The sequence below is a fragment of the Polypterus senegalus genome, chromosome 3, assembly GCF_016835505.1.
Source record: "Polypterus senegalus isolate Bchr_013 chromosome 3, ASM1683550v1, whole genome shotgun sequence".
Taxonomy (NCBI): domain Eukaryota; kingdom Metazoa; phylum Chordata; class Cladistia; order Polypteriformes; family Polypteridae; genus Polypterus; species Polypterus senegalus.
The window spans coordinates 130,710,912-130,999,269 of NC_053156.1; the positions used below are offsets into that span (position 1 = coordinate 130,710,912).

A 288,358-nucleotide genomic window follows, 5' to 3' on the forward strand; every position below is an offset into this window, starting at 1 on the left:
TTTGAGCTACATCATTTGTATGAAAATGTGCTATATAAATAAATGTCGTCGTCGTCATTTAACGTTGCAAATTAGTAAATGCATTGTTTACCCTCATGACTATTACTTAATTTGTCCAAAACATTCTTCCATTTTGGGTTCAACATTGTGGATTAGCAGTATAGATTTTTGAATAGACATACAGTTTAAGCAACTTAACTGAGCATATTTATTTGTAGGGTTGGAAAAATTGCACTCTTTGTGCATCCAAAAATGCATTTAACTAGCATTCACATATTTTACATGAACGCAGTATCATCACATCAGTACCTAAAATGATTCTAAATGGTATGAGCGGAGTATTATTTAAATGTAAAATCAATAAATACTCTCATCTCATGGTGCAAATACAGGCCCAGGTTCCCATAACACATAAACTGGGTCAAGAAAACCTGAAAAGTGGAAAATTTGAAAATTACTGTTGGATGTTTTCATATAATTTATCAAAATGAACACTAAACTGACTCTTAAATGTAAATTGTACAAGCAGATTCTGTGGTTGTAGGTCAGAATATCAAAAATACCATAAACCTGTATAAAAGGAATGAAATTCTGCAGTGAAAACTAATGCACATCTATAAATGCCCTCTTACATATCAACACTTACTGAAGTGGCCTTCACTCAGAACATGTCTTGCAGTACAGCCAGAGTCGTTACTCTTTTTGTTTGCTTTTCCCTTAATCACTGTAACAACTATGACCCAAAGAAACAAAATGCTGTGTTTAACATAAAATTATGCATTTTGAAAGGATACTCGGTGAAACAAGATTATGCTCTTCTTTTCCATAGTTACACATTTGCATTCTAAAACAGACAAGAACAGGCCCATAATAGAATATTTAATGGATCAGATAAAACATGAACGCTGTAAAACTGTGCAAAATGTTTATTTCCTTTCCTTTCATTTATGTCAGTAACTTAATTAATAAAAGTGGTTTTTACAAAAGCAAAAAAAATTAACCGCCCATTTCCCTCATCCCTTAACAGACAAATGAAAAGTATGTTACAAGCATTGTTCTATAGTACTGTATAGTTACAACAAAACAGAACACCTCCATGCCAGTGATTTGTAACCTTCAGTTAAATGTTTACAAAAGCAACAGAATTGAAGGCTGACACACACGGTCAGCGGCATATCAAAGGGAAAGACAGCTGGGTTTTCAGAGGACACGGTGCTTACAGAAGCAGCTCACAGGATCCCGGGGGCCTCATGACTGCTGAGCACATGGAAAAGAGGAACGGCTATCACAAGATGACTGCCGGGGAACATTGCTGTTTAGACAATGTAGGTATGGGCCTGGCAACACATGGCTATGAGAAATGAAATAACTCAATTGTTAGTCTGCATACAAGTTGTATGTTATGAAAGTTTTTTAGTTAACCAAATTGTGTTTTGTTTTTCCCCCAATGAGTAATAATCTTCAGACATTCCAATTAAGATGATCGGTGAAGTGTCATCCAGAGTGCCTGTTAATTTGAGATGTCTAAAATCTGCATTCATACAGGTTTGGCTGTAAATGCAAAAAAAGGAATACGTGTGTGTGTGTGTATGTGTGTACACATTATGTTTAAAATAACATAACATTAGGTGTACAACTAAGAATGAAAAATGACACATAAAAAAATGACAGTGCAACAGAAATAATGACAATTTCATGCTTGGAACGAGCTGCTATAATAATTTTGCAGTTGCATAATTGCCACAGTTCAGGACATTCCCTCTACAGTGCACTTTTTATAAGCTCTTTGACTTTCACGAACACCGTTCACCTGATGGCGGTTCATAACTCTGTCTGTGTTGGTTTCATATCTCATCTTGGCTAGCCGCAATAAAAACAGGGCCTCTCATCAGCCTCTGAACCTTGGCAAAAGAAAAAAACATAAAACATAAAAAGTTAAATTTACTAGTGAACTTGTAGATAGTTTATTAACGGGCAATTGATGAACTATGTGCTGACATATGTACACTGATGTTGTTTCCTTTGTAGATATTCTTTATACATATATTTGCACCATAGATAACTTTAAAGCCCTCACATTCTAATTTGTTGTTTTAGTGATATGCTTCTCTGGTCAGCAGATCTTTTTTCTTTATTTATAAGACTTTAAATTGGAACAAAAATGCAGGGAATTGCAAAAACTACTGCACCTTTTTAACAATGAATAAAATAAGAAAACTGCTAACAATAAACAATTACTTTGAGTTTTTTTTTTTTAATTTCAAGAGCTGAGACCTGAAAAGTAACATTACCAGCTTTTTATAAATTTAATAAAAAAAAAAATTAAGAGATGTAAAACATGGTATAATTAAACAAGCAATTAATATTTACACTGAATACAGGCATTTATTTACTCATTACAGTACATCCCCACCCTGCTAAAGTGAAATCCTAAAACACCGCTTGCTTGATCATACAGTTCTCCAATTCTCATTCAAGTAGAATTTTTCAGGCCTTTTAGGGTAATGGTGATGGTTTGGAAACACCTGGAAGCTGTACACATTTTCGGATGATTCTGAAGTCAAGTGCTTGCCCTTTTAAGGCAATCAGTCATGGCACTGGAAGCTAAGAGAGATTCATCTCAAACCTGCAGTCTTCGAGCACAACAGTCGGCTATCATAGGTTGTCTCCTGGCTGGTACTGGGGCTCTGTAGCAGTAAAGTAGTCTTCCAGGAAGGCCTGCAGATATTCAAAGGTTGGTCGCTCCTCTGGGTCCTTTTTCCAGCACTGAACCATGAGCTCATGAAGAGAACTAGGACAGTCCTGAGGGCAAGGCATCCGGTAGCCCCGCTCAACCTGTTCCAGCACCTCACGGTTATTCATTCCTGCAAGGTGAAAGTAAACGTTAACGATTACAGATATCAAACAGAGGAGCTAAAAGAGAGCCATCATTTTTTTGACCAGTCAGCTTTCAGTTTTATTTCTTTATTTTTAACACCGATAATTAAAGCATTGTTGCCACCAACAAACCTGCAATAAGTGGTTTGACACCGCCATTGCTGCTTGATATAGATCAGGGGCCAAGTTCTCACAGAGCAAATATTCTTTAGGCCAGACACACTCTCATTTACTTCTAGTCTTCGCCAATCACCTGCTCATTTACAGTGCACAAATGGTAAGCCAGTTCAAGCCGGATACATTTACAGTATATCCGTGGAGATTAAGGAATAATCAAGCATATTTCATACTGAATTCATTCTGGTGTTTTTATCACTCCAGACAAACAAGTTCAGTCATTTAAATTTGTATTTTTTTTCCTCAGGAAAATCTTCCATTGTGGCTGTAACATTAAACATTCAGGTTGCAAGTTAGCTAGCAAAAATATTTAAATCAAAACGTCTTGAGAGACAGATTGACAGCTGAGACACGTCACTTTAATAATGAATTTATTGAAAACAATGTTTTCATAATTCTGTCGTTTTAAAATGATGCTCAGCCAACCTTTGTGATGTGCAATGTAACCATCACTATCATAAAAAGAGTACAATGCGAGACACCATGATGTTCAGAAACATGGCACATTCAGTTAACACTTTTCCACAACAGTCTGAAGTCCGGCATAGGAATATCGAGGACTTGAAAAGCAAGCTATGAATGCAGCATTACAATACTCATCTGTTCACTAACTCAAGTTCTGTCATTTACGCTACATGGATTGTGGCTGAACACAGTAAAGCCTGCACTGCTCTGGAGCTACAAACAGAACGATGAGCATTTTAACAGAGCTTGCTAGTGACACATTGATGGAAAATGTTCATGTTACTGAAGCAATAAAACCAGTCAGGCTGACAACTGCAGCAAGTCTTGGCAGAAAGTACGCAAAGTTGGGCAATAAATGCTGAGGGCCCTTTTTTGTTCTAAACCACACTTTCATGCCATTTGCACCCCTTGTGGAGCCCTTCCCTATAATCAAAGTGGCAAAAAGGGAGTGACCATTTATCTCAAACTCTGAAATAGAAGCAAACAACATGGAGTGAATTATTTCATCATAAATTGTCTCTGGTGCTTTGAGTGCCTTGTTAACATTGATTCAACAACTTTTACTTTTAAACTCTGTGCATGTGTCTTGATTTTATGAATGCCCATCTTTTATAGATTCTGAATAACGTTTAAAAGAACTGAAAAAAAAAATGTTGGGGGTAGAGAAAACTTGCACATTGGCAACATTGTGATATTCTCTTGAACTGTTCTTGAACTTGAACTTATTTTGGAGCATTTAATTAATTTATGATGAAACAGCAAAAAAGGGTCACCATAAATAGCCTTCTTAGTTTAGATCTCCGAGTGTATAGAAAGTATACAGTAATGAAAAAAACACTAGCATTTCTCGGGGCAAAAAAAAAAAATAAAAATAATATTATTAGCTCAATGCAGCTTCAGCTGGGTGTAACATAACACTCAGAATATTACTGGAGACCAGTATCAACATCAGAATTCAAAGGATTTACAAAACGTATCAAAACTGTTAAAGTCCAAAAGTTCAAGCAAAGTGAAAGTCAAAACAATTGAAGTTGAAGCAAGACTCTCTCCCAAGGTTTTTTTTTATTAACTCAAGACAAGTCTTCCAGTTTTAAAAGTTCAAATGTTATAAGGTTTTGTCATGCAAGTGTCACAGAATTGCACAGAAAACACAGGAGATTGCAGAGGCAGGAACTTTATTCAAACACGTCAAACAAAAATGTCTCTTTCAGAAATAAAACAAGCTCAGTATGCAGTTAGTTCTCGATTAAAGCGTGGAAAGCATATCACACGACAGAGTAGCCGCAAATAAGCCCAGCAAGGAAAGGAGCAACGTGAAAATAGTCTTGTCACCGTTTTTAGTAGGGGTTTTCCCCGAGGAGCGTCCATATCCTCTAGATGTGCAATCAGCCCCCCAGCTCACAGTGTACACTGCAATCTTTTAAATTATGGCTGCTGTGATGTCAGGGGTCACACGGTGTGTGTTACATGCCTAGCAAAAATGTAGCAACCAAAATCCGCTAAACGCAATCGGATGACATTTCTAGTATAATAACAATATGATGAATCAATTAAAAATAAAAATGAATAGCACACACAAAAAGGCACTAATAAATAATACTAATGTGGTCCTGCTAGTAGCACAACTGTTAGTGCTTCACAGAACCTCAAGACCAGTTTTGACCTGTCGGACACGTCATCCTTAGTGAGCAGATTTGTTTTCCACCCATATTCCAGAGACGTGTAATTAGGCCGACGGATGACTCTAAACTGGGGGAGTTACGAGTGTAGATTGAAATTATTTTCAATCCCTCTTTTTAATTTTTTATACTATTTTCACCGGACATTTCATTTTAAGTTTAGTACACAAATGCTCCTGTTATTATCAATACCATACTCTGAGTACTACTAGGACACACCTTCCCATTTGTGTTCAACAACTTGTTCTGTGAAGGCAGCTAACACGCATCATGCTTATCGGAATACATACAGTCAGCTCTGTAAGTATTTGACCATGGACACAATTTTCATAATTTTGACTCTGTGCACCATCACAACGGTTTTGAAACAAAGCTATCAAGATGTGATTGAAGTACAGACTTTCAACTTTAATTCAAGGGGTTTAACAAAAATATTCTAAGAGCTGTTTACAAAAGACAGATATTTTTATACATGGTCCCCTGTAGGAGGAGAATGGGCATCCCAACTGGATTACCCAGACGGGATGTCAGTGCGATGACACAAGCAAACTGGCCAGAGGGACAAGGAAGTTGGTCACAAATGGGAATGTCTTTTCTAGGAGTACTCTGAGCATGGTATTGATAGTAAGAGGAACATTTGTATACTAAATTTTTCATATGTAATTCATTAAACTGACATACTATTTTAAACAATTCATTGACAAACAGAATAAATTAATCAATTAATCCATTCATTCTTTCATTTATCCAGCTTAACAGATATACTAAATGTTGTCTGAATGGAGTTTGCAAAGAGTAGAAGCACCACTGCCACTAAAACAAATGCCTTAATATTAAATTAAATAGTTCATCATAAAAAATGACCAGACAAGTATTGTATAATATTGTAGTTAACCTTTATTACCTCCTCCAAGTGTCACACTTCATTGCTTGTGACTTTAACCCACTTTAACTTAAACAGAGGGCAAGCGTGGCTTCAAAAATTTTAGCTATGGCTGGAACAGAAGTCCTCAACTTAAAAAAGCCAGATATACACTGTTAATATCATCTTCCTTTTTACCGTGCCTCTCTTTTAATGCAGCCTTAGCATTTACATTTACTTATTTGTCCGACACATTTATCCAAAGTGACTTACAACATTTTAGATACAATTGGTTATATTTCTTTTCCAATTGGGGGCACGGGTGGAGTGACTTGCTCAGGATCACACAGTGTCAGTGGCAGGATTTGAACCCACAACCTCAGCGTTTGAAGTCCACAATCTCAACCACTACACCGTAATGCCTGCCTAAAAACTAAACTTTGCACCTTATCTGACAAAATGATCAATCACAGGCCAAGTGACAATCCAGAGACTGCACTCCAAGGTACCATCTAAACACCAGTTAAAGATTTGGCTCACACAAAGCTGTAACTCAACAACTAGCAGCCTTAATAGACTATATTATATATATCTCAATAAATATATATATATATATATATATATAATATAATAATATATATATACTTCCGATGGGGGCTCACCACCTATGGGAGGGGCAAAGGAGGTTGGGTGCAGTGTGAGTTGGGTGTTGGCCGAAGGCGGGAACCTTGGCGGTCTGATCCTCGGCTACAGAAACTGGCTCTTGGGACGTGGAATGTCACCTCTCTGAAGGTAAGGAGCCTGAGCTAGTGCGCGAGGATCGAGAGGTTCGGCTAGATATAGTCGGACTCACCTCGGCGCACAGCTTGGACTCTGGAACCAATCTCCTTGAGAGGGGCTGGACTCTCTACCACTCTGGAGTTGCCCCGGTGAGGCGCCGAGCAGGTGTGGGCATACTTATTGCCCCCCGACTTGGAGCCTGTGCATTGGGGTTTACCCCGGTGGACGAGAGGGTGGCCTCCCTCCGCCTTCGGGTGGGGGGAAGGGTCCTGACTGTTTGTGCGTATGCGCCGAACAGCAGTTTGGAGTATCCACCCTTTTTGGAGTCTCTGGAGGGTTGCTAGAGGGCATACCTTCTGGGGATTCCCTCGTTTTGCTGGGAGACTTCAATGCTCACGTGGGCAATGACAGTGAGACCTGGAAGGGCGTGATTGGGAGGAATGGCCCCCCCGATCTGAACCCAAGCGGTGTTTTGTTATTGGACTTCTGTGCTCGTCATGGATTGTCCATAACGAACACCATGTTCAAGCATAAGGGTGTTCATATGTGCACTTGGCACCAGGACACCCTAGGCCTCAGGTCGATGATCGACTTTGTGGTCGTGTCGTCGGACTTGCGGCCATATGTCTTGGACACGGGTGAAGAGAGGGGCGGAGCTGTCAACTGATCACCACCTGGTGGTGAGTTGGCTTCGATGGTGGGGGAAGATGCCGGTCAGACCTGGTAGGCCCAAGCGTGTTGTGAGGGTCTGCTGGGAGCGGCTGGCAGAGTCCCCTGTCAGAAGTAGCTTCAACTCCCACCTCCGGCAGAACTTCAACCACGTCCCGAGGGAGGTGGGGGACATTGAGTCAGAATGGGCCATGTTCCGTGCCTCTATTGTTGAGGCGGCTGACCGGAGCTGTGGCCGCAAGGTGGTCGGTGCCTGTCGTGGCGGCAATCCCCGAACCCGTTGGTGGACACCGGCGGTGAGGGATGCCGTCAAGCTGAAGAAGGAGTCCTATAGGACTTTTTGTCCTGTGGGTCTCTGGAGGCAGCTGATAGGTACCGGCAGGCCAAGCGGAACGGCTTGGTTGTTGCTGAGGCAAAACTTCGGGCATGGGAGGAGTTTGGAGAGGCCATGGAGAAACTTTGGACGGCTTGAGGAGATTCTGGTCCACCGTCCGGCGTCTCAGGAGGGAAGCAGTGCAGTGTCAACACCGTATATGGTGGGGATGGTGCCTGACCTCGACTCGGGACGTTAGGGTCGGTGGGGGAGTACTTGAAGACCTCCTCAATCCCACTAACATGCCTTCCAATGAGGAAGCAGAGCCTGGGGACTCTGAGGTGGGCTCTCCCATCTCTGGGACTGAAGTCACCGAGGTGGTCAAAAAACTCCTTGGTGGCAGGGCCCCGGGGTGGATGAGATCGCCGAGTTCCTTAAGGCTCTGGATGTTGTAGGACTGTCTTGGTTGACACGTCTCTGCAACATCGCATGGACATCGGGACAGTGCCTCTGGATTGGCAGACCGGGTGGTGGTCCCCTCTTTAAAAAGGGGGACCGGAGGGTGTGTTCCAACTATAGAGGGATCACACTCCTCAGCCTCCCTGGAAAAGTCTATTCGGGGTTCTGGAGAGGAGGGTCCGTCGGATAGTCAACCTCGGATTCAGGAGGAACAGTGTGGTTTTGTCCTGGTCGGAACAGTGGACCAGCTCTTCACCCTTAGCAGAGTCCTGGAGGGTGCATGGGAGTTTGCCCACCGGTCTACATGTGTTTTGTGGACTTGGAAAAGGCATTCGACCGTGTCCCTCGGGAATCCTGTGGGGGTGCTCGGGAGTATGGGGTACGGACCCCTGATAAGAGCTGTTGGTCCTGTACAACCGGTGTCAGAGCTTGGTCCGCATTGCCGGCAGTAAGTCGAGCCCGTTTCCAGTGAGAGTTGGACTCCGCCAGGGCTGCCCTTTGTCACCGATTCTGTTCATAACTTTTATGGACAGAATTTCTAGGCGCAGCCAGGGTGTTGAAGGGGTCCGTTTGGTGGACTCAGGATTGGGTCACTGCTTTTGCAGATGATGTTGTCCTGTTTGCTTCATCAGGCCGTGATCTTCAGCTCTCTCTGGATGGTTCGCAGCTGAGTGTGAAGCGGCTGGGATGAGAATCAGCACCTCCAAATCCGAGACATGGTCCTCAGCCGGAAAAGGGTGGAGTGCCCTCTCAGGGTTGGGGGAGAGATCCTACCCCAAGTGGAGGAGTTCAAGTATCTCGGGGTCTTGTTCACGAGTGAGGGAAGAATGGAGCGTGAGATCGACAGGCGGATCGGTGCGGTGTCCGCAGTGATGCGGGCTCTGCATCGGTCTGTCATGGTGAAAAAGGAGCCGAGCCGTAAGGCAAAGCTCTCAATTTACCAGTCGATCTACGTCCTACCCTCACCTATGGTCATGAGCTATGGGTAGTGACCGAAAGCAGGAGATCGCGAATACAAGCAGCTGAAATTAGTTTCCTCCACAGGGTGTCTGGGCTTTCCCTTAAAGATAGGGTGAGAAGCTCAGTCATCCGGGAGGGGCTCAGAGTAGAGCCGCTGCTCCTCCGCATCGAGAGGAGTCAGATGAGGTGGCTCGGGCATCTGATCAGGATGCCTCCTGGACGCCTCCCTGGTGAGGTGTTCCAGGCATGTCCAACCGGGAGGAGGGTCCGGGGAAGGCCCAGGACACTCTGGAGGGACTATGTGTCCCGGGTGGCCTGGGACTGCTTTGGGATTCTCCCAGAAGAGCTAGAAGAAGTGGCCGGGGAGAGGGAAGTCTGGGCCTCTCTGCTCAAGCTGCTGTCCCCGCGACCCGACCTCGGATAAGCAGAAGAGGATGGATAGACAATATGAAGCAAATAGCTTCAAAGTGCTTTACGAGAAGGCTGGAAGCTGCTATCTCAACTCCAGGAGCTCAGGTTCGATTTCCGGATTAGTCAAGCTCTGGCTGTTTTTGACTTTATGCTAAATAAGTGAAACTCAGTAGATAAAGAGATGGACAGGTAGAGGTGTCTGGCCTGATCCAGATTATGATTAATGGAAAGCAACTGAAGAAGGCAGACATCTTTAGAATGTGGTGGAAGGCGGCATTAGTGATGGAAGGAAACCCATTTGCACAGTGGATTTTGTTAAAATAAAAAAATAATAATTTTGAGATGCTATTCATAATGTGCACAGAGTAATAGGAAGGTGAATTCAAGCACAAGAGGTTGTTATAATGAGTGCACACACATTAACATTCTCAAACCCTGCTTGATCCCAGTCAGGGTTGCAGGGGGACCACAGCATCGGCACCAAAGTAGGAAACAAAAACCGATCCAAGATCAAGTATGACTGGTCCCTTAGATAAACTAAGTTAACATCCAAAAAAAAAATGTAAAGCTCTAATGCCACATGTCTTTTTTCAGGAAAAAAGGCAAGGTGTAGACAATTTGTAGACACTGCTGTCACTGTAATCACAATGATTCAGTCCCAAGAAAAAATACGGCAGTTAATTATACAGTCGACATTCACAAAAAGGAAAACAAATATTTAAGAAATCACACCCTGCCACAATAAGAGAAAAGTTACCATCTAATGTTATATCATATTTAAAAAATAAATAAAAAAGTATGTTTAATTCCTAACTTTAACCACTGTGATATATGGCCGACCTTTCATCCCAGCCAGTACCCCCACGCCGCCAGGTGGAGCCCTCCCTGCAGCATGGAGGTGCCCCGAATGCCAGCAGGGAATTATGGACATTGGAGTTTTCCTCTATAGCCCTGCTGGATACCACTCGGGCTGCTAAAAGGCGCTGCAGGGAGGAACAGCGACTATTTGCCCTACACCCCGGAAGTACGTCCGAGTCACATGGACAAGAGGAATGACGTGCTTCCGGGTTGAAGAAAAAGGAGTTTTTATCTGACCCGGAAGTGTTCCTAGTCACATGGACAGAGAGCGAAACACTTCCGGGTCAAGGACTATAAAGAATTGTGGGTAATCCGCAGACGACGAGTTGAGCTGGGTGGAAGGGTGGCAACGCGTCTGGGAGTGGTGGATTGTTTGAGTATTATAGTGATTTATGAGTATTGTGGAGAGGAGGGTGCTTTGTGCACTGTGTATTAATAAAAAGTCATTATTTTGGACTTTTATCTGGTGTCTGGCATATTGTCCAAGGGTTCAAGAGGACGATAGCGCCCTCTATCTGTCACACCACATAATGTAACAATACCACCTGGGACACCGGAGGTAATGAGGTAGTGCACTACACCCCAATTCTTTGGAAGCTTACCTTGAAGATTAAAGGCTAATATACTGTAAGCTTTATATTCTCTATAGCATATGCCTGGCTAACAGATTTGAAAGCCATCTGAAATTTTGTTATATGATAACTGCCATCAACTATCTTCTGCTCACATCTTAATAATTAAATATTGAAATCAGGGTGGCAAGTACCTTTACCACCTGTTTGACAGTACATAAAACACAACATTCTTTCCTAAACACTGGATAATGACTGAATTCTGCAAGTTCTATCTTGCAGAACATGTGGCATTAGGCAGTTTTGACTTGATACTCCACCACAATGTTTACTGCATGTTTCACCAAACTAAGTATTGTCTACTGTATGTAAGCACTCTGAGGTGAAGATGTCTACTCTGCTGCAATGACTTATTCATAAAGAACGTCTGGAGATGAGCGCTGAGCGCTACACATACTCTTAAATCTGTAGACAGCTGTTTGGTTGCAGCCTGGATTAATGAAAAACCCACAGGGCTACAGTGGGTCTCAATTAAAATGGTTACTACAGAGCACCATTGTTGTTAAGGGCTAATGTTTAATAACCCAAGGATTTAACCAATGTCCAATATGATTTTCTTTTCTGAAATATTCTTATTTATTGTCTAAACAACTTGTACATGGTGTTCATCTTTTATTTTGGTCAAAAGGGATATGATAAAAGAACTGATACAGTTAATTCTCCCTTAATAGATTCTGGATTTGTACAGGCCTATTCTTTCATTTTCTGAAAGCCAACAAAAAAACTAAAAATTAAGGGAGATAAGATGATGAATGGCAGTATAGCTAAAGCTGTTACAGGTGGTTGCCCCAAACCCGTACTCCCCCTAAAAAGAAATGTAAAAAGAACGCAAACAATAACAGAATGAGATCCTCCTTTTTATGAAGAAACATGCCTTGTCTTGGGAGACGCAAATTACATATGAGGGATGGCAGGCTGATCCAGGCTCTCTCAGTTTTGAATTGAATGACCTTTAAACAAAACCTCTTAACTCAATTCCACTTTAAGCATGTATTAATAAAGTATCTATCTATCTATCTAGTTCTTATGGTGGGATTGATGAATGCTCTTAATGTAGAGAGGAACAATTTTAATTTTGTCCCTATGATAGAAACATTAAAGAGACGGTTTCTGTGGGCCACTATTCATACACCATTTATTCCTGAGACTCTATTGAACATTATTTATGAAATATTTTAGTATGTGTTTATTGGTTAGACAGAACTATAGTACATATATTTCAAAATATTGTTAGTAAGAATAAGTTTAACAATGATTAATAATGCATTTTAGGGTGTTCTATTACACGATTATAACTTTGGTGATGGAATGGAGGGGAGAATGGGTGCCTTAAATAAGATTTTATTCATAGACTCAGTGTGCCAATGCCATGCCCTTGTAGCTTTAATCTCATCCAAGTTTAACTTTAATAAATATACAGGTTTTAACTTAGGTATTGAGATAAAATGCAGTACACCTACAACTAATTATAATTAAGAAGGGACTTCTATTATAAAAGAAGAGCTAGATGTATGAAATGTAGCGATCCTAAACCAGCACCTCTTTGTGAGTGGAATCATCTTCTATGAAGAAGAAACTATAATGCATTTTCTCATTTTGTATGGTCTTTGACTGAATCACACATGCTAAGTTTGATCACTGTAGATGACTTGGTTAGGCCACAGACAATACAGAATGTGTTCCATATGGGGCGAGTTGTTACTTTGACTCGTTTCTGTCCTTTGCCTGTACATGCGTTCCGTCTCAGTGTTTCCAGTGCTTGATTATATACTTGTTTTATCAACTGGACAGCCTTGGGGCAAATGTGTAAATTCTTTGCATATATATTTCATATATATCATGCTATTTTTCCATAATCATTAAGTGAAGTAAACAAATTCAGTCATGTATTATAATTCCCACATATTGAAGGTTGTACTTCGGTTGCCAGATTACCATCCTTTCCTTTTCTTCCCATTTGCCCTCATCACAAATTGTGACAAAGAAAACATTTTTGTTAAAAAACCTAGCTGTAACCTTAGAATGAGTCTTCAAAATTAAAAAAAAAAAAACCAAACAAACAAATATTAACTTACACAGTGGTAATTAGGAATTTAAAAATGTACTTATAAAATGTCACAATATCAGGGGCGGATTAATAAATAGGCCAACCTAGGCTTCAGCCTTGGGTCCCTGACTAACTGAAGGGTCCAAGTTGGGTAGAAAAAAAGTAATTGGACTCATTTCTTACTATTGTTGCTTTAAGAGTATACCTTACATTAACTGCTGGGATGGACTGATCTTTTGGACAAACAGACAAACCCCACCAGTCACTCTGTGTTGTATGCTGTCATGTCACAAGCTGTAAAGGGCATTAAAATGAAGCAACAAAGAAAGAGAAACACAACGCTGCATCCTCCATGTGCCTGTCTAATCACATGATCACACTAACTCTCTGCCTGATGCAGACAACTCAGCCAGAGATGCTATTTGAGACAGCACCAGCCAAGAAGCCAAAGCATTAGTCTAAATGCTGATTTGTGGGTGGAATGAACTCCTTGGACCATATTAGTAATTAACAATTATGGATGCTCAAACCAGGTTTTTTTTTTACCTATTACTAATTTCATGTTACTTGTCCATGCTGACACTGATTTTTTTTTCCTTTATCCCTTTAGAAAAGTTTTTACACTACGTTCCTGCATAACCAAACGCATAGAATCTTTATGTCCTATATTATGAGAGTATATTTTTACAATTAAACTATAGACCATGGGTGTTTCTGTAAGCTTAAATGACATATTATGGCATAAAAGAAAATGAAATGCTTCTCATAAATTACAAGTTGTCATATTGTTTATTTTTTTTCTGTAATGTGCTTATCTGAAACAAAGCTTAATTTAAATAAGGTAGGTTTCACCATTTCTCTAACAAAAAAACAAAATATGTACACACACACGCACACTCTCCTGCAATCAATTAATTGATATTGGAAATTAAACACAGCTTAAATGTAAAAACACATGTACAGCTTTTACTAATATTTAATCAGGAATCGTACTACAGCTTTTTGCTGTTAAAATATAAATTTACAGTATTTATATAAAGTATATACAATTTAATTATGTTATACTTGTTTCTTACCAAAAACTTATGCTGTATGACACATAGCAACAAATAATAAACACGGTACAAATCTTTAAAAAAGCTGCAAATGCATTAAGTGTTCATACATTTTTTTATGAAAAAATTCTATGTATCTAAAATAAAATGGTATGATATCATTCAAGTACCTTTTCTTGTCATCTAATTGTCTAATAGCACAGGACGATTCTTCCGATTTCTTTTTTTTTAGCTTATTACTCTACTTTTTTAATGTAAAGACTAAGTCATTTCTCGTGAAACAATCCTCCACTTCTACTCTTTGTGCACATAGTAGGACGTTCGTGGCAAAAAAAAAAAAAATAATAAATAAATAAAAAATTATGATTTAGATCGGCAGCCAATCGAACAAAGCATACCTATCAAAAATGATTAAATAATCATTATCTGCCTAGGGGTAAAATAATGACCCTCCTTGGTCTGGTGTTGGAATTCACTGCTGTGTCCAAACCTGTACCTAAGGTGACCAGGTTACTATTGCACCATGAACACAACTACATACAGTTTCCAGCCATCTGAGAATGCAGCAATTATGTAAGTTTGAGATAATTATTCAATGTGCATATACAACACAAACAAAAGTTTCATATGTACCACTTCACACCAGTGATCATTTCATTTCAAACTGTAAGAGTTATTATTATGCATTTCCAAAAAAGGGTTAAAAGGAAATCTATCATTCTGTTTTGTTTCACATCTCATAGTGACATCCTCAATGCTCAACCACTTTAACACAATCTAAGCTTTGTCAATATACCAGTTACAGGTCCCAGTTTTAAGCTCACAGTCTAAGTACTTTCATTTTTTAATTGCACACATAAGATGGTCCTTGGTCGATGGCTCTGCAGTCTATCTAATGTTCTGATTCATTGAATGCCTCACCAATTCAATGGGATTTAGATCTGGAGACCTACAGAAACAAAGTGTTTTTTCACACCTCTTTACCTTAGCGCCTCCCACACCTAGTTTGCTTAGGGATTAAGGATTAGCTAGGAAACGGGGACCACTCACTGCGTTATTCAAGAAGTAAAAGACCTTGTTCACACTGGCACAGACAATGGACGTTGAAATGCAAATCCAGCAGTGTTAGATTTGAATATTAGCACTTCTGACATAAATGACTTTTGTAAAATAAATTTGTGAAATCAAAAGTGAAATTAACAGGTGCCTGTTAGATTCAAGTGGCCCGCTGTGATCTGACTTTAGAATATAAAAAACTCATTTAATGCAGAAGGCCGGTAAAGTGATGGTAAGAAGCTTAAACTGCCCAGTTATTTGCTCCCAGTTCGTATCAATTTGGAGAAGCTGCTTGTCACTGTGAAAATGAGAAAGTGACAATACGGCCGAGTAGAGACTTCAATTCTCAGCTACCAGCAGGAGTGTTCCTTCTGCTTTGGTTTCCCCAAGTTTTTTCTGTAGACATGCATACTAAGTAAAGGTGCCTTGAATATACCATTTTGGCGCTTCTGTCCTTTCAAACGTCATTGCTACACATTACACATTAACCAAATACTTGCCCCTGCTCTACAATATCACATACTGATCTGAACACACTATGATCTCCAGACACTAAGTACTCTTGAAATATCACTGGCTGCTAGATAGGAACAAGACCCTTTAAGTGGCTTGGTGGTGAGACATATCCTCACTTGGATCAATTGTTTACGAGGATGGGAAAACAAGTGGAGAATGTGTCACATTCGCAATCAATGTAAGCACTGTGCGACTTCAATCAGCACAGGAGAGAATGGATCATGGTTAAATAGGGACAGCATGAAGCAAGGTCAGTGAATGGGACGTGCAGCCGAAGAGACAGCCAGAGGGTTCCAAGGCTAAGGTGGTAAATTAGTTGGAACAATGACACACCAATCACCGAGATCAACTTTCTAGCAAGCATAACTGTCTTTATGAACGTTGAAATGATGTTTGATTATATTGTGTTTTGAACCTCATAAATAGAACAGACATCTATCCGATGTTTCATATTTTTATGTACTAAAACAGAATGGAAAAAAGGGCAGAGACTGCAGTTGAAGGCACTGAAGCAATTAAACCTTCGCAAAGTGCCAGTATAGCACCAGTGGCTCTGACAGGGAGCATGAGGACTGTGGACTTCGCAAACAGAAGAGAAGCTCATTTGTCTGATGTCTTGAATTTTACATATCATAACAGAATATTAAAAATAAATAATGGGGACAGATTGTTGCTGAACTCCCTGCAGCTGTTAACCCTTTGAACAGCTCATCTGACAGATGCCATTGGTTGTCAGAAAAAGAGGTGTACATGAGTGCACTGGAAGTGAGGAGCTCAGTTGGTAAAGCAGACAGGGCAGTGATTTTCTTTCGAGTAATTGGAGAGGGTTCAGTGACTAGACAGGAAACTGTGGTCGGCAAATCGGACATACCGTACAACAAAGGGTTGCATAATGTGACATCTACTTAAGTGCACTTCGTAGAATACATCAGGGGCCTCATGCATAACGTCGTGTGTAGAATTCGCACTATAACATGGTGTGAGCACAAAAGCAGAAGTGTGCTTACACACAAAAAAATCCAGATGCATAAATCTAAGCGAACGCCAACTTCCACGTTCTTCCACTACATAAATCCCAGTCAGCGTGAAAAGTAATGCACATGCACGCACCTGTTGTCCTGCCCCATCTCCTCCTAGAATTACGGCTCTTTGAATATGCAAATCAATATAAATAGCCCTTAAGCTCAGCCTTCTGTGAGAAGACAATGAGAAAAGCACGGGGGAAATAGAAGAAGTTCAGCGAATACCAAGTGGAGGCAAGGAAAAACGTACTATTTGTTAGTTCAAACAGTGGTATAAACCACAAAAGGAAGTAGATCGAGTGACATAGCGTGTTGGAAAAACTCGAAAGCTCAAGTTCGCCAAGTGCCCGAAATAAAAAAGAAGTTGTCAGATATTAAAGTCGCCGTGAAAAAGCGAGTCATAGCCCACCATTGGAGTTTCATATGAAAGCTTTTTAGGGTACAGAGAAAAAAAATAGGCACACAGTGGGGAAAAAAGCATGAAATGTTAACTTTAATCTCGAAATTTCCACTTTACATCATAAACTTCATCTTAAAATCGTTTAATTTACTAGTTTCTCAAATCCCATCATAACTAAAGTAGCACATTAAATGCTTTGTTTTGTATTTGATCTTCTATGTGCTCTATGTGTGTGAGTCACTACATGCTTTCGGGCTCTCTCTTCCTCCAGGACACAGAATCCATTACATTCGTGATATTACAGCTCTCTGAATAATTAAAATACTGAGATGTATACGTGATATCATTTGCATGATGATAGGAGTTAAAGCATGCTATTAAACATGGGAACACGGTGGCGCAGTGATTGTACGCGACCTTTGATGAAATAATTTATTGCAGCAATACTGTCGCTTTCAAAACATACTAACCCCCAATTCCTGTCCTTCCTTACTTATATCATCGGCACTTGCATCAGATTTGCGTTTCAGAGACATTCTTGAAGGGTGAAGACAAAAGGTTAAGATGAGTTCTTCTGCACAGCACTGTCCATGCTATCACAGCAGGAAGGCACCCGTCAACACGTCTGATGTACTGACAAGAGACAACTTCCTGCTATGTGCGTAACAGTACAAGCAGGCTTGCTATTGAGAATGACTTGAGGTGGCGAGGGAGGCCGGGGGGTGGGGTTTTCATCACTCGCCCACCACACAGTCACCTCCACTACAGTATGCTGCCTGCAGCGTCCGCCCAACGAGAATGAATACGGTGTGGCCAAAAGGTGGGTAGTGTATCGCCCAACCCCAATTCAACAGGCAGTCATCAGAGGCACACTACAATGCTGCACCCGCCGCCCTGTCCACCCTCAATGGCCTCCGTTCAGCCACAACCGGGTCGGCGCTTGCAGCATTACCAGCCATGTGTGCTGGGTGGGCAGTGAAATGCACCCGCTCCGCTCCATCCAGCCTGCGTCCAGTCAGGACCAGCAGCTGCGGCGCCGTAGTGGGCGGGCAGCGAACCATCGTCCTGCACATTAGCAAAAGCTATGGCCCCAGTGACTATGGAACTGCGCGAGCAGCGAAATCGCCCCCCTCCAACTACCGCTTGCAGCATCCCCAGGCCAAAGATGATGGTGTGGCAATTACTGAGGCACATGTGTCGCAGCTGTGGCCTCGTTCGTAAGTCGTAGGACTACATTTAGATAGATTACCAGGTCTGTTTGTTATTGTCAATGTTTATACCCCTATTAATTATGTTCCCAATTATGAATATATTCAAAAAAGAATGCAGAACAATATAAATCAAATATTTACGTGTATATTTCAGGAACATAATAAGAAATAAAGCAAAAAGAAAGTTTCAGAATCTTTTGGGAACAGTCAGGAATTAACATTGGCATCAACAGCAAGAAAATGTGGCAAGATGAAATGTGGGAAGAAGACTTTAATCATTTTCCTCATCAGTTTGAACAGCACACATCACTGATACAAGTATCATCATTGATACTTATGATGTGTTATTGGACAGTCCAATTATATCCAATTATAACTAACTGTATGTTTGTAGGTAATGCTGGTATGTTACTATCTGTCCTTTGGCAATGCTGGTCATTGGACTTCCCCCTTTGTTTTATATATTCAATAATTATTATTGTCAATAAAAAATCTTTATGAAGTACAATATAGTAAGCTGACTTGCCCAATGTTCTGTAGTTCACATGACCTAAGGTAATTTGCAACCAGCCATCTTTTAGCATCATATGGTAGAAATAAACGAGAACCCCACACAATATATATAGCTGCTACTTTACAACATAGCTCCATTGATGAGAATTTTTCTTCCTTATTCTATGATGTAAATAAATAAAAAGTAGATTACAATTTTTCATCTCTGAAAATGAATATGTGCAGAATTTTTGATTTTCTGATTTTGATTGGATAGTATCCCATTGTACCCTACCTGGATAAGGTACTCTTCCTTTAGTCACAAGTTCTGTAAGAAGAATTCCAAAAGACCATACATCTGACTTGATTGTGAACCTTCCATATAATGCTGCTTCAGGGGCTGTCCACTTAATAGGAAACTTTGCACCTTCAAAAGAGAAAATATAGGTAGACATAGGCTAAGACAAACTTATAACCACATAGGTTATTTATTTATAATATCCAGCTTTGCTTAGGCACATCAATAAAAAAATCAAATCTATTACAATTAAGTCAGCTAAAATAGAGATTCAGGTCTTCTAAACAGAGGCACTAACACATTTAAAATTCAAATGCTAGGTGCTGTTCTTTTAGTTAGCCTTCTTAGTGTTAAAATTACACCTGGAAAAACGAGCCAAAAAACAAGAAAGAAATGTTATCATGTATAAAAAAACACGTAAATACCAAAATGTCAACATAAATACAGTAGAAAAGATATGTCTAGTGTCCACTGCTGTACTGATGCAGATTTAGTGCATGTTCCTTGTATGATATGTCACCAACGCAGAGCCCAATGTTGCAATTGGGACAGCGGAAGCACATTTTATTGTGCACTTTTCTTATATTTGTTTTCTGTTGCTTGCACGAGAGGGTAGAATAACAGTGTCTGACTGCATGATCAAAGGCACACTGTATTATTGCAGGCAACACAGTAGACAGTGCTTAGGGAGCCATGTCTTGCTTGTCATTGCACTTGATTTCAATTATTTTGCCTTTTGTGATGCAGCTAATGTTAGACAACCCTAAAGCTTCATGTGACAGAATTCACTGCTTATATCATGATGGTTCGGTTGTGCAGTGCTATATCACACATCTGTTTCACATTCTGTGTCAATGATTGATGACCAATTCACATCGTCTTCACTACTGCTCCATTCGAACAATGGCTCAGTTTCAGCTTGATCTAAAACTGACTTTATGAATTTTTGTTTGTCATTGTGTTAGAAGTTATCATACAGTGGCAGCAAATACATATTTTTTTCTTAGCATCACAATGTGATGTCATCCATTGGATGGCAGCAGAATACTGTTTCAAGAGTTATTTGGGCTTAACACTATAAAGCGCGTTATTACATGCCACCCCAAGCCTGACTTGTGTTTAACGGTTACTTGAGTAAATGCCAAGGAGGTTATAAATGTTAATGAGAATTATAAAGAAACTTTTCTGGGGTACAAAAGGTTACATAAAGGTGACTTTATGCAATAAAATTTTTGATCATGCTGGACACAGTGTATCTTAAACATCAGCCCTCTGGGGTTTCAAGTAGTGACAGTGGCGCAAGCGTATTCAACACTGACACTGCCCAAAAACATCCCAGTCAATAAAAATCCTGTCTTCTGAAGATGACTTAGGAAAAAAGGGTCAGCTGAGATTGATGTGATTGGTACTGCAAAGGTAAAGTAATTCTTTTAAAGGTTGATAACAGTAAAGGTGCTGAAAAGGGAACATTAGTTAATACATCTTGCTGACCTTGTCATAGATGAGGTATGACAGACTATGACCAAATTGAGTTCTATTCCAGTCTCCAAAAAAATAAGATGACATGGCTGCAGTGGGCTAGGCACACAAGAAAGAAAGGGAGGTGCATATGGAGCTCCAAAGGCAGGGCATTCCATAACTGTGGCCATGATACACTAAAAGCCCTATCACCTGTAGCGCGTAGTCTGCACAATGGAATGGTTAACTGCTAGGAGACACAAGAATTAAGTGAATGTGATGGAATATATGGGCATGATAAAGAAGGCAATAAGGTGGGGTTAGACCATTAAGACAATTACAAACTAAAAGTCTATATTGAATGTGGCAAGAGGCAGGTAGCCAATGTAATCTTAGAAGTGCAGAAGTAATATGCTTGCAGGTTTTTAAATGTATAACCTTCCTTGCCGCTAAGTTTTGTACATATTGTAACTTATTTAGGTTTTGAGCAGGGACACCAAACACAGCGTTGCAATATTCAATTCGTGAGGTGACAAAAGTATGAATAAGTGTCTCAGTTACAGTAGAGCAATGGACACAGCCTTGAAATATGCTTAAAGTGGAAAAAGGCAACCTTGGTGGCAATATTAATATATAGATCAAATGAGAGTGTGGGATCTAGAATAACGCCAAGATTTTAAAACTGTGCAGACAAAGATGTAATAAAGTCTGGGATTTTTTACTGAGACATCTATTTTCCTTAAAGTGCCTGGAGATGCAATAATTAAAGTCTCCATTTTATCAGTGTTCAGTCACAACTAGTGTTTGATGTCAGCTGAACAGGCAACCAATGCAGGACGAGGTAATGTTTGCATATGCCATGTGTAAATAAATCCGTGTATCATCAGCATAACTATGAAACCATAGACTGTGCCCTCTAATAATGGCACTGAGAGGAAGTATATAAATGATGAAGAGTAGAGGGCCAAGAACTGATCCCTGAGGGACATCCTGGAGCAAACAAGATGATCATGTTTCTATGAAAAAAATATCCCTCAATAAGTAAGTGTTGCCACTTGATATGCAAGTGTTGGTTGTAGGTGTTACCTGGGTAATATAGGGGGAGTCTTTATGAGACTTTGAACTATTTTTATGATCATTAACTTTTACATAATTAATCTGTATTATAATGTCTGCATTAAGGATTAAGATCAGATCTAAAAATGGTAGCATCAGAAATGTTCCAAGTCTTACCTTGCCTGGCGGTATACTCATTGTCCTCAATCAGTCTTGCCAGTCCAAAATCAGCAATCTTGCAAACCAAATTGTCACCCACAAGAATGTTAGCAGACCGCAGATCTCGATGAATGTAATTCATCCTTTCTATATATGCCATACCAGCAGCCACCTGGAGAAAATATATTTTGTGTTACAAAAATGATTTTCTGAAGTATAAAATGCAAAGAAACATGGAATTCTCTCCCATGATGTTACTCACTTGTGCTGCCATGTCTACAAGATTTGGCAATTTCAGCGCCCTTCCTTCCCCATCTTTTAGAAAATCAAGTAAGCTCCCTGAAACAGAAATATGAATATGAGTAACTTGTGGAATATTTCTAAGCACCTACTCATATTGTACTTCACATTGATACAAAGAATGGCTGGCCTGGGTGGGGAACAGAAAACAAAGACATGATTGAAGATAAAACAAATGATTCCACATATCATTCTGGGTTCATTTTATGTGGCATGTTGTGCACATCTTAGCTGGTTGAACTTGATTTAGTATTGCCATTTGTGAGTTGTTAAAATCATGAATGAAAAGAGTAGTGCATTCATGTAGAAAAACTTATCTTGACAAGGCAGGAATGAAAGCTGGACAATGCATAATCTATGTTAATTTGACGAATGTCTGAATTCTTACCCTAATTAATCCATCTTAGGGTCAAATGCGGCTAAAGCCAAACTGGCAGCACTGGTTAATAAGTGGGAAGACACCTTACAAGTGGCCAGACCTGCGCGCACACACATACCCCCTCAGTCACACACCAAACCAACTGACCTAACACATGTTTGGTGGGAGGACTACTAGAATACATAAGGAAAAATCGATAGGCAGTGTCTAGATTCTAATTCTGTCTCTTGAAATTTTGAGGAAACCAAAAGTATCAGCACATCATGCCACATCCCTGTGAATTCATGAATTTTAAAAGTTTAAATCAATGATGCATAACAACACAGTTATCATGTAATCTGCATGCTCTCACTGATGCTCGAATAAGGAAAATGGTGCGATTAATTTTATGCGGCTTTGTGTATCAAGTCATATATATACAGTGGTACGGAAAGTATTCAGACCCCCTTCAATTTTTCACTCTTTGTTATATTGGAGCCATTTGCTAAAATCATTTAAATTAATTTTTTTCCTCATTAATGTACATACACACAGCACCCCATATTGACAGACAAAAAAAAGAATTTTTGAAATTGTTGCAGATTTATTAAAAAAGGAAAACTGAAATATCACATGGTCCCAAGTATTCAGACCCATTGCTCAGTATTTAGTAGGGTAGAAGCACCAATTTGAGCTAATACAGCCATGAGTCGTCTTGAGAAAGATGCAACAAGTTTTTCACACCTGGATTTGGGGATCCTCTGCCATTCCTCCTTGCAGATCCTCTCCAGTTTTGTCAGGTTGGATGGTAAACGTTGGTGGACAGCCATTTTTAGGTCTCTCCAGAGATGCTCAATTGGGTTTAAGTCAGGGCTCTGGCTGGGCCATTCAAGAACAGTCACAGAGTTGTTGTGAAGCCACTCCTTCGTTATTTTAGTTGTGCGCTTAGGGTCATTGTCTTGCTGGAAGGTAAACCTTCAGCCCAGTCTGAGGTCCTTAGCACTCTGGAGAAGGTTTTTGTCCAGGATATCCCTGTACTTCGCCGCATTCATCTTTCCCTCGATTGCAACCAGTCGTCCTGTCCCTGCAGCTGAAAAACACCCCCACAGCATGATGCTGCCACCACCATGCTTCACTTTGGGGACTGTATTAGAGATGAGCAGTGCCTGGTTGTCTCCACACACTGAGGAGAGGCAAGATACATAACAGCCCACATGGAGTTTGCTAAAAGACACCTGAAGGACTCAGATGGTGAGAAATAAGATTCTCTGGTCTGATGAGACCAAGATAGAATTTTTTGGCCTTAATTCTAAGCGGTATGTGTGGAGACAACCAGGCACTGCTCAGCACTTGTCCAATACACAGTGAAGCATGTCGGTGGCAGCATCATGCTGTGGGGGTGTTTTTCAGCTGCAGGGACAGGACGACTGGTTGCAATCGAGGGAAAGATGAATGCGGCCAAGTACAGGGATATCCTGGACAAAAACCTTCTCCAGAGTGCTAAGGACCTCCGACTGGGCCGAAGGTTTACCTTCCAGCAAGACAATGACCCTAAACACACAGCTAAAATAACGAAGGAGTGGCTTCACAACAACTCTGTGACTGTTCTTGAATGGCCCAGCCAGAGCCCTGACTTAAACCCAATTGAGCATCTCTGGAGAGACCTAAAAATGGCTGTCCACCAACGTTTACCATCCAACCTGGCAGAACTGGAGAGGATCTGCAAGGAGGAATGGCAGAGGATTCCCAAATCCAGGTGTGAAAAACTTGTTGCATCTTTCCTAAGAAGACTCATGGCTGTATTAGCTCAAAAGGGTGCTTCTACTAAATACTGAGCAAAGGGTCTGAATACTTAGGACCATGTGATATTTCAGTTTTTCTTTTTTAATAAATCTGCAACAATTTCAAAAATTATTTTTTGTTGTCTGTCAATATGGGGTGCTGTGTGTACATTAATGAGGAAAAAAAATAATTTAAATGATTTTAGCAAATGGCTGCAATACAACAAAGAGTGAAAAATTGAAGGGGGTCTGAATACTTTCTGTACCCACTGTATATATATTTTTATGAAATTGCACAATCACTTACATTGGTCAAACCAACATTTTCTAGCCAGGTAAACACTTTCAAATAATGTTGCCATCTGCTTACGTGGCAATATTTCCAGACAAATGGAAAAGTTGCACTTAGTAAAGTATCTCATTTGCTACTGTTTTCATATATTTTTATTTTCATTCAGGGGAAGGATTCAAGTTCAAATATTTACAGAAATAAGGTATCAAGATATAATGAGAATACTAATTAGATATTTTGGTTTTTAAGTAACACTAGGGGTCTCTGCCCCCTGCTTGCTTCACTCACCAACCCCCAGGTTTGGTCCTGTGGAAATACAATTTAAAGTTTCTTTTTTTCATGGGAATTGTTACATATACATTATGTTCACTTTTTATTTTAGAACTTCAGTAAAAACAATATTTGGAATGAACCGTTCTTCAAGATCGCACTGAATTTTGATTCCTTGTATGGTCTTACAGTTTGATAATGCAACGTATAACTGGCCATGAGTGAATATCGTTTCTTTGTCTCTTATAAATAAACTGAGTTTTTAAATGTTTGTCCTTGTGATTTGTTAATTGCCATTGCAAAAGCTATTCTCTCGGGAAACTGTAAACAGTTTAATATCAATGGCATATTCCCATTCGAGTTAATTCAATAAAAATGAGACTTTCTGATAAAACAATCTACAAACCGGATTCCAAAAAAGTTGGGACACTAAACAAATTGTGAATAAAAACTGAATGCAATGATGTGGAGATGGCAAATGTCAATATTTTATTTGTAATAGAACGTAGATGACAGATCAAACGTTTAATCCGAGTAAATGTATCATTTTAAAGGAAAAATATGTTGATTTGAAATTTTTACGGTGTCAACAAATCCCAAAAAAGTTGGGACAAGTAGCAATAAGAGGCTGGAAAAAGTAAATTTGAGCATAACGAAGAGCTGGAAGACCAATAAGCACTAATTAGGTCAATTGGCAACATGACAGGGTATAAAAAGAGCTTCTCAGAGTGGCAGTGTCACTCAGAAGCCAAGATGGGTAGAGGATCACCAATTCCCACAATGTTGCGCAGAAAGATAGTGGAGCAATATGAGAAAGGTGTTACCCAGCAAAAAATTGCAAAGACTTTGCATCTATCATCATCAACTGTGCATAACATCATCTGAAGATTCAGAGAATCTGGAACAATCTCTGTGCGTAAGGGTCAAGGCCGTAAAACCATACTTGATGCCCGTGATCTCCGGGCCCTTAAACGACACTGCACCACAAACAGGAATGGTACTGTAAAGGAAATCACAGAATGGGCTCAGGAATACTTCCAGAAACCATTGTCAGTGAACACAATCCACCGTGCCATCCGCCGTTGCCAGCTGAAACTCTACAGTGCAAAGAAGAAGCCATTTCTAAGCAAGATCCACAAGCTCAGGTGTTGTCACTGGGCCAGAGATCATTTAAAATGGAGTGTGGTAAAATGGAAGACTGTTCTGTGGTCAGACGAGTCACGATTCGAAGTTCTTTTTGGAAATCTGGGACGCCATGTCATCCGGACCAAAGAGGACAAGGACAACCCAAGTTGTTATCAACGCTCAGTTCAGAAGCCTGCATCTCTGATGGTATGGGGTTGCGTGAGTGCGTGTGGCATGGGCAGCTTGCATGCCTGGAAAGACACCATCAATGCAGAAAAATATATTCCGGTTCTAGAACAACATATGCTCCCATCCAGACGTCATCTCTTTCAGGGAAGACCCTGCATTTTTCAACAAGATAATGCCAGACCACATTCTGCATCAATCACAACATCATGGCTGCGTAGGAGAAGGATCCGGGTACTGAAATGGCCAGTCTGCAGTCCAGATCTTTCACCTATAGAGAACATTTGGCGCATCATAAAGAGGAAGGTGCGACAAAGAAGGCCCAAGATGATTGAACAGTTAGAGGCCTGTATTAGACAAGAATGGGAGAGCATTCCTATTTCTAAACTTGAGAAACTGTTCTCCTCGGTCCCCAGACGTCTGTTGAGTGTTGTAAGAAGAAAGGGAGATGCCACACGGTGAAAATGGCCTTGTCCCAACTTTTTTGGGATTTGTTGACACCATGAAATTCTGAATCAACATATTTTTCCCTTAAAATGATACATTTTCTCAGTTTAAACTTTTGTTCCGTGATTTATGTTCTATTCTGAATAAAATATTAGAAGTTGGCACCTCCACATCATTGCATTCAGTTTTTATTCACGATTTGTATAGTGTCCCAACTTTTTTGGAATCCGATTTGTACTTACGAAAGTGGAAACATGCAAAGCCGATATAGCCAGTGGCATTGTTCTCAAGAAGCTGCGGACTTTTGGCCATTGTGGATTGCACGTCATTGTAATAAAGAAATCTGGCCGACCAATAGTTCTGGTTGCATCATGATATAACTGTTGCAATGCTCTTGGACTACCTTGATATGATGAGAGTAATATTACTGCTTAACTTATTTTGAATATGTCTGACCGATTGATATTTGAACTGTGAACATGATCGATGAGACTGTGCATATGCCCCGTTCTAAGTTTAGTGCGATTCAATTTAATAAAGAGGAGACGATTAGGTGCAACTTTTACCCAAAATATTGTGTGGGTGTTATTCGTTTTTCTGAATGCGTTTGTTTCATATTGTATGAGAGTCCTGTTTCGCCATCTGGGAAAAGCAAAGGAAAGAGTACAGGGTCGGCATGTGGCGATGTATTTGACAAACATGATGAATCATGCTTTGCCTTTGGATATACACGAATATCTACTCTGTCATGACAATTATCGATGATAATTCCTTACATGTGGGTTTATTATAAATGTGACTGCGATCTTTCAGATTCATATAGACATCCAAGATAATTTCTTTGTCCATGTTTTACTGATAACTTTTGTGTAAAGTCTGATACTTTTGGACGTATGGATTTGTATCCATTATTGGCTGTATAATTTCTATTACATCTGATCGTTTAACTCTTTTGCTTCTATGTTGCATTGCTTCTCCGTGATCGTAAATATACACCTGACCAAATTATGTTTTTTTCGAAATTAAACTTGTCGTAGCTGTAATTGTTGCGGGAACACAGATTCTCATAGCGTATGGTACTTTTCCCTGATGCCAACACAAATTAGACAATGTACAAGTCTCTGACAAACTGTATAGCCTTACAATATCTACATACTTCTGAAATATCACCTATGTCCATATATTCAGTCTCTTTTTGCGGTTCCATTATTTCACCTAGTAATAATTTCCGTTTGTTTGCGTGAATGCAATCTGTACTCTATATCATTTGACACCTTCGAATTGTAGTACTGTCATATTTTTTAATTTTCTCTGTGTGTGTATTGCTCCAAGGTTTGTTTTGAGCCTTTCGAATTCCACTGCTGTCATAATCTATAACCTGCTTTGCATGTGTATGTTTGGACCAGCCTTTGTCTTTTATTTCTGAGCCCGTTTGGACCTGCAGGGTTTTCAATTCCACCTATTCCGGGCTAATTATTACTTTCCTTGTCTAGGTCACCATCTCACGGGAACATGCTTCCAATGGATGTCAGTATGACGTGACTTGACTGTGTCGCGGGAAGTGAAAGTGTCTCTGCCTCTCTGTAGTGTCTCACTGTCTGTCTTCCAGATCACGACTCGTCGCAAGATTTTTTTCATAATAGGGAGAAATACAAGAAACTTAAATTAGGAATTCAAAGTAATAAATATATACAGTATTTAAACCGAGTTAACAAGTGAACCCGTTACAACTGCACAGAGATGTTTCTTGGCTATCTGAATGTTTGTTTAACCAAAGAGCTCAAAATGCTAATTTAAACCTTTTTTTTTTATGAAAATAGTTGACAAAGGTTGAAAGTTTGATACAGCTTTTAAAAGCATTTCTAAATTTCAGTGTCTATACATTATAGCACAACTCCTAAAGTGTAAGTGGACAACATGAAAAACTACCAATCTTGTATTTTCTACTCGGAGATGACTCCTTTTTCAACTGTCACTAGGCTTAATTAAATCAGTGTTCCATTTATAAGTTTCTAAATAGGGTTACAGGGGAGCATTGTGTTTCATTGTACTATATGCCATGAGAAAGAGGGGAGAGTTGAAAATAATTTAACGCGAATAATCGATAACAGCAAAAAAGTAGTAGTAGTAATGCATCCCAGTATGCAAACACATATAGCTTTCTTATACTTCTTTAAACTATAAAGAATTTACATATTATGTATTTCTGATTTGACTGATTGGATGCAATAGCAAGCTCACTTATATGGAGGGTCCTTCATCATTTACATTGGTAGAAATGAAGCACTGTACCCATATTGGTCCTCCAAGGTCAACATATGGGAAGCAGAGTCTTGAAAATTGCAATTTGTTTTCATAGTGTGCATATGCTCACCCTTAACATCACAAATACTCAATTTCACCTAGACATTAAACGCACTTAAATGTTTTATAATAAAAATATTCCTTTAGGCAGAACCTCAAGCCAATAGCCATTACTGGGTGGCAGAATTTCCTGTGGTAGTTGCATATGAAATAAGCATACACAATTCATAATATGTAAAAGCCTGCAGATTATCTGTCAGCATATAAAGCAACATAGGAAGAGATGCATGATATAACCTAAGAAAGTAATCAGACTCTTACAATATTTTTTTAGAAGTGAATTTTGTGCAAAACACATGCAGTGTACCAACCTTTGCTCATGTATTCTGTAACGATGTATATAGGTTCTTCGGACACAACGGCATAGAGTTGCACCAGTTTGTCATGCCGCAGCTTCTTCATAATCTGAGCTTCTTCGAGGAATGATTCTGGGGACATCGTGCCTGGCTTCAGAGTTTTTACTGCCACCTTTGTAGTACCATTCCATGTACCTATTATCATCATCACCATCAAACAGACAACAACAGAGCATTAGTAACTGTAGTGTACAATAGTTTCTGAAGTTAATACAAATCTGAAAACAATAGCAGATATTGATTTATGAAACATTAATACTTCGGCAATGTTATTTATTCCAAAAATATTATTTTTTAATATTTAAATTTACAGTTTTATTTATTAATGAATTCACTTCTGTTTAACTTTTGTTATACATTTATCAATTCTATTTTTATATTTTACTTTTTTAATCAAAATCTACTTTTTTTTTTCAGGAATCAACAGGTTTCATAATTTTCTAACAAGCTGATGAATCCAGGACAGAATCTCTATTTAAAGTGCAGCTAATATTAAAATGTTTAAATAAATCAATCAAAAAAAGACATGGTAATATTTTGGCTATAATGTCCTCATTTAGTATGAATGGAAAATCTGTTCATTGATCCATTTCCTAAACCTGTTTCTTACATGACAGGCCCAATTCTGGCAGCATTAAGTACCAGGCAGGAACCAAACTGGATGGGCCACAAGTTCATGACAGGACAGGATTATTTTCATACCGCAGCCACTCAAAATGAGGCAGTTCAGAGTTATCAATTAGCACAACATACACATCTAGGGGATATGGGAGTAAACCAGAGTCTCTGAAAAACACAGATGCTGGGAAAAACAGTGAAGTTTCACTCAGATAGTGTCTAACAACTGTGCTTCATTGAATGCTAAGAACAACACCTATTACTAACACATGTTAGGGCCTTGTGCAGATTATATTAATCTGATAATGTTTTTTAAAATTCACTGATGGTATTTTGTTACCCATTTTACTGGAGTTGGAGCTGGTATACTCTTATTGGTGGGAAAAACTGGTTAGAACATGGTGGAAAAAAGGCCAAAAACTAACAAAGAATACGATTACTTTAGGATCAGATGATAAATGCACAGAAATGACATAAGATACTCCAATAGTAAATATTTATTTAGGTTTGATCCAGATCAATTAGCGTTGTAGTGCAATTATGACCACTACATCACTATACCTATTGCTGAATTGTAAGAATAACTTCAAATTATGTACAGTACCTTTTGATTATTAATTGATTAGTAATTACTTACTTTGTTTATTGAGCCATACCTTTGTTACACTGAGCTAATTGTTTACTGCTTTCTTAATACAACAGAACAATAAAAGCATGTGTAAAGTTTCTGGTGCTTTAGAATGTATATTTATGATTTATTACTAACTCCACCTTTAATGTTCTCATTACAGGTGAAATTTAGTAAGTTAAACATCAATTTTTGTTATAAGATAAACTATCAGCCTTGAAGTGTTAGCTCCCTATTTTGAGTGATATATTCTGCTATCATTTTTTTATTTTTTATTTCTTCTTGTACATGTGTGAGAAAGCCTGGGAGTGTTCTTCATACAGGTCCACAGACTAAATAGCAACAGCAGCATACAGTAAAGCAAAGATTTACTGCAAATGCGCTTTCACTCATTTACTATGAAAATTTTAAGTAGAAATATCTTATTTAATATAAGTTTTTAAAATCCTACAATGCCTTACCATACCAAACTTCAGCAAAGCATCCCATCCCAAGCTTCTTTTCCAAATTGAGAGAATCTCTGGTGATCTCCCACTGATCTTTAGACAGTCCGAGAGTATGTGGTGTATAATTTTTACACACGTTGGTTAAATTAAAGCACAAACCATCTGCTTTTTCTATAAAGAATGAATGTAAGGCAAACTTATTATCAATAAAAAAAAAACAGGAGAAGAAGGAAGGTGAGGTAGATTCAAGGCTATGAAAAAAAACAAAAAACAAATCCAGAATCTCTTTTACTACTTTTGGACACTTTGATACATACATATGGTACCAAAACATCTTTTTTTAATTTTTGGAAAGAGAATTGCTGCTCAAATTCAAAGAACACAACCAAGGCTGCACCTTCCATCTTGAACCTGATTTGTTAGAAGGTAATGATTGTTCATACCCATCCAAACTTCCCCAAACTGCCCGTTGCCAAGCCTCTTGATCAACTGCAGGGACTCCCGTGGAATCTCCCATACGTCTTTGGTTTTGACAGACAGGTCAGCCAACCTTGGCATCCCTTTATGGCAGGGGACCACTAAGCGACAACACAGACCAGCAGCTCGCTCTGATAGGTAGATAGAAGCACATTCAAGCAAACAGAGACTTAGAAAGACAAAGCAAGAAAGTGCAGAATAGCACAGTAAAATCATGAAAAAAGCAATTATTTTATAATGAGCTTGAATTAAAAAAAAAAAAAAAGGCAAAAATGGTTATCTTCACAGTACAGGGTGGTCCAGATCTAATTATGCAGATCCAGATCATCTGGATGACTTTGATTTATGCGGGGACGATTCCAGTTTGGTGCAAAGACGATTCTTCATGTCGTCAGTTCACACACTTCTCGATGGTCCGGGATTTTTCGGTTGTTCTTCTATGTAATAAACTTAAGTTATAGCGTAATGAAAATTGCAGAATTAGATCTGGACCACCCTATAATGTGCTTACTGTGATGCTTCACATGGCAATAAACTGTGTAAATTTTGAAACGTAAAAAAACCTAGCATAGTCCTATACTACTTTATATTTTTTTTTACAAACAACCTAATATTTACATTACCCATAGTAGTTTTAAGGGTATAATGTCAAAATGTGTACTATAGTATTGCTCTGTCTCTCTGTCAACAAATGTGGATTCTTACTAATGTCTTTAATTACAATGCAATTAAAAACTATTCAGTGATGGTGGTGAAACCTGTTAACACTAAAGGAGAATACAATTCGTTGTTGTGGTCCATGCTGACTTTTGTGCATGCCTGACCTCATTTTCATCATTCAAATTTGGAAAAAGAAAGATTGAATATAGGAACTGATATTTGACAATAAACAAATATGATGCCTACTATCCTACATCTGTGGAAGTTAAAGAAAAACATAAGCTGTCAAGACTTTAGATTATTTAGATTAATAATATAAAAAAATGTATCCTTATATTACAGACTTCAATATTTAACTTTCACTACACAGTAAACTTGTGTCTGAATGCTTTTAATTATAAGTCACTTTTAGCCACATTCATTACATTAAGCAAGAAATAACACAAAAAAGCAGCACCTAGCATCCTTATAATATACATTATGGTACTGATTTCATAGTTTTGTGCAAGCTTTAGCTATGAAACATGTTAAAATGTAGCACTTTAAAATGAATGTTTAACTGTAGTGAATTTGTGAACCACATATGCATATTGTACATTTTAAAATCAGTAGAATTTCTGGGTGCTACATTTTAAGGAGCATTTATACATTTTTAAGATCTGGAAGAGCACACTGAAAGCAGCATAACATCCTTATAACTAATTATTCAATCCAGAACGAGTGTAGCCCGATACAGTGAAACTATATTAATACCAACCATACTATTAATACAAATTATATTATTAATGCAAAAACAATGCATGATACAGTATTTTCAAAACATTACAATCAACCAGAGAAAAGATTAGCTACTGTCATTAGGGTTTCTTTCAAAAGATAATCAAAATTTTAAATTTATAAAACAGAAGTGTATTTTAAATATTTTAAATTAATGTGACATTTATTTATATTACAAAATACAAGGCATTCTTCTCATACATTGTCAAGAAAATATAATTTATAAGGCCTGTACATTTCGGATGATATACAGAGAGTTCTGAACATTTTACAGCATATTAAAAATACTACATGACTGAACAAGATAATGTATTTTATATTGCATTTTCATATTTAGTTATTTCAGAACATGGAGTTATCTGTATATAAAACTTTTGTACAAAAATGAAAGCTATTATAGACTTACAGTACTTTCAGTGACACAGCTAGCCTAACATTGCAAGGTTGTGTGTGTTTTTTAATTTCAGACGTATTTTTGTTGTTGAAGTGATTAATACTAAAATATTAGAATCTGATAAAAAAAATCTACACTGATGCAAGCCTGCTTGCATGTGATACCAATTAAACAAAATCATTTTAAAGCAAGACACAACTTTTCTAAAAAGGGCAACTACTGGAAGAAGCTCCTTCTTACCTGAATAATGCTGAACCAGTTGTTGGAGTGTATCAAACTGGGCACGGGTTGTTATGTAATACCCACCACTATCTAACTTTCGGATTTTATAATGTTTAACATGATCACCTTTGATGTCATCCCAGTCACGTATTGATAGGGAAAATGCACCTGTTGAGAAAGATTACACACAATCTAGTAACCAATAACATAACCAATAGTTTTAATTGATAGCGTACACTTGCCAAATTCCATTCATCTCTCTATCCATTTTCTGAACATGACCAGACAGTTAGATGCTTTATTAATCCCAAGGGGAAATTCAAATTATCTAAAGCGGGGTCACAGGGGAGCTGAATTCACGTAACAATATCTACTTTCATTTTATCAGCAATGTGAATGTGTGCAAAATATTCTTTTTTCCTGCCACAGTTCAGCATAGAGATAGTACATAGCTCTTCTTCACTGCCATCAGGGGCTTGCAGAGCTCAAGGATACTGACAAGGATCATCAAATTAAAGTAAAGAATTATGTAATTGTACAAGGACTGCATACAAGGCTGAAAGATAACTTAAAGCACTCTAACAGGGTTTAGGTATGGGAATAATGTAGTTCAGGGTCAAGATCAATGCTGTTTTTTTTAAAGAAACTAATTAATGAAATTAGGTATTTTACCATGTTTTATATATATTCACAATTCTTATTTTTCAAGACATGAAACTGTGTTTACTGACAACTACAAAAACGTCTGCAATAAACAAAAATGATTCTAAAAATGCTGATGTTCCTGGCCCACAAATATATGTTTCTGTGAAATAACTGCTTTAATTAGAATACATTCTAGAGAGACGCAGTATCTGCAACTACTGTAGGATGATGTTTAATTTATTACCTTTGGTGGTTTCACTTTCTCGGATGAGAAAGGTACCTCTAAGGTTCCCATTAGACAGTAACTGTCTTTCTGCATCCTTTCTTCCCAGTTTTCCGAAATACCACCTGAATTCAAGTTATACACAACAGTGAATATTTTGTAATATATCTATTCATCATACTGAAACCAACATTCCTCATTTGTTGTAAATACATGAAGCACAAAACAATGATTTATAATACAATTTTTAAACTATTTTTTTTTTATAATTCTTTCAGTTCAATTTTAATAAAAATCTTAATCTGTCCTTGCACCAGAGTGCCTGAAGAAATGTACAAAGAATGACCATTTTGCAAATGTTGGATTGCTTTCAACATTGGTTGAGGTGTTACAATCAGTGCCATTTGTAGATTTTCATTTTTATTAAATAGATATTAATACATTTATTAATCGTTGCAACCCAAGGAATATTCAGCACAGAAAAAATTATCAGTGATAATCATTTAGAAATAAATTTATATTTTTAGCCCTTTCCATAGAATTATTACGGAAGTTGAAGTATGAATGCTGAATTTATACCTACAAAAACATCCAATTTAAAACACATTCATTGAAAATACCTAACGATTAAATCTTGAAGAGAAAAAACATGACCCATTTAGCAGAAAAACTTTTTGTCATTTGAAAAGTAAATTTTTTAAGGCAAAAAGAATACTACTATATGTGGTAGATTTATTCTATCTTACTTATGATCCATTTACATTTTGCAGATATTTCTTTTAGACTCATCACTCTGTAAAATGTTTAATCCACTACTAAGGTGAAGCACCACCTAACCTTGTTCATGGTTGCGGCTTCATGCCACTTTCGCATAAATATGCTGTATTAGTGTATGCTCCCATCCTTGTGACAGCATGTGAACTTAATGGTAATAAACGCATCTTGGGGCAGCAGACAAAAACATACTTTAATAAACGTGATCTGTAAATCTACTGCTTTATATTACAAATTACTTTTACCTCCAATTCACAGAGGCAACAAATTCCAACAGTGTATTATAGAAAATACATGAAGGATTTCAACCATTTGATAACTCGAGGAAACTGTTAACTAGCAAAAAAATGAAAACAGAGAAGAAATAAAAGAAAAGGTTATCTCCTTATTCTGAGTTCACGATAATTAAAAAAAAAAAAACAAAACTTTGTGTTGAATAACACGCACAAATTGCTATGTATGTGGATATTTTATGACTTGTAAGGAGCAAGAGGCATAGTAAATCAAATCTTACTCTTCAGCCTGGATAGAGTCCACTGGAGCAACATAATTGCTGGGAATATATCCGGTTCCACCTGTGTTCAGAGATCGAGCCTCCCACCAGTCACCTTCACTAGGAAGAGAAGTGGGAATTTTAAAAACCAAATAATATGCATGCATACATTTCCAAACTACTAGCTGTTTAAAAATATAAACAAATTCCTTTAAATTTTTCAGAGGAAGTGTATTCACTTTTTCCGACATAAATGAATCTAAATATGAGCATTAAGGTTTGCAATATTCATTTTGAAAGTTTCTGTATAGTTAGCACTAAAAAAAGAACAAGAAAAACTGTAGGCATTAATTAATTGCTAAACTCCAAAAAATTCTTTCCATTCTAAATATATCTGTGATACGGCTCTGAGTGAAAAACCCAGAATGATTATTGCTCCTTTAAAGTGAAATAGAAACCTTGCATATCATTAGACTGGAATATTTTTATTGAGATTGGAAAGTCACACACACAAACTCTCAGCTGGAAACTGGCCTACTTCCTTTAAATGGCTATGTATACTCGTACTGCATGATGCTGTCAATTACTGTAAATTTGTTTATACAAAAAGGGTTCAAAAAGTATAGTATAGATAAAATGAGTGGCTCACTTAAAAGTTGTCTAGAACTTGGGGAGCCTGTCATAGTATTTAAAATGTTTGCATATAACCAGTAAAAAGAAAAAAACAACAATGAACTAAACCATTGCTTGTTGAAAAATAAAATTAAAACATGAGAACGTGCTCTGAAAAAAGAAAAGACTAGGCCTATTTAATTTTCATGATTCCTGAACCACCCACTGACAGGTGATGTTAGAATCGTCCTGTCACCACATTCAAACATTAGGAGAATACACCCTTGGAGCAGTCAGTGAAGTATAGGCATACATAATAAAGTGGCAATTCTTTTGAAACTTTAAAATTCACAAACACAATGCCCAAATAGCTATTTTATTTGCTCCTGGATGTTATTGGCACACCATAGTCTTTGCTAATCCATTACATTTATTCTATGAGTTAAAATTGCTTCTAAATTTAATGAGAACAAAAACACCTGAATTATTTTCTTTCATTAAAGTACAATGCAAAAAAAGGCATCCCTGAAGTGTGTAGGGTCTCCCATTATAAGAGAATGGTCAATCAGTAGAGCTCTAGTGAAGACTGTGTGTAAAACCAGAAATTTCATAAATGTGGGGTAAGGAATAAATTAGTGGTCTTGAAACAGCTGGGTGACACCACCCTATCATGAAGGAGAGGTTCTAGTTCCTGTGACAGTGGGAGCTATGTTATCTGGAGCAGAATCGGACTTATTGGCTCATAAATGTTCTTGGTACTAAAGAACCTTAGGCCAAAGATCTATGATCGATTTCATAATCGCTTCATCAGATTTGTGGCCATATTTTCTGGACACTTGGGTGAGGTGAGTGACAGAGCTGTCAACTGATCACCACCTGGTGGTGAGTTGGGTCAGATGGTGGGGAAGGAGCCTTGACAGACCTGGAAAACCTAAGTGACTAGTGCGGGTGGACTAGGAACGTCTGGGGAAGGCCCATGTCCAAAAGATGTTCAACACCAATCTCTAAAAGAGCTTTCCTGCATTCTGGGAGTGGCTGGGGACAGAGAGTCCGAATGGGCCTTGTTCAAAGCCTCCATTCTGGAAATGGCTGCAAAGTGCTGTGGCCTGAAAGCCATCGGTGCCTCTTGAGGTAGCAACACTAGGACCCTAGGACTAGAGGTTAGGGATGCAATCAGGCTGAAAAAGGAGGTCTTCCATGTATGGTTAGTATGGGAGACTACCGAAGCAGCAGAGAGGTACAGACAGGCCAAAAGGGTTGTGGATGTGTCTTTCAGGAAAGCAAAACACCTGGGTGTGGGAGGAGTTCTGAGAGACCATGGAAATTGAGTATTGATTGGGCTCAAAGAGGTTCTGGAAAACCATCAGGCAAGTCAGAAAGGGAAGACAGGGATTCACCCTTGCTATTCTCAGCAAGGGTGGGGAAGTGCTGACGCAGACTGAAGATGTTGTCTGGTGGGGCAAGGGCATACTTTGAGGAGTTCCTGAACCTAATGGACACACCCTCTGTGGAGGAGATGGAGCCAGAAGCTGATGGGGGATCAATGCCTATTTTACTGAGACATGCCACAGAGGTAGTTAAGCAACTCTGCAGTGCAAGGCCCTGGGGGTGGATGAGATCCATGCAAAAACGCTAAAGGCTCTGGACATTTTTGGGCTGTCATGGATGACGCACCTTTTCAATGTTGGGAGCTGTGCCTCTGGTGTGGCAGACCAGGATGGTGGTGGTCTACATTTTTAAAAAGGGAGAAGGACGGTGGGGAAAAAAGACATATGGGCCTCAGTGCTAAGACTGTTGCCCCATGACCCAGCTTCTGGTAAGTGGTAGTAAATAAATGAATGAATAAATGATGAATGAAACAGGAACAAATGTCCTGAGCTTGAAAGAACATTGATGTACAAACAATGTAAAAAATGCAATATGTCTTCAATTTTCTGCTTTAATGATGAACAATCCTCATGTAGTGTTTTATATTATCAATTTCATCAATAAACCCTAAACTCTAATCTGATAAAAAAAGACAAAAAAATCACATCATCTAAAAAAAAAAATGGCGTCCATTTCCAAAAAAGAAAATACAGAATTTATATAAATTAAATAATCTAATCATCATCATGTGGGGTTTATGTTACTGTCAGAGAGCAAATACAATCTGGAACTAGTGCTTTGTGAAAGGCTGGCTTTCAGCCTCTACATCAATGAGGTCACAAACTAAATCCTACCTGTTTAACAAAGAAACTATGAAACAGATGGTCAGCTCATCAATTATCCCAACAGTGATATGTGAAAACTCAGTGCATACAACATTTGATATTTAAGAACCATGAAATGTGTTATGCTATGGACATTCAGGTTTCATTTTTCAACAAGAGATAATACTTGTATGTAAAAAAAAAAATCATCAGTATAACTCAAAAAAGAAAGGTCATCTCTGGAAAATGGCACAGGATAGTTGCTGTTAGTTAATACATATAGGCAGAAAAAGAGGATAACAGAATTATTTTGATGGATGACAGATGAAGAAAACATGAACATGTCATAAATAAATAGACAAACACATAAATAATGCTACTTGTGATGTGCACTGCATCCAAAGGACTTTGTATAACTCAGCATTAGTTACATGTTACTAATGCTTACATTTATTAAACATTAAGCATTCTGCTCTGAGTCAGTAAATATTAGGATATACAGTACATTTATGACCTTACAGATCCTTGCCCAAATTCTTGAACCACAAGGCTAGTTAAGCTGCAAACAGTCGGCTTTAAAAAGGGTACTGACTTGTATACATACTTTGCTGAAAACAAAACCAATAAAATAGAAAACATAAAAAGGATCAGAAAATTAGTCGTTGATATAATTTGCAGTGAAAAAGTTGCTAACATACTTACGTGCTATTTAGTATTTGAAATTTCTCCCCTTTCCTAAAGCTAAGGTCATCTTCTGTTCTGGCATCATAGTCATAAAGTGCTACAAACAGAGTTACCCCTGGAAGTAAACAATGAGATGATTTATGTTGTAACTATTGTACCATAATGATGTAATGAGACTGCATGTTCTATAAAAGCATAATAATTTCATAAATATTTGAACTGTAAATTACAAAAAAGTATAACTTACTCGGGACTTTTACTTTATTAAAACAAAATAACTAAGGATAATGACTGAGGCCTTTCTTACAGCATAAAAATGATGGAGCAGCTGGCTGCACATATCAATCACCAGTTGCTACTGGTGAAACTGAAAACAAATCAGCAGTTGTCTTAAAAAGAAGATCACTATTTCCTATGTAGGACTTGATTTCCTTGGATTGTACTAGCAGTTGTTCAATCTTCAGAGACACCTTGTCCAAACCACCACTAGTGTTGTTGCAGCTTTTTATTTATCACGTCAGACACAGAATATATAGTTAAGTGTGGCAGCTTTTTCAGTAGTAATTTTTGTAAAGTTAGCTGCAACATTAAAGCAATATTTTATTTATATAGTCCCTTACCCATGCTAATGCAGTATATACTGTATGCCTAATCTAAATTCTACTGCAAAAATTATATTTCTAGTACAGTATACGGCAAGAACTCCAGCGAGTATTTTACATGGTTAGCCAAACTATATTAGATATGCAATATGGTATACACAAATTCAAAAAAGTTATTTTTGCTTGCACAGAAATTAAATGTGTGTTTTAATTGGTTACTTGTGCAGTATTCAGTTTTCCAACAAAGACAAAATCATAATGTGAACATACAGTATATACAAGTTAAGTATAAACTGGATTGACAGTTTTTTTAGATACACCTATCTAGTAGTACAGTACGTTGTACTTCTTTTGGTCTTTAGGGCAGCATCAGTTTGTCAGAAAATGAATTCTACATAATACTGGATGTGCTGTTCAGGAATTGAATACAATGAATAAATGACTGTGTTATGTGAGGGCTATGCAGGCCACTGAAGTGATGCAAACTTGCTGTCATGTTTCAAGAATCATTCTGTGACAATACCTTGTGTCTTGTGGCATGGTGTATTATCATGGTGTTCAATAAGTGTGGATAAGCTAGCCATGAGAGGACAGATTTGGTCAGTAACAATATTCATATGCTTTCCATTCAGACATTTTTTTCAGTGGGTATAAGGTACCTCAACATGTGCCAGGCAAATTATTCCCTATATCATTGCACTGCCACCACAATCTACGTCAGGGGTGGGCAATGTTGGTCCTGGAGAGCCGCTGTGGCTGCAGGTTTTTTTTCTAACCCAGTTTCTTAATGAGAAGACAATTATTGCTGATGAAGCACTTATTGCTCAAGTGACATTTTGATGCTTCATTTTAGTGGTCTCGCATGTTAAGGTTCCCCACCCTTAATTGCTTATTTCTTACACAGCTGCATTCACTGTTTTATTGACTCCTTATTAACAATAAGATGTAGATGACAAAGCAGCCAATAGTTCTCCATCTAGCTTGTTTCCATTTATATCTGTGTGTGTTCATCATACACTGTTTGATTTAATAAAACACTTAATAGAAAATGTGAAAAATTATCCTTTTTAGGCTTCAAATCATTTGGGTGATAACCTACAATATAAGACCATACATTGCAGAGCAACAAGCCATAAAATTAATTAAGGTCTGAGATTGACAAAGATTGGTTTCTGAGAGTGTGTAAGATGGCACCGACTGGTGTGGCTGGCCGTCTGTTCGTCTCTATAGTCTATGTTTTAACTTTGTTTTTATGTTTTAATTTATCCCAACGGTCACTGTCCTATGATCGTGAGTCTTTACTAAACATATTTTCTGGCTTGCTTTCCTCTCAATTTTCATCACCTGATTAGATTTTTTGTGAACCTCCACCATTGTTTTATTCATTTCCTGACTTCTTCACCTGGACGTCGGTGTTCACCTGTATCAGTGAGTTGAATGCCCATTGGAGACGCAAACGCAACTGCCGCCGTCGTGGGAAAAGAGCCGAAATTGCTGTTAAACAACGCCGACTCAAGTCCCAGGGCTTTGATTCCCAATGCCTGCGAGTCATCTATGATCCATCTTCTCCTGCTCAGGACTCCATCACTGGTTCATGGGCGCTGGACACCGGATTTAATTTCTCCATTTCAAGGTGGCATCACTTTTCCTCGGTCAGCAATCGAGTAGTAAACACTGCTAATCTCTGCAAGCTCACCCGTGCTCATCCTGCAACAAGCTCTTCTACTTCTATCAAGGCTGCTCTTCTGAACGTGAGATCAGTGCCTAATAAAACTTTTATTCTGCAAGACTTTATTAACTCAAATAATCTGGATTTCTTCTTCATCACTGAGACTTGGATTTTAAATGGTGACTCTTCATGTTTTACTGACTTCATTTATTCATTGTTAAAGTCTCCTCGTCTGACTCGTTATGTGGGTGGGGGGGCCGTGGTTTATAGACTTCCTGTAATTAATGATATTTTCATTTCTGAATTCTCTGATCTCCTGGCTGATATCACCCTCTCCCATGACAAAGTATTTATTGTTGGTGATTTCAACATTCATGTTTGTTGTCAATCGAAATCTTTGGTCAGAGTATATATATATATATATATATATATATATATATATATATATATATATAAATAAAACGAATGATAGCGATTTTAAAATTCTTGTTATAATTAATGTAAATCAGAGAAAAGGTGACAAGATGGTAGAAAGTCAATTCCAGTGATGAGTTTGTTATCCAGGTTGCTTGTGTGAACAAGAATTTTTTTTCTCTTCTTTCAACATACCTTGAAAAAGCATGTTAAGTTAATCAACAACTCTGTTGGACTAGGTACGAGAGAAATGTTGCTAAATTTAAAAGTGTAGCGTGAAGGCCCGATAACCCATCTAGGGCCAGATTTTGGACTGCACTTAATACTGCTGAAATATACACCTGCTTTCAGTGGCTCTGAATTTCAGGGGGGAAAAATTGGGTTAAAAAATTTATTTTTAGATAAATCGGTGATCAAAATTTTTGAATTTAAAAATTCAGACATGCAGTAAATGGCACTGATTTTTACACATTTCATCTGCGTAACACCATACAGTAGTTATGTGTTCAGTACAACAAAATGCAGGTCAGTACATTGGCAGACCTGGTGAAATGTGCACATTTTTCTGAATCCCTACACAATGTCCACATGCAGCACTGTTATTTGTGAATTCACTTGTTTAATGTTGTTTATATGTTATGAAGGACAGGCTATTCAAATGTCTCCATGGATTACATTTGAACATAATGAAAACCTATTATAAACAAGCTTCCAATCAATTCTCACTGTGCTTCATGTGTTGCGCTGGCAGGTATACTATATATCAGAACTGCATTTACAGTCATATGAAAAAGTTAGGGAACCCCTCTAATTCTTTGGATTTTTGTTTATCATTGGCTGAGCTTTCAAAGTAGCAACTTCTTTTTAATATATGACATGTCTTATGGAAACAGTAGTATTTCAGCAGTGACATTGTTTATTGGATTAACAGAAAATATGCAATATGCATCATAACAAAATTGAACAGGTGCATACATTTGGGCACCCCAACAGAGATATTACCCTTGACTTTAACAAGGGCCCCAAGTCCCTGAACTAGCCACACAGCCCCACAGAATGAGTTGTTTTTCCAGGTGTTTTTCTTGGAATGCTGTGTTCTTCTGCCATGCAAAGCGCTTTTTGATATAACCAAATAACTCAATTGTTGTCTCATCAGACCAAGCACTTTGTTCCAAAATTAATCTGGCTTGTCTAAATGAGTATTTGCATACAACAAGCAACTCTGTTTGTGGCGTGAGTGCAGAAAGGGCTTCTTTCTCATCAACCTGCCATACAGATGTTCTTTGCACTGAATTGTAGAACGATGTACAGATACACCATCTGCAGCAAGATGTTCTTGCAGGTCTTTGGAGATGATCTGTGGGTTGTCTGTAACCACTTTCACAATCTTGCGCATATGCCGCTCCTGTATTTTTCTTGGCCTGCCAGACCTAGGTTTAACAGCAACTGTGCCTGTGGCCTTCCATTTCCTGATTACATTCCTTCGAGTTGAAACTGACAGTTTAAACCTCAGAGATAGCTTTTTGTAGCCTTCCCCTAAACCATGAAACTGAACAGTCTTTGTTTTCAGATCTTTTGAGAGTTGCTTTGAGGATTTCATGCTGTCACTCTTTAGAGGAGAGTCAAAGGGAAGCACAACTTGCAACTGACCACCTTAAATACCTTTTCTCGTGATTGGACACACCTGTCTATGAAGTTCAAGGCTTCATGAGCTAATCCAACCAATTTGGTGTTGCAAGTAATCACTACTGAGCAGTTACATGCATTCAAATCAGCAAAATTACAAGGGTACCCAAATTTTTGCACAGCCAGTTTTTTACATTTGATTTAATTTCATACAACTAAATACTGCTTCAGTAAAAATCTTTTTTCAGAAAACACCCCAGTACTCATATATGTTCCTAAGAAATGAAAGATACAGTGAGGAACATAAGTATTTGAACACCCTGCGATTTTGCAAGTTCTCCCACTTAGAAATCATGGAGGGGTCTGAAATTCACATTGCTGGTGCATTCCCAGCAGAATGTAAAGAAAAAAAATTCAGGAAATCACATTGTATGATTTGTACAGAATTTATTTGTATTGCACTGCTGTACGTAAGTATTTGAACACCTTAGAAAATCAGTGTTAATATTTGGTACAGAAGCCTTTGTTTGAGGTCAAATAATTCCCGTAGTTCTTGACCAGGTTTGCACACACTGCATCAGGGATTTTGGCCCACTCCTCCACACAGATCTCCTCTAGATCTGTGAGGTTCTGGGGTTGGCGCTGAGCAACACGGAGTTTCAGCTCCCTCCAAAGATTTTCGATTGGATTTAGGTCTGGAGACTGGCTAGGCCACTCCAGAACCTTGATATGCATCTTACGGAGCCACTCCTTGGTTATCCTGGCTGTGTGCTTCGGGTCATTGTCATGTTGGAAGACCCAGCCACGACCCATCTTCAGTGCTCTGACTGAGGGAAGGAGGTTGTTGCTCAAAATCTCACAATCCATGGCCCCATTCATCCTCTAATTAATACAGTGCAGTCATCCTGTGCCCTTCGCAGAAAAGCACCCCCAAAGCATGATGTTTCCATACCCATGCTTCACAGTAGGGATGGTGTTCTTGGGATGCAACTCCTCCTTTTTCCTCCGAACACGGCGAGTGAAGTTTAGACCAAAAAGTTCTATTTTGGTCTCATCTGACCACATGACATTCTCTGGATTCTCCCATGCCTCCTCTGGATCATCCAGATGGTCATTGGCAAACTTCAGATGGGCCTGGACATGTGAAGACTTGAGCAGGGGAACCTTCCGTGCAATGCGTGATTTGAAACCATAACGGCATAGTGTTCTACCGACAGTGACCTTTGAAACTGTGGTCCCAGCGCTCTTCATGTCATTGACCAGCTCCTCCCATGTAGTTCTGGGCTGATTCCTCACCTTTTTTATCATCTGTGATACCCCATGAGGTGAGATCTTGCATGGAGCCCCAGTCCGAGGGAGACTGACAGTCGTCTTTAGCCTCTTCCATTTTCTGACAGTTGATCTGTTTTCACCAAGCTGCTTGGCAATTGCCCCATAGCCCTTTCCAGCCTTGTGGAGGTCCACAATTTTGTCTCTGGTCTCTTTTGACAGCTCTATGATCTTGCCCATGGTAGTAGTTGGAGTCTGACTGACTGTGGGGTGGACAGGTGTCTTTAAAGAGCTCAGACAGGTACTACTAATTAAGATTACTAAGTGGAGTAGAGGTGGACTTCTTAAAGGCAGAGTAACAGGTCTTTGAGAGCCAGAATTCTTGCTGATTGCCAGGTGATCAAAAACTTATGTGCAGCAATGCAATACAAATATATTCTGTACAAATCATACAATGTGATTTCCTGAATTTTTTTTTTTTTACATTCTGTCTCTCACATTGGGAATGCACCTACAATGTGAATTTCAGACCCCTCCATGATTTCTAAGTGGGAGAACGCAAAATCGTAGGGTGTTCAAATACTTATGTTCCTCACTGTATATCACTGTTATTTTTTTGTTAAAAGTAGAGTCAATTATTATGCAGGCTGAGAGGGGTTCCCAAACCTTTTCATATAACCATTTCTCATTTTCAATCTCTTATACAGGTACTTTATAGAAATAACCAAATCGGGATTGTGAATGTGATCTATCCATATATGTTCTAACAAAGAAAAAACTGTATAAATTGCTTACACAACAGGCAGCTTTAAAAGATGTCAGACACCAAAAATGGTAATCTCAAAGTGTACACGGTTTAAAGGGGATCACATCTTACAAAGACATTATCCTTGCTTTCATATTCTGCCTACTCTTCCCATTTAATTAAGAAGGGTCAGCAACACACATACTGATGCATCTTGAGTATTCTGGGGGAGGGAGGGGGTCAGTGAGGAGTTCTTTTTACAGCTGTATGCTTTTAGCTGGGAAAGGATAATGTAGAAACCAAGACAAGGTCCAAAAAATAACTTACTTAGACTAAACTGGGTAGGCGGTTAATGTTCTAGTATAATTTTCTTAGACTGTGTTTGATGTCCAATAAATACAAATACACATCAGTTCATAGTTACATAACAGCTTCTGTAGATTGGTCCTGAATGATGCCAGAAGTCTGGGAAGGAGGGACCTAATGTCCTGTTAGCCACAAAAGCCAGTGGATTTCAGATCCCTCCCTGTTCAGAATTCAGTAATCTTAAAATTGATATGATAAACTGGTTGCCAGAGCCAGCTACAGTATGTACTCAGCTTTAAATGAATGTATGAACTGGAAAATTAATACCAAATTTATTATAGGTGTTGTTTTGACCATTATAATTTTCTAAGATGAATGGAAATGATTAAGGAAAAGATAATGTTATCTGCTTAGTTGATGGAGAACATGCAGACCTTTTAATTGCAAGGTTCTTCCACTGAACTGAACACATTCTTAGCTGAATGGTCAAACTGGCTGCTGCTGGGATACCCCAGATTTTATTCTTCTCCCCTTTTGCTTTTTTAGTATCCCACATACCTTAACTGGGGTATGGTATGGGAAATGAGTAAAGCATGGGGAATAAAATTACTTTTGTGTGATAACAAAAGTCATTTCAATGAAAACTAAAGACACAATGATGCTCCAGGCCCAGATTGTGCTACTTTTATATCATTTCATATTGTGTTAAAAAAATTCCTATCATATTTAAGGTTAGGCAATTGTTGAGCTATAGATATGTTAACACACCACAATCCTGGGAGAACTGGTTTTAGCAAGTTAAGAAAGGTCAAAGGGAGTCTTTGTTGTCGGAAACTACACCTAAAACTTGAACCACTCTTATGCCCACCCCTAATTGGTAACATATTAAAACATTTTACAAACTGAAGACATACACTTTAACCCAGAATCCTTTAATAAGTAATTAAAACCGATCTGTCTTACCTGTACCACCACGTGACCGCAAAGTTCCAGTGTGAGATGATGAATTCACCCCACCAAATACAGTCATGCCCTGACCTCCAGGTGTGTGGAAATTATTAAAATTTGGAATTGCAGTAACACCAAAATTTGGGTAATGCTGTGGAGTTAGGTCAGCCCCATAGCGGTAACCAGTACTCTGAGTTATACTGGTGTCTCTGTCATCATTAAGTTTTGCTGTTTCTTTATCCTTGCATTGCACACAGCCCATTATCCAAATCCTGTAAACCAAAAAACAAATATAATTTGTAGCCTTACCATAATTTCTAAAATCTCATTAAGAACAGTTGTGGTAAAGTCTATGACACACACAAATATATTGAATCAGCTGACCCTTGCAATTAAATTGTGAATTACTCCCACCCAGTGTTTGTGTACACTTTTATGTGGGAGTCCAAATTTCTAAAAGTATTATATCAAGTTTAATGGAGACACAAAACTTCATTAGTTAGTTAAATACAATAACATCTCACCTAGAATTTTTTACTGCTTTGAAATGATTTCAGTTTTCATTGACTAGTTTGATTGTGTATTTTGTACTTCTGGTTATAGGTTATTATAGGTTATAAATAAACCATATTATTCTGTTTACTGCAGCAAGTATTTGTTTAGAAACAGTCTTATTGCTACATTTGAAACAGATTCAGAGAAAATGAAGGTTGGTTTGTGTATTCTTTCACCAGTTTACAAACTGAACATATCTCTTCATAGTTCTGACATTCTGGCTGTAATGCAAAACAGAGATATTCCACATAGGTGACCATGAAATAGACCAATCACTGCAGCCACAGCCAGACTGTGATGGGAAAGCAATATAATGCCCCTGGCCAACAGCCCAAGGCATTGCCGTGTATTCGGTCAGTAGTTCTAGTAGTTCATTGACTTGAGGATGGACCAGTAGGAAGGAAGGAAGGAAACAGATTAGATTAAAAGTCAAAATTTATTGTATTCAACTAAAAACAGTGCATGTCCCAAAATACATAATTCATTAAAAATGTTTTATTTTAATCAGAGCTGTAAAAATCACAGTGTCCTTCAGGTGAAAATAAATAAACATTTTAAAATCCATCAAGATGTATTCCCCTTGTCTAGAGATTACATTAGATCCCCTTTAGCGCAGCCTGCCAAATTCCTAGTCTGTCAACTCCACCAGTCATAGCATACACAAATTGTACCGCTCACAGCTGCTGCAGCTTGGGAGCTGTCACCTCCCTTGGTCACTGCTGGTTCCTCTGTACACCTTTCCCTTAATTGGAAATCAACATGCATTGGATGCCTTTACCTCCGTGCAAACTTTCTGAGGTCTCCCTCCATTCTAGTCTGCTCTCATTTAAATGGGTCAACAGACTAACTTGCTGCACTCTGGGACATTCACACTAGTCCTCAGTGCTGCTCCCTTAAAAATCACTCAACATTGTTATTGCTGCATGCCCTGATCTCATCAAAGAGTACTAGTTCAAATGTCCTCCTCCTAACAAGTCATCTTTCCTGTTCTAAACCCTTCCTATACTTAACTCCCTTCCATTTAAACTGCTTAATCACTGCACTGAACATAATTAGTATCAGTGATAGCATACCTAGACATGCAACGCACAAAAAATCATGGCCAAGTGCAAATAATTAAAAGCAATCAATTAATTAACAACCTTAAAGTCACCTTGTGACTCACCATGTCACAAGTGGTAGCCAATTCCAAAGCTTTTCAATATGAAATCTATTTTGTCCAAATCCTCACCGTTACTCACAAGTTCTGGATAGTGACCTAGCAAATGGTGCTGCAAGTACAAGTGGCCATAATTAAGTTCCCTCACAGGGTTGCTGGGTCTATGCTCCATGACAATGTGAGGACTTCAGGTGCAGAAATGTTGCTTTTCTAGATTATGAAAGGTCAGTTCAGGTAGTTTGAGCATGTAGTTATGATGAGCCTGATTTCCTCCTATAGATGATGTACCACACAGTGCCTACTGAATCACCACCCAGGGGTAAACAAAAGATATATTCCTTAGCTGACCTGTGAATTCTCCATGACAAACTGAAGGCTGAGGATTGGGTGTCCTGATCATGACAGGCTGCCCTCCTCATAATCATTAAAAGCACAACCAAAATAAAGGAGACAATAATTAAACAACAAAAAGGTTCTTTGCAACAGAATAAAAGTTTTCTACAAAAGGGCACTGTTAACTTACAGCTTGTCTATAGTGTGGTGACTTGGGTCAAAGAAAGTAGTAAAGAAAAATGACATCCCAGACAAAGGCATGTAATGACATAATATCCTTTGAATTTGGATTTATGTTCTGTGAGTGAACATCACACATGTATAGGGTGGTCCAGATCTAATTATGCAATTTCGTTACGCTATAACCTATTACATTTATTACATAGAAAATCACCTGAAAAATCCCACACCATTGAGAAGTATGCAAACTGATGACATGAAGAATCATCTTTGTGCCGAACTGTAATTGTCCCCACATAAATGAAAGTCATCCAGACGATCTGAATCTGCATAATTAGATCTGGATCACCCTGTATTGTATACTGGCATATTGTGTTGCCTTTCAATGACCGTAAAACCTGAAATAGTAATATGCAGTATAAATCAAAGGCATTTTGTTAAAGAATACAGTAGAGGAGAAGAGGGGATAAAGTATATATTGTGATATAACTGCTTCTTGACAGACTTGCTTTTCCAAGTACTAAGTATTTAGATGAGGTATCTTTCTCCTCTTTTACACATTAACTCACCTTCCACTTTTGCTCCCTTATATTTCCAAATGGGCCAGCTGTTTAAATCTTATCTAATGTTTATGTTCTCACTTCTAAAGTCGAGAATGTAAGTTAAGTAGATTTGCCTCCTAGCTGTTCCAGGGCTCAGATAATTTCTTATTGGCTAACACACTCAGGTTATCTCCTGTGCTACTATTTTTTTCCCCCAACTAAACAGTAGACCTCCGATATTTCCTGCTGCCATTCAGTGTTTTGGGGGGATGTAGCCTAGTATCCTCTAAAGGTTCTCAGTACACCTCTCTTAAGAACGAAGAACAATGTATTCCTGATGCACCTGGGATGTGGATTCCCCTCGTGTGAAAGTTACTGCTTGGCAACATTGCTGTCCACACATATAATGTAATACACAGTGGCTGATAGCAAAATTAGATAAATGTGTATTTTATGTGAAATTCCATTGACCATAACACACTAAAATTATAAATATCAATCCTAAAATATAATTTATAATCATTTCTTCAAATGGCTGCATTGTCAGACTGCTACTGAAAAACAGTGTCCTCAAAAATGTAAAGTGCATTTGGCTTGCAGCACAACTGTTTTTTTCATCTGCCACAATAGCCCTTATAGCATTCTGCACAACCACATGAAAACAGTTTTTAAAGCTGCACATGTGCTGCCATTTGGTGGTAAGTTTTTTCTCCTCTCATCAAGAAACCATTTATTCCTCCCTTCAAAAGAATACCAGTATAATATGCCACATAAAGCAATAAGCGTTGGTGGTGCAGCTTCATAAAATCCAAATATTTTGAAAGTTGCTTAAAATTACTAACTTAACAATTTCATGAAAATGTTTCTAAGACCTATAATAGGCACTTTACAACTATGTATAGCTTTTAAAAATTATGAAAAAAGCTCACTTGAAAACTGCCTAGCTGTACCTCACCCACATGCTGATATGAGAGGTATTAAATTCATTTTTTTTTTTTTTTTACAAGAGAGATGCAAAGAAATACATTTTAAATTCAAAGAGACCTCATATGTGTTATTTGTCCTAGAAAGATTTTATTGTCAACAGAAAACATTTTTCTAACAATTGTGATCTAACATATGCTCCATCACCTTTTCAATAGCATTAAACTTGTTGTACAGGATACAGATAAACAAATACATGCATTTCAGTTTTTCTTGCTTGCTTACATTATTAACAAACTTAACTAAAAATCCCAAACCATACTGCCATCTATCAAAACACAAACTCATTTCTCAAAACTATAAACACTATTCCCTTATTTAAGGCACATGATTTAGATTCATTTAATTTTTTTGTGCAAATCTCTACACACAAATACCTTCATGTATCACTGGCCTCACTATGTGCTCATTTAGAAAACACTGCCTTCATTATCATTAACTCAAGTTAGCACAGCTGAAACACATTTAGCACACAATTCCCCTGGTACAAACACCATGCGTCAAAATTGTTCACACACCAGTCACAGTCTTAGGACAGATAGATAAAAGGGAAATGGGTCAGTTCACTCATTTTGGAACAGTGGATCAACCACCACAGGAAGAAAGAGGAAGAGGACACAGGAGGGGAAGTGGAAGTGGATGACAAAGAATAAGAGCAAGAGAAAGGGGACAAAAGGTTTCAAGTGATACTTGTGCATGGGATACTAATGGCAGAAGCTGGTAAAAGAGTGTAACCAAACCTAAGCCTCTTCACAGTACCTTCTATAATACGACTCTGTACTGTAACTTTGGAGTACCAAACACTGTTATGTAGCCGTTTGCTGTGTTGGACTGTATGCTGTCTGAAATTCACTGAATTACTGCACCATTTAACATAGTTACTGTATGTTCTTATTGAAAAATGTATGGTTTTACAGTTAGTACTTACAGTGTTTTGTTTTCCAGAACTGGGAGAGGACCACCTGATAGAGGCAGAAGTACCCTATTTTCTGAATAGCAAGAGGAAGCGATGATCAATATGGTTATAGCAAACAACAAGATTCACTTGATTGAGATACAACAGAGTGTTATGGTGGACCAAGAATTTTTCAGAGGGATTGATATCATCAGCATTTCCACAATTGAACCCATTATTTAAAAGAACAGGTTGACAAAGAAACAGGCCAATTAAGTTTCTTTCAAAAGGAAATGCCTGGATATGTGTAGGCGTGATGTCTTCATACTGTGTGAATGATGTATTTGCATGTAGTTACTGTATGTATTATAGCAAACTAGCCGACGCCCCCGCTGTAGCATACTCTGGTGTAAGAATAGGAACAGAAAACTGTGAGAAAGGAATTCAGAAATCAAGAAGAAATAAATACTTCTTGAAAGACGCAGTTGTGAGTAAGTGTTTTGGTGGAGACAACAGATAGATTCGAAAGATCTAACCCTATAAACAGCCACGTACAATTGACCATGGCTGAAGACTGGTTGTTAGAATTATTGTAAAGAGTAAACAGCATGTGGGCATGAGGAAGGCTGCGCTTCTGAAATTCATGGAAATCTGTTTACAGGAGTTGCCTATGGTGTGACACTGGTGCAACATCGGTGTGACAAGTCGGGGCATTGTATCGTCGTAAATCCTGTCCAGGGTTTTTCTTGAAAACCATTTGTTCAGATGCTGTTGGATTGGACCGAGCGATTTCATGCATGTGTTTGTATGATTTAGGAAAGGGGCTGATGGTTCTGAGCATGGAATCCAGCTGGAGAAGTAAATTTTCGCTGCATGCAGAGTTTGCTTTATTTTGTAAACGTACTTAAGTAGCTTGTCGAGAAACGCTGTGTAGGCTGCATGTTGGCAGGACTGGTTTTGAAGAGGAGCCGCTGGCATTGTGGGGAAGGCTTTGGAAGAGGACGAATAGCAATTGAGAAATGCCATGTCGGCTGCGTGTGGGTGAGACCGGTTTTGAGGTGGAAGCAGGATGAACCAGAAGAGAAATATATATAAAAGATGCAGCACTATATAGTGTAGAACAAACTATTTCCGGCCTCCTTTTTGTATACTCTCTCTTTTGTAGAGAATCTTTAAAATAGAAGCAAGACACACTCCTCATGAACTCATCTCTGTTGATAAAGCAGGCCTAAACCTCACTGAAGGGATTGGCATAATTAGCTAACGGGCCATCATGAATGTCCTCCACCATCATGCCGTTCTTTGGTCCATATTGCACCATGCTTCTACTGGCTTTCCTCAATGGTTTTTTAGACCATGCATACCAACTCAATCGGAGGGTGCCAGCATAACCAGAGCAGCTATGCTATGCTGTAATTTGGAACAATGTCAGTTGCTCTGGTTCATGACTGGTTCACCAACTACTCCAGATTTACCAACATTTTTCTGCCTGTACATTCTCCTTTCCTAAACGCTACAGGAGTTTTGTTCAGCATGGCGGTAGAAGGTCTATTGACCTTCAGATCCCTACATTTGTGTTCACCTCCTCCAGGCTATGGAGGAAGCTTTTCTGGACATCACAGTTGAGACTTGCCAGGGATGGATAAGACATGCAAAGTTTCCCCCCCTACTGCCCGGCCAGGGCTCATGTTGCATGCAATGTTGATGAGATTCTCTGGCCTGACCCTGACCAGAGAAGGGATGCTGCTGCTGAACAGAATTTTCATCTTTCAATTCTTAATATAGTGTTTTATATTGAAAGATATTTTGTTCTTTAGAAAATCTCTACATTTGTTGCTCATATAGTGTCCAATATATAAAGAGATGGGTGTGGGGGGCCATAAGTAACATTGCTCACTGCATTTACAACATGGTGTAAGGCTATGCTGTAGTGCATTTGTTTTTAAGGCTTTTGTGTGATATCTGAAGACAACCTTTGGTTTTGATGCAAGATTACATGGCTTTGAGTAGAGAGTTTAGTTTTGACCTGGAAGTTTGAAGTTTGGGGAGTTGGGTGTGCAGTTGTGAAACTGTGTTTAGACTTTGGGGAAATGGAGCTTAATTTCAAGAAATGTGTCTAAGCAATCGAGAAAAATTGTAAAACTGGGAACTGACTAAAGACTACTGTTCAAACCAACTTCTGTCCATTTTAAAATGAAAGTGCAGCACCAAAAACTGTGAGAAGAACTGGGGAATAGTATATACTCACAAGTCTCTTTATTGGCTTCCTGTGAATTTGAGTTTATTTTTAAAAGCTTCCTTCTAATTTACAAAGTTATAAATGGTCAAATACATCTTTTACATATATTAGGATCACTTCACATTCACAACATGTAGATGCCTATGTTTCAGAGGATCAAAAAATCTCTTGCACATAGGTTAATTACAAGGGTTTTATTTTTTAAGATTCATATTATGGTTTATGCATTGCATAATGAATTTCTGTTACTGTTTAACTGACAGATGCCTCTACTGAAAGCGCTTTAAAAGTCACAAAGTTCTGTCTGTTGGCAAGCAACCATTAACAAAACTTCATTTTAGATAGCTCCTTTCTTTAGTGAACACCATACCAAGGTGCTTTTCAAGAACAGAGACTTGGTAGCATGGTTTACGTAAATTTTTTTTTGGAGCACAGATGTCTGAGGTAGTAGGAGCTGAACCGACAAATTTGTGGTTTAGGTTTAAAGTCCAGAGCATTGGCCACTATACCACATAATGCTGATGCATTTTTTCCTTTACTCAGTCTTCTTGGCATTATTTCAGCCTTTGGTCAAGCAGCGTTTCTTATTATATCTATGTAACCAGATTTAATAAAGGAGCAATGGCACTGACCCCAGAATATTGTGCAGTTTTATCCCTTCATCGTCTCTGTCAGTGTTGACGATTTGTGCAACTGGAGAGGAAGAGGCTTGTTGATCAACTGGGCTAAACTGGCCAATCTATTACATTAGAATGGAGGGTCAATAGGAGTTTATTTTCTGTATAATCTGTTAAGATTTGTTCCTTGTATTATATCACTAGGTGAAACTTCGGAATATGTCAAAAAGTATTTTTTGTTAACAGAATTTTAACTGAATTTCCTGAAGTTGAACCAAAACAAGAAAGGAAATGTACACAAAGTGTAATATTTAGGTTCATTTTGAAAGTACTAGTATAATTGAATTTTCAAAGAGTTATTACAATTTTGTTTATTAAACATTTTTGAAAATACAGAGTCTTTAAAAGACAGCAGTAATAATAGAATGTAATTATATGTATTAGTAGAGTACCTAATAATGGAGCCTGAATAAGCTTATGGTGGATGAAAAAATTGTATCCTTTACAGGCTTGGTTGTTTGTTTTGAAGGTTCAATGGTTAACTATAGTTCAAACTTATTATGTTTTTCGAAGTACCCCATAATGGAGATTTAAAATCTATGTTGAAGTTTCAAGTAATAGTGGTTGCATGCATATGACCATGATGGACAACAGATCATTGTGGTGTCTTGCTTATAACAACTTACAGTGCTGAATAAATGTTGAATCATAAAATAATGGTCTGTAGGCACTGCAGCTGTGAGGCTGTAACAGAAATCTTGGGAACATGTTTATTTATTGTATGCATAAAGTGTCCCCAAAGCCACAGTTATGGACCTTGTTTCTTCTTTCATTTTTTTCTATGCAATATGTCTGCACTTTTATACTAGCTCAAACTATAATTCACAAAGAAAGGTAGAAAAAGTTTATCAAGAGTCTTACTGACAGTGTTAGTAATTACCTGATTTGTCAAGAGTGAAGATGACAGCTAACTGAATAATAAACATTCTCATCTCTCTATTATAAAAAAAAATCCTGGGAGAGAAAGACAAGAGACTAGATGTGATCTTCACGTGAAGAACACGGAAGACACTTAAAAGACCCATGAAAAGAAAGAGATTGGCCACGGAGCGTCACGCCGGGACCTTAAACATGAGACTTTGTGCCAAGAGATTGACCCAGGACTGTCTCGCAATGACGTAGAACATGAGATTCTTGCAAGACACGGCCTACTTACAACCAATATCAAATAAGACCACGGGCAGCAAAACATTCAGTCGTGTTTTAGCTTTGAGCACACACAGATCCAGGGTGTCAGCGCATATAAAGCATATAAGGACAATACGCTATAAATGAAACATCAACGACTAAGCGAAGAAGAAAGCAGCGCGGAGAAAAGAGACTGAAAACCGTTGGAGAGAAAAATGAGCAAAAAAGAAAAAGAACAATCTAGGTACAAATTCAGAAAATAAGGAAAGGAATTATCAGCCCGGAACAAGTGGAATTGAAATAAAGCACGTCCAATCGGGCTCAGAAATTAAAGACAAAGTATGACTTTATAAAGACGGTGACAAATGTGGCGTTATACACATACAGAGCAGGTTACAGATTATGAAAGCAGCGAAAGGCTCAAAAAAAAACAAAAACAAAAGAAAACATTGCTGCGATACACATGTGGAGAAAGTTAAAGAATATGAAAGTAGGAAAATCAGAAAGTATAAAAAAAAAGAAAGTAAAGATCACAGTAGCGCAAACAAACGTAACAGGACAAAGCAAGGTCAGAAATAAAAGAGAGTAGAAAACAAAGTAAAATGTCATAAGGAGGTTAAAAAACAAGGGGGCCAAACACATACAGAGCAGGTTAGAGATAATGAAAACTGGATTTCAAAAGACAGTCATAAGCAGTCAAAGCCATCTAAGAAGTTGTGAAACTATCACCAGTCACAATTATAATACATATTTTGTCAAGCATGTATGCTTATGAGACAGGGCTCTTGCAGGGTAGTTAAGGTACTTAATACCATTCCGAGACAATATGGGGGGCACGGTTACTAGTATATTTCCTGCCCTCAAGTTCTCATTTGTTCTAGAAGCTTCACACCTTCCGGGATAGCCACCTCCAACACTGGTTTGAACCAGTGACAAGGCAGAGATGGGGCTCCCAAACATCATGGTGCCCCTGAAATGGGGGAATCGCGTATAAAAAGTGTTATTTCTGCATGGTATGGCTGAAATGTGTTCAAATTCCATAAAGCTGAAGTCTGCAATGTGCACTTTTAATGATGTCTGAATTGTTTGACTGTAATTTTAAACTGTGGAGCACATGGGGTAAATCAAGGAAAAATGTATCTTTGTCTCCAACATTATGGAGGGCAATGTATACATACAGCATAAACCTCAATGTTCTAAAAAGTAATATATGGAAGAAAGAGGGTCATTATCCTTTATGAATTTTTCAGTTTTTGGCTGGCAACGAAGATATAACCACATGGCAGTCCTTCTTAGCAATTCAGGCACAATACTTTCTCAGAAAAGACATGGACCTTTAAAAAGTGGGATTAAACACCCTTACTGCAGTGCAATAATCTGTAATATGAATATCTTTTCATCCACTGTTATTGGCTTTAAGCACAAGGTGATGACACTAATCAGTTATGTGACTAAGGCCACAATCTGAGAGAGGGAATATAAAAATAAAAAAAAAATAATTTAAAAGTGGATTCAATGTTAGCGATAGAATTTTAGCCTGAAAGGATTAACCTACAGTCATGTGAAAACATTAGGACACCCTTTGAAAGCATGTGGTTTTTTGTAACATTTTTAATAAATGGTTATTTCATCTCCGTTTCAACAATACAGAGAGATTAAAGTAATCCAACTAAACAAAGAAAACTGAAGAAAAGTCTTTTCAAGATCTTCTGTAAATGTCATTCTACAAAAATGCCTATTCTAACTGAGGAAAAAGATAGGACACCCTCACATGTATTCCCTCTTAAATTGGCTCAGATCTCACACAGGTATATCACACCAGGTGCACATAATTAGTAGATCGTTACTCTGCATGTTGAATGAGGCTTGCCCTATTTAAACCTCAGACATTTAGTTTGGTGTGCTCCTGACTGTTGAAGTGAGAGTGAGCACCATGGTGAGAACAAAAGAGCTGTCAGAGGACTTCAGAAAAAAGACTGTAGCAGCCTATGAGTCTGGGAAGTCTGAAATCAGCCATTCCACTGTCCGGAAGATAGTCTACAAGTGGAGGGCTTTCAAAACAACTGCCAACATGCCCAGGACTGGTCGCCCCAGCAAGTTCACCCCAAGAGCAGACCGCAAGATGCTAAAAGAGGTCTCCAAAACCCTAAAGTGTCATCTCGAGAACTACAGCAGGCTCTGGCTACTGTTGATGTAGAAGTACATGCCTCTACAATCAGAAAGAGACTGTACAAGTTTAACTTGCATGGGAGGTGTGCAAGGAGGAAACCTTTGCTTTCCAAGAGAAACATCGAGGCCAGACTGACATTTGCCAGAGATAAAGTTGACAAAGACCAGGACTTCTGGAATAATGTTCTTTGGACAGATGAGTCCAAAATTGAATTATTTGGACACAACAGCAGAGGACATGTTTGGCGTAAACCAAACACAGCATTCCAAGAAAAGAACCTCATACCAACTGTGAAGCATGGAGGTGGAAGTGTCATGGTTTGGGGCTGCTTTGCTGCAGCAGGACCTGGTCAGCTCACCATCATAGAATCCACGATGAATTCTACTGTGTATCAGAAGGTGCTTGAAGAACATGTGAGACCATCAGTTAGAAAATTAAAGCTGAAGCGGAACTGGACCATGCAACATGACAATGACCCAAAACATACTAGTAAATCAACCAAAGATTGGCTGAAAAAGAAGAAATGGAGAGTCCTGGAATGGCCAAGTCAAAGTCCAGATTTGAATCCCATTGAGATGCTGTGGGGTGACTTGAAAAGGGCTGTACGTGCAAGAAACCCTCAAACATCTCACAGCTGAAAAAGTTCTGCATTGAGGAGTGGGGTAAAATTTCCTCAGACCGATGTCGAAGACTGGTAGATGGCTACAAGAACCGTCTCACTGCAGTTATTTCAGCCAAAGGAGGTAACACTCGCTATTAGGGGCAAGGGTGTCCTATCTTTTTCCTCAGTTAGAATAGGCATTTTTGTAGAATGACATTTACAGAAGACCTTGAAAAGACTTTTCTTCAGTTTTCTTTGTTTAGTTGGATTACTTTAATCTCTGTATTGTTGAAACGGAGATGAAATAACCATTTATTAAAAATGTTACAAAAAACCACATGCTTTCAAAGGGTGTCCTAATGTTTTCACATGACTGTATAGATCTATTAATTTACCACCACATCCAAGGACTGAAATTCTGCATTATTTTACCATTATAAGGTTTTCAGAAGCAGATATTCTGTACTTTGCAGATTTTTTTTTTTTAATCAAAATTAATTAATGCCTTACTCTGTAGAAAATCAGGCATAGGAGGTCTGACGCTCTGATTAAGCAGCACATTCAGTTCTGTGATTACTGGAAGAGTGCAGACAATATATATTGATATATTAATGAGATGCAAACTTTATTAATGGTTTAACATTATTGTGGAGAGGGAAAGAACCATAGAAAAGTTCTGCTTAATCTAAACCATATATTTAGATCAGCCATTAGAGGAGGTCGGCTATTTAAAATTTAGGTTACAATGCTCAGAATGCACTGCCAATGCATATTCTGAACTGTCACATTTCCAAAACCATCTTAAAAGGAGTGCCTCACAGATTGTTTTACTTGATAAATATAATTTTAACTGCAGATTTAACATCAAAGAATGCTATACAACAGATCTGGCAAAATATATGTTACTTTTAGAAACAGGGATGAAAGGGATACAAAACAATTTATAGAAAAGCGGGAAGTAAAAACTCTGCTGTAAAAGTGGTCACATTTTTTATGCACAAATAAGCAAGTTGTTGTCTTTTCCATCGTATATACAAGATAATGTAAGCATTCAACAAAAAAATCAATTTCAGAAAGGTATTTAAACAAAAAAATGATCTGCATGACATCTAATAAATGTAGCCTCTTAAAAAAACTAAGCAAAAGGTAACCTCTGAAATTTCCCAACAGTGACCACATGATACATTATATACCTTGGTTATTTGAACTGATATTCAGAGGAATTATCTGCTATATTGCATATTTTTGTAATCATTTTAGAGGTTCCCCAGTAAAATGATTCAAACCATAAAGTTTCCTGAAAGAATGAGTAGCATACGATTTATAAAGTAAGCGATTAATTACATTTTAATATGTTAATTTCTAAACTAGGTAAAAAGCTGTAGGGAACCCAAACGTAATTTATCATCATGTTAGGAAGTTTCTGACTAGTTTTCTTCTGTTGGCTATTTGTGCCTTCTGTCTTTTGTTTACTGAGGTGTCAGTATCTACTCAAGAGGTTTATGATGTTATTTCCTGACACAGGTTACCTGCTCTTCCTGTAGTGTAGCTAGTGCCGTATAGCACTTAACCCGATTGTGATTTTTCTTAGGATTGTGACTTTTGCCCTTTTTTAAGGCTAAAAATGGATTATTAAAAATGCAAAAAAATATGAAAAACCTTGCCAATTTATAAAATATGTTTTCATTCAAAAGACCAAAATCCAGAAACATTAAATCAAATTGTTTTAAGCTTTGTTTAAATATTCCAGCTTCCAAGTGAAAAATGCACACAATTTTACAAATCAGATAAAAATAACTGATTCTATTCTACAACGTGTCTTATTCAAAGACACCCATATTATGTCACTCTTTCATGTGCTATACTGGGTAATATTTTGCATTAAGGCCTAAAAGTTTAACATTGGTTTATTAGACCAAAGTATTTTTTTTTTGTTTGTTTTTTTAACATAACATTCTATTGGAGGATATCAAAAAAGTGTACACTCTAAAGCTAGGATTTGTGAAGAACTTGACATAGTCTTGGAACAGTCTTCAACATAAAGGTCCTTCAGAGATGGCTTTGGATTGTCGATGGTCCCGCTGACCAGTCTTCCTGCTCAGTCATCCACTTTCTAGGGAAGAGGTGATACATGCAATAATCTGTCTGTTCCCTTATAACTTCAACCTTTTAATGAAGGTACTGATTACATTTTAAGTAAAAGTTAACGCTTTTGAAATCTATTTAAATCCAGAGACCATTTAAAATTACAGCAAATAAAAGGTCTACTGCAACAATACACCTAATCAACCCTTCCTTTCCACTTTCCATTTTTAGAAACTTTTGAACATTTATATTTCACTTCGAGACTGTGTTAATATCAGTGAAAAGTGGTTAACACATATTATTAACTGTAAAGAATGTTCAATAATTTGGATCTCATTAAGAGAATCAAGAAACTAATATATAGTAGGCACTATTTTTCACATACTGTAGTGTGTTTTTTTGGATCATTTTTAATTGTTTACAGTTAAAATAACATAAGCCATTTTCTTTAAAATTGTGTAAATGTCTTTAGTTCTGTTTTCTAATACATTTTCCTTATAAACAAATGACACTTTGATAAATTTCAGCAATATTACCAAATGGTTTCATCAATTACTGCATAAGGCACAGTGCCATGTGGGGAGCAAAAGAAATCTATGTTGGCCGGTGACTCTTTTTCTAGGACTTTAACTAGCAAATGTAAATCTTATGAGTGTTTTATCTGTGAAGCTTGTAGCAGCTGGAGATGGAACTCACACCATCTACTCCCCTGACAACGTGAACCACACTGCAGTAATATGCATTACACAAGCTTCTAGAATTTAAACAAGCTTATTGGAATAGTGATGAAACATTAGAAAAAAATGTAATTTTTGCAGTTAAAAACCTGACCTTTTGAACAATGAAGTGGGGAAAAAAAAAAAAATAAAAATATATATATATATATATATATATATATATATAAAAAACAGAAATAGTGCAAACTAACTCATTAAAATCAGTATTAACAAAGAATCAACTTACAGAAACCTTATACTATACAACCTTTTCTATTTCACTTCACTGGAAAGAGTAATAAAATGTTATGTCACATGTATAAAATAAATAAAAAGCAGATCTGACACTTTTGAACTTCTCATCATGGCAGAAAGACATACACAAAAATCTCATTACCCCCTTTTAAATTCTTTCTGTCAAATTACGTGTTGGATTTTGAAATGTAGTACAGTAACAGTAGTAATAATTAACTCAATAGTTTAGTAATATTAAAATGTTTTATATTGTATAGAAATCATGATGGTCATAACATACAGCTTGATTGCTGAGAGACTCGAGTCCAACAAACTGTCCACCTCTCGCTCATGTCATATCAAAAGACTTTTGTTACTTCAGCTTCACAGATCTCTTCACAAATGGGTCATGTGATCACTTGTTATTTGCCCTAGGTAAGAACTGAATACAGCATTTTCTGTTCAAATAAGAGGTCATATATTATGGAATACATTTTTGATACAATCGACCATTAAAGAATTACTGGATGGCAAACATAATAATGATCTTGTTCTTTTTCAACACTCTTAAATATTCTGAAATTCTCAACTATTTGTGGTGAACATAAACACCTAAGATTTGGTGTTGTTTTGTTGCATAATCATTTCTAATTTGGAGTAAAAATCACATCAACATCAAGGTCCAACACTAAAATGTTAACTTTTAATGAGGTTGTCTCAGTTTGTTTATTTTCCACCTCTAGGTATTTATATATAAAAACTCAATTATTATTAGCTTATATTCAAAGATGGACTACACCTGTTTCTTTTATGATTTTTACTATTTATTATAACCTTTTTACTATTAGCTTTTACTCTTTGCACTCCTAGAAAGTACATTAATGAAAGCCTTTTGATCTGTGTCCCTGTCCTGCCTAGCTCTAAGCTGTGCTGGTGTGTACAAGATTAAGTATTGATAGGATGCCTTTAATGCCTGATATTACAAGCTCTTATCTGCGGGGTCATTTTTATCAGTAATTTACAAAGACAAAAACTCCTAACTAATCTCGTACTCCTGTAACTAACCGTGTATTTAAAAAGTGTAATCAACAGCTGTAATTCATTCACTGCTTTTGCTGTGCTGCAGAGGATTACATCTTTTAATAAAGGCATTTTCCTGCGTCCTGGATGGTTTTGTGACTTTGACACTGGAAATAACTGCAATGTTTTAAGAATGCAGGGGTTTTCTTGTGATGCTCCAATAGACAGCCAAATTATATTTTTTATATGCTTATATCTCTCTATTATAATAAAATAATCCTGGGACGAGACCCGATTTTTTCAGAGAGACACTTTCAAGTCCTGCGAAACGAGACTTTGTGCCAGAGATTTAACCACGCCCAGGGCACGAAATAAAAGACAGATGACAAAGTAGAATGTCGTAAAGAATTACAAAACGTTAGCGCGATACACATGCAGAGCAGGTTAGAGATAATGAAAGTACTAAAATTTGAAAGTCTCAAAAAAATGATAGTAAAGATCGTATTAGCACAAACAAACGGAAATTATTACTCAGTGAAATAATGGAACAGCGAAAAAAGATTGAATTTATTGTTCGGATGTAAACTTTACATCGGAGACTTGTAGATCGTCTCCTTGTATTGCCATCAGGGAAAAGTAGTGTTTCGTCCCAATGAAGGGGCATATCCATGAGAATTAAAAGATTTGTTGTTTGGTGAAAGTGAAATCCACATACGCTGTCACGACTGGGTCACAGAGTTGCACAGATACACAGGAGATTTTAGAGATAGAAACGTTATTTAGACACTTCAAACAAACACAAGTCTCTTTCAGGAGTGAATCGAGCTCCATGTGTATAGGGGACAGTTCTGGTTTTCAATTAAAAGAATAGAAAATCTTCCTCTTCATAGGGATGCGCCTGGGGAGCAGGACCCCCAACAGGACCACACAATGTCTTGGGGAGAAGAGAGAAAAGGCAGTAAGACAAAAGGACAGCTGCTGTACAGGCTTTTAAATGTTCAAAGCACCGTGCAAGATGCAGATGGCATGGCAGCAGCAACAAGCCAGCAGCTGATTGAGCAAAGAGGAGGTTAAAAAAAAGAAAAACTATTTGTTTCCCATTGTATCACCGTTTTAGGTTATGGGGGTTGGCGAGCGAAGCCCCCTAGTATAACAATAAGATATAAAATTGATAGATTCGAAATAAAGTGCCATCTCTTCCAAGCAATGTCAATAAGGCAACTATTGATCTGTTGCTGCCACCTAGCAGATTTATAGTTTGTATGACTGAGGGTGGAGAATTTCAGCATGCATTTGTGGGACACACAACCATCTCTAGGGTATACAGACAACAGACCGAAAAAGGGAAAATATCCAGTGAGCAGCAGTTCTCTTGCTGAAAATGCACACTTTTCAATCAACACACATCACTAGCAAGCCAAATTAATTAAACCTTGCTTTAGATTTGGGTTTTTACTTCATTAACTGTAGAATTTGTTTTGTTAGTTGTATCACCAGTTGTATGTTCACCTGGGGTGCAGAGGGATGCAGTAATAAAGTATTATTATTAGATGTTTACGATTTTCATTTGTGTACTTTGTTTTGGTGTTTTTCCATCAGTTGTATGTGTAAGCTTTTTTATTTTTTGGCAATTTGTTTATTTTATTAATATGGCTTTACCCCAAAAGCCTTAGCTAGACAGTGAAGTCTTAAATTACTTCAACTTTTCACAAACAACAATGACATTACATTGCCCATGCAATAAATTTAACATTTTTAATTTTAGAGTTGTTTTGTCCCTGTAAATGTACTGTAGCAACCACTTTGCAACACCTACAGTCATAGCCATAGTGGCAGGCACCAGGAATTGAGCTTTACATGTCTTACATGAGTTTCTCAAAAATATCCTCCTGCTCTCTATCCACCCCACATATCATGCCGTGTTATATTTCTTCTTTACACATGTGTCCACCCTGTTGGTCAGTGACACTCTTCGTGTGTACCTTTGATCTCTTCTGCTGGTGACTTTCATTTGCATAAACTGGAGAGCCCTAAGCAGTCAAGTGGCACTATGCCTGTCCTGACTTCATCTCCGAGCTGAGCCAAAATAAGGATGAGGCATTTTAGTATTATTTACAAATACAAATATGTATCAGCTAATTTTCTTTTTTCTTTAACATTACCAAATTTCAGTCCAATCCATTAAAGCTTTTTTTTGAGATTTTGAAATATTTCATTTTTCTGGTTTGTGTGGGGTGTGTGTGTGTGTGTGTTGGGGATGGGTGGGGTTTACCACTATATTTTGATACATTTCAAAATGTCCTTTTTTTAGCAGATATGTACGGTCCTAGATGTACAATCCTGCCAAATTTCACATTTTTAACTAAATGGAAAATAGTGCTTTTGTTAATGCAATTTAAATATAAATTTTAAGTAGTATTCTTCAGTTACTGGAGAGAAACTATCAAAGAATACATTATAAATGCACAAAATAATCCCCAAAATTATAAGCCCCCTCAGTCCCCTGTTACATGGGGAAGTCCTGTATCTATCACACATTAAAATTCAATCCCTGCATTGCATTTTGATATTGGTAAATGACAATACTAGTTTACTTAAATGACAGTTGGGTACCTACTTGATGGGTATGCCATTATTTTAAAGGTGGTTTAAAGGTGGTTTTACGGCTTGTACTTGTATATATTATATTACAGAAAAAGGCACAGTAACATTCACATAAATAATGAAGGAATTTTTAATGAAAAGCAGTAGAATGAGATTTCTGTATTTGCCGTGGTATTGAATGTCATAAAATGTAACTAGTGGTATAAAATATAAAAATTGTATTGTGACATCCCTAAACTGGCTGAGCTAAGGAGGATCTTCTTTAGCATGTGCAACTAGCCTAGTTTTTCTCTGTGGACACAATGTCATCACTGTGCTGCAAGAAGCTTGCTTGTTAAATTCCATTACATTCCTTCTATAACTAAAATCTAATCTACTCACATAAAAGGGACCCTACAGCTGAAACAATTTTAACAGGGATTATTTTCACTCTTAACATCTGTTGTGACATGCCCATCACCTAGGAACTCTTGACTCTGCTTAAGAGCAGACACAGAAAAGAACTAAATGCTTGAGCCAAACAAAACAATTTTTAGCCTGGAGAGTTAGCCATTGCTGTTTGCTTTTACAGGTCATGGCCATCATTGCACTGTGTAACAGGCCCCAAATGTCAAATGCTATTATATAAGGCAGTATGATTGCTTACTTTTTTTTATTTTTTTTTTTTTTACAGATGAAGAGTGTTCACTTAGCAAGGTAATGGCATATTCTGTGACTGTTGCATGCCATTTGAACACTTCTTACAATTTATACCAAATAACTTTTCTTATGTTAATGTTTAAATGTTAAAACTTATTAGCAGTCATAATACTGCAGTAATAATGTTACACAAATATCAAGAATTTCACCAAGAAAATGAAGAAAGCTTTCACAGTTACTCTAATTTGAACTTATGAGTAAACTTTACATACACCAAGTGATGTACAATAAAATTCCTATGGCAGTGTTTCTGTACATAAGCTGCAGAGACTCTTTAATTATATTCATTAGCAGTACAGAGGAAGTGGAAGTCAGCACTCCATGTGGGCTACAGTGTTTTCAAACTGACTGCACTTGCTGTGCTTATCTATACAGCAGTGTTCTGGTGGAACTGGCACGCAGCCGGAGGGTCACCAGGTTACCTGGCAGAATTGTGAAGAAACACTTTAGCACAAAGCTGCTGTTTTAGCAAGAGCAATAAAAAATAGCATTGCTGTGGCTCTAAAAAATGGTAGGTCTCATCAAATACAGCTTCCACAAAAGATCAATTTGGCTCCATGAAACAGAACACAGCTCGTCCTTACTAAGAGCAAGCGTGGGATTCTAGAAACATTTTCGTTCTTTTGGGTCTCTAAATTTAAGCCAGTAAGGAAAGGACTGGGAAGTAAATTCAATATTTTGATTTATAAAAATCTAGCAAATTACAGGATATAATGTAGTAAAGTCCCCACATTTATTTAGGCCAATAAAGCTTTTGCTGCTCTTATTTTAAGCTTAGATGGACACTAATAAAACCCTACAGTTTCAAAAAGATTCAACTAGCAACAGGTTAGCACTACAACCTAAGAGCTCCAGTTATTTCCCTAATGGATAAGAAAGTTTAAAAAATGGAAATAAGAAATTCACCTATCATTATTCTCCCCCTCCAGCAAGAATTACTTGTGTTTTATATATCCATATTCAGATATCTTATTTGAATTCCCCTTGCTCATATATATTTATTTTTTCCTCATTCCATAATGTGCAACTATATTATTGCAAAGATATTTAGCAGTACTATTTTCTAAGTTTCCCTTACCTTTTCTATTGGTTTATTTGTCTCTATGCATGACACACCACTTCATGGTTAATTAAAAATGTATGGCTACATTCAATACAAACCACTTTTTTCTCACAGGTACTCTAATTCATGTTTGGTTCCTGTTTATATCTAATGTGCTTTGGATGGGCTTCAGATTCAAGCAACTCAGCAATTAACAAATGGATGAATAAGTGTACATGAGTTTTCCTAGGAGGAAGTATTAGCAATTTGTGGTCATGATGTTTGAACAGACATTAGATTATGAATAATACTTACTAATTAGACTCTTGAAAGTCACCTTAACAATGTCACATTTTCTCCCACTTTCTATTTAAATTATCCATATTGTATATCACTTTTAGATATAGCCATTTCAGCTGCATAACCTCTGTTGTCATCAATAAAATAGACACATTTCTATACAGTTAATGCAAAATGTGCTTCCCTTCCAAACATGGACTTTGCAGTGAAGCTAAATTTCACTGGACCATTGTGAAGGCATCTGGAATTTCATTAGTTTTTTTAATATAGACTGGTTACACTTTATGGAGTGGTGTTCTGGCTGGCAATGCTTGTTCTCTCAAGCTTGATGCCATGCGGCACAGCAAGTACCCATTTTTTTTTTTTCACTATTACAAAGATGGACTGCTGTGTGGAGCTCCGATCTGGCTTGGTGCCAGTCTCTCGGAATCTTTCTGAGTTAAGGAAAAAAATAAAAGATTGTGACAGAAATTTTAAGGGCGTGCGGAGGAGAATTAAATATTTTTTTGAGAACTAACAGGGGAGTTTGGACAATACTGAGAAATAAAATATGTACAAATTTGTTTTGCTTGTTTTACCACAGTACTAACTTAATTAATATTTTACTGTGGACATGGTACATTGTCTCCTTGCTAGTGCCTTCTACAGAAATGTACATGTAGCCACAAAACCTTTTCAACTTACATTGGCATACGGAAATAAACATTTGTACAATGGAATATTCAGGCTTCAACTGATGATTGACAAATAGCTGCTAATAGTAATCTCAACGACCACATCTATGCAAGTTATGGATGATGCTCAAGACTTCAGAAGCTGCAATATTCTACCAATTTCTTTTCCGAGTTGTCTCTTTTAGAGAAACTGTACAAAAATCTTGATTTAAAAGCATATCCATAATAGTGGTATACAGAGGTAGAATATAAATGCTACGGCTAGTGCACTGTTAGGGTGAAAAGAAAAAGAACAGACAGGAGGAGGGCTGACAGTCAGTTTAAGAATAAAATATCAAACAAAGCATGTGTTGTGGTTAAATCAGTGACAGGAAGGTCAGACTAAAGACTCAAGTTCCAATAGCAAAACTAAATTCCAAAACATTAAAAGCAGATGAAGGCTCACCAGGCTAGTGTTAAAAAAAACAAATTTCTCAAGAAAGAAGAATCTCAGAGAAAAAAAGAAACAAAAAAAAAAAACAGTATTCAATTACAGCTTATATCACACCATTCATAACTGGAATGAAGCATGTAAAAAGTTCATCATTTCAAAAGTACAAATTTCATTATAGTCCTCAGAGTATTAAAATATCATGCTTATCAAAACATTGAGTTTCAATGACTGAGAAAAGAGACATCATCATCATGAAAGAAGCAACTTTCTGTAAAAGAAATGCTGCAATGAAGGTAACAACTAAATTACACGAAGTACAAGAGTATCAAAATATAGTAGGTAAATCCATCATTTTCAAAGTGTGTAGCAAGTCATTTGTACACATGGAACTGGGGTTCAGTCATTTTCTTAGGTAAGCAAAGAATGAAGACTGGCTTTATTCTCACTAGGCCTATTCCTCTGCAATGCAAAGACTTTCCAATCCATCAATCCATAACCAAACCCCTTAGTCCAATTCAAAGCACAGGGCATGAACAAACCCTGGAAAACATAGCTAGCTCATTACAATTCACTCACATACATAGATGCTCTCTCTCATGCAAGGTTAATCAGAGTTGCCAGGTTAATCAGAGTTGCCAATTAACCTAACGAAGGTGTGTGGAATAGCAGGTTCATGGTTGGGAAATTAGTCCCTTGTTTTTAAATAAATAAATAATTGAATGGCTGGCTCGATCTCCATGGGCTTGTTTGCTGACACAGCTGCGGGAGGTCGGTGAGGTAACGAAGACAGGACACATCTATATGTGAAGGTGAAATCCATCTTGATTGCTTCATTGGCTTTCTGCAGTGTGAGATTGAGACATTTCACCAACAGTGGGATTTAAGGGGGAGCCAGCATGAAGCAAGGGACAGGAAAAGAAAGTAAGGAGGTTAAATTAAAGGAAGAGAAGCAGGCAGGAAGATGAAAGAGAAAGCTGGTGCAAGAATGAGCTTAAGTGTGAGTGGAGGCAGGCAGCCATGAGGAGGAGTCCTGGAGAGAGTGTACGGCCGATGCTCAGGGCGACTGATGTTGATCACTCTGGCTAAGCAGCTCAGGGAGCTGTAGTGATCAGGAGGTGTGCTACTTGCCACTTAAGTCTGGGAAGGCAGAAGGAGTCGGCTAAAGTAGGTTCAGATTGTGAGCTTTTACTGAGGTCCATGGACAGTAAGGACCCGATCCTTGGTCTGGATCAGGAGCCCTGACTGGAGCCATATTAACAGCAGGGATCCGGACCTGCAGTCGGAAGAAGGCTGTGTCCGTCAGAGGGGCATCTCCTCTGCATCAAGACTTTGAAAGAGGTGAGCAGGGGAAAAACCAGTCTTTACAGGTTTGTTTGTTTTTTTTTTTAACCTCACTATTTATTGGATTGATTATTTGTAACCTCCATGAGCATGTTATTTTAAAAGGATTATTTCATTATTGAATGTCTGAACACTGCACTATTGGACACTTTTGTTTTTAACTTTGTTTTAATAAAAGCATTTTGCACTTACACCTACCTCTTGCTATGTTTGTGTGTTGTGTCCTGATTTGCTAGGCTCATCCCTCATTTACATCATCGGTGATAGCGGGTTCAAGAGGCTCCTGGAGGGACCCGGTAGCATGGAGCCGACCCGCACCATCACAAGGTGTCTTTGGAGAATGGGAAGAAAAAAGGAGTAGCCACAGAAAAATCCATACAAACACAGGAAGAGTATGCAAACTTGATAAGTACTGTCACCATAACAAAATGTAACCCAGTACTCATAGCTGCAGTGCTAAACACTTTCTTTGAAAACAAATTAACTATGACAAAATTGCATTTAACATATAGACATTTTTCTGATATATACATACACTGGAATCAAGAGAGAACAGAAGGTACACAAAAATGTGAAAACATAAAAAGGGGTCATATTGCAAATTATGAAAACACTGTACTATGTTTTCACAATAATAGGGTTCCATTAAACCTATACTAGTGTGTCAAAGGTACTTCAAGTGTTATGTCTCAACTGCTAAATTACTGAGAGGTGGCTGATAATGAAGGAAAGGTAGTTTAATTTATACTAACAATTTATGTAAAATATATTTCAATTATTTAGCATTTCTGAATTGTTGGGAAAATCAGTCTAATCAATCTTGTTCAAAGTAGTATGAACATACAGTATTTAATGCAAGTCATTTTATTTTTGATGGAGAGCAATGACTGAGGCCAGTAAAAATAAAATCTGCAAAACTTACATCACTGTTCTAGTGACACCATTATGCCATAACATCTTAGCATCAGACAGTCAGAATACTTTGAAAAATTGCACCAGCACGGCTACAAGTGACAGAGAGAAGGTCAATCATCCATGCAGTTGAAAAGATCTGTCCTAAGGCCATTTCTAATCTTTAGTTGGCAACACGATTTTGCACTCTGGTCTAAATGGGACAATACTGTTGTATCATGGGATCAGCCTTACAATGTTTTAATATTTTTAAATATGTGCTTTCTGCCTCAATTTCACTAAAATTATCTGTTTTTATCATTAATTGTTTACCACCTTTTAGAAGTAAAAGATACAAAGAAGAATAAAAAGTGAGAACAAAAAAAGAAAAACAGGAAATAACTTACAACCAAAACCTATAGGCATGCATGTGATTTTTGGTAAAAGGTTTTTAAATTCATCTATGCAAACATCCATTCAATATCTACACCATGTTTTTTATGGCACTGTAAACACACCACAAATTTACAGGAGACAAATGTAATTCTTTAGTGAATCTAAGTTATTCTTTATACTGTTTTACATCATAGCAATGACTAGCACTTTCTCCTGCCTATACACTTTTATAGGGCTAATACCCCTTTTGGATGTGCGTGCATGACTCTGTTCAGGGCTGGTTCCCACTTTGTACCTAGTTGTCCCAGAAAAAGGCATCAATTACCTAGGTGCCTAAAATTGGCCACACTAGTTAGGAATGTATGTTTTTGTATTGTACTGTACTGATCTATATGTGTCTGTGCAAAAAACAGATATCCTGCTGGTACATCAGTTTTACTATGTAAGAATAAAACAATTAATTAGCAAACAAATGACACATGGCAGGGGACAGGTCTGGCAGTGTCCAAATCTAAAAATGCAAAACCAAATGGGTAATCAGAGGGAACATTAAGTTTTTATTCTGGTAAATGGCAACTTGGGAGTTATATGCCAGATTTAGTTAACAAAAGGCCAAGAAATAAAAACTGGGCATTGAGCGGAGGATCAGGTCATGGGGCATTAACAGAAAACCAAAGGAAGTCCAACAAAACAGTGGAAGACAATATAGCTGAGGTGTCCAACTTTGATCCTGAAGTTCTACCGTGGATGCAGGTTTTAATTCTAACCATTTACGCAATTAATGACCAGTTTTAGCTGCTAATTGACTTTTGCCTTAACTTCAAATGACTTGCTATTGAAGACTCAGACTCTGTTTTTCTTAATTAGCATTCAAACAATAATGAGATACAAAATGAGCCAACAAATAACCAGCTAATCTGTGTCCACCATATAAATATCTGAAAATAAAGAAGGGAGTAATTCTTGGTAATATAGATTCTGTTCGGGTCCAGAAAATATTTCGAAGGTGCTCAAAAAAAAAAACCAAAAAAAAAACTATCAAACAGTTTTGGAAATGTCTGGTGTGTTGTGTGGAACTACACTAAATAACAATTTTAATTAAAAAAAACAGTTTTAATTATAAAGAGGGATTGACTTTTAAAACTGGTTCAAGTCAAATTGGTTGAAGCCCCCGCTTAGCTAATCTATTGGCTCATTTTAGATTGGCTGCCATTTCAGGAAAAAAGAATCAATTCAGAGGACAGAGTCTTAAAACACATCAATTAAAATGAAGGGAAAAAGTAATTAACAGCAAGGATTGGTTACTGATGAACAAAGTGGCAGGAAGGAAAACCTTCAGGATCGGACTTGGACACCCCTGCAATAGAGGGTTTCCAAGAAGAAGGTGGGATGGGGCTTGCAGCATATTATGACAGGCAGCATGGTGGCTACAAATGGTGTATTAAAAAGACCTCCAGAGTGAGCTATGGCAGGACAGTCCCTGGATCTTCAGCACACACCCCTGACCACAGAGCTAATTTTTGTATTCCTCCAAAAGTAATGTCTGGCTTGGGTTTAAAAGCTGTTCACTGCTAGTAAAACAATGAGTTCAGAGTCCAGGGACAAGTTGGGACATGGGGTCAGCTGGCAGCAAGGCAGTGTGGTCAGAGATTATAAGACAGACGAATGTTAGAGGGAAAGTTAATATGCCTCCCCACCCAACTGTTAGTGAATAGACACTGTGTCATCAGACCTAGTGTGGAAGATAGGCTTTGTTATCAACAGCAATGTGTATCTTAGGCCAGGGTAAAGGTTTGTGACATTTTTGGACTCAAGGAATTCAATGAGACAATTTCTTTCTTGATCAGGGGCTTTTCTGAAAAGTTACTGCTGTTTTTTGTGCCTTTTTTGGGAGAGTTTGCATGGTTGTTATCATGGCAATGTTACCTAGTATGCACCAGAAGCGGGCAAAAGATGATGTCATCATTCTGACCGTATAATGGTCACTGTGTACATTTCAGGCTTATTGTTATTTTCGTGACTCTTGGGAACAGAATCTACCTTTGAACTTTTGACTTTGATTCTTGGTTATGGATTTGACTATGCAGAATATCTTTCTGACTTCTTGTATCAACTCTTGTGTGTTTTTTGACCAGTTCTTTTCTCCTGGTCAATGCTCATAAAATGTACAGGTTTTCATCCCCCTTCTGTTTATTGATATGTTGCATTGCCTTATATCCCTCCTTATTTTACTTAAACCACCTATATTTTTTTATAAAATTGAATATTGCACTAGTTTTCCTCCATCATCATTTAAATAGAAATAACTTTTTAATTTGTGTACAGTAATCAAGTTCTTTGTAGGTGTTGTTTTATTGTATACAATACAACATACAATATACACACACACACACTATATATATATATATACACACACACATACACATATATATATATATATATATATATATATATATATATACACACACACACTCTATATATATATATACACACACACACATATACACACATACATACATATATACACACACACACACATATATATACACACACACACACACAATACACACACACACACACACACACATATATACACACACACACACACATACACACACACACACATATACATATATATATATATACACTGCTCAAAAGAATTAAAGGAACATTTTTAATCAGAGTATAGCATAAAGTCAGTGAAACTTATGGGATATTAATCTGGTCAGTTAAGTAGCAGAGGGGGTTGTTAATCAGTTTCAGCTGCTGTGGTGTTAATGAAATTAACAACAGATGCACTAGAGGGGCAACAATGAGATGACCCCCAAAACAGGAATGGTTTAACAGGTGGAGGCCACTGACATTTTTCCCTCCTCATCTTTTCTGACTGTTTCTTCACTAGTTTCACATTTGGCTACAGTCAGTGTCACTACTGGTAGCATGAGGCGATACCTGGACCCTACAGAGATTGCACAGGTAGTCCAACTTCTCCAGGATGGCACATCAATACGTGTCATTGCCAGAAGGTTTGCTGTGTCTCCCTGCACAGTCTCAAGGGCATGGAGGAGATTCTAGGAGACAAGCAGGTACTCTAGGAGAGCTGGAGAGGGCCATAGAAGGTCCATAACCCATCAGCAGGACCAGTATCTGCTCCTTTGGGCAAGGAGGAACAGGATGAGCACTGCCAGAGCCCTATAAAATGACCTCCAGCAGGCCACTGGTGTGAATGTCTCTGACCAAACAACCAGAAAGACTTCATGAGGGTGACCCAAGGGACCCATGTCCTCTAATGGGCCCTGAGCTCACTGCCCAGCAGCATGCAGGTCGATTGGCATTCGACATAGAATACCAGAATTGGCAGATGCACCACTGGTGCCCTGTGCTTTTACAGATGAGAGCAGGTTCACCCTGAGCACGTGACAGAAGTGAAAGGGTCTGGAGAAGCCATGGAGAACATTATGCTGCCTGTAACATCATTCAGCATGAGCAGTTTGGTGGTGGGTTAATGATTGTCTGGGGAGGCATATCCATGGAGGGTCACACAGACCGCTACAGGCTTGACAAAGGCACCTTGGCTGCCATTAGGTATCAGGATGAAATCCTTGGACCCATCGTCAGACCCTATGCTGGTACAGTGGCTCCTGGTGCACGACAATTCCTGGCCTCATGTGGTGAGAGTATGCAGGCAGTCCCTGGAGGATGAAGGAATTGATACCATTGACTGGCCACCACATTTTCCTGACCTAAATCCAATAGAACACCTCTGGGACATTATGTTTTGGTCCATCCAATGCCACCAGGTTGCACCTCAGACTGTCCAGGAGCTCAGTGATGCCCTGGTCCAGATCTGGGAGGAGATCCCCCAAAACACCATCTGTCATCTCATTAGAAGCATGCACCGATGTTGTCAGGCATGTATACAAGAACACAGGGGCCATACAAAGTGCTGCATACAATTTTGATTTGCAAAATGGACTAGCCTGCCACATAATTTTTTCACTCTGATTTTTGGGGCGTCTTTGAATTCAGGGCTCTGTAGGTTGATCATTTTCATTTCCATCAAACGATGTGGCATCCTTTCATTCCTAACACATTACCCAGTCTATATCATTATAGATATCCAGGAGGATTTCTTTATCCCCATTGAGATCTGATGTGTTTTCAAAGTGTTCCTTTAATTTTTTTGAGCAGTATATATATATCTATACTAATAAAAGGCAAAGCCCTCACTCACTCACTGACTCATCACTAATTCTCCAACTTCCCGTGTGGGTGGAAGGCTGAAATTTGGCAGGTTCATTCCTTACAGCTTCCTTACAAAAGTTGGGCAGGTTTTATATTGAAATTCTACGCGTAATGGTCATAACTGGAAGCAGTTTTTCTCCATTTACTGTAATGGAGATGAGCTTCAACGCCGTGGGGGCGGAGTTTCGTGTGACATCATCACGCCTCCCACGTAATCACGCAGTACATAGAAAACCAGGAAGACCTCAAAAAAGCGCTCAAGAAAACATGCATTATATAATTGAGAAGGCAGCTAAACAATAAGAAGCGAGTTCTGCTACTTCGGAAACAAAGCACGATGTAAACCTACACTTTAAATTAAGTTCATAGACAGGCTGCCGCTGGCGTTTGTAATTTAGTGCCTGCCCATATAAGGCGTCCGTAATGCCACGGGTAAATATTCACGTGCCTGCCCATATAAGGTTTTAAGTGCCAGGACTAAGGTAACATTAAATAAAGCTATGGACATAGCAGCGCACAGCAATCCGTCCGTCAATAATAGCAAACTGCCACGGGTAAATATTCACGGGTGGAGGACTGTGCTTATGGAGAGGAAGATGAGATGGTCAGGGTGGTGTTTGACACAAACTCAGCGAGACTGCGAGAGAAAGTTTTAAGTGCCAGGACTAAGGTAACATTAAATAAAGCTATGGACATAGCACGAGATGGCACCAGCACAGCTGGGAACCTTCGATGCAAGTACAGCGAGTGGCTCACGTGAACTGACGCAGTGCACAGATAAAAGCAACAGTTCCAAAGAGCTGAACAAAACCGAATTACACAATTGAAAAGGCAGCAAAAATATGAAGCGCCTGATAAGCATATTCATAAATGCAGCTACTGTGGAAACAAAGCACACGGTGGAAAAGTCAATGTCCCGCTAAAGGAAGACAGTGTAAAAAAAACCCGTGCATGCAGTGTGTCAGGTCTCAGATAAAGAAGACGACGAGCTGTTTATTAATGCAGTAAGAAACGAATCGATGAATGAAACCTGTCATCTTTACAACGATTGACAAACACGGAATGTAACTTGAACACAACACATCCTACAAATACGAACCTGATTGAAAGAAATAATGATAATCAAATCCTTGATGACAGCAACACTCAGTAACACTCACAAAACAAATACTGTATATTGACAGTCATGTTACGTTATTTTTAAAATGTTCCCTTTTCTTTTTCTACCTTTTTAACACACTACTTCTCGCTATGATACGGGTATATATATATGTATATATATATATATCCCTCTTTACATACTCGAATAATGGATACTTTATTCGCCATCAATGATTGTTTTGGTAAAGCCATACTCAGTGTATTCATTAGATGAACGGTAAAAAGTAAGAGCGAGGGAGGATGACTCATTGAGGCATGCAGGCTGTAGTGCGCAACTCTATCTGAATTGCGCGATCACATTTGAAAGAATATATCTTTTCAAGTTCTATTTAGTCCATATGTGTCAAACTCAAGGGCAGGGCCACATCCGCCCGGCGTAATTATATCCGCCCGCGAGATCATTTTATATACTGTATTATTGTTATTAAAGCCCGGGTATATGAAGCGCTGGTAACACAATAAACTACAGATCCCATAATGCAGCGCTTCAGCTGCCTTGCCGAACACTAACCGCGTTAATCAAGTCTACCATATGATGCTGCAAGTTATTGCGAAGCTAGAGTTATTGCGCACTGAGTTTGCACGGCGCTTTGGTGACTTTGAAGAACAAAAAGTACGTCTACATGCGGCTCGAACCTTGTGCATGTTTGGTAGCACATATCTGTGTGAGAAGCTCTTCTCAGTGATAAAGACTAACAAAACAGCACACAGGAGTCGCCTCACTGATGAGCACCTGCAATCCATCCTGAGAATCTCCACAACACAGAACCTCACACCAAACAGAAACGAACTTGTGGCCAAAAAAAGATGCCAGGCGTCCAGCTCTAAAATGACATATGAGCAAAGACAACTGAATGATTTGATTTGTTATTGCACGTAAGAGCGGAGTCAACTGTTTTAACAAACAGCGTATTGCACTGATACGAAATAGCTGTGTGTGTATATATGTAGATATGTATGTATATGTATATATATTTATATATGTATATATATGTGTATATGTATATATATGTGTATATGTGTATATGTATATGTATATGTATATATGTGTATAATACTAGCAAAATACCCGCGCCTCGCAGCGGAGAAGTAGTGTGTTAAAGAAGCAATGAAAAGAAAAGGAAACATTTTGAAAATAACGTAACCTGAATTGTTTTGTCACTGTTGTGAGTGATGAGTGTTGTTGTCATATATATATATATATATATATATATATATATATATATATATATATATTAGGCTTGGGCGTAAACGGTAATATGGTATCCCGGATCTAAAATAGCAACGGTGTCAGTTTCAATACCGTTATACCGTCATAAAAACAATGCACTTATATAGGAGACAAGGATTAAATATTAAATATAATTTATTTAATGCCTAAAATGCGTATCACGATGCGTGGTTGTCATCACGTGACAGCGTGGAGGAGAAAGAGAGAGGTGGGGAAAGATGGCGAGTCGCGCACCGAACGAGAAGGGAGAGGCGGTAAATACGGACGAGGCAATTTGCAAATTGTGCAACAAAAAGGTGACTGCGAGAGATGGAAATACATCGAACCTAAGGTCGCATATACGAAACCACCATCCACTCACTGCTGCGAGGATGGACCCGGGTTCACTCAGTGCAACAGTTTCAACGCCTCCCGATGCAGGACCAACAACATTTAGGTCCACCGCCAGTACGCAGCCGACGATAATGGGGGCCTTCGGGAAAGCAACAAAGTACAAAAGGGACAGTGTCCGTTGGAAAACCTGTACTGATGCAGTGACAAAATACTTGGCGAAGGAAATGGTCTCTTTTCACACAGTGGAAAAAAAGTCCTTTACGGACATGGTAAAGGTCCTAGATGCCCAGTACGAGCTGCCTGGACGGAAATATTTCTCACAAACAGCCGTCCCACATTTATATAGTAAAGTTAGAGACAATGTTCAAGTGCTGCTGTCAGCGTCACACAGTTATTCCTTAACAACTGACATGTGATCGTCAGTTAACATGACACCATATATGACTCTGACTGTCCATACTATTACACCTGACTGGAAACTTGAATCCAAATGCCTCCAAACTACGATTTTCCTGAGAGTCATACAGCAGACAATCTTGCTGCTGCGCTCAGAGCTGCACTTCAGGAATGGCAACTTGACGAGAAAAAACTTTTAGCCATAACCACTGACAACGCTGCTAACATTCATGCCGCAATCAGGTCCCTGCATTGGCCGTGGCTATGCTGCTCGGTCACAATCTAAACTTGGCTGTCACAAATGGATTGCATGACCAGAGGCAAAAACCGAGCCCCTCGGACTATGTCGTAATATTGTCGGGCCTTTTCACACAGCTGGCAACGTAAGCATGAACTCCACAAGAAGCAAGTGGACTTGGGACTCCCAAAACATAGTCTCATAACGGTAAGCATAAAACGTGCAGAGAGTTCCTCAGGGCAGGGGCTCAAATATAAAAAGGGATATATATATATATATATATATACATATATATATATATATATATATATATATATACTTTATATCACATAAATTATATATATATAGTATATATATATTATATATATATATATATATATATATTATATATATATATATGTATTTATATATATATAGTATAATGCAGGCTTATGCATATATATATATATTAGCCTGAAATAAATGTATATTGAAAATAGGCTATATTACCAATGGAAAACCATTTTTAAATGGTAATTTTTATTTTTTATCAAGTAAATGCAGGCTTGATGATATAGGGACTTATTTAGCCTGAAATAAATGTGCATGCAAATTTCACCAAGTGGAATAATATACGCTAATGGACATATTTATTTAAAATTCATTCGTTTGTTTATGCCTATTTATTCATTCATTCGCTTATTTATGCCTATTTATTCATTCATTTGTTTATGCCTATTTATTCATTTAGATAGATAGATAGATAGATAGATAGATAGATAGATAGATAGATAGATAGATAGATAGATAGATACTTTATTTAATCATTTATTCATCATTCATTAATTAATTCATCCATCCATCCGTCGGCAGGACTGCGCAACTCGCTGGGGCTCCAAACTGGCAATGGTGCAGCGAATCCTCGAGCAGGCCCAAGCGATCAGACACGCCCTGTCTGATGACAGAAGGAGCAGCCTGTCCCTGACCTGGCAGGACATGGACGTCTTGAAAGCTGTTCACGAAGCACTGAAACCAGTCGGTGACTTCACTGATATTTTGTCAGGAGAAAATTATGTGACCAGTTCCTGTATCCTCCCCATACTACAGCTCTGCAGGGACAATGTGTTGGCTGCGTCAGAAAATGACCACCAGCTAACAAAGTCAATCAAAACTGGAATTCTAACAAAGCTGGAGGCCAAGTATGAATCCAATTCAGTGCGCAAAATATTGCGAAAATGCACTTTCCTCGATCCTCGTTACCGTGGAGGATATGAGACGGATGACAACGCATTGGCTGAGACCAAGGCTGAATTACAGGCTGAGATCGTGAGCTTAGAGGCAGCAGGTCCAGTGGCCATCAGAGTGGAAGAGGGGGAGGAGGCAACCTGCACCCTCACGAAAAAAGATGACTTTGGGGAGTATGCTGAAAAAAAATCTGATGCAATGGCAGGTCCCGTCGGCACCGTAGAGGACCGAGTCGGAGCTGAAATAACAGCCTACTGTTTGGAGCCAGTTACTCAAGGAGACGAGGACCCACTTATCTGGTGGAAAAATACTGCCGGGCGTTTTCCCCAAATGTCGCGAGTGGCACGAAAGTACCTGTGCGTCTGTGCCACAAGCACACCATCGGAGCGGGTTTTCAGCACCGCAGGTAAAGTTGTCGGTCCACAACGTGCCCTGTTAAAGCCGGACAAAGTAAACATGCTGGTTTTTCTAGCGAGAAATCTTGAATAGATTGATGCCACTTGCCATTCGTTCCTTTTCGCACTGTGTTTATTTTTATTTAATTGATTCAGGTATTTTTATTTGGTTTACGTTAAAACGATATTGGAAAGAAGACGTTTTTGTTTAGGACTATTGCTTGGCAATACTTTTTATAATATGGATGATGTTTATGTTAATTCAACTCTGGTTGACTGTTGTGGGTCTAGTTGCACTTTTTTATAAGCTGCTCATATTTGTTATTAAAAGTTGTTCAGGCGGTGTGATTTAATTTAATTGATTTGTGTGCGCTGCTCTCAGGAAAACTGTTCTGGATGTTTATATTAATTTAATTCTGTTTGACTGTTGTATTTGCACTTTTTTATAAACTGCTATTTGTTGCTAATAAAAGTTGTTAATATTGTTCTGCATGTTATTTTGTTATTGTTTCAGTATTAGTGTTTGATATTCAGTTTCTGAACGGTTTAGGCACAAGCCAACAGTTTGGTGATGCTGTCTGAGCCTTACGTCACAATTTTTTTATTATTCACGGTAATACCGTATACCGAGGTAAAATAGGGAGGAGGTTTGACGGTATCAAAATTTGGATACCATCCTAATATATATATATATATATATATATATATATATATATATATATATATATATACACACACACACACACACACACACACACATATATATATATATATATATATATATATATAATATACACACACACACACATATATCTATACTAATAAAAGGCAAAGCCCTCACTGCCTCACTCACTCACTCACCACTAATTCTCCAACTTCCCGTGTGGGTGGAAGACTGAAATTTGGCAGGCTCATTCCTTACAGCTTACTTACAAAAGTTGGGCAGGTTTCATTTCGAAATTCTATGTGTAATGGTCATAACTGGAACCTATTTTTCTCCATATAATATAATGGAGTTGAGTTTGATGGCCGTGGGGGGCCCCTGTGTATTTAGACTTTCTATTTTCATTTTAACTGTAATTTGCTCTGTCAAATGCTCCCTTTACCACTAAAAACATTTCATGTGGTACTTGTCACGAAAAACTTCTCTCATTAAAAAAAAAAAAAAAAAAAAAACAAACATATTTGTTAAACTCTCTACTTTCTAACTGTGTCTGCACCAATTTCTTTCTCCCATCAAGCCAATATCATGCTATTTGTCAATTGTATACAAGCCCAGAGTGAGTGTGTGCATGTTTTTGAGTATGCTCTGTGATGGACTGGGTTATTGCACTTCCTCCTCCAAGTTCCACATGATCTTTTAATGGAAAAGTAGATTCTCACTAGAAAGTAGCAAGTAACCTTGGGAAGTAGCCATGCAGTTTGACAGATGATCAATAACTTATCATTAATTCAACAACAAATTACAAAGTATACAGAAGTAGAAATAAAGAAATTATTATCATTCACAGTAGCACTCCAACATGGGTTTCAAATTTGATTGAGATAGATTCTATTTTTCTTAATGTACATTTGCAAAATCATAAAAAAATGTTCAATTCAAATACCACTTTTGTCAGCAATTTTGTCCATACTAATCAAATGTACAACAGAAAATACCAGAGTTACCAATTTGTTTACTATTACCCAAACACCGATTTCCTCTATATTTTGTTTGTACAAAATTTCTTTCAAAGGATATACATTATTTCATAAAAGCAGCAGAGAGAGATGAGGGTCCCAAACAAGATACAGAGAATCTTCATTTTACAGAAAAACATTACTCTTGACAAGTTTAGTTAAATCACTTAATTCTTTGATTCATCACTTCACTACCACACTTGACATCCAGACTAATACAGCATCATATTTTGCACTTCCAAGACAAAGTGATGCCTGCCTTTCCTGTATTATCAGATGGTTTTCCAGAACCTTTCAGACCATATGAAAGTTTCTCTTAATGGCTTCACCACATTCCTCCTTTATACATTATTGTACTTGTTACTTATTGGCCCTCCTTATATTTCATTGACATTTTCTTTATTTAAATTTACAACAATCGTCTACTGTCTTAAGACTATCATTCGATAGTCCTAGGTTTGCCCTGAAAACAACTCTTTAGAGTTGTCTCAATTTTGATGAACTCTAACACAGAACATTTAGAACCTGTGTTTGTTACCTTTATACATGAGAAGGTGAGGGTGAGAAATTAGCTTATACTGAACAGAGGCAATCCCAGTACATTCTCAAAGCTCATTTGGGTCTTGGGACAGGTATTTGCAACCTTAACTTGGAACAGACAACTGACTTTAGGTACAGAGGCCAAAAAATGGTGATTCAGAGAGGAGGAAAACAAAATATCTTTTGATAAATATATAATCCGATTAGGCAAACTCAAATAAAAAGCATCCTCTTTAAGTCAGTTCCTTAACAGTATTTAATCAATAAAATCGTGATAAAGATTTTCAAAAACTCTGGTGTTATAAAACATGAAACTTTAGAACAATATTCAAGCTATCCAATGAATCACTGAACATTCCCAGTTTTCCAAGCATAAAATAAAATTTGATTCATCTGCTACCAATGGGAACCCAATATAAAGGACATTTACTTTGTGTCTTTCCATATCTAAACTATCTGGAAAAAACAAAACTGCTACCCTCTATAGCCATGTTACTTCTGGCCTGATATCTCCTATTCAACATTTCTCAACTGGTCTTATAGGCTTCAAATCTGAATCTTAATGACACAACTACTTTAGACAAGCCTCCTTTTATACCAACCTGGTTCATTTTGTGGTGGATGAGATGAGGTCTCCAAGGTGATTACTATAAAATTGCCACTTCTGCAATCCCACTCAGTCACATGCAGCCTTGGCCAGCCCATCCAAATTCCAACACCACAAAGGCACACATGTTCTGCCTATGCCACAGATATGCCTCTAACTGGAAATACCCCCAAGAACCAAGGTGCATGTCCCAACAATAGCTCCACAAACTCCAATCCAGGCACACACTTAAGGAGACTGGATAAACCAATTCCACATTATAATTATTAGCCTTTACCTATCTTTGAAAACATATTAACTTAATACAAATAAATGACAACTAAGGATGACAACCTTGTGTCTGCAATGATAACTCCTACATTCTGTCCTTATGAATGACTTTATCACTGCGTGGTGGTTAAACGACAGTTCAGTATCTTTCTCTTTTCCTAAGTTCAGAACATGTGAACTAAGGTCAGAAGACATTACTAAAGCCAATGTCACATTACATGACTTCTAGTTATAGAAAATGTTAGACTTGTAAACTGCAGTTGCTGATCGATTTGCCAGGCCATGTCAATTTACATGACTGAAAATTGCTGGGCATGTCACATTTAGTCACTATGTGCCAATCCAGCGCAGTCATGCTCACCTCTTTTTGTGATAACCAATAATGTGATACATGATGAAGCAGGTACTGTATGAGGGGTTAATTAACAGGTATGGCAAGGTGAGCCCCAATTTCTGCCCTATTTTCTTTCTTCTCACTCTGACATGGTATGTAAAACATGAGACATCAGACAAAATTCTCTTTTGTTTGCGAGGTCCAAAACGTTCACGTTCCTTATTACTCATTGCTGCGTTCTAAGCATTGTTCTTCAGGGTGAGCATTCATTGGTTGTCAGCTATCATGCATACAATCTTTCCTGTGCCTTAAGGCAGAATGAAAGCTGTTTGATTTTCTTGGAGGGAGTCATGGACTCGTTGGATCAAGTCATTGGGCATGCCATATTATGCGGCTGACTTCATAGGAGCGTGCCACCAACTGCCTCTTTCATTATTATTATGTAAATGAAAGCTATTATTGACAATCACTGGAAAAGTAATCCAGTTTGACATGGCCTTCCGTCATTCACTGACCCAAGGTACTCAGGTACCAAGCATAGTGACATGCATTGTCAAGTATTTCTTGCTTGAAGGTAATGTGTAATAATGTGTTGTATCAAAAAATGATTGCATCGGGAACTTTTACATTCAATATTTATTTCTTTTTTCCATATTAAATAAACATTCAAATTTTCACATTTTTTATGGCCCTGCTTTATTTAACTAAAAATTACTCCATGAGTTTGATACGCATATAGCCATTTATTTTTCTTTGTAATAAAAAAGCTGAAAGATGTATTGATTTTACAAGAAATAAAATTACTCTCCTTATGTTGCTTTAATATGACCGCCAAAACCAGGTTTCAACTAGCAGTTAAACTACCAAAGGTAACCGAGACTGTGTCCTTAATTTTGTTCTTTTAATTTATAAAATTTTTTGGAGACCACATGCCTTAGAAACTCCACTTCTCATCTGAAAACAATAACAGTACTTTTCATTTATTTATTTTTTTTACACATTTTGTGTTAAATTATATAATTCTGATGGTTAGAAAGCTTGTATCTTATGATTCTGCTTTTTTGGGTAACATCTGTAAATATTTCAGGCTGTGTGTATTCATAAATTATCAAAAGCCAAAAAATATCTTTAGATAATTGAAGTCCCTGCTCTGTATCTGCATTTTAGCTTTTATATTAAACTAGCAAAAGTACCCTGTGTAGCCCGTGTATATGTGTAAAATGAGTTAATGTAAGACAGAAAATGTTTCTGTATGTTGTAAATTTTTATGCAGTAAATAACTGGGGACTGGAGGAGGATATAGCAGCTGGAGAGCATTGGGGCAGGATGGAATCATCTTTGGAGTTTTGAGTGTCACAGTAGCAGGAATGAATGGTTCATCTAGAAGTTTCAAGTGGCACATGAGGAGGAGAAGGGTTTACTGTTTTGAGCAGTCAGCGAGCCTATGGTCTTCCCCTGACCAAATGTGGGAGGGAACTGTGCAAATTTTGACAGAGATTGGTCAAATAGTGTGGATTTGTATATCGGACATACTGTATACGCACATTTGAGCTTTATACATTAGATCACTAGGTAAATGAAACTACTTTAGATAGTGAATATCATTAAGTTTACTAAGGTAAAATGTGCAAAAATATTTCAATTTATTTTGGATTTTCAATTAATACCAACAAAGGATTCCTATGCTGATAATTAGGGGATAAAGGAAGGTAAAGTGACAACTAACACGTATGCACGGTAATGAAAAATTACCAGTTCAGCACCACTTGTAAAAAAGATAGCAGTGATGTTAAACCAGTGTGGTAAATGCAGTGTGGTAGCAAAAAGCAGTAAAAGCCATGGAAAGACTACTTGGCCTGTAAATGTTTACACAAATTAGTTCTCATTATCTTGGGAAAGAAACTGCTGTCCCGTTAAAGAAGGAAGGGAAACATGGAAATGTGTGTGGGTGGTAAACCAAAGTAAAACAAAACACAGCTGTTCTTGAATGTTCTTCTACAGGAGAACATCTGGGAGACAAAGGATGAATTCTGTGTACACAGTAGTTGAAATATTCGTTTCTTCAGGGGCATCACTGAAGCACTGAGTGTCACATATATTTCTGAGATAAAAAGTGCAATGTAGACATCTGTTGGGGAAGAAGGTTTAACAAATCAAATGTGTTATATTACCACTGTTCTAGAAGGTAGGAACAAATGGGTTGATTTAATGCTTCTGATTTTGTTTCAGAATTAAAAACATAAATAATGAGATCGCTCACCATAGGGACGCTGAAGATTGCATAAAGAAATACTAAATTTGCTTTCCAACAATAATACAAATTGTCATGGGTGAGGTAGCAAGATAATCATAGCAATAAAAATAATTCAGCAAAGTGACAGGTATTGCTTTGGCGAGGCAATCTTTGCCTACTTTAACTTATTCAATGGACATTGAATTAGTAACAGAACGGATGTGTTATTATTTACAAAGGTAAATATGCAGTAGTTGATAGGCTTAATTTGAGTTGAATATGTGAAATATCCATATTGGCAATGCAGAAAAGTTGTGACTTGGGATAAATATTCATTTAAGCTGTGCTATTTCTATAGTTATTTAATGCTGAATTAACTTTAATAAGTATGAATGGACAGAATGGTGGCATAGTGGTACTGCTGCGTCACAGATGCAGTGTCATGGGTTTATATTCTATGCCAGGTGCCTTTGAAGAATTTGCTCATTCTTATTACTTGTTCTATTCTCATTCTTCCTACAGCACAATTTCTATTGTTTACCATGCCATTTTTAGGACCTTTTGGGACAACTCTGACCATGCCATGGTATTTCTTATCCTTTCATATAACCAAATTGCAATCAATTGAACCCAAAATAAAGACAGTGCATAGGTGGACTAGCAAGGCTGTGGAAAGAATACAGGATGGATAGGATTCTACTTTCTGGGAGGTATTAGAAGATGCCTCTGATGGATTAAACAAGTATACAGACACAGTTATTTCTTAAGTTTTTTTTTCCAGCTAAAACAATTGTCAAATACAATGACAATAATACATAATGACAAATCTTGATTTTCTAAAACTGCATGAGAAAGCTCATAAAAGGTGGAGATAAAAATGTTTATATAAGGGCTAAATATCAACTAGACAAAGCCACTGAGAATGCCAAAAGCAAATAAGGCCATGCTGGAACAAGGGTTTTCCAGAAATTATTGTTTTGTCAGCTTTGAATGTTTTAAAAGTGATCACTGGTTGCAAATGGAAGCTCACTGACACTGACTAGCCCTTCTTCACCCGATCAGTTGAGTTTTTATTGCATGCTTGCAAAGACCCCCCTCATCTAATCAAGACAAACTATGTGTCTTAAGCCCCTATCATTCTAGCTGCACCTCCCCTCTACCATTTCTGAGCATGAAGTCTGTTTGCTTTTCTGGAGACAGAAGTAATATAAAAAACCCAGGTCCAGAAGAGCATCTCTTCATCCACTCTAAAGCACTGTTCGGATAAGATAGCTCTTGGATTTACAGATATTTTCATTCAGTCTTTAGGTCAATGATGTTTCAAAGAATCCACGAGCATCCTTGTGCCTGAGAAGCAAAATACTTTCAGTCTAAATGATTATAGGTCTGTGGGACTGACCACTGTAAAGGGTTATTTCAACATGTGATTCTTCAGCATCTCAAATCTGCCAAATTCTCTCGCTGACCCATGAAAGTTTGCTTACCATACCAACATATTAGTTGAGGATGCAGTGAACACGGCTCTCCATTTGATATTGCAGCACGCCACAGGTCTCGGGATCCCCGACTTTTAAATAACTGACATCAGACAGTGAAGCTGGGTGAATGTGAGGACAGCATCCCCTCAGAGCCATGTTCGGTCTCCTTTCCTTTTCTCTCTCTACATCAATGATGCCATCTCCAGTGAACCATCTGTTAAACTGGTCAGGTTTCCTGATGACACCACCCTGACTGGCCTGATAATAAACTGGGATGAAATGCCATATTAAAGGGAGGTGGATCAGCTGGTCAGTTGGTGCAGCCTCAATAAATTTACATTGCATACTTTAGGAGACACACCTCTCTCCTCCTACATCCCTAGTTATAAATGATGTCACTGTCAACAGGGTGGAACCATAGTAATTTTCCATGGCATAACCATCACTCACAATATGAACTGGGATGAAAACAGAACTGCTCTTATCAACCAGCTCTACAGCAGATGTTTTTTTCCCCTTGTCAGCTTAAAAAGTTTAACCTGACCCAATCAGTGCTTGTACAGTTTTATAGAGCTGTCATTGACCGCATTCTCACTTTCTCCTTAACAGTCTGGTATGTCAATGCACCTGCTCACTCGAAACAAACTGCAGTATGTTATTTGAACAGAACAGAAGACTGGAGGCCTGAAACTGGACTCCTCTGAGATCCTGTATGCATCAAGGGTCAGGAACCGTGGTGAAAATGTAAGCAAAGACTATTCACCCGAACAACCAGCTCGTTCAGTTATAACCATAGAGGAAGTAGTCACCAGAGCTAAACACAGTCTCCGATTCCTCTCTGTCTTTCCTTGATTTATTACTCCTCCATTCAATACAAACAAATTATGTTCATTAATGGGACTTTGTATATTATTTGATTGCAGTGCAATTCTGCTTTACTATATTGTTTTATAAATAAATGGGCAAAAAGTGGTGCTGTTGCTGTGAGACTACAATCCTGTTTTTTCCACTCCTGTTCTCTTCTTTGTCCACTGTCTGCTCCAAATTGAAGTCTTAGGATACTCACATTGGCTCTGTAGGAACAGCTTCCTTTTACTTCCATACTTATTTGAGCCAATCTAAGCCAGGGTGGTTACTGCACAAGAACCACACACCAAGAATAGTGGGGCTTCAAAGACAGTGTGTCTCAGGTGAGTGCTCCCTTTCTTATTCCCTCCACCAGCATGTCAATCTCTCTCTCTTGAGGTCTGGTCTTCTAAACTTGTAACATTTTTAATTTTGCTAAACTTGCTTTTTGTATCATCATTTCTAGGACAGTTTAGAAATTGTCAGACTAAGCCAGAAGAATATACAATGAAAAACAAAGATGATTTTTAACAATAAAAAAATACACATAACATTGCACTTTAGTGTTATTAATATTGCTAATCAGCGGAAAGATATTGTTTCAGACAGAGAAGCCAATCTTTGGTAACCTTCATCCTTCCTTTAAAATTAAAGACAGGAATTTGCTGAAGTTAGAAGCAAAAATGTAATTGAAGTTATCAAAATCGAAACCCATATTGAAAATAATGACCCTATAAAACACAAGGACAACTATACGGTATAACTACTTATTTTTCTTCATTTTTTGTAAATTAAAAATATGGAAATTTTAGGGTTTGTAATTTTCATTCCCTATCAGACCATGCTACTGTAATTAAATTAAAAAAGATTACATTAAAAACATGACATATATAATAGAAACTAAAAAAACATACACAACCATGCAAAAAATATTTGTAACTATTTGTTAAAACCCTCAAGTGCAATATTAGGTGGAGGGGTGGGAGTTATCACTTTTAGTTGTGCCTTTGTGAGAAGGTTGGCATCCTTCAACATCTGCAGTAAGATGCTACAGATGTTCTACCAGACGGTTGTGGCGAATGCCCTCTTCTACACGGTGGTGTGCTGGGGTGGCAGCATAAAGATGAAAGACGCCTCACGCCTGGACAAACTTGTTAAGAAGGCAGGCTGTATTGTAGGAGTAAAGTTGGACAGTTTAACATCTGTGGCAGAGCGACGGGCATTAAGCAAACTCCTGTCAATCATGAATAATCCACTGCATCCACTGAACAGTGTCATCTCCAGGCAGAGGAGTAGCTTCAGTGACAGACTTTGTCACTGTCTTGCTCCACTGACAGACTGAGGAGATCGTTCCTCCCCCACACTATGCGACTCTTCAATTCCACCCGGGGGAGTAAATGCTAACATTAATTTTATTTTTATTTTTTTCATTTTTATTACTATTTAATTTAATATTGTTTCTTTGTATCAGTATACTGCTGCTGGATTATGTGAATTTATCCTTGGGATTAATAAAGTATCTATCTATCTATCTAGTAAGATTTCAGTATATAATTTAAAACTGAAAAGGAAATACACACACTTTAGGATGTTTCAATTCCTGAGGCAGTGCACCAAGAAAAAGACCATGGCCTAAAGATATCACGTGACATATGTCATTAGTTTGCTGTACTTAAGTATTTATTTTGAATAGGTCTACTATTGGGCAAAATCATGCAATGTAAATACTGAACTGAGAAGCCCTGGGGGTGGGCCCTGGGGGTGGGCCTAACTTAAAGTTTGGAAAGCTCTAAGCTAAACTATTCCATTAATGATGACTAAGAAAGACGAGTCCATGAATAAAACAAAATCTAAAGGATTAACTATTGCTGTTAATTGCAAAATTGATCACTTCATACTGCACATCATTACAAAAAATTCAAGATACAGAGCCGAGAGACATCATTCAGCGAGGCCCGACAATTCTTACACATTACCTTCATATCTCAAAGATTTAAATGAAAGGTACAAATCTTCACAGTTTGAGCACCTAAGCAGCTGTAGAGCAGCCACATTCACAGGGGACTACTGGATACTGCTGAACTACTTTGGTTAAACATGCAGTTAATCAAGATTAAATTGTGTCACGTTTTACGATCGGTCATGATTAAAAGCTTTGACAGCCCTAATATATGTATATATACACACACCAGTAACGGCACACTGCATGATAACATGCAGTGAATACACTTCACTCGAGAATTCATAGTTTTCATACTCTGTCTCTGTACGTTTAGCATTTGTTTGCTCGAAGGTTGATGCGTTTGCTGCTTCCTGAGCAGCTCTTCTTTTCTCCGTCCTATTTCCCCATTCTTCTCTTCTTTTGTCAGCATCTTTTTGCATTAAAACTGATTTAAGTCAGTGTTTGTGTTGCAATTACTTAGTAAGTTTTTTTTCATTTTTCACTTAAGCTGGCACTTAAGTCTTCAATCTGCCTCAAGAATGAAGAGGACCATTCCGCTTCCACCCTCGATGACTTCACTTCCTTTTCTGTCCTTTAAAGCCGCCATATTTGACTAACCTAGTCAGTTCTGTTTTGGACTCTGTTCTGAGCACATCAGTGCTAGCAATTTAACCATTTGCAGCCAGGGAAATATTATACAGGTGGCTGCCCCAAACCTTTATGACTCGTGTTTGGTTTTATGACAGTGGCGTAGTCGGCAGGATGAAGGCTTCACTGAGGAACCAGGACTCAGACCTAAAGAATATCTAGGTGGGAGATTACCGTGGCAGACTTTGAATGGGGGGTGTGTCCCGTGGTTTGGAAAGACACTGTGCAGGCTCCGCTCCCGAAACACTTGACCGGGCAAAATAATCCATACAGGGAGTACAAGGGAGGGGCTCAAGGGGCTTATTATGCTCTCTCGGAGAGCACTTAGCTAAAAGTGGGGGTGCCCTAGACTGGCAGGTAACAAATGTGAAAACATGGAGATTTGACCCTGAGCGGCCAACCCATCAGCAGGCTTACACCCCCTGGAGCAAAGTATGGGCATGGCTAAAGCCATGGGACAACAGTCCCCTACAAATAGTGCAGCAGGTGACATGCTACCTGCTCTTAAATCAGCACCCTAAGGGTTTTACTCAGCCAGTCTGGAGACAACAATTTAAAAATATAGATGAGCTCATAGAAAAAGACCAGACGGCCTCACAATCTGAGAGGGCAGGACCGTCCGTTAGTTGAGCTCGGATGGATTAGGTCCCAAAGTTTCAGCCCCTCTGTTGTAAGCCAGAGCCTGTGCTGATGTCTCCAGATTTGCAGGCACGCAACCTACTTGGGGATGAGGAGGAATGCAGGAGGAGCGGAGGGAGGGGTTGGTGTGCTCGTATAATTTAATGGACTCTGCAAAGGTTAAGACTGTGTTTAGTACCCCTAGGGGACACTGGCAGTATCTTGTCCTTCCATTTGGGTTACACAGGGCCTGGCTACTTTCCAACGTCTGGTGGATAAAGTACTACAACCTCATAACTCATATAGTGCTGCCTACCAGGATGACGTTGTCATCTATTCCAGCACATGGAAGGAACACTTACAGTAGCTCCGAGCAGTATTGCAGACAGTAGGTGAAGCTGGACTTAATTAATCAGATTAAGAAGAAATGCTTCTTTGGATTAAACAAAGCCAAATGTTTGGGCTACCTGGTGGTTTGGGATACCGTGAAGCCACAGTGTTCCAAAATTGATGCCATTTTGAGATGGCCCTATCTGCGAACCAAGAAGCAGGTCCAAGCCTTTCTTGGATTAGCGGGTACTACCGCCGGTTTGTGCCTCGATTCGAGAGCAGCGCCCTTAACAAAGAAGACGGCACCAAACCATGTGGTATGGTCTGATAAGACAGATGCTGCATTTAGTGACCTAAAAAAGGCTCTTACTTCAGCACCCGTCTTATGGGCACCTAAATTTTCTCGGCCTTTTATTCTCCAAATGGACACTTCAGATATAGGCTGGGAACCGTGCTGAGCCAGAATGTTTGGTGTTGAACACTCAATTAGGTTCCCGAGTCAGAAACTGTTGGTGAGCCTGCACCAGCCATTCAATGGGTCATGTAACATCCCAGCCGGGACACCAGCCCATGCCTGCCGTCCATCACAATACATAGGGACAATTATACTAATTTTCAGAAAACTGCATTTCTCACCTTCTTTTCCATGAAAAGCATTCAGAAAAATGTAAAATAGTCAAGGTGATAAGGACATGTAGAGATACACGAAACTATTACAAGTTGGAAACAAACTTGGGGATGATTAGTAAGACAAGTGTAGTGATCTGGGAAATCCAAAAGGTCAAAACCAGGAAAGCAAGAGATAATGTCAGACTAAACCAAAATGAGAATTCCTAACATTAGGTCTACTTGAAAATAAAACTAATTGCAGCTAAGTCACAGAGAGAATGCACTGAGGGGTGTTGCTCCTGCTGAGTGGTGCCATACTGAAAAATACAGGAGACATCACTGATCATAGCTCCCAAGACAAAGTGAGAGAGAGTGGAAAAATTTGTATTATGTAATTAAAAAAAATAATAACAATAAAAGAGGTAGTAACAAATTACAATGATCCCAAAACAAAAACATGTCAAAAAAGAAGCTCTAATGCACAAAAATTCCAAATGCAACAGAAAAGTGCCAGGAGAAATGACCAAGGTATAATACAACGTACAATTTAATCATATATGCAGCAATCTATTTTTTACAATGCAATGCACTCAACCATTACAGCATTAAAAACTAAAATGTTGCACAATAAAAAATGAAAACTACTTCAATGCTAAGATTAAATGAACTGTTACCACCTTATGAATTCTCCAACTTAACTCACAGGCTGGACATTTTCTAAATGTGTTTTAAACTTCTGTAAAGGCTGCCTTCAATACACTGTTCCATGATCATATTTTTAAGTGTGATTCATATTAAACTGAAAATCAGCCTTAAGCATAAATTATAGCCTTGCTCTAATGAATATCAGCATGAACTTGAAGACCTCAGCAGAAATACCAGCATAATAAGAACATGACACAATCGCTTTAGAGTCAGGCTTGTTTGAAGATAATTGCTTTTTACAGTGCCCTGTCAGAAGCATGTGGGATAGCATAGACATTCAGTACAGTGGACTGATTTGTGGATTTAGATTTCTGCATATTGTCATTAGGAGAAAATTTGCAAACTTAAAAAGTTTGTTATAAATTATGAATAAGCAGAGAAATTGAATTTCAAATATCACACACCCGCAGAGTGATAATTATTTACCTGCTATTTGTGTCATGCAGATACTTAAAAGATATAGTGTTAAAATAAAAGATAATTACAATGACTAAGCATTTAATAACTACTGGTAAGTGGATTTCAGTATTAATCAAGGAATTGCTCTTGCATACTGTATACTTATTATATTTGTACAAAGAATATTCAAACATGGTAAAAAACGGCTTTCAACTTCTTTGTGGAGGTCTGAAAGGTGCCAACATGGGAAAAGGCTTAGGATTGAAAACAAGGTCATTGAAGATGTGACAGGAAGTGGAGGACTCAGACTTGTACAAGAAAACATTTCTGTTTAGCACTGATACAAGGCTGTTGAAACTGACAATCATTATGAAAAAAATGAGGTGTTTATGAATATATATCTAGTTATTTTATAAATATGTTCAAACAATTCAAGAACACACTAATACCATTAAAAGAACCCGAACCATAAAAAACTGAGAACCTTTTCATGTATATATGACTGAACATTAATAAAAATTAGGATACATTACAATTTTTCATATATATTTTTTGCAACCTGTGTACAGGCAGCTAAGCCATCTTTGAGACACACAGTGAACAGAAAGGAAAAACAATTAAGTAACCTTGTGGTTTACAGTATGTTTTTGAAGTTCTTGGTCACTACCCCACACCACTATATCTATAACCTGATACTCTTGAAAGTGTGTTCTTTAAAGCTGGTTTATAGACAGTTTAAAGCATTTTGTAGCTTCTGATTTCCTGTTAATGCTACAAGGCTAACCACTGCTTGCTTTCTCATGTAAATGGAAACTCAACATTTTCTAATATACAGTGCATCCGGAAAGTATTCACAGTGCATCACTTTTTCCACATTTTGTTATGTTACAGCCTTATTCCAAAATGGATTGAATTCATTTTTTTCCTCAGAATTCTACACACAACACCCCGTAATGACAACGTGAAAAAAGTTTACTTGAGGTTTTATGCAAATTTATTAAAAATAAAAAAACTGAAATTACATGTACATAAGTATTCACAGCCTTTGCTCAATACTTTGTCAATGCACCTTTGGCAGCAATTACAGCCTCAAGTCTTTTTGAATATGATGCCACAAGCTTGGCACACCTATCCTTGTCTAGTTTCGCCCATTCCTCTTTGCAGCACCTCTCAAGCTCCATCAGGTTGGATGGGAAACATCGGTGCACAGCCATTTTATGATCTCTCCAGAGATGTTCAATCGGATTCAAGTCTGGGCTCTGGCTGGGCCACTCAAGGACATTCACAAAGTTGTCCTGAAGCCACTCCTTTGATATCTTGGCTGTGTGCTTAGGGTCGTTGTCCTGCTGAAAAATGAACCGTCGCCCCAGTCTGAGGTCAAGAGCGCTCTGGAGCAGGTTTTTATCCAGGATGTCTCTGTACATTGCTGCAGTCATCTTTCCCTTTATCCTGACTAGTCTCCTAGTTCCTGCCGCTGAAAAACATCCCCACAGCATGATGCTGCCACCACCATGCCTCACTGTAGGGATGGTATTGGCCTAGGGATGAGCAGTGCCTGGTTTCCTGCAAACGTAACGCCTGGCATTCACACCAAAGAGTTCAATCTTTGTCTCATCAGACCAGAGAATTTTGTTTCTCATGGTCCGACAGTCCTTCAGGTGCCTTTTGGCAAACTCCAGGCGGGCTGCCATGTGCCTTTTACTAAGGAGTGGTTTATGTCTGGCCACTCTACCATAAAGGCCTGATTGGTGGATTGCTGCAGAGATGGTTATCCTTCTGGAAGGTTCTCCTCTCTCCATACCTCCCTGACTAAGGCCCTTCTCCCCCGATCGCTCAGTTTAGATGGCTGGTCAGCTCTAGGAAGAGTCCTGGTGGTTTCAAACTTCTTCCACTTACGGATGATGGAGGCCACTGTGCTCATTGGGACCTTCAAAGCAGCGGAAATTTTTCTGTAACCTTCCCCAGATTTGTGCCTTGAGACAATCCTGTCTCGGAGGTCTACAGACAATTCCTTTGACTTCATGCTTGGTTTGTGCTCGGACATGAACGGTCAACTGTGGGACCTTATATAGAGAGGTGTGTGTCATTCCAAAATCATGTCCAATCAACTGAATTTACCACAGGTGGACTCCTATTAAGCTGCAGAAACATCTCAAGGATGATCAGGGAAAATAGGATGCACCTGAGCTCAATTTTGCGCTTCATGGCAAAGGTTTTGAATACTTATGTACATGTGATTTCTCAGTTTTTTTGTTTTTAATAAATTTGCAAAAACTTCAACTAAACTTCACGTTGTCATTATGGGGTGTTGTGTGTAGAATTCTGAGGAAAAAATTGAATTTAATCCATTATGGAATAAGGCTGTAACATAACAAAATGTGGAAAAAGTGATGCGCCGTGAATACTTTCTGGATGCACTGTATATATGGGCAATAATGCTGCTAACACTATTAGAACTCCATCAGTGACTGTGACAATTTAGATGGCTAAATCTATAACAAAAATTAATTATTCAGCAACTTTAGTGATTTCTCCAGGCACATAATAAAAACAAAGAAATTGAAGAGACACTTTCTATAGCACATGAAAAAGGATAAAGTTATATGAACCACTGATTTCACTGCTACCCTCAAATTTGAATACTGAAATGGAAAACTTCCTTGGTAAGATGTGACCCAAATTGTGCTTCAAGTTAAAACAATGTTACAATTTCCACCTGAGCTTAATATCTACAAACAGTAGATTTCAAGCTATACCAAATTTTCAATGAATTTCAATTGAAGGAATAATTAAGACTAATTATAATGTCTAATTTAGTTATAGTCCATACCTTTCTGTGGTAAAACTGATTAATGATAGATTGATTTGACACAAAGAAAAAACAAAACACATCAAAAAATATTCTGCACAATGAAAATACTGTTGGTATCATACACATATTGTTAACTGAAATTACGGTAGGCTATTAAACAAATCACAGTATAATGAAAAGTCCTGTGACTAGTTTATGGAATTAGTGGATTGGCTTAGGTTAGTTAACATTACCACGGTATTCTTATTTCTTGAAACTACTCAGGTTATACACTCATTAGATCATAAGATACATCACCTTTCATGTCACAAGAAGTGTACACTTGATACCAACTTGGAACTTTCTGAAGCACACGCCTTTTAAAAAATCATTTTTAGGACCAAGATCAAACTTTTTAAAAAATTTTTTGATTAACATCATCATTACCATTTTCACTCTGCTTGTTCTGTTGGGGGTTGTAATAGCACCATGCGGAGAGGGGTTGACCAAACCACTCTACCAGCTGCAACTTTTTCAAAAATCTCATGGGAAACTCTTGGATACTACTAGGACAGCTGGGAGAAAAATCCCACCAGAACATCCTGGGATAGCCAATAGGTCTTTTCCAGATGGGTCATGCCCTATACGTAGGATGCCCCTCTTTTGACCCCCGATAAAATGCCTTAAACCTTAGCTGACTCCTCTTGATCTGGAGAAGCAGTGGTTCTACTCTTTAAGTCCTTAAAGATTGCTGAGCTCCACACCCTATCAAAAACATGGGCCTGGCAATTTCATTTTGGCAGCTTGTACTCCCAATCATTATTTTAGTGACAGCACAGAGCTCTTACCGGTATATTACATTGGGTATATTGTGTAGTAAATATAAAGCTTCATCCTAACATTTAACTCCAACTTTGCCATCATGGCCCAGAACAAGATTTTTTTTTCTGAGGAAAAAATGAATTTAATCCAGTTTGGAATAAGGCTGTAACATAACAAAATGTGGAAAAAGTGATGCACTGTGAATACTTTCTGGATGCACTGTACTTTGCACAACTGAATCTACTGAAAGAATGTGGTATGCTGCAACGCAAAATCCAGTGCTGACACAGGCACTAAAATTATCAGGCATGCAGATAAGCGCTGGCGATGATCAGATGAGAATTTATCAGCGCACACATCAGATTTGTACAGATCAAACCAGGATCTTGCCTAAGACCACTTTTACAGCAGTTTCTTCTCAACTAATCTGAATAACAATTTTATTGTCTTGCTGGACAGCTTTTGTCCAAGTGTACGTCAATTTGTCTCAACATGGATTGTGCTCAGTCACGCTGAATTTACAAAAGACTTTTTTCCTGATATATATATTTTTTTTTACTTAAACCTTTTCTGGAGAAATGTCTCTAAAAGGAAGAAAAAAAGTCGGCAAACTATTAAAGAGAAATTTTCCTTGCTTTCAAATCCCTACAAACCTTTCAAGACTCCAAGGACAGTGGTAGCCTGCTCCATGCTGGTCAGTTGAGTAGGTACAAATTCCACTGCACTGTCTACCTGATAGTAACTCTGAAATTAACTGATGAAATTGTTGAACAACACACCATAGCGAGGTTCCTTTGGGAAGAGGGTGTGAAACCTGCAGAATTTCACAGAAATTAACAGGCCTGCAGTAATACAATCTGCCCTAGGAACATGGATTTTAAAATATTTTATGGCATTGCTCATAAAAATATACTATTATTCACATTGCAAAACAAAACTATACACTTACAAAGCTAAGATCAGTTGTTATTCAATTTGGACTGCAGTAGGCCACAGATTATCCCAACTCCATGTGGCACAAGACAGGAGTCAGGCTTATATGGAATGTCTGTTCACCGCACGTCATGGCAGTTCAAGCATTCAAAATCATTTGGCCAATCTGGAGTTATAAATCTACCTTAACTGTATTTCTTTATATTAAAGGAAGTTTATAAAGGTGGCCGAGAAAAAAAATGTAATCTCGGGTTTTCATGAAGAATGGAGAAAAACAGGTTCAATATGTAACAGAAGTCAACAGTGACCAATACTGTACAATGGCTTATGATGTGAAAAACATCCATGAAAAAATCAAAAGGAAAAAAAAATCCACATGTCAAGTATCTAGTCGTATGCACAACATGTGCAAAACACATTCTTATTTTTTGCTAAAACTATTTAAATCCATATTTCTGGAATAATCAGCACACAGGAAAATAAAGGTTCATGGGATTGACATTTTGAACTGAAGACAGGACTCTTGACCAACAAATGAGGAATAAAGTGTATAGAATGGTGAAGTCATTTGTGTGTGTGTGTGTGTGTGGGGGGTGTACACACGTGCATGCACATAGGATATTTTTCAAGTTCTGAAAATAGACTGGGGGCTTTCATATTCTTAATTCTTTCAGGGCTGATGTCGACCTCTGTCAAAAAGGAGGAGTTGACGATGGTAATCAACTGTAAACTGCGACAAAACCAACCGTTATCTTTTAGTTGGACTCTCGTTGCTAGAAGGAAAGTTAGCTTCATTGGTTTGACTGAGATTTCCTGGGCTTGTATGAGTAGTAAGGTACAAACAAGAGCAAAAATGGCACTGACATAATGGCAAGAGATCAATGCGAATGCGTAAAGCAAAATACTCCAGGGACGAAGCTTTGCCTATTATCTCTGAACTGGAATATGACTTTCCGGACTCCGATTTTGATACAAGTGATCAAAAACGAATGTGAGGTTCCATATTCAGCTGACTGGTCCCCAGCTAATCATGGTGCTGAACAGGTTCAGGTAGGCTGACACGTCTATGGCAATGTTTGCCAGGAGGACTGCCACTTAAGAATACCACTGCGACCGTGACCCCTGCTGCTGCTGCCCCAACCACGCAAAGACAGCCTGGCAGCAAGCCTGCCACACATTCTTGGCAAACTGGCAGCCGCAGCATGCAGCAACAGATGTTATGTTGATTTCTGTGTGAAACCATTGCTTTTCAGAAACTGTTTGTTGGAAAAAAATATTTAGCCCTCAAAGAGTTAAATTGCAGGGTGAAATTCACACAGTGTATAAATGTGTAACACACACTGTTAATTTATCACTAACAATTTTGCTTTGTACAAATTCATAGCCAAAACTTGCAGTTCTTCAATAAATGGGAACATATTTCGGCAACTTGCAATAACTGAACGATAATGGTAAAATAACTTAAATCGTCTTTCTAAAAGTCACTTTTTTTATAATACACCAATCAACAAATTAATGATCCGTTATCTGAAAACATTTACTCTAGAGCATATATGCTGCAAAACATTTTTTAAAGGTTATTTGTATTTTCAGGTACAGAGAAGCCTGAAAGCATTATGGATTTTATGTGAGCTGAAAAAAAAGTTGATCCATCTACAAATTCTTTTAAGCATACATTAAACTAGGCCACTGTTCATGTAATGCTATGTGTGTTCCCTGTGTCAATATGTGTTTTCAAGCATTCTTTTCTGACCTAGATTTCAAACAAGTACAGGTCACATTATTTTTTTAAATCTGAATTGTGTGTATCTGTGAGTATGGATTATGGTATACAATGGTGTGAAAAACTATTTGCCCCCTTCCTGATTTCTTATTCTTTTGCATGTTTGTCACACAAAATGTTTCTGATCATCAAACAAATTTAACCATTAGTCAAATATAACACAAGTAAACACAAAATGCAGTTTATAAATGATGGTTTTTATTATTTAGGGAGAAAAAAAATCCAAACCTACATGGCCCTGTGTGAAAAGTAATTGCCCCTTGTTAAAAAATAACCTAACTGTGGTGTATCACACCTGAGTTCAATTTACGTAGCCACCCCCAGGCCTGATTACTGCCACACCTGTTTCAATCAAGAATTTACTTAAATAGGAGCTGCCTGACACAGAGAAGCAGACCAAAAGCACCTCAAAAGCTAGACATCATGGCAAGATCCAAAGAAATTCAGGAACAAATGAGAACAGAAGTAATTGTAATTGTCTGGTAAAGGTTATAAAGCCATTTCTAAAGCTTTGGGACTCCAGCGAACCACAGTGAGAGCCATTATCCACAAATGGCAAAAACATGGGACAGTGGTGAACCTTCCCAGAAGTGGCCGGCCGACCAAAATTACCCCAAGAGCGCAGAGACAACTCATCCGAGAGGTCACAAAAGACCCCAGGACAACGTCTAAAGAACTGCAGGCCTCACTTGCCTCAATTAAGGTCAGTGTTCACGACTCCACCATAAGAAAGAGACTGGGCAAAAACGGCCTGCATGGCAGATTTCCAAAGCAAACCACTGTTAAGCAAAAAGAACATTAGGGCTCGTCTCAATTTTGCTAAGAAACATCTCAATGATTGCCAAGACTTTTGGGAAAATACCTTGTGGACTGATGAGACAAAAGTTGAACTTTTTGGAAGGCAAATTTCCTGTTACATCTGGCATAAAAGGAACACAGCATTTCAGAAAAAGAACATCATACCAACAGTAAAATATCCCCTTATCAAGTGGGGTCATTTTTGCTAAATCGCTTGTAATTCGACCTCTCCAAATTAGAATCATTGCTGTTATTGAACTATCTGGAGTATAAACACGTTTGGTCTCTTTGTAAAGGTAACATTCTCTAGTTTCACCCTTAGTAGTCAGAATCACTGTAGGTGTGACTGATCAAAAGTTATGCACATTAGAACTCACAAAAAAAACGAATTTTGAATGCTTCAACCCACATATATCAATGAGGGCTCTACTGAAAGCTTACACCTAAAGGAATCTATATCTACATACAGTGTCACTCTATTAGTTATAAAAATAATAAAAACAATAAAAAATACACATTTCTATGTAAAAATAGTCAATACAAGTCTTATGGGCCAAAAATATATTTATATTTTTTATTTTTTACTTTTTTTTATAAAATGTACACAAACTATATATATTTCTTTTACAAACTGTTACAACACAGCTCAGCGTTTTTCCATGTGCCACTTGATGGCAGCAATCACTAGCAAGCAGAAAGCACAAGGCGTGGCACGTCGCTCTCTGCCATTAGACGTCTCCTGGGCGGTTGAATACTTTATAGCCGCGTACATGCATCTATTATTTAATCGAGCGTTTATTTACGTTTAAACTTCTACTTTTATTCATATTTAAAATGTGAAAAAACTTGGCAAAATCACAATAAACAACCACGCACCAACTCTGCAGACTGGCACAAATGCCACCTTCACGCAGCTCCGATCGTTTTGTTTACAAGTTAGTATGGCAAGTTACATATCAAAATGCTTGGCTGCTCATTGGCTGTAAGTTTTGAGTGTCAGTCACAGTGTCCAATCAAACTGGTAGATTCTACCAGGGTTTGAAGCTATACGTCATCCTTCAAGCTGTCTGTGACACTCGTTGGCTATACGAGGTGCCAGTCAACCCCAGACCCGTCGTAATTGGCCAACTTAGGTGTCGATCAGAAGCTAACACTTCCGTGTTTCATGCGGTAGCATGGTTATCGCCGACAGAAACAAATTACGTCTGATATGAGCAATATAAATGAAAAAAAATTACGTAGGTGGTCTCAAGTTATGAAACGTTTTCTGTAGTTTTTGTCCCTTTGAGAATATATCGTGTGTTTTGGACCTAAATCGTTTTACTGAAATATATTCACTGGAGCCTTACGGACAAAATGGGATCAATACTGCTCGGAAATATTGATGTTTGACTTGCAGGGGGTCTTCAAAGGTAGGGACAGTCAACTCTTAAAAGTATGTACTTCTATGTAAAAAAGGCTTTAGTGTCAGTGCTGTGGTTGTTGTGTGTCAAAATGGTTTATATCATCGGTAAGACGAGACTTTGAAGTTTCATTTGATGGGTAGTATGTCGAGATGCATGGCAGATGGGCATGCACACATTACTGTAACGTTTTTAAAACGCTGTTATGTCCCGGGACCGGTACGTGTGCGCGTTAAGAGGATATGGTGGTGGTAGTGTGATGGTCTGGGGTTGTTTTGCTGCTTCAGGACCTGGAAGGCTTGCTGTGATAGATGGAACCATGAATTCTACTGTCTACCAAAAAATCCTGAAGGTGAATGTCCGGCCATCTGTTCGTCAACTCAAGCTGAAGCGATCTTGGGTGCTGCAACAGGACAATGACCCACAACACACCAGCAAATCCACCTCTGAATGGCTGAAGAAAAACAAAATGAAGACTTTGGAGTGGCCTAGTCAAAGTCCTGACCTGAATCCAATTAAGATGCTATGGCATGACCTTAAAAAGGCGGTGCATGCTAGAAAACCCTCAAATAAAGCTGAATTACAACAATTCTGCAAAGATGAGTGGGCCAAAATTCCTCCAGAGCGCTGTAAAAGACTCATTGCAAGTTATCGCAACGCTTGATTGCAGTTATTGCTGCTAAGGGTGGCCCAACCAGTTATTAGGTTCAGGGGGCAATTACTTTTTCACACAGGGCCATGTAGGTTTGGATTTTTTTTGTCTCCCTAAATAATAAAAACCATCATTTAAAAACTGCATTTTGTGTTTACTTGTGTTATATTTGACTAATGGTTAAATGTGTTTGATGATCAGAAACATTTTGTGTGACAAACATGCAAAAGAATAAGAAATTAGGAAGGGGGCAAATAGTTTTTCACACCACTGTATGTCTGTAACCTGGACTGGCATTCCATCTAATATGGATTTCACCCACAATTCTGTAACTGAAAAAATGGTTCAATTAAAATAAATGGGTAACATCTCTGTTTAACTCTTAACACATAAGGATTTCATGCTCAGACCTTATATACGGTAGGTGTATATCTTGAAGGGCGTTCCTATACTCTACATTTACTATATTGGGGAAACTCCACTTTAATAGTATGCTTTGGCCATATAAAGAACCTTTGTGGCATATTTGTATGATATATTGAAACTTATTTTTCACTTTAGTGTACTCAGAAATGTATCTTCACATTCAATGTTCCACCCACATCTAAATGATTTATGTGTGGATATCTGGCTATTCTAAATTTGCCTCCTGTGTATGTGTACTCTGTAATGGACTAGTGCCCCATCCATGCTTGGTTCCTCCTTTGTGCCCAGGGCAGCTGGGATAGAGACAAACAGCACCCATGAATTGGATTAAGTGTGTTTGAAAATCTGTTTTTCCAAAATAAGGCCCATGCAATAACAACATAAATCAAAAGAACAAAAAAGACAATATTCCAGTAAGGACCGAGGAGCAATTTGTGAAAAATAATAAAATATATGCAGTAACTGCACATGATATTAAAACAACTCATTTAGCTTTAGTATACACCAAAGAGCTCATTTTTCCTTCTAGCTTTAGAATACTTTTACAATTAGTTCTTATCTAATTTAATACTGTAGCTTATACTACAGTACTTTAAGGTAGAATATTATTGTTTAGTTTTAGACTAAAGAAAGCAGAAAGAAAATGAAACAGGATGTGGTCGACACCTTGTCAATGACTTATTTTAACACATAAGCTTTAAATTCAATTGAAGGCATCTAAATTTGTATAATGGTTATTATATCATCATTTAAGAAGTAGTCATTAAAAATACAACAGAATATTTCATTTTAATCACAAACAAACAGAGAAGAATGATCAATAAGAAACTATTTTTTTTTTTCTAGCTCCCAATGAATACTGCAACATCTATATTTGGGTTACAGAGTTCTCAACTTTATAAATAAATACGTTTTCCATGTTTAGATAAAACATACACTAGTATGTGACACTAGTCAGATGGCACACTTCCCCCTCTCAACTATACGTTACAACTATTAGGACTGCTTTTTACATATATTGTCATCCAATCTGTATTAAAGGAAGTACTGCTTTGCGGACTTTTGAATTTTTGGCTTTACAATAAAAAACCCACAGGGAATGCACAAACCAGTGTGTTTCTTTTGCTGGTCCCAAGCCCAGATAAATGGGGAGGTTTATGTCAGGAAGGGCATCCGGTGCAATTTTGCCAGAACAAAATGCGGACAACAATACAGATTTCCATACTGGATCGATTGAGGCCCAGGTTAACAACGACCACCACCAGTACTGTTGGCCAACAGGGTGCTGGTGGAAATTGGGCTACTGTTGGCCGAAAAAGGAGAAGAAGATGGGGGAAAACTGTGTCCGGAGGAAAGAGTAAAGGAGGAATGTAAAGAAAGTGGAGCCGAGGATTCGACATTTGAAAGTTGTAAGTATAACTGGTAAGCAAAGAGAGTTAACCGATATGATGAAGAGAAGGAAGGTTGATATATTGTGCATGCAAGAGACTAAATGGAAAGGGAGTAAGGTCAGATGGATAGGAGGTGGATTCATATTGTTCTATCATGGTGTGGATGGGAAAAAAATGTGGTAGGGATTATTCTGAAAGAACAGTGTGTAAAGAGTGTTTTTTAAGTGAAAAGAGTGTCAGACATAGTAATAATGATTGTGAAGCTGGAAATTGTAGCTGTGATGAATTTGAGTGCATATGTCCCACAAGCTGGGTATGCGATGGATGAGAAAGAAGATTTCTGAATTGAGTTGGATGAAGTGATGGACAGTGTACCGAAGGGACTGAAAGTGGCGATTTGAGCGGATTTCAATGGATATGTTGGTGAAGGGAACAAAGGAGACGAGGAGGTGATGGGTAGGTATGAGGCTGAGGAGAGGAATGATCAGATTGTCAGATGATAGTGGACTTTGCAAAAAGAATGGGCATGGCTGTGGTGAATACATACTTTAAGAGGGAAGAACATAGAGTGACATACAAGAGTGGAAGAAAATGCACACAGGTGGATTATATCCTATGCAGAAGAGTCGATCTCAAGGAGATTAAAGACTGCAAAGTGGTGGCAGGGGAAAGTGTAGTTAGGATAAAGATGGAAACATACAAGCGAGGAGGGTGTGTGGAGGAGATGGAAAGAGTACTTTGAGAGTCTGATGAATGAAGACAATAAGAGAGAGAAAAGGTTTGATGATGTGGAGATGGTGAATCAGGAAGAGCAACAGGTTAGCAATAAGGAAGTAAGGATAGCTATGAAGATGATGAAGGATGAAAAGGCTGTTGGTCCAGATGACATACCTGTGGAAGCATGGAGGTGTTTAAGGAAAGATGGCAGTGGAGTTTTTAAACCAGATTGTTTAATGGAATCTTGGAAAGTGAGAGGATGCCTGAGGCGTGGAGAAGAAGTGTACTGGTGCCGATATTTAAGAATAAGGGGAGTGTGCAGGACTGCAGTAACTACAGGGGAATAAAATTGATGAGCCACAGCATAAAGTTATGAGAAAGAGTAGTGGAAGCTAGGTTAAGAAGGGAGGTGATGATTAGTGAGCAGCAGTATGGTTTCATACCAAGAAAAAGAACAACAGATGCAATGTTTGCTCTGACGGTGTTGATGGAGAAGTATAGAGAAGGCCAGAAGGCGCTGCATTGTGATTTAGTGGACCTGGAGAAAGTATATGACAGGGTGCCTCAAGAGGAGTTGTGGCATTGTATGAGGAAGTTGGGAGTGGTAGAGAAGTATGTAAGAGTTGTACAGGATATGTACGAGGGAAGTGTGACAGTGGTGAGGTCTGCGGTAAAAGTGACTGATGCATTCAGTGTGGAGGTGGGATTACATCAGAGGTGAAAAAAAGAAAAGTGCAGGCAGGGTGAAATGGGTGGAGAAGAGTGCCAGGAGTAATTTGTGACAGACAGTATCGGCAAGAGTTAAAGAGAAGATCTACAGGACGGTAGTGAGACCAGCTTTGTTATATGGGTTGGAGGCAGTGGCACTGACCAGTAAGCAGAAGACAGAGCTGGAGGTGGCAGAGTTAAAGATTCTAAGATTTGAACTGGGTTTGATGAGGACAGACAGGATTAGAAAGGAGTACATTAGAGGATCAGCTCAGGTTGGACGGTTGGGAGACGAAGTCAGAAATGTGAGGTAGTGTTAGTTTGGACATGTGCAGAGGAGACATGAAGGGTATGTTGGGAAAAGGATGTTAAAGATAAAGCTGCCAGAGAAGAGGAAAAGAGGAAGGCCTAAGAGAAGGTTTATGGATGTGGTGAGAGAAGACATGCAGGTGATGGGTGTAACAGAACAAGATGCAGAAGAGAGGTAGATATGGAAAAAGATGATCCACTGTGGCAACCCCTAACGAGAGTAGCCAAAAAGAAGAAGACAATAATAAAATAAATGTTAACAATAAAACAAACACAAACATGTGAGGTGCTGGGGCTTCTTTTTTGAACAAACTGCGTGCTGGTTAGTAGCACTGAATTCTGTGTTTAAATTATTACCTAGATACTATAAATTGTATATGGAGATTAGAAAATGGATGCATGACTGAAAAAACAGCACCCTTACACTTCACTTTTGAAAGATTTCCAGAAAAAAAAAAGACCCACAAAGAGCTAATTAACAAATGCTAATGAGACATCAACCCTCTAAATGAATAAGCGAGTTTGAAAGAAAGAATGATGGATTATAACATGTCTAAATATGTGTTATCCCTCTTCGCTAAAGGTAAAAGATAAACTGGAGTATGCATAATAAGTTGAAAAATTTAAAAGCACTTGCTCCATGAAATGAATACTTATAAATCATACAAATACAATAAAGCAACAGTCCTTCATTTCAGTCAGGCATCTTCCTGTTTGATACATTTTAGACATCCTCTCATTAACTGGCACTACAGGTAATTCTGCTTGGTCACATATCCAGGGACACAAATTCAATTACCCTTCAATATCATCAGTTTGACATTTTTGTATAACATGAAAGGGCACCATAGTGGTGTCTCTTTGCATGTCGAATAATGTGATGAATAAGTGAGATGAAAAATAACAAAAATAGGTATTTTATAATACAAAACACATAAAGGAGCGATAAAGAGTGAGATGCGGTGGCTTGACTACTTGCCCATTTCTTCAGTTGCACACAACTGTCATTCTTTTGCATTTAAAATCCAGACGTTTTTCCACAAACGAGAAAATTCATAAAAAACCATCCTCCCTACTCTGGCCTCAATCTACCTTGTAGCCTGATGCCAATGTAAACTCAGCTCTCTGGGTGATGTCTGAGAAAGCTCTACAATTATAGGCTTGTTTTAGGGCATCTTTTTATTATTTCATGTGGCATTGTTCTCAGCCAGTTTCTGGTCTGCCAGTCTTAAAAGGGAACCATGATTCAAATTAATTCTCCTGACCTTGGAACACATGCAGCACCCTACTGGCTGGGAGGGCCCCTCAACGTACTTTAAATCATATGTGCTCACTCTCTTTGTGCTTTGTAATTGATGGCAATTCCTTGTCACCTGCTGGGTTACATGTACTCTAGCAAGCTGGAAGAACACTATTTGCTTCCACTTATGCTATAATTCATTCTGTTGCACTGGTGTTCCAGCCTATTTGACAGAGCTCATTAACTGTTAGTGGCCCATGCCTCCTTATACCAGGGTACAAAGTTTTTTCTTATTATGACTGGAAAGTACTTTCCATTCACACAACTTGTCATGGGGAATTTTCAGTTGGTATTTTGGTCTCCGCCCATGTTGCAGTGATGTTCATGTCAATTTAATTTTTGACTTTAATTAGCTCTATTTATGTCTGTGTGTGTGTGGGCGCACATGTGTGCGTGTATACATGTAGGTAAGTGTGCTCATCAACTGTCACCTGTCGGCTGGTTTCTACCACTTCATGCTGCTGGTATTAAATATCAGCAAAATGTGTTGACACAGGGTTCTAATACTGACAACAATCCCATTCATGAGCATGCTAGGGTTCTGTTGGCAACACCTTATCTTCTGCCACCACGACTGACTTCTGATGTCACTTTCTCTGCCAGTGGACTGGAAGTCTTGCCCCTTCTGTCTTTAACAACAGTAAATTTAAAGCTGGAAGTCAGTGTTCATTGTGGAACCTATGTCCGAGTGTGGACACATCACCATAACAGCAGGGACTCTCTGTACAAGAAATATTGATTTTGGAAGAACCGAGTGGTCACTTTTTAATTTTGTATATTACTATGCTTACTACTTGTTTTTCATTTTTCATTTAATGGGGCTTACCCAAAAGGTACACCAGCCCGTCATTCTGTTTTTGTTGCTTTGTTTCAATGTGCAAACCTTTACTTGTGGCACTTCACCTTCTCACATTCCACATTTAATTTTTTAAGTTTAACTGGTGACTTTAAACAGGCATGGCATAAGTGAGCCAGGGTACGTGTTCAGGTGACCGTGGAGCCCATTCAACATCTGTACCTATTCTGGATAGACTTCACTTACTCCAATGTATCACTATATTTCTTCCATATATGGTGTAATGTTAATGCATCTAAAGAAGAATGACATACTTAAAATTTATATCAAATTATCAAGCACAAAAATAAAATGTGGGTGGCTGTGCTGCTGCCTCACAGTTAGGAGACCCAGGTTCGCTTCCTGGGTCCTCCCTGCGTGGAGTTTGCATGTTCTCTCCGTGTCTGCGTGGGTTTCCTCCCACAGTCCAAAGATATGCAGGTTAGGTGCACTGGCAATTCTAAATTGTCCCTATTGCGTGCTTGGTGTGTGTATGTGTATGTGTGTGTGTGTGCGTGCGCGTGCATCCTGACTAGGGTATGTTTCCTGCCTTGCGCCCTGTGTTGGCTGGATTGGCTGCAGCAGACCCCTGTGACCCTGTAGTTAGGATAAAGCAGGTTAGATAATGGATAGATGGAAAAATAAAATGCATGGATATAACAACATTATCCATTGGTTTAAATCATAGACTTTTTCTTCAAGTAAAAAACATTTATTAGTAATTTAATATTTATTAGCAATTATTAATATTTAGTAATTAATAATTAGTAATTGGTAATATTTATTAGTATTTTTTATTGAAAAACATTTTATTAGTAGTTTACTGATTTGTATCTTTCAAAGATGACATGCCATTGTTTCAATACTAGCTGCACAATAGGTACTATAACACCAAAACTAAAGAAATTAAAAGTATGCTTTAGCCTAATAATCCAGTTTCTCTTTTATTTTACAAATTAATGCACTTGAATTATGCCTAAGGCTACATTCCATTATAAAGAGAAATAAGCTGCAGATCTTTTCATATATCACTGATATTGAAAAGTGAATTCAAAAAGCTTACTATTTAAGCAAAAGCAGTGGCCATGGTGAGAATTATATTCGAATGTTCAATTTGGAAAGTCTACTACCTCAGCATTATCTCTCTGCCAGAGAACATTAATGCACTTGGGGAATAGATACGTAATGCATCAGATTCCATTCTAAGGAGTTTTATTAGCAAATAATAAAGTTAATATATTCTTGGTTGATGCATTTGGTACTTAAATGGACAGGATATTGCTGGAGTTAAATATTTCATGCAGTTTAAGACTGACTGAACTACTACTTTTTACATATTTATTGCATACATGATTTTAACACCAAGTTTAATCTTCTAATTTGCAATTGTGTCTCAAAGTGCTACTTATAGCACTAGATTTGTTTGGAAAATTAAGAGAAGACAGTATTAAAATTCCTTCCAATTTCACTTTATAATACAATGTTAGTAATCGAAGCATTATATATAAATGGCATATTTTCTTAAACCACTTGAGTTATAAATAATAAAAGTTGAAAGCAACTTTAAATCAGGGCCTTGTAAGTAAGTGAAGAAAATAGGTTAATTTAATAATACTGCATTTTAGCAGAATTCAAATTCATTCATTCATACGTTGTCATAACTAGCTTATACCATTATATGATTACGGACTGTCTAAGTTTATCTATGTACCAATCAGGCAAAAGGCATAAACCAACCCTAGATATAGTACCAGCTCATCACTGGGAACCGTGATGCACACACCAAAAATCTTGCTCAACAAATTAGTTTATCCTGCACATTTCAGGGATGCAGGAGGAAAATGGAGTGCAACAGACAACTGATATACATATGGGGCAATGTGAAAGCTTAAGAAAAACAGGTTCAATTTCTGTCATGGGCACCACATCCCTGGACACAGCAGCACTAATCACTGTACCACAAATCTGTCCCAACAATATGAACACAAAGAATCTATCAGTTAAGTACATTAGAAAAACAATAAATTGGGGCATTTAGGGCCTAGAATGTCAGACAGAAATATATTTGAACAATGAATGAATTGGTTGATTTTTTGGGGTATTCATCACTGACCTTTTTAAATGCTATTGTCTTGTGCAGCTGTTGAGTTGTTTCAGAGAAATATCACTTACAAAGGAAAAATGCACCAATGAATAGCTGTACTCTAGAACATCTGCCTGTGAAGAATTGTGCTTTTTTTTTTTTATTTCAGTCTTGTTTTTTTATCTGTCTTTTTGTACTATCAAGTGTCAGTAATCATGGCCCTTTAAAACTAGGCTTTGATCTCTTCTGTAGATCAACTACTCGCACCAAACAATGTGTGCCAGGATGCACATTTTAATGTCAAGTTGACAGCTTTACTGTAAATAGCTCAAGCTCCTCCTTCCCCACTACCAAAAGAAAAAAAAAAAAACAAAGTAATCTTTTAACTTGCAACTGAATGGAAATTGTCTCACTGTGGGTTTGCTAGTCTCTTTTTTTAATTATACTAGGGGGCTCTGCCCCCTGCTTGCTTCGCTTTCCAACCCCTGTGTTTGGTTAATCGGATATACAATTTTAAAAGCTTTGTTGTTTTCTTTGGAATTGTTTCAATTTCATTATTTGCACTTTTACTTTAAAGTTTCATTAAAAACAATATTTGGAATTACCTTTTCTTCAAGATCGCATTGAATTTTGATTCCATTTTTGGAGACAACGCAACATATAACTGCCCATGAGTGAACATTGTTTCTGTTTCCCTAATAAATAATCCGACCTAATAAATAATCCGACTTTTTCGAATGTTTGTCCCTGTGATTTGTTAATTGTCATAGCAAAAGCTATTCTCATGGGAAGCTGTAAACATTTCAATACGAATGGCTTATCAAGATCTCCTTTGGTGTCTGTTATTTGAGGAATATATAAATTACCTTTCTTGTCGCTTGTTAAAATTTGCATCGCTTCTCCGTGATCATAAATATACAATTGACCGAATTGTGTTTTCTTTGAAATTACACTTGTCGTTGCTTTAACTTTTGCAGGACCACAGATTCTGACAGCGTATGGTCCATTATTGTGTAAATCTTCGTTTTGTGCATTGAATGATGCGAAGGCGAAAATACTTTGTTTTCTGCTCTTTGCCTTTTATTTCTGACCTCACTTTGTCCTGCTATTTTTTCAGTTTACACCTGGTCCTAAATGATTAATTTTCTTTTGTAGCAACTGATGTAATAAAGTGTCACAAAAGTTTTACTTCACACTTTACAATCTCCGACTTCGTAACCACAAATACAACTTTCTAGCACCCTCTTCAACCCCTCATCCCCCGGGTCTCACCAACACAAACAACGTTACAGCATCAATTAATACCCCGCTGCCAGTCTTCCGTGCTGTACTCCGCCCTACCTCAATCGGACCTAACAGTCACTTAAAACAAAAAAGGCTTCAACCTGGCTGGGACACTACAATACTTTCGAATTTTACTGCTTTCATATTCTTTACCTTTCTCTGCATGTGTATCGCACCATCATTTGTTTGAGCCTTTCGAATTCCACTGCTTTCATAATCTCTTATGTGCCTTTTTTTCTCTCCAATGCTTTTGGGTCTCTTTTCTCCGCTCTGCTCTTTCTTCTTTGCTTAGTCGTTAACGTTTCATCTAGAACGTATTGTCCTTATATGCTTTATATGTGCGGAGAGCACAGGATCTGTGTGTGCTACGTGCCTTTACACGACTGAGTGTTTTGCTGGCTGCGCTCTTATTTGATATTGTTTGCGTCTCGCAGGTCTTTTAAGTGTCTTCCGAGAAGATCACGTCTCGTTGCCCTGCTTTTCCTTTCCAGGGTTTTTTTTTAATAATGCAGAGATTTATAATTTGAGAATGTTTTTGCAAGTGTAGCAAAACTCTTTGGTGTTTCTACTACTTATTAATGCCTACTGAACATAAGCTTTGGCAGGGCCTTTTGTAGAGCCCTACATATTTATGGCCCCGCCTTTACTTACCTCTCTTCTCTACATGGGATCAAGCAGTAACTGGGCTAGTTTAACTAGAAAAAAGCCTTGCTTGATAGCTACACTTCAATTTACATTTGCAAAAGTCTTCACCTTGAAAACCAAAGTGAACAGGAGTACCATTTCAATTATTGCTAGATAAGACTATTAACAAACAACTCTAGTCTCAAACAATATTTGTGAGAATGTGGTACATGCTTATAATTTACAGCTTATACTACACAATTCTAGAAATTCCATATACATAGATTCATACAATTTTCTTACCTGCTTATAGAACTCCGGTTCACAGGGAGATGGTGTCTTATCATAGCAGGACTAGCAAAACGGCAAGAATGAAACCAGTAAAGGGTGCCAAGCCCACTGCAGAGCCAATTCCCCCACACCACTCTTGCCCATGGTGGAATATAGCTGACAATTAACCTTAATTGTGTGTCTCTGGGGAGTAGAAGGAAAACCAAAACTGGCATTGAAAGAATGTGCTCCTGTTTTGATTTGATGGACTGAAGTATCCCTTTACTCTAATTATTCTACTATGTGGACATCAACAAATAGTGAATGACAAGTATACATTAAGTATATCCATTTCCTCAAGATCTTTATTTTATTTGACATGTTCTTCTTGAGTCAAATGCTAGAAAACATTTTTAATGTTCAACTTTAACAGTTAATAGCACGAAGTTTCATTTACAAAATAAAAAAATTGAAAGATTGATGATTTGACAGAGGCTGCATTTTGTTCTAATTCTATGTCATCCTCTTACAGCTGAACTGCAATAAGATTCAGCATTGGTTTCCTATTGAGGCCATCTATTTTTCTGCAGTGGCATGCCAACAGGGAGCTTATAATACACAGCTATAAACAAAATAAAAGCATTTTCTTGTAATTGCACTGATGTGTTACAAGACAGGAAACAACACTCACATCCTCCGGCACCAATGGTTGTATGAATGCAAACCAAATTGAAAGGTATGCTTTATGGTAAACAGAATTCGAAACTGATTTTTAACAGGATTTAGTTGAATGAAAATAAAGAATGAATAACTGGTATACTGTACCTTCACAGTATCACATGGCACTTCATGTAAGATGTTGCTAAAATCTACCTCCATGACTAGAATGCACTACCTCAACTTCGATATCTTACCAGGGGCCTAGCAGCCATTCCACAAACAAGGCGTCCCTGCCAGGATTTACTTGCATGATGATCTATCTTCAGATTACTTGCCCTGAAACAGCTATACTTCAGAATACCCTAGCAAAAGCCAGGAATGACTACTCCTGCTGGGCTTCTGTATCCTGATAGCTGCCTTTGAAAGGGTTACAGAAGCTGAGAGATAATCACTACCCCTTACAGTACGTAACCTAAAGTGACACATTTTGATTCATTAACAATCATTGGTCATTGATAAATATCAGTAAACAACATGACACTATAGCAATGCAATAATCAAACCTATTTCAATCATTAATTATGTTTATTTAAAGGAGAAACCAGGTGTAAATGTTAGATATGAAAACATGCAAAATGAACAATTCATATCAGGGTCTGACAGCTAGCTTTGTTTCAAGAGGCTATAGTTTTGTTTGTTGAAGTATTGAAGTGGTAAAGTCTGATAGAGTCTTCTCTGTCCATTTCTCTCTCTCTCTCTCTCCTCCTATCTTTGGAAGTTACGTCTCCCTGGCTGTGCCTTTTAAATACTTTGAATTTATAGTGTCTTGCTGACTGCCTCATTTCACAGTAAAACCTTATCTTATGTAAGATATTGCATTAGTCAGATATTTGGGACAACAGAAAGATAAGTTCCCATAGTCTGGCTGATTGTTGATCAAGTTACTTTTGGGTAGACATGAAACATGTTAATCTTAAAGTCCCAAGCCTCCATTTCACATACAGTATTCATAAAAGCATGCTCACGCTGGTCAATTTATCCAAGCTTAAATATATAGATTCTAATATACAATGACACTCTTCGTCAATTTATACTTATTTTTCCAGAATTCTATTTTCCATACACCCAAGAATTCTATTCACTTCCAAAATCTGACACTCTTGGAAAACTACCTTGTGAATATTAATGATCTACTGAAGTAATTTGTATCTGTCTGCCATTGTAGTTACGGAGCACTCCCACAAGAGCTCTAAGCCCACAAGTTAAGAGTCATTATCTAAAAAATTCTAAAACAAAAACACATTAAAAAAAAACAGCATTAAAACAACTTTTCTAGTCTTTTGTTGCCTGTTCCAAATTTTGTGAAATGTGTTGCTGGCATTAAATTTAAAGTGAGCAAAATTTTTCATAAAACAATAACATTTCTACAATAACATTTCTCAGTTTCAACATCTGAAAGGTTGGTTTGAGTCTATTTTGAATTATAACATGGGATTTAATAATTTGCAAATGTACATTATATACAGTGTCCCAACTTTTTGGAACTGGGGTTGTAGGTAGAAAAGAAAATGTAAATAAGTAAAGTACTTCACAATTCAGAAAGGATGGATAAGTGATAAGTGATAGAAATGTGTGCAAGAGTAACACACCTCCACCCAAACTCTAAAAGTTTTGTTTCCCTGTTTATGTAATAAGAGAATGTGGGCTTACACTTGTAAACAATATGCCATATTTTCTGGCAGAAGTACTGTCAATTTCATGATAGTTAAAAGCTCTGCCTAAAACAGAGAGAAACAGGGGGCTCAAACTGGTGATCAGCAATTCTAATATTTATTTTGAAAATGTGGTTCTTTTCAATTGTGAAAATGGAAATTGAAAACAAAGAAGAATACTTTTTACACTTGATCAAGTCCAGGAAGGTTTTAATGTATGGAAGAGAAAGAAAGCTTTCTCTAACTATCTATCAAATATATTGACACTTTTGTTCAGTATTGTATTGTTAGAAAATAAAAATTAGGCCACCAACTCATGCATAATGTGTTACAGAAAGCAAGCAGCACCTCCTAAGTCCAGTTGTGAAATGATATACTGCTGTAGTTCTCTAAATTAAAAACTTGAAGCAATGTATTTTTTTTTGCTGTGCAGTATAGCCACAACAAATAACACAGAAGAGCAGCTTTTCATTTACGTTTCTTTCCAAAATCCCCTAAGAGATGTGCCTTCAGTTTGGGCTTTCAGTATCTTGCTGTCCTCCAATTGTATCTAGAAAGCAACTGGAGTTGGTTTCTGCAGGAAGGGCCGGAAGTAAGAGTCCTCACACCACTACAATGTACGGTATAGAATAATTAGATGGTAATGAGAATGAGAGTCTTGTTGATTAAGCAGAAGCAGCAGAGTTAGGGTCTGATTAGCTTTGACATAAGGAAATCAGTTCATCCTTCACTGAGGAAATGAAACATTCAAGCCAGTAGGTTTTTGTTAGTGTGATGACCTAAATTGAAGATGTTTAACAATGACCCATTTGTCAATCTAAGATTTCTCCACTGCTTTGCTTTTCACCATCTTGTACCACTATAGTTATAATCCCACATTTTAAGGTGTAATGTGTGATTTATAGTTTTTTGTAGCAAGTTTTAGGTGGCCTGTTTTGATTAAAACAGTCAAGCTATGTCTCAAAATCTAACCCAGTACCTTAAACTACTCTATACATAATATGAAAATGCATTTCCCCTAGTAATAAATAAAATTTTATTTATCTACCTACCCTCATAAATAGAGAGTCTTTTGTACTTCTTACATCAGCTGTCATTTCTGCTTCCTTTAGATATTTCCCAATATTATGTATATACTCTCTGTCTGCCTAGTTTTATTACTGGAGAAGGGAAGTTTATTAATGCTGCATATTACACTCTATTCTGTCTTGTGACTCTCTAAGCCACAGATTATTTAGCTCAATAGGTTATGAATACTTTATTACCCTAATGATCTTTACTTTTTTAGGGGAACTCAGTCTTTACCTGAAATATTGTTACGTATAGAAAAAAATATATCTATTACAGCAGAACTACAAAAAGGTAGAGTAGAGAGAAGACAACTTCCCAAAGTGAAATTAAAAGAGATGAAACAATGACCTATAGTAATTTTTGATCACGCTACTCCTATTTACAGTGCATCCGGATAGTATTCACTGTGCATCACTTTTTCCACAATTTGTTATGTTACAGCCTTATTCCAAAATGGATTAAATTCATTTGTTCCTCAGAATTCTACACACAACACCCATAATGACCATGTGAAAAAAGTTTGAGATTTTTGCAAATTTATTAAAATTAAAAAAAATTGAGAAAGCACATCACATAAGTATTCACAGCCTTTGCCATGAAGCTCAAAATTGAGCTCAGGTACATCCTGTTTTCCCTGATCATCCTTGAGATGTTTCTGCAGCTGTCCACCTGTGGTAAAATTCAGTTGATTGGGCATGCTTTGGAAAGGCACACACCTGTCTATATAAGGTCCCACAGTTGACAGTATGTGTCAGAGCACAAACCAAGCATGAAGTCAAAGGAATTGTCTGTAGACCTCCGAGACAGGATTGTCTCGAGGCACAAATCTGGGGAAGGTTACAGAAAAATTTCTGCTGCTTTGAAGGTCCCAATGAGCACAGTGGCCTCCATCATCCGTAAGTGGAAGAAGTTCGAAACCACCAGGACCTGGAGCTGGCCGGCCATCTAAACTGAACGATCGGGGGAGAAGGGCCTTAGTCAGGGAGGTGACCAAGAACCCGATGGTCACTCAGTCAAGAGTTCCAGAGGTCCTCTGTGGAGAGAGGAGAACCTTCCAGAAGGACAACCATCTCTGCAGCAATCCACCAATAATGGCCAGTATGGTAGAGTGGCCAGACGGATGCCACTCCTTAGTAAAAGGCACATGGCAGCCTGCCTGGAGTTTGCCAAAAGACACCTGAAGGACTCTCAGACCATGAGAAACAAAATTCTCTGGTCTGATGAGACAAAGATTGAACTCTTTGGTGTGAATGCCAGGTTCCACGTTTGGAGGAAACCAGGCACTGCTCATCACCAGGCCAATACCATCCCTACTGTAAAGCATCGTGGTGGCAGCATCATGCTGTGGGGATGTTTTTCAGCAGCAGGAACTGGGAGACTAGTCAGGATAAAGGGAAAGATGACTGCAGCAATGTACAGAGACATCCTGGATGAAAACCTGCTCCAGAGCGCTCTTGACCTCAGAATGGAGTGACTGTTCATCTTTCAGCAGGACAACGACCCTAAGCACACAGCCAAGATATCAAAGGAGTGGCTTCAGGACAACTCTGTGAATATCCTTGAGTGGCCCAGACTTGAATTCGACTGAACATGTCTGGGGAGATCTTAAAATGCCTGTGCACCGACTCTTCCCATCCAACCTGATGGAGCTTGAGAGGTGCTGCAAAGAGGAATGGGCGAAACTGGACAAAGATAGGTGTGCCAAATTTGTGGCACCATATTCAAAAAGACTTGAGGCTGTAATTACTGCCAAAGGTGCATCGACAAAGTATTGAGCAAAGGCTGTGAATACTTATGTACATGTAATTTCTCAGTCGTTTTATTTTTAATAAATTTGCAAAAACCTCAAGTAAATTTTTTTCACGTTGTCATTATGGGGTGTTGTGTGTAGAATTCTAAGGAAAAAAATGAATTTAATCAATTTTGGAATAAGGCTGTAACATAACAAAATGTGGAAAAAGTGATGCGCTGTGAATACTTTCTGGATGCACTGTATATATGGGCAATAATGCTGCTAACACTATTAGAACTCCATCAGTGACTGTGATAATTTAGATGGCTAAATCTATAAAAAAAATTAACAATTATTCGGCAACTTGTGTGATTTCTACAGGCACATATTAAAAACAAAGAAATTGAAGTTACACTTTCTATAGCATATGAAAAAGGATAAAGTTATATGAGCCACTGATTTTCACTGCTACCCTCAAATTTGAATACTGAAATGGAAAACTTGCTTGGTAAGATGTGACCTAAATTGTGCCTCAAGTTAAAACAATGTTACAATTTCCCCCTGAACTTATTAACTACAAACAGTAGATTTCAAGCTATACCAAATTTTCAATGAATTTCAATTGAAGGAATAATTAAGACTAATTATAATGTCTAATTTAGTTATAGTCCATGCCTTTCTGTGGTATAACTGATTAATGATAGATTGATTTGACACAAAGAAAAAACAAAACACATCAAAAAATATTCTGCACAATGAAAATACTGTTGATATCATACAAATATTTTTAATTGAAATTACTGTGGGCTATTAAACAAACCACAGTATAATGAAAAGTCCTGTGACTAGTTTATGGAATTAGTGGATTGGCTTAGGTTAGTTAACATTACCACGGTATTCTTATTTCTTGAAATTACTCAGGTTATACATTTATTAGATCATAAGGTACATCACCTTTCATGTTATAAGAAGTGTACACTTGATAACAACTTGGAACTTTCTGAAGCACACGCCTTTTGAAATGTCATACATTTAGGACTTAGACCAAACCTTTTAAGAAATTTTTTGATTAACATCATTATTACCATTTTCACTCTGCTTGTTCTGTTGGGGGTTGTAATAGCACCATGCTGAGAGGGGTAGACCAAACCACTCTACCAGCTGCAACCTTTTCAAAAATCTCATGGGGACCTCTCAGATACTACTAGGACAGCTGGGAGAATAATTCCACCAGAACATCCTGGGATTGCCACTAGGTCTTTTCCAGGTGGGTCATGCCCTATACGTAGGATGCCCCTCGTTTGACTCCCAATAAAATGTCCAAAACCTTAGCTGACTCTTGATCTGGAGAAGCAGTGGTTCTACTCTTTAAGTCCTTGAAGATTGCTGAGCTCCACACCCTATCAAGAACATGGGCCTGGCAATTTCATTTTGGCAGCTTGTACTCCCAATCATTATTTTAGTGATAGCACAGAGCTCTTACTGGTATATTAGATTGGGTATATTGTGTAGTAAATATAAAGCTTCATCGTAACATTTAACTCCAACTTTGCCATCATGGCCCAGAACAAGATGTGCAAAGTTGCAAGGACTGCACCAATTTGTTGGGCAGTTTCATGAACACCTGTTCACTCAGTCACTAATAAGATACAGAGATACAGTGGAACCTCGGTTCACAAACGTCTTGGAACACGTACGAATCGGTTTATGACCAAAAAGTTCAAACTTTTGCATCTGTTCACGACCACACACTCGGTATACGAACAAGCCAGTTTCCCTTTCGGGTTGCGCGCACCAATGATTTCTGCACGTGTTCAGTCTCTCCCTGTGCATTCCCTGTGCAGCAAGTGAGACAGACACACATGCGCCAGAGACAGAGAGACACACACAGACGCGCGCGAGAGAGAGAGAGAGAGAGAGAGAGACACACACACACACACACAGAAGCGCGCGAGAGATGTTAAGACCCGAGCATTGTTTTCACCTCATTGTATTTAATGCAGACTTTTTTCTATTGGATTTTAACCTCCACTTCACTTCTGTTTACAGCGATCAGTTCGTAGCGTGCATTGTTGCAATGTTACTTTTCTTGGTGGTTTATTAAATTACGGATTTTTCAAATGTTCATTTTTTTCCCTGTGCTTAAAACTCATTAAAAAAAAAAAAAATGTTTTTAACGAGTGGTTCGTAGCGCTATAGCGCCAACTCTTGCAGTGTTAGTCTTCTCTGTTGTTCAAGGTTTTCTCAGTGTTATTCAATGTTTTTACATTTAGTTTACTATTACGCTGTGCATTCTATGGTATAATTAACTATATTTCTGCTTAAAAATCTTTAAAAAATATATATTTACATACAGTTTGTACGGTCTGGAACAGATTAATTGTATTTGCATACAACCCTTTGGGGGAAATTACTTCTGTTCACGACCAAATTGGTTTACGACCAGAGTTTTGGAACGAATTATGGTCGTGAACCAAGGCTCCACTGTACATGAAATCCTTGAAAATATAAAAAAAGTCATGAGATAATGTTACTACATACAGGTGCATCTCTAATTAGAATATCATTGAAAAGTTAATTTCAGTAATTCAATTCAAAAGTGAAACTATTATATAGATTCATTACACGCAGAGCGATATATTTGAAGTATGTATTTCTTTTCATTTTGCTGATTATGGCCTATAGGTAATAAAAACTCAAAATTCAGTATCTCAGAAAATTAGAATATTAAATAAGAACAAAAAAAAGATTTTTAATCCAGAAATGTTGGCCTACTGAAAAGTATGTCCATGTACGCACTCAAATGTCAGGGCTCCTTTGTTGTATCAATGCGGCGTGGCATGGAGGCAATCAGCCTGTGGCATTGCTGAGGTGTTATGGAAACCCAGGATGCTTTGATATCAGCCTTCAGCTCGCCAACATTGTTGGGTCTGGTGTCTCCCATCTTCCTGTTGACAATACCTTGTTTAGGTCAGGCGAGTTTGTAGGCCAATTAAACACACTGATACCATGGTCATTGAACCAGGTATTGGTACTTTTGGCAGTGAGCAGGTGCCAAGTCCTGCTGGAAGATGAAATCAGCATCTCCACAAAGCTTGTCAGCAGGGGGAAGCATGAAGTGTTCCAAAATTCCCAGGTAGACAGCTGCACTGACTTTGGACTTGATAAAATACAGTGAACCAACAGCAGCAGATGACATGGCTCCCAAAATCATCACGGACTATGAAAACTTCACACTGGACTTCAAGCAACTTGGATTTTGTGCATCTCCACTCTTCCTCCAGACACTGGGACCTGATGTCCAAATGAAATGCAAAATTTACTTTCATCTAGAAAGAGGACTTTGGACCACTGAGCAACAGTCCAGTCCGTTTTCACCTTAGCCCAGGTTAAGACAATTCTGATATTGTCTCTGGTCCAGGAGTGGCTTGACATAAGGAATGCAAGAGTTGTAGCCCATGTCCCGGATATGTCTCTGTGTGGTGGCTCTTGAAGCACCGACTCCAGCTGCAGTCCACTCCTTGTGAATCTCCCTCAAATTCTTGAATGGGCTATGTTTCACAATTCTCTCAAGGTTGCGGTTATCCCCGTTTCTTGTGCACCTTTCTCTGCCACATTTTTTCCTTCCACTTGACTTTCTATTAATATGCTTGGATACAGCACTCTGTGGACAGCCATCTTCTTTACCAATGAGTCACCATTCTTCCCCATGATTCTGTAGCCTACTGAACCAGACTGAGAGACCATTTAAAGGCTCACAACACCTTTGCAGGTGTTTTGGGTTAATTAGCTGAGTCTACAATATTGAACTTTTTCACAATATTTTAATTTTCAGAGATACTGAATTTTGAGTTTTCATTACCTGTAGCCCATAATCAGCAAAATGAATAGAAATAAATTCTTGAAATGTACCATTCTGTGTCTAACGAGTCTATATAAGAGTTTCACTTTTTGAATTGAATTACTGAAATAAATTAACTTTATCATGATATTCTAATTTATTGAGTTGCACCTGTATATGCATTTATAGAAATAAAAGAATAACACAGAGTGATGATCATTATTAACAAAATGTTAATAAAGATTGTTCTTAACCATTTAATCATTACTGTGCCACTTGTAAAAATTAATCTTTTTGCTGTAAGGAACGAATATCCATCAACCTCTGTCACAGGTGAAACATCATTTTTTTCTCCAAACATTACTGAAATTTCTTTTTAAGGTATTAGATATGCAAACTGTTTTTCCAAAGAAAATGCAAAATAAGATTAACTTTTTAAAAACATTAACTACATCGATCCATTTCCACAATTAACTTCCCACCCATTTATACAGATACTATTTATTTCACTAATATAGTAGTATGAAATAGTGTAACAATCTGTAATGTCAGATTGAAACAGTTTGCTCACCTACTGTAATTGTACAAAAATATAAATGTAGCTTTCTTCTGAAGACAGACTGTTTCTACAACATTCTAAAACATTTTAGGCTAATTAGACACTGTAAACAGTCCTGCTGTGAAAGAATGCGGGATATTTGTGGTATTTAACTGGTACTCTGATGGGGACTGGTTCCTGTTTTGTGACCACTGCTATACAACTTTACCAGTTTGAGGAAGGCCAGGTGATTATACACTAGAGTAGCGTTTCTCAACATTTTTGCCCTTGCGGAACCCTTGAAATAATATTCATGTTAGTGCTATACTTAATTGTCTATTTGCAATTTTCAAAAGAAGAAGATAAATCAAAGTAAAGTCATATAAACAAATATAAGTGCCAAAAAATGTTATTCTTGAAACATATATGGTTAATAAAATGTACTTTTCTAGTATGAAACCTGTGCCACATTTTCAAGGTTATAAATTTCTATAAAATAAAAAAATAAATAAAACAGACTAGTAAAACTAAAGCAGGCTGTGTTTTTAAAGTGCACTAGCTGTTTGAACAAAATGTATTCAAACAGAAATTCAATATACTCAAAACACTTGTTCGAACAATGAAATTTAAAAATATCGTGTGCATGACGTGATGTATGTCTAACTGCGTCTGACTTGGTCAACATATCCTCAAAGTAACAAGTTAATAACTTTGAGATAATTATTGTTAATAGTTCAATCATTTTCATACATTAATGTAAAAATTATTACTATAGAATAGCTAGAAAAATACCGAAAAACCACGGTCGGATAATACACTTTTGGGCTTATGTTCAGAGAGTAAAGAATTTATCATTTTAAGTTTCGTATATTCTCTAAGCGCAACACCTTGAAGATTTGGATTTGGTGTATGAAAATTGTGTTTGAATGCCTGCTCAAGCACCTTTAAAACACATGCTTATTAGCTCAAACTATATTTAAAAACTCCATTTTTCAAGAATATTCAAACTGCTGTTTGCTTTTATTTAGGCTGTGTTTTGAAATTACTCAAACAATAGAATTACATTGGAAAACAGGGAGAGAGGGAAAACATACAAACTTTTCATATTAATGAGTGAATACATACCTGCACACTAGTAACACATAGGATTGATAAGAGACTGACTTAACTTCTCACATTTCTTGCATGCACCAGTTTGCACTAGCCAGCACCAGTTACTCATAAGCGACACTAGCACTAGTTGCTGTACATCCTAGTGGCTGTTAATACAACTAACACAAACTCGAATTTATTCCTTTTAGAGAAATATTTTTTTCTTCCACTGTTCAACTTTATTTATTTGCCATTGCTATTCATTACCATTACTCATGGAACCACTACCAATGTCTCGTAGAACCCTGAGTGAGAAAAGCTGCACTAGAGGTTAGCAGTGGTTGTCTTTTCAAAGAAATGGAATGGGTAAAGGCTACCTTGGACAGCAAAAACCCAAAAGAAATTTGACACCAAGCCGCCTAGAAACCACTTGATGAGGGATCAATAAGGAAGGTAACACTGGAGGTAACTACCTTTCATTATTTCCCTTTTAATATGGAGGAGAAAAATCCCCGCTGGAGAATGACAATTTCCGCCACGTCGCTACAGGTCCTGCCCCTTTTTCATTCCTTTTCCATAGACTCCAAGATGCAATGTGATGAGAAGTCAGCATTCATTATAGGTGCAGACCTGAACCTCACGAGAACTATCTTCATCTCAAAGGCCCTTTATGCCTACTAGGACTGAGTGTCCTACACTATTCAAGCTTTATTTTGTGAAATGGCTTGAAAAAATCACCATCAAATGGGTACCATGCTGGAAACCCAACATTTATGATTAATACCTCATGCATACTTCTTAATTTTGCCGATTTTTTTCAGTAACCATGTCACAAAAGTAATTCTGCAGCATACCAGTAAAATTAATTATATCTGATAACAACATTTATGTAACTACGAAGAAGCACAGTGCATTTATAGAAAATGTGACATTCTATATATTTTCTGCACATAGACTTGTGAACATTAGTTTATTTTCCCACAGTAAAACACACAACAAAGGAAATTCATCTAACTGTTTCCTAACAACTGCACCTTCCTGTTCGTAATAGATGAGACTAAGCACACCCATGCTTCGACTGCTTTTGAAGAATGTACCCAGTTTTACCTTTGTCTCTGAGAAATCTGAGTTTTGCAATCGTCATGACTTCCATCACAATTGGCAAAGTGCTACCAGACTAGTCAAAACACATCACACAAAGTATGAGAAAGGAAGTAATTCCAACAATTTCTTTTTCCATTAGAAACTTTCCATTAAGCACAAAATAAGTGGCAGACTCACTTGAAATTAGTACATGAAAACACATTAACCTACAGCACTAATATTTGTTAATGCTCAAAAAAACAGGGAAAACACAGTATACCAGGGTTAACACATGTCTGAGAAAAATGCATAGTTGTCAATCAGGAAAGAATAAAAGTTATAAACAGAGAAGAATGGTGCTGGAGTGGTGCACAGCATGACAAGCCACCGTATTAGAGACAAGTGCAGAATCTGGTTGGGATTGCCTGGAGAAACTAGGGTTATTGTTTAGCATGTTTTTGATTTGTGCCTTGTATTCTATCTGATGTCATTCTTCACTCCATGTGCCTTTTTTAAGAAAGGAACAACAATTTTTATTTGTTTTTGGCCTCTTTGTTAATACTGGTAATAAGGGCTACCCACAAGGACTTCCCTCTATCACACTACAGGGAGTGCAGAATTATTAGGCAAGTTGTATTTTTGAGGATTAATTTTAATATGGAACAAACACAGTGCTATCAGTCAATCCAAAATGTTAATAAACCTGAAACCTGAATGTTTCACAACGGAAATGTGAGTGTGAACATCATCAGGGGAATACATATGTGCGCACAATTATTAGGCAACTATTAGTGTGCAGATTTATTATGCAACTAATTTCTTTCCCATCTCACTTGTTTATTTTCATCTGTTATAGTGAGAATAATAAACAAACACCTCAAAATTTACAAATAAACATCTCTGACATTTCAAAAAAATAAATCAATCAATCAATGACCAATATAGCCACCCTTCTTTCCAATAACAGTCATAAGCCTTTCCATTCATGGAGTCTGTCAGTTTCTTGATCTGTTGACGATCAGCTTTTTGTGGAGCAGTGACTACAGCCTCCCAGACACTCTTCAGAGAGGTGTATTGTTTTTCTCCCCCGTAAATCTAGCGTTTAAGAAGTGCCCACAAGTTCTCGATAGGGTTTAGGTCAGATGAGGAAGGGGGGTCATGTCATTATTCCTTCATCTTTAAGGCCTTTACTGGCTGGCCACGCAGTGGAGAACTTCGATGCAAGTGATGGAGCATTGGCCTGCATAAAAATCATGGTCTTTTTCCTGTATCACTGTTTGAAGAAAGTGTCTTCGAAAAACTGGCAGTAGGTTTGGGAGTTGATTTTGAGTTCATCTTCAATGCAAAAAGGTCCACTAGCTCATCTTTAAAAATACCAGCTCATACCAGTACCCCACCTCCACGTTGGAGTGGAGCTCTGTGCCCATTACTGATCCACAGGTCCATCCATCTGGTCCATCAAGAGTCATTCTCATCTCATCGGTCCATAAAACCTTTGAAAAAAATCTGTCTTCAGATATTTCTTGGCCCAGTTTTGACGTTTCAACTTGTGTTTCTTGTTCAGTGGTGGTTGGGTTTCAGCCCTCCTTACCTTGGCCATGTCTTTGAGCACTGAACACCTTGTACTTCTGGGCACTCCAGGTAGGTTGCAGCTCTGGAATATGAAAGTACTGGAGGATAATGGGTTCCTGGTAGCTTCACGTTTGATTCTTCTCAAATCTTTGGCAGCTAATTTGCGTCTTTTGTTCTCAACACGTTTCTTGAGACCCTGTTGACTATTTGCAAAAAAATGTTTGATGGTTCTGTCATCACACACCAATATCTTAGCAATTCCAAAAGTGCTGCATCCCTCTGAAAGACTTTTTACAATTTTTGACTTTTCAGAGTCAGTTAAATCTCTTTTTTGGCCCATTTTGCCTGAGGAAAACTAGCTGCCTAATAATTCTGCACACCTTGATATAGGGTGTTGATCTCCTTAGGCCACACCCTCCCTCATTACACAAATACACATCACCTGACGTGCTTAAATCCAATAAGCATTCAAGTTAATACAGCTTGGACTTGGAATATACGCATTAAAAATGATGATATGGTCAAAATACTCACTTGCCTAATAATTGTGCACACAATGTAGATAAAAATGTTAAAAGATGAAAACTTTGGACAATTTACGGCTACAATTTATAAGGACACGGCTGCAGATGATTATTTAAAATAATGTCCTGCAGAGAACCCAACAATAAAATTATAGAAATGTTAAAAAGTCAGTAAATGATTACAACAGGATATTTGTATTTGATTCTACTAGAAACTGATCACACTTTGAAATCCGTTATTTTGGACACTGGACGCTAACACAATGAAAATTAGAGAGAGATCACTCTGGGCAGGAAGACCAGACAGCTGTAACATAACAAACATTGTAAAATTATTAAGTCGGTCAAATGACAAATCCAGTAGCCAGATTAGCTGAAAATAAACATACAAGTATAACAGGGAAACATTGCTGGGCATAGTATATAAATACTGCAGAGTGAGCATCTGATTTGAGACATTTTTCTTCTGTCAGCTCTGTAGTAAACACATTAAAATGTGTTCAGTGTTCTAGATTTTTTTATTCAAAAGTATTTTTTTTTTTTTTTTTACATAGTGCTGATGTACATTCAATTTACAGTAGGGGGTTTACAAAGATAAGAGTACAAGTATAAGAGTATTCAGTTTGTACTATTTCGTTGTGTGGTACATGAAAAATAATTAAACCACTTCCACTTACTTCAAGTTTCAATGTATCAGGATCTTATTTGCTCCACATTGCTTTGTACACGACTCAAGCAGAAGCCCTGTACAGAGAAACAAATTTAATTATTTATTAGACATTGAATAAAATATGAACATCAACCACGCACTTGCATCTGCAATTAAAGTAGGGATCACTCAATTATACTCGGGCACAAACTGTCATTTTGGCTCTGATGTTGTCAAGAACACTAAGGGATATATATTCCATCTTTGGTTTACTGAAGTTGCAAAGCTGTTCAGTCAGTCCTGATAAGATAATATTACTGAGACTGGCAGAAGGTCTGTTCTACTCTCTTGCAGATTTGCCATGCTCAGATTAAACAGAACATGGGTAGCTTGATTCTTTTTCAAAATACAGGCCTGCTTCTTAGTTATTACAGACTGCCAGTCTTTTTTTTTTTTTTTACTATAAGAGATACACACTCTTAGAAAACTGGGCAAACTTCTTTGTAAGAAGATCTAAATTATATGTTTGCCTATATACAGTAATGTTTGGATGCTCAAAGGGAAGTAATTGCTGCAAAAATATATTTAGTTTTTTTTTGTCGGATTCAAACCCAAATTACAGTGATACATTCAAGTCAAACTGTTAATTTGATTTGTATTTGGATTTTTGTTTGCTTAAAGAAAGGAATTTTTTGCTTTATATCATTTTAACTGAAAACTTCCTAGTTTTATTTGTGTTAACAATAGGTGGCATGGTGCAACAGTTGTTAGAGGTGTTGCACCACAAAGTGCCAGGGTCACTTGGAGTTAATATCCCCATAATTTTCTGTGTGGTATTTGCATGTTCTCTCCATGACTGCATGAGATTTTCTTTGAGCATTTTGGTTTTCTTCTCACATCCAAAATATTATAGAAGTAAAATTAACAATTTAATATTGTCCAAATTTAGGTGAGTGAATGTTGGATGGAATGACATTCCATCCAGGGTTGTTTCCAACTTTGCACCTGGTGCTACTAACATAGGCTAGAGCTCCAATAACCAAAAAATATATATAGCACATTTGATTATGGGTCAAAGAGGTTATTATAAGTTGATACAGTTTATAATTTGAGAAATATATATAGTGTAGCTTTTTCAGTTGATAACGTTACTGTCTAAGCATAGAAAATCATGTGACGGCTGCGTCAACACATGAATACTAAAACTGCTGCAGGCAACACTACGCTATGAAAAAAACAAAAATAATAAAGCAAAAGAAAGAAATTCTATCCTATAGTTTGAATATATGTACTTATTTTTAATATGAGTATTCAAACCTTAATTTTGGTATAATTTGACAGCCCTCCTTCTTATATTAAGTGAACAGCTTAGCTTGTCTTAGCAATAAACAAAATTTCTAAATTCACAATATACACCAAATATTTTTGCAAAAGGAGTTGCTAAGGAAAGATTGACTTAAGCTTCAAAGCTCCATAATGGCAAAAATAACTATTGTTAAGGGGATTTGAAGTTTTCCAAAGATTCTGATCAAGGATTAAGGCACATCTGAATTCAAATTGTTTTACTATTGAAACCATATGCAGATGGCAAAATGTGAAACTTTATATTGTTAATACTATTTGTGGTATAAAAACTCTTCCAGGGAATCTGGGAGATATTTAAAAACTATCATCAACATTAAAATATAAACATGCATTTTCATCAATTAAATATTTTTTTAGAAAATTAAACAATGATCAAGAAAACACCTTTTAAAAACCAGTTAAATACTTATAAAAGAAAAACTGGTTTCCAAGTTAATGAAAGTTCGTGATTGTTGTTCTAAAGGACATCATTAAACAGAACAAAACAGTAAATGCCCATAAACAGTCTACTATAAGATTTAACTCTACAACAAATGAGAATGGGTATTGGATACAAACAACTACAGGATCATAAGCTGTATGAAAGAAGTACACATTTACCAAAGAATGATACAATAATGTGATAAAAGATTTATAATCTTCCAGATTAAATCAAAATGCACCCACTGAGGAAGCTCTACTTCTGCTATAAAATAAAGGGGGGGATAACCTTTTCACAGTTTAGTCTAGCTGAACAGCAATGTACAGGGTGTGCACAAAGTCCGTATACCCCTATCTTTTGGAGGATTTTGAAAGCTAAAGGTTACCTCCAAGGAATCCAAAATATCTGTATGGGTTCCTCCATGATCTCTGCATAGCCGAATGCACCGCAAGGTTCTCCAGCTCATGTTCTGCAACATTTTACAAGGTGACTTTCTGGAACGCTGCGCGAACCGCATGTTTCAGATGATCACGTGTGGTGGGGTATGCTCAATTTCTTCAAAGAAATGCGGATTTTCTTTTCCCCAGAAAAAAACCACGTTTCGATTGCGGGAGCTACGATAAATCGCGCACTCGTCAGAGAACATAACCTTTTCCTTCTCAGCATTTGTTGGAAATTGGTGCAGAATCAGATCACAAGCTTCCTGATGTTTGGCCAAGTCGGCATCTGATAACTCGTTGAAGTGCAATGGACGCCAACATTTCATTTACAAGTCCTGTTTGATGTGTTTTCGCATTGTCGATTCCGCTATTCCCAACGCAGCAGCACGTTTACAAAAGATTTCATTGGGGATCGTTGGACAGACTCTGCCACATCTGCACACATTTCGTGCCTTGTGGATGGTCTTCCACTTCGCGGCGCATCTCGGATGCTGCCCGTTGCAAAAGCCTTCTTCTCCCACTGCAACAACGTCCTCTTTGTCGGCGATGCCTTCCCAAAACGCACAACAAAGTAATCCATGACATTTTTGATCGATTTCCCAGTAACAGGCCGCTCATGAACCCACACAGTGGCCACCAAACGCTCCTCAATCGTGAAAACACTTGTGTCACCCTTCACTTCGTCTTGGAAAGTCCGCCACGTTGTTGCAATTTCTTGAGCGGCAGCAGGTGGTAGCACCACACAGGATGTCGGAAACACACCTCGAAATACCGGGAAGACTTGGGCTGATGTCCACAGGAACCAAATTGTCATGGTTATTCCTGTAAATGCTCCTAAAGATAGGGGTATACGGACTTTGTGCGCACCCTGTATACACACAATGGAATCGGTTGTGTAACAAACACATATGAAAAAACTATCCTTGCCAAAATTAAATGCAATCCAACATGTAAAATAATGTACAGTACACTGGTATGTCGATTGAAACTGTCCACATTACTGCCTAGAGAGAGAAGATATATCATCCTTGTGTTTATTAACTTAGCAACAGAAATTATCCTCCCTGTTACCAAAACTTTAATGATGAATCATTACGATCTTAGAATGCTGAGGACTTTCAGAACTTTGGAAGGAAAAAACTTATTATCGGAATGTTCCATTTGTGGACACAACAAGCTAGGCCTGCTCTATCAAAATGTTAATACCTTTACATGTAAACCTGTGGTATACTGAGCAGATCTGACTACATTTTACTCCAACCTACAAGCATTTTATCAAATGGCAGAAGCTCTCTTATCATTCTAGCCACAAGTTTGAGTGTCTTTGGCAGGTTGGGTTTGATTCAATTTTGATGCTTTTCTTGAGCTTCTATAAAGTTTTACTATCCCCTTGGGGACAAATAAAGTATCTATCTATCTATATTAAGCATGTACTTGGCATTATTTTTTGTGCCATAATAAAAAATAAATCAATCAAATGATAAACCGATTTTCCATATTGCCACCAATGGAGAAGACTGATCACATGTTAATTGTGCCAAAACCAAATATGATCAAAAAACCAAGCAGCATCTAAAGGTTGTGCAAGGGGTGTAAACAGAAGAGGTAAAAGGCCTTCCAAACAAAACTTTTATGTTCTCAATCAACATGGAGATACATGATCTAAAATATTATAATGAGCAGTAAGATGAGAGAGAGAGAGAGAGAGACATCATACAGCACAACGTTGCTTGAACCCTCAGACAAACAAGTATACTTATTGTTTAATCTGAAAAAACTACATTTTTCCACCTTCCCGAGGGATCTTCCCATGGAGGATCTCTTCAACTGCTGCCACTGGAAATGTCAAATTTGTGTGCTATTTAAATCACCTGCACCACAGGGTGCCCAGACTCTGGGTAGTGCTTGTAGAGCTTTTGCAGTCAATCAGGTAGCTAGCCATGCCTATTTAATAAGTGCTCTTGTCAGCAGGCTGCTACAATAGCATATCTAACCCTGTTCTACATTATTTGCTCTTGATAAAGTGTGACAACTGATTCCACTGGTAGATAGGCCAGTGGTAGAGCTTTCATTTACTTTTGCTCTAAAGCATATGCAACTTGTCTAAGTAACTCAGCAACATCAGATGTGGCCATTTTATTCTTTCATCATCAACATCTGTCAAATGCTCAACAGAGTGCAGATTAAAATGGAAAAAATGAGATACCAATATAATATTTGTCTGTCACAAGTGGAGACGATAAAAAAAAAAACAAACAAAAAAAAGCACTAAATGTTTTCCGATATTCGGTATTTGGACAGTTAAAACAGGCAACTATCCACATTTTGATATTAATATGCTCCAGGCAGACATTCAGTGAAACATAATGGGTTAGTTTTACTTTTAGTATAAGGTACATTTCAGTATGGATATGAATTAAAATAGTTTTAATTCTGACACAAAAGCTTTTCAATACATATTGTGTGTGGCATTTGAAAGAAATGACTCATTTTGTTTAGTCACAGAGGAATTCCATATACAAATGTATAATGTAATGTACTGTATTATGTTTGTGGTAATACAATAACAATGCCAAGGTGTTTTTTTTTTTTTGTTTTTTTTTGCAACAATGATCATATTTTAGTAAATAAAATGCAACATCCAACATAGTCATTTAATGAAATGTTCACAAAATAAAATGAGATGAGAGTGAATATATCCTATTTTTATGGTGAAGTTATATTCTGAAGGAAGACAAAATAACCATCCATCCATCTTCCCAATCTACTAAAAGAGTAAGATAAAAAATAACTGTCAACTAGAAGGAATATTAAATTATGAATCAGATGAGTGATGACTGGAACAGTTTGATTTAATTATTTACACAAACATCACAGAATTACCACTTTAAAAACCAAGTATTACTAAATAAACTGTTAGGCAACTTGACACTATAATTTGTTACAAAAAGAAACAAATAACTGAATTAGAAAACCAAGTTTAAAATACAGTGTAGCTAGTCATTTAAGAGGATTAAAAAATGAAATTTCATTTTGTTGGTTTTATATATATAGCTTTAATGTCACAATGATAATATAATAATAATTCAATATGTAAACCACAAACTGTGTATCATTTTTTTTTCTTGAGGTGGGATGTGGTGAAACTATCCCATTTTGTATAAATACCAACTATACACTCACTGTGCAGGCTCTAAAATTAAAGCAACAGAAAAATCGAAAACGAGGTGGTATTGTTCACACATAATATGAGACGAGATAGGATTAATTCATACAAAATAGTTTATTTTAAAAATACAATTATGAAGAAATTATGATTCCTTCAGTTAAACAACAGAGTCAGATTTTAGTGGAGTTGGAATTGTTGGAGTTGGTGGCAGGACTCCAACTTATTACTCAATAAACAAATGAACAAATCAGTGAGGTAACAGTCTAATTTTTCAATTAACTGAACACCACCACATGACTCAAATCACTTTGGTGAACACTGGAATGCCGCTCTCAAGACTGAATAAACTGGTGACAAAAATATGAGTTTTTTGCATTACAAGAGATGAGAGTTTACTGAACAATAATGACATGTAAACTGCTCAAAAATTAAAGGAAAACTTTGAAAACACATCAGATCTCAATGGTAAAAAAAAAAACCTGCTGAATATCTATCTATATCGACTGGGTAATGTGTTAGGAATGATAGGATACTACATTGTCTGATGGAAGTGAAAATTGTCAACCTACAGAGGGCTGAATTCAAAGACACCCCAAAAATCAAAGTGAAAAAATGATGTGGCGGGCTAGTCCATTTTGCCGAAATTTTATTGCAGCAACTCAAAATAGTAAATAAAGTAGTCTTTATGGCCCCCACGTGCTTGTATGCATGCCTGACAACGTGCTCAAAGAGATGAGAGATGGTGTCCTGGGGGATCTTCTCCCAAATCTGGACCAGGGAATCACTGAACAACTGGAAATTCGGAGGTGCAACCTGCAGGCATCAGATGGACCGAAACATAATGTCCCAGAGGTGTTCCATTAGATTTAGGTCAGACGAGCATGGGGGCCAGTCAATGGTATCAATTCCTTCATCCTCCAGGAACTGCCTGCACACACTCACCACATGAGGCCGGGCATTGTCGTGCACCAGGAAGAACTCGCGACCCACTGCACCAGCATAGGGTCTGAAATTGGTTCAAGGATTTCATCCCGATACCTAATGGCAATCAAGGTGTCGTTGTCTAGCCTGCAGAGGTCGGCGCATCCCTCCATGGATATGCCTCCCCAGACCATAACTAACCCACCACCAAACCAGTCATGCTAAACCATGGGTTCCCAACCTTTTTTGGGTCAGAGCCCGCTTTTTCAAAGAGTGATTTGATAGCGCCCCCCTTGGGTGAACTATACTATATATTGAAAAACCAAGGCCAGATTTTTACAATTATTTTTTAGAAGATATTTACAATATTGGTGTATTGCTCAAAGTATGATTAAAAATATATAAAGTGCATCCAGAAAGTATTCACAGCGCATCACTTTTTCCACATTTTGTTATGTTACAGCCTTATTCCAAAATGGATTAAATTCATTTGTTCCTCAGAATTCTACACACAACACCCATAATGACAACGTGAAAAAAGTTTGAGATTTTTGCAAATTTATTAAAAATAAAAAAACCGAGAAAGCACATGTACATAAGTATTCACAGCCTTTGCCATGAAGCTCAAAATTGAGCTCAGGTGCATCCTGTTTCCCCTTATCATCCTTGAGATGTTTCTGCAGCTTAATTGGGGTCCACCTGTGGTAAATTCAGTTGATTAATCCATTTTGGGATAAGGTTGTAACATAACAAAATGTGGAAAAAGTGATGCGCTGCGAATACTTTCCGGATGCACTGTATATTATTACAAAAATAAATATAATATTTAGTGAGAGGGCTGAGCTTGGTGTGAGAACACTGATTTTTCAATGTTTGGTGCCATTTTTGTCTTCAGTAATCTTAAATTGCTGCAATCCACTATTGTACTATTGACAAATTTTTTTTCTTTGTTAATAAATTGTTGACCATGCTAAATCCTCTTTCAGCTAAATAAGATGATGGAAGACTTGTAGATTGCCTAATTCATGCTGCCATCAGGGAAAAGTAGTGTTTCTTCCCAATGAGGAGGCGTATCCGCGAGAAGTAAAAGATTTGTTGTTTGGTGAAAGTGAAATCCACATACGGGAGCAGCAGAGACAAGAAGTATCTTGCGTGTTGCGCAGGCAGGGGATTGGTGAGTGAAGCGAGCAGGATTTAGTTTTTAATAATTAGGTCTACGTAAGTTTTCCTTTGAATGTGATCTGTAGGCACTGCACTGTAATTTTAGGCTTGCACTTGCTCTGAAGGAATTCCGAAACGATTAATTTGGTATTGATAAAAAATACGGATGGATCTTTCTTAATGAACATTTAGAATAACTGGTTGAAACATGCGTTCGATGATTTTTAGTATTAATAGAACTTTTCAGTGAGTTCTTGCAAGTATTACCCAAGGGGTAGGCGGCTAATCCTCAATGCCCCTTTAATATGTCTTGGACCAGAAATGCCCCCTTAGATGTCTTCAGCGCCCACCGGTGGGCGGTTACACCCTCGTTGGGAACCTTAGCGCTAAACAATATTACAGGCAGCATAATTCTCCACGGCTTCCCCAGACCCTTTCACGTCTGTCACATGTGCTCAGGGTGAACCTGCTCTCATCTGTGAAAAGCACAGGGTGCCAGTGGTGGACCTGCCAATTCTGGCATTCTATTGCAAATGCCAATTGAGCTCCATGGTGCCAGGCAGTGAGCACAGGGCCCACTAGATGATGTTGGGTCCTCAGGCCACCCTCATGAAGTCTGTTTATGATTGTTTGGTCAGAGACATTCATACCAGTGGCCTGCTGGAGTTCATTTTGTAGGGCTCTGGAACTGCTCATCCTGTTCCTCCTTGCCCAAAGGAGTGATGGTTTAAGGACCTTATACGTCCTTGTCCAGCTCTCCTAGAGTAACTGCTTGTCTCCTGGAATCTCCTCCATGCCCTTGAGACTGTGCTGGGAGACACAGCAAACCTTCCGGCAATGGCACGTATTGATGTGCCATCCTGGAGAAGTTGGACTACCTGTGCAACCTCTGTAGGGTCCAGGTATCACCTCATGCTACCAGTAGTGACACTGACCATAGCCAAATGCACAAACTAGTGAAAAAACAGTGAGAAGAGATGAGGAGGGAAAAATGTCAGTGGCCCCTACCTGTTAAACCATTCCTGTTTTGGGGGTTGTCTCATTGTATTAACACCAAAGCAGCTGAAACTGATTAATAACCCCCTCTGCTTCTTAACTGGCCAGATCAATAACCCAGAAGTTTCACTGACTTGATGCTATACTCTGATTAAAAAGTGTTCCTTAATTTTTTGAGCGGTATAGTTACAACCACCAGTTTTTAGAATGAAATTACTTCTCTGACTCATCCGGCTAAGGTGGCTGCAGCTCACTTTTCCAGTGAAGAAGAGGACATGGTACCCTGTCATGAATTAGGTGTGACTTACATCTAAGATGAATGCCATATTTGACAATGCTCAAATCCCACTCCAGAGATCTGGTTTAGTTTCATGTTGTTAGTATCACTATGTTAACTCGGTGTACTGCATTTTTAACTGTATAAAAGAAGCTGACTTTGAACAGAACTCTTCCTTGGTTTGCAGTCTCCTCATTCCCAGAAAAAAGATAAATGGACACATGGTTACTATATCTTTTCTTGTTAATGGCAATTTTTCACAATTGGCCAATTTCAGAATATAGTAACGTATGTAGAAAAATTATTTGGAATGCATTGCTACACTTAAAGAACTAAATTAACAATGTCTGTGTGCTACTACACTAGCAAATTGATTGACAATTCTTTTGACCAGCCACTAATCTTGTCATAATTATTTTAAGTTTTAACGGGGAATATGGAGTTAACATGAAATGCGACTACATTCAATAAAAATTTATTCTGAGATTTCATAGTGAAATATCAATTTTCTTTAATTATATAACTTGAAAAATAGACTCTCTCTCGATATAAAACTTATCCATCCATCCATTACTTTTCCAAACTTTCTTTTCCAGTAAGGAATCCTGGGGATGCTGGAGCATATCTCAAAAAGCATCAGGTGTCAGCCAATCACAAGGTGAACCTGCATGCATGCATACTTACTTACACACACACATCAAGGGCCAGCTTAGAAAGACCAGTTCACCTAACCTGTGTGAGGAAACCAGAGTACCCGGAGGAAACCCATGTGGATCTATATAATTTATTTTACTCTAAGTTAGAAAATATCACATTTTCTCTGTGAGGAAGAGAACAAACCTTTCTTTAGAAGATGGAAAGATTTCTTTCATGCAGTGATAGAATAAGTAAAACTGGCTCCTGTTAAGCTTTTTGTTGTCTCAACATAAACAAGGAACTACTGTTGGGATCTTTACTTACAAAACTCTCTAAACTTAGTAGGCCAGGAGTACCAGTAGTGATTCAATATGGAACACAAATGCATGGAAGTAGTACTGACTGAAGTCTTTATTCTTTGCATAATTTACGTTATATGATTTATAAAATTATTACATAAAAAGTTACACAAAAATTAGTTGTATAACTGAACATCCTTTTAATAAACAGAATGGAACAAATCCTGAATATAATGTCATGCATCACATTACTTTTATTACTACTATTCTTCCAGTTCACATAAAATATTTGTCCGGTTTAAAAGTCTATAATGTGCAGCATTTATGTGAGAAAATGTCAAGCACAATTTTAAGCAGAAAAGCAAGGCTTTCATAGCACCTGTGGAAAAAGAGTGAGATAAAGTTTAGAAACTTCAGCTATTAATATTGTTAATCCTGTACTGCATACTGTAAATGGATCTACAGTGCATTTAGATTTCTGAATGTGCTTAAAATCTAAACTGAAGCAAATGACAATATTCCAGCCAGAAATTCAAACAGAATCCTATTAAAATTCGATTCGTCCAATCAACTATTCCACTTTCTGAATATTTCTCAAACAATACCTTCTTTAGAATATGTATACTAAACACTGAGCAAAAGACAGTTACTAATGTGGAGAGGTTATTCCTAGTGATGGGACGCTCGATACTCAGGTTTCGACACTGTGTCGAGCTTTCGAAGCGCTGGAGATCGAAGCACCGCTTCGAGGCTTGCTTCAAATGCGCCCGTCACGTGATTTTGAGCACGCTAGCGTAATGACGTCATTATATCCGCGCAGTCAGCAGTCGATTTGGTCAGTAACTAGTCTGCTGAAGTGCTTTGGCTCAAAGCGTAAAAGCGGTTGTCTGTGCTATATTGATAAAATACGCTAACCTGAGTTCAAATCCTAGTTGGGGCTCGCATATGTTGAAATAAGGATTTTGTATAAAACAGTTAAGTAGTACTTGTTTGAAAGTTAACAAATATATTTTGGAGACATTATGAACGATTTACATGGGGCACCTTTTTCCTCGGTGTGGAATTGTGTCCACCAAGAATCTGTAACAAATCGATGAGCATATTTTGCGTAAGGTAGCACGTATTGTAACAATCCAGAATCTATTCTACCCCATGTCGATCATATCACAGAGGCTAAGAAATGCTTCACTAAAGCCGACGTGGTCATTACACCAGTATATGCGCAAGACATTCCTCATTAAACGTTTTTACTATTCAGTGATTCCCAGATCTGTTGCTGATTTGTATTATTGATTTCCAAAAAGCAATGTGAGTAAAAGCGTGTTCTGCATAACTAATCACAACTGTCTTTAAAACAGAATCAGCGCCATCAACAGTGTCTTCTGCAATTTTAGGAAAGCCTCGGATTTCTGCGTTAATGAGACAAAAAAGTTGTAAAGAAACTTTGCAAATTCATCCAAAGGTGAACGTAAAGATCACTCAAGTACTGAGAAGAAGGAGCAGCTGGATAAGCACATCTGGAGCCAAACTTTCAAAAAAGCACCTGACTTTGTCATGAACATTCCTTTAGTTGTGAATTCATCTTATCAAAGGCTGCGCTGGGGGGTAAATAAGTAATCTTCCGAAGTGCAGCACAACAGAGTAAATAATTGATGTAAATAGAATTACTGAAAGACTAAGTTTTTGCCGTTTCTGTATTCTTAAACCATCTTCCAGTTACACAATCCCCCGCAGTCTCTGTCACATTCAATGTTCTCTGCTCCTTAACCTGTCTTGTTACCCAAAGCATCAACACTCAGTTTCATTCAAGGCTTTACCGTCCTTCCTTTCATAGACATAAAATAAAACACATTTCCTCTACATGTCCAATAATAATAGTAAACTTGCAGGAACGAGAAAAGCACAAGATGGGAATATTTATGACAAGAGCCTGGACATCAGGATGAGAATGTGCCTTGTCACCCATTACGTGAGCTCGTCTGCCATCCCTCGGTTACACTGGCACACGTTACACTCTGGAGCAAATGCAATGGAGAATATCAATCAATCAATCAACATTTATTTATATAGCACATATTCATACAAAAAAATGTAGCTCAAAGTGCTTTACAAAATGAATAGAAAAATAGAAGACACAATAAAAATAAACATAAGTCAACATTAATTAACATAGAATAAGTAAGGTCCGATGGCCAGGGTGGACAGAAAAAACAAAAAAAAAACTCCAGAGGCTGGAGAAAAAAATAAAATCTGTAGGGGTTCCAGACCACGAGACCGCCCAGTCCCCTCTGGGCAATCTACCTAACATAAGTCAAACAGTCCTCTTTGTATTTAGGGTTTTCATGGAAGGACCTGATGATGATGGTCACGTAGACTTCTGGCTTTCAGTCCATCAATGTTGGTGCATCATGATGCTTTGAGTAGGTGGTGGTGGCGCAGGCCACCGGAAAAAAACAGAAGAGAGAGTAGGGGTCAGTATGGATTTTGGAGCCACTGTGAATAGTTATTATGAAGAATTGAACATACAGAGTATCAGGATTAAGTTAAAGTGAAGTTATGAAAGGCCATGTTAAAGTAATAACATGTAATAAAGTAATACCGACAATGTACACCTTCAGAAGTGGAATAAATCGACTGTATACGTAGAACATTTCAGATAAACGATGAATTTTGTTAATCATAAACAATGCAACATAACTATTATATGTGTTGTTACTTTTTATTTATACTCACCAAACGTTACAGATCTACATGGGAAATGAACACAGGTAATATGTTTATAATCATTCTCACTAAAAGACACTGTCAAAATATACTAATGAGAAAATTGAGACACATTGGCCTTTAGGAAATATAAAAAAGTGTGTGCGCTGTCACTTAGGACAGAATGCATTGTTAACGTGACACACTCTCTACTGACACGATGTCACGAAAAAAAGAAACAGCACAGTCCATGCAAACTCAAATCCTCCTTGATGTTTGATCTTATGATTAATTGTCAATATCAAATCAATAAAGTCATTTTAAGAAGATAACAAGTCTGCTATAGTCAGTTTAATCAACGCTACTTTTAAAAAGTTTCCTTATACAGAATATAAAACAGAATCTCAATGATACGGGACTCGCGGTAGTAACGAATAATATGTGACACTGAGAAATTATAATTCCTAATAACGGGAACAAGTAAAACTACGACTTCCTAAAACGGACACTGTAAATGTAGGCATTTCAATAAATAATTTAGGAGACTTGTGTGTGCATTTCAATATCGATTTAAGAACTACGTAGGCCACCTGTTGTACTATAAACGGTAGCTCAAGCAGCACTTAACAGTAAATAGTCTAACAGGACAATGACTGACTGAAACGAAGCTGCTGCGCGCAACAATTAAGGTTCACACTGTCGTTCTGCATGTTTAGAAGGCGCTGGTTGGCTGAAACTGTTTATAGCGAATTGTCCCAAGTTGGAAGTGCCATATAGCGATCAGACACGAAAAGACACATTTAGGCATAATGGACAGTAGTTTATTTTTCTACAATACAAATTCAGTACGACACCTGGGTCTCCAAACACACAAATATGAAGCTTATTACATTTTACAGTGAAACTCTTTACATACACAATATAATTAGGCGTGTGCCACCTGCCCGACTACGGTGGCCCAACCTTCCCTCGATAGCTCGATTCGCTCGCTATCCGTCCAAGCTTGTTAAATGGAGGAATAGAAAAAAAACTTTCACAAGAGGAGGATCAGCGACACGAACCTGAGCAACAACACCACTGAGCCACCTAATCCGGATAATTAACGAGCTCTGCACAACTGAACTACTACTACTGTTCTTACTGCGGCGGATGAAATATGTTGTTTGACATATGCACGTTAAAATGGTTTAATTGATACGAGAGTATCATTGTTGTATTCTCCTAATGAAGACGAAAAAATTATATGTATAGATGTATACTATATGACGTCGGTTTGAACAAAATTAAGTGTTCCATAAAAGGTTGAACGATTTACCTAATCTTTTCATATATATATAAAGTTAATATATGACAATATATCTTTGACACTATGTATCAGACAAAGGAAATCACAGCAATCCACAAGAACAATAATTAATTCTCAGCAACTACCTGAATTGTAGCTTAACCATATCAACTGAAATGTGTAATGTCAATACAATTACAAAATATAACTAGAGAGTTAAGTGTCAGATAGACTCTCAAAATTAAGAGGTCAATGCCTTTCAGTGTGCTGAGGCTTTACAAAGATTCAGTAACCAGTGACCATGTCTGCTCGAAGCCCTATCATGATCCAATCTCGACTACATGTCTGAGGCTTCTGTAGCGCGTCATCATCTCAGTAGTACGCATGTCTGAGGCTTCGGTGCCCTGTTCAAAGCCTGTCATGACGCAATCTCATTTGTATGCATGTCTGAGGCTTCAGTAGCGCGTCATCATCTCAGTAGTACGCATGTCTGAGGCTTGTGCCCCGTTCAAAGCCTGTCATGACGCAATCTCATTTGTATGCATGTCTGAGGCTTCAGTAGCCTCGTCATCATCTCAGTAGTACGCATGTCTGAGGCTTTCGTAGCTCCGTCATCATCTCACTAGTACGCATGTCTGAGGCTTCAGAGACTCGTTCAAAGCCCGTCATGACGCAATCTCAGTACTTTGCGCAAAGCTTCCACTCATTATTTATTCAACGAGCTCCCGTTTGAAGTACATATGGCATCAACAGAGTTAAAAAACTCAACAGAATTCCCATTGAAATGAAAGTTTGTAGATGATCAATACATGTTAAATGATCGTGCCGATAATACGTTGTGGCAAAAAATACAATTATAAATTATACATCATACAAACGCCGACTTGTTGAATGCATAATGCTGCAAAGAAGAGCTTTAGCAATACGGGTGACGACACATCTCTCACTATAATACTCTCCTAAATATCCATTCTTCGCCTCATGCAACGTTTTCATGCAACACTGAAGGTATGTCATATAGTATACATCTATATATAATTGTTTTCGTCTTCAGTACATACATACATGTATACATTAAAAAACATACATTATATACCACCCTCCTGAAAATAGTAGTAGTGCGGCGGTAGCGTTACGCTTCATACTAAAGCATACGTGGGTTCGGGTCCCACGTCCACCCTCTGTAAATTATGACCCAAAAGAGTCTGATTTTCTTTTTTTTTTTTATTAAACAGCAAATTTCAGCGTGGACCGGGAGCGAGCAAGGCGAGAACACTAGTAAAGATATATCAAATGGAAATGTGAATCTTGTTTTATGTCTATAACAAAAAAAATATTTGAGTAACGATTTCAACTGTTTTTGTAGTTGTTGATGGCGGGTTTAAATTTTTAAATATTAAATTAATAAGGTGGAATGTGTTCTTGCTTTGAGTGTTAATGTGTTAGTAACTGGGATTGCGCCTCTATTACTGGAAGATTGCTTAGGAATGATACAGACTGGACAACTATGTGTTTTAGGAAATGTTTTATTATTGCACTGTGCTGTGACAAAAACTTTTACTGATCACCTGTCCGGACCTTGAAGATGTGTTCACGAGGGAGGGATGCTGTTGTTAAAAGCAAATGTTTTTCAACAGCAGGTCCAGATGTGTTTATCCGCTGCTTTTGTTGCCTCAGCACTCAATCTTTAATGCCGACCTTGATATGTGCACTGCTCACATTGGAGTGTCCCGTGTGTGTCGGTGTGCCGGTGACTGATCTGCGCCGTGTCTCTCAGCCTCTCTGATGTGCTCGGATTGACGCCTTTGAATGTTTGGTGCAGCAGAGCAAATTCAACCTGATCTACCACAGTGGCTTTGTTATCACCTTATTCCAGCGTTTCTCAACCTTTAAGTATTTGCGACCCGAGTTTTCATAGCAGTTTTAATCGCGCCCCCAACATTTTTTGAAATGTAGATGCATATTTGATTATACCTACTTAAGTTTTATCGACATTTATCTAACTCTATACAGTATTTATTGTTCTATTATCAGAATGTAGTTTAAGTTAATTTGTTTTGGTTCCAACAGATGTTTTCTTTTTTCACATCTTCGCCCCCTTTTGTTACTTCGCGCCCCACAGGTTGAGAACCACTGCCTTATTCAATGGAGGGGTTCATGGACGTCAAATGGCAATGAATAGAAATGGATTAATATAAATACGTGAGCTGCCATCCGCAATTAGACATCACATTTTGATGATTCCCGAACAGATCTCTTATGTGATCCTTCCACAGTATCTCTCAAAATTATTTAGTTCAAATTGGTTATAAAGATTTCAATTCTGATCCTTTTTTTATTATTGTTAATTTTGATGAGTCTTTAAGTGGGATCGAACTCGGGCTAGCACTACGTTCAGAATTTGAAAAGCAACCATCTTAGTTAATTGTGCCATTGACGGCGTCATTTCGTTGTAGCTAATTCGTTATTTTCGTGCTCCACAAAATATTGTAAAGTACTAATAAATGAAATATTTCAATACTTGATCGAATAATAACAACTGATTTAAGGATTTCACCTTTTCTTTCTCAAATGTGCTTACCTATATCATGGCAAAGTACAGGGATAAACCATTATTTTCCGTCTACTCCATTTTAATTAAGTCAAACCAAGGAAAACATTTAAGGCTATTAAATGTGATCTCAAGAAAAGATGAGGGTTAATTCTAATACTAATAACAGGAGCGATTATAATGATACAGTGCAAAGGTAAATACTAATTGAAAGAGCCGGGAATCCATGCGTGAGGCGTCTTATTTTAACTCTTGCTAGCGTATAGTGCATTCTGCTTGTCGGCGTTAGTTATTTATATATTGATATTTTTAGACATCAGACACTAGAAGTTGCTGACGAACCCTTCTCTTCGTTGTCAGTCTGTAGCAGCGAAAAATAAAAGCAATAAGAGTTATAACAGACGTCATTGAAGTGGATCATGAGTTTGTGTAATGTTAATGAAAATGGCCAGGAGGGGTCACTAAAGAGGTGAGTGTCAAATGCTTCGAAGCTTCGATACGATTTCCGACACAATTGCTTCAAACGTTTTGATGCTTCATGAGGCTTCACTCCGCCCATCACTAGTTATTCCAATACAAAACATACTCATGTATAAATACACCTACACTGGGGCAATTTAGAGTTGCAAGTCATTTGCACGTCTGGCATGTGGGAGCAAACCAAGAGTGCTCATGAATGTAGAGAGAATATGCAAACTCCACATTATCACAGTACCCAACGACTTAAGAATTTGAACCTAAGACTCAAGTTTACTTTATGCCAACAAGGTTTGAACTAGAATAAAAACTAATTGGTAAAAATTGTGTTTATGGTTGTCTAATTTTTTTGTTTATGGAATACTGAATGAAAAAAATTAAAGGAAAAGTTTAGTTCCCCTACCCCCCCAGGTCAAAGTTATTTATTCACAATCATAGAATATATTAGTTTGCCACATGAAATTGCTTTCCAAAGTGAAGTTAATTTTAAAAAACTAACCAACTAGTTTTATAATGGTGCTTATGATCAACAGGGTCTCTTTGTAAACTTGCCACTTATTTTTAAAGTCAAAAATGTTATCAAGTATTGATCCACATCTTGAGCTTACATGCATAATGCGAAACAGCACATCCATGTTTTTTCAGGAAGGTTGTGAGATTCAGTCATTTTAAAAGGAGACCGATTGTGCACTTCACTAACAACCCAGTTTGTCTTCCTCCATGTCACCTTTGCAACCCCAGGAGCAGTAATTCACATTGGAAAGTCATCACTAAATATGGTTATTGACATTACTCAATATTTATATGCATGTGTCTTTGTTCTGTAGACAATAATAGCTAACAAATATTCACATTTATGATTGCTTCACTATACAGAAGCTTCTTTCATTCTTTCACACAGATATTGCCTGCTGATAGACTAAGCATTTGTGTGCTTTAGTGAGAGAGAATATTGAGCAGGCATGTACAGTAGCATGAAATAAAGTGTCAAGAACTGAACAGACATTACTGGCATCCATTCACCCATCTTCCAAAGCCACTTATCTTCCTAACCGACTTCAATCCATTAATCTGCATTTTTCTTCACTATAGGCACAATAATAGTAAGACTACTACTACTACTACTACTACCACTACTACTACTTCTTCTTAACCCACTTATCCGGAGCAAGGCTGTGAGGCAGCTGGAGCCTATACCAGCAAGCATCGAAGGAAAGGCAAGAACAATCCCTAGATGGGGCTCCAGTTCATTGCAGGTTGAACACACACACATTAGGGACACCTTAGCAATGCTAATTCAATTAAGTTAAAAAAACAGGTTAAGTTAAGTAAGTGTACTACAGATGTTTAAACATAGGCTGAGTGGTAGTGCAGAGCTGTAATTCCTGCCTTACAGCGCCATGTTGTATGTGGATTTTGCTTGTTCTCCTTGAGTATTCACGGACTGATTGGTATCAGTGTGGGCAAATTTACTCACTCAAAAAGACTGGTCAGTTCTTTTATTTCCGTATCCTCAGAAACTGAAGACGCATTTAAAAAAATAATAATAATAATAACTGGCTTGTGGTGCTTCAATGTGCTCTGTTGTACATGCTGCCCTTTAAACTTGCTTAAGTTTTTGTTGTGTGTGCAAGCCTCGCCATGGAAAAGGTGGTTTGGGTCTTTTAGGACTCTAAGGTTTTTATTAAAAAAATAACACAAAATATAAAGGGCTGGAGGGGAGGGGGTTCAGAGTTGGGTTGTTACAACTCTGCCTACAATGCCCACTGCAAGCAGACAAATGCACAAGAAATGTATCTTTAGCTCAAGAAAATAGCACTGAGAAACTGATAAAATATATCATTTTCAGTATACTTTTGTTGTCACAAGCATGCCAAAGAAACACGGAAAGCACATTTTTGTAAATCAAAACCTTCGCTTCTTCAAAGTGGATATATTTGATATGTTTTAAAACATTTAAAACATCAACTTTTTAGACAACTAGGATCAAGGTTCTACAGACGTAACAGCCTACACCTCAACAGGTGCGCCACCAGTGTCCTCTCTGAAAATCTCTCTATTGTGCATGACTTCCTAATTTTAGCTCTTAGGTTAGTTATAAACTATCGTTAAGATATGACAATGTTGCAGGGGTTTAACTGTAGATGTGCACTATATTAACACTTTAGTCGCTGATTTGAGAAAAAATGTCCGGTCAACGCAGTATAAACATAGATAACTTAATTGCTGTCTCAAGTTGTCCCAAACCTTTGATGCAGCTGTGATCTTCCGAGACCCTCAGTATGACATTGCTTAATGTAAGACCGTTAACCAACCACTGTACATTAACAATATTATTACAATTAGGAATATAGACTTTCTAACACTGAGCAAAATGTGGCTTAGTAGTGACAGTGCTGCAGTATTAATTGTAGCAGCACCTCCAAATTTTTAAATTTTGCTCACATTGTTTGCCAAGGTAAAAGAGGCAGTGGTCTATCGAGTAAGATGCCAGGTATCAGTACTTTCGTGTTTTTCAAGTATCTTGGTGTAGCTGTTCAAGGAGTATCGCAATCTCTATTACTGACCACTTATCGACCTCCTAAATATAATAAGTCTTTTACTGATGAATTTTCAGATTTAGTACCTATAATAACAACAAATTATGACAGTTTCCTAATAGCAGGCGACTTTCACATTGATAACCAGTCTGACCCCAAAACAAAAGAATTGATTAATTTACTGCATTCTTTTGACCTTAGCCAGGATGTTAGTCAGGGTACACATAAGAAAGGACACATGCTGGATTTAGTAATCTCAAAAGGGTTATACCTTAACGTGAGGCAGGTTATAGATATCAGTACATCCAACCATTTTTGCATTGTATTTGATGTAGAAATATTGGTGACTAGAACTAAAAAGCAGCATATAATTAAAAAAAAATGTTATTTTGATGCCACAGCAGCCTCTAGGTTTTCTATATTTTTCGTGACCAGTCAGAGTATCGTTTATCACGGCGTACTTCTGTCATATCACCTATATACATATATTTGATCTCTTTTCGCTTTTACCTTTTCTTCAATATTGCATTGAATTTTGATTCCATGTTTAGAATAACATAGTGACAACGCAACGTATAACTGCCCGTAAGTGAATATTGTTTCTTTCTCTCTACAAGAAATGTGTCTGACAATAGCATTCACACAAACGAGAAATGATTGAACCATGTGCTTTGTTAGGTGGACAGGACTTTTCCAAATCTCTTTGCATAAGCTGTTGTCTCACGGGACTTTGTAATTTTCTCTCCCGGGATTTCATTTTAAACTTTTAATTCTCGTGGATACGCCTCTTCACCGGGAAGAAACACTTTTTTGAGACTTGCGAATTTTCGTACTTCCATTATCTCTAACCTGCCCTGCATGTGTACCACCCTAGCGTTTTTGAATTCTTTACATTGTACTACTTTGTCATTTACAGTTTGTCTTTTATTTCAGGCCCCGGCCGTGGTTAAATCTCTTGGCATGTCTCACAGGACGTGAAAGTATCTCTCTGAGAAAATCATGTCTTGTCTCCTTCCAAGATTTTTTTTCAATAATAGAGAGAATACTTCCAGCAATGTAACTAGAAAGGTGGGTAATTTTAATGCAAAGTTGAAATCTGGAATTGACATTGTAGCCCCAGAACAAATTAAAAAATAAATATCTACCAGCAACAAACTACCTGGAAGGCTCATGCTCTGTCTACACTTAAGAGAACATGCTGCAAGGTTAAGCATAAATGGAGGAAAACTAAATTAATTGTTCACTATGAAATGTTGAAGGCGCTTATGACTGAATACAAGAAAGCAGCCTGACTACAGAGGCAGTCTTATTTTTCAAAATTTTAAATGAAAATGCAGGAAATCCAAGAGTTTTGTTTTCTACTGTCAATCATTTTCTAAACACAACTTAGTCAGCAGATTGCCTCCTGAACACTTCAAGTCAAACATGCAAAGCTTTTGCAGCATTCTTTAATCACAAAATAAACAGTATTTGATGTAACATAATAATCCCTCTAAGGCCTTGACCACTGACCCTTATCAAGCTCTCTATAGTGAACTAAATTCCTTTGCTAAAATAGGTTTACCTGAACTTCATAAAATAATTTACTCAGTTAAAACCTTCCACTTGTACCCCTGACCCAGTCGCAACACGCTTTTTGAAAGAAGTTACTAATGTGCTCTTTGATAGTGTACTTGGTATAGTTAACTTCTCATTAGATACTGGGGTTTTACCAGTTTCTTTAAGTACAGCATTAGTTAAACCCCTTCTCAAGAAAAATAACCTTTATGCCTCTGTCTTTAAAAACTTTAAACCTATTGCTAACCTGCCCTTTTTCAAGTAAAATTCTAGAAAAAGTAGTTTTTAACCAGTTAAATAATCATTTGAATAAACACACCATTCTTGATAAGTTTCAGTCAGGTTTAGACCAAATCACAGCACATAAACTGCATTGGCTAAAGTAGTTAATGACCTGCGGGTTAATGCTGAAGCAGACAATAAATCTGTTCATATTCTCTTAGACTTGAGTGCAGCATTAGACACCACAGACCACTGAATTATTATAAATCGCCTTAGCCAATGGGTGAGTCTTTCTGATAATATCATAAATAGGATTTAATCTTATTTAATCTTAAATTATCTCAAAACACAAGGTGAGCTACCACAGTTATATGCAGCCAACACACAAATTTACTTATCTATAGCATCCAATGACCCTGTCTCTCTGTGCCCTTTTGATTCAATTGTATCACTGAATAGGTGAATAGTAAATTTTCTCAAGCTAAATAAGGAAAAAACAGAAATTTTAGTTGCTGGAAAAATGGAAATAGTGAAGATCTTAGAAATAATCTTGACCCATTGGCACTCAAAGTCAAGGAGGAAGTTTAGATTTAGAGTCTATGATTACACCTCAATTCTTAACTTTAAATCACATTAACTATATTACTAGGACTGTATTTTTTTACTTAAATATTGCAAATGTTAGACCTCTTATAACATTGCAAGATGCTGAAAAATCAATTCATGCTTTTGGTTTTTAGTTGACTAGATTACAGTGAATCTCTCCTAACAGGACTACCTAAGACAGACCTCAACCGGTTGTAGTTAGTTCAAAATGAAGCAACTACAATCTTAACCAGCAAAAGAAAATCTGAGCACACTTCACTGGTTTTAGCATCATTACATTGTTTATCTGTGTCCCTAAGAATAGACTTTAAAATACTGCTTATTGTATATAAAGTTCAGAATAATTCCTTGTATATTTTGGAGTGCCTGTCTTCTTACATCCCCCAGTTGTAACCTCTGATTGTCTAACACTAGTTTGCTTATTATTCTTTGAGCTAAGCATAAAAGAAGTGGTGAGGATGATGCATTTTGCTGTTGCGCACCAAAAATTTGGAACACTTTACCAACAGAGGTACGTCAGACTAATACCACTGATTAAAAAAAAAAAAAAAACTATCAAGAACCCACTTTTTCAATTTAATTAACTTCTATTCAACTTCAAATAGATTACATATTGCATTGCAATATCATATACTTCATGGATGTGCTGTCATTATTAACCCCTACTTTATTTTCTGTGGTGGTGTGCTATGCAGCCACTTGTGATGATGTAATGAAAGCAGATTAATTGTGTACGAGACAAACTGTGTAAAATGGACTAAAATGAAGATTAAAAATTATAAGAGACCGATTTTGACACAATTATGTTAGTTACGTAGAATGCCCAGTTGGGGCTGGGCGGTCTTTTGGCCTGGAACAACTTCACATTTTGTTTTTTTTTTTTCCTCCAGGTTCGCTAGGATTTTTTTTTGTTTTGTTTTTTCTGCTCCCACTGGCCACTTGACCATATGATCAGACTTATCTTAAAGGACTTTGAAGAAAGAAAAAAAAACAACATCTTCAAATGAAGATTCTACTACTTGCGGATCTGTGTTATCTATCCTTATGAAACTGTCATTCAATACTTATTTTTAACATCTTTCTGATATGAAGTAAATTCTTCCGATCACTTTGAGAATAGGTAAGACAAATACAGTGGTGTGAAAAACTATTTGCCCCCTTCCTGATTTCATATTCTTTTGCATGTTTGTCACACAAAATGTTTCTGATCATCAAACACATTTAACCATTAGTCAAATATAACACAAGTAAACACAAAATGCAGTTTTTAAATGATGGTTTTTATTATTTAGGGAGAAAAAATCCAAACCTACATGGCCCTGTGTGAAAAAGTAATTGCCCCTTGTTAAAAATAACCTAACTGTGGTGTATCACACCTGAGTTCAATTTCCGTAGCCACCCCCAGGCCTGATTACTGCCACACCTGTTTCAATTAAGAAATCACTTAAATAGGAGCTGCCTGACACAGAGAAGTAGACCAAAAGCACCTCAAAAGCTAGACATCATGCCAAGATCCAAAGAAATTCAGGAACAAATGAGAACAGAAGTAATTGAGATCTATCAGTCTGGTAAAGGTTATAAAGCCATTTCTAAAGCTTTGGGACTCCAGCGAACCACAGTGAGAGCCATTATACACAAATGGAAAAAACATGGAACAGTGGTGAACCTTCCCAGGAGTGGCCGGCCGACCAAAATTACCCCAAGAGCGCAGAGATGACTCATCCGAGAGGTCACAAAAGACCCCAGGACAACGTCTAAAGAACTGCAGGCCTCACTTGCCTCAATTAAGGTCAGTGTTCACTACTCCACCATAAGAAAGAGACTGGGCAAAACGGCCTGCATGGCAGATTTCCAAGACGCAAACCACTGTTAAGCAAAAAGAACATTAGGGCTCGTCTCAATTTTGCTAAGAAACATCTCAATGATTGCCAAGACTTTTGGGAAAATACCTTGTGGACTGATGAGACAAAAGTTGAACTTTTTGGAAGGCAAATGTCCCGTTACATCTGGCGTAAAAGGAACACAGCATTTCAGAAAAAGAACATCATACCAACAGTAAAAGATAGTGGTGGTAGTGTGATGGTCTGGGGTTGTTTTGCTGATTCAGGACCTGGAAGGCTTGCTGTGATAGATGGAACCATGATTTCTACTGTCTACCAAAAAATCCTGAAGGAGAATGTCCGGCCATCTGTTTGTCAACTCAAGCTGAAGCAATCTTGGGTGCTGCAACAGGACAATGACCCAAAACACACCAGCAAATCCACCTCTGAATGGCTGAAGAAAAACAAAATGAAGACTTTGGAGTGGCCTAGTCAAAGTCCTGACCTGAATCCAATTGAGATGCTATGGCATGACATTAAAAAGGCGGTTCATGCTAGAAAACCCTCAAATAAAGCTGAATTACAACAATTCTGCAAAGATGAGGGGCCAAAATTCCTCCAGAGCTGTAAAAGACTCATTGCAAGTTATCGCAAACGCTTGATTGCAGTTATTGCTGCTAAGGGTGGCCCAACCAGTTATTAGGTTCAGGGGGCAATTAGTTTTTCACACAGGGCCATGTAGGTTTGGATTTTTTTTTCTCCCTAAATAATAAAAACCATCATTTAAAAACTGCATTTTGTGTTTACTTGTGTTATATTTGACTAATGGTTAAATGTGTGTGATGATCAGAAAAATTTTGTGTGACAAACATACAAAAGAATAAGAAATCAGGAAGGGGGCAAATAGTTTTTCACACCACTGTATGCAATGGTACACTTAGCGACCATTTTTTCACTTTACAATTGAGGAAATCAACATTGCACGAACACCTTGCTTAAAGCGCAAGGTCAATTAGCCATTTTCAGTTAGACAATGGTATTGCTATGAAGTCTGATTGCATTATCTTGAGTTTATTTTATGCTGTAAATTTATTGGATAAACTCAAAGTCAGTTTCATTTTGGGGTTATTTATAAATTTTGTAAATATGAAAATATAGCTGTGTCATGTTTGAAGAGAAACCCAGCCACAGGGGATGCACAAACTAGTGTGTTTTTCGTGTCCATCCCAAGCCCGGATAAATGGCGAGGGTTACGTCAGGAAGGGCATCCGGTGTAAAATTTTGCCAAATAAATATGCAGACGACAATTTTGAATGATCCGCTAACGGGAGCAGCTGAAGGAAGAAGTTTAATGTTTGAAGAGAAGCCCACAAATTATAGAACACAACTTTATTTCAACCAGAGATCTAAAAGTACTGGGTGGTATTGTTAACTTTCAATTTACTCAAAAAAATAAATAACAAAATAAGAGCAGCATTGTAGTAACCACTTGCATTCCTTTTTTATTTAAGTTAAAGCACTGAAGCCACAAAGTAGCGCTATGTACTAATTTAATATGGGAAACTGAAAATTACAAAAGCTCACTTGGAGAACACATAAATTTGAATGGTGGGGAGTTTACCTAATTTTATTTACTGCCCAAATTCTACTGAAAAGTTCTTTGAAAAAGTGAAAGAAGAATAGAGATATGAAGCCAGCATAATTCTACTCAGGCTGTCTAGCAGATTGAGATTCACAGCTGTCAACTATCCCATCCTCAACCATCACCTTGTTGTGGTGGTGAGGATAGTGTATGCACCTGAGGGATGCTCACGTCTAGATCTTCTGGAACTTTGTAAACTGTTTTATGTTAGACCTATCCACCAAGTGCGACCTTTCCAGGAGCACAAAGACCATCATGACAGTATAACTTAGAAAACTGTGTACTCTGCCAAGCCAAGTTTAGAGTGGCTCAGCCCTAGTGGGCGATATTTGCTAGTAAGAACCTGGTGGTCAGGCAACTCATAACCTGGCCAGGCTCAACTCAGATCTGGAATGAGAAGCCTTATTGTGGCCTCACTACCTGAAAGATGAGGGTTGAGGGTCGGTGTGATTTCAGTTTAGTAGGAGGGATAAGCAGGAAAGACCTAAATGACCTAGACCCTGCTAATAGTGAGTGGCTTTGGGAACTTGAAACATTACTTTTCTAAGGGGGAAGGAGCCTGAAAGGTGCAAAAGAGGGAAAAAGTACCAGGTAGATAAAGTTGGCATCATCCCCATACATAGCATAGGTTCTGGAACCAAAGTTCTTGATCAGGGTTTTTTTGTTTCCTACCCTTGAGTTCTTATATGTGAAAGACCTCAGGTGGGTGTGGGGATACTCAAGTCCCTAGCTAAGGGCTGTGCAAGCAGTTTTGGCCAGTACCAGAGTGTGTGGCCTCAATGCAGCTCCGAGCTGCAGAAAGGAAAACTCTGACTGATGTTTGTGCATATGCACCAGAGCATTATTCAGTCTTCTTTTAGAAGGTGGTCGAGGTAGCGCTCACTGACTCTGTAGCGTCACTGGGTGGTTGGTTGGGTGGGTTTAGGTATGTAGTTAGGCAAGTAGATAGATAGATAGATACTTTATTATTCCCAAGGGGAAATTCACATACTCCAGCAGCAGCATACTGATAAAAAACAATATTAAAGAGTGATAAAAATGCAGGCAAAACAGACAATAATATTGTATAAAGAGTGATAAAAATGCAGGCAAAACAGACAATAATATTGTATAATGTTAATGTTTACCCCCCTGGGTGGAACTGAAGAGTCGCATAGTGTGGGGGAAGGAACGATCTCCTCAGTCTGTCAGTGGAGCAGGGCAGTGACAGTAGTCTGTCTCTGAAGCTGCTCCTCTGTCTAGAGATGAAACTGTTTAGTGGATGAAGTGGATTCTCCACGATTGACAGGAGCCTGTTCAGTGCCCGTTGCTCTGCCACAGATGTCAAACTGTCCAGCACCATGCCTACAATAGAGCCTGCCTTTCTCACCAGTTTGTCCAGGCGTGAGGCGTCCTTCTTTATGCTGCTTCCCCAGCACAATGCTCATGTTGGGAGTGGAAGATACTTGGAAGGGCTTGACTGGGAGGAATGAGAATGGCGAGTTGTTATTGGATTTCTGTGCTAGTCATTGAATGTTTATAACAAACACAATGTTCAAACACAAAGGCTTAAGTGCATTTAGTACCATACTGCCTTGGGATGGAGGACGATGAAAGACTGTAGTTGTATGAACCAATAGAAATTAGGTTTCTTTGCAATGTGGCTGGGGCGACACTCCATGATAGCCCACTGGGCAGAGACCCTGCAGCAAATGTAAGACACAATGAAGGGATTATATGTCTTTGATGAGTTGGGAATTCCAGGAAGACCTGAAATTTGTAGTTGGGGACAGAAAATTCTGGGTTGATAAGCTTGGTCTGCTGCCACTGTGATCCTCAAAAGAAAAAGCAATTTTGGAAGATGAGAGGAGATGAGGCGAGATGTGTTGCTGAATAGTTCTAGATGTCTGAAATCAAAGATGGAGTTTTCTTTTTTCATTGTAGAATAATTGTAGATTCTAAAACAAATGTAAAATTGGAAATCTGAAACAGTTTTATTCTTCTAAGGAGCAAGGGGATTTTCAGCATTGGAACATTTGTCAATTCAACTTTCCGCTGAACAAAGGATTAGGTCTTTGGGTAATCCAGGACAAAAATCTGATAAAGCTACAGCAAATTATCTTGCTTATCTTTGTGGTACTGAACATTTCTCCCAAGTAAAGTCAACAGAAAATGCAACCACAGGAGCATATACAATGTATACAACCTTGATTATTGACAGAATGCAAATCTTATTTACATCAACATGTGAAGCTCTCTGGTCACAGTAAGCACAGGCACGGTGTACAGACTCAGTGAATAAAAAAAGAATTTTGTCCAAATAAATCTTTGAAGTATAAAGGTCCCATTACAAGCTTGAGAGAGGACTAAAGGTCAATATCTTCACTTAAATCATTAATTTCATGCATGTATACCCTGTGAAAGATGGACATTTCCATTTTCAGGTGTGGTTCTTGCGATGATCCTCCCATTGTTAGATTAAGTGCGGTCAGAAAAATTGGTGGATTCTGTGGGGGAATTTTAGGGTAACACCATTTATCTTAAAGAAATAGCACAAAAGATTAGTACATGTCAGAAAACTGTTCAGGCATGTCAGGAAACCAGATAAAGGTCAAATGAGCAACAGAGACAAAATGTAACACACAAAATGTCCTGAGGGATGCCTAAGACATCAGATGTCCTTTAAACAAGATTGCACAGTTGTCACATACAGTACATGGGAGATTAAAAGGGTAATATCAAAATTAAGAGTTATTAAAAGAACAAGGATATAATGGAAAAAGACTTGTTAGGTTGGTTGTGCTCTATGCTAAACACCTCATGTCTTAACAAATAAGAGTATGATAAGTAAGCAATTAATCAGCAGTGATAAGTAAATTCAGTTATCAATAAGTATGAGCTTCTGCTTTTATTCTGTGATCTATCTGACCATGCTGTAACAGACTGCTTTTAAAGAATGCTCCCTCTAAGACATTTTGCCGAGGAGTAATTGAAAGATACAATGAACAGCGTTTCTCCTGCCCGATTACTGATTTGTCCTGTTAGAGGATAAGTGTGGATGGATTTTTTGGTGTTCAAGTCAGCTTTAAAAAGAAATAAAGAGCACTGTATATAGCCACTTTCACTGCGCTAAGTATCCAAACTTTTAATCATTTTAACACACTACTTCACTATTTAAACTGATTTTAACATCGTAGCTCCAAATAGCATTTGCATTAGCCACAACAATCTTCTATGACAGATTGTGTGTGTGTGGGAGTGTATATATATATATATATATATATATATATATATATATATATATATATATATATATATATATCTCTGTCTGTCTTTGTCCATCTGGTTGCTATGTCTCTGTCATTCCAAACAAACATTAACAAACATTAACAGTGCTCATACAAATAGCATATAACAGGGACATGCATTATAATATTATAAATGTTTGTGATGTATCATCTATTGGAATGACAAATGCAATGCATCTTATTACTACATGCATGAACGCAATGTGGAGGTCTACGTTGATTATTTTCATTTCAACCTGTCTAAAGCATGTGTGTGTATATATAATTAATTGGTGTATGATTTATTCATAAACAAGATACTTTTCAGGTGGCACAGTTTGCACATAAAAGGGCACTTTAAGGTAAATACATATGAAAGTGTGCTTTCTGACTACTTTTGTCAGATTTACAAATGGTATAGTAGTTCAAGGCCATCTTCTGACTTAGAAAAATTCTAAGTTATGTAAAGCCTCCAGTTCTTTTTTTTTGTTCCAGTAATGGAGAGATCATATTCTTATCTGGACTGATTATATTATTTGCTCTCTCATAAACAAGTCACCTAAATCTCCACTGACCTGAATCACTTTAAAGTATTTAATTGTTGGGGGGATTGGGAGTAAAGCTATTTTATATATACAGTCATATGAAAAAGTTTGGGAACCCCTCTCAGCCTGCATAATAATTTACTTTCAACATAAAATGATAACAGTGGTATGTCGTTCATTTCCTAGGAACATCTGAGTACTGGGGTGTTTTGCCGAACAAAGATTTTTACTGAAGCAGTATTTACTTGTAAGAAATTAAACCAATTGTGAAAAACTAGCTGTGCAAAATTGGGTGCCCTTGTAATTTTGCTGATTTGAATACATGCAACTGCTCAATACTGATTACTTGCAACACCAAACTGGTTGGATTAGCTCCTCAAGCCTTGAACTTCATAGACTGGTGTTGAGAAAAGGTATTTAAGGTGGTCAATTGCAAGTTGTGGTTCCCTTTCACTCTTCTCTGAAGAGTGACAGCATGGGATCATCAAAGCAACTCTCAAAAGATCTGAAAACAAAGATTATTCAGTATCATGGTTTAAGGGAATGCTAGAAAGAAAGAAAGAAAAAAAAAAAAAAACTCTCAGAGGTTTAAACTGTAATTTTCAACTGTAAGGAATGTAATCAGGAAATGGAAGACCACAGGCACAGTTGCTGCTAAACCCAGGTCTGGCAGGCCAAGAAAAATACAGGATAGACATATGCGCAGAATTATGAGAATGGTTACAGACAACCCACAGATCACCTCCAAAGACATGCAAGAACATCTTGCTGCAGATGGTGCATCTGTACATCGTTCTACAATTCAGCACAATTTGCACAAAGAACATCTGTATGGCAGGGTGATGAGAAAGAAGCCCTTTCTGCACTCACGCCACAAACAGAGTCACTTGTTGTATGCAAATGCTCATTTAGACAAGCCAGATTCATTTTGGAACAAAGTGCTTTGGACTGATGTGACAAAAATTGAGTTATTTGGTCATAGCAAAAAGCACTTTGTATGGCGGAAGAAGAACACCGCATTCCAAGAAAAACGCCTGCTACCTACTGTCAGATTTGGTGGAGGTTCCATCATGCTGTGGGGCTGTGTCGCTAGTTCAGGGACTGGGGCACTTGTTAAAGTTGAGGGTCAGATGAATTCAACCCAATATCAACAAATTCTTCAGGATAATGTTCAAGCATCAGTCACAGAGTTGGATATTCCAACAAGACAATGACCCAAAACACAAGTTAGAAATCTACAAAGGCATTCATGCAGAGGGAGAAGTACAATGTTCTGGAATGGCCGTCACAGTCCCCTGACTTGAGTATCATCAAAAATCTAATGGATAATTTGAAGCAGGCTGTCTATGCTCGGTAGCCATCAATTTTACCTGAACTAGAGAGATTTTTTACGGAAGAATGGCCAAAAATACCTCCATCCAGAATCCAGACACTCATCAAAGGCTATAGGAGGCATCTAGAGGCTGTTATATTTGCAAAAGTATTGATGTAATATCTCTGTTAGGGTGCCCAAATTTATGCACCTGTCTAATTTTGTTATGATGCATATTGCATATTTTCTGTTAATCCAATAAACTTAATGTCACTGCTAAAATACTACTGTTTCCATAAGGCATGTCATATATTAAAAGGAAGTTGCTACTTTGAAAGCTCAGCCAATGATAAACAAAAATCCAAAAAATTAAGAGGTGTTCCCCAACTTTTTTATATGACTGTATAATAAACACAGTTGTGCTCATTATGTTTACAATACCCTGGAAGAGTCTGTGAAACACTGCCCACTGTTTGGAAAACTAGGGGGCTTTGCTCGCCAACCCCCATGCCTGCGCTACTCGCTAGCCTCTTTGTGGTTCTGTTACTCACTTATGGGGATGCAGATTTAAAATTTAAACAGCTTTTAATTTTCAATGGGAATTGTCAAACATGCATAGCAGAACTATTTTACATTACAGCGAGAAATTAACCATATTAAAAAAAGTGTAAAATGTAATAACTTGAAAGTAAATTATGTTTCAGGTTGCGTTAGTGTTATTCTTTGCATAATACGATTTCGTTCCATTTGGTTTTGTAATTAACACCCAAATACTTTTTAAACTTACACTTTAACTGTAAAACTTCAGTAAAAACTATTTTTTGAACTAAAAGTTCAATGTCACACTGAATTTTCATTGTGTTTGGACTTTTCATCATGACAAAGCAACGTATAACTGCCCGTGATTGAATTTAATTTCTTTCTCTCTATTAAATAAAACAACTTTTTCAAATGTTTGGCTCTGAGATTTGTTAATTGTCTTTGCAAAAGCTATTCTAACGGAAAACTTTAATACAAATGGGATATCAAGATCTCCTTAGTTGTGTAATGTTATCTGCAGAAGATATACTACATTACCTTTCTTGGACACATCCTTCTTTCTACAGTAATTCATGCATTGGAAGACCGGACGGTGTTGTTTTAAATATTCTTCGGGATATTGTAAGTTGATGTTTTCATCTTCCGCACGACCACCAGCAACTGTTTCAGCATAGTCTATTGATCGACATTTTTGGTGTTAATTCATTTGACTTCATAGTTTCTCAGTGCTAGGATTGCCCGTGTACTTATTTTTTCTGTTAATAACCCTTCGTGATGAAATTCTTCGATAAGATTTGACATTAAAATTTATAAGAGCTAAGAGAGCAGAAACTGTCTCTCAAAAGCATTCACACAAATGAGAGGTGAGATTACCATGTGCATGGTTGAATATGGTTGAGAGGATGGCTTAACTTGGAAAAATCTCATGGCTAAAGTCTCATCTTGCGAGACTTGAAAAAATCTTTCAAAAAGTCTTGTCACAGGATTTTTTTTTTTTTTAATATAACAGAGAGATATAAGAAATCATGCTGAAAGCTTTCCATTTAATTAAGGAGTGTGCTCAGATGAGGCCGTTTATCATCACTTAATTGTGTGCTCTTTTTAAAATCAAAATGATGGCTGAAATTACCCAAATGGCCTCTGAATATTGGGTCTGATAATATACACACAAGTTCAAATTAAAGGTAATTAAGGGAGAGTGTCCATATCTGTAATCTCTTTAACTGTAATCAGTGTCTGTGCATAAAGAGTCAATCTAAATTCATGCAGAGCTGCACTGACTTTGCTGGATATGAAGCCATGGGGAAAGCAAAATAACTGTCAAAAGGACCTGCGAGAAAAAGTTGCCATTTGTACAAATCATTAAAAGAATATAAAAAGATATCTGGAGATCTGAAAATGCCCGTCAATAGTGTTCAGTCTCAGAAAAAAGAAAAAGTGGAAAGTTGAGGGTTCTGTTGTTACCAAGACATGGTCAGGTAGACCAACCAAGATTTCAGCCATAACTGCCAGGATCATTTGTTGTGCTGCCAAGAAAAATGCACAAGCCAATTTAGCGGAGATACAGGTTTCTCTGCATACAAGTGGTGTTGCTGTTTCAAGATGCACAATAACAACACAATTGAACAAAAATGGGCTGCACAGTTGAGTCTCAAGAAAAAAAAAGCCTTTACAGGGCCAACACCCTAAAACAGCCCACTTATAATATGCCAAACAGTATCTACACAAGCCTCAAAACTTCTGGAACAAAGTCCTTTGAAATGAGGAGACCAAAATTGAACTCTATGGTCACAACCATAAATGCTAAGTAGGGCTGCAACGATTAGTCGACGCAATCAACGACGTCAACTATAAAAAAATCGTCGACGCATCATAAACAGAACCTTCAATAGAGGCTGCAGTCACAAAGAATCATTAGTTTTTGTGACTGCAATGCACTACACGAACATCTGGGGGCAGTATCGTTTGTTATTGTTTGTCAAGACTCCACACAGTCCTAAAAAACGAAGAACATCATCTGAGGAGACGAAGAACGTAAAGGAAAATAAACATGGTTGCAATGGTGAGTCGGAGAAAGGAGGTGGAAGGAGATGGAAAAAAATTGAGACAGAAACTTTCTAAAGTGTGGGAGCACTTCACCGAAAAAGAAAAAAAAAAGTTGAATGCAGATTATGCAAAGCGGAGCTTTCTTTTCACGGCAGCACCACTGCGATACATGAGCATCTGAAATGCAAGCATCCTGGAACTGTGATGCCGCCATCTCTTGAGAATTTATGGTGGCCCTGTTAGTTAGTCAGTTAGGGTCAGATCAGGAGGGGAGGGACAGCGTGAATTTCTTCAAAATGTCACATTTATTTGTCTCTTTCTTCTTTTTCCCCTGGTGCTGCGTGCTGACACCAGAAGGCGTGAGCTTATTCAGTGCTAGCAGGAGTACGCAGGTGGCCGGTTGCTTGTGCCATAACAAGCTTGACCTGGCAGCGATCAAAGAACATGTACTGTGCAAGGCATGTATGGGGTCCACAGAGAATAGAACAGCGTTCATGGCTCATTCTTTCCTCTGCATGTCCTGGAGTCCTGTGCAGACTAGGCAAGATCGGGGGAAAAAAAACCACGTGTCACTGATTACAACCACAAGAAGGTACGCAAATAAATATGAATAATGTTGCATCCGTGCCACAATGTTTTACGAAATGTACTATAAGGTCATAAAATGGATAATTCCAAATATCATATATACCTATGTCTCTGTTTTTTTAACAGTGTGGCTTTGACATCACGGGCCATAAGGCGCTCACTAATTCAGCGTAAGCAGTAACACTCAAAATTATTTTTTTTTTTTTATTAATTTTATTACAATTCATACATAGCAATCAAGTTTTTACAAAAAGACGAATTATGTTAAGAACAGATCGATCCCCACCCCTGAGAGAGAGAGCAAGCCAAACTGCGTAAAATTTAAGGCTTGTAAACATACCTAAATTAATAAATTCTCTGTGCTTTATAAACTTATTTTAAAATATTACTGATTAGATCCTGTTTTGAAAAAAGTCTGTACGAATCCTCTAACTGAGTATTTGATTTTTTCCAATTTCAAATAATATAACACATCGGTTTCCCACTGACTTAAAAGAGGAGAGTTTGGGTTCTTCCAGTTTATCAGAATAAGTCTTGTAGTGAATGCAATCACAATTTGTTTGTCCTCCACTTTAAGCCCCTCTGGAAGAACCCCAAACACAGCTGTTAATGGGTTAGGAGGGATTGTGAGTCCAAGGCTGTCTGAGAGGTAATTAAAAATTTTTGTCCAGAATAATGTTAATTTTGTACAGGCCCAGAACATGTGACCCAGTGAGGCTGGGGCTTGATTGCAACGTTCGCAGGTTGGATCGTGCCCTGGAAACATTTTGGAAAGTTTTAGTCAAGACAAATGTGCTCGATATATAATTTTGAGTTGTATAATTGTATGCTTTTCGCATATGGAGCTCAAGTGAATTCTCTGCATTGCTATTTTCCACTCCTTTTCTGATATATTATTTGAGAGATCTTTTTCCCAGTGTCCTCTTGGATCTTTGAAAGGAAGGGATTGTAAAATGATTTTATATATTGTCGAGATGGAGTCTAATTCCTTGAGATTGAGCAATATTTTTTCCAGCATGGATGAGGGTGCAAGATGAGGAAAATCTGGAAGGTTCTGTTTAACAAAGTTCCTGATTTGAAGATAGTGAAAGAAATGTGTAGCTGGAATGTTAAATTTGGAATGTAATTGTTCATAGGATGCAAAGACGTCTATATAAAGATCTCTAAGCAAGTTAATTCCAATTTTTTTCCAGATATTAAAAACTGCATATGTTTGTGAAGGTTGAAAGAGATGGTTCTCTTGCAGGGGTGCCATAGATAGAAGCTTCTCCGTCTTAAAATGCTTTCTACATTGGTTCCAGATTCTAAGTGAGTGGAGCACAATTGGGTTATTAGTGTATTGCCGATAACGTGTGTTTATTGGAGCGCAGAGCAAGGAATACAAAGTAGTACTGCAGGATTTTACTTCTATTGTGGCCCAAGCCTGTGTATGTTCTTCTATTTGTGTCCAGGTTCTCATCGCCTGTATATTTGCCGCCCAGTAATACAAACCGGATTCCAAAAAAGTTGGGACACTAAACAAATTGTGAATAAAAACTGAATGCAATGATGTGGAGATGGCAAATGTCAATATTTTATTTGTAATAGAACATAGATGACAGATCAAACGTTTAATCCGAGTAAATGTATCATTTTAAAGGAAAAATATGTTGATTCAAAATTTCACGGTGTCAACAAATCCCAAAAAGTTGGGACAAGTAGCAATAAGAGGCTGGAAAAGTAAATTTGAGCATAACGAAGAGCTGGAAGACCAATAAACACTAATTAGGTCAATTGGCAACATGATTGGGTATAAAAAGAGCTTCTCAGAGTGGCAGTGTCTCTCAGAAGCCAAGATGGGTAGAGGATCACCAATTCCCACAATGTTGCGCAGAAAGATAGTGGAGCAATATCAGAAAGGTGTTACCCAGCGAAAAATTGCAAAGACTTTGCATCTATCATCATCAACTGTGCATAACATCATCTGAAGATTCAGAGAATCTGGAACAATCTCTGTGCGTATGGGTCAAGGCCGTAAAACCATACTGGATGCCCGTGATCTCCGGGCCCTTAAACGACACTGCACCACAAACAGGAATGCTACTGTAAAGGAAATCACAGAATGGGCTCAGGAATACTTCCAGAAACCATTGTCAGTGAACACAATCCACCGTGCCATCCGCCGTTGCCAGCTGAAACTCTACAGTGCAAAGAAGAAGCCATTTCTAAGCAAGATCCACAAGCTCAGGCGTTGTCACTGGGCCAGGGATCATTTAAAATGGAGTGTGGCAAAATGGAAGACTGTTCTGTGGTCAGGCGAGTCACGATTCAAAGTTCTTTTGGAAATCTGGGACGCCATGTCATCCGGACCAAAGAGGACAAGGACAACCCAAGTTGTTATCAACGCTCAGTTCAGAAGCCTGCATCTCTGATGGTATGGGGTTGCATGAGTGCGTGTGGCATGGGCAGCTTGCATGTCTGGAAAGGCACCATCAATGCAGAAAAATATATTCAGGTTCTAGAACAACATATGTTCCCATTCAGGCGTCATCTCTTTCAGGGAAGACCCTGCATTTTTCAACAAGATAATGCCAGACCACATTCTGCATCAATCACAACATCATGGCTGCGTAGGAGAAGGATCCAGGTACTGAAACGGCCAGTCTGCAGTCCAGATCTTTCACCTATAGAGAACATTTGGCGCATCATAAAGAGGAAGGTGCGACAAAGAAGGCCCAAGACGATTGAACAGTTAAGAGGCCTGTATTAGACAAGAATGGGAGAGCATTCCTATTTCTAAACTTGAGAAACTGGTCTCCTAGGTCCCCAGACGTCTGTTGAGTGTTGTAAGAAGAAGGGGAGATGCCACACAGTGGTGAAAATGGCCTTGTCCCAACTTTTTTGGGATTTGTTGACACCATGAAATTCTGAATCAACATATTTTTCCCTTAAAATTATACATTTTCTCAGCTTATTCTATTCTGAATAAAATATTAGAAGTTGCCACCTCCACATCATTGCATTCAGTTTTTATTCACGATTTGTATAGTGTCCCAACTTTTTTGGAATCCGGTTTGTAAAACTGGAAGTTAGGTAGAGCCATGCCGCCTTCTGCCTTTTGTCTTTGTAGGGTCGCTCTTTTGATGCGTGGATGTTTTGAATTCCAAATAAATGAGGTTATTGTTGAATCTAATTGCTTAAAGAATGATTTATTAATGTATATAGGGATGTTTTGAAATAAAAAAAGGAGCTTAGGAAGAATATTCATCTTAACAGTGTTAATTCTTCCAGCTAGTGTGAGATGAAGGGTTGACCATCTATGCAAGTCTTGTTTAATTTTTTCCATGCAGACAACGAAATTTTGTTGATAAAGAGCTTTATGTTTACTTGTGATGTTTACCCCTAGGTATTTAAACTGTTCTGCAATGATAAAAGGTAGGGTGTCTAATCTAATATTATATGCTTGAGAATTCACTGGAAAGAGTACACTTTTATTCAGATTAATTCTGAGACCAGAGATCTTTTGAAATTCTGTGAGTGCTGCTAAGACTGCAGGCACAGAATTTTCTGGGTCTGAAATATACAGTACCATATCATCTGCATATAATGAGATTTTCTGTTCCAGTGCTTCTCTGCTAATCCCCTTTATCTGATCAGTATTTCGACAATGTATTGCCAGTGGTTCAATGGCAATGCAAACAGCAGTGGTGACAAGGGCATCCTTGTCTAGTGCCACGTTCTAGTTTAAAGTAGTCTGAGCAAATGTTATTGATGCAAACTGAAGCTTCTGGGTTAGTATACAGTAATTTAATCCATGCACAAATGTTCGGGCCAAACCCAAACTTTTCCAATGTAGCAAAAAGGTATTTCCATTCAATCATGTTGAATGCTTTTTCTGCATCCAATGATAATATTATTCCTGGGGTGTTTGATTTAGTTGATGAGTATATTACATTAAACAGGCGTCGAAGATTTGAAGATAAGTGTCGGCCCCTAATAAATCCAGTTTGGTCTTGTGATATTACAGAGGGGAGCACTTTCTCCATCCTTCTAGCTATGATTTTAGAGAGTATTTTAACGTCGTTATTCAGAAGTGAAATTGGTCTGTATGATGCACATTGTAATAAGTCCTTATTTTGTTTTGGAAAGACAGTGATTAATGCTTGGCGAAAGGTTTGTGGAAGAAATTGGTTATCTCTGGCTTCTGTAAATGTTGCTAATAGGAGGGGAGCTAGCTGAGCGGAGAATTTCTTGTAAAACTCTGCAGGGTAGCCGTCAGGGCCTGCTGCTTTTCCACCTTGGAGTGACTTTATAGCATCTAGTAATTCTGATAATGCCAGAGGTTTATCAAGTTCCTCCACACTAAAAGCGTCAATTTGTGGTATCTGTAATGTATCCAGAAATGCATTAGATTGTATATTGTCTTCTTTAAACTCAGTAGTATATAGGGATTTATAGTAGTCTCTGAAAGTGTACATTATATTTTTGTGTTCGATGATTTTATCTCCATTCGTGTTAGTGATTACCGAGATTGCATTGCGTACATCTTGCTTGTGAATTTGTTGCGCTAAAAGCTTATTAGCTTTCTCTCCACGTTCATAGTAATGATGTCTGGATTTGTAAATTAGTTTTTCAGTTTCTTTAGTTGTCAAGAGGTTTAATTCTGAATGTAGAGCCTGTCTCCTCCTATGTAGAGTCTCGCTTGGTAGTCTGGCATGTTTATGTCTGGCATAAAATTGAATAAAAAAAAAAAAAATCAAGTGACAATGAGATACGAATATGGCAGATTTGCCAGCACTTGTGTGTTAGCTTTTATCCCTCCAGATCAGAGAATTTCCAGTTCCATTGTCTCAAAACACCACTCACATCTACAGTTATTCCCAGTTTCAGACAAAAAATTACAGCGTCAGATCTCTAGGGGGGCGGTAGTATGTATCGTGATCGTGACTGAGAGAATAAAAGTGAAAAAAAAAAAGGTAACTTTTACAAGTACTATACATTTTCAGTGGCTGTAACAGACGCAAATCAAATGTATGTCTTTATTGTATAATATTAACAATAAGAGCAACTCACTACTCAAAATGGTAAATATATAAGGCAGTCAGAATCGAACCGAGGGACTCTTGATTATAAGTCAGCAATTCCTATCACTGCACCACGGAAGCAATTGTATCGTCCTTGAACCTTTTGTGAAAGTGTTTATTTGATCTTTGCACTTCAGGCTTTACACATTATATAGTTTATGTCTACATTTTGCCATTTATTACTAAAAAATGAAAAACGTTTCAGTTTTAAGAATGTATTTTTTGGTTAAGTTAAATGCACTTTTTTATTTAGACCACGTGCACTTTAGTTTGTATTGATTGATGCATTTCTTTTATTGTGATGGTCACACTATTTTCAAATTCATATGTTTCACTGGTTGTCATTTTAATTTGATTATTATTCATTTTAATCGTGTTACTGCAGAGACATCAGGGTGACATTTACAGGCTGACAGATGTGAGCAGATGAGGTAAGACATGCACTGGAGCCTAGAACAGGATATGCAACCACAGGTCGCAGGCTTCAAAATAGTCAGGCATGAACTAATCGAAAAATTAACCGATTAGTCGACTACCAAAATAATCATTAGTTGCTGCACTAATGCTAAGTTTGGAGAGAATGTAACAAGGCCCGTGATGAAAAGTACACCATCACTACTAGGTCGATTTCTGATATTCTGGGGGTGTGTGAGCTATAGCGGCACAAGTAGTTTAATGAAAATTGATGGCAAGATGAATGCAGCATGTTACCGGACAATAATGGAGGATAACTTATATTCATTTGTCTGGAAACTGCACGTGGGAAATCACTTGGATCTTCCAACATGATAATGATCCAAAAACACAAGGCCAAGTTGACCCTTTGGTGGCTACACCAGAAAAATGTGCTGGAATGGCCATCACAGTGTCCCGACCACAAATTCATTGAGCTACTTTGGCGAGATTTCAAACAGGCAGATCATGTAAAACAACTGAGCAAATGGAACAACGTTCCTGCACATGATAAGAAGCCAAGGTATAATACAGACTAGCTAATGAAAATAAGCTGGAAAAAATGCTCAATATTTTAATACTAATTGTTAAGGATTCATCTCCTAATGTTTTTAAGACCTATACAAAATCTGAAACTCTGTTTGAATGACTACAAGTGAAATAAGCCAACCACAGCAGTGAGTGCTGGGAAAAAAAAAAAAATAGGTTCTTTCCTCTAATTTGTTGACATGGACAACAGGACATGTAAAGAATGTCATTTTAGCACTATTTTTGACAGTATATATAATTTCAGTTTATTAGTACAGCAAAATCTATAAAAACACATTTTAATGAGCGGTTTTAATATAAATAAGAATTGTATATAAAAATCTATGAACACACATTAATATTTTAATTAATGTGATTTCAAATTGTAACTATTATGGTGTGCTTGCTTTTTAAAACATGACCACATTCAAATCTGATTGTTGTACTTCTTAGGTTAGAAGTATCTATCAGCCATTACATGTTCATAAACTATCTGGCAGAACACATAATGTGCCAATACAGATTTTTCCTACCCACATTTGTTTCACTTTTACATGAAGTTTACTAAGAGTATCATTCTCATAGAACAGGACTAGATTTCATAAGCTAACTTCATTTAGATTTTACTTTTAACTTTTTCACAGTGCTTATTATTAATAATAATAATAATAATGCCAAGCATACAGACATGAAAGGTGAATTAACAGCCCCTCTTTAAGGAACACGTTATTTTCACTGGTCTCTATTATTTGTTATTTCTCATTTGTAACATATGCCAACACGACAATGTTAAGAATTTTAATTGGTTACTTAATTTTCCTTAAAAAATAAAAAATAAATAAATACAATATTGATAAAAAAACTCTTTTATTTATTTATTTTTTTTAAGCTAAATGGTTTGGTCTGGACTTGTAATCAGTTCTATGAAAATACGTTCAGGCTCACTGAAAACTGTGTAACGGTAAAAGAAGATTCAGAAAATGAATGGATAAATGCAAATCTTTAGCATTCATAATTAACGAGTATACTGTATGTGTATAACCTACATGAAACTGTGGTGTCACAAGTTCAATACAGTTACTTTGATGTTTTGCGTAGAGTGTGTTTAAGCAGGTTGAAAGATCAACTTCAAATAAAATGGAAAATGCACAACCACTGGCCATCCTGACTTGAAAGAATAAAACAAAATCAAGATTTCAGTTATAGTCTGTAAAGCAGCCTCGGGATAAACAGCCAGGAAGTAACCCCACACTCTCCTCCAAGAATGGCTATAATCAACACAGTGGTGTAGCCAAGGTAACAAATACTTTCCTTGAGCACTGAAACATTTCCTGCAAGACTAATAACGGGTCGGACTATCTCAACACAACAAAAAATAATGCATAAAGTAGCTTTAAGAAGCAAATGGTTACCCAATTTTCAGATACCAGCTAATTTGAATGAAAAAACATGAAAAGAAGGAAAATATTTGATAACTGACATTTGTATAAACATTTAAGATACAGTATCTATTTAAAATGTCTATGGAAATGTCAGACATTCTTTTTGACTCAAATAATACCATTAAACAGTATTTCATAACACAACTTTAAAAAAAAAAAAAGTATAAAGTGCTCTACAGACTTTATCTGTTAAAACCATAAATAAAATGTGCTTGGTCATTTACAAATGTTTCCTTTAAAAGTATTACAAACCTCAAATTGAAAAAAACAAAATTAGAATATTACTGCAAACAGAATTACTTTGCAACAGTACTTCATTTGTGGTATTGCAAAGGTCCAAAATGCAAAAAAAACATACTTATCTAGGCCACATACAATGAAGATTACATTTCCTCCACTTCAAATAACCCACAGTGGCAAAACAATATGAATTGTTTTGCACAAATGACTGTATTCACTGTGTAATGCAACACTTCTAATTTACAAAGCTTAAAACCACAAATCTCAAAGTCAGAACGCTAGTATAAGGTATTTAATAATGTGAAAAGTAGAACAAATGATATAATTGTGTGTCTAGCTTCAAGTGTGTCCACACATGAAGTTGTCCATTTATTAGTCAGTCCATGGTGAATTCAATTAATCAATCACATTATATATTCAGAAACAAGTTTGACTTTATATATACCGACGCTGACTTTGTATATTCAAGTCCTGACTTTATATATTCGGGAATGACTTTATATATTCAAGTTTTGACTTTATATATTCTGACGCCGACTTTATATATTCACAAAATCAATGTATTTGCCTGTTTGGCACCCCATAGTATATGTGTGTGTGTATATATGTAAACATATATACACACATACATACATACATACATACACACACACACACACACACACACACAGTGGGATGCAAAAGTTTGGGCAACCTTGTTAATAGTCATTATTTTCCTGTATAAATCGTTGTTTGTTACGATAAAAAATGTCAGTTAAATATATCATATAGGAGACACACACAGTGATATTTGAGAAGTGAATTGAAGTTTATTGGATTTACAGAAAGTGTGCAATAATTGTTCAAACAAAATCAGGCAGGTGCATAAATTTGGGCACTGTTGTCATTTTATTGATTCCAAAACTTTTAGAACTAATTATTGGAACTCAAATTGGCTTGGTAAGCTCAGTGACCCCTGACCTACATACACAGGTGAATCCTATAATGAGAAAGAGTATTTAAGGGGGTCAATTGTAAGTTTCCCTCCTCCTTTAATTTTCTCTGAAGAGTAGCAACATGGGGGTCACAAAACAACTCTCAAATGACCTGAAGACAAAGATTGTTCACCATCATGGTTTAGGGGAAGGATACAGAAAGCTGTCCCAGAGAGTTAAGATGGAGTCACTGTGCATCGTTCAACCATTCGGCGCACTTTACACAAGGAGATGCTGTATGCGAGAGTGATGCAGAGGAAGCCTTTTCTCCGCCCACAGCAAAAAACAGAGCCGCTTGAGGTATGCTCAAGCACATTTTGACAAGCCAGCTTCATTTTGGAATAAGGTGCTGTGGACTGATGAAACTAAAATTGAGTTATTTGGGCATAACAAGGGGCGTTATGCATGAAGGAAAAAGAACACAGCATTCCAAGAAAAACACCTGCTACCTACAGTAAAATATGGTGGTGGTTCCATCATGCTGTGGGTCTGTGTGGCCAGTGCAGGGACTGGGAATCTTGTCAAAGTTGAGGGACGCATGGATTCCATTCAGTATCAGCAGATTCTGGAGACCAATGTCCAAGAATCAGTGACAAAGCTGAAGCTGCGCCGGGGCTGGATCTTTCAACAAGACAACGACCAAACACTGCTCAAAATCCACTAAGGCATTCATGCAGAGGAACAAGTACAACGTTCTGGAATGGCCATCTCAGTCCCCAGACCTGAATATAACTGAAAATCGGTGGTGTGAATTAAAGAGAGCTGTCCATACTCGGAAGCCATCAAACCTGAATGAACTAGAGATATTTTGTAAAGAGGAATGGTTCAAAATACCTTCAACCACAATCCAGACTCTCATTGGAACTTAAAGGAAGCGTTTAGAGGCTGTAATTTCTGCAAAAGGCGGATCTACTAAATATTGATTTCATTTCTTTTTGTGGTGCCCAAATTTATGCACCTGCCTGATTTTGTTTGAACAATTATTGCACACTTTCTGTAAATCCAATAAACTTCATTTCACTTCTCAAATATCACTGTGTGTGTCTCCTATATGATATATTTAACTGACATTTTTTATCGTAACAACCAACGATTTATACAGGAAAATAATGACTATTAACAAGGTTGCCCAAACTTTTGCATACCACTGTATATATTTCAGCAACACTCATGACAATGACAAAACAATTACATTTGTCAATTATGTTACATTATTATTAAAATGTTTCCTTTTCTTTTTACTTCGCCGCTGCCAAGCGTGGGTATTTTGCTATATATATGACAACAACACACACACACACAACAACACACACACACACACACACACACACACACATACATACATACATACATACATATGCGTGGAGTTTGCATGTTCTCCCCGTGTCTGCGTGGGTTTCCTCCGGGCGCTCCGGTTTCCTCCCACAGTCCAAAGACATGCAGGTTAGGTGGATTGGCGATTCTAAAATTGGCCCTAGTGTGTGCTTGGTGCGTGTGTGTGTGTGTGTGTGTGTGTGTGTCCTGCGGTGGGTTGACACTCTGCCTGGGATTGGTTCCTGCCTTGTGTCCTGTGTTGGCTGGGATTGGCTCCAGCAGACCCCCCGTGACCCTGTGTTCGGATTCAGCGGGTTGGAAAATGGATGGATAAAGAGTAGGACAGTTGCTGTACAGGCTTTTAAATGTTTGAAGCGGTGCACGAGATGCAGATCACATGGTGCAGCAGCAAGCCAACAGCTGATTGAGCAAAGAGGAGGTTTGAAAAAAGAAAAAAAAAAGTTGTTTCCCATTGTATTACCGTTTAAGAGGGAGTTTCAGAGGAGCGTCCGCTTCTCCTTGGGGTGCATTCAGCCCCTCTCTTCACAACACGAGCAGCAGAGACACTAAGTGACCTAGTGTAAATATATATGTCAATAACCAGTTCCTTGGTTTTGCTGATGTTAAGATGCAGACAATTTTCTTCGCACCAATGATATACCAATTGTTGTTTCCTTTATAAAAGAAGGCCTAATTAGTAGCAGTAGTAGTGGTAGTAGTAGTAGTAATAATAATAATAATAATAATAATATGTAAAGTACTACTACATTATAATAATAAAAATTACTAATACAACTAATGAACATGCTTAATAAACTTACTTAAAGTGGCAAATACTGGGTGAAAACAGCTGAATATTTAGACATTTTTTTTAAAAAATGAACAAGTGAGTACATCACCTATAATTATGAATGTATCTAAACTTCATTTTGTATTTTCAATGATTGCAGATTACAATAAGGCATTGAATGAATAAGTAATGTTAGCTGCCAATAATATTAACTAACAGTTGAAGTTAATCTAGCTAATAGCTCTTTTTTATGTCAAAGTTGCATGTGTGGAGCTTTTCACAATTCTGCCAGTAAACAACTAGTAAGCAAGAGAGCCTGAGTGTTGGTGAAATTTACAAACGTGTCCCCAATACCTCAACACTATAAGCACTTTGTCGAATAATGTTACTAGACTTTAACAACCTGTATAGGTCTTGAGGTCTATATGGTGGTAAAAAAATAATCCTCAACCATGTGTCAGCTAGGTACTATAACATCAGCAAATATATGTTAAACACTCGACTTCAAAACTATTACACACAATGCTACTTCATTAATACTCCACTAGCCAGCTTACAAGAAGTAGATTTCTAAAAAAACAACACCTGCAAATGCAGCATGAGCTGCTTCTTGATGTTTACATTTTTTTTTCTTTTCTGTGTTCCTGATTGGTGTTGACTTGAAGCCACCTCTCTGTTCGTTAATGGAAAATTTTCACAACATGTGACTGTCAATAATATTAATTTGACAATTCATGAAACAGGAAAGACCCCAATAGTCAAGCTGTGGATGAAACAACAGAACTCCACTCTGTTGAGGAGGTTGTTGCTTTGCATTATATGCAAGTGATGTTACATGATATGCACAGTTATACGATGGTTAAGATTAAGGTTGTGTGAGGAGTTATCCGACTCAAGTCAAGTAAACCAAGCAATAAAAACATTCCATCCAATTGACAGTCCAGCAGAGCTCCTGAATTGCAGATGTCTGTGAACCCCCTACGGGTCCCCCCACATCAGTCCTCTGATCACAGACTCCATGCACAGAGCGTAATCTGCATATGGGAAATGGCGACTCCAAAGAGGATGATAGAAAATGAATAGATGTAACTGAACTACAAAATTGTATCTCATAGACAATATTTTTATAAACATAAAAACATTAAACATCCGTAATTTTGTTGTACTGCAATTACTGATAAGAATGGTAAATCACTGAAAAATCAAAGATCACAGAAGTAAATATTACCCATTTAATATTTACAAAAATATTGCATTTAACTTTATTCTAAGTAACTAAATTCATAAGTAAAAACAGTGTTGCAAGTAACTAAATTAATAATCTTGTTAGCTAAACATCCATCGATTTGACCCACATATCATTACATGACTTCTATATCCTATTCTGTCAACTTTTGGTTCAATTCACTGTAAAATAACACTTGTGCATATACCCAGACACACGAACAACTCTTAAAATCTCATCTGTATCATCATCATCATCATTGTACTTAATTTTTTTTTTTGTTATAGAAAATTCAGATGTGTGTTCCAAAACTGAAATATAGTGATATACTGTAATATTCAAAAGTTTTATATAAAAAGTTGAAAATCAATATACAAAGAACACCACAAAAAAGCAAGAACTGTGAATGGGCAAAAAAGGTTGCATATAGTTTTAAACCTTGGTCTTCTGATTTATAACTGTTTTAAACTGCACTACTATAATGATTGCCTATCAAACTGTTTGCTTGAAGCTTTATCTTAAAATTAAGCATTAATTTAGATTCACATTTAGTATCTTACTGCAATCCTTACAGATTTCCATTCATGAATCTCTCAACCAATGGACAAGTAGTAATGGAGGTAAAATTCAAAAATGTAACAAAACAACGGAAGTAACTTATTAGCATAATAATCAGAACAATAATTCAACTTGATATGTTTAGGTTCTTTATAAAAAAAGTCATGCCATCAGGGTAACATTTTATTTAATTTAAATCAAATTGAAGCACCTCTTGAAAAAGAGGACTGCTATGGACATTTTACATTTTTGCAGAATTAATCTATGACAGAAGTCTCTTTGCTCCAAATAAGGCATAGCAAATTCAAAGAAGCTCCGGTTGTAGCCTAGGTCATATACAATATATGGCTTCATAGTGTTTTATGAAGTAGCACATTTTATGAAGTAGTTAACTCCATTACTGCTTCACCAAAAACACAGGTGTCAAAAGTGGTCCTATTATGCCTTTTTGTCTTGAAAACAGTCTAACCTATTTATCTGTACTTGGTATATTTATATAACAGCTCTCACAGTGCTACATTTTTTTAATGTAGCAGATATTCAATTAACATAAAACGTACAATTCAAATAAATTTAATATGAAAACCCAAGGTAATTTACATTTTGGCACCAAGGTCTAAATCAAAAGGTATCTTGTGAAAGTCTTGCATAGGCTTTTAGCTATCTATACCCCTCCAGCCCCATATCATCACCCATCCTTCATTAATTCAAGTCTATCTTTTTACAGTTCATAATGGTTAATTTTAATAAAGCTCTTCTGAAGATATGGCCATTTCAGTATATGGGAGTCAGACTGTTGCTTTTAACTCGTATAGGATGTAACAAGTCCTAACTGTGGAAACACTGACCTGGACACCAATGCCATTTCCATAATCAACACCGTCATCCAAAATTTTGCCACAGACTGGTGCTGAGCATGCTAAAATGAATGCTTACTAAAGCAGAATACAACAGGTATATTCGGCGCCTATAAAATGTATCCACCCCTTGGAAGTTTTTACATTTTAATGTTACACAACACTTAATCACAGTGGATTTAATTTGGCTTTTCTGACGTTGAATAACAGTAAGGCTCTTTAATGCCAAATGAAAACAGATCTCTTTAAGGTGTTTAAATTAATTTGGAGGAAGACTATATTACACAATGATCCTAAAAATACATTAATGCAGGTGAGGGTAGCATCATTAAATTTAAATGATGCATGCTCACCACATTTACAATCCAGGCACAATTTCCATTGTGGTGTTGTGGTAGCAAACGGTCCATAAGCAAATTGTAAATTATAAAGGCTTTCTGTTTTCTCATCTTTCAATGTTTCTGCAATAATACGCAATAACAAACATTGACACCCAATCATTTACAAAACTCAGACTGCACATCTTTAACAGTTTCTGTATTGCAGATTATCAAATGAAAGTCACCTGACCATTAGGACACATGGATCCCTGGTACTAATATTTAAATGGCAGTCTCATGGCTCTGCACATGTATTTGTAGACTCTTCCTTAAGAAGAAAGAAGGCTACTCGCCTATTAATTTTGAAAGACTGAAAATGCTACTAAATAGTTTTCACTCTGAGAAATGGTACTTCTCTTACTTTTTGTAGAATTCAAAAGAGAAACTGTATTTTGGTCTCACTGTCCCATCCACTCCCTACAAATTCCCTACTCGTTCAGCTTTAACAATACTGTATGCCCTAAACTGAAGATTTATAGTTAACTACATTTAGAAGTATACATTAACAAAAATACTATCTACTACAGAATTAAACACCTTTATTCACTGTAGTGAATTTAATTTAAATCGTTTTCAGGCCACAAAAGAACCGATCAAAGTAAATTAAAACAATGTTATTAAATTGAAACTATGCTTGCTTGGTTCCACCAAATACAAGAAGATTTCTAGTAGATTTCTTTGTTCCAGTGCAGTGCAATTTCCTTTGAAGAAAACACACAGTAATGTTTTCTGCATATTCAGGCAAAAACTATGTAGCATTTCACATTTTTCAAATACACAGTGCCCCTTTGCAGTGATATGAGTGAAAGACATAAAATATAATTGATTTTACTGGTGTACAATGCAGATTAATTGCATTATGCAGTTACAGAAAAACACGTAAGTGTGAACAAGGCTTAAGAGAGCAATAGAAACAGAAAGAAAAAAAAAAGTTTTTCACACCACTGTACATTGGAAAACCATTTGCCCCCTGCCTGATTTCTTATTCTTTTGAATGTTTGTCACACAAAATGTTTCTGATCATCAAACACATTTAACCATTAGTCAAATATAACACAAGTAAACACAAAATGCAGTTTTTAAATGATGGTTTTATTATTTAGGGAGAAAAAAATCCAAACCTACATGGCCCTGTGTGAAAAAGTAATTGCCCCCTTGTTAAAAAATAACCTAACTGTGGTGTATCACCCCTGAGTTCAATTTCCGTAGCCTCCCCAAGGCCTGATTACTGCCACACCTGTTTCAATCAAGAAATCACTTAAATAGGAGCTGCCTGACACAGAGAAGTAGACCAAAAGAACCTCAAAAGCTAGACATCATGCCAAGATCCAAAGAAATTCAGGAACAAATGAGAACAGAAGTAATTGAGATCTATCAGTCTGGTAAAGGTTATAAAGCCATTTCTAAAGCTTTGGGACTCCAGCGAACCACAGTGAGAGCCATTATCCATAAATGGCAAAAACATGGAACAGTGGTGAACCTTCCCAGGAGTGGCCGGCCGACCAAAATTACCCCAAGAGCGCAGACACGACTCATCCGAGAGGTCACAAAAGACCCCAGGACAACGTCTAAAGAACTGCAGGCCTCACCTGCCTCAATTAAGGTCAGTGTTCACGACTGCACCATAAGAAAGAGACTGGGCAAAAACGGCCTGCATGGCAAATTTCCAAGACGCAAACCACTGTTAAGCAAAAAGAACATTAGGGCTTGTCTCAATTTTGCTAAGAAACATCTCAATGATTGCCAAGACTTTTGGGAAAATACCTTGTGGACTGATGAGACAAACGTTGAACTTTTTGGAAGGCAAATGTCCCATTACATCTGGCGTAAAAGGAACACAGCATTTCAGAAAAAGAACATCATACCAACAGTAAAATATAGTGGTGGTAGTGTGATGGTTTGGGGTTGTTTTGCTGATTCAGGACCTGGAAGGCTTGCTGTGATAGATGGAACCATGATTTCTACTGTCTACCAAAAAATCGTGAAGGAGAATGTCCGGCCATCTGTTTGTCAACTCAAGCTAAAGCAATCTTGGGTGCTGCAACAGGACAATGACCCACAACACACCAGCAAATCCACCTCTGAATGGCTGAAGAAAAACAAAATGAAGACTTTGGAGTGGCCTAGTCAAAGTCCTGACCTGAATCCAATTGAGATGCTATGGCATGACATTAAAAAGGCGGTTCATGCTAGAAAACCCTCAAATAAAGCTGAATTACAACAATTCTGCAAAGATGAGTGGGCCAAAATTCCTCCAGAGTGCTGTAAAAGACTCATTGCAAGTTATCGCAAACGCTTGATTGCAGTTATTGCTGCTAAGGGTGGCCCAACCAGTTATTAGGTTCAGGGGGCAATTAGTTTTTCACACAGGGCCATGTAGGTTTGGATTTTTTCTCCCTAAATAATAAAAACCATCATTTAAAAAATGCATTTTGTGTTTACTTGTGTTATATTTGACTAATGGTTAAATGTGTTTGATGATCAGAAACATTTTGTGTGACAAACATGCAAAAGAATAAGAAATCAGGAAGGAGGAAAATAGTTTTTCACACCACTGTATATAAATTACATCATAAAGGGGCATTTGTTCTATATGTAATAATTCTGTAAATAAAAACATGTAGCGGTAATTTTGTGATTTCTGTAGTAACAATGTTTAAAAACACTGAAAAGCTTTCATCTCAACTGTCTCAAACAATGTAAGAAGTTAATTTAGACACAATCTTTCTTCCAAACAAACTCCTAAGTAAACAATCCATACCATAAAGGGTCTGTATATTTGTGTAATGTAGAACATCTTGAACAGAATTTTAGGGAATTTAAATAATTTTTCTAATATTTTATGTGGTCATGATAATTGTTTCAGAATTTGTTTCTATTCTTATCAATTTTTGTTTATATCTTACAAATGTATCATAGCACATGGAGGACATCAGGGTCTGTAGTGGATATTCACAGTCATGTTCACGTTTGACATCATATGTGTTGTTGTGCTATACTATTCTCAAGCTTGCTTAATCCAATTCAGGATCATAGGAAGAACCAGAGCCTCTCTCTGCAGCATTGTGTGAAATGCAAGAAACAAAACCAGATGGAGTGCCAGTTCATTACAAGGTCCACTAATGCACCAACCCACAAGGGGGCAATTTGCAATTACGAATTAAACTATACACATTATCTTTGGGACACAGAAGAAAACCTGGGTACCCAATGAAAAAACAAACACAAGGTGAGAATGAAATTCAAAACCAAGACAACGAATCTTTGAAGCAGCAATACTAACCACTGCATCAGAGTGACGTGGATTGCAAACGAAGGAGAGGCAAAGGAGAGAGTTTTTGGGTTCTGTGGTGTGAGAGTCAATGAAAAAATACATTTTGCTCTTAAAAACTTGTTTTGGTTGCTGTTATGGAGCTGTGCAGGAATTTAGAAGGGTTTTTTGCTTTATTCTCAGAAAAAAAAGCAGCGAGAGCAGCTGAGTGTTTGGGGGAGCATTTGGAAAAGCTATTTGCGTAGGCAAGGCAGGGCAGTAAGTAGCAGTAGCTGACACCGGCGACACTGTAAGTTAATAACCAGCGAGAAAGCAGGTGGCACAAGCGGCTCTAGGAGCAGACAAGAGAGTAAGAAATTAACTAGTAGCTGATATTCAGTAAGTGAAATTTTGTAGAGTGAACAGTTCTTAGCAGTCAGGAAAGTACAGCAGTTAGGAGGGTGACAGTGTTAGAGTTCATTAATAAGAAGAAATACAAACTGTGTACATGGAGAGCTTTTAAGTAAGGAGTACTACCTACTCCACATAAACTCCCTATCACATTGATCCATCCTAATTTTGTATCCTTTTGCAAAACAGGAATAAGTTATATAACAACAGAATGTGAGATTATACAGTGGGGGAAATAAGTATTTGATCCCCTGCTGAATTTGTAATTTTGCTCAGTTACAAAGAAATGATTAGTCTCTAATTTATATGGTAGTTTAAATTTTAATGGAGAGAGACAGAATATCAACAAAAAATCCAGAAAAAACACATTGCATAAAAGTTATAAATTGACTTGCACGTCATTGAGAGAAAAAAGTATTTGGCACAGATTACAATCAATCAATTATAGATAATCCTGATCTCACTTAATGTGTGTATAAAGCACACCTGTCCACAGAATCATTTCTTCCGTTCCAACCTCTCCACCACCATGGGTAAGAACAAAGGGCCGTCAAAGGACGTCAGAGACAAGATTGTAGACCTGGACAAGGCTGGAATGGGTTCCAAGATCATCAGCAAGAAGCTAGGTGAGAAGGTGATAACTGTTGGTGTGATTATTTGGAAATGTAAGAAATATAAAATGACCATCAATCTGGAGCTACATGCTTAAATCTTACCTCATGTGTTGAGGATAATCATGACAAATGTGAGGGATCAGCCCAAAACTACACGGAAGGAGCTTGTTAATGATCTGAAGGCAGTTGGGACTACATTCACCAACACCACCATTGGTAACACACTGTAGCGTAATAAATTGAAATCTTGCAGCACCCGCAAGGTCTTCCTGCTCAAGAAAGCACATTGTACAGGCTCGTATGTTCACTGGCAAACTTAAGACATTGAAATGCATCATTTGCAAAAATTATTTTGTTAGTGTGGACAATACAATGATTTACAGTTACTTTAAAATTTATTCTGACTTTTTTTTTTTTAATTCTAAAAATGTTTTTCTGTGAAATGCACTGCACTAACTGAAATAAACTACCGTGTATTACTTAAACTTGTCCACTTTAACTGATTTTAATGAGAATCACAAGGTACCTGGCTAGTATGCCTACTTAAGAACTAGCTAACGTTCAGGTATGCAGACAGTTAATGCTCAACAGCTTTGATAGGATTCCAAGAAAAGTCATTTCCATTCAAGAAGCAATAGTCAGACCTATTGCTACGAGTACTCCAAGCTTCCATTACCAACTTACAATTAGAACCCTCCGATACTTTTATCAGAATTGGGTTTCTTTGACCAACACACACTGAAGTTATGAAATAAGAATACTTCTCACAACATTTAAAATGTTATCTATAAATAAGTTCACTCTATATTCTCTGATAACCTATGCCATTGATGTTGCTTCTAACTTAAAATTCTGTTGCACCATTGTCATGCCATCAGAGCCATACCTGATTGTTATATCTGACAGGTTTTGCAGAAGGTTCTTTAATACTTGGGTATGCTAGCTTCATTCGCATATGCCCTCTAACCCATTTTGTACCTCTACAAATGACACCTCATTATCTTTTAAAAAAAAATCAGCATAGAATGTCCCTATGACAATGCACATATTCTGAATGTAATAATTTGCTTTTGAAGCACTTTTCACTACAAAATAAATTAGACTAAAGCGCTACTATTACCAATCTGCCTCCAAGTATTATTATTTAACCAGTTTAGAAATAAAGGTATTTATTTATTTATTTATTTTTACTAAAGTTACAATGGAAATTGCAAGAGGTGATTGATTATTCTCTGAAATTAATAATGCACGGGACAGCCCCACTTACCAATAATATGTCTCTCCTTTAATAGACTGACAAATTGAAACTTTTATATTCAAAAGGTATCTGGAATGGACAGAAGCTGAATGTGAGCACTTCATTATTTGCTTTAAGGATGCCACTGCTCTTTCATGAAAAACATAAATAAAGGTATCAGTGGTTTACCGGTCCTTTCCTAACCTCACTTAACCCTTTAGCTTCTCCCTCTTGATTTTTAACCAAATTCCTCTTGGCTTTTCCTTCCCAGATTTCCTATATTCATTTTTCAAATATTCCCCTAGGACAGGGGTCCTTAATCCCAGTCCTGGAGAGCCGCAGTGGCTGCAGGTTTTTGTTCTGACCTGGTTGCTTAATTAGAAAGCAATTCTTGCCAATAAAGCACTAACAAGCTATGAAATTAAATTAACTCTGCTATGTCAGGTCATTCTCATATCCTAGATTTTCTTTCCCTTTCTATCATGCAAATGATTTGAAGGCTAAAATGGACGAGTAATTCTCAGTCCTTCACTTTTTTCTCTTCATTTTTCTTCCAAGTATTTAATTAAACCCAAAAGTGCAGATAAATACACACAGGTGTAAATGTAAATAAGCTAAATGGAGAAATGCTGCTCTCTCTTGTCATTTGCATGTTATTGATAATAAAGAGCAATTAAAATAGCTGTTTAAGACAAAATTAAGCAATAAGGGCTCAAAATCACTAAAGTGAAGCAGAAGTGTTACTTTAGCAATAAGTGCTTTTTATTAAGCAACTGGGTTGGAGCAAAAACCTGCAGCCACTGCGGCTCTCCAGGACCGTGATTGAGGACCCCTGCCCTAGGACAGAGACATACTCTAGATTCAATGTTCTAATTATGGTCTTTTCTATTCAGAATTGGCATCTGCTAACACAACAACTATGTACAAGAATGACATGGTCAGTCCTGTTTTTGAATTATCATCTCTTCCTTGCATATCACTCCTGCTCTCCTGGCACCTATACATTACTAAATTCCCAATTACATAATCTTTGTCTTAATAAAGGCCCTGTATCTGCAATCTACTACCTATTCCACATAAACCCCCTATCACATTGATCGATTCTAATTTTGTGTTCTTTTGCAAATCAGGAACAAGTTATACAACAATATTCCTTAACATATCCTCTACAAGTAGGCCTGGGCAAAAATATTGATTTTCTAATTAATCATTATTATAATGCACCTCTTAAGGCTTTTTACAAAAAAAGCACTTTAAGACATTGCATAAAATATGTCCTGTGAATTTGCTATGGATTCAAACAGTGCGTCGGTGACAAACTAAATAAAAGCAAAGTCATATTTAAGTTGTACAGAAGTTTTGTATTGTTGTAATACAACAAATTTGGGAAATCATTTATCCTGATATCACCCAGAAACAATCTCAGTCAACAATCTAATAAGTACAGCCTAGACAACTAACACTGGAGACAGCATTTAGCTCCAAGCTTCTATTTAAATTTGCCTTGTGCCCCAAAAGTAACAGAATCTACAGCAGTTTTTAATCTGTAAAAATGTAAGATCTACACTGTTGTTGAAAACAAGGGCTTTCGACAAACTAACTGCGGTAATGCTATGACAACCAGAAAGCAAATGTGTGAACTTACGGTACCTAGGCTTTATTTTATAAAAATATACAACAAGATTTATGAAGAGAATAATAGAACATCTCTCAGGTCAGCAGAAAGAGTAGCACTAACTTGCAACATCTGAACATCGAGTGCAGCACTTACGTGACAAATCATGTCCCTACATTATAAACAACTGGACACCCGTGATGGACATGTTGCAGACCAGAGCGCTGCATGCCAGTCATACCAGAAGCAACCTAGTTGCCTATATGCTAAGCAGCCACGATGGCTGGCTGTTGTTCCAAAAATCCTTCTAGTATTTTCAATAAGATGTTCCATCACAAGTTTGTGTGCTGGCAAGTCTAATAAATGTTGCTTCTCTTTAAGCAGGTGGCTAGCTGTACTGCTATGGTGGAAAAAGTTTGCAATGTACCTCATCCAGCCAAGCATGCATTGAATTGTTGATATTTCAGAGCAGCCTGCAGTACTTTTATGTTCTATTTTTCAAAAGCTGTTGTCAACAAGCATCAGCTCTAGATCCTTGTTTTAAAGCGCTGCTTTTTAGTCATAGGAGGAACTGTGAGGACACATTTGAGACCGATAAATGTCACCGAAGATGTGTGTAACTTGTAGAATTATAGAAATAGAAGTCTTCCCACTGTATCTTTAATTTCAAATAATTAAAAATTATTTTAATGTCCAATAAGGCAATATATTTGGGTAACAGTTTAGTTGAAGGGATTCTACTACATGGAGATTCACAACATACAAATAGGTTACTGAAAAACATTTATTATTTAAGAGGCAATATTTGAAATTACTTTATAATACTATTACTCGAAAGATGATACAGATGTTTTATATATCTTGTTCCGCATCTTGTAAATACTGTTGTTAACCATTCATTACTATTCAAGTATTGCTTCATAAATGTTATTCCATGCTTATGCATGTTACGTAAGTCACATACGCAGATACCCTTCAAATAAAGTGTTGCTGAAATTTGTTACATTATATTCATGTTCCCTATTCATGGTTAAGTAATCCCAAAAAAAAAAAAAAACAAGCACTTCAAATGTATCAGTGCATGCTAATTCTATTGGGTTAAAGATACTGAATCAAATATGGACATTGTGAATGAAAATACCCAGCCCTATCTACAAGCTTATTAATTGATCTACTTACATTTCATCTAAAGGTTATATTTTTCCCAGGATATGACCATGGTCTCTAATCCTCTTTTTAACTTATGCTCAATTTCCCTGGCATGTGCCTATTTTTAAAACTTGCAATAATGTCTTCTCTCAATGGCTATCATTGTTAGTTACTCTTTTTAACCCAACCATTAATTTTTTCTTGTACATGTGCTTTGCTTGATTATCTTCCCTTTCCAAAGTAAGGCCGTGCTTTTCAAATTGTCTATGAAAATGAACTGTATGTATAAAAGTAGCCCATTAATCCATCAAAACTGTTGAAAGATACAACAAAAAACGGGAATTGTCTCCTCTACACTTTCTTGTATACTTAGATATGGGGATGGATACTAGAGGAGTAAAATTATGTATGTTAAAGAACTGTCAACAATAAAATCAAATTAATAAACATATCAAACAATTATTATAAAAGTTGAATAAATTGGACTCTACAGCTACATGAATAAAAGGTAAAGTACAACTTCCAGTTAACGGAAATAGCCCAAAAATTGATAGAAATTAACATTTTGTAACTAATATTTTTATGAAAAATTGTTTGACCTAAGTGATAGTGTACTCAAGTTATCGTGTTTACATTCATTCACTCTCTCTCACACACACACACACACACACACACACACACACACACACATATATATATATATATATATATACATATATATATATATATATATATATATATATATATATATAATTCCAAAAATGGTATTTTTGGACTCCGGGAGGTCTAAAATGTCAAGATTCATCAAAATCTCGACATCAAATCTTTGGACATTTTCAATACTTTCCCTATACCAGAAAGTAAAAAGTCATATTTCAAATAATAGACAGCATAAACATTTCAAGTAAGACTCACTTGCTTTTTGTTGGTCTTTTTAGCCATTTGTTACTTTCATAGAAAAAAAATATATATAACTCAAACCAGCAACAGCTTCCTAATTATTTTATCACCTTCCTCCCCTGCAAATGAGAAAGAGGGTTAGACCCTGCAGTTATGTAAGCCATAGTGAGCAGCTGTACAAGCTCTTAATGTAAACTTCTCATTGAACAATATTGCTGATTTATACATTTTAAAATTGTATAGTGTGCTGCAAAGTAAATAATAAACTGAACACAATTTAGAAATACAATGCAATTCAGTGTCAGGAAAGTATTATTCATGTAGACAGAGTGAGAGCTGGAGGACAAACACAGCTTCATTAGGGCACTCTACTCATACCTTGTGTTGTGTAGCAAAGCTTCTCCTTTAAAGTATGCAATAAACAGCTGAAAATCTCAGAGAACAAAGCTTCAAGTCTCTGTTAAGAAGGGAAACATAAAAAAATAAACAAAGTGTCTTGGTACATGTACAGCAACATACCACATCAAATTTTCAGAGAAATGCTAATTTTCTGCAGCATATCCCAGTATTTGGATAAAGTGACAGATTGTTTTTATTCTGCATTTTTAAAAAGATGCTAAAAAAAAAACAAAAAAAAAAAACAAAAATCACACTAATTCATTGTGTCAAGTTATTTTATCAATTATTCCAGGAGCACATATTCACAAACAAATATATTTTATACTATAATATGCAAGTTTGGCGAGTACTCTTTTGTTTAACCTAAGATAAAACATATACATGCATGCTGTAAACTGATCAAACCTTTTATTACATTTGGAAAAATCACAGCGCCCTTCATCCTCCACTGCTGACTAGTATATCAGAATCCTCACCAGAGCAAACTATTTTTAATTTGACATCTTGCCTGAAGGGGCCCGAGTTGCCTCGAAAGCTTGCATATATTGTAGTCTTTTTAGTTAGCCAATAAAAGATGTCATTTTGCTTGACTTTTCTCTACATTCATAATGGATAACATGGTACAACACCCTAGTACTACAGAAACTATAAAATCGACATAGGGGGAGAAAAAAAAACACTTATCTGGATCTGCACTTCAGCAGAAAAAATAAATAAATATGTAATAGCTATGCTGCCTGCCGTGTTGCAATGCTGCTGTTAAACCATTCTATTGAGAAAGTTAAAATGGACATCCATTCTTCCTTAACCTTGTTATTAAACATTTTTATCCAAGTTCAGCATCATGGGGTTAATCAAACAAATACTTAAACACACAATCCAATTCTAAAGCTCATACGAAAAATTTATAGTGCCTAACATGATTTTCCTGGTTTGCTTAAAGATGGCCTGCTTTATGCACTGCTTGTAAAGAATGGTTTTGACATATACGTATACACACACTCACAGATAACTCAAAAAGTCCCATGTACTTTAATCCACTGTATATAGTCTGTTGGAAGTAATACCTTTAAATATTAAAGGGAGTGCCATGAAATTGCCTTAATGTAATAAAAACATATGGCAACAAAGTATTAAAAAAACAACCAAAAACCGACAAATTGATTTGAAGGGGTGAGTACTTATAGTATGTGATCAATTATTTTGTGATTTATATTTGTAAAGAGTCTTTTAATGTTGATCAGAATAAAAAAATCCCAACAGTTTAACTGTTGTTAAATAAGGAGTGAATACTTTTTATAGGCACTATAACTAGCCAACCAAAGAACAACCATGAATTTATTTCAGTATTATGTACAGTGCCATGCAGGAGCATTGAAACCATATAAAACAGCAAGATTACAAAGGATAAACACCTTATTCCAATCTGCACTTTTACCGAAAAGGCATATACAGTTCATCCGGAAAGTATTCAAAGCACATCACTTTTTCCACATTTTGTTATGTTACAGCCTAATTCCAAAATTAATTTTTTTCCTCAGAATTCTACATACAACGTCCCATAATAACAATGTAAACAAAGTTTACTTGAGGTTTTTGCAAATTTATTAAAAATAAAAAAAATTGAGAAATCACATGTACATAAGTATTCACAGCCTTTGCTCAATACTTTGTCGATGCACCTTTGGCAGCAATTACAGCCTCAAGTCTTTTTGAATATGATGCCACAAGCTTGGCACACCTATCCTTGGCCAGTTTCGCCCATGCCTCTTTGTAGCACCTCTCAAGCTCCATCAGGTTGGATGGAACGCGTCAGTGCACAGCCATTTTAAGATCTCTCCAGAGATGTTCAATCGGATTCAAGTCTGGGCCACTCAAGGACATTCACATAGTTGTCCTGAAGCCACTCCTTTGATATCTTGGCTGTGTGCTTAGGGTCGTTGTCCTGCTGAAAGATGAACCGTCCCCCAAGTCTGAGGTCAAGAGCGTTCTGGAGCAGGTTTTCATCCAGGATGTCTCTGTACATTGCTGCAGTCATTTTTCCCTTTATCCTGACTAGTCTCCCAGTGCCTGCCTCTGAAAATCATCACCACAGCATGATGCTGCCACCACCATGCTTCACTGTAGGGATGGTATTGGCCTGGTGATGATCGGTGCCTGGTTTCCTCCAAATGTGACACCTGGCATTCACACCAAAGATTTCACTCTTTGTCTCATCAGACCAGAGAATTTTGTTTCTCATGCTCTGAGAGTCCTTCAGGTGCCTTTTGACAAACTCCAGGCGGGCTGCCATGTGCCTTTTACTAAGGAGTGGCTTCCGTCTGGCCACTCTACCATACAGGCCTGATTGGTAGATTGCTGCAGAGATGGTTGTCCTTCTGGAAGGTTCTTCTCTCTCCACGGAGGACCTCTGGAGCTCTGACAGAGTGACCATCGGGTTCTTGTCACCTCCCTGACTAAGGCCCTTCTCCCCCGATCGCTCAGTTTAGGTGGCCGGCCAACTCTAGGAAGAGTCCTGGTGATTTCGAACTTCTTCCACTTATGGATGATGGAGGCCACTGTGCTCATTGGGACCTTCAAAGCAGAAGAAATTTTTCTGTAACCTTCCCCAGATTTGTGCCTCGAGACAATCCTGTCTCAGAGGTCAAGAGACAATTCCTTTGACTTCATGCTTGGTTTGTGCTCGGACATGATCTGTCAACTGTGGGCCCTTATATAGACAGGTGTGTGCCTTTCCAAATTATGTCCAATCAACTGAATTTACCACAGGTGGACTCCAATTAAGTTGCAGAAACATCTCAAGCATGATCAGAGGAAACAGGATGCACATGAGCTCAATTTTGAGCTTCTTGGCAAAGGCTGTGAATACTTATGTGATGTGCTTTCTCAGTTTTTTTATTTTTAATAAATTTGCAAAAACCTCAAGTAAACTTTTTTCATGTTGTCATTATGGGGTGTTGTGTGTAGAATTCTGAGGAAAAAATTGAATTTAATCCATTTTGGAATAAGGCTGTAACATAACAAAATGTGGAAAAAGTGATGCGCTGTGAATACTTTCCGGATGCACTGTATATGCCCCAGAAGAAAGACTAACTTAGTTATTTGTCAAAATAGTTTTAAATTCAATATCAAAATATTCAGTTTGATTAAGTATTCAGTCTTTACAAATTCACAGAGGGATCTTTTTGCTTTTCTGAAGACCAGTATGTGAATCAAGAACCACCAACTAAAATACTAACTTTTCTAAGTGATTTTATACTGCATACAAAGATATTTTGAATATTTACAAACAAACTTGAACACCGCCATCTTACAGTATATATAAACTAAGTCAAATTGTCTTGCAATGCAACTTAGTGCTGTCACATGTTAGTAATGGAATACAATTGTCAACAACAATATAAACACTTCCAGGTTAAAAAAAAAAAATCCTACGTAACGTTTTGGAGAAAGTGGGAAATGACAACACCCTTGATCAAGACGGGAAATGAAGTTAAGTAAGCCAAACAATTGTATACATAATTCATGTGACCAAGCCGTAATTATAATGTACATCGATGTAACAAGCATATTAAACTTCAAAACTGATTAGTATGATGTATGGATTCTATTTTAGTTTCCTTTCTGGAGGGCCAATATTGTGTATTTCCACAAAAGATCGTTTGTTTTGTTGTCAGTTTATATCGGCTACCTGTTGTCAATACTAAGGACTAGAAACCAACGTGCAGTAAACATGTAGTTTCACAGCGTGGATACAGAAAACTCTTAAAGGGTGTACTCACACTAGGAACATTTGTTCTGTACTGTGCAAGAGCACGATTGTCATTACTCCCCCACTGGCTTGCACTCACACTGCAGTTCTTGGCCCGGGCATGCTTATGTTATCACCATGCGACTTTGTGTAAAGCCAAACAAGATCTGAACACAGAGTGACAGCATACATGTCAAAATGATTTTCCTTATTTTGTGTTTTTTATTTATTTTTTTTTTTGGAGTCACGTAGGGCAGGATAACACTTTACCCTCTTACAGTTTTATTGAGTGTGCAGCGCAGCATTGTGCTGTCGTACTGCATGTTCGAGAAAATTTTATGGAGACAAATGATGTTAAGGGAGGAATTTGCAGCTTTTCTTCAAACTTCAAATCAATTTCCTCTGTTAGAGGAGAATAAAAACCTGTTTTTAACTCAATTGGTATTAAATGAAATGACGTTGCATTATTGACATCATGTCTGTATTCCGTGCATGGGTATGTTTAGTGATCACACTGTCCCCAAATTCTACTGAACCGTGCACAGGCCCACTTCTTCCAAGCCAGCCATGGCACAGTATGGTTGACTAGCGATCCAACTAGTCAAAACAAAGTAGACTTTGAGGAGATTACATGCGGACAAACATGTTTGGGCGCAGAACAAATTGCTGGTGTGAATGCACTGAAAATAAAATACAATGCCCAATTTTTATACAAAATAGTGAGCAGCTGGGTATTGTTTAAGCTATATTTTGTATTTCCTTTTTCATTTTCATATGTCTTTTTAAAAAAGGACTTTTCACGACTCACTTTTCATACTTTGCCAAAATAGTATTTGTCCTTCTGTATTATAACTAGGTATTATATACTGTACAATGGCTAGTGAAAATACATAGCATAAAGTAACACAGACATTTCATTCTTTGCCTAAAAAGTCACACAATCTATAGATTTCCTAGGCATTCAATACAGTATCTGCGTTTCACACATTGCCGCTAACATATATATTTATTTATACAAGACATCTCTAGAATACTATTTATTTATATTTGTTAGAATGACTAGAAGGGATCGAGTGATCTTTTAGCCTTGTAACCCACAGATGTTGTTTTCCTTCAGCATCCTCGCTAGTTGGAGTTTTGTTTCTACCTGAGCACAGAATTTTTTTATTGAGCTGGACATGAATGGAAATGAACCCTCTAATTTATTTAGTTTTACTAAGCCTTTTTACAAAAAATTGCTTTCAAAACTCCACTTTTTTGTAATACTCGTTATTTGTTACTATTGTAAAGCACTTAAAGCTACTTTTATGTATATAAAATGTTCTATATAAATAAATGTACTTGGGATCACTGTAGTTGGAGAAAATAATTTCTGAAGATTTAGTTTAAGTGCAACAAAACAAGCTACTTTAGAATGTTTTTGGCACATTGTTCAATCCATTTTTGTTTTTGAACTCTAGTAATTTGCCACTCCAGATCTTAAGATGATTATTTTGACTAACAGTCCCTTTCTTGTTAACAGAGTTGACAGATGCTCTTTTACTTCATACTTACCCACTCATGACTCTAAATGCTTAAAGGTGACTGTTGATCTTTAAATGTTTTTCATCACAAATCCTTTCTTGTCTGGATTTGTGAGGATATAATGGACATCATTTTTTTAGACAGTGTCTCACCTGTCTTACCCACTTTCCAGAATAAAACAATATCAAAACTAGGGTAGTCTGTATAACAGGTATAGACAATGTATTGTTAGAAATATGTACCACAGTATGGAATTTGCTTGACTCTTCATACTGATTCCATAAGATTGCATAAGCAGCAGCATCGGAAAATTAGGTTTGCAGATTTCTATGATTGTGCCATCATAAAGTACTTTTAAAACTATGCCATTTAACTTTGATTTCATAAATCAGGATTATTAACCTTGGTGGTTCAGGTATTTATGACATGCCACTGCTTCTAATAAAACCAGTCAGGCATCATCTTGGTGCACCTGCCTGAAAACAAAAATTTACAAAGAAATGGGAAAAGGCTATGGTAGTGAGATGAGAACAAGCAACAAAACTGTTGAAAGCAAGAATGCTTCAGTTGTTTGGAAATACTTTGGATTAAGAAATTTAAACTACAAACATAAAATTAATCTGCAAACTATGTCAATGACAATTTTAGAAAGAAGTGAAAATACAAACAACATTTTCAATTGACTAACAATAAAGTCAATCTGTGAAAATGGTAACAGAGGGAACACAGGGGCAATAGTACTGGAAAAAAGAAATAGTTTGTATTACCACAGATAATAATACAAAATATGTCAAACAGTGCAGCTTAATGATTGGCAAAGAATTCTGTGTTTTGCCAGCATGCTGCATCATGTTTCAGTTTGTATTATCTTTTTAAATTCTTGTACAGCACTCTGAATGACACTTATTACATGAAAATGTGCTATTTAAATATTATTGTTCTTTGTAATTTTACCTGCAGCTTTTATAAAACAACAACCTGCCCACTGAGAATGCTGTATCCCTTGCACTCCATGCCATCCTGGCAGATGTCGGTAAATACGATCACTCATGCCAGAATACTGTATAGATCACTGCTTAGCATTTATCATTGTTATGCTATCAAAGCTGAATTCCATTCTCACTACTTTTGGACTCTGTACCTCTGCAACTGGATTTTGGACTTCCAAACCAAAAGATGTCAGCATGAAAAGACTGGACACATCACATGATCCACATCAACCCTCAATACAGACACTCCATACAGTAGTGTGTTAAGCCCCTTCTGGATTCCTTGTTAACCTCTGAAAGAGTGAAAACCAAAGCCACAACTTTATCATTAAAATAGCTGAAAAAGCCACCACCACAGACCTGATCATCAACATGAACAAAATGAGACGGCTTACAGAGATGAGGTTAAGATTCAGAGTCAGTGATGCCAGAACAGCAATCTCACCCTTAATGTCAACAAAATCAACATCTGATCATAAACTGCAAAAAGTAACCTACACTACCATCTACACTGTAGGGCACACTATGGAGAGGGCAAGCAGCTTTAGGTTTCTTGGAGTGACTAAAAGTTGGCACAGTAAAATCTTGGTTTACCAATACACTTTTTTTCTTCAGATGTCTGAGGAATGTGCACATTTCTAAATTAAGTTCTCACAAACTTCTACAGGTACACAGTGGGTGCCCGTGCTCACTAGCTGCATTACTTGAAAAGGTGCAGTTCCAGAATGTAAGGATCTCAGTGCACTGCAGAAGGTGACATAAAATATTACTGAAACTCAGCTGCCTTCTATTCAGGACATATAAAACACTCACTGGTTTACAAAAGTATACAGTATAATTGAAGACCTCTGCTATCATGCAGAGCCATATTTTCTTACTCCTCCCTTCTGGCAAATGGTACAGAACCACTAGAGTACACACCAGTGGATTCAGAGACAGTTTCAATCCACAAATTGTAGGTTACTGTACAGCCAGTGGTCATGTCATGTTTACATGCAATGAAAAAATTAATTAAAAAGGGAACTTAAAATGTATGTTACTGTGAATAGTTAAGTGAGCAGAAGATGAAATGATCATGAAAGAACAGAAAGTTAATGACGACTCATTTCTTTCCAGCACTTTATGCAACACTGGTGTGTATTGTTTTTGTTTTGTAGAATTGAACAGTGAATAAAGGAGCACCATGCAAACATTTGGGAACCCCAAGATATCTAAGGTCTCAGATAACTTTTCCCAAGGTCTAAGACCTTAATTAGCTTGTTAGGGCAATGGCTTGCTTACAGTCATCGTTGGGAAACCCAAGGTTATGCAAATTACAAAGGTCTATAAATTCTCTGATTCAAAACAATGGCAGCCATTGGCACCACAAAGCTGCTGGCTAGCATTCTGAAAAATAAAATAACCAATGCTCATAAAGCAGAAGAGGGCTACAAGAAGACAGCAAAGCGTTTTCAGGTAGATGTTTCCTCAGTTAATAATGTTAGTAAGACATGGAGGTTAACAGGAACAGTGGAGATCAAGTTGAGGTCTGGAAGACCAAGGAAACTTTCTGAAAGAACTGCTCACTGGATTGATAGAAAGGCAAATATAAAACACTGACTAAAAAAGAAAGATTTAACAGACTCTGGAGGGGTGGGACACTGTTCTACTGTGTAGCAACACCTGAACAAATATAGTCTTCATGGTAGAGTCAGCAGAAGACCACCTTTCAGGCATCTTAGCCACAAAAATTCAGCACCTGAAGTTTGCAAATGAACATCGAAACAGGCCGGAGACACTTTGGAAACAAGTCCTGTGGACTGATGAAGTCAAAATAAAACTTTTTGGCCACAATGTGCAAAGTTACGTTTGGAGAAAAAAGGGTGCTGAATTCCAGTTGAAGAACACCTCTCCCAACTATTAAACATGGGGGTGTATCGATCACGCTTTTGGCTTGTGTTGCAGCCAGTGGCACAGGGAACAACATGTCATTGGTAAGAACGAATTTAAATAAATTCTACAAACATCACACCATCTGTTAAATAAAAAAAAAAAAAAGTTGAAGTTAAAAAGAGGATGGGTCCTAAAACAAAATAATAATCCAAAACACAGATTATACATTGTAATTCACACACACTATTATGTTACAATACAGAGTTGCACTCAATGAATGCATTTGTTTGCATGCGTCTGTATGGTACTGTACAGTCACTGTTCTGAGGAGACATACAACTGCATGGTACTATGTACACATGAGAATAAAATTGAACCATTATAATCAAACATCACATAAGTAGCTGTTATAGCCTTAATATCTGAGTATTTTAACTTTTATTTTTGTAATTGTATTTTTCTTTGAGAAGTACTAAAACTATTGTATTTAAGTTTATTAGGTATATTATTTGAAGTATTGCATACTTATTTAATTTAAAATTGTTCAATTTCTAATTCAGTTCAATTTGAAATTTCAGAAATACTAAAGTAACAACATATTAGCTAACCAACAGTTAATAATAACCTAATAGTTGCCTCAAGGCAATAAAAAATTACTATACTGTACTCATCATCTATGTTCTATTAAAATTATACAAAAAAAAGTATTTTGGTATAAAATTTATCAATTTTTTCCAATGTTACAATGATTCACATCCACATTTTATGACAAGGAACTATAGTAGCAGTGGCACAAGAAAACAATCAAAATGGGAAGTGGCCAGCCACCATGATTAACGATTTAAAAAAAAAAATGAAAAAAGCCTTAACTTTCCTTTACTTCCTAGCTATTGACTGCAAGTTTTAAAAATAGTACAATAAAATGCCTCATAAAAGAAATGTTTTTGTCAAAGATAATTTCCTAGTAAGTTATTTGCTTATTTAGTCAAATCAATTTTCAGGCCCTCTGAGGTAAAAATTGATAATATCCTTTTTACTACCTACAGAAGAAGTCTGATCAACCTGCAAAATTTTCATTTCGTGTGTTTAAATGGAATCAGTTGCCCCCCACCTAATGTTTTAACTCACATCATGAAGTTATTTAAATGCACATATGTCAGACAAAGCAGACTGTGTTTGTTTCATAAATACACCCTAGTATCACTCACATACAAGTGAAAAAAGGGATGCAAATCACATTTAAAAGAAGATGCTTACACAGATGTGTTTACTGAAATAACTAATCAATTAGCATCTCATGTTTAAAGTCATGTAGAAAATAATAGGCCGAACTAGGTGACCATGTTGTTAACAAACAGATCTTAGTGAACTGGAGAGTGTATACTGATAAACTCGAACAGTTCCTTATTGGGGATTAGCCACTAGTTACTATAGATCAACGCTTACAATTTATCAGAGCTTCTCAGGCTCGAAAAATTGGGTTTGAATGTTGGTTTGATCAAGGTCACAGGGAAAACATTTAAACTCCAGTGAAATGCACGGGTCCACCAAACCTCCTCCCAAAATCCGGAATTGTGACTTTTACTAGTGAATCTAAATATACCTAGTGTGACTGACTGTGGGTGTGTCCTGCGATGGCCTGGTGTCGTGTACCCAATGCTGCCAAGACTGGCTTCCCTGCAGGAACCTAACTTGAATTAAGCTGGTTTGAAAACAGAACAGGAAGAATAGAAAGAAAATTTCTTTAAGGGTAACAAAAATTCAAGGGCAGTGTCATTTCTCATAAAGAATGTGTCATTCTTCCACATTTCACAATATACCACATATTGTGCGTATTATGCCAAATTTGTTACGAATAAATGTTACAAAAAGCAACATTTTTAAATACCAGGCTCTTGATAAAACAATGCTTTAGTGTAATGGCAAAGTATTTATAAACTTACAGTAATCATGAGAAACATTCTGGTAAATAATGTCACAAAAAATATTTTACTTTACCTATATAAATGATTTTTGCAGAAATATTTAAGAGAAGAAAAAGAAGTAAGCTGTCTGGTCTTGTTGTTAAATCCCCAAGAAACAAAATACATCCGTCACTGTTGGAATTTATTCTTACAAAGGGGCTATTATTTTATAAAAACATAACGTTTTAGAATAAAGACCGATTGTGAGAATTACAGCCGCTAGGATTCTTTAACCACAAGTGAGTGTTGTTTCTTAAATAATATTTTATTATATTATAGCAGAATGCCCCAATTGACACAAATAATTTTTCTTATTACATTATTTACTTGTAATAAAAATATGAAAAAAGTAGGAGATTTCAAAATGTATTTAGGACCAAACACCCATAACAAGAGAGCTGGGTGCTAGCATATTTATTATTTTCTTCTTTACTAGCTAGTTGTAAGGGAAAAAAAACAAAACAAAACCATACAGATTAGCAGATCAGATTAACAGATCACGACATGAGACATGGATTTGATTTCACAACTTTAGACAGGAAACAAATGAAACACCATCACAATTTAATGGTCAGAGCCTTTACATCAGATATCAGCTCCAACTTCTGTTAAAATAAATTTTTGCCTAATTAAACTATTTTCAGAATTTAAGGGCACATTTTTTACTGCCGACTCTCTTCTCTAGTGTTCAGAATTATCGCCCTGTCCAGTTTGTGCTGCATTTGCACATTCTTCCAATTTTTGTATTGTTTTGCTCTAGATGCTCTGGTTTTCCCCAATAGTCCAAAGTGCATGGTGAGGTAAGTATGGACTCTAAACTTGCAAATTTTCAGTGAATGTAACTGGGGTTGGAGCAGTATGCAAACTCGTTTCTGTCTTGCACATCTCTGTTGGTATTCCAAATAAATGCCCTTAATCGTCATAAAAGAAAAATAAAAAGCTATACAATATTGTAATGTATGTTTAAAAATAATTGTAAAAATCCTCTTAGTGTTTTGTTTATTTAACATGTGCTCTATGTTCCTTTACTTCAACACATAGAAACGTCTTACTGGAAAAAGATGCAATATGAAAACCATTCCCTATTTACCATACAAAACAAAAAAACAGAGTTTTACTATACAAAAGGTATAAGCATATACCTTAGAAGCAAAAAAGAACTTCTCTTAAGACTGCGGCAAACTGTAAGCATACAGCCCTTGACAATTTCAGTTTGAAACCACAGCTCACAGCATGATGTAGTTAAGGGTGTCAGGGTGTGCAGCTGTAACTGAAACTCCTGCAGAGTTCTCTACCTTAAGCTCTTCTTTGCAAGTGCATATAAACGATTCCCTGATAACTCTCCATTTGCCTTAAATAGCACTCATTATGTTATTACAGATTGAGGATTCAGTTATGAGAAATACTATATAATAGAGTGAATTATTATTTATTTCTATTTATTTAAATTCATTATCATCATCAGGTATCACGGTCTTGAAACATGGAATGATCTGAAGAAAGTCAATGAGATTAACCAAAACTCCAAAGGGTATGCTGTCATAGTATGAACAAATGTTTTGTAATTGGATGGGTGGTTTGGAAGAACAAATTAATAAAAGGGTTTCAGAATTTAACCCCCCACACCACTTCCTGTTGGCGATGACCTACCTCAAAGTGCGGATATGGGGTTTTGTGCTGCCTGTGCTCCAATTCTGTGAAAGAAGCCCAGGCTGAAATGTTGCTGATGCTGTTTTTTTTATGTTTTTTCTTTTTTTAAGTTTTAAGAGCTGTATACCTTTGGTGGCCTGAACCCAGACAATCATTAACACGTGAAAGGTTTTAAACTTTTTAGTTTAAATTTGTAGTTTTTAAACTGAACTTTAATGCACGGATTAACTACCCCAACAATCGACCAAAATACAACCAATAATGTTGAATGTTCTATTGATAAGTGAAAAAGGAAACAAGCCAAGTTTTAAAGTTGTACCAAGTTAACAGATTTTAAACAGAAGAGAAAAAATAAAATACAATTCAACATAATGCAACTGGAAAAAAAAAATTCAGTTTTTTTTTTTGTTTACAACTGAATGAACTCTAATATCAAGTGTTCCAACGGAAATTTCTCACCATTTTAAATGCACAGCCTACAGACATACAAAAATCTGCAAACCTCATGAGCCTCTGCATCTAACAAGTTAATTGACGAGAGCAGCTAGGGTCAGAAATGCTTTCATCTCTTCAGTAGACAGTTTGATACATGTCAGAGATACAGCCTCCACTTTAAAAAAAAAGTAGACTGTAGTTGCTCATCAAATACTAGGTAACAAAATGTTTGTAAATGATATCCCAATTTAAATTTGTATATACAGTCAGATGTTAATGAACATTTTGAAAAGAAAAAAAAAAAAAAAAAAAAACATACAAACACAGCACTGTCAAAACTTAACTTTCCTGTCCAACTAGATTTCTTCTTTTTGGTTTTAAATATTTCAGCTTTCATCTATCATTAAGTTTTTCCTATATTTGTTCTATTCATTTCCCAAAACAGAATATCTCAGCAGATGTGTGCTGCTCTATCCTACGATCTCAACAGGAATTTTTGTACCCATAGCCAAATACTAAACAAGAGGGAGTTCATCTTTAGTTACCCCTAAGCATCTATACCTATTAACCAGTCTAAACAATCAAAATCTACCAAAACTATAGGATAGAACAATTTTTTTTAACTCTCTGTATTCATTTCAGAATTTTAAACATTTACTATCAAATAGACCAATGAAAAATTACTATTTTTTTGGCAAAAAACAATAAATATGCTGAAATCATCAATGCACTTACAGCTATAATACAAAATGATACAAAAAAAATCAACTATACAGAACCAAACCAAGAAAGAAAAATCTTCTATTATTTAGATCATTTATTTAAGTCTGAATTTGGAAGCATATGAAAGACATAAAAAGCCACATAGCCTCTACATTGCACTTTCATCAAGTTAAAAAAGAAATCATAATAAACTGCCAATTGCCTCCTGGTATAATAATGACTACTTCCATATTTTGCCTTATCAAACAAATAAAAAGACACACTGTTCAAAGCAGTTCCTTGATGGTTCAAATTGTACAAACTAAACATCTAGCTCTTCAAATTTGTGATCAAATTTGTGAATAACCATAATATGGTGAAAAAAAACCATTTTATTTAAAATCAGCCATGTAAAGCAAGCAAAAGCAATTAATGTAGACAACAAATAAACTCAACATTATGTAAACATGGGGAGGTTGCACTTGACCTCTGATGTGTTTAAACTCCCAAAGTCCACTTACAAAAGCAATTGAATACCACTGCAAAAGTTAAATTACTGCTTCCTTCAGGATGCCACTTAAAGATGCCTTTGGGTTTAAACTCTAAATAAAAATACCCTTGTTTTTTTTTTTTTTTAAATAAAATTTAAATTTATCATATCACCTTTAATTGAAAGTTCCTGTCTCCCATGTACTCCTGCACAGTTTTGTCTTGTTTTTGGCAACTCGAAGAATATGATCTGCCACTTGAAGGATAAGAAAGAAGACATCACTCCCATCTGTTATCATTCTCATTTAAACTCGCACTAAACAAGGCATTACAGAGCAAGAGTTACACAGGGGATGACAGTTGTCCAGTTTTGCAATTCAACCAAAATTGAGTCTGTTTCACATAAAATCTACATTTTCATGAGGCCGTCTTACTGAAACAAAAACCTAACTGAATGTGTATATTTTACAAAGGTTTGACTCTTAGACTGAAACAACTGCTGACAGAAAACTGAGGAAGTGACCTTTATGGTAAGTATGTAATAATGAATACAACTGGACTAGGGCAGCACAATTCTGCACTGACTCACAAAGATGTGTATATTATAAATCAAATCAGGAACTTTGTTAAACAGAACCTTCCTGATTTCCCTCATCTTTCACCCTTCATCCATGCTGGAAAAAATATTGCTCAATCTCAAGGAATTAGACTCCATCTCTACAATATATAAAATCATTTTACAATCCCTTCCTTTCAAAGATCCAAGAGGACACTGGGAAAAAGATCTCTCAATTAATATATCAGAAAAGGAGTGGAAAGTAGCAATGCAGAGAATTCACTCGAGCTCCATATGCGCAAAGCATACAATTATACAACTCAAAATGATATATCAAGCACATCTGTCTCAAATAAAAATTTCCAAAATGTTTCCAGGGCATGATCCAACCTGCAAACGTTGCAACCAAGCCCAAGCCTCACTGGGTCACATGTTCTGGGCCTGCACCAAATTAACATTATTCTGGACAAAAATTTTTAATTACCTCTCAGACAGCCTTGGACTCACAATCCCTCCTAACCCATTAACAGCTGTGTTTGGGGTTCTCCCAGATGGCTTTAAAGTGGAGAAGGACAAACAAATTGTGATTGCATTCACTACACTCTTGGCACGCAGACTCATTCTGATAAACTGGAAGAACCCAAACTCTCCTCTTTTAAGTCAGTGGGAAACCGATGTGTTATATTATTTGAAATTGGAAAAAATCAAATACTCAGTTAGAGGATCCATACAGACTTTTTTCAAACATGGCAGGATCTAATCAGTAATATTTTAAAATAAGTTTATAAAGCACAGAGAATTTATTAATTTAGGTATGTTTACAAGCCTTAAATTTTACGCCGTTTGGCTTGCTCTCTCTCTCAGGGGTGGGGATCGATCTGTTCTAAACTCAATTCTTCTTTTTGTAAAAACTTGATTGCTTTGCATGGATTGTAATAAAATTAATAATAATAAAAAAAAAAGACGTGTATATTAGATAGTACTGAAAATACATCAACTGTGTTAATGAGTTTAAGCCCATCTAAGATACAAATTGTATGTGAAATTGCTGCGATAAATAAAGTGGTCATTGGTAATATTGAAAGTGCTTTACTTCTAAAGTTGTTATAATAAAAAAAGTAAATCACACATACATCAGATATTTTCAAAGGGTTTAATGTGAAAGGAAATCAGTTTTTGCTTACTATGATGGATGGTTAACCATTCTAGCATAAAAAAAGAAATTGTAACAACTGGAATTTGATCAACAGACGACTGAGACTTTTTGGATGCAAATTAAATGTTTATGAACCTTTTCTTAGCACAACTGTAGATCCAAAAACTGAGCAGATGGGAAGAAAAATCTGCCTGAGAATGCGCTGTGAAGGGGTTACTTAAGAAACAAAAGGCTATCCCACTTTACTAAAGATACAACCAAAGCAGATAGAAATGATGTTCAAAAACAGATCTTCAGAATACTACATACAATTCTGCATAGCGTATCTAAAGTAATGCAGTGGCAAAATTACTGCCTTTGAATAAGATTTTTTTTCTTTCTAAATTCAGCTAAATCTGGCTACCTTCATTGATATTTTTAATCATACAATGAGAAATGAGCAAGAGAGGTGTCTAGCCTGCATCACTTCCATGTTTGATCTTGATGGTCATCAGACTCAATGGTGAATCAGGATTTACTCCCAAAGTGATGCCAGTCCACTGCTGTTTAGACCGTGTGTCTACAGTGCAGTTCTGAATTATTTTTTAATCATATGTAACTGTGTCAGTAAAACTTCACACCCACCGGAACTTGTCCTTTACTGAAACAAAAGATTCTTTTTCAAAAAGCTCAGTAAAATTGAGTAACATTAATATTCATATGCTTACTAAACATTAAAAGGCAGTTTAAAATAGTTTGGCTAATCATACCTTCTGGAATATTTAAATATTTTGAGTCACTGCCATTTACTCTTGTTCTGAAAGTTTTTTCAAGTCTCACTTTCAACCCACTGACAAAATGCTTCTTTTTTGTATTAGATGGTACCCTGAGGCGTCTCATTTTAGTCGCATCCCTTTCAAAGTAAAAAGCCTATGAAACAGCCAGCTTTTACAAAAATCTAACTATCCATCTATTTCCAAAACCCTGCTTGTTCTATTACAGTTAGTTTTAAATTTACTCAAGGTTTTAATTCTACTGTTTTGCTGGAATCAGACATGGAGCTGGTAGACTCTACCCAGGTTCTTCTCTTAAGTTAGGCTTCTTGACTCTATGCTGCGCTTATGAGAACACATTTCTTCTAGCAATCTCAAAGTATATAATCTACATATATAATTCACTAAGGCAAGACACCCATGAAAAGGCAAGACAACCATGGAAAGCACGCTGGAAGGGGCGTGGCTTCACTAAGCCACCGACAAGTAAGACACCTATGGCGCACGCAGGAAGGAGCCACGGCATATGCAGCGTGTAAAACGGTTTGCGAGGGGTATCCTTAAAACAATCCTTTATAACGGAGGTTAAAACACAATAAAGTAAGCAGTCTTTAAAAACGGAGTTTTCGGTTACGACGCATGAACGCGTGCACCATAGCAAAATGTTTTACACGCTACATACAGCAATTTGCATCCATGACAAACATGCGTCTTCTTAGATGCTCCTGCAGGAACACGGAAAGTCGACGTGTGTCACAGGTGCATCTGGACTGTGCAAAGACGACAACGACTCAAGTGACGAGTTGGAGGTGGGTACATGAGTGATGCTGTTCCGCCAAATGTTAATTTTCTCCCTGTGCTTAATAATCATTCAAAAACTGGCCTGATTATGCGGCGTATGATATGCCGCGGGTTGGCTAGTTTTTTTTTTAATCACAATAAACAAATTCATGTGCATAATAGTAACAGAGTAGTAAACTTGTGAGTAACTTCTGGGTTCCGAGGCGTCTGTTTCAAAAGAGGTATGTGTTTTTAGCTTTGGAATTCTTTAGGGATTGTACTTGTGTTTTACATATCATTCTCTGAGCTTAGATATTATTAAGTTGATTTTACTACTTACCACTGTGTTTTAAATCTAGCAATCCATCCACTTCTTTCTTTGTTTGCCTGCTACTGCATAGTTTTCTTCTGTTTAACGAGTGCCCACCGCTTGCTTTGTGTTGCTGATTGTTTTGTGGCTTTCAAATGGGCTTACTGCTGCTCCCTACTTAAGTAGACTTAGGGCACTACTGTGCAAACATCAGTGCAATCGTCAGCCTTCATATGCAGACCTACTTGTTCAGCCCTCGTGTATAGACCTCCTCTTGTGAAGGCCTACTTGTTCATAAGAGGAGGTCTGCACATGAGGGATGAAGACCTACTTATGTAAAGACTGCAAGTTTACCGGTGCGAATGCACCGAGCAAGCACACTAGACAAGACAATGGACACTCCTACTTGACCAAGGTACCGTTCTTTTATTTTCCTGTCAATGTCACCTTAGCATGTATCAATAATACATTCCCGTTAACACAAGATGCTTCTCTCACCACATTAAGCAGGGGAGGGAGAAACCCAGACAACCTCCATCCGTTGCTTCAAGCCAGCACCTCAGATACTCTCTTCTATTTTGGCTATTGGAACTGCCAGTCTGCCGTCAAAGCAGACTTTATTCGAGCTTCCATCACCCAAAAGGGGACTCCAAATGGTGGTTCTTTGGATTTGACCAAAAACATGGTAACACAGACAGCAATTTCCTCTGCTTTCAACCTCTCTCATTCTTGCCACACCAGTGGTAGGGGTAAGGGGACAGGTATTTTTATATGCAAGAGCTGGGCATTTACCCCTCTGGAAAACTTGTGCAATTTTTCTACTTCTGAATACCCTGCTATTACCGTCTCCTTTCCAATTAACATAAAACCATTCTTGTTATCTATCTCCCTCCAAGTTTGATGTGCCCTCTTCCCTCCCAGATGACAGCATACCATTTCTAATCATCTGGGACCTGAGCATCCACCTGGACAGCCCTCCTGCTGCGGACTTTCTTGCTCTTCTTTCCTCATTCAACATCAGACAGCTCTATACCCCACCAGCTCACAATACTGGCAATCGGTTTCGTCTTGACCTGTCACGCAACCTTCACTCCCACAGATGCAACTGTCCCTTCTCTACACACATCTGACTGGTTTTTCATTCAGTTCTCCCTGCAGTTTCCTCTTCTCACTTTGTATCCTTCTGCCGTCACCTCCGCTCCTTCTCTACCACCCATTTCTCTTCCATAGTCTCCACTGTTCTACCTCCCCCTGACCACTTCTCCTCAATCGACACCAACACTGCTACAGAAACCCTATGCTTAACTGTGTCCTCCTGTCTTGACAATGTCTGACCCCTCTCTTCCAGGTCTGCATATGAAAGACGCTCCCTGTTTGTGGCTTTCAGAATCACTCTACAACCATCAATGTTAAAGTAAGGTTATATAGTAAACCAGAATTAACAGAACAAATAACACATGTTCTCTTGTTCTCTGCATTCTCTTCCCTTCTCAATGGTCCTATACCTCCTCCCCCAACCTCCTTATCTGTTGATGACTTTGCCACCTTTTTTCAGGATAGGGTGGCTGCCATCAGCAGTCATTTCTATTATGGGTCCTTCCAAACATCACTCAACATTCTCTCCACTCTCTGCTACTGGTATTTCCGACTTCCTTTGCAATCACCACACTACCTCTTCACTAGACCCAATTCTCTTACATCACCAAAGTTATACATGGCCCTTCAGATCAACTCCCCTGTCACTCAGTCCCACAATTACACATATCATTAACATCTCACTCGGCTGAGGCACATTTCCTACCATCTTCAAACAAGCTCCGATGACTTCACTTCTCAAAAAACAAGCACTCAATCCATCCCAAGTCAACGATTACTCTCTACTTTTCATTTCTTTCCAAAACACTTGAATGTGCCGTTTCTAACCACACAACAAACGGGCCCTAACTTAATGGTACTTGATTACGTTTACTTCTGATGCAAGTTGCTTTGGATTAAAGTGTCTGCCATGCAAATAAATGTAAATTTTGCTGGAAATTCCAACTTTTCGTTTAGAGACAATTAAGTTCATGAAAATGTATCTTTGTTTTGGTGGCGTTTGACTTTTTGTCATATTATTTAATAGATGCAGTGTTGGTGCTGGTAGTCCCTAATCCCCAATAAACATATACTAACTTTAATAACTTTCTCCCGTTGCCATTTCCTGAATAGCAACCTGCAAATTTTTAAGCATTTCTCATGTTATGATACTGTACAGAGATTTTTGGTGGTTTCTCTTCACAATCTGAAGGCATGACTGCCTGGCAAATCTAAATTGGCCATGTACTCTATAAAAAAGTGTGGATTTGTGAAGAAGTAAAAACAGTGGTTTAATAGTATGCAGGGTTTGCTTAAAGTGAAATAATAAAAAGACATACCACTCACTCCTGAAAGAAACTAATTTTTTAATGCTTTGAGGCATTTCTTCAAGGCTAAATGAAAGTCACTGAATAAAAGCATACTATATCAAAGCTGATTGTTTTATTATTAATAGATTCCAGGGTGAACCACACATTTCCTTTACTTCATAAACAAATTTCAGGTATACTAACAGATGATATGGTTTTGGTTAGCCTACTTTATGTGACAACATCCACCAGCATAATAAAACTACCTTGCAGGTGTATTTATAAATTGCAGGGTGTCCATTAGTAAGTGTTCAAGTTACTGATACATAAAATTAACCGATTTATTTGTGCATATCACTTTCACAGCTATGCTCCACTAGAGAAGGAACATGGAAATACTAATCATTTAGAGACAGAGAGAGAAAGAATACGCAGTAAATGCTTCTTGTATGGCTACGAATAAAATTGAATAAACTGAATTATATATACCGTATTTAAGCGTGTAACAAGCGCACATTTTTTCCCGAAAATTAGCATTAGAAAATCAGGTGCGCGTCATACACGAGGAAATGTAATATTGCAATGTTTACTTCTTCTGCTTGTGCTCGCTCACTCTCTGTTTCTCAGTCGCTTGCTTGCGCACTCGTCCTCTCTCTCTCCCTCACTCAAGCTCTCAATCTCTCTAAACGCTCCTATACAATCACAACGCGCGTCGTACATGGGGCAAAACTTTTTTTTTTTGCGATTTTCTTTGTAAAAATTAAGTGCACGTCTTACAAGAGGGCGCGTGGTTCACGAGTAAATAGGGTAGTTTGAAATGTAAAAATCACAGCAACAGCGGAGTTCAATTAAATGCCTAAATAGACTACATTAAATACAGCACAGGCTGTAACAGGACTTTACACTGTAAGGTAGTTAAAAATATAGTTCACATCAGTTTGTGGTGGCTCAACAGCTTTCACATTGCAACTGAAATGATGTAAAACTGGCACTGATTAATGTGCTATTGTTAGATGTTGGCTGAGGTAGTTCTGTGACCAATTATAATTAAAAGTTCTTAAACATAAAATTTATGAACGAAGACCCAGATTTTGTTGAAATCTTGAAGTCCAAAATTGTTGACTGCTTCAGACCATGACGGTAACCAATTTTTGAGCTTTGCAAATAAATGAGTTGTTAAGAGATATACATAATCATTATAACGTGTGGATAATGCAGCGGTGAGGTTGCTTTTATTGTAATGTAAATAAAATACTGAGTATATAGATGTCCACTCTATGCCTACAAAGACACAATTACATTCCTCTTAGCTTCATTTCTCCATAAATGATGTTTTACATACATACACACTAATATGCTTTGAACTGAATGTCTGTGATAAAGTTTGCATATTTAAAGCTAGAAATCCACAAAAGGGAGAAAATGAATCATGTATCTTAAAACAGCATCTTCAAGGTCATCTGAGGAAAATTATCACCAATGGCGTAGCTGAAACAACAGTATGTATAGGTATATAGATATGCATACTGTATATAAATACATACACATGTATACTTAAATGGATACATAGAAAATGTGTGTGTATGAACCTATTTATCCATATGGATACATGGCTAATTTCTTCTAAATGTGCTTCCGGTAAATACTGAAAGGAAGTTAATGAGTATGGGATTAATTTTCTCTTTAGTTATAAACTAAATGAGGAGGACTGGAATTTGCAAGCACTTTTAATGTAAGAAGTTTTCAGATTGTTCAATATGAAAACACTGACTAAATTAATAAAAACTTGTTTTATTATACACAGGGCTCTAGAGTGCGACCTAATTTCTCAATGGTGCGACTAAAAAAAATCAAAGGTTGCACCGGTGCGACCAGCCGTTCGAGGGGGAAAAAAAACGAAACTCCGTGACTCTTAAAGTCTCCCTGTTGTTCAACAACAGACACACATTAGGCCCATATCGTGGTCTAAACCAATCAGAGATAGTGAAGGCGGATCCCCCCCTCTGATTGGCCGTGGTCCAGATATTCCTGTACGTGTGTGTACGTTTGAAAATGCATGTGATGCAGTCAGACAGAGAGAGGTGAGTAGCCCATCAGGTAAACAGTGGATGTAGCTGCGGATTATGAGAGAAGATGAAAAGAACGATTGACAGCTTTTTCGTTAAGAATGTTAAGTTAGGGCCTGATCCGTCCGAAAATCATAACCAATGCTCTGACACGGAGCCATCAACCTCCCAAGTTATAGCAAGCCCTGGTTCGGAGACGGCATTAGATAATGAGCCACATACGATCGAGTCCGAGCCCACTGAAATTAAAAGGGGTAAAGTGTATACATTTCGAAAAGAGTGGTTTGACCAGTTTCCCTGGCTAAGATACAGTAAAGCCGATAATATAATGCACTGTATTTACTGTAAAGAGTGTGGGAAGACCATGGCCAGCAGTAGTGTATTTGTGACTGGTTTTAATACATTTAGAATTGAAACGCTGAAAAAGCACAATGCATCTATAAAACACATTACATGACGCAAAAAAATGCACTGCTCAAGTGTCCTCTCTCCCCGCTGCCTTTCAGCGCCAGGCAGCAGCAAACAGATCATCAGACGAGGCCGAGATGATAATTAAGTTTAACGTTGCCTACAATATTGCAAAAGAAGAACTTCCCTTCACTAAATTCAAGTCCGAAATAATTCTTATGAAGAAAAATGGCTTGAACGTAAACCAGACGTACAGTAATGATGTCGCGTGCGCCAATTTATAGGAGTCATCGCAGATACATTGAAAAAAAAAAGACGTCTGTGCAAATTGCGAACAGTGCGTACATGGCATTCCTGATCGACGGAGACACAGATATCGCCACAAAGGAATGCGTCATTGTGGACGGTCGTATCTTGCGGAGAGGAAGACCGGTGAATATACTTATTGGACACATTGAGGTCGAGCATGCTCATGCTCAAGTCTGGAAGATTTTGATGCTAGAGAGAGTGTGGCCAGCTGGTTTAGTCAAGGCCAAAGATCAAGAAGGCCAAACTACAGGAGCTGGCCATCCGAGGGGCATGTGACTGCAATGGAGGATAGTCCATAAGACATTGAGCCATGAGATGTTCAGTTTGAAGCCCTTAAAACACTTAATTTAGATTTTCTTTTTAGTTAATTTATCTTGAGATTTTTAAGTTTAAATTTCAGCTCAGTAAAGCACTTTAAGCACCAACACTTTTTCAGTAAGTTACCTTTCTTGTAGAATTGTGCTTGCCTTCAAATAAAGAACTTTATATTGACCAGATTGTTAGTTAATCATTTACAAGTCAATATTGCCTATATGGACAGCGATTAAAAATAAATAAATAAAGTGAACATGTAAAACTGTGGTGTTAAATGTGATGCGGTTGAAAATTTGGGTGCACCTAACTTTTGTGCTGGTGCACCTAAGAAAAAAAGTTAGGCGCACCAGTGCAACCAGTGCAAAAAGTTAGTCTAGAGCCCTGATACAGTACAAACACATGAAAAAGTTCAAACAAGGTGAATACATTTTGTGATCATTAAAAGGGGTGATTGGATTTTACCCATTTCCAGGTCTCAACTGTGAAGACCACCAAAATTCAAGTACTGGTATATTCAATTTATAAAACATTAATTTTACATTCCGCCTTAAAGAAATGGCCGATTTTCTTTTACCATTCTTTTGCTCAACTCCATTACATAAGCTATTTATGGGACAAGTCCTTACAACAACTTTCCTTTGCCTATGTCACTATTCGATGTCTATATAGTTAGAATTGTTCTGTTGTAAGAATAAAAATTTTCCCAACTTTTTTTCCTACAGTAAGGCTATTCAACAAGCAATCAGAAGAGTTGTTTGTATAAAGCTCAGCAAAAATGCATCAAACTGATCATTAAACTTATATTTTAAAGTTTAAAGCTCAGTAAATAAGTTTCTTACAAAACAGAGCTAGCCTAGGCTCACATCTATAACAAACTAAATGATGCAAGGACTACTATTAGAAAAGCTAAGTGACACGTAATAAAAACTTCCATTTTGCTTTCAAAACACTGAAGTTATGTCCCCTTTCACAATCATTCAATGTGAGAAATTAAGGGTTAAAAATTACAATTGGTAAATCAATTAACTCAGTGCTTTACAAGTAGCCCATGTATAATAATGGTTTCTTAACTACAAACAAATTAATAAAATATCAAAACAAAGAACCTTTCAGAACTATTCAGCATTGGAAATCTATACTAATAAAAGGCAAAGCCCTCTCTGAATCACAGACTCACTCACTACTAATTCTCCAACTTCCCGTGTAGGTAGAAGGCTGAAATTTGGCAGGCTTATTCCTTACAGCTTACTTACAAAAGTTAAGCAGGTTTCATTTCGAAATTCTACACGTAACGGTCATACGGTCGATAGCGGTCGACAACGTCCGCCATGTTGAACTTTCTCATTTATGGCCCCATCTTCACGAAATTTGGTAGGCGGCTTCCCTCCGCTAACCGAAACCGATGTACGAACTTATTTCGATGGCATGACGCCACTGTCGGCCGCCATATTGAACTTTTCAACGGTCTTTGTTACTTATGTGCCCATCTTCAAGAAATTTGGTACGTGGGTTCCCAACGCTAACTGAATCCTACTTACGTACATATATACGTCCATAGCTTGCACCTCGGTCACCGTGTGAGGCGGCGTTGGGTCCCCCATCCCAATGCCTCCCACGTTGTTGGCTGCCTGCCTATATAAGGCCATCCGTCGCTCCAGTCTCTACATTCTCTTCCTTGCTTCGCCACGGGATTCACGTCTCCCTGCTGATAACTACAGCCTTTTTATTTAATCTGCGGCTTCCCCGCTGTTTTATTGTTCATTTATTATGATTATAGTTATTGTTTAGGTATTTTAGACTTACTTTACATTGTTCAGGTACCCATTTCCTTTATCATTCCAAACGTACCCCCATTAACATGTCTATCGAGGTGATCACCATCGATCAAAGAACTGTCACTTACCGATTGGTTTCCATGCCCAGAGATGGCACCTGTCTTTTCCATTCTCTTTGTTACATACTGCATGGCCATATCAGGCTCACTCTTGATATCCGGAGGAACATTGTGTCTTATGTATTGAATGACTGGGACAGGTTCAAGGTGTGGACTGATGACGGTACAGGAGATAATTATACTAAACAGGAGCACTATAAGAGTGAAATGCTTAAGCCCTTCACCTATGCATCTGCATGTGAGTTGATGGCAGCCGCTGAATTGTTCGGTTGTCGCTTTCAAGTGTACCGAAATGGCCAAATATTTTACACCTTTCGACATCCGCCAATGCCTCTTAAACATCTTTGATTGACAGGTAACGATTTCAGTAGTGGATACTTTGATGTTTATGAATGTTTAAACTTTCAAAAGCTGGATGTGAAGTTATCGATGAAACCGGTTGTATACTTACAATGCTTGACAGATGCCGAATGTCACTTCAACACAAGTCCTGCAAATACTGTCGTAATTGAAACAAACCATGAAACTCAAACCGATTATGACAGCAGCAATCCAAGCTGTGAGATTTGAGACAAGATTACTGTTCACATGGCCAACTGTACGTTGCATGCTCAAGAGTAAGCTCAGCGCACAGCTTGGTCATATTACAACCGGAGGGCCGAACTGACAATGTGGTATACAAAGAGATCCTTAACAAATAATTATTGGTATATTTTCCCTCAGTTTAAAAAGGTTTAATTTTTTTCTTAATAAAAATTTTAAGGCAGTACTTCGCCGCTGCAAAGCGCAGGTATTTTGCTAGTTTTCAATCAAGTAGTGATGATGCCTTTAATAATAAGCTGTGGAGTCAAAAAAGGGCAACTTCAGGGCAACTTACAAATGCAGCTTTGATACTCAACTTGCCCCATATACTGTATTATCTTTATTAAAGTAAATATCATATTGTCATGTTTGTCTGAACTATAATAAAAACTTCTTTGTGTGTTATTTAAGATTAAAGAGACAATAGCTATTTCTAGTGGATTGGCTTCAAATGACTCTTTACAGCAAAGTGGCTTTAAGCTTTTGAGATGCTCTTGATTCACACAGCTACTGAATATGCCGCTGCTCCAGTCACCAAGGTGTAGTATGCAGAAGTCCATGCATTATATTATCTTCTTCACATACCCAACTGTAGATATATGTGTTCATTTATAAGAATACACCTGCCCATTACACTCCAATTTGTGGATAGTAAAAATATTACCATACCATAGCAGTGCAACAAATTTGTGCATTATTGGCATGACACATACAGACATGTTGCATAGAATTTCACTGTACTCAGCATGTGACAACAGAAACACCATAAACATATAATCCTATATTTCAACAAATTTAAAAGATTAGGAAGCTGTTGAGCCCACCAACTGGATTAGCCATCCATACATATTCTGACCAGTTTATGGCAGGGTCTCACCTCATTCTACCACAAAAGCACATCGTCCTGTATGTGCAATACACTGGATTTAAACTTAGTGAAAAAGAAATTTTTATGCTAAATATTCTTATTTCTTTAAAGAGAAAAAATAAACACATAGAATTCTTTACTAGCGGCAAACACTGGCATGCTTATTACATGCATGCATTTTTAATTACATTTTTTATTAGAAATATTTTTTATCGAGAATCTTCATTACATAATATATTTTCATTTGATAAGTATACATAAGTGCTAATAACTAGAAAAAAATATTTTAAATCTTTAACAATGCAATAAAAAGAGACAAACAAAAATTTGACCAAAGATTATAATGCATGAATATATTTTTTAAACAATCATAACATTTGAAATCTTTTCACATGCTTTTAATATAGTAAAATCCTTTAAAAGTTTAGTATTTTTCAAGTGAATGTTATTTTTCTCAATTGAATCTTAATGAATTTGCTCCAACAGCTTGCTTTGATGTTTGCAGCTACATTTAGCAAATTTAAAACAATGCCAGTTTTCCCAAAGCAGCTTACAAAGAATGCTGTCAGTTTATTTAAAAAAAAAGCTGCTGCAATTGCTGGTGTACATGGAGAAATATCACATAATGCCGACTGATTACAAATGCCTTTGCTGCAGGGCATTTCTGTTATCACGGGGTTGGGGAAAAATCGGGGCATGTCTGTTGAGTCTACTTTGCCAAATAAGACCATGATTGTGTACCTGACAAAAAACAAGTTTCCAGCCATCATCAACCTTAATCTTCAAGAACATTTTGCTTCATTTTCCAGATTAATACTGAAATATGTGATCAAGGCTAAAAAAATCTGCTCTACTATTGATTTTGTCTGGCTCTAGTAGGATTACATACCTACTAGCTAAATGTTAAAGAATGGGTTGACGGATGTAACAGCACTTTAATACTTTGTTTTGCTACTATTTGTTTATTATATCACTTAAATCTGTCACATCTGTTCAAAGTACTAGTTACTAATCTCCTAGTCATTAAATTGCTTAAATATATTTGATCCAACATTTTCTATTTTAGCTCCAATTTCTGTTGCAGGACAATCTCTTATCTGGATAACATATACACCTTCAGATAAGGGTGAAAAAACACATTCTCCCTCCAACTTACATGGCAAGTATTTATCTATATAAAATAGGGCATCACGAATGTGTACATCAGTGTCCTAGTTTTTAACCATCTCAGAATAGGGAGGCAGTCCTAACTGGCTCAAAAATCTTAAGAGACATACAAATTTGGTGACAGCATTTTATCAATGTATTTTCCTAAATTGGAAAACTACTTCTAACTTCACCAGAATTTAGGAGAGCTTGTGCATTGCCCTAACTCATTAGAAGCAATCAGAAGATGGTGTTCAGGCAGAGATCAGCACACACATTCGAGGAAATACTGAATGTTTGGGAAACAATGAAAAACAACCTGCTCATAAAAATATATCAGTTTGACAGGGATGGGATAATATTAGAAATAAATCTTGTATGTCTTGTGATCCCTAGATCTACACAGAGATACCATACACTATCAGCTGAAATTAAAGTGTTACTCTTATGTTTTTTGGCCACATGGACCAGTCAACCATTTCTTAAATGTTGCACCCATCTTTGGATGCCCTTACAATGTGTGCGATAACATGCAGATTTATACATTTTCCCACCACTCCACATGAGGTAATGTTCAAAAAAACTGTATTCATGCAAATCACTGGTCTTCCTAGAGTATTGATGATATGCACATAAATATCAATGCCCCAAATATGGATAAGCGTACATATGTCAGTTGTAATTAGTATTACAGTATCAACACACAGACGTTCATGAATGCAAACTGTACTGTAGTAGCCAGTATATTTCCCTGAACATAGCAGGGCTAGATGCGACAGAAAAATGTTACACAGATATGCTGAGCTTTGTATTCCACATTCACATTACAAGCCCAGAAAGCTTCAAGAAGGGAGGCAGAAACTCCTTGGGCTATGGATATATACAACCTTGCAGACAGTGCAGGGGTTGGGAGTTTGGGGAACCACAGAAAGAAATGACTTTGGAAGACTATTGGGAACAGTAGAAATATTGCAGTAAAAATTAGACATTCAAATATAGTTGACCGTAGGTTAAAAATTGTGGGCTACATGTACATTTGTGCAGTTTAAACATAAAGTGATTGTAACTCATGCACTGTTAATTTAAAAATGCATGTGAAAACTGAAACCTTTAAATGATTATGACATATGAAAATATAGCCCTTCTCAAAAATTGAACAATACAGAAAAATTTTTAAAGTAAACCACACGAAGCATGTAGATGATGGACAACTAATAAGAGTATAAGACCAGACCTAATACTTTGAGGCACAGCATGCAGTGGGAAAAATCAGTCAAGGAATAAACAATACTACATACTAAACTCTCGTTTGCTGTAAAAATGTGATACTGGTGACTAAGGATATTACAGTAACAGAATTTCCACATTCAATATCAATACCCGTGAAATGTTAACAATACTCAATACCTTTATTACCACTGAAAAAACAGAAATCCCAATCAGTTTTTTCTAAAATAGCTCTGTTATTCAAGTGAACAATATTACACCATATTTTCTGTAATACAATATAAAATTTAAAACAGTAATAGCAGCTTTAAAATACTGGTATGTCCATCAAGTAGCTATCAGTTAAGAGAACAAGTATTGGGCATTCATAAATCTACTCTATATCTATCTATATATGTCATCTCTCTCTAAAAAGATAGACAGTGGAACCTCTGTTCACGAACGTCTCGGAACACGTACAAATCGGTTTACGACCAAAAAGTTCGCCAAACGTTTGCATCTATTCACGACCACACACTCGGTATATGAACAAGCCAGTTTCCCTTTTGGTTTGTGCGTGCCGATGATTTCCACACGTGTTCAGTCTCCCTGTGCAGCGAGCGAGCGAGAGCGAGACACACACGCACACACTGGCACGCGAGGGAGAGAGACACATGCACACACGAGAGATAACGAGCGAGAGGGCTGGATGCATAAGGCAGAGAAGGCAGTTAAAGAAAGCACCGGGCTTGTTTTTGTTTTCATTTTGTTTACAGTGATCGGTTCGTAGCGTGCATTGTTGCAATGTTATTTTTCTTGCTGGTTTATTAAATTACGGATTTTTCAGATGTTCATTTTATTCCCTGTGCTTAAAACTCATTAAAAAAAAAAAAAAAAGAAAGTGTTTTAAGCAAGCAGTTTGTATCGCTATAGCGCAAACTCTTGCAGTGTTAGTTTTCTCTGTTGTTCAAGGTTTTCTCAGTGTTATTCAATGTTTTTACATTTAGTTTACTATTACGCTGTGCATTCTATGATATAGTTAACTATATTTCTGCTTAAAAACTTATTTAAAAAAAATATTTACATACAGTTTGTACCGTCTGAAATAGATTAATTGTATTTACATACAATCCTATGGGGGAAATTACTTCGGTTCACAACCAAATTGGGTTAAGACCAGAGTTTTGGAACGAATTATCGTCATGAACCGAGGTTCCACTGTGTATGTGTATATATATATATATCTATCTATACTTCTAAAAGGCAAAGCCCTCACTGACTCACTCATCACTAATTCTCCAACGTCCCGTGTAGGTGGAAGACTGAAATTTGGCAGCCTTATTCCTTACAGCTTACTTGCAAAAGTTAAGCAGGTTTCATTTCGAAATTCTACACGCAACGGTTATAATGGTCGACAACGTCCACCATATTGAACTTTCTTATTTATGGCCCCATCTTCACAAAATTTGGTAGGCAGCTTCCCTGCACTAACCGAAACCGATGTACGTATTTATTTCGTGGTATGATGCCACTGTCGGCTGCCATATTGAACCTTACAAGAAGGCGACCCCATCTTCACGTCACTAATTCTCCAACTTCCAACGTACTAATTCTCCAACTTCCCGTGTAGGTAGAAGGCTGAAATTTGGCAGGCTCATTCCTTACACCTTACTTACAAAAGCTAAGCAGGTTTTATTTCGAAATTCTACATCTAACGGTCATAACGGTCAACAACGTATGCCATATTGAACTTTCTTATTTATGGCCCCATCTTCACGAAATTTGGTGGGCGGCTTCCCTGCGCTAACTGAAACCGATGTACGTACTTATTTCGGTGGTATGATGCCACTGTCGGTTGCCATATTGAACTTTCTAATGGTCTTTGTTACTTATGGGCCCATCTTCAAGAAATTTGGTACATGGGTTCCCAACGTTAACTGAATCCTATTTACATACATATATACGTCCATAGCCTGCAGCTCGGTCACCGTGTGAGGCGGCATTGGGCCCCCCATCCCAACGCCTCCCACGTTGTTGGCTGCCTGCCTATATAAGGCCGTCCATCTCTCCGGTCTCTACATTCCCTTCCTGGCTTCGCCACGGGATTCACGTCTCCCTGCTGATAACTACAGCCTTTTTATTTAATCCACGGATTCTCTGCTGTTTTATTGTTCGTTTATTGTGATTATAGTTATTGTGTAGGTATTTTAGACTTTCTTTACATTGTTCAGGTACCCATTTCCTTTATCATTCCAACCGTACCTCCATTAACATGTCTATCGAGGTGATCACCATCGATCAAAGAACTGTCACTTACCGAGTGGTTTCCATGCCCAGAGATGGCACCTGCCTTTTCCATTCTCTTTGTTACATATTGCACGGCCATATCAGGCTCACTCTTGATATCCGGAGGAACATTGTGTCTTATGTATTGAATGACTGGGACAGGTTCAAGGTGTGGACTGATGATGGTACAGGAGATAATTATACTACACAGGAGCACTATAAGAGTGAAATGCTTAAGCCCTTCACCTATGGTTCTGCATGTGAGTTGATGGCTGCTGCTGAATTGTTTGGTTGTTGCTTTCAAGTGTACCAAAATAGCCAATTCCCTTTTCTTCGGTCTTTCTCGCAAATCTCTCATAAGCTTCAAGTGGTCCAGAATTCAGCTGCCTGCATCATTACTAGAACCCCTGTATTCACCATATCACTCCCATTTTGCAGCAGCTTCATTGGCTTCCAGTTCAGTTCCAAATTCAATTCAAAATTCTCCTTAACTTTTAAGGCTATACACAACCTTGCCCCTCCATATCTGTCTGACCTCCTCCCTGTTGCCATTCCCTCCCGTGCCCTTTAGATCGTCTTCCTCCATCCACTTGACTGCCCCCTTCGTCCGTCTTACCACTATGGGGAGCAGAGCATTCAGTTGCTCTGCTCCCCAGCTTTGGAACTCAATACCAACTGAGCTTAGAAATATTGAATCATTTTCACTTTTCAAATCAAAACTTAAAACTCATCTGTTTAAGACTGCTTTTTCTCTTTGATTACAATTGTTTTGTCTATTGTTTGGTGTCCTTGAGTGCTTATAAAGGCGCCTACAAATAGAAAAATAAAATGTATTATTTGGTAGTAGCATAATTTTACAGAAAAAAGGGAATAACACATACAATAGCAATTTATATAACCTATTTAAAGTAAAATCTTTTACTAGCCAATGTCTCAAGTAAGCATATGGGACAAAAAAAGAAATAAAAAACCCACTTCTATTTTAAGAAGTACTATATTTTTTAATTACTATATTCTTTATGATGCTTGTTTTGTTGAAAATGAATGTGTACCAGGCACTTGTGATCTCAGAGTACACCAATATCATTCTCTGCCTGCTGTTCTTTAAATAACAGAAAAATAAGTAGCAAGACAAGATCACTAGGGGATGCACATCAAATACCAGCTTTAAACTTGTGGTAAAAGTTATGTTATTTTTTTCTAAATTATTTATATTAGATCCTTTTAAAGTTTCTTAAATTTCTCAGTTACATATTAATAGAATTCAAGACAACCCCATAATAAATATAAAACTAACTGAACGGATAAAGGTTAAATTATATCATTTGATGACTTCTAGTTGTCATTTCACTCCAATTTACAGAAATCTGACTGTGGCATTTCCTGCAATAATTCTGAAAGTTAGCTTTGTTATTATATTCAGTAATCAAACTCAAAATATCCTTTATTCACATATCCACATTCGCATCTGACATATGTATGATATGTACAGACAAACACGCAAAGAAAACTTCTATAGATACACCAACAGAGTACATAATTCAGATTAAATGTGCTCATTCCTGAGAATAGTTTACTTAAATAAGATAATACCATCTTTCTTTAAATGATTCTCTGTGCACAATCCACTATCATTCATTTGCCCTCAGAGATTATTAAAGTTCTCTCTCTCATTATCTCTTCTATCTTGAAGCAATCTCAATAAGAAATATGGTTTAGAAGCAACTGTGTCTTTTTTGCCTACATTTGCATGTACAGGCACCCACTGTACGTCAGGGTTTAATACACTATACAATTTATACTGCACAGATACACATTTAATGTTTGAATCCCACTTCAAAACCACCTTGTTTTAATTTTTTCATAGCTATATCAACCACTTCTTGTTGCAAGGCAAAGACAATTATTTCACAGTCAACTATGCTCTAAGTATTCACATATACAAGCAAGCTTCTTGCATTAATTCAGTGAATCATCCTTAAGTATCTAGGGCCCTAATTCACTAGGTTTATTACTTTTTTTTTTTTTATACAAGTACTTCACCTTAACATTTTTTATGATCTTTTAATTTTGGCATTTTCAAAATTTTTTTACCTACTGTTTTGGTCGTAGTTACTGGAGTTTTCTTTTTGCACCAATATTGCTTATACCATGCAGTGACACGATGCCTGTCAATTGTTTATTTACCAGTGCTCTGTGGACATCTATTTTACATGATTGACCTCCTCCTTTCACGCGATCAAATGTCCTTTGTGTCAACTTAAAATAAGAAACTTAACTGAAGGAAAAATTTTTTTTTTTTTAAAAATGTGTCGTGGCAAGGTCTAATCTATCCTTCCTATTCTTGAGGATTACCAATGGTTTGCACCTTGTGGTAAACCCTCTGTATTTACTTTTGTTAAGTCTTCTCTCGATTATAGACTTTGGAAATGGTAGGCCTACCTCCCAGACAGTGTTTTTGGTTTGGCGAAAATGTCTTGAATATTTTTTTCTTCACCAAGAAAAGAATACTGTGATCATCTAGCACAGTTGTCTTCCATGGTTATCCATGCCTTCTGTTGTTGCAAAGCTCACCAATGTGTTCTTTCTTTAAGAATGTACCAAATGATTGATTTGACCTCTCATGGTGTTTCTGCCGTCTCTCAAAAGGGTTTGTTTCATTTCCTCTGCCTAATGATGGCTTGTTTTTACTTGCACTGATAAATATTTAGACCTTATATTAAGAGTTCACAGTAACAGCTTCCAAATGCAAATTTTACAATTGGAACTCCAGACCTTCTACCTGCTTAATAGTTAATGAAATAAAGAAGGACCTGCTCGAACCTGGCTATTGAACAGCTAGTCAGTCATCTGTCGAAATACTTTTGAATCCCTAAAAAAGGGATGATGGGATTGTGGAGACCATATATAAAAATGGCCGTCATTCCTAAATGTCTCATACTATATTTCTGAAAAACCATTTGAATTAATGCTGAAGGCATACACTTCAATTATTAATTATTTCTTAATTTCAAATCCATTGTGGTAATGTATAAAGCCAAAATTATTCTTCTAACACACCTGTCTTAATAATTATCTAAACGTCCCAAATAGATTTAAAACGTCTGTGGCAAATACTGGGTTCATTGAATAAGACCTCATATATAAATTAATAAAAATATCATAAAGTATTCATTTGTCACTATCTCATCATTCCCTTGATAACTTCTGCTGTGTGGAAATGTTTCAGAATGTCTTAGTTAACAGGCAGCACAGTTTGAGGTACTTTACAAATCCACACACTATTTTTCTTTATACTTCCTCCCTTTGAAACAAACACTGGACAGGGTGCTAGTCCATCATCCATCTCAAGGATATTTGACATATGCCAATGTGTGTCAAGTCAGAATTTCTTTCTTTTAAATTTTGTTTTTACATATATACACACACATTATATATATATGTATATATATATGTGTATATATATATATATATATATGTGTATGTATATATATATATATATATATATATATATATATATATATATATATATATATATATATATATATATATATATATATATATATATATATATATATATATATATATATATATATATATATATATATATATATATATATATGTATATATGTGTATATATATATATATATGTGTATATATATATATGTGTATATATATGTGTATGTGTATATATATATTATACAGGGTCATAAGGACTCTGGAAAGGGATATTTGGTATTCCCAATATCTTTGCAAAAGGACACAGATTCAAGTCTTTACAGTTCTAGTGCTTCCTGTTTTGCCATATGTTTGAAACATGGACACGATCCAGTGACATGATATGAATACTGGACTCCTTTGGTACGGTGTCTCTTCACAGAATCTTGGGTACCGCTGGTTTGACTTTGTGTCGAATGAGCAGTTTCTCACCAAATCCCAAATGAGGCACATTACCTGCATTGTGAGGGAGCGCCAGTTAAGGCATTATGACCATGTGGCATGTTTCCCCGAGGGTAATCCAGCTCATGGGATCATCATTGTTGAGGATCCAAGCAGATGGTCCAGGCCAAGGGGATGCCCAGGTAATAGCTCGCTGTGGGAGATAGTTGGTTATTTTCAGAGAATGGGACTGGACCGTGCACCTGCCTTCAGGGTTGACAACCAGCAGTCCTGGTTCAATGCTAGAGAAAAGTCACGAAGATAAAAATTGAGCTTTTTTTCTCTCTTTCATTTCATGGTTCTGTAAGAAGGTCGAATCAATGTCATACCACCTAAGTGCAAAATAACTTATCTATGAGTGGCACTAAAACCAAGTCTCTTTTACCTATGTATTTAACTTGCCAGTCCACCATGTAGCTTGCAGTGCCGACTGCTGCAATATAATCATAAAATTCATGAAATAAGTGTAATGACTATCCCCTATCCATTATTTCAGTTTGTAGTATGTTCTCAAATGTATGCAAACTTTTTGTAACCCAAAAAATCCCAAGGCACACCACAATTTTACCAACTACAAAAGCATTAAGTGTCATACAGGTGCTAAACTGTTTGAAGGGTCTTGACTACCACAGATGCCATCAAAACAATCAGTTTGGAGATTGGCACTCGCAGACACAGCACTTCGTGAACACTCGTATGCTGGGAAAACATGTACCCTGGCAGCTGAACCCCCAACATCTCTTGGCTGCTAAAATGCACTTTTAAGTGCTGCGATTGCAGAGCTGCTTTTATGTCAGCTTCTCCAGGTAATCCCATTCTTTGCAACAGGTCTTGACCACCTGAGGTGTGAGTTTCTCTCATGTCAGGACCCAGTTTTACTACACTGTTATTTCCACAACGCAGCAGTTGAAAAATACTTGTGTAGACTATAATTATCACGTCGATGATGATGGACAATTGAGGAAGGTATTTGTGCAGTTTTAACATAATTTTAATATATTTTCAATTCATCACTGCAAATCAACAATCGTTTTGATTGCTTAGTTTTATTTTAACATGTTTGTGTTTAATATACTATACCAATCTGAGAACACATTTTTTTTGTTATTTTTGTAGGTGCTCATAATACATTAGCCATGTTTTCTTATTGCCTTCTTTTCAGCTTACCTTTTAGGAAGGCATTCAAATTCAGGTTGTACTCAAGTAGTATTTTGTGCAAAGTTCAGGTTTAATGTCATTGTTTAAGCTATGTCATTGTTATTTTTAATTCCTTTGTGTTGATTCTACATTACTTTTGTGATTCAGTGTGTATTTACTTCATAATTTAAGTATTTATTTTATGACTAGGCTGACCCACCTTTTAAGGCGACCGACTTTTTAGTTGACCACTTCTTAAGGCAATTCAATATGTAGATCAATTTGATATTTTATACAAACTCATTAATTTGGTTATATTGCATTTGAGCGGTATTACTTTAATACTCGTAGTTTCTGTTATCTTTGTGATAAAATTTAAACTTTTTTTCTATGTTGAGGTTGCCCTTTTGAACCCCGATATTTAATATGCGGTGAGGCATTTGTACTCCATCAACATTAATTATTTCCAGAGACATAATTTTGTCTATTTTTCCAGCGCATCACGCACAAAAGCAAGGGAACGATGGGAGCACTAGAACTCTGCTCACATCATGTCGCTTCGTACCACAAGCTGTAAGTAGTAAGTCTGTGATAAGCAGAATACCGCTACGCTTTCCACTCACGGGACGGAAGGACAATCCCGACCGCTTTTATATAGCAAGAAAGAAGAAGAAGAAATCGCACAGTCTGGAGTAGAAAATCATCTTTTACCTGGAAAAACGAAACTATAAATCCCATCGTGCACTGCAAAATGGACGGAGCGGGCGTGTGTGAAACTCCACGCCTGCGTAGCACTCACAGGACGGAAGGACAATCCCGACCGCTTTTATACAGAAGGATTACATGGTTTAATGTTAGATGTGATTAATCAGGATTAATTACATACAATGAGGTGATTAATTAGTTAATTTTTTTAATCAATTCCCAGCACTAATTTATTGATATAATGATTAATTAAATTAATAAATAAATGCATATTTAAAGAGCTTCTGCAAAAAGCCAAAATTTCCCCCAGGGATTAAAAAAAAAAAAAAAAAAAAGTATCTACATCTACTTTGCAAATAAAGAAAACGCCCTTAAAAAGTCTCAATTTCAATATGTAAAACAAATAAAATGATCTTTCACTTTTAAAGTAAATCAAAGATTTTAGCCAAAAATTTGGTTTGATCACTGAAGAAAAAGCTCCCAAGTACATAACTGTATTTTCATCAATGTTTCTCAACCTTTCCCACTCTTGGCCATTAAATGATCTCACCAATTAAAAGCCATTTCAAAAATATCTAGGTTTTAACAAATATGATGGCAACTTCTCACAGCTGCACAAATTAATTTCCATAATAAATCAATCTTTTCTCCTCCTGATAATAAAGCAATACTGCTTATAAGCATACCTAACACTGCATACTGCGATTCTGCGTTTCCCCACCAGGTATTATCAAAAACTCTCTCCTGTGTCAAAAGCTAAAGCACTGACCCTTTGACATAAAACTTTGATCAAAAGTAAACATCTCATGGGCCCTTAGTACACCACAAGTACAAGAGGTTTTTCCCATGGAGCATGCTTATCATCCTTGCTCATTGAAGGGTCGATATGTTGCGACCCCTTGCTTGGAAGTCTTGACTTTATTTTTTATAGTTTTGCCTTTTTTAATTGAAAGTTCTGGTTGTTCTTTGTTTATCTGTTCATGTTTAATGCATACTCAGAAGGGGATGGTATTAGATGACTGTTATACAACTGTGAGTAGATTGAATCAAAAACACAAGAAAATATGTGGATTAAAATAAAATGAGTAATTCCATAAAGGTAGCATCATATAAATGTAAATGGGTTACTTAACCCTGTAAAAACAAGCAAGATTCTAACTTAACTTAAAAAAGAGAAAATTGAGATAGCATTGCTTCAAGAGACTCATCTCAGTATAATAGAGCATAACAAATTAAATCGGATGGGGTTTAAATATGTTTTTTCTGCGTCTTTTGGATCTGGACGTAGGAGAAGGGTTGCAATTTTAATTTCTAATAAAGTGACTTATGAACATCTTGCAGAAATAAAAGATAGAAAGGGTAGATACATAATGATAAGGGGCAGAGTTGAGGGCACCTTAGTTACTATTCTTAATGTCTATGCCCCTCCGGGTAGTAAATGTTCCTTTTTTAAGACTTTGATTAACCTAATAGCATCCGAATCGCAAGGCATCTTTCTCTGCGGTGGGGATTTAAATGTTTTATTGGATCCCAAATTAGATTCTTCGAACACTTCCACCCATTTGGCGAGTCCATTAAGAAAACATATAAATACAATGATAAAAGAAATAGGTCTGATTGATGTATGGAGAGACTTTCATCCAGGACATAGAGACTATACGTATTACTCACATCGACATACATCATACTCAAGAATTGATTACTTTCTAGCGTTTGGACAAGACAAATTTAGAATAAAAAATTGCAATATAGGATTAATTGATATATCTGATCATGCATTAATATCACTTTATCTAAATTTAGACATTAAGCCAAAAAACACTCTCTGGAGATTAAATTCTGGCATTTTAAATAATAGAGTGATTAGGGAACAGCTTGTAGTAGAAATTAAACAATATGTGGAGCAGAATGATAATGGCTTAGTTCCGCCTTCTATAATATGGGATGCATATAAAGCAGTTCTTGGGGTAAAATTATAGCCATTACGTCTAAATTAAAGAAATGTAGACTTGAAAAACTTAACAGACTTACAAACAGGCTAAATAAATTAGAATTGGAAAACAAGAAGGATCCTAATAAAAAATTTATCTCAAGAAATTAAGAAAGTCAGAACAGAGTTGAATTGCCTATATACCAAGAAATAGAGAAAAAACTAAAGTTTTTAAAACAAAAATATTATGAGTCTGGAGGCAAAGCAATGAAGCTATTAGCTAGAAAGCTACGTAAGCAACAGGCCGATGAGACAATACAGAAGATACAAGACCCAATATCAAAACAGCTATTCCATAAGTCAGAAGATATTCAGAGAGTGTTCGAAGAGTACTACAAAAAACTCTATACTCAAGCACAGACTGTAAATTCTGACGAAATTGATTCTTTTCTCACTCCCTTAAAACTTTCTTCGGTTAGTGAGACCTGGAATGCTGAATTAAGTGCAGATATAACTGAGGTGGAGTTAAATAAAGCAATATCCAGGCTTAAAACAAACAAATCACCAGAGCCAGATGGTTTCTCATCTGAGTGGTATAAGGTATTTAAACATCAACTTATCCCCATTTTATTACCAGCATTTAATCATGTTTTACATGGAGGAGATTTGCCGCCCTTGTGGAGAGAAGCCACTATTTCTGTTATTCCATAGGAGGGGAAAAACAAACAAGATTGTTCAACTTATAGACCAATCTCTGTCCTAAACATGGACTACAAGTTGTTTGTCTCAATCCTAGCTAAAAGATTAGAATTGATAATGCCGGAACTAATTAACTCTCACCAGACTGGTTTTATTAGGGGGAAGGCAAACAAGACAACATCAGAAGGACTCTCCAAATTATCAATCATATTCAAGACTCTTAAATTACAAGCAGTTCTCCTAAGCCTTGATGCGGAGAAGGCTTTCGACTCTGTTAATTGGCTTTTCCTTAAGGGCATTCTTGCCAAATTAAACTTCCATGAGAAATTTATTAAAGTAGTTCAAAATATATATTCATACCCCACCGCGAGAATTAAAATAAATGGTAATTTATCGAGGAGCTTTCCACTTGAGAGGGTACCAGACAGGGGTGCCCTCTCTCCTCAGCTCTTCGCATTGTTTATTGAACCCCTGGGGCAATGGATCAGGCAAAATTCTAAAATAAAAGGTATTAACATCAAAAATGATGAACATAAAATAGCACTATGTGCGGACGACATACTAGTTTATCTAAATGATCCAACTGAGTCATTGATTGAGTTAATGGAAACTTTAAAAACCTTTAGCTTTTTCTCAGGATTTAAATTAAATATTTTAAAAACTCAGGTACTGACTTTTAATTATAACCCCCCAAACAAAATTAAAAAATATTACTCCTTAAAATGGGATCTAACATTTATTAAATACCTAGGAATAAATATCCCCAAGGATATGAACAATTTAGAAATGCTTAATTATGGTCCTATTAATAAAAAAATAAAACTTGACATTGCAAGATGGAATCTTTTACCATTTTTTAGCATGAGATCTAGATCAGATTCAGTCAAGCAAAACATACTTCCAAGATTACTCTATTTCAGTCTTTGCCTGTTCCCTTGCCCAAAAAACGATTCTCAGAATGGGATAAACTGATTTCCAGATTCATATGGCAAGGCAAGAAACCAAGGGTAAAATTTAAAACCCTTCAACTGAGTAAAGATAAAGGAGGGGTTGCTCTCCCATGTTTACAAAAATAATTTTGGGCAGCACAGTTAAGAATAATAGTTTGTTGGTGCAACCCAGAATATCAAGCAAGGTGGAAGGATATAGAGATTGGTTGGTTTGACAGGATCCCTATTCAAGCTAGCATCATAGATGATCATTTAATTAAAAATAAGAAAGAAAATCAATGAATTAAGGTAACACTTAAAAATTAGATTATAGTCCTTAATAATCTCAAACCAAATGATTCTGTTAATGTATTGAAACGGCCATCATATGATTCTGATTTTAAACCAAATACATTAGATATGCGTTTTAAAATATGGGCTAAGAAAGGGATCACTGCTTATTGCTCAATCATGGATAAAGGACAATTATTAGATTTTAATTCTCTAAAAGAAAAATTTAGTTTGGAATCCAAAGACTTTTACAGATACCTCCAGCTCCGACAACATTTCTGCCAGAAAATTAAAAAAAGGGATTGATGAGGATCCAAATAAGAGTGCTCTAGTTAAAATATTCTCTTCAGCTTATAAGGCTGAACCAATGTTTAAGACTATTACAAAACTTTATAGAGCCTTGATTGATTTACAAGGAGATTCATCCTTGTACATTAAAGAAAGATGGGAGAAAGAAAGTGAGGATTATCTTCTCAACCGAGGACTGGGAAAATATATGTAAACAACAATGGGCAACCTCCCGTTCTCCATATTGGATAAAATTCTACTATTAGGTTTTTCCTTACCCCAAAACAGAAAAATAATTTTCAAGGCAACTCAAATTGTTGGAGACATTGTGGCTCACAGGATGCGAACCATTTTCACATATTTTGGGGATGTCCTAAAATTAGAGGTTTTTGGAAAGATATACATAAGGTATTCGAAATTATTTTAAACATTACAATTGATTTCAGTTTTAAGGTACTTTATATGGGCACGGTATCAATGGTTTCCTGGGAAGGGAAAAATAAATACATGTATAGAATAATTCTTGCTTCAAGTAAAAAAGCTATTACTAGATGCTGGTACAAACCTAATCCGCCACAAATACAGGATTGGATTGATGTTGTAAAAAATTTGTTTATAATGGAGAAAATTACTTTCAGTATGAATAACCAAATGGATCTGTTTGTCGATTTTTGGTCTAGGTGGATTGAGTATATAACCCCTATTGAACCAGATGTTTTTCTGTTATAGAACCTGTGTTTTATGAATAGGTATTGTCTATACATCCCGTCTTCTATAAATAGTTTTTTTTTATTTTCCTTCTATAATTGAGAGATAACCCAAAGAGATATATTGATCTTTTATGCCATGAAGAGCTTTTTTGATAACATATAAGCTATACCTGTTGTAAACATGACAAAAGTCATAAACAGATGTATTGGATTGCATCTCTTTTCAATAAAAACTTAAATTAAAAAAAAAAAAAAAAAAAAAACAAACATCTTCCGCATGTGATGATAACCTTTAGCATTGTATTTTTGCTTTGATTACATCTGAAAAATAAACCAGGAAAGAATACTTAGAAGTAAGGCACTGTGACACTGTTGTTATCACTACTACAAGGTCCTAATCCCTAGCCTGGTCAGTGTCTATCGGAAGTTGGCATATTCACCTCATGTCTGTGTGCGTGTTTCCTCTAACCATTTTGGGATCATCAGAAAAAGTATGCCATTTAGATTAAACGAAAAACTATGAGTTATCCTAGTACGACAGTGTTCGTCCCAGAAATTTTTTCCAGCCGGGTGGGAGGGAGAAAATTAAATGTGCACTATTTTATTAGTTAATTATTATTAATTATTTTCCAATGCTCAATATGACTTCCTTTTTTAAGGTTTGACACTTGCGGCAGAATATTTTTATAAAAATTTAAAAAGTATCCAATTCAGGATCCTGCAACCCTAACAAAAATTTTAAATAACAATTTTTATGACATAACCCTAGAGGCACAAGTACTGTCGCTGTCGGGAAGAAAAGTAAAAACAATGAAAACCAAGTATGGGAAACCTAATGAAGAAAAATTTAAAAATATTCTACAAAGCCAACTTGCATATGCAGAAGGTGTCTTCAGTTAAATATTTATTCTTCTTTTCTTCCTAGAGGCCCAGTTGTCTGCAGCTTTTCTATAGTCAAAATCCAAAGGATTTAGGCCCTCCAAGAAGTGGTGGCTCCGAGGCTAGGGATCTGCACTGGCAATTGGAAGGTTGCCGGTTCCAATCTCGTAAATGCCAAAAGGGACTCTGCTCTGTTGGGCCTTGAGCAAGGCCCTTAACCTGCAATTGATGTGCCATTTGAGTAGTGAGAAAAGCACTATATAAATGCAAGTAATTATTATTATTTTTTTATTTTTATTAATTTTATTGCAATCCATACAAATCAATCAAGTTTTTACAAAAAGAAAAATTGAGTTAAGGACAAATCGATCCCCACCCCTGAAAGAGAGAGCAAGGCAAACGGTGTGAAATTTAAGGCTTGTAAACATACCTAAATTAATAAATTCTCTGTGCTTTATCAGCTTATTTTAAAATATTACTGATTAGATCCTGCCGAGTTTTGAAAAAAGTCTGGACCGATCCTCTGAGTATTTTATTTTTTCCAATTTCAAATAGTATAACACATCGGTTTCCCACTGACTTGAAAGAGGAGCGTTTGGGTTCTTCCAGTTTATCAGAATAAGTTTGCGTACCAAAAGTGTAGTGAATGCAATCACAGTTTGTTTGTCTTTCTCCACTTGAAACCCATCCGGAAGAACCCCAAACATAGCTGTTAATGGGTTAGGAGGGATTGTGAGACCAAGGCTGTCTGAAAGGTAATTCAATTTTGGTCCAGAATAATGTTAATTTGGTGCAGGCCCAGAACGTGTGACCCAGTGAGGCTGGGATTTGGTTGCAGCATTCGCAGGTTAGATCATGCCCTGGAAACATTTTGGAGAGTTTTAGACGAGACAGATGTGCTCGATATATAAATTTTGAGTTGTATAATTGTATGCTTTGCCATATGGAGCGTGAATGAATTCTCTGCATTGCTACTTTCCACTCTTTCTGATATATTAATTGAGAGATCTTTTTCCCAGTGTCCTCTTGGATCTTTGAAAGGGAGGGATTGTAAAATGATTTTATATATGGTAGAGACTGTTTAAGTCCTTGAGATTGAGCAATATTTTTTCCAGCATGGATGAGGGTGCAAGATGAGAGAAATCAGGAAGGTTCTGTTTAACAAAGTTCCTGATTTGAAGATAGTGAAAGAAATGTGTGGCTGGAATGTTAAATTTTGAATGTAATTGTTCATAGGATTCAAAGACGTTGTCTATATAAAGATCTCTAAGCAAGCGAATTCCAAATTTTTTCCAAATATTAAAAACTGCATATGTTTGCGAAGGTTGAAAGAGGTGGTTCTCTTGCAGAGGTGCCACAGATAGAAGCTTCTCCGTCTTAAAATGCTTTCTACATTGGTTCCATATTCTAAGTGAGTGAGGCACAATTGGGCTATTAGTATATTGCCGATAACATGTGTTTATTGGAGCACAGAGCAGGGAATACAAAGAAGTACTGCAGGATTTTACTTCTATTGCGGACCAAGCCTGTGTATGTTCTTCTATTTGTGTCTAGGTTCTTATCGCCTGTATATTTGCTGCCCAGTAATAAAACTGGAAGTTAGGTAGAGCCATGCCGCCTTCTGCCTTTTGTCTTTGTAGGGTTGCTCTTTGGATGCGTGGATGTTTTGAATTCCAAATAAATGAGGTTATTGTTGAATCTAATTGCTTAAAGAATGATTTATTAATGTGTATGGGAATGTTTTGAAATAAAAAAAGGAGCTTAGGAAGAATATTCATCTTAACAGTGTTAATTCTTCCAGCTAGTGTGAGATGAAGGGTTGACAATCTATGCAAGTCTTGCTTAATTTTTTCCATGCAGACGGCGAAATTTTGTTGATAAAGAGCTTTATGTTTACTTGTGATGTTTACCCCAAATAATTATTATTATTATCAGTATGAGATTATTTAGCGTGCTTTGATTCATGCGATTTCTCAAACATGTCTTGATTCTTTTAAGGGCAGAAAACCCCCTTTCACATTCAGCTGTGCTCACTGGGATCACTAGCTCAATATGAGGTAGTCTGGCTAAATTTGGAAATGACTCTTAGAACTCTGATGTCGTTGCCACTTTTAGTAAAATCTGTTTTGGACTGAAGTCTTTGTATGATTGACTTCTGATCATTTTTGATGCAACTGTCCATTCTTGCCTGCTACTTCCATATTTTAAAATTGAAAGGCTACCCATTTTTCGAGTAATGATCAAAAAAAATGTGGTATCGCGGGTCCGCAGCTTCAAAAAAATAAAAAAGGGTCCAGTTTTAAATCCGTAGACCCATGTCGCTGCCCGTCGGCGTGATAGCAGGACCACGTGGAGTTAATGAGGTAGCTGGGGCGAGTCATTCCTGCATGTGTGGGTGCAATTGTTCTCAATTGCTTCATTGGCTTCTTGCGGCAGATGCGCCCAAGGAGACTTGAACATTATATTATATTTTTTTATATATATGAGTCGGCACAAGGAGAGGGGGAGAATTCAAAAGGAAAGAATTCAAAGAATAAAAGAAACAGAAGGAGGCTAAAGGACATGAAAGGCAGTCTTAAAAGGACGATCTGGCCACCTGAAAAGGAGGAAACCGCACGAGCTGGGGCTCCGTGAAGGAGCGTTAGCTGTGGCACTCTAGGGGCTAGTTCACCCCACTGAACATCCAGGTGGAGTTTGGCAAGCAAGGCAGGTGTCCTCCCCTAGGCTTCCGAGGGGCGACCAAGTGAATGCGAAGGAAGAAGGGAAGACAGCCGACCTCGGAAGGTCTGGCTGTGATGCCTGGAGTCAGCCAAGATGGAGGTCAGCCGAAAGGAGTTCGTGGCTGCCGAGTCTCCGCCGGGTACGTACGCTAGGGAGAAAGAGAAGGAGGTGAACTGAGATCTGGAGGAGTTAGACTGCATTTTAACCACAGATTTTGTAATGGATTTATTTATTGATTTTTATTCCCACTTTTTCTTGGATTTTTTATGGATTTATATATGTATTTTTTTTTTTTTACTTTTTTCATGGTCCAGAAAGCTTTCTTTTTGAATTCTTGTGTAAGGCACGTTTACCCAAGGTAACTCCATCCTTGGGGGGGCGTTTGTTCGAATATTTCCTGCACATTGAGCACCACATACCATTTTCTTTGACCATTAGCCAATTAAAATCTTAAAACCATTGTTTGTTTATGCCAGATAAGCGGTGCTTAGATTTACCAATTGGCAGAGTGTGTGCTGAAGAGATTTCCCCTGATGGACCAGCCTCTGCAATGTCTGTCTCTGAAATTGCCACATCAGGAGTTGACACTGCACCGTCATTAGTTTGTGGCATCTCTTTTCTGAAAAAACTGAGCAGTGTTGTTTTCTGAACACTTTTTTTACTCATGTCGGTAAAACGTTTGGAAAAAATATTAAAAGTACCTATGAATAAGACTTGAGTGGGAAAGTGGGAGCCTGTTGGATATTCAATGCACACTTGCACTGCGGCAGGGCAAGATATGAACAAAAAAAGGAATGGCAGATGGGTCACTTTAACAAAACCCTCAGCAATTCAGTGACAAAACTTTTGCTCAGGACACAGTGTGTGCTGCAAGGGTTTCTCCACACTTTATGCAATATGGACGCGAGTCCAAATATGAGCAAATATAAAAACGGCAGAGGGAGTCACTTCAACAGGAACCACAGTGAGTGCTACAAGGAATTTTTCCACACAGACACCTAATGCTTAAACGACTGTATATATATTGGTTTGCTATGTACTGAACAAGAAGAGAGCAGCTGTACGCTACACAGACTGCACTGACACCGAGAACAGATACATCACTTCCTGTTGCCCTTTTTCTGATATCTGACAGGCTGGTTCCACTAGACTTTATTTTATCAGTCCTACTCTCGCCTGTCCACCTCCAAATATTCTTTGCTAGTGAACTGCCGCTCTGCTCCCACTATTAGCATGTACAGCCCCCTGTCGCCCGTTCACCCACCTCTCCATACTCCTTGCTACTGTATTAAGCTGCTCTGCCCTCGCTATTACCATGTACAGCCCCCTCTCGAAAAACCACCTCACCATACTCTTTGCTTTTGAACTCCGCTCCGCCTCGTCTTGGCTATTAACTTGTTCAGTATCGAGTGACGGCAACATTCCGCCCCGCAGCACTTTCCTCGCCACGATCCTCATTCTAAAATATTTGCCCACCCGCCCGTTCCTTGCCATCTCTTCAGATCATTAGATCTGCCTGTAGGTCTGTGGTTGTCATCTCACAATGTCAGCCGGGCGCTCAATTACATTAGCTGGGCGCTAGGGAGAACACTGTGTGAGAGTGTGGGCTGACAGAGTACGCTGCAACTAACTTACATGTGCCCATTGCAAGGCTGGTATCCGCTATGAAACCGATTCTGTCAAGCCAGGCCAGAACTTCTGTAGTGTAGAAAATGGGCAAATTAGCTTTTTTAATTTTTTTTTTTTTAAGAAACCATGACAACCTTTAAGATGTATCTGAATGAGATATTTTGGCATCTTAGTCATTAAACAAGCAAGCTTTATGGACTGAATGTTCTCCTCTTGTTTGTCAAATTTCTTAAGTTATGCTCTTATGTGAGCACCTTTTGTTTTTGAGCTTAACTTTCCCTCTTTTTTCTTATATTGCATCAGTCTGTTCCTTTGTAATTCAGTGTGTCCTGTGATTTTACTACACCTTAACCATATAGTACTGCACATAAACAAATCATTCTTTAGTAAGAATGTGTATTGCAGTGCTGGTACCTCTCTTCATATGCTTAGGATGTACAAGTCACTTAATGAATACAAGTAAATTAATGACCAATTTCAACAGAAAACATGCATCTGGCATTTTCAATGGAGACAAAGCATAATGTCAGATATTTTCTGAGTTCAATTTAGATTTCAGAGCTATTATTGGTAATTATGCAAGACTTCTCAGCTGGCACCAGCAACAGCCAGATCAGGAAGAAGGCATTCTTAAAGCCTCTCATTGCAGAGCAAGCACAAACCACTTTAGTGATGTAAAGTGTGCATCGCCTTCAGAAAGTGATACTCTGCAGAAAAGTAGACTGTCTGTGTACTGCACAGGCAGGAGAGCTTCATATACAAATGCATAAGCTACTAGGTGGAGCCAGGAAGGAAGGAAGCAGTGGGGATCATTCACATGAAAACAGAAAATTCACAGCAGGTAAAAGAACAAACTGCAGCAAATTGTACAGAACAAGATATCAATGGGGAAAAAAGTGCAAATGCTATAACTGCTATGCACAAAATGGGGGAAAGAATGTAAAGAGAAGGCCAACCATATAACTTAATGCTTAATGTCGCCTGAATGAGAATAAGACAATACAAAACCAGTAACAAAAAGGCCCTGAAGGATGCAAAGCAAGTGCTGAAGAAAAAGCAGAGTGAAGGAAAGGAAAATTACAAAGCTAAAAAAGAAAACAAACTCACTCAAAATAACATGAAAGATATCTGGAATGGACTGGATATAATTACTGGACTCAAGAAATCCAGGACTCAAATGCTAGGTTTGTCCACATGTTTTTCAAATGCCCTGAACAAATTTTTAATAGATGTTCACTCCCACTGACATGTCCTTCCAATGACTAGTCCTCCATACCTTCCCTACTACATCAACAAATCCTACCACATCAAACTGTAATGACCTATGGTGTGCCCACCTCTGACCATCATGGGCCGTCCATAACTGAAAACCAACTGAGGAAGCTATACACGGTAAAAGCAACAGCACTAGTTGGAGTCAGACCTCGAGTTCTTAAAGCCTATGCCAAGCAACTTAGTTATTTCCACCATCATCTGTTCAGTCTGTTCCTAAGGTTCCATAAAGTGCCACTTCAGTGGAAAACAGCATGTATTGTTCCCGTTCCAAAGATGGCAGGCACCTCTTCACTTAATGACTATAGACCAATGTGGCACTTGTGTCTGGAGTCTCTTGTGGTAAACCAAATGTACCCACTGCAGTTTGCAAATTCCACTCCAATCTTTGTTCAATAGGTAATTATCTATCTGAATCAGACGGCTTATTGACACCTGGACAAAGTTGGCAGCACTGCGATGATTATGTTTTTGATTTCTCCAGTGTCTAAAATACCATGCAGCCACCACTGTTAAGGGGAAAGCTCAGAGATATGCAGGTGGATGAGCCTATGGTGTCCTGGATAATGGACTCTCTGTCCAACAGACCACAGTTTGAGAGACTCAAGGACTGTGTCACCGATATGGCACCACAAAGAAGGGTCCTGTCTCCTTTTCTCTTCACTCTATACTGTGGAAGAAATATTTTAGGGTAACATAATCCTTTATGTTATTTCTTTAAGATGAAAGTTAATAAATGTCAGAAACCAGATGAAGGTCAAGTGAACAACAAAATGTACTGAAAGAGGACTAAGAAATCAGAAGATTCCCTGTAAAACAACCAGAATGGACAGTTGTTATATGCACAGAAACTTCAAGGGTGGTGGCTCAACTCAAGTACAGGTGTATATAAGAAGAACCAGAATATAATATACTTGTTTTATAAAAGTCATTTGGGTGTAAACCAATAAGCCAACCAGAGTAAATGTATGCATTGATTGACACTATATACATTATATTATATTATATATATATATATATATATATATATATATATATATATATATATATATATATATATATATATATATATATATATATATATATATATAAATATATATATATATATATATATATATATATATATATATATATACATTCAATAGTTTATAAAATTAACCTCTACTCTTTGTTTCTCGGACCATTCTGTAACAGACTGGTTTTAAAGAATGCTCCCCCTAAGGCATTTTGCTGAGGAGTAATTAAAAGATACCATGAACTGCTTTTCTCCTGCCTGATTACTGACTTGTCCTGTTAGAGGATGTTCCTTTGTTTAGTGTTAAATTTCTACCATAGTACACCTCAGACTATAAATATATCACCAGGTCAGGATGTCACTAGTAGAAATTTTCAGATTATTCTGTACTTCTGGGCTATATCGATAAGAAGTATAAAAGCCAGATGAAAAACCTTGCTTATTGGTGCAGACAGCATTGTCTGCAGCTTAACATAAGCAAAACCAAACAATTGGTTTTAGACTTTTGCCATACTAAAGAGCCTCTACTTCCAGACACTATTCAGAGAGTTGATTTAGAGGTGGTGTGCCCCTACAAGTAGTTGGGGGTCCACATCAGTAACAAGCTAAACTGGTCTCATAACACAGAGAAACTATCAAATCTTTTAACGTGGGACGTGACCAGTGCAATATTCCATGCTCCAGTGTGCCTAGGCTGGCAACACCATTTCAAGAGAGGCCCAAAAAGGCTCAGCTATAGAACATACTCTACTCCCTCTAGAAGTAGTAGCAAAAGAGAGACTTATAACAAAACTTAGAGCCATTAAATGGACAATTCTGTAAATCCTCTCTCTACGACACTAACACCGAGTACATTCAGCCAACGAATCATTCAGCACAAGTCTTGTCAATAAACGTTACCAGGGTTTCTTTATACCAATGCCTCACTGTGACTGTAACCACCAAGACAGAATTTTTTTTCTCTTTTTAAATTTTGTTTCCCCAATTTAGTTATTCTGGTGTGTGTTCAGACCATAGTGTGGGGGGAATTTATTTATTTACTTATTTAATGCACTTCTGTAAAAAAAAAAAAAAGGAAAATTCCCTGAACAAAAAATAGGTTAAGTTCTATTTTGTCACTTTATGTGACATTGGCTCCTATGAGTGTACAGGATGTGCAAAGGCAAGTCAGGAAACAACCACAGAACTGAAGTGGAGAGGTGGGAGTGTGCTATGACAAAGCATACTAGAGGATTCAAATAATACATACTGCAGACAAGGACAACATATAAGACCACTGTGTAAATAATGCAGGAAGCAATTAAAACATGGATCTGGACCTAGAACTGTGCAAACCACAAAATCCAGGAAATACTACTAACAAAACTGAAATTATGACAAAAAAAATGATTTCACCTCCTTGAGTACAAATGAGACACATTAGCACTGGTATTTAAATAAGAAAAATATATTTTTCCTGAGTACTAAGGGCAAACCTGCAAGCAGGTAAGGGTGACAGATGTAACACATAACAGTGATCCTAAATGGTGTACAGTATTTAGGATCACTGTTGCATACTACTCTATGCTGTTAACCTTTAATTTTTTATGTACAACTTTTACATCATTTGCACTTTTAGGAAAATGAAAATGGCAAAACAAATTTTGTATTGACTCTTCAAGTCATATTTGTATACCTTTCAGGGGTGGAAAAATAATTATCACTGCAGCCTCATAGGTCCAAGTCTGGTTTCAAATCCAAGTCCTGGTCTATGGTAGTGGGAACATTCTGGTAAATCTAAATTTTTTCTAACACCCCAAACATGTGCATGTTAGTGCAGACACTAAATTGTCCTAACATGAATGAGTTTGGATGACTGTGCACTGGACTGTCTGTCCATTCAGGATTTGTTTCTACTTCGGTCCCATTTGGATGTCTTGGATCCAGGGCTATGAAGTCGGAGTCGATAGACAATTTTGGGTACACTGAGTCAGGGTTGGAGTCAGCAAAAATGAACCAACTCCGACTCCTAATAAATTTAAATTGTAATGAAAAAAAAAAAAAAAGAAAAAAAAAAATACAGCAAGTTCAAATGTCCCATTTCACAAACAATAGTCATAATTAAGTACTTCTTTGAAGTAAGAATAAAGCTCAGTACATAGCTGTGTTACTACTAGTGTGAAGTTCAGATGAGCTATTATACAACCTGACACTCACATACTGTAATCTGGACTATGATACATTACAAAAAATGTTCTGATTTTATTTCAGATATAATGTGTTTAACAAGTTGATTTGAGTGCAAACAAGTGTAATGATGTAGGTGTAGGTGTGTGCTATGGCCCAACGCGTGTCCAGGGGTTCTTGTCTTTTGTTTAAACTGGCCAATACGGTAGAGAGTCGGCTTCCTAGCCAGTTGTTATGTGGTGAAATGAAGTGTATGTTGCCTTCCTTCAATCAACATAGAAAATACATTATCATATTACTGTAAATACAGAGGAGTCGGAGTCAGAAGTACAGGAAACTAAGGAGTTGGAGTCAGAGTCGAAGGATTTATCTACCGACTCCATAGCCCTGGCTTGGATCAAAAGCTTATTGCATTTCATTTTACATATTGAATACATCAGAACAAATCTATCTTGATCAAAAACATATGCTCTTGTGTATTCTTCTCTTTTTAACTCTTAAACTTATGATGACTTAAAATAACTACCCTTGAGAATTTAGCCCCAATGAAAAGGAGTACTGTTACTTCTGCCCACAATACTCCATAGTGAACCTTTTATCACATATCCCTAAAAACTGCTGGATGGCAAGTTGAACACTTTTATAAGAAAACTAGACTCACAGTACCCAGTCTTGCCTACAATGAGTGACAATTACCATTTGTCTCACAACTTTTATACTACTAGGTCAGCTTTCATTGTTTTACTATAAAAGTAAGTCTCGATAAATATTTTGACAACCATTAATAATTTTTGCACTCTGCATCTTCTGTGCTGTCTGATCTGTGTTAATGAGTTTGTTTTTTTTTTTTTCCCCAAAATAAAAATCACGGTGAACATAAACAACCTCCACTAACATTTTGTCTGTCTGCAATAACATTAGTTCGATCATTTCCTTTTGTTGCTTCAGTACCACTGATCCAGTGTATATTCACCAAATTCAGTACTTCAGTCTGCTCATAACAACCAGCACCAACATCACTACTTTAAAGGAAAAATATATATATATATATTTTGTATCTGTTACTTAGTTTGTGTTGTCTGTAGTTATATCTGAGAAAAAATTGCGTTTTCATGGAGAACAGAGATCACAAAGTTTGATACTTCACTGGAGCCAACGGGAAGCCAATACTGAAAAACATCAAACAGTTTTGGAACATTCATGAAAAAAATCTCAAGTTACTTGTGCCGCATAATCCAGCTGCCACATAGTCAGTCATTTAATCACAAAACATACACAAATCAGAGCACTGCACGAACACGTACATTTGAACAAGCAACAGTTGAAAAATATTCCTCCCCCACCATTGAAGATTTCTTCACTGTTGATAAAAGCAAATAGGCACAAAAATAAAACAAGGGCTATGATAATGACTTTCTTCATGGGAGTATTGAATTGTATAAGTGAATCAGAAATAAGATGGTTTGGGAGTACAAGATTTTTTAGTAAGGTTTATAATTTAAAAAAAAAAAGAAAAAAAAGTCAAATAAGACCAAGAATTCAAACCTAACATGACAAAACTGACTGGCCAGTGTGCATGTACTGCACATCCCACTCAGCCATGTGAAACAGTAGCCCAATATAAATGTTACTGGTTATCGCTGCTACAAAACAACCCATGGGTTCAATTTCTGTACTAGTTACTCTGCACATTTTTGCAACAACTCTAATTGCACATGTGCCTTTTCACAATGCCCAAAAGTAACAAGTAAGGTTAAAATAAATATTGTTGAACACAGTGGTGGTACATACAGTACACCACCACATTCACCAGTAAGACCAGTAGATGAGATACTTGGAGGAACTAATGAAGTACCAACCTTATTCTTAAAGACTAAAACCAGGCAAAAGGAAAGCAAAAAGGAAATACAGACCCCGTTCACAAATCAATTTCTTAAATACATGCTCTTATTGCAGAGTTACAGAAAGGTGAATTTCAGTGTTGCATGTATGTTACTGGAATGTGGAAATATCCTGAGAAATCAGCAAAAAGGCATTCAACACGATGAATGTTTTTGTGTTGCAATTCTTTATATTAACTACTTGGCCACTGAGCCATATTCACTCTATAGGCAGACATAAGGTAAGTTGCTGAAGTCTGCTTAGTCAAATTCTGGGTCACATGAGGGTTGGTGCTTATTTCCCCAACAGAAATGCAGGGTTAATATGGAATCAACCTAAAATGTACATCTTTGGGATGTGTGAGGAAAACCTACATATGTATGGTTAGAAATAAACAAGGGCCACTCTGACAAAGGCCAAATGTGTGATTCAAACCTAGGACATTAGATCGATTATATAGATATAATACAAAGATGTGCCCAGTTTGGCCCATTTGATTAGACAATAATATACTTATAACTCCTTGTACTAACCATAGGAACACACAGTATATGTGGGGCCTTAACCTGCTCACACTCTCTCTCCTTATGACTGCTCTACCTTTTTTTATACTCTCTCTCTTTGCCACAGGCTGTTTTAGAAGGCTCTCCTTTTCACTTGGGAACGCATCTGAGGCACGTGGCAATTAACTGGAGCTTTATAGACATTAACACAACTAGACAGCTGCTCTCTGCCACTCCCATGATACCACAAAGAAAGCTCTAGGAAGACAATGCTGTAAAGTAAAAACTCAAGTTAGTAAACACAGCTTTCACTCACCAATATTTTCTTTAAAAAATTCAATGTGCAGGAAGCACAATGGCTATTCAGTCACTAAGCTGCAGTTTCATTTCTCTCCAGAGGTTCAGGGTATGACACTGAGCAAGTCACTTAGCCTGCTTTAGTTCCAAGCATACAATTCGCCTACAAAGAGGTATTATGATGGAACACATACAGTAATATACTGTGGGCTTGGTGATTACTATAAAGAAGTGCTATTCAAATTAAATCATTGACCAGGAATGAATTGCAAGAATAAAAGGCACACCTGTAATGAAGTCCTGCAGATCCATTTGTTATTTAAATAAAATAAATAAATCTAGTTACCACATATACCGAACTATGGTTTACAGAATTAAACCCAAAAGGCCACAGCAGTGGTGTACTCTCAAGTCATAGCACTTGACACTTTGGCTCAGTATTCTGCATATTTAAAGCCTAATTACCATACCTGCTATTCTCCTAATAGTCAGCTGCAGTGCTACACAAAACAACCTTACTTCACTGCAATGCTTCAAGAAACATCCGCAAGCCTAAATACTAACGACTTCTCCCATGCACTGCAGTCAGCTGATGTCAGAATTACTTTAGCACTTCTAATCCAGACCTACTGGGACTCAAGATTCTTTGCATCTGGGCATGAATCTCTTCTGCTATAAAATCTGAAGAGGCAAAAAAAAAAAAAAGTCCAACAGGCACTTCAGCTATAGAAGAGACAAAAGGAAATTGATTAGTGTAAACAAAACCCTACAAAACAGATGGCATATTTTAAATAGACCTGAAGGATACAAGGTCAAAATTTCCAATAAAGCTGAGAAATAAATAAAAGCTGGATGACAATTACCATTTGACTCATAAGTTGTTATTAATGTTTTGGCTCCTACAGCAATCTGCCTGAAGACACACTGCTACACCATTAGTTTATTATACTGTATATAAATTTCAAGGGAGTAAAGTTAATGATATGACGTGAACAGGATGTTGACATGTGTGGAAAGCTTTTCTGTATTTTTTACAAGGAAGGATGTCAGACCTTCTACAGGATGCGGTAACTCTTTTTCTCCACCAATGCCCTAAGCATATCTCCAGTGTAGCGTTCTTTTATCTAATGTGAGCATCTTTTGAACAAAAGGTTAGCAAAAAAAAAAAAAAAAAGAAAAATGCACGTACTTAATAGATTGCTACCAAACTGTGCACATCGGCTAAAACTGGTACCCTATTGAAGGTAGGTCTCTGTCCAGTGTTGTCAGCACAGGCTCCAGTCCCTAAACATTCATCAAGAATGTTATGTTATCAAAAAGGTATCACACTATACAGAAAGATGCAATAAAAGTATGAGGAAATGTATGAAGTCTATACAGATAATAATAAAACAAAAATGCTAGCAATTATATTTGTTAGAATGTACTACTGAATAAACAGGGAAGCTAGCGACAAGCCAAGAATATGATTCTTGAAACAGAAGGGTTTCATTAAACTTGTCCTCTACTTCAGCAGATAGGTGAGCAGCTTAAGGTTGAAAGAAAATGTAAAAATAAATGGTGGAGTTTTGGTCACAACTGGAAAAGGTAAGGTCTCTCATGTGTTTATAATATGGCTCTACAGTAAAAAATGCCTATATTCAAACCAAAACAAGCTTTATCACATATACCACAAAGCTATAGTGAAACACATTTCATGGTGCTTCATAAATAGCAAAACACAGTACATTTTTAATATACATATTTTTCACACATGGAACATATACCGGTTAAGCACTAAGTGAAACTGAGCTTTCACTTAAAACTACCTACCTTATGGTTTAGAGTTCAACACCCTAACAAAGGGGTTTCTAGTTTCAGTCCTGGAACCTACTTCCTTTTGCTGCACACTTTTACACCAAACTAATTCAATAAGCAAGTCATTTTGACCTTTAATGGAAATCATTGTTCAATTAGCTGGTCTTTTTTATTCACTGCTTACATTCAGAAAACTTCATTTACAGGAAATCAACTTTTTAGCCATTGCTGTCTAAATGCTCAAATTTTTTAAAATCACTTTTTTGTGAATTTTTCCCTTACGTGTACGTAAACATTGATAATTAATGATTAACAAAGAGAAACAGATGCATATGGCACTCAATGCTAAAGCTACTTCCATGTTATCTACTTGTGTATTTATTAGCAAATAATGGATTAAAAAAAAAAAAACCATTGGGAAAGAACAATTTATTAAACAGCAAGATAAAAATAATTCATCATCATCTAAAACACATAAATGCTTGCCTCATACAGTATTCATTCAGTATAGGTTGTAATTTCTAGACTGGGGTACTCTTCTTCAGTCCCAGAGATCCACAGTGGTTGCAGGTTTTTTGTTTTAAGCAAATGTTTGAACTGGAACCATTTATGTACTACTAAATCAATATGTTATTGCCTATTTTAGTTTATAACAGCTGTTTTAAGGTTTTAATTGCTGCCTGTTTTCTTAACCATCCATCAGTTAATAATGAGGTGCAAATAACAAAGGAACCAGCAGCTCTCCAGCTAAAGTGCTTCCTGTGTTTAAACCTGTGCATCCACATCATGAAGTATGTGTTAATACAAGGTTTTGAAATAATAATAAAAAATTTTAAAAAATTAAAAATAAGGGAAGGATCAAGAGGTACAAATCTGTTCCAGACCACAAAACATGGATGTTCTTAGCAAATGAAAAATCTATAACGTGATAAAGATTTGTCTTGGAACAATGAAAGCACTAACCAACCATATAACTAAACACAACATTTAACAATCTGTTAGGCCTGGCTTCTTGGTATGAAAACCTGCACCCACCGTGGACCTCCAGAACTGGAGACGAGTTGCCCTGTTTTGGAGTAAAAAAGAAAAACACAGAAACTGGAAAATGACAGCTTGCTCAATTAACAGAGGAGTCCAATTAAAAGAAGAGGTTGGTTGGGACAAAAATCTGAAGCCACAGGGAGGGCCACAGACTGAACTTGAAAACACCCCTGGCTTAACAAGCCGGCTACACTGCCCGCCTACATACAAGCATTTTCTGTGCAATCTCATCTGAATTTTTCATATAATAAATTTTCTTGTTGAACATTTAAAAGTTTTTATGTGTGTAATATATTCCAAAAAATGTTTTTAAAATATAAAAACTAAAAAGGCTTTAGTAGTTTGATCCAGGATTTACAGAGTGTGAGCCTACAATCTGGTGGTCTACATCAAACACTAGGTTAGACCTATGGCAGGATGGATATTTCAATAGATATGAACAAGAATTTATTAAATACATAAAACAAATTAATACATAGATGGATAGATAGGAGTACATATTGGTAAGAGACAAAGAAAGACCAATAATTTATTTACATTAACTTATTTGACCGACACCTTTTATCCAAGACGACTTACACCATTTATGACAAAATTGGTTACATTTCTTTTTGTTTTATTTCCAGGTGGAGCACAGGCAGGTCAAGTGACTTGCTTATGGTCACACAGTGTCCATGGCAGGATTTGAACCCACAACCTCAGGGCATGAAGTCCAAAGCCTTAACCACTACATCACACTGCCTATCTTTATTGATCCTAAGTGAAGAATATGGTGTTACAGCAACCAATATATAAAAACTAAACACTCAAAAACGAAACAGTAAGATAAAATTAACTTTAGAGAAATGATGGGAGTTTATGTATCAAATTACAGAAAAATATAATCTAACCAATGGATATGTTATAGCATCTGATGGCAGCTGGTGATAAAAGACCTCCAGCCATGCTCCCTGGAGTACAGTGGTACAATTTCCCACACATCCTGTTCTTCACTTTGCCGGAGACTCCTAACCTTGGTCCAGATGACTACTGGTTTTAATTAGAATTCGGATTCTAATCCCAGGCTTTCACTGGGATTATTATTTAACCAGACAGGTTATTTGAGCTACTCGTTCTGTAGTCCAATGAGGAAGGGTGATTTACACTGGCAAAAAGTGCATTAGTTTAATAAAATAAATACATAGGAGTCTAATCACTTTTATTTTCCTTTTTGCCATTTTCACTGTAAAGTGCTTAAAAGTCACATCATGTAAACCTGACAATTAAAGAGCTGACACAGGCACAAGCAATTAGGTCGCCTAAAGCAAAACACTTAATTTGGGACATGTACAGTATGTGCTCATTATGGTCATCATTATTAGAAAAATATGTACAATTATATTAATTAGAAATTACAAAATTAAAGAGCAAAAAAACAAAAAAGGTCATGTGAACCAGCAATGGAAAAGGCATCTTTAGAAAAGGGATGGACTAATAGAAAAATCAAAAACATACAGCATACTTTTTAAGTGCTAAATACAAAAGACACATATTTTTGGATATACTTGAACTGGCTAAAAACAGAATACATAATTTAAATCTAAGTAACAACATGTTGAATTAAACTAGGATTTCACTTCGTGCCTGGATTTGGGGCGTTAAATAACAGACTGGTAAGAATGATATCTCGAGCTCCATGGCTCCCCGAAAACGTTATATGGCCACACGGATGTACCTTTTAAAGTTACACCAGTAATAAATGTAAACACTTTATTCTCATCAGTTACCTAGTGAAGAAATCTGAATACAATAACGGTGAAATAGGACGGACACCAACTAATTCTGTCCTAAAACAAAACGTCATAATAACGGAACTGCAACTATGTGTAAGCACCAAGTAAGCAAATAAACAAACGGTCTGATGATGTTTCTAAGTGAGAAAACTACTTTCATTTATGCATTTCTCCTAGTTTGTACCTGTTGCCTTTATTTTTTCTTCCTTTTCATCACTGAAAACCAGAACCAGCTATATATACATTGCAGTATTAAAGAAAACAGCACGCACGCGCAGTAGGATTTTCAACTGCCGAGATTCTATATCCCGTCTATTGCTAAAGCTGCTGCAAAGGAAAAAAAAAAACACTCTTGCACTCCTGTTGGGTAACTGAAAGCAGGCAACTGACAAATAATACTCAATTGTCCCGGTTTCGCACATTCAGCACATCCATTTAATTAAACCATTAACAAACCTCCTGCGCGCTTTAATTTAAGATTGTTGTACGCCTCAAAGCAGCGCCGCCTGCCATCATATAGTCTATATAATAGAAACAATCGCAGCCGCAGCAAATAATCATTAAGATGAAGAGCACACTCGATGTACGCATATTCCACGTTTTCGAGCTGAAGCGTCACGAACACAAACACGGCGTTTCCATCGCTCTAACTCTATTTGGCATCAGACATAGGACGTTTCCCCATACAAAACACAACGGCCCTCTTCCACGTTCCCTGACTTGATTTTGCATCTGCCTTTTGCCCACTCCTGCAACACTCAAGCAACAAAGCATCCTTTAAATGTTCCAATCAATGAGCATACGTTATCATCGCGTACTGAGTAAAAAACACCCCTCTTACCTGCACTGGGAAAGCCGGGCGTATTTACATATCTTCTCACAGGCACATCTGATAGAAAAGGAAAGCAAAATAAACTCCTTTTCCTTTCCTCGCGCGCGTGTGTATGTTTAATATATGTAACGGAAATATCCACAATTACGCTCCCAGTCACTCACTAGCGCTCTCTCTCTTTCTCACCGTGCTGAACAGATGATGGCGCAGCTGCGGTACTTTCACAGCTAAACTAACGGGATAAGACAGCGAATTGAAAGCTAATTGAGCCAATCGTCAAGCAACTACATCAGCTACAACCCAATAGAATTAGTGTTTTTGACAAAGGGGGCAGGCCCTTAATTTGTAAACAGGTTAGGTATTGTCTTCGTTGACCTGAGCGGAGCTTAGCTGATTATTATAGTAGACTGCCTCGAATCACTCGTTTAGTTGGTGTTTATTTGAGTAATCGAAGAAGGCAGTGTTATGAAGCGCATAAATCGTTATATATTTTAACTGTCTTAATGTAAATGTTCTTATCTATCTTATTTTAACTGTCTTAATGTAAATTTTCCTATCTATCTATCTATCTATCTATCTATCTATCTATCTATCTATCTATCTATCTATCTATCCGTTTTACAGGACATTTACCTGTCTACCTGTCATTTTTGTGCAATTTGAACAATATACTTAAAGAAGCTAATGCTACTGGCACGTTGAGTGATGCCTTTCGTCCAGCTGTACGAAAAAGTCACTAATTCTTTGTGATAAAATAGTAAATAACATCTGTCTTTCCAACCATCTATTTCCAATGATTTATCCAATTATTTTATCCAGGTATCTTTCATCCAGTTATTACTATTAAAATGACTAAAGTTTTAGATTTAACATCTAATGGCAGTGTTGATTAATGTTGATTAAATAATTAATTTCACGAAATAAATCTGCTTTATTCAATACAGGGTTTTGGGAAACTTAAGTTTATCCCAAAAGCAATGACCTTGAATGAGCTGTCTGTGAGTCCCAATGGCCACTCCTGCATTCACCTCCATTCAGTTTAAACCAGTTTTGAGAGGTCAAACACATAAAAACGAAGATTTTTTTAGACAATAGACAAACAGCTAGAAGGCATTTCAGCCAGAACATGATATGGGGCACAAGGAGAGTAAGATATCAATACTGCCTGTTGTGTCACTGTGCAGTCCACAATTTGTCAGAACGTGAAAAATGAATCCAATTCATCCTGCTTAACACATCATCATTTGACCTTCTTCCATCATACTAGCTACTCAAGGTGTCACAAGTTTATTTCCCCTTGTTACTTATGCTAAAATAAAAATAAAATAAAAGTGAACATGTTAACAGTTGAGTTGAAGAAGAAGAAGAAGCACAATGCAGTTTCTGTCAAAGATGCTAATAACAAAAGGGCAGAAGCATTCTGCTGTTGGAGGGTTCTTAAAGGAAGAAGACCAACAACAGATTGTGCTTTACTACTGATACAGCAACTGTAATACACTTCTAAAGTATAATTATGAAGAAGGATTTCTTGTACTGCAGAAAATTAAAACACCAGAACATTGATATGTATGCTTGTATCTCACAGATATTCAAAATATTAAAAAAAAATGCTGTATTATTGATATGAATGTTATGCTCAGGATGATTATCATGATAATGTTAATAAAGGTTATCAAATAAATTGTGTATTACAGCATTCTATAGTAAACAACATCAAGGTGTTTTTTTAGTATAATTTAAATGTATACTGTACAATTATTGACATGCAGTATATTTTTTATTTTTGGAGCACATGGAAATTATGTGATTTGCTCAGGGTTACACAAACAATGATAGCTGAGGATTGAAGAGGTTTGAAGAGGTTACCTTATGGATTCAAGTTAGATATCTTATCTGCTTAGCCACAATTCTGTTTGTGTCAACCAGCAGTAATAATAGTGATTGTCAATCCTGGCAGCTCCAAATTGGCACTGAATGAGTGTGTATGTGTATATGTGTGTAAGTATGCCCTGTGATGGACTAGCACTCACATTACTGACTTGTAGATGATGCTGCTCAGTAAGTTCTGCCCTCCGCAACCTAGACCTGTATTAAATGGTATCAATAATGAAGGGGTGGATAATCAAAAACCACCACCCCCGTTTGAAAATACAGAAGACAGAATAATTACTGAGTGTGACTTTGTCCTACCTTTGACTGGCATCCTGTCCAGCATCTGTTCTGTCAAGCTAGTCACACAGCATGCCAGGAAATACAGACACAGTGCCACAAACACAATAGCTAATAGACAATATTTGAACCCACTCTGCTGGAGGTGTGAGGATGCGTTGCTAAACACTACACCACCACACTGCCTTGTGTGTGAACTAGGGAGGTGAATTTATTAATATTCAGATGATAAAGTCTAACTTTTTTGTATTTACTTAGACAAAAATAATTTTTTGTGGTTTTTTTTTTGTATTTGGTATTAGGGTACTGGAAATAACATATATTTTTGCTGTCAGCGTAAATCATAATAATAAAATATATAAAGGAAAGGTGAACACTGTAGAATCACTGTTATCAAAGTTTTGGCTTCATTTAAAATATCTGTCCCATCTATATAATAATAAAATATATAAAGGAAAGGTGAACACTGTAGAATCACTGTTATCAAAGTTTTGGCTTAATTTAAAATATCTGTCCCATCTATAACATTCAGCTCAGTTACACTGCACATTTTCCATCCATTTATCAACTAAATTAAAAATGTCAGGGGGACGTAGAACATGAAGCATAATAACTGTTTTCTATTTAGAATTTATTGCAGTTCTATAAAAACAATATTTTACTACTGTGGAAAACATTTGTGCTTGCAGTTCATGCAGTTAATTTGTTTTTTTTATGAACAAATTAATAATTGATGGCCTATGATTATGTGTATTATTTGATTCTATATTCTTTAATGTATTACAGCATTTAGAAGTTGCTTAATCCCATTCAGACATGCAGCTCATCGGAGGCCATCTCTGCATCACTGGGTGCAAAGAAAGAACCAACCCTGGTGGCAGACCAACATGGGGCCACTAATAAATGAACAAAGTTCATTTTAAGTTTCCAGCACCTAACACACATGTTGAATTACAAAAATCCAAAAAGACAAAATATTGGCCATAGGATAAAAACCCAGGAGGTTGAATCTGTGAAGCAGCAGAACTGAAAACTACACTATCGTGTGCCCTTCTGAAATAGATTGTTTAAAAACACTACATATGTGCAAGGAGTGTTTGTCGATAATTTTCAGTCATAATTTACTGCTTCATCACCCAGTCACTGTCAATGTTGATGCTACATTTTCCCAGATATTTCAAATATCTCACAAAATCCAGGGGTGGATCTAACATCTAAGTGTTCTGGCTGCGTGCCTATGGGCCTGTGAGGGCAAGGGGGCCTTTTCACCAAACCCAAAAAATAATGTAGTATCTGCACACCGAAATGATGAAGAGGGAAACCCAACTAAATGAAAACATATCCACAAGTCATACTTATCAAGGTACTCCCATTAATGGGGGGGTGGAGGGGGGGCAATGAAGCAATCAAGTCTTTGCCGAACTCTAAAAGTTGTATTAAATGACTCAATGTCTGCATGCTGCATTGTTAAAAGTATATCACGCCGGGGACTGTAGGGAATCTTGATGCAGCCCTGGTTAGTGTAGTTTTACTGGCGACTCTGCATTGGCTTCACATTCTGGCCAAAGTAATTATTAAGATTACAAAATGGCATCTTGAAGAAAAATAACAAATAATGTGTTATTTGAAGCCTCCCAACAGGGTCTTCATATATAAATTCTGTATTATCACATTCCGATCTGTTATTGGTATACTTTGTCAAATGCATGGTGCAAGTCTTACAGTATCTAATTTCACCATTATTTAAATATAACCAGACAAATAATCAATTTTTGGCAACTAAAAAAAGTGCATGTGAACTTAGAACCACATTTATGTACTTTGAAACAAAAGAATCACAACCCAGAATTATACATAGGCATACATAATTAGACATTGAGGTACTGGAAGCTGTGCAGAGGAGAGCAACCAAGTTCAGTACATCCCAAGATATAGGGACAGATTGTAATCTGCCACTCAAAGAGAGTTAAACCTATTTAGTCTCGAGCAGAGGAGACAGAGTGGGGACCTAATCCAGATATTTAAAATCCTCAGATATTAATAAAGTAGATCCAACTGAATTCTTTCCAGCTTAAGGGCAAAACACGTACTTCAGGACATCAATGGATTTAAGAGTAAAGCCAGGAAGCTCATCTTTATGCAAAGAGTTGCGGGAATCTGAAGCAAACTACCGAGACATGTATAGTAATTGAAGCAGAAACCTTAATAATCCATTAAGAAGTATCTGGATGAGATATTGGGATTGCTAAACAAAAAAGCCTGATGGACTAAATGGTCTCCGGTCATTTGTCAAATATCTTATGTTTGTATGAAGTACAGTGATGCGAAAGCAAGTGACAGAGCAACTACATGGCCTGCACACATCAATCTCACAATTTTTAAATACTAATTATTCTGGATAATTAGTACTCCTAAGGGAAAAAATATGGAGCCATAGGCCAGTAGACAGTACATGAAACATTTAAGAGGCACAAAATAATCATGATGAAATGGGGTTTAGGATTTTAAAAGTCCTAAATATACATTTAAAGTAAGAGCAACATAAAAAGGTCATTTTAAACCATATGATCTACAGGTCTACACATAAAGTTGTAGAAATTGTATAATCCATATGATTTAATTCGGTTTCTATCTGTCTTGTAGTTCCAGTCTATTCAGAGGTAATGCTTTGATGTGCAATTAAACGGAACCATGATTAGTAAGCAGCAGTATGGTTTCATGCCAAGAAAGAGCACCACAGGTGCAATGTTTGTTCTGGGGATGTTGAGGGAGAAGTTTAGAGAAGGTCAGAAGGAGTTGCATTGCATCTTTGTGGACCTGGAGAAAGCATATAACAGGATGCCTCGAGAGGAGCTGTGGTATCGTATGAGGAAGTTAGAAGTGGCAGAGAAGTACTTAACAGTTGTACAGGATATGTACGAGGGAAGTGTGACTGTGGTGAGGTCTGCGGTAGGAGTGACGGATGCATTCAAGTTGGAGGTGGGATTACATCAGGGATCAGCTCTGAGCCCCTTCTTATTTGCAATGGTGATGGGCCAGGTTGACAGAAGAGACGGTGGCACTAACCAGAAAGCAGGAGACAGAGCTGGAGGTGGCAGAGTTAAAGATGCTAAGATTTACATTGGGCGTGACAAGGATAGATAGGATTAGAAATGAGTACATTAGAGAGTCAGTTCAAGTTTGACGGTTGGAAGACAAAGTCAGAGAGGTGAGATTGCATTGGTTTGGACATGTGCAGAGGAGAGATGCTGGGTATATTGGGAGAAGGATGTTAAGGGTCGAGCTGCCAGGCAAGAGGAAAAGAGGAAGGCCTAAGTGAAGGTTTATGGATGTGGTGAGGGAGGACATGCAGGTGATGGGTGTAACAGAACACGATGCAGAGGACAGAAAGATATGGAAGAAGATGATCCGCTGTGGCGACCCCTAACAGGAGCAGCCAAAAGAAGAAGAAGAATTATTAAATGGAACCATGCTGTCATGCATGTATTCTAGAAATGAAATATGTTACATTTTTCAATCCAATAGATAGCAAATCACAAACAATGGCACTATGCCAAATGCTGTATAATTAAGTCAACAAACAAATGGATACAATAACATAATAAAAGATGTAGATAAAAAATAATCTGAGAAATAAAAAGAATGATATTGGTAGTACTAATCTCGTTTGAGTCCATCCTCATTAATGTAGCAAAATGAGAGCTGGAATAAGTTTTGTAAACAAATAACAAATTCCAATAACAGCTATAAAGGTGGCCTGCACACCTCCAAGAACCCAAGTTTGAGATCCTCGCAGTCATGCCATTAGATACTTTCTTCTGGGTGACAGTCAATGGGCTCCAATGGGATTAGGACTTCTTCTATTAGCTGTTATGTATGGTACAGGCAAGTGAATTTTTATAAAGAGACCTGGGGCCTCATGTATAAAACTTGCTTACGCTTGGAAATATGCATAAGCCATTTCTTACGTAAAAGTCAGGAATGGCGCTGACATTATAGGGCTCAACCTTTGATCAACCCCTGGAAGCAACTACCGTAACAATAATATTCATAGAACCTAAAAATTGGAGGCTTCCAAGAAAAACAAAAGTAGTTGGAAAATACATTAAAGATTTTCATTTCTCTTAAAATGAGTTCAGATCTAATAAAATACATGGCACTAATAGATTTAGCAACCCGAAAAAAATGTAATTTCACATGCAAAATCCCAGCTACAGGTAACATCACAGAAGACACAACAACCACACATCTAAAAACACAAGCATGGACACAGAAAACATTACATGGCAGACATTCTCATAAATGTGATCAGTCTTGTGTGTATAAGATTATGTCAATTACCTGGCTAAGCTAAGCCATGGCGATCTGTTTGGGGTTTATGTTAGCCATACAAGATCAAATCATGATAAACCACAAAAAAAGTTTTACATCATTTGTCAATTTTTGTAAAGTGTTCGACTCAGTTTATCAAGCTGCCCTGAGGGACACCCGAGACTTCAAGGGATCCCCCTGAAGTTGCTGGATGTCATGGTCGGCCTGTATATTGGTACTGTGAATGTTGTGCAAAGTGGAGGCAGAACCTCTCTGGTTTTCCAACTTGATTCTGGGGGTTGTCAAGAGTAGGTTCTTACTCCTACCCTGTTCAATGCTTGCATGGACTGGGTATTGGGCAGGGTCTTGGGGCCAAGCAGCTGTGGGGCATCAGTTGGTGAAGAAAGTTTCACTGACCTTGACTTTGCAGATGATGCTGTGATCTTCCCGGAGTCAATGGAGGCTGTGATCCAGGCTCTCAAGAGACTGAAGGAGGAGTCTGAATGTCTGGGCTTATAAGTGTCCTGGATAAATACCAAGACCCAAGCCTTAAATGACCTCATGGGCATAACCATCAGCAATATGTCTGTCTGCAGAGACAATGTCGACCTTATCGAGACGTTTACTAACCTCAGCACTGACATTCATATTTCTGGTGATTTTTCCTTTGAAGTCAGTAGACGTTTTGGGAGAACATGGGGGGTCATGAGGTCGCTGTAAGGGGTGTGTGGCACTGAAGGATGAAGGTCCAAGTCTTTAGAGTCCTGGTGCTTCTTGTTCTGCTATATGGTTGCAAGACATGGATGCTATCAAGTGACCTGAGACAAAGACTGGACTGCTTCAGTACTGTGTCTTTTTGGATAATCCTTGGGTACAGCTAGTTTGACTTTGTGTTGAATACAAGTGGTTGCTAATGGAGTCACATATGAGGCACATTAACCTGCATTGTGAGGGGGTATTATTTACAGTACTACGACTATGTGGCGTGATTCCCTGAGGGTGCTGAGGACCCGAGTAGCTGGACCAGGCCAAGGGGACATAACACCTGGCTATGGGAGATAGAGGGTCATTTTCGGAGGGTGGGACTGGACAGTGTGTCTGCCTAGGGGGTTGCCAATTAGGATTCCACGCTGTTTCATTGTGTGGTAGGTACGGCAACGTGCTGTACCAGTGCATGCTCTCTAACCTTACTTGACCTGTCTTAGCCCTCTAACAGACACTTCCAAAAGATTAAAAATTACAAATGTCAAACATACACATGTGTGGCATTATTTTAGACTATTTTAAGGTAAATGATTATGAATAGGATGTTATTTGTTATTTTTGCCAACTCTATGGACTTCTATCAGTAGGTGAAAATGACTAATTTCTATTACAATTGAGAATATTTAGACTTTAAATACTGAAGTTGAAGCATCAATTTTAAAAGTATTCTTGCTTATTATATATTTCTGCCTCATTAAGTAAATCATTATATTCCTCATTAACACCCTGAATTAGGATGGCTTACTCTAATTCAGACTCTGATTTGGCTCAGTATGACTGGGGGGCCAGTTTTGACTCCTGCCTTTTGCCAGCTCACCATGATACTAGTTAGAGACGCTAATGCATATAAAAATATGATTATAAATATATCCATATGAATCTTAACTGGAAATCAAAGTTACAATAACAAGTGACAGATTAACAGAAATAAAAAATAGCAATCATAAAATAGCAGAGTACCAAGCATGTAATTACAGAAAGGTGTGATCAGCAGAGGGTGTCATAGAGCCTCAAACCTCAAGCACGAATGCATCGACATGGTCCCGGGTTAAACATACAAACTTTCATTAAACGTAATACATCAGCACAGCCATATAATCTCTCTTCTTCTTTCTTCTTTTAGCTACTCCTTCCAGATGAGTATTGCCTTACTCCTTTCCCAGATCTGACTCACCATAATAAGGCAGTGAGGTTCCTTTTATTGAAGACCCGGTGGTACTTATGGAGCAAGGGCAAAGCCCATTTTAAGCACTGCTGGGTCATAGGTAAGTCTCATAAAATAGGGAGTGCAACTCCCTGAGGCACCCCCTGGCTGCCCCCATTGGACTACAGCTCCCAGCATTCCCTGCTGGTGTCAGAATGGCTGCCATGTAGCAGGTCAGGGGAAACATACAACCTTGATACAGGGCCTATCCCATTCTCTCCATTTTATTGGCCTTCCAGTCAGTTAAAATGGGGCCACACCTGGCAGAGATATCAGCCCATGCATGCTGTCAATTACAAAGGCTACTTGAAAGAATCAATTGACATTAGTAATACTACATCCTATCAGCAAATACCTATGTTCAGCTTATAATTAAGATTTAGGTTAGGAGTAAATACATCCCCTCTTCTCATCTGTGCAATGCAACAGCAGTTTTATGTAATCAGATTTTTTTTGTTTTAATTGAGTGTGTTTATGATGTAGAAATCTGCAGAAGTATAAGTTCTCAATATAGTGCATGCTGTGTGAATTGAACAAATGTCTATAAACTGGTGTAATGGTATTGAAGGAGGGCAGGAATGACTTATAAGGTCCTCATAAATATGATGATCTGGGGTAAAGGAAGTTTATGAACAGTGGTCTCCTCCCTTGCATTAAAGAACATTAAGGTGAAAAACAACTTATAAATAGTATTTTTAAAATAAAGATTTCTGAAGTTATTAATAATTCTGCCTTCACTCACCAAAACACTTTTACCAGCTTGTTGTCTGGTACTGTAAGGCATAGTCAATCACTACCTTCTGCAAAGTACAATGAGCTGAAAAATCCTCAGTGGTATTTGGAAAACACCTAAGAGAGTAGCATTGTCGGTAAGATGTCAGCAGACAGTAGATACTCTTTTCCTACTCACTTACACTACTTAACTTCAATACAAATTGCCTGAGTTTCGAATGCATTGTATGAGATTCAACCATTATGACATGGTATTCATATGAAAACTAAAGTCAGATTAAACCGTCCTCCAGAAATAATGCTCAGGATTTACTAAACAACAACCTGTATCAGCTCTTAAGTCAGCTGGTAGACTTGATACCTACAGACAAGGATAGTAAAGCAATGGACCTGATACCTTGAGCAAAACACGAACCAAAAGACAAAAAGTCAAAAAATCAGAAAGGAATGCCATATTTGTACCAGAATTGAGTCCAAATCAAAGCACAGTCCCATTCTGAGGTACTTCATAATGTCATATCTCAGCCAGGGTTCCTCCTCTGGCTGTGAATCAAGTTTATATTTAATTCCTCTTTTGTTCATTTTTGGTTCTTTACTTTATGAACAAAATTCGTTCTTTACTTTTGGTTTTGTCTATGTTTATATGTAGCCTGTGTTATTTACCATGTGTTTTAGGTGGGTTCCCCAAGAAGCGGGGCCACTGCCAGGAACTGCCCTTCTCCCTATAAATGGGAAGGCCTTCCATAGTTCCTGGCGGTTCATTTTGAGTGAAGTATTTACTTGTGTTTTGCTGTGCTTTGTGTTTGCTTTTTTGAACCCGTGCTCTGTTCTTGACTGTGATTCTGTATTGGGACTGTGTTTGCTATGGACTGCCATGTCTTCTCAGGCAATTCCTTTTGTGCTCTAGGAGCTTCTTGTGCTACACAGCATTTCTGTTAAAAAATAAATCTTTTATTTAATATTTTTCAAGTCCCCTTTTGTTTCTAGTTGGGATTTTGTCTGTAATTTCCCATAGTGTGCAATTTTTGGAGTACTGTATTTATGGGGCTTATGTGTATTTCAGACTCCAAGTTTCACGACAGAACATTAGATTGGAACACTATGAGTGACTCTGAGATGCGGACTATTTTTAGGGATATGCAGAATTTGCAGGGGGAAATGAAAACTATGAAAAAACACTGGCTGCCTTTGAGGACCCAAAATCATGACACCTAAAATACATCAATGGACGAGTGGAACTTGACTTTACAGTTACCAGGGTTGCGGTACAGAGAACATGAACTGCAAGGCTTGATTTCAAAACCTGAAGACTGATCAATTTCATATTTACAGCATGACTACTTATTTCACACAAACTACAGTACTTCAGGACCATCCATTATTTATGCAGCTTTTCCCAGTCAGAATCAAAGTGTCATAATCAGGCTTTTAGTTTAGATTTTTTTTTTAACTTCTCCTTGCTCTGTAACATTTTTGAGACTTTGTTTCGGGGTTTTTGGAGATCAAGCACATGTTTTTTTTTGTACTTGATACGTGCGGCACATGACATCACCAGGTCAAAGGTGTAACATCCATGCCGAGCACTTCCTGGCTGTCTAAGACTGAAGTCTCCCAAAAGACCTTTGCATTTATTTTTGATTTTCTTTTTTTTTTGGTTAGGAAACCTATCTACACTGTTTCCTGATGATGATTTTTAACACATGTCCTCAGCATTGTTTGCATGGCCCTTTGTTTCAAATTTTTGTCAGAGTGATGTCTCTTGATTCCAGTTCTACTCCAAAGCTGCTGCCACCTTGTGCATTCAGTACACATGGAGAGAGAGTGCAAGTCTGGAAGTGGCCCTGAAGAAGACATCAGCCCACTACAGGGTACATTCATCACGCAAATCCATAGTAGTAAGACCAGAGCAAATTAGACTCACTAGTCAACCTAAGCATGTTTTGGGAACATTACATAAAATTAGAGGCTCCTGAAGAAATATCCAGTGCGTCTCTTTGAGGGCAGCTCATCTTTTATAACACAAGTATAAAAAGTGTTTAAAAATGTTCAAATTTACAAGCCTAAAAAATAAATAATGGGTAAACTTCATAATTTTTTTTTGATGAAAAGACCGAATGAAAGTTACTTCAGTGCATTCTACTTTGCCGCAGTGCTAACTAGAACTGTTCTACTTTAGACAGTTTTTAGTCCCGACCACATTTTTATGACGATTATGTCAAAGTCCCACACTTCATGTTTTATTTCAGTTGGACTCATACTTCCAGACAAAACCTGTGCAGAAGCAGCAGTGTTTTAAAAGACATAGCACTGCAAGCATAATAACAACCAAAACCATTCTTTCAGGAATATTAACTGCATCTGCGGTGGGATGGCATGCTGCCTGGGATTTGTTCCTGCCTTGCGCCCTGTGTTGGCTGGGATTGGCTCTAGCAGAACCCTGTGACCCTGTGTTAGGATATAACGGGTTGGATAATGACTGACTGACTATTAACAGCATTGCAAAGTCGACAATTTGGACTTTGTCTTGTTTCATCCTCCTAAAATGTAGACTATTACTACAGACAGTCAATTTGTGTACAATACCACAATTACATTTTTTGATAATACTAACTGAAAAAAAATGAAAGATATAGCTAACATTCACATAATGCAGCGTGTGCCAAAATCAAGAACCATATTTCTCAAGGTCATTGTGCGAGGTAGAGACAGCCGAGTGGGTTGGGGTGGGGGTCCTTTGATAGGCGATCCCTTGTAGTTTTCACTCTGCAACATGCCTTAGTCTGGTGTGCACTGTGCTTTCGCTGTCGAAGCGTTCTTCAAAAACATTGAATCAATCAACACTACACAACGTGCCTACTGAATGCACATCAGCATTCCTCCTAATGGTGATGTCCCAAATCGGAAAACAATTTTTCAGTGGGTGGCTAAATTTAGACAGATGGGTACAACATTGAATAGAAAATCTCCAGGCTGTTCTCAGACTGTACAAAAGCCTGAAAACATCCAAGCTGTAAGGGCATCAATCAATATTGCAGTCTCCTAGATGTTCAGCGCGCAAACATGCTTCTGCCTTAGGCATTTCCAACATGTCTTTGAGGAGGATTTTTGCATGAGGACTTTAATTTCCATCCATACAAAATGATGGTAGTGCAGGAACTCACTGAGAGAGACTGGGAGAGCCGTAGAGAGTTGTGCGCAAACATTTTGCAAACCGTTCATTGAGATGCTATCGTCATCTGCAGCAATGAGGCACATTCCCATTAGAATGGTTGCGTAAATAAGCAAACCATAGGAAGGAGTGGTGGCTCTGAGGTTAAGGAGCTGTGCTGGTATTCAGAAGGTTGCCAGTTCGAATCCCCGTCACTGTCAAAAGAGATCCTACTCTACTGGGCCCCTGTACAATGGCTGACCCTGTGCTCTGACCCCAAGGGGTATGCAAAAACTAACAAATTCCTAATACAAGAAATTGTATAAGGAAAAATAAAGAACAAAAATAAAAAACTTAACCAACTCTCGTGAACCTCATCAGAGACCCCTGCACAGTGAGCGTGTTACAGTTTGGTGTGCGGTTGCAGAATTTGGCATTGTAGGCCCTTACTTTTTGGAGGAGGGGGGAGCAATGGTCACCGTCACTTCAGAACGCTACATTGAAATGCTAGAGAACTTTTTGCGACCCCAACTGGAGGAAATAGATGTGGTGGATGCCTGGTTTCAACAGGATGGAGCAACAGCTTATATGGCGCAGAGATCCATGCAAGTTTTGCGGGAGATGTTTCCAGGTAAGCTGATCTCCCTGCACAGCAATGTTGGGTGGCCTACATGTTCGCCTGATCTCGCTCGTGTGATTTCTTCTTGTGGGGCTGTATGAACTTGAAGGTATACACAAAACGACCTCAAAACCTTGAAGCCCTCAAGGACGCCTATTCATCACAAAATCGCTGCTATTCCACTTGAAATGACCAAATGAGTCATGCGAGCATTCAGAAATCGTCCCAAAGAGTATTGCTAATGACGGCCACCACCAACTTGAAGGCATCATTTTTAAAACACATTGAAAGAAATCTATTTTCTGTACACTTTCTTGTGTCATAATGACATTTATTTTGTCTTGTAACATTTTTGTAGAATAAACATTTGAAATGTGGTACTTCATTTTGGCTCACCCTGTATATACAAAAAAGTTTCATAGTAATTTAGGAAACGTTACTGAAACTGCTTTTAAGTTTTCTGAATAAAATAATATAGCTGACAAAATGATTTCTGACCTTCAATATAACAAAACCCTCATTGTCCGTATGTGTCTGCAAGCATAGCAAACGTCACCCCTCATAGGTTTAATAAACTGAAAAACAAATAAAAAGCAAATAACACACATGTGCAAAATTCAAAGCTAAGTCAAGAAGGCAGTGATGTTTAATATGTGACTATGTAACATATATATTTTACAATCCATAAATGTAGTGCCCTTTAAATATGATAAAAGCAATGAAAAAGGTCCTTATGACAAGCACTCAGTTATATGTAAGTTGTAAGTACCATATGGGATTTGTCTGGCTTCCTGTCTAGGAAGAAAGGTGGCCCTTTGCCATTAACGGAGGCTGGAGTGGAAGGACAGTGATGGACTGGCGTCCCGACCAAGATGGGAATTGATCCCTGGCCTGAAAGAGAAGCCAGAATGATGGAAGGATCGGGGGAGTTAAGACTATTTGGAGTTATATACTCCCCCAACACACTACAAGGCAACATCTATATGTCATTGCTCCCATTTTACAGACCACAGGGCAGGCTGGGAATCGCAGTGCCATATTTCACGTGCACATCTGAGCAAGTCACCCACCCATATTCTTAGCTTCATGTATAGCTATTAACCCAGTTCTGTCACTAGGGGGTCAAAAACGTGCTCAGCCATTGACAGGGATTAAATCTTTTCATCAGTCAGACAAGAAGTGCCTGCTGCAGGGGAAGATTAAGCTTTCAAAAGTCAGAGCTTGATAAGGAAATATAGAGAATGAAATTCAGTACATTTATACTTAAATAAAACTATACATGAATTATCAATTTCATATGTCAAAAGGAAATGAATATGAAAACACAGTGCATATATCAATGGTGCCCCTTTAACTTCCCATTATCTGGCAAGGCCATCTACACACTTGCAGTTTCATTATGCGAAGTGTAACAGCTGCAGATATCCTGTGTCAGAGACTCAAATTCTTTCTTCCACAATCTCAGCCAAACAGCCATTTGTTCAGCACAGGTGAGTTCTCCTACTGGTCTGCATTGATCCACAGCTGTTACAGTAATTGCAGGTAGAAGAGCTGCACAAAATCTGTCAATTAATGCAATTTAAATTTTATAGATCTGTTTGCTATCAAGTCATGCAACAACTACACAATTTTCTTTATAATATTTCGATATTCATTGGTTTTCGCAACTTAAAATAAAGGCTTTTAACATTGTTTGAAATAATGACAAGTTGAATTTGCTAAACGTTTTACTTAAATTACTGAGACAATTTCACAGTTTTTCTCCCTTAACATTTTCTTTTTTTCTCTATTGGTCTAACCTGCGTATACTACGACTTTTCCATAGCATGCTTCAGTTTTAACTGATCACAAGAGGGATGGTGGGTAAGGCTTAGGGTCTTGGTAATGGACAAGACTGCAATAACTCCCCTACCTGACCTTTCTTTAGCCTGTTTTGGGGCAGTAGTTTTTAATTTTGTTATGTAAGCAAGTTTTCTCAGCCGATTTTAGTTTGGATCAATTTCAACATTGTACCTACAGACGGGAATTTCTTTTTATGAGTAAGCAAGAACCTTGATTCCCGTAATGTTTCCATAAAGCAGGTGATGTTTGCCCACTTCTTACTGGCTTCATTTTTAGTGATATTTTCTGGAAATGTCCTGTACATCACTACTGCTGTTTTAATTGTGATGTGCGCCAATTGTTATGGGACAATCCCATATGACCTGCCCTGTTACTTCTTCTTCTTTTCTACACCCCTCACTATGGTGACAAATACTCTTTATTACTCTTTTTCAGTAGAAATATAAGTTAGTTTGTAGCATGTCATGTCCCTTTTTGGATTGGTCAGTAGTTATTTATTGTTGTTCACACATCACCTAGCCTTGTTTCTATGTACTTCTTTAAGCCAGATTTCACCTTTTTCTACCATAAATCTTTTTACTTTTGCCCAATTGTTCATTACCTGTCTGTCTTCCTTTTTAATATTGTCAACTTTTAAAAACTTATTGGCTCCTCTATAGTGACTTGGGTGTTAGGAGAGCAGGGTTTTCTTTTAAAACCAACCCCTTTTCTAAACCAAATTTTTTCATGGTTCCACCTACCATGTAAAAATTACGGTTACTTCATTTTTGTGCTACTGTGCCATCTGCTGGCAGAAGGGAGAGCAGTGGCTCACTTGCCCAGAATGCAGAGATGTCACTAATTAGAGGTGTTGTTGGAAAATAATAGGATGTGTTTTTTAAATTTTTTTATTATTTTTTTTTTACCCAACCTTAAATCTTCAGCTGGCCATTGTGATTTTTGCAAGGTTATGAAATGAGAGCTGTAGTGTTTATCAAAATGGTATCCAATGTCCAAGGTTTGGATCCTGTACCTGCTTACTGTCTGAATGGAATTTACAGATCCTCCCCATACCTGCATGAGTTCTTCTCTCACATCCATGAATTAGGCCAGTTAGCAATTCACAACTGACCCCAATCTGAGTGTGTGTGTGTGAGTGGGCCTTTTGATGGATTGGCACCCTGACTATGGCTGTCAGGAGAGTAATTTAAGGGCTCTGGTGACAGTTTTTACCCACTGAACCAGGGGTTGGCGCTTCCTCCCTCTATAGAACAGAAGATTTTGGTCGTTCCGTCTCTGGCGTCACTTCCATTTTCCATCCTCCTAGACCCACCCTTCCTGCCTGGAATCCATATGACCAGCAGTTCAGTCACCTTTAAATTAGTTCTGTATCTGAATCTCATCTAAAAAGATGACATCAGTATCTTTGGATGTTTGGTCCAATCTTTTAGAGGTACAATGGTTTTGGTTAAAAGATGGAAATGGATGAATTTTGGTTTGTTAAGTCTGACACAATTGCATGAAATGTTATTTGCTTTAAATAAAAATCAATAAAAAATATGAAAAAATAAGAGATGGAAATGGAAAATGACTGTATTTGTTACATATTATAAAGGTATGGTTGTGGATTGTATTCTGTAATGTGTAGGTAAAATCTTATTTTTACAAAAAAAAAAAAATCTTTATAAAAAAATCATTTTTTTCACTTTCTCGTATACGAAGTATAGGGAAAGTATTGTAATCATCCAAAAATACGATTTCCAGATTTTGATGAATCTCGACATTTTAGACATCACTAAGTCCGAAAATACCATTTTTGGAATTATGTATGTGTGTCTGTCTGTGTGTGTATGTAAACACGATAACTTTTGTACACTTTCGCTTAGGTCAACCAAATTTTAAATAAGTATAATATACAAAATATAGATTTCTATCAACTTTTGGGCTATTTCCGCTAAGCGATTTATTCAACTTTACTTTTATAATAATTGTTCAATATATTAATAATTTGATTTGTTGTTGATGGTTCTTTAATGTACGTAATATTGTCACACACGTGCGATTGGGAGACTTCTGAAAGGCCTTAAGAATAGTACTACCATGCCAGAGGAGGGGGTGGCAAGCTGCACTAACTCTCTTTCTCAATCTTCTGCAGACCATCCACGGGAAATCTCATCAGGTCCCGGTACCATGGATGACGTCACTTTCATTTCCTGTGCCAGTGATGACGTCACTTTCCGGTCCCGGCACCATGGATGACGTCACTTCCGGTATAAAAGTCCAGCATGTCCGGTCCCAGGCTTTAAAGCCGCCATCTTTTCCTGTTATATTCAGTTCTGTTTTGGATTTGAACCTGCGATCATCTCAATCAATTTATAGCCATTTGCAGGCAAGGCACAATATACAGGTGGCTGCCACAAACCTTTCTATGTCTGTGGTCTGCTTTTGTGACAATATAAAAATATAATCATTGTCTTACGGTTTACTCCTCAAACATCCATCCATCTCATCTGAGTATATGAGAAAGTTTATGGGAGACCACTCCCGATTTTTTCATTCACTTTCAATATACCGGGCTACAGATGAGTCCCAAACTCTTTTCCACTTTTCGTTTTACACCTTCCTTGTGTCCACAGCTACCACAAATCTGAATTGGATTAAGAAAGTCTGGGAATGAAATGCTATTTAATGTTAAAAAAGAGTTAAATAAATAGAATGAAATGAATTGTTTTCTCTGGAACACAATAAGCCAGGAAAGAGACAAAACCCATTTCCATTTCTGTTGCACAAAGTTTCTAACTGGATAAGTGGGCCTCCTGCTTTGCACCTGATGCCTATAACATTGTCAGCATAATGGAAAATACGGGATGAGAAAGGAAATGCTTGAATTGATGGGATGGATGAAGGAACAGTGGCAATTAGATAAGATTTGAAGTTAAGAAGCATATTTGTTTATGATCTGAAAAGGCAACTGAATTAACATGCCTGAGAACAAAGCTGACATTTCTGAGAACTCCAAATGTCACTGTATGGTTTATATTGCATTGCATTCTGATTGTACTTTATTTGTTTTCTTTTTAGAAGAGAAATGTCAGCCTCATATCTTAGGCAACAATGTAAAAGGAAAGTGTTTGTGATTACTTTAGTAATAATGTATTCCTGTGGTACTCACCAATATGGGCCTTGTAACAAATCATCGGCCTTCCATTCATAGGATGACCTTTTTAAAAAATCAGTTTTTTTTAAATTCTCTTCTTTCTAACTGCAATTCACATGGCATTGCCCTGCAGAGGGAAAAGTATGTTGCTTTGACTACACCATGGTGAACCCTTTACTGAGCATAATATATTCTAAAACGTCACTGATGCTGAAAAAGCTAAATACTAGGCACTACCGTAAGTTAAACTATGAAAAAGAAGAGCTGGCATACCAAGCCTCAGATGATCGGGGAGGAATGCTGGCTCAGTTCTATAGAAACAAGTGCTCTTCTCTGCAGATGCACAGCAACAAGTTTGTCACAACCTGAATTCTGCCTAGGTTCATTGTGAAGACAGTGGAACAGCGGACAACAGATGCAGACATTTGAATTCGAAGGGGGGAGGGTGGGGTTGAAGGCAACGTCTCAGTGGAATTTATGATGCAACCCTTTTACTGCTTTTCCAGAGACAACCAGTTGCTATGTTTGGATTAAAGAGCCACATAATGAGATGATAGGCTTATTTTAAAGAACAGGAACAAAAATGACATTGCTGTATGTCAGGAATAAAATTGCTAGCAGATGTTTTCTCTGCTAAAGGCCAAGATGTATGTATGTTAATAATTTAAAAAAGAGCATTGAAGACATGTTAAAAGCAAAGTAAAATACTATCAGATGTGAAGGGTACCACTTTTCTATTTTCTGTCTCACAACATCTACAGCAATCTTGCAGAGTTTAACTCAGATAAAGGTTAATATTATATTATTCAGAATATTGTTGGTATCACTCTTTTAAATGACAGTTTAATAATGGACAAATAGACACCAATCAGCAAAGCAAAGTTTTCCTGATGGGCAGCATTTGCTGCTTTACTAGAATCCAACTTCCAGTTATTTTTAGTTGTACTTGGTTATTCTCACATATATTGATCTTTTTTATGAATAAAATCCAAAGCGTACAGTTTATAGGGTTTTCCTAACTCTGTATTTTGATTGTTGGTTTATTTTTTCATACTTGTCAAGACCCTTTTTAATTAATACTAGCTGTACCATCCATCTAAGATGGGTTGAAAACAAAGTAAACAACGTAGACCTCATCACGCAGAGCGACGGCCGCTCAGCAGGCTCCTGTCAATCATGGAGAATCCACTGACTCCACTGAACAGGATCATCTCCAGACAGAGGAGCAGCTTCAGCGACAGACTGCTGTCCCTGTCCTTCTTCATTGACAGACTGAGGAGATCGTTCCTCCCCCACACTAAGAGACTCTTCAATTCCACCCGGTTAAGGCTAAAGGTTAACATTATACAAAGTTATTGTCTGTTATACCTGCATTTTCATCACTCTTTAATTTAATATTGTTTTTTATCAGTATGCTGCTGCTGGAGTATGTGAATTTGCCCTTGGGATTAATAAAGTATCTATCTATCTATCTATCTATCTATCTATCTATCTATCTATCTATCTATCTATCTATCTCATGTTTTTTATTCAATACATGGGTTGCCCATTTTTGGCTGGTATAATAATGCACACATGACCCCTTTCCCTTGTGGTGGTAGTTAGAGCCACACGTTTTCACCGCTTCCTCTTGGTGTCGATCGTCACATCGGTCACTCTTAGAGTCGAAGTATTTTGCTGGGAAAATGCAGTAGTGGTCACTGCCACATTGACCTGGTTTAGCAATTCTAGCCTAGTTGTGTCATGGCTTTGGTTTCCTAACTTGCATGTCTTTTTATCATTTTTTTCATTTACGCATTACCCACCATGCAAAGTTAGCAGTCATTAGCATAACAGCTATAAATCTCATTTACACAGCCCTACCGGTTGCATGAAAGTAACTAGCACACTGCAGGTCCTGATGTATAACATTAAGACAACAGAATAGCCTGATAAGATCAATGTTCTTGTTTTTAGACCCTTATTTAGTATTTTTACTATCTTTTTGGATTTTTTTTACATTTTTCTTTCTAGCCTTAGCAAGTGGATAGTTACACAGATGCAATGACACATGGACACAGATACTTAATCTTTTATTAAGGAGGATATAAGGACCTTTTTGACTGTTGAAACTGATAATTAAAATGCTGTGCAGGAAAGCTAATAAAAAGTATAGGGAGTATCAGAGCTGGCTGTATCTTCAGATATTGGATACGTTTCATTTAATGGTTGAGATTCTGAAACTGAGTAAGTATAAATGCAGTTTGCCATAAATCAGAAGTGCCTTCAATTTTTTACATTACAACTTCAATCACAGGCCTTCATGTATTGTTATTGCAGCTATTACTCTAGCAGAATAATAACTCAGACCAAAATGGAGAAACTGGCACTGATTATAAATCAACAAAGTGTTAACAACTTGCCACTGTTTCATACAGTTTTTCATTGTACTTTGAATATGTATTGTAGCGGGGTGAGCGATGAGGCAGGGCGAATCCAGGAATAATTGGGGTACCAACCAGGCAAATCCTATTTAATTTGAACAAAAAGAAAAACTTACAAAAACACACACTTAATGACACTACAATGATAGGCTAATTGCCTTCTAAACTGCTCTTGTGCCACTCTCAAAGCCTTTTTCCTTTGTGGTCAGGTCCAATTAAGATGCCACCTTCCGTTAGAGTCTACCTTTTATAATGGACGGAGGGCTCCATTGCCCTCAAGGGCAGTTTATTGAGGCTGTTTGGGAAAAAGGAGACAAGGCTGTTAGCAACAGTCCCAGGGTGGTACCACATATTTTAAGTGGGCCTCTGGAGCGCATGAGTGACACTATCTATATAATCCATATATATATATATATATATATATATATATATATATATATATATATATATATATATATATATATATATATATATAGTGGACTTGAACCCGGACACAGACAGCGACATCTTAATTACACCACACACTGTTTATTTACACTAATATTTACAGGTTAGTCACGTGCACTCCCCAGTGCCTCTTGCACCATTTCCCCCAAATGTCCAGGCCTCACAGTCTTTGTGCCTCTCTCTTGGCTGCCTCCAGTCCTCTCTCCAGCTCCGTCTCTCTTCCACCCGACTTCCGCTATCGACTGAAGGGAGACGGCCCCTTAAATAGGAACCTGGATGAGCTCCAGTGTGGTGGAAGTGCCGGCTGCGCACCCGGAAGCCGTCCAGGTGTCCCCTGTTGTCTTCCCCCCAGCTCTTCTTGGTGTGGCGGAAGTGCTGGGCTCCAGGGATATTCAGGCACCGGGGCGCTGCCTGCCCCCAACATAACCAGGGCGGACGCCCCCTTGCGGTCTGGAGGAGGCACAATATATATATATATATATATATATATATATATATATATATATATATATATATATATATATATATATATATATATATATATATATATATATATAAAAACAAGACCTGTTCAGAGGAACGACATGTGACTTTCTCAGAAAGACACATTCACATCGCGAGACTAGACTTTGTGCCAAGAGATTTAATCACACTTGGGGCCAGAAAAAGACAAGAGTAGATGTCAAAGTAGAACGTTGTAAAGAAAACGTTGGCGTGATACACATGCAGAGCAGGTTAGAGAAAATGGAAGTAGGAAAATTCGAAAGTCTCAAAAAAATGATAGTAAAGATTGCATTAGCTCAAACAAACGGAAAATATTACTCAGTGAAATAACGAAACAGCGAAAAAAGATCCAATAGTGTTTGAGGATGTCTAGGGGAGAAGAGAGACAAGACAGTGAGACAAAAGAACAGCTGCTGTACAGGCATTAAAACATTCAAAGTGCTGCGTGAGATGCAGATCACACGGCACGGCAGCAGCAGCAAGCCAGCAGCTGACCGAGTAAAGAGGAGGTTAAAAAAAAATAAATATTTGTTTCTCATTGCTTCACCATTTAAGAGGGGTTTCAGAGGAGCAACCACATCTTCTTGGGGTGCGTTCAGTCCCCCTCTTCACAACGGTGCATTGCGCCACGTGGGGGGGGGTATGGGGGAGTTTGGCGATCGAAGTGAGTAGGGGGAAAAGCCCCCAAGTCTAACTATATATATATGGGACTCATCAGGTGTACATACTGTTGCTTCCCCTTACAGGGATCTGCCTCTCACAATTGAGAGGACATAGTGGATGTTTACCGACTGGCCAACCAACCACAAGTGTCACCCAGATAATCAGAGTGTAATTCAGACCTATAAATGTAATACTCTGATCTTCACCCTGTTAATTAAACAAACCAGCTGCCATGGCACAACGTCACAGGCTTCCCCTCAGGAGCTGACATCCAAGGTTCGATCCCTGTAAGGGAAGGCAAAGGTGCATACAGCTGATGAGCTCCAATTACGGTGAAACACTTGGTGTTTAACTTAAGTTAAAGTCAATGCTTACTTTTTAAATTTCATTTCTTATATTACCTTTCACTAGACACTCCTTCATATATTTCTCCTATGTGACTTTGACTTAGTAAAATGATTACTTGCTATCCCACAATTCTTGTTAGCAGGATGAAGCAATACGGGGAGCCTTTTAAAATATTCTACTTTGTGAAAGATTATGTATTTAGAGAAAGAACATTAAGGTAGTAAGGAATCTTTTGCCTTTGTTCTATGACCTCTGGTTTTTGTTGCACACGTTGTGCTCTGCTGATTTTGTTGCTGACATCCTGGAACATAGTCTGAAACAAGTAGACAGTACACAAAATAGATCTAACAAACCCTAAGGCTGCATGATGCAGATAAATTGGCTAAATATTCATAAAAACAGAAAACATGAGAAATACTTGAAATGGGAATGCACAAAGTTTGAGGACTGAGCACGGGTAAGTTGTAATAACTTCATAATCAACACATTGATCTAGTAGATGCCCTGTTTCTCACGCAGATTTGTTCAAAAGAAACAAAAGATGCAGATGGCCACATATAGTAAGAGAAGTCTTCGGCTTGCTGGCGTATTTTAAATAAATAAATAATGGACGTGGTCATGCTGGGGAGAGAAGCAGGTGTGAGCGATTGACTGAGAAGATGGCTTATCTCCAGGATGGTGCGAGGTGGTCATCCGACAGTGCCTTGCCAGCATGTGCAGGCAGACTGATTCTCTGGTTATCAACTCAGGGCAGCAATCAGGCGATCGGACCTGAAACCCTCCCAGTGTATAAAAGGAGAGTGAGAAGTCACAGAAGAGGAGGAAGAATCGGAAAGAAAGTGAAAGGAAACATTAAAGAAAAGAGAAAGCAGGCAGGATTGAGTAAGTAAGTGAGAAAGAGAGTGAGAGCTGGTGCATGTTGAAAGGGAGCGGGTAGACAGGGATGGAGCCCTAGAGGGCAGTGAGTGTGGCCAGTGCTCAGGAAGCAGCTGAGGGGGTGTCCAGGTAGCAGGAGCCACCATCATACTCAGAGGTGTGCTCTTGCCGAGAGGAGTCATTGAGATGGCAGCGGTAGGAACACAGTGGGCACTTTCGCCATGTGGAGCCAGCTGTGGGGTGCGGAGCAGAGCAGGGCTTGGCAGCTCCCTGTGGAATGTCGTGGTATTGATGGCAGGGAAACGGGTCACGACAGAAGGATGTCTGGGCCTGCTGGCAGACTTCTCCTTGGACTGCAAGGTTCCGAAAAGATCAAGTCTAAATGACAGTCATTCAGTTATAAAGGGGCACCAGGGCTCTGACCTTGAAGGACATTTTCCTGCCTGTGTTTTTAACTTCATTTAAAGGCTCTTCTATTTATTGGTTTTAATCTTCACTATGAATACTTCATTTAATTGGATTATTTGTTTATTATGGATTTCACACTGCACTTTGGACACTGTTTTATTGATTTGTTTTGGATCATTTTAATAACAGAATTGAGCACCTTTGCATCTGACTCATCTGTTTATCGAAAGGTGTTGGGTTCAAGAAGCTTCCTAAACAGAAGTGGAAGCATGGAGCTCACCCGCACCATCACACCAGAGCATATGTTGTGTATATAATTGTAGACGCATATTTCATTCTAAGTACTTCATATATGCATTGTGTGTGATGTTTTTTCGTACTGTATCACTGTTAATATTCTGAGGAGATCTGTAAATGAGAATTTTACTGTACCATATATACATGACAACAAACTTGAAATGAATTCTGTGCTTTCTATCTTGGTATGTCAAAGTACCTATGGGAGAGGAATGTACTTTAGACATCTTTTCATTAAATAATAAACACAGATTTTAAATTATAATGTTTCATATCTTGTGGTGGGCTGGCGCCCTGCACGGGGTTTGTTTCTTGCCTTGTGCCCTGTGTTGGCTGGGATTGGCTCCAGCAGACCCCCGTGACCCTGTAGTTAGGATATAGCGGGTTGGATAATGGATGGATGTTTCATATCTTCAAGTAAAAAGTGCTCACAATGTAAATATGTTGCAAAAGAAGTTAAAAATATAATTCTGGTGTTTCATTTCCTCCTGCCTCCTCTTGTGTTTATCCATACAATACAATACAGTTTATTTTTGTATAGCCCAAAATCAACAAGAATTGCTGCAATGGGCTTTAACAGGCCTTGCCTCTTGACAGCCCCCCAGCCTTGAAGATAAGGAAAAACTCCCAAAAAAAACCCTTGTAGGGAAAAAAATGGAAGACACCTTGGGAAAGACAATTCAAAGAGAGACCGCTTTCCAGGTAGGCTGGAAGGGGGTCAAAACAATACAATACACAGAACAGAACAAATCCTCAATACAGTATAAACATAAAAAATGTACAAGTATGGAGCAGAATTTAACAGTAGATGATATCACATTATATGATGTGGATTTGTTTAGAATATGATTTGGATTTATTCTATCCTCTTACCTTTATATTATGATTTAGGTAGAAAACCAAAAAATAATATTCTAAAATTATTTCCTCAAAAGCAAATGCTAAGTGCCATTTACCAGAACAAAACACACATTTATCTCAAACCCACTTAAGGTTATAGGAGGCCAGAGGCCATCCAGCCAGCACTGGGCACAAGAAAGGAAACGAATAAGAATTCAGAGAAATAAATGAGTACCAATAAAGCCAAGCAAAATAAAGCTGAATCCTCCTTTATAGACCACACTGCAAAAAAAAAAAAGTTTTTTCATCTCTGCTAGATACAAAAAAAGGAATTTATGAAGTACCAAGTGTTCTTCTCTATTTACTCCTTAAGATAAATGGAAAAACACCCCAGTTTATTGCAGAGAAATGTCTTGAGAATCCGTTTTCCTCCAGGCTCCCAACAGTAAGAGGATGTGACAGACACGTTTGCATATTCATGATGCGTGTCAGCACATGCACAGCGTCTTTGTAGCTTTTGGAGTTTATTATTTAGTAAAACACTCTGTCAATGTCACAATTTCTCTAAATGTGCTCTGAATTTTTGCCAAATGTGGCTTGCTCCTTCTGGGCTTTTATTCAGCTACTCTAGGAATTTACGTTGGAGTAAATGCGTCTTCAACCACACACAAAACTATCACTGCAAATTTGAAAATCTTCACATTCGGAGCAGACTTTTGCAGCATAGCATTCTCAAACCTGTTTTATTATCATCAAGTAACCTATGAGATTCTCATCAACTCAGTAAGTTGCTCTGCCTAATTCAGTTGGGTTAGACTGAGCAGTGTGGAAAGGCACAATGAACAATGGAACAGAAATGGAGTTGAATATCTGATGTGTACCCTACATTTGTGGCACAGCAGATTCAATTTAAAGTTGTTTGTAGCATTTCCAATCAGGCCATGAACACAGCACAAACATACAAATATATTCATCCATTATCTAAACCTGTATATTCAGAATCAGGAATATGGAGTAGAAGTCATTTCTGGCCATGACAGGGTGCAGAAAATGTGCGAATACACACCTTAGGGCAATTCAGTCATTCACACACAATAATAAAGAACGACAAAGATGGTGACTGGGCCATGATTTGAACTTAGAACACAGGAGTTACCCAGCCCTGTGTCACCATGTCCCTCACCATATTGTTAGGAGTATGATCATATGAAGAAATATTTGAAAGGGACGCAGAAGATGTGGAGCCTTGATGTTCAGCACATGCGCCTATTCTTTCTATAACTCTGATGGGCTGATCCCAGTAGAAGATGTGGACTGGTACTGCTACTAACTTCACCCTCGTATGGCACTCCCATTAACAAGTGGGCAGTCTGATGAGAGAGAGAGGTTAGGAGCACACACTGATACAGCGTACTGCTGCACCCACCACACGACAAACCAACTCAAGATCCCCAGATTAGGACCCGGGTGCAGCCATGTGGCGGGTGCCACCTCAGTACTACACTAGTTCAGATGGAGTGGAACCAGTGTGAGGTTTTTTATGGTGGCTGGAGTGCCAATTGTGCCACCAACCCCCAAGTTTGGAGAATAACATGGACAAGCTTGTTGGGTTCTCATCAAAACTGTTCTAATGTTCTAAAACACGGCAGAGAGGTTTCAAAATAAATTTACATATTGGTAGCTAAACAGTTATACTTATTTGCTTTGATTTGAGGCTCCAAATCTTCTCATTTATCCTACTTATATATATAAGTAAGTCCAATGAAGATGCTGAATGCTGTCCATTGGCAGGTGACACCAGTCTAACCAGGACCTCCCTCCATCTCCGTGGACTCAGCTTTGGGCACTATAAAAGCTGGCACCTGGGCTGTGAGACTGGCATTTTTTTATAATCACATTTTTTCCCCACCTTCATAGAGCTGGAGAATAGGACACAAATTATGGCAATGGTGGCACTGTTAATAAAACATTTTTTTATTGTGGATCCTATAATCTTATTGATAAGTTTTGAGACCTCATTTTATCCTTTCAAAATTAACTGCATATTGACTTACTTTTATTAAGTATATAATTTCAAGAATATGTGTTCTAAACAATACATTGAGCCCTGTACATTTTATTAGGCATTCAGAATTGCTGGCTAGAATGCTAGTTATTCACAACTCTTTTAATGTAACATGAAATGCTCTAGGGAAGCTTTAACTTAATTTTGTCTATTTATATCTTTGTAAAGATACCACATTTTTCATTTTTGTGTCCATTACGCTTGACTCAGTAATGACTGTAACCCTCGGTCCACAGGGACCTCTGTCCTTATGGATGTCAATTGCGTACTTACCCAGCCATAACTAAAGGCAGCATTTCTCACGGTACCATTAGAATTCACAGCATTCCGGTCAATTCTGAGGTCCAATCTGCTCATGACCTCTAGAAAAACAGCTAAAAAAATGGATAGAACTAACACACAATACTGAATATAAAGCACACTTAACCTCTTTTGACTATTTTGTATTAGTTTTAATGTTTAACGGAGAGTAGTACTAGGGTGTTGTACCGTGTTTAACAGAGAAAAAGAGACACATTTTACTGTTTAAGTCTGACTTGTGAAGGTGTGTGTGAAGCCTGGCCCCGGCACAGACAGACGGACAACATTGTTTCACCCAACACACTTTTATTTACACTATATTATTTACAGAAATGGCTCACGTGCACCCCCAGTGCCTTCTTGCACCGAATTCCCCAAAGTCCAGGCCCACAGTCTCTTGTGCCTTCCTGGCCGCCTCCAGTCCTTCCTCTTGCTCAGTCCACTTCCACCCGACTTCCACCAATGACTGGAGGGAGGCGGCCCCTTAAATAAGGCTCCCGGATGAGCCCCAGGTGTTCCGTCTTTGGCCACGCCCAAGCGTGGCGGAAGTGTCGGCTGTCTTCCTGGCAGCTCTCCGGGTGCCACATAAAGTCTTCCCCCCGGCACTTCCTGGTGTGGCGGAAGTGTCGGGCTCCCGGGATAATTAGGCACTGGGGCGCCGCCTGGCGGTGGCCACGGGTCCCTGCAGGGCTGGGCTTCCATGCCCTGTACCTGAGGCCCCCTGAACCAGGACGGACGCCCACTCTGTCTGGAGGAGGCACTCGCCTCCTCACGCCCTCCAAGGTGTCCCGCCGGGCTCCAGCCCCAGCCGCGACCGACGGGATAAACCGGCATCGGAGCGCCGCCTGGCGGTGACCACGGGCCCCTACAGGGCTGGGCTTCCATGCCCTGTACCCGTGGTCCCCAACAGAACCAGGACGGACGCCCCCTCGCGGTGTGGAGGAGGCACAAGCCCTCCTCTCGTCCTCCAAGGCGTCCCGGCCGGGCTCCAGCCCCGGCCGGGGCCACATGTGCTATATAAAAGGCAATATATAAAATAAAGACAGACTATAGGGCCATTTCTCATGCAAATATTACAAATGGATAGATTTGTCATTTTTTTGCCCATCAATCTACAGAGCTAAAGAGAGGTCCTTGGCTTGTTTAATTGTGTGGCCCTCTTTACACCAGTGTATGCTTTTCTAAACTACGTCTACAGAATTCCTGTAGCTTTTAAAAACTTCTTGAAATATCTGAAATACTCTTTTGAATATTTTAGCATTCAGTGATTTTCAAATGCATTTTGCGATATCACACATTGATAAATTTAAACTGGTGAAATGTACTTCACAATATATCAAATCTTTTTCCTGTCACATATCCTATTTGCACAACAGAGTGTCCTGTCTGTTTAAATATGTCTTTTTAAGTTTGTTACTCATATCTTTAAACAAACACATATTCTTTTTGAAATATCTCGAAAACCATGCCAGACATCTCAAAATTAGTCAGCAAGGCCGGAACAAATCTCGGGCAGGGTGCCAGCCCACCGCAGGGCACACACACACACACTGACACACACACTGACACACACACAGACACACAACAAGCACACACTAGGGACAATTTAGGATCGTCAATACACCTAACCAGCATGTCTTAGGACTGTGGTAGAAAAACAGAGCACCCAGAGGAAACCCACACAGACATGGGGAGAACATGCAAACTCCACGCAGGGAGATCCCAGGAAGCGAAACCCAGGTCTACTCATCGGATAAGTGTTAAATATTAATTGAACTTCACTGCTGCTTACACCCGGTCATAAATGTGGTTGCTCTGTATTGTCATTTCTTTGCTTCATCCCGTTTCAGGAGCGCCAGGCCCTTTTTATTATTTAATTTTTAATGTTTTGGATTCTCCAACAGAAGGTACATGCAGTGACTGTTTTGTTAATTAATGTTACTTTTATTGGCGGATGGCTGGGGATTCAGCCCAGCTGGAACGCCTGGAAGGACCGGAGGAGGGACAATACCTCCCCTGGGCCACTAGAGGGCAGCCACCCTGGTCTGTGTGGGGGCCACGAGAACAGAGCTTGGAAGCTCATCCCTGTTGGGGCCCATGGTCACCACCAGGGGGCACCCGGACAATTATGGAGCCCAGGAAGTGCTGCCGGGAGAAGATCATGAAGCATCTGGAGCACATCCGGGTGAACTAATAAGAGGCCGCCTCACTACATTCAGGGAGCAAGAGTCTGGTGGAAGAGGACAGAGCCTGCAATGAGAGGCGTAGAGGCGGCAGAAGAAATTCTGAAGAAATAGAGACAGAACTGAGGGTGGATTGGGCATTATATTGTGTGTGCATTGTGGAGAGCAAAAGTAAAACTTGTCTGTTTTGGAACATTCTATGTCTGCCTGTTTGTGCTCACGTCCAAGGTTCACATTTTGTATTATCCATTCATAATTTATACATTTAGATTGTTGGATGACATAGTGGCACAGTGGATAGTGCTGCTGCCTCATGGATCCATCATTCTGGGCTCACAACATTGTCCATATGATGTCTGCATGTTCTGTTTGTGGGGATTCCAGTTTTCCTGCCATATCTCAAAATGTGCAGGTTCTTTCCCATAAAACTGAATTGAATAGGTCACATAGCAAATGCCATATTATGAGTAATAAAAGTAAGAAGATAAATTGATACACAGATATGTCATCATCTCTCAGAGATCTGAGCATCTGGTCCTAAAAAGGTATTTTCCAATACTTTTCTTGACAAGATAAGGACACAATGGATCTCATCTCAAAGGCTGCCCAAGACCACAGAGAGTGAATGAAAAAGATGTGGAGAGCTAACTTGAGTAAACCTGGAAACTCTTGTTACAATATCAGTCCATCACAAGACACACTTTCTCTCTCACACACACACACACACACACACACACACACCTGCCCTCAAAGACTCAGTTTAGAAATGTCATATGTACTACAGTAAATATGGTCTCTGAGAAGATGCAGAGGACAGGGAGATATGGAAAGAGATGATCTGCTGTGGCAACCCCTAACGGGAACAGCCGAAAGAAGAAGAAGAGATTAGCGAGGAAAACAGGTTCTGAGAAAAAGTCAAAGAAGACACCGCGAGAATGAGCAAATCCCATACAGAACAAGCCAAGGATGGGAATCTAAGCTGGATCCCTGGATCTGTGAGCTCAGTGTTGCAGAGCTTTCCTTCTCCTTTTATTTCAGTTTAATAGCTCCAGTAGAGCTGTCAAAGTGATACAATTAATCATAAATTGTTTAACAATTAACTGTTTAATGAATCATTTTAAAGACAATAATGTCTGTCCTATTTTGTGGAGTCCAAACCTGAGCATTTGAGCTGTTTCCCCTTCCATGTTATACACCTCAACATGACTTTAATAATATTAATGCTTTCCATTTATATAGCGCTTTTCTCACTACTCCAAGCACTTCAATGAATGGGCAGCCACTTCAACCACCACTAATGTGTAATACCCACATGGCTGATGTGACAGCAGTTAATTTTTCACATTAGCTGTTATGTGGTGAAGCGGTGAGAAAGATAGCCAATTAGAGACAGGGGATTACTAGGGGACCTGAATGATCAGGCCGTGGCGGGCAATTTAGCCTGGAAATCGGGATACACCCTACTCTTTATGAAGGATGCTCAGGTATATTTTTTGACCACAAAGAGTCACTCCATCGATTTTATGTCTCATCCGAAGGATGGCACAGTTTTTACAGCACAGTGTACCCGCCACTGCACTGGGGCATTGGGATCCACATTCAGACCACTGGATACGCATCTACTGCTGGCCTCACCAACACCTCTTCCAGCAGCAACCCAAGCTGTTCTTAGATGGTCTCCCATCCAAGTACTGGCGTGGCCTGAACATGCATAGCTTTAGATAGATGACTTCTTCTGAAGTGCATGTGGTATGGGCTTCTTTATTTGATTTGTGCTATTCTATAATGGTGGTTGGCGCAGTGGGTAGCAGTAAGGAGACCTGCGTTCACTTCCCGGGCCCTCCCTGCGTGGAGTTTGCATGTTCTACCCGTGTCTGCGTGGGTTTCCTCCGGGTGCTCTGGTTTCTTCCCACAGTCCAAAGACATAAAGGTTAAGTGCATTGGTGATTCTAAATTGTCCCTAGTGGGTGGGTGTGTGTGCACACCCTGCGGTGGCTTGTTTCCTGCCTTGTGCCCTGTGTTGGCTGGGATTGGCTCCGGCAGACCCCCGTGACTCAGTAGTTAGGATATAGTGGGTTGGATAAAGGATGTTCTATAATGATGGGATTTTCCCTAAAATTGACAATTACTCCTAGGACATCTTTTATCTTACATGATAAATTTATACTGTGATGTTCCATTACGTTTGCTGATATTAAGCCACTCCATGTCTCTGCTTTGTAATAAGTGAGCTTAGAAGCTAAATGGGTAAATGGAAAGATTATTAAATCTCACTTGCTTTATGTCTCCCACCTCACACGTTTTATGATTCTCTATGATAAAGTGGAGTTAGAAAATAAATGGAACTCTCCTGAATACCTGTGACACCAGGCTGACAGTCAGATCAAACTAAAGCTTCCACAATTTCCTACATTTTATTCATATACAGATAACTGTAAGAGTAACACATTCTGTTTTCCCTGTAATCCTTTTTGTCTATGACATTTTAATAAGTAGTCAGCACTTGAAATATTACAAATTAACTAATAAAGAAAAAGCTACACAGATAAAACTCTTTGTGGCAGAATTACAGTGTCAGCATGGGGTCCAACCGCACAGTTGTAAGCGATTTTTAGTCACACTATTTCTGAGAAAACTAAAAAATGTTTCTTAAAAAAAAACATTTTTACTACCGGTATATTAAAAACAAAAAATCTTCCCTCAAATGAAAACCACAGTGTTTCTTAAATGCCAGATCTGGTGTTCCATGGTGGTTGTTCAGGCAGAGTGTTCCCCACAGAGCCTCTAGAAAATTGTAAGAATGCTGTTGTAATATTCTCTGTGATTACTGCCTAAATTCATTTTTCCATATTTAGAAACAGGGCTAATAAGTGCACATTTGCAGTCACTAAGGACTTGTCTTATTCTAGCTGATTAAAAATGAGACACAGTAAATGAGTAATGGGCTTTGATAAGCAAACTGCATATGCTGAACTTCAGAAGAAAATATACAAGGTAAACTGAGATTAGGTGAGCATGTCTCTGGATGTAGAAAGTACAGTATCAATAGTCCCTGTGACAGGCATTAAACACTTTAGGCTCTTTCTTTATTGCTATAATTAATCCCACAACATAGCCACGAGCGGTCCATGTCTGACTGCTGTTTGCTCTCTGCTTACAATGACTCATTCTGTAGCACATGACTTCTTTTAGATGGTGGACAATGGAGGCAGTCCACTATTGGGTCACACCCACCTCCTTATTTGCATATGCAGCCGCATCACTTGTCCACCCAGAACTTGGTAGGGTTGTAACCCACTTATAAGTTAAAGGTCATGGCATGGTTTTAAAAGCATAAAAAATACTACTACCATACCTAAAACTAGCATAATTGAGATATGTCCAATTAGGTCTATTAAGTATTTGGACAGTGACACAATTTTCATAATTTTGGCTCTCTACGCCCCCACAATGGATTTGAAATAAAGCAGTCATTATGTAGCCTTTCAGCTTTAATTTAAAGGGTTTAACGAAAGGGAAGTCTTTTAGGAATGACAGACATTTTTATACATGGTCTTCCTATTTTCAGGGGGTTCAAAAATTTTTTGACAAACTAATATTCATACATATAATGGTGGCACAGTCGTAGTGCTGCTGCCTCGCAGTTAGGAGACCCGGGATCGCTTGCCAGGTCCTCCCTGCGTGGGGTTTGCATGTTCTCCCCATGTCTGAGTGGGTTTCCTCTCACAGTCCAAGGACATGCAAGTTAGGTGCATTGGCGATGATAAATTGTCCCTAGTGTGTGCTTGGTGTGTGGGTGTGTGTTTGTGTGTGCCCTGCGGTGGGCTGGCACCCTGCCCAGGGTTTGTTTCCTGTCTTGCGCCCTGTGCTGGCTGGAATTGGCTCCAGCAGACCCCTGTAACTCTGTGTTAGGATATAACAGGTTAGACAACAACTGACTGACTAATGTGCGTTGTATTTTATGTGATACAGTTGTTTTGTACAATGCATTGAAGTGACCATTTAAAGTATTCTATTATTTTTCTGTGTTGTTTCTTTTTTTTCATTAACCAAGTTTAAACGTAAACTTAAAAAACTGGAATTAGCTACTGAACATTTTTATGAGCAAACTAAACATTTTCAGTGAACTTACAATGCTGTGTTACATTACACTTCCATGGGGCATCTTCTGTCATTGGTGTCATTTCAGACTCAAGAAGAGGCATTTTCTGCCCCAGTTTATGCTTTGTGCGCATTGTCCAGTGCCTTCAGTTTTGTTTGCACTTTTCCTGGCCTGTAATGGCAAGACCATCACTCTACAAGATTTTTTATTTCTTCAGCAGAAGATCTTAGCCAATGCTGACCCATTATGGTGAACACCTACTATGCTATCTTGACTGTGCCACTCTTTCATTTCACACAGCATGACTTGCACTGATTCTGCGTGAGATTCTCCTTGATTGTTAAAAAAAAACATTGAATATTACATTTTTTTCTTTGATTAATTTCCTAATTAATCCATCTGAACATAATTAAATTCTGAGTATATTATTAACAAGTTATACTGCCCATAGACATGCAGAATGCATGTTTCTTTTAAAATTAGAGACATTACACCAATATGTACTGCACTGTACAATGAATGTCTAGATTTCTGAACAAGCTGCACGGTTAGTGAATATAGTAGCCATTTGGGTTGCACTGCTGTCAAACATACGTACGTGTTGTTGAGTCCCACGTGTCTTCATTAGGGTACTCAGCCCTGGTCTGAGAGGACCACAGTGATTACAAGCTTTTGTGACAACCAGTTTAATAAGTTAACGCTAATCCTGTTGTATATTTAATGGTTCATTTTATCAGATCCCTCCATGTACTGCACTCATCTGTCTGCTGTCTCACAAACTCAAAGTATGACTTTCACTTGCTTTTGAAATTCAGAAAGATGCTTACTACTACCATAAATTTCAACACAGAATTTAACACCAAATTGAATTTTCTACCTTTTTAGCTAACTTTCAGCATACTTGCTGGTGTGCAATTTTTTATTCACTAGAAGGCAAATAACCATGAATTCTAATCAAGAACAGCTAACCAAATAAATTAATCGATAATACTGAAACTTGTATCTGTGATGACTACTAAATGGCAGCCTTTAATAAAACATATATAGGGTGCAGTGGAGTGTGTACGCCTGATGAACCTAAATAAGGGCGAAACACGTGTCGCGTACTCTTTGCATTATTTGACAGTAAACTATGTAACATTCTATGATCTGCTTCTCACAACTGAGAGGGCCCGTGGCAGATGTTTGCAGACTGGCAGACCAACCACATGCGTTACCTGGTAGGTAACCACCCATAAAATCGGGACTCAGACAACGGATGCTATGTATGTAATTACTCCGATCTCCAGGCTGTCAAATTAACGCACCACATGTTGTGGTGCAACGTAAAAGGTCTTCGTCTCTGATGTCCGAGGATCGATCCCTGCGAGGGGGTACAGTGGAGTGTGAGCGCCTGATGAGCCCAAGTAAGGGCGAAACACGTATTGCGGACTTTTTGCATTATTTAACAGTAAACTATGTAATATATTAGATAGATAGATAGATAGATAGATAGATAGATAGATAGATAGATAGATAGATAGATAGATAGATAGACATAAAATATGCAATGAGCTAAAGCTAAAGTATGAGCTAACTTCCCACCTCTCAACACACATCTCACACACTTTTAACAGACACAGGTCCTCATTCCCTAATGGACACTTATCCAGTCATCAAATTGGCATTTTAAACACGTACTTCAAGTGCACTTCAACTCAAGCATATGTTGCAGTGAATTCATTCTGAAGCTGTTATTATGCTGAATCATTTCAATTCATACATTTTCTCATGGAAGTTCAGAGTGGTGGTAGCCAGTCACATAATGTTCAGTTATTAGCCAGGAAGTAACTTTCAAAATTCGTGCTGTTAGTTAGTTCTCAAAACCTGTTAGCTAAAACCTGTCTGTCAAAATTTCTAAGACAGAGAACTTGACACTGAAAATCATCCTTTTAATGACAGGTACAAATGTCTGGTACAAATCTTGTAATCGATATTTAACCCACTTCCTATTATTCAAATTTTGCACACTTACTCACTTCTGATGACAATACATGAATCAATAATAAGTTTCACTAATTAATCCATTTTAATTAAGAAATGAAATTTTCATATGAAGAAAAGTTAGAGTTCACCAATAAATGGTGCTAGTTACGAACAGAAATATTAAAAGAAGTGTTAAAATATCCATCCATCCATTATCCAACCCGCTATATCCTAACTACAGGGTCACGGGGGTCTGCTGGAGCCAATCCCAGCCAACACAGGGCGCAAGGCAGCAAACAAACCCCGGGTAGGGTGCCAGTCTACCACAGGGCATACACACACACACACACACACACTAGGGACAATTTAGAATCGCCAATGCACCTAACCTGCATGTCTTTGGACTGTGGGAGGAAACTCACGCAGACACAGGAAGAACCCGGGAAGAGATACCGGGTCTCCTAACTGTGAGGCAGCAGCACTACCCACTGCGCCACATTGCCGCCCCGTGTTAAAATATTGATTACAAAATTATAATAAAACAAACCCAAGATTAAAAGTTGAAAATAATATATACTAAATATGTACTAAAAAGTAAAAAACAAGTCTCTCATACATCACTCGTAAAATAAAAGCGTGGGCGCTTTTCATCAATCAATAAAATCTTAGCAAAAGTGCCCACGCTTTTATTTTACGAGTAATGTATGAGAGGCTTATTTTTTGCTTTTTAGTACAATTTTTAACTTGATATAAGTGTGGTTTTTTAAAAAGTATTTTTATATATACAGTATATACTGTATATTATGTCATGATTCTGAAATGCTCAGCCAAACTGTTGTTCTGCAGTTATTCTGTCACCACAATGCAACCCAAGGTGCCACTACCTTCATGGCACCTTCAATGAATCTTATCCACCACAGTCTCTGGGAAGGTGTAGAAAAATGTAATCTTTGATAGCAAACTACTGTATGATCTCTCTTGGAGATCACTAACTCAACAAGAAGAGCAACTGTCTTGATTTGGCTTTTGTTTTTCAATTTTGCAGCTATTTCTTAGTCTCTAAAAATATTTAAAACTTTTTAGAGGTCAAAGATTACAGTGGTTAGGTTTATTTTTGGCTTCAATGTTTTTAATGTTGTTTATAATGAAATGCCACTCACCTATCCCCTCATCCCAGCAAGAGTCCATCCAAACTGGTGCAACTTCTTGCCGTCATTTGATGTCCAGCATATGGCTTGCCACTTGTATTCCTGGCAGGAAGAGAAATGGTGTTATTGAGGAATGCGCACGCTTACTACCACCAATATCAAGATCTCCATTGCACAGGGTTTTCTTCCATTCATCTCTTCCTTAGTTAGCTAAAAAGGTAGAAAATCTAATTCGGTATTAAAGACCTGTGGTCATGAGCTTCAGACAGAGAGAACTACCATTATGGTGATAGTGTATGTTCTTCGCATGGAACCTGCATTTATGGCAGCGTTGGTATGATGGCCATTCAGAGTGCCTCATCCATGTCCTGCCAGTGTGACTAGGCAGTCTGTTTCAAGGATAGCACTGCCTACTCCTTATAGGGAAGGGACAATAAAAGGTGTCCTAAACAAAGTTTGTCTCATCTGTGCTCAGCCAGATCTGATGAGATACCCTCTATATGAGGTTGAAAAACCTCAGAATCTCTCATCCTTGCTTCTTGGGATGTCCACACATGGACTCTGTGCTACACCTCAAAGAACAGCCCTTGTAGCGTCAGGGCCTCAGATCTCCAATGTTACAGAATGAACATCTGTGACTCATCTCGCTGATCAAGGATTTATCACTTAAACCACAGCCAGGTATACATTCATCTGGAATGGCTTGACCCAGTCTAAATCCACAGAATTAGGCTTGTTGTCAAGAATGAACTCCTCCTGTTTTGTGGTGTAAAAGTGTCCAGGAAAACACTTTAACCAATAAGGTTCCTTTTAAATTGGTGGAGAAGTTAATACTGGAAATGTCTAAACTACTGCCCTTGATTTACATATACGTCCTGCAAAAGTTATCTACTCAACATTACCTCAGCACAGATAAGCTCAAATATGAAGCAAGAATATCTCAACACTGGTCGAGGCTGGGGCCAGAATCCACTCCACTCATAAGGCATCCCTGCTGGGATTTGCTTACATATCGATCCGTCTTCAGATAGCTTCCCCTGAAAGAGCTACACTTTAGAATACCTTGACAAAAGCCAAGAATGGATACACGTCTTGGACTTTGTATCTCGATGGCTACCTTTGAAAGGGCTACACAATCTAACAGAAGCTAAGGGCTAATCACTACCCCTGATAGTATGTAACATAAATGAACACAATTCACTTCATTAATAATCACTGGCCATTGCTAAATGTCAGTAAGCAGCAGGACACTTCAGCAAAACAATGCTCAAACTATTTCAGTCATTACTTATGCATATTTAAAGAAGAAATCAGGTGTGAATGCTAGATATGAAAACATACAACCTAAACGATTCAAATCAGGCTCACACAGTAAGCTTCGCACCAGGTGGCTATAGCTGTGGTTGGTGCAGTCTTTGTTTCCTTAAACCAGGTGTGATGCTTGAGAGTGGAGTGGTGGTCTGTATGTGGCAAAGTCTGACCAAGCTGATTTCTCTCTCTCTCTCTCTCTCTCTCTCCCCTCCTTGTCTTGGTAGTTATGACGTTTCTCTGGCAGCACCTTATAAAATCCTTTGACTTTCTAGTGTCTTGTTGACTGCCCCTTTTCACAATAAAACCCTGCCTTATGTAAGATATTGCATAAGTAAAAATAATTGGGACAACTGATAAGCTCCCATGGTCTGGCTAATTGTTGATTAAGTTACTTTTGGCTTGACGTGAAACATGTTAATCTTAAAAGTCCTAAGCCTCCATTTCATATATTCTTCTTAAAAGCATACACACGCTGGTCATTTTATCTAAGGTTAAATATATACATTCTAAAAACCAGTGTCACTCTTTAACAATTTATCCTTATTTTCCCAGAAGTCCTGTCTATGTCTATTTTGCATACTCCCCAAAATTTTTATGTACTTTCAAAATTTGACACTCTTGGACAACTACCTCATGAATATTAATGATGTAATGAGGTTATTTGTACCTGCCTGTCATTTCAGTTACAGAACATTCTGATTACAGAATGTCATATTTATAAGCTCAAAGACAAAGTTTTGATCGCACAGTTTAAGAACAATTATCTAAATAATTCTAAAATAAAAGCACAGTAAAATAAATGCGCAAAGTATATAATACAAGTCATATTTAGCATACTTGTAAAAGCACAATATTCAAACAGCATTACACCTCTCAAAAATCCCTGTCAGCATTAGTTTGCACTTCATGACCCTACATGTTCCACTGGTAAAAGGCTCCCATTTGACAAACATCAGCGGCCCCATGTTGAACTCTACTAAAGAAGAAAAGGACGACTTCTAAGTTTTCCTTGACAAAGCAGTATGGAACGTTCCTGCTTCAGACAAGATCTCCTTAATTGAAGACTTCAATGCACAAGCTTAAAGGAGCCCTGATTTCTGGAATGATAATTGGGAATCAAGGAACAGGAAACATGAATGCTAACAGGCTCCATCTCTTGTCCTTCTGCACAGAGCACCAAATGTCCATTGTCAGCTCCCTGACAAACTCAAGACAACATGGATGCATCCTCAATCAAAGAACTGGCACCTTGTGGACTACATCATTGTCCATCGCCAACATGTTCAGGATGTCCTGATCACACAAGCAATGTGAGGAGCAGAATGCTGGACATGCCATAGATCTTTTTGGTCCATACTCCACACTGTACTCAGATCACCTACTAGAAGGCAACCTCCTACGTCATGGCTCAACATTGCCTCCCTTGTGTCCAAAGACGCACTAACTCATCTTCACACCCTGCTGGAACACATCCCAATCACAACCACAGATGGTGACACCATGACTACCAATCTAGATGTTGATGAACTGTCGACCTCACTGCTCACAGCCCTCCAGTCCTCCTCTAAGAAAGCCCTTGGATTTTACAAGAGGAAAAATCTAGACTGGTTCGATGAGGCCCCAGAAAAGAATTTCCCTTTCTGGAGACCAGCAATGCAGCATTTCAAGCTCACCTGTGAATCCATCATTAATTTCTTTCCTGCAAAAGTGAAAAAAATTAGATCATTTACACAAGACAGGCTCTGTGAAATCCAGAATGACTGGTAGATCAACAAGGGGACCTTTTTTTTGATGGCTGCTATGCTGATGCTAGATAAGATCAACCAGAGGTGGGCCAACTGTATAAAGGTCAGTGTTGTGGACTTCCTGGTTTTCCAAGTTTGTGGATACAACAACCAAAAAGACATAACATTTTGATTAGCATTTCAATCTGATGTTTGCAATAAATTCTTTTGTTAACTGATGATTCATAGGACAATTTGGCTATGGTTACGTGAAATCATTCTGGTTTTTGACTCTCTTGCTCTTTGAATTACCATCTCCATGAATTGTTCATTAGATTATTTTCTTCACAGTTTTGATCTTTGCCTGATAATAAAGCCACAAACTATCTTCTGATTCCATTCTAATTTAAATTATGCTCACGCCCATTGCAGTCAGTAAAGGAACAGGTGTTTATGTTTAATCTACATGGTTACTAGCTTAGCACAATAAAGCCTTCACTGATACTGAGAGTGCATTTAACGGACCTTGCTAGAGGTAATCAATGGTTAATGTTACTGAATCTGTGAAACAGGTACCTCTGTCAGCTGCAACTGCTACATGCTGTGTTCTTGCCTTGGGATAAAATATCCAATGTCGGGTGACAGATGCTATCAATCAAAATGATGATATACTGTATCAGTAGACAGATTACATCAATCAAAGTGATCATATACTGTATCAGTAGCCCAACAACATAGATGTGATGCCACTAAGTGTTTGTATGTGATATTTTGATGGAGCATAACTGATTAAGGAAGAGCAAGCACTTTGGTGGAGGGTGGGGGGTTGTTTGATGGGGGCTGATGAGTTGAGTTCCTGCCCACTATGCTCTATGTGGCACTTTTGACCCATTGGTGCCCCTTATTTTGGATGGGGAGTGTTCCTGCTCAACCCACGTCTAGACATTGACTTTTTAATTGATGCATCTTATTTCAAAGGTGATTATTTAACTGTACCATTGTCAATGGTATGGTGCACACACTCTGTAACACAAGTGGCAAAAACAGAATGAATTATAAATTTCGATATGAACTCTCTCCAGTTCCTTGCCTCCCCTGATAACATGACTTCAGCACTTTCCCTTTTTAAACTCTTTGAATGTACCTGATGTAAAAATTGCCACATATACTGTAGATTCAAACTAATTTTAATATAGATGAGGATGGTTTAGGGCCAGAGAAAACTTGCACGTAGGATACTAAATGATGAATTTTGGAACTATGGGGTTCTAATCTGTCCCAGTCCATTTTGTTTGTTTTACCAAAAAAGCCAAATATATGCTGGAAGGTATATCCAATACAGAAAAATGGAGACAGGTACAAGGAGAGGAATCTAAATAAATGGCATGCTTCATAAACCAAAAGAACTGGTTTCTAACTAAGACACTGGTTAAAACAAAAGACTGAAGCCACTGTAAGTTTCCCCCACCACCTTTGGGCATCAGAACTGATCACTGGTACAGCCGTACCTTCATCTCAAAACTGCTTGTTTGTGTTTCCTCATGCATTGACATGGCCACAGACATTTAACCATTCATCCACACCTAACTTTCTCAATGCCACGTTGCCATCTCTCATAGCACCCTGTCAGATGCCCACAAATGCATAATGCAGCTCCTCTGCATTTGCCAGATGCTTTCCCTACATTTACCTGACAACCTGCTGTTTTCTTCCCAGGCATAAAACCAATGTGCATTTTATTTACTTTGACTTGGTCCTTGATTATTTTCTTTAGAACACTCAATCACTTTCATTATCTGCTCAAAAACCTTCATTATGCAATATAACCCACACCCTAGTTAGTGGATTATTCTCTCCTCTTTCTTATGGTCAAAATTTTTAGTTTGAGTATTCTGAGTTCAATAAGCAAAATAAAAATAAAAAAACTCAAAAAATATAGCAACAGTAGACAACACCCCTAGGTCCCCACTCTTGTTATTAGAATGAGCACACTTCTTTTCCAACCTTCAGGAATCATACCCACACATAATCATTATGCATAAGTCTGTCAACCAATTAACTCAGAAACCTTCTGCTTATTTTAACGTTTCCACATCCACTGCTGCTTCACCTATCTTCATCTTTTGTGGCTCTTTTGTGATATCCTCTTTTGAAAACTTATAGCTTGGTCCTCATTTTTCCTCTTAATAAAAATCATTATCCCATTTGTTCTCTTCATTCTGCAATGTCTCCATGTCCATCTTCCATCCTTATTCCCATTACTATCAATCACTATACGTCCTGGAGCATTTTTCAAACAATGTACAACTGCTACACCCTGTCTTCCGTTTGCCATTTGTGTGCCGATCCTGATCACATTTTCCTTTCCTTACTTATTCAGCAGCTCACTTGCACACTCTACTCTCTCAGCTTCTTGCACCATTTTTCTTTTCAAATGTTTCACTTTGCTTCCTTATAGCACAACCTGTCAACTTCTGCATTTGTTTTTTGCCAATGCCTATACTATCTCTTCTTTTTCTCAGTTTCAGACTGTGCCACAGCATTCCATCATCATGTTTCCTTGTGTCTTGGCAGCCTCTTGGTCCAACCACATTCTTCATCGCTTCCCACTTGCCTTTCACATCTGATGATCCTGAAACCTCATTTACTCTTGCTACAAATGTTTCAGCACATTTACTTCTTACATTCTCCTTCAGCTTCCAGACTTTCAGCCTGAAGACATCATTTATTCTAACTTTTCATGCTGCCAATTAAAGGATTACCTGAAACCAAGCACTGCTGTGATATAAAACCTCCAGGGATCACCTTCATAAATTTCACCATGTCCTGATCAAGTTCTGGTTCTGTCACCAAGAAATAGCTTACTGTGTTCCTTACACCACCAGATTTATCCTGTATTTAACCAAATTGTTTTCCTCCTCCTTAAACATGGTGTTGCACACAACTGTTTCTAATGTATCATCTTAATTCTTCAATCCTCTCACCTTCAACATTCCTAGGACTGAAGTTTAGGCCTCGTAGACTCGCTCATAATAATCAACACAGGCTTCAACATGCTCATACGAGTCAATACCCATTACAATCACCCCACCATGACAACCCAAATATCAATTTCCAAAACTCATGTTTGTCTGATTGATTTTGCCAGCCTGGGAGGCATATCCCAAGACAAAATTCACCAGTCCTTTACTAAAAACCATCTTAATAAATACAACATGCTCACTCACCCTCCACCTCCACCACTTTATCTTCCTATTTTCCAGTACACCAAGTGTGGCATTGTTATCACTTTTTATCTGCTGGAAAAACATGTACTTTTCAACATTCCCACTCAGCGCTCTCACACCTTTACACTTCCGCCTTGACTCCAGTACATAGCACACATCTACTTCGTATCTGTCAGGTATTTACACTTCACTCTTTTCCCCCAGGATTCCAAGTTACAATTAATGGCGGACCTACTTTTTTGGAGCCCTGAAGCTTGAAATGTTATGGGGACCCTTCTCCCCTATATATGTATGGTGAAATATCGTTAATTTGGACATTTTTTGTTTACAGCTAGCCAACAAGATACTTTTATAACCTTTACATTTTTATTTTAATTATTATTTTAGATATTATTTTTATTATTACTTTTTAAAAACCCTTTTCATACACTACACAACCAGAATATTTAAGTAATGCAATGATGCCTGAGTTCGCTTCCCGGGTCCTCCCTTTGTGGAGTTGGCATGTTCTCCCCATGTCTGTGTGGGTTTCCTCCCACAGTCCAAAGACATGCAAGTTAGATGAATTGGTGATCCTAAATTGTCCCTAGTATGTGTGTGTGTGTGTGCCTTGAGGTAGGCTGGCGTCCTGCCCAAGGTTTGTTACTGCCTTGCACTCTGTGCTGGCTGGGATTGGCTCCAGCAGACCCCCGTGACCCGGATTAGACAATGACTAATTGACCGACTGACTGCCCCCTCTGGGATTATGGGCCCTGAAACTTCATTAGTTTCATAGTGGATCCACTGCTGGTCTCAATCCTTATAAATTTCCCTTTATACGTCTTACTAACAATGTCACCCTCATCTTCACTGCAACCAAATTTCCCACACTGCATCAGGCGTAGGGCTGTTATAAAATCGGTTCCCCTCTGTCTCTGGTTTGGCAGGTTCTGCAACTTTCTGCATGATGTACATGTTGGTGCTCTTGCAGTACTAATGACTGTACCCTGCTCATCATCATGAAGTGTATTTTAGAGCAGATATTTTAAGGCCAGATACCTTTCTTGATGACAGCCCGCTTTTCAAGATGCTAGAGGGATGGTGACGTTATTCTAACTCTAACACCAACTAACTAAATTACTGTAAATGAAGAGAAGATGAGTCAGATATCATTAAAAGATTAGATTTGACTAGATAGTGCTGACAGACTCAATGAAGACTCCCATCTTTTGTAGCAACCAATGAGGACTGTTAAAGGTCCATCTACTTATATTCTGTGAAAAGTGGCTGTTTGGGCCAGCCTAACATACAGTATGCTACCTGTGGTTAGGCATGGCTTGCCGTTTGCCCAGTATTATGCATTATGCAGAATAATGTACAGAAATCTACTTTAGTTTCAAGGAAATGTTAAAGTTTAAGACTTTAGAAAACCTCAAGTTTCCAAAAAGCTGCACGGAAAAACACTGCCCAAGATTCACATTCCACTTTTATATTCCTCTTTTATAGCTGTAATGAGTATGCACAATTGACACTGAAAAGAAATGTTAGGAGTGGAGGAGGGCTTGCTCCTCCAGTGCCATACACAAACTAACAATTCAAAAGAGGCTGAGGGATTTATAGTGCAGAATTCAACTTCGCATTGCAGCTTCAAATGCCTTTTTTGTCTGTTAGGCAGCCTAGCATTGAAACTAACTGTCTCCTTTGTAATGAAAGAGAAAGTATCCTTCATTGTTTCTTTTCCGCAAATGAACTGCTTCAACTGTTTCAATTTTTTTATGTTCTGAAATATTTGTTTATTGCAGCTACTAAAAAGTTTTATTTTCAATGTGAAGTACCACAGTTAACCAAGAATAAGTCTCATTTTGACAACATTCCAGAGAAAGAAATACAGTATGACTGTCAGTTAATATAAGACTATAAAGACTAAACTGTAACCCACTGTAATTAAGGTTAGCATAGTTGCTTCACAACTCCATGGAGTTTGTATATCTTCCTTGTTTTCATGTGGGTGCTCCCATTTCCTCTCTCTTCTTCAAAACAAGGGGGCTGGTTGACTGGTAACTGTTAAACTGGCACAAGGTTTGTGTGTGTGTGTGTGTCTTGTCCGACTCATGCAAGTTTGTTCCTTCCTTATGTCAAAATCTGCTGAAATAGGCTCTGGTTAGGTCAGAAACTCTGGTTTGATGAATTGTTGTCACTAGAAGTTTGTTTTGTTTTTGTGTCTTTTTTAAATTAATTTTCATGTGGTATTGTTACTTTTCTGGAAGGAATTTACATGTAAAGTAGATTTCCTATTTCTTTTACTGTCATTGTGCTCCTCAGAGTGTCCAGTTGGAAGCACATTTCAGCCATGTATTAAACAAAAGACACAAAATGAAAAAAAGGACAGTGACAATGAGATGACAGCTATCATTACTCTGAAACTACTTTAAATATTTAAAAAGTGACATCAATCAAGCCATTTATTTTTCCTTTACAGGTTTGCAGAAAGGATGATATCTATACTGGCATCAATGAGCACTTTGTAAGAATCTACTCAGGATTGGGTGTCAGTCTCAGGGCACTCACAAAGTCAACTTACTGCCACCATTTAACTACAAATGCACAGAGAAAAAAAGATGGGATTACAGGGAGAACTTGCCAAATGGAACATGGAAGGCACTCCAGGCACCGAATCGAACTACTGTGCTAATGGGTGCATCACAGTGCTAGACATACTTTGCTTTCGAAATGAGTTTTGTATTGAAAATTTCCATAAACATTGAAACAACCTCTGTAGATTCTTTTCAGATAAATAGAGGGCATTTTATTTGTTCCCAGGGGGAAATTTGTTTTTTTATGGAAGCTCTTTGACTAAATAAAGATATACAGTTGTCGGAAATGGGTGGGGTTGTCGACACGGCTGGGACGCCTAGGAAGACTGGAGGAAGGCTTACACCTTCCCCAGACCATGTGGGGGCGACCGCCCTGTATCCTTTGGGGGCCACGGGTACAGAGCTTTGAAGCTCCACCCTGTAGCAGCCCGTGGTCACCACCAGGGGGCGTCCCCATGCCTTTGGAGTCCTGGACCTCAGCACTTCCGCCACACCCAGAAGTGCTGGGGGGAAGAAGACTGGGGACACCCGGAGTGCTTCCGGGTACGCAACCGGCACTTCAGCCACACAGGGGCGTGTCGGTGGGAAAGCACCTGGAGCACATCCGGGTGCTTATAAAAGGGGCCACCTCCATTTATA

The 288,358-nt window shown here is 37.7% G+C and overlaps 1 protein-coding gene across 5 annotated transcripts; it reads right to left on the reverse strand.

Annotated features, from left to right (window-relative positions):
* Positions 1–911: 911 nt before the first annotated feature.
* Positions 912–242,622, reverse strand: fynb (FYN proto-oncogene, Src family tyrosine kinase b). 5 transcript variants are annotated; one of them, XM_039747944.1, is made up of 15 exons: positions 242,399–242,622; positions 183,542–183,620; positions 126,807–126,873; positions 69,625–69,757; positions 46,831–47,087; positions 39,255–39,351; positions 35,770–35,868; positions 34,503–34,606; positions 33,632–33,781; positions 31,099–31,254; positions 29,347–29,526; positions 22,175–22,251; positions 21,931–22,084; positions 19,237–19,368; positions 912–2,864 (listed from the first exon to the last, which is right to left on the reverse strand). In XM_039747944.1, the coding sequence occupies exons 4-15, from the start codon at positions 69,666–69,668 to the stop codon at positions 2,656–2,658; spliced, it is 1,659 nt and encodes a 552-aa protein (XP_039603878.1). In that variant the 5' UTR covers positions 69,669–69,757; positions 126,807–126,873; positions 183,542–183,620; positions 242,399–242,622; the 3' UTR covers positions 912–2,655. The 5 variants fall into 5 exon arrangements, with proteins under 5 accessions (XP_039603878.1, XP_039603876.1, XP_039603877.1 ...); XM_039747942.1 differs by lacking the exon at positions 31,099–31,254 and adding an exon at positions 31,527–31,691 and having other exon boundaries at positions 242,399–242,621; XM_039747943.1 differs by lacking the exons at positions 31,099–31,254; positions 183,542–183,620 and adding an exon at positions 31,527–31,691 and having other exon boundaries at positions 242,399–242,621.
* Positions 242,623–288,358: the final 45,736 nt, after the last annotated feature.

Excerpts from the sequence above, each read along its gene's own strand:
- fynb (XM_039747943.1), bottom strand. The coding sequence starts at position 69,668 with ATGAGCCTAGCAAATCAGGACACAACACACAAACATAGCAAGAG. Across the intron at positions 35,869-39,254 it reads TTTCAAATACTAAATAGCAC|TGAAGGTGACTGGTGGGAGG; the intron begins GTAAGTATGTTA and ends TTCTCTTCCTAG. Across the intron at positions 29,527-31,526 it reads GTTTGGGGAAGTTTGGATGG|GTACATGGAATGGTACTACA; the intron begins GTATGAACAATC and ends TGATGATAATAG.